Raw genomic sequence first — 252,943 nt, forward strand, 5'->3', positions numbered from 1 at the left:
GCCAAGGTCCAATTGGAGGGGGCCACCCGAAGGGAGCGCCACCATGGATCGGTGGCAGATGTTCTCCGAGATGCCACGTGGGTTATCCCGAAGAAGGCTTCTAGGGACACTTCGACCCAAACAGAGGACCAGGAAGAAGTCAAGCGTCCCAAGTCCACCATGGACCAGGGAGTGCAGAACCTTAAGTTTGGCGTACCCCAGATGTCAGATAGTGCGAGCCAGTGCCCTGGACCCATGGAGACCTGTGGGGCTTAGCACTGGGTCTGCAACTACCCCTTAATACCAGAGCAGCAGACTCTCCTCCTCGACTTCAGATATATACGTCTAGGGCTCAATGAGTACCTGGCGGTTCGCCGAAAATCTCCAGTCACAGGTGTATGATCACCTGAGACGTTTTATGAACCGCCAGGGTGCAGAAGAGCTGCTCGGGACGTGGGCAGAGGTGGCTCAACGCCAGAGGGCCTAAGGAGAGTCCTTGCTGCGGGTGGATAATGGATAGGAGTATATATATTATCACTCTCTGTTATTGAATTATTTGATTTTTGGACCATCCAGTAGTGACTGAATGCTGGACTGTGAACTAGTAATGATAAAATTAAGATAGATTTTATTTTTCAGACTAGCTGATGGTAATAAAAAGTTACGATGGAAGTTTCTTTTAATCTAATTTAAGATGATGAATACGAATTTTGATATTAATTTGTAAGAAAGTTAACAGATAGCTAGTTAATCATAAATTAATTATTTAAAAAACATTCATTTTATTTTGTCGACTTTCCACATATAGTCACACATTCCTTTATTTATAAAAAAATTATTTGGAATTTACAGATCTAAGCAATAAAGTATAACTTTAAAAATTCACCACTCCACAAGCCCACTTCAAAACGTATTTTTATTGCTTATTAAAATGCGTTATAGCTAAATTTAATCAATTTTTTTAGATTTTAAAGAACCAAACAAAATTTTTGTTTATAAAATAAGAAATGTGTTACTAATTTAAAAATTTTGTATAAACAATATATGGTTGATTAAACAATTAATTTATTAATAATTAATTCACTGTTACATTTTCTAGAAACTGTCATCAATATATGAAAATATATTTGAACGATAATTTTTTATCATCAACGGGCTGCCTGTAAAATGAAACTTATAATGACATGACTTCAATATTATTCTTAAGTTGTAAATAATTTTTTAATAAATTTCCGTTTTAAAAACATCTAAAGTATATTTTTCTTTTAGCTTTAATGTTTTCAATGCTTTTAAAGTCCAGGAACATTTTTGTTTGATTAATCTGTACTATTTCCTACGTTGATATTAAAGTTGTCAAACTCAACTTTCATTTCAGGCCACCAGGACAGCGCATCAGTATCACTAAATCCTATTCGCGTACCAGATTCTAAAATAAATCCATTTAACACATATCTTGCTTATCTCTAATTATACTTTGGTTAGTGTTGGGAAATCAGGAAATAGGAATTTCTCGTCCTTTTTGCTCCAATTTCCGTGTAGAGCACGTTGTTGCGGAGGTATGTTCTTAATTATTTTTAATTTATACCTATTAAATCTTCGCAAATAAACAAAAGAACAATGTATTAACATTCCATTTTTCTTTATTTAATCGTTAATAATAGGTGAATAATAAAACAAGTGACAGTAAATAATTTTATGAATTTTGCTTTATGAGTACACGTACCAACCTAAAAATTTGGTTTATTAACGCTTACTGTTCCGTCATTTAATGTAAAAAAAAAGATAAGAAAAATTTCTTTCAACCTAGTAAAGTGCAGCAAATAAATTTAAAGATTGTATAATAACTTTTAATAATTATAATTACAACACTAAGTTTTTACAAAATGTTTTAGATTATTCAACATGCAAATTTTTGTAAAAACTCTTACCGGTAAAACTATTACCCTTGAAGTAGAGGCATCGGATACAATTGAAAATGTTAAAGCTAAAATTCAAGATAAAGAAGGTATCCCACCAGATCAGCAGAGATTAATATTTGCTGGGAAACAGTTGGAGGATGGACGTACACTATCAGATTATAATATTCAGAAAGGTAAATAGCTATAAATGAGCTATGAATTTATATTGTATTCAATTTCATTCCAACCTTTAATAAATCATTTTATTTTTCATAAAAAGAATCTACTCTGCATCTAGTTCTTCGTCTAAGAGGTGGAGTTATTGAACCTACTTTGATGATTTTAGCACGTAAATATAATTGTGATAAAATGATTTGTCGCAAATGTTATGCTCGTCTTCATCCAAGAGCAACAAATTGTAGGAAAAAGAAATGTGGTCATACTAATAACATTCGTCCCAAAAAGAAATTGAAGTAAACTAAAATATTGTATTCTTTTTATATTTATTGGACAAAATAAATTTATAAATTACATTTTATTTTGAAAAATAAATTGCTTTAATAATTTACTGAATTGTAAATAACATAATTTAATCCTTCATCTGACTTTAATAAAATACTATAAAATATTTGAATTTCAAAACATATAAAAGTTATTTTCATAGTATATACAATTTTTATTACTAATACACTTTGTTTTATCATAAGATTTGAAATTTCAAATTCTACGATTAAGGTGATACTGATATACATGTCGTTCATACGAATCCATGTTGTTATGATTTGGTACTAATTTTGTTACCTGAAATTTATTCAACATAACATTATGTTAATGAGAAATGTTTAATTAACAGGAAGTATATAATACCTGTGCTCTTTCTAAGTATTGTTTATAAATAGAGAAGCTGCTGATATCTTTAATTTTGAACTCGGAAATATCAAAATAATATACTTGATTGAACAGTTTAGTAAAAAATTTGAAATGATCCATATTATATAAAGAATTTTTTCCTATCAATATAAATCTAAAACAAAATCTAAATAAAATGAAATGTATTTAAAATATTAATTGTAGTAAAGCAGATCTCTTACTTTTTATATAAAAGGACATCATTTCGTTTTGGGTGTTCAAGTTGACAACCATACATCTCTTTCATATTTGGAAAAAGTCCTTCAAATGTGAATTCTTGACTATTTTGAGATAATATTTGGTGATCAATAGATGAATGATTTTCTTCTTCTTCATCCGAACTACTAATGCTTGAACTACGATGATAATGTGCATATTCTTAAAAGTCTAACTTTTCAAATATAAAATTTTATTAGAATTACCTGGCACTAGAAGGTGTACTACTTGTACTACATTGACCTGTCATTGAAGGATTTTTGAAATTTATATTTCTACTTTGTGAGTCTTCTCTTCTTTTCCCTGGTCTAATTCTCACTACAAATGGACTAAAGTTTGTAGTAAAATGAGGCATAAAATCTCTAACTGAATGACTTATTTGATATGCATAAGTTTCTGATAATAGAGTTAATTCATATGGTCTGGAAGTTATTTTATTTATTAAATTAATTTATGAAATATATATATGTGGGGACTCAATGTTACCTGTAATAATCATAATAAATATCAATTTGTTCCTCTTTAGAGTTCTTCATCTGAATGGTTTCCAAAGATACTTTTTTTACATCAAAAAAAGGATACGGAAGATATTCTAAAATTTTATCACTCCACCATTGAGTTAGCATATCAGATTTTCGTGAATAATTACTAGCTAGAGAATGGTGTAAATAGTAATCTGTGACTGATTCCCAAATTGGAGGTTTGCTTTCTTCTGGAATGAATAAGCCTGTAATACATAATAAATATGTTTTAGTAGTAGTTATTTTTTTTATTAAAAACATTACCTACCCAAAAATAAATTCATAGCATGCTGTTTTTCTTGATCACTAAATGTATTACTATAATATCTACTTAACGTTTGCATAATATCATTTCCCTGACTAGTCCATGGAGCAGTTTTTCTACAATGAATAAAAATAATTCGTTTTATTAAGTTATTAAAAAATTTATATAATGAATTGGAAACAATAGAAACTGTTTATTAATAGCTCTCAAAGTCATACAAACTTTAGTTCCTTTAATTTTAGTTAAAGTTCAATTCAATTCTTTACTTCAATTTCATTAAAATCTTGAGAAAAATAAATTATATTTGAGTTCCTTATCTATTTAGAATATAGTACTGACCTGTAAGTTTTGATTCTGTGAACTAGTTGTGAACCTCCATATTGAAGAGCTAGTGTATCTCCATGATCTTCATAAAGTTCTTCAAGTAAACGAACACAATCTGTATCAAATTCTAATAATGGTGAATTTAATACGCCCAAACTATATAATTGATATTCTAATGCACATTTACCAATAGCAAATTGGGCTGTATTTGTACGATCCAAACAGTCAACACAATTAGTTCTTATAATACCATTCTGAAATGTTTTTTGCTTTGAAAATAATTGCTGGATTTCATTATTTACTTTCTTAACGTTATCCATGTTAAAATAGTTAATCGACAGATTTATATTTTGGACTTCTTTTACTAATGAAGTGGAGTTTATTTGCAATCCAAAACCTTGTTTTTGGTAAGGAATTTGAGATTTTTTATAGGAATAATTTGATGAATGGAAAATACCTGTTTTTAAAACAGCATTATTTGCAATATTAGCTAATCGCTCCATAACATTAGCCTCTTTCCTAAAAATGTCATCTTGTAAAATTAAGTATACAATTAATTATAAAAATTATTCAATTGAATTCTTACCCTTTATTCTTTCTAGCCATATCAAAACTTATATATTGAATATGATGTTCTAGAGGTAAAAATTGATTTAAATATTTAATAGCCATGCTGATTTCTTCACTTAATGTGCTTTCATGTTTTCTTTTCTCTCTCTTTTTAACTAGATTTAGTATGAAAACTGGTGATCCATATCTTTCTAGAAGATTATTGAAGTGAGCCCCTGGTAATTAATTAATTATGTAATAATGAAGATATAGAAATATTAAAAAAAAAATTATTTAAATGCAATATAAGAAATATTTTATAACAATTATCACTGGAACTATGTATTCAAATTTAGTACAAAATATGAAATTTGTACAAGACAAGAATATATATAAAATCTGTATGAATCGTGTGCCATACTCGTACAAAATTCATACAAATTTTTTCTGATAAGTGTGTTCAAAATTTGAACAAGTTCGGTATAAGTTTTTTACAAGTTTTGCATAAAATATAAAATTTACAAGAAAGTTATAAATTTTGTACTTATAGTAATCGACTTTTCCTTAAAAATTAAATAAATAAATAATACACGCATATTGTGGATAAAATAACGAAGGCAGCTTCCATATAAGATAAACCACATACAAAAAATGAAAAAAATAAAAGAAAATGTTTACTTAACCAAGATTTGAATCTGCCACCTTCATGTGAACAGACTCAATACTTTATCACTTAGTTACCAATAACTATTACGTGTATGTGATTTTTTGTAACTTAAGTATTACATGTAATCTTGAAACTGTTTATAAATGATTCGACCGTCTTCAATGAACTGTATTTTTACTAATAATATCGATAAATTTAAATTGAATATAAATATAAATGATCAGAACGAAACATATATTTATATATCTTCTTATACTATAAAATATATTTCACACCATTGTCGCCGGCGTGCAGTATCGAAAACCACTATTTCTAGAAGTCTTTAAGATCCTTATTAAGGCTTATAAGCTCTTAAATGAGTGATTGAGGGCCTAAGGATATTCTCTTAATAAGGCCATACTCTTAACAAAGTATATAATAGAGATCGACATATCCTTATTTAATATCAAGAGGCCATTTAATATAAGTGATTTTATATATACAATAAATATATATATCTGAAGCTAATTTATATAATTTTATCTATGACTAGAAGTTTATTAAGTGTGATTACCGCGCGCATGGACCTTTTAGACTTGACCAATTAACGTAATAATTAACCTATAACATAATTTATAAAATATTTAAAACATGTTTTTACCATATTTTTTATCATGTAATATATCATATAATACAATTAATAACAAATTTGAAAGAATTCTGTTACCGTACACGAGATAAAGCAACGTATAAATGTCCGTGACTAAAAACATTATTTCTTAAATCTATTTAAATTTTTTCAAAAGTTTGTCCATATGCTTTATTAATCGTCATTGCAAATGCTAATTTGATAGGATATTGTCGTCTTCTAAAAAGAAACGGATAATCAGTTTCTGACGAATATAAAGTTATACGATTAATAAATATTATGTCGCCTTTTTTATCATTCGTTAATATTTCACATTTTAGTATATTATTATTTCTAAAACTATTAATCGTGTATCATTATATATATAAACTTTCACTAATACTTAGACTTGGAATAAGCCTAACAACGGAATTTATTCTTAGAATATAATTTATAATTTTTGTAAATAAATTAAATCAATTTTACTTATAAGGTATTATTACATTAAAGTCATTATCAATTACGGGAGCACATAAATAAATAATTTGATTAGTTTAATTCCTCAGTCAGAAAAAATTAAAAATTATTAAGTATTCCACAGAAAAAGCATGAGAGAAAATATATACAAAAAAATATAAAAAATATAAATAAATTATTATAAAATGAATTTTATTTGAAAAGTATTGTTACGTTAACGTCATTGATAATTAAGGGAGCATATAAATAATAAATAAATTTCAGTAAGGAATTTCCTAAATGGAAAAAATGTTCATTCATATTAGTAAGCCCACCAGCGCGGAGCTCATTTAAGACGAAACTAGAATACTCGTACTGTTATGCTTAGAATTCATCAAAACGATCCTGGCAGAAAAATGATTGATTTAAAAAAAAATATACCATTAACTTCGTGTTAATTTGTACCACTCGAAAATTGCTTTTTTGGAATTTGTTTGGCTGCATGCGCGTCGTTCGCGCATGCTTGGATGCGTTCGAGGAGTCTCGAGAAAAGGTTGGTCGCAGTGTGAGCTAGCCAGGCTCACACTCAGGCGGTCGGTAAGGAAGTAAGCGTTTCGTCCCGATGTTACCGGCTGGACTCGTCAGTGAGGCTCGACGGCCGGTAACATCTGCCTCATACGCTCAAAGTGCGCGAGTCGCTATGCGGACTTATATGTTCAGCGAGCGTATTTCTTGCCGCTCGTGGCTAGCCGATGCCATCTAGATGTGGATGGCCGAATCGAGAACCGCCACATTTGTACCCCCCCCCTCCACAAATATAAAAAAAAAACAAAAAAATGATATTTCGGAAAACTCATACTCCTGGCAGAAAAATGATAGATATCTTAAAAGAAAAAAATACCACCAGTTTCATTTTAATTTGTACCATTAGAAAAATGCTTTTTTGGAATTTATACCCTCTCTAAAAATTTTCTAAAAATAAATAATTTCTAATTTTTTCTAAATTTTTTTCTAATTTTTTTCTAAATTTTTTTCTCATTTTTTCTAAATAATTTTTTCTAAAAATAAAAAATTTCTCTAAAAATAGAGAAAAAAAAGATTTTCGTAGGGTAGATTAGCAATTCAAATTAACGTATTACTGCGCATGCGCGGCGGAAAATCTATTTTCCAGCAGAAAAATATACGATTTTAAAAAACAAAATATATGAATACCTTCTTCTTAATTTGTACCATCTAAAAAATACATAAAACTAATTTGTATCCTTGTAGAATTTGAATAATACAATGTTTTTTGTGCGATTGTAATACTGATAAATTTTACAGGAAAATCTTTTATTTCTTAAGAAAAAAATATATTTCTAGCTTGACCTTAAATTTTACCAACTGAAAATAGTTTTATTGTAATTTTTACACTCTAAAATTTTATTAGACATGTTAATATACAAAGTCCTAAGTTAACGTGTGTTCGTAAACTCCTACATCCGCAAAAACAGCTGATTACTCGGATGATAAAGTAGGAAACTTTGATAGGAAAAATATTTATTTCCTAAAACAAAATACAGCACCAGCCTTGCCTTAATCAGTACCATTTGAAAAATAGTTATTTTGGAATTTGAACCCCTCGAAAATATTAAGAAAAAAATTAATTCGTAGTCTTATTCGATGATTCTAATTTCTTGTCTTCCGCGCTGCGGAAAATCTCTTTTTTCGGCGGAAAAATCGTGAAATTTTAATGTATAAGATTATGAATGTCTTCTTCTTAATTTGTACCATCTACGATATCCAAAAATATAATTTGTACCCGTGTAGTATTTGAATTATACAGCGTTTTTCATAAAAACACAGTAAAATGCAAAAAATTAATAAAATTTGTGATCCTGGTAGAAAAATGGTGAATTTTCTTAAATAATTTTAAGTAAATAGCTTTATGTCTCTTTGGACTATTCAAAATCATCTAAATTTTATTTTCTGTACCCCCCCCCCCTCAAATTCCAAATTCAAAATTATATTGAAGTTATAAGAGCTGCATTAATAGGAATGGGTTATTTTCTGAAAAATAATAATTCTGAAAAATTTCTAGAACAAATTGAACAGAATATAAAGAGTTGACTTTGTTACTGTTATCGTCAGCAGTATGTTTTGACACTTCAGCATTTGGTTCAGACCTGTAATATCTAAATTAAAAAAGAATTAAAAACAATAAATATCGATCTATAAAATTTTAATAATTAAACATACTTTGACACTATTTCACAATTACTTTTAACATTTTCAGAGTTAGACTCTGTTTGGACCGAAGTCAACTCTTTCCATTCTGTTCAATTTGCTTTGGAAATTTCAATTCGGTATTATGCTCTAGACATAATAATCTTATATTTGACTTATTTATTGTCAGCTGTTCTAGCTATAATAAAGAAAATGTTTCAAACAAGAATTATAATTTACTAAATTTACCATATGACCTATATGAATTTACAGAGCTGAAATAAGAATAAACTAATTAGGATTTGACAATTTATGATATGTTTACATTTTTCTTAATTCTTAAAAAAATAGTATGAGAATATAAATTATATTTGTTACAATACTTCTTTCTTTGGACTTTTACTCTTACTACTAGGTTACATATCGAATGGTACTTGAAAATATATAATCAGTACTTTCCGAGGCTAACATCAATTTAATATGCTAATGACCAAACAATAGCTATACTATATTGTACAATTGAGAATTTTCTTATTTTCCCTCTTTTAAACAAAACTAATTTGAAACGCGGAATTCGGACACGGTATAATGACAGAACAGCCACAAGTGTACAACAGACGTAGATGCGTTATGAATAGGAGAAAAAGAATTTTAGGATGGGTGACCGAATGCTCATCGCTGAGTGAAAAAGAAAAATACCATTTGAAATATCTCTAATTGAACCCTCCAAAAATGCTCATTATTTTAATTGAACCCCTTCAGTTGTCCCAAAAAAATTAGAAACTATGATAATTTTTTCGATTTTTGCAACTGCGATATCTTTAATAATAGTTAATATTTTTGCAAAGAAACAAGACAAAAAAATTGAACCCTTACTCGTTTTAATTGCACCCCTCTTACTTTTTCAAAATTATTAATATGTATGTCAAAAACAACAATCTAATTTTATTGTATGTTGTTTCCAAATAACCCGATAATCTATTTTTTTTTTTACTTTGGCGACGAGATTGACTGCGACACATAGGAGAGGAGAGCTCGGAGAGGAGACAAGAAGGACAAGAAAGGACAGAAGAAGGACAAGAAAGAAAGTGAGAGTGTCTGTGTGTGGGAGAAGTAGTGTTTGTAGCAACTGTGTGCGTGCGACGGCCTTCTGACACCTGCGCCTGCCTCTTTGGAGGCCCTTTTTGTTGTTGAGCGCCTACTGCGAACCATCTTCTTCGGGGTAGCGATTTGTAAGTACAGTCGCGTACCTTTTCTCTCTCTCTCTCTCTCTCTCTCTCTCTCTGCTTTACCGCGTATGTATATATATATATACATATATATTGTGACGGTAAACGTCAAAATTAGCGCTGACTATTTAGCTTAATTGCTGCCTGTGAGGGCAGCACCTGCCGGGGGGACAAAATAGGTAACGAAGGAATTCGGCACGCGAGCAGACGGAACGCGCGCGACAGAATTTGAACCAGTGAAGCTTAGTCCATCATAGTGTCCGCCCGCCTTCATTTTGAGCTACCGATTCACGTGCCGCAAAATATCGAAACTCGACGAGAACGACAAGTGCCAGCTAGCTGTGTCCGCTGATCACGAGGAGCTGCTCGTCTGCAGAGGAAAGGGAGCACGTGCCATCTAAAGAGTGTGTGTGTGTGTGTGAGGTTTCGCCATCGAGGGCGAAACCACTCCGTGCGCGCATTCGCGACCCGCGAGCAAAAACAAAACAATAAAAAGACTGTTCCGTGCTGTGCGAGTTGTCGTTGTTTTTCTCCGATCGTCTGCAAGTATAAGGTAAGCTGGCCAGCTTAATCTCGCGATCGCGCTCATATGAATAATAATCTGATTCTAACATTCGATGCGTGCATGTAACAGCGTTTCTATTAACAAAGAACAGCGAGCGTACCGGCAAAGCGTGTTGTCGACGAGCGAGCGTTCATGTAAACAAACGCGCGGGCCGACCTTTTGTAAATTTTGAGGAATAATAAAGGATACCATTCATATTACCAACAAGTGTTTTTCGATCCGCTTTTACCTCATAGCTTCTACTCACTCCCTATTGAATGTAGGTTATTTACACCTTCCTCGATAAGACGAATTACTGGTTGACTGGCGACTTTCTATACATGCTCTTCGTTTCGTGAACTGAGCATAATTAATTACGCGCATCCCTTTAGTGTGATTGCGCGATTTAATTAATTAAACGGTTTTATCCCGTTACAATATATACATATTTCTTTGCTTGTTCGTTGTAACAATCGTACTTTTGCGAATAAATACGATATTTACTGTTCTCTCGTGACATATTCCTTATTCATTAATACGTCTGTCAATTCCTCGATTTTCGCGTTTAGGTGTGCGATTTAGCGCCTCGACCCGGCATTGAAGTCACGACACCCCGGCAACACCTGGTGGACTGGAGTCCCAGGTAGGAGACAAGCCGAGCCTTCCTGCCTGACCGAGCCCTGCTTCATCTTTTTTTTTATATATTTATGTCAACAGGATGAATTCCCGTTACAAAATATTATAACTATTTCTTTTTACTTTTCATTCAATTTTGCATATCTTTCATGACTTATAATTGAATAGTATTCTTTATTTTCGTATTTCCTACCAATAATAGTTCGCTAAAATTTTGCATTAAATTTCATATTTGTGAAAAGTTATCCGGACCTTCGTTTTCAAATAAGTAATGTATATCCGTAATAGCGTTATAATAACTTTCATTTCTATTATATTTACGAATAAAATCTTGGGATTGTTGATCTTTATAATCATTCCAAAGTGTAATTGGATTAATAAGATTGCAATGTAATATAATTCGTACATGCAACCTTCTAAGTTGCATTTGAGTTATGAAAGCAACAGCTTCTCGTAAAGCGTTCGTCTATTCATGATCGCTTTCTATAAATTCATAAACTAAACATGCTAATATAAAAGTTTCGTGTAATTCACCACTTACAGTTTTCAAATCATCTAAAATTGTAGATCCTTTTATACGGAGAAATAAAATTCTCAAGTGAAATAATTCACATTGACTTGGATTTACGGTATACATTCCTCCAATATAATTAATATTTTTTTTATCTCAATCCATCGATTAACTTTTTTTCCAGCGATTTCAATTTTTTTAAAAGTATAATATTCTAGAATTTTAGAATAATAAAATTGTCGCGCTCGTTATTAATCCCGAATATTCAAATCCATCAACATTGATACTTGTAGACCTATGGTTTTATCTATTATTGAAGATTCAAAGTCAACAGGATCTGTATGAATAGTTATATTTTGATAGTTTGGTATATGCACGGGTAAACGAACAAGTACGTGACTTTTATAATGTACTGGTCGAAATAAAATGCGCCAAACTGTTTCAGTTGGTTCTACGTAACGTGTATTAATGAAATGAGCAATTTCATCATGATCTAAAACCGATCCATCTAGAGAATTTGTAACTATTATTGATGCTGCATTGTGTCCTTTACAGAGATATTTATGTAAATATTCAACAGATTTGATACTTGAACAAATTTCAACATTAATATGGCAATTAAACGTTAATGATAATATTAGAGTATATATCACAATAAAATGGTTCCATTATCATCAATCATTGTTTCTATTTGAAAACATTGTTTTTATTTGAAAAATAAATATTGTTTAAGATTTTTTATGAATGAAACACTCGAATAACCAAATCAGTTTTATCACATGCTTGCTGATCTGGTAAAAGATTTTCTTGAATTACCTGCCATTGGGGATTGGAAGTCATTGGCATAAGTAAGTCGAATTTTCCTTTTTTGTATATTATTACTATAAAATCGTGATAACACTTTAACATGAAACGTGGTGATTCTATAAATATTGGCGGTAAAATAAATCTTTTTCCAATATGCATATTCGCATTATTATTAGTACGTATACTCAAATAATCCATAAGACCTTTATAAGATGAAATTCTTAATTCTGCTTGATGTGATTTGTGATATTCTATTCTATCTTTTTTAATTTTTACATATAAATCAACTAAAAATTGTTGATACAATCGCCTACCTAAAATAAAACTATGGATTAAACTTTTAAACAGCTTTTTAATTTTTTATACATGCTACTCTTAATATTCTTTTTTTACCATCTTTGCGTAACATATTTCTGTGAACGTGTTGGATAAAACAATAAATAAGTCCATAGTTCTATATTAGGATCCATAGATTATACTTTTTGTAACTTTATTCTATTTTCATTCTGTACACAACAACATAGGTATCAGGTGATTCTCCATCAGTAGTAGTGGAAAATATAGCAGCTACTTCATTTATTTTAGGACAATTATAACGATGTAAATTTATAACAGATTTTATTGAAAAAAGTAAGTGTAATTCTGCTAAATTACTATCCAACTCTTTCAATTTTTCGCCTATCATTTGATATAGATTTGGATTTGGCAAAGATATTATAATTACGCGTTTTAATATATAATATTACGTCATAATTAAATTCGTCATAATAAGACATTCCATACCCATCAAGCATAAAATATTGCACTAAAAAATTTACTGAAATATTTCAGAAAAACTTTGGAAAGATATTGTAGAAATGATTGTGAAATAAATTGTGAAGGTTCAATTAAAATGTTTCATATAATTTACCTAACGTATTGCAAACATGTTTCACTTAAATATTCCATGTCAAATTTTGAAACATTTTATGGAAACTTGGCATAAACTTTGTAGAAACATTGCAAGAATTATTCGTGAAAAATTATGTGTGAAACATAGCAGAAATGATTCGTCCCAAATTGCTGTTTAATGTTTCAGATAAATTGCAGTAACTATTTGTATAACTTCTCCCAAAATCTTTTCCAAACGTTACAAAAAACACTCCACTGAAATATGTTACAAGCTTTTCGTGAACTATTCAAGACAATATTTCGTTGATAAATAAAATTTATTATTAAAATTTTCCGGAAAACTTGCTAAAACATTGCTCAACATATTTCATGAAAATGCTTTGGAAATGTTTATAGAGACATTCCATGAAACATTGATGAAAGATTGCATAAATTATTCATGCAATATTGTCATTTAATGTTTCAGACAAATGGCACTAACTATTTGTATAACGTTTCCCAAAATATTTTTCAAATCTTTAAAATGAGGTACATTATAAGGGTTAAGCCCAATTGACCAAATAATTGGGCTTATATTCCATCAGCGCCGCTCTTTCCCATCTCGCATTTGATCGTATAAATTCCACCACCGCATACCCTAACTAAAATACCCACTCTTATTTGTTTCTGAAGTCCCATCCCCGAGAAAATGGCTTTGCAAGGGCAACGATGCTATCAACGGTAGCTGCATGAGCAAGCTGTGAGTAGCCGACACCACGACTCACACACACCAGCCTAACAGGACATATCGACGTCATCATCGGCTGCATCGACAATGTAGTCGATTTTCCAACCATACTGACAGGATGTAGGCGAAAGATACGAAATCAGAGGAGTTTTCGCGCTTGGAATATGCTCGACACTGTTAAGATCGAGGAAAACTTGACCGAACGACGGAAAACCGCGGCGCCAACGCAAGTCCATTAAGCATATACTCGTGCGCATTATAAACACCACTAACCCCCCCATTGATACTGAAAACCAATGGGAAAATCATAAGCTTTCTCATGCATATACACACGCGGTGCTCCAGGAGGTAAAGCGGTGAGCAATACCAGAACACATGTATACACTCGCGAGTGGCGTAGAGAGGTCGAGGTCGAGGTCGAGGTCGAGGTCGAGGTCGAGGTCGAGGTCGAGGTCGAGGTCGAGGTCGAGGTCGAGGTCGAGGTCGAGGTCGAGGTCGAGGTCGAGGTCGAGGTCGAGGTCGAGGTCGAGGTCGAGGTCGAGGTCGAGGTCGAGGTCGAGGTCGAGGTCGAGGTCGAGGTCGAGGTCGAGGTAGAGGTAGAGGTAGAGGTAGAGGTAGAGGTAGAGGTAGAGGTAGAGGTAGAGGTAGAGGTAGAGGTAGAGGTAGAGGTAGAGGTAGAGGTAGAGGTAGAGGTAGAGGTAGAGGTAGAGGTAGAGGTAGAGGTAGAGGTAGAGGTAGAGGTAGAGGTAGAGGTAGAGGTAGAGGTAGAGGTAGAGGTAGAGGTAGAGGTAGAGGTAGAGGTAGAGGTAGAGGTAGAGGTAGAGGTAGAGGTAGAGGTAGAGGTAGAGGTAGAGGTAGAGGTAGAGGTAGAGGTAGAGGTAGAGGTAGAGGTAGAGGTAGAGGTAGAGGTAGAGGTAGAGGTAGAGGTAGAGGTAGAGGTAGAGGTAGAGGTAGAGGTAGAGGTAGAGGTAGAGGTAGAGGTAGAGGTAGAGGTAGAGGTAGAGGTAGAGGTAGAGGTAGAGGTAGAGGTAGAGGTAGAGGTAGAGGTAGAGGTAGAGGTAGAGGTAGAGGTAGAGGTAGAGGTAGAGGTAGAGGTAGAGGTAGAGGTAGAGGTAGAGGTAGAGGTAGAGGTAGAGAGAGAGAGAGAGAGAGAGAGAGAGAGAGAGAGAGAGAGAGAGAGAGTGAGAGAGAGACTAAGAAGATTGACATCAAGGAGGGACAAAAATATGGAGGTACGTTAATTTTTCTAATCTCGACTCAAAATATTCCTACATAAATCTGAAGTATATCCCATATAAAGTTAGTATTTCTATTCTTTAATGAAAATTATTAATAAGAAAATATTCATTTTTAGTCATGTTTTTGAAAGTCCTTATCTTTCTAAGATGTGGCTAAAGGCTTTAAATGAGATAAATTAATTATTTAATATCTTCATTGTAACCATCGATAAACGTGACTCCATTCAATTAAAAAATAACGTTCCATCGCTTATTTTTACTAGGGACTGTAACATTTGCAAAATTGCTCCACACTCATATATGACTTTTGCCAATTGATCTGTTATGTATAAAAAAATATTATTTTATTTTTTATTTTTTGATTGTATTGACTTTAGTAATCATACTTTTTCTGATTTGTAAAATAAATTTCAGGTAATCACAATCAATTAATTCAAAATAATGAATTTCAATTTGAAATCCTACCTTGATTTGCTGATTTGCCATGCATAATAACAATTTTTAGTTTGAAAATTGGAAGTTGAGAAATATTTCATTCAGAGAAGAAAGTCATTCTTGCATCAATTTTATTATCCACATTAAATTCAGACATGACCGCAATAGTTAATTTCTCGAAATGACCATATTTATTGGTGAATTTTAAGTCTATTGACCCATTAATACCCAAGCCGAATCTGGTAGAGATAGCCTTGAAATAACTATTGAGTTCATGTTATAGCTTAAAAATAATTTGAACGTGTTTTTTCTTTTTCCATTTCCAATTGTTTATAAAAAGTTATTTAAACAAATTGAAAAAAGTTTTAGTTTTTTGAAAAACTATTTACGGCAATCGGTTCTACGAGAAAAACCAAGGCGAAAACCTCTGTAGCGTTTTCTTGTCAGACTCGATTTTGTTGGTGTAATTTCGTTATAAACAATTTGAAACTGAGAAGTGATGCTGACCTCGTTGTATCCCAAGCCGAATCTAGTCGAGGTAGCCTTGAAATAACTATTGGGTTCATGTTATAGCTCAAAAATAATTTACACGTGTTTTTTCTTTTTGCATTTCCAATTGTTTATAAAAAGTTATTTAAACAAATTGACAAAAGTTTTAGTTTTTTGAAAAACTATTTACGGCAATCGATTCATCGGGAAAAACCAAGGCGAAAACCTCTGTAAGATTTTCTTGTCAGACTCGATTTTGTTGGTGTATATTCGTTATAAACAATTTGAAACTGAGAAGTGATGCTGACCTCGTTGTATCCCAAGCCGAATCTAGTCGAGGTAGCCTTGAAATAACTATTGGGTTCATGTTATAGCTCAAAAATAATTTACACGTGTTTTTTCTTTTTGCATTTCCAATTGTTTATAAAAAGTTATTTAAACAAATTGACAAAAGTTTTAGTTTTTTGAAAAACTATTTACGGCAATCGATTCATCGGGAAAAACCAAGGCGAAAACCTCTGTAAGATTTTCTTGTCAGACTCGATTTTGTTGGTGTATATTCGTTATAAACAATTTGAAACTGTGAAGTGATGCTGACAAAAACCTCTCTAACATTATCTTTTTCGACCCAACTGTTTTTGTTAATCATTATGGATAAAAGAACTACTTTCTTCAAAACAGATCCTTAAAAACAATTACGAATGATTTTCTCTGTGAGTTTTGCAAAAATAAATATCACATTTTGAACAACAATATTCAGTCAATACTGAACAATTTTCGTTGTCACACTTTCGACGTTTCCCAACCTTTATCTGATGTTCCTCTGTCGGAGTTTCAACTTTTTTCTGTCGTTTGGGTAGATGAGTATTTTCGAGTTTTTGAATATAATATTCACAAACTTATATCTTTTGAACCTTTCTTCTCATCTGGATGGAGTTTATTGTAAATAACAGTAGCATTAGCTAATGAAGCTTGAATAAGTCTCATGAAGAGACACCACGTCCATTTTTTGCTTCGGATTGTAGGCATAAGTGCATTACAATGCTGGTTGTGTAAGTCTACTCCACCCATGTACCTATTATACATTGAGAAAGCTTGAGGAAAGAGAATTTTTTGTTTAATTTTATTATGCCATCTTTTCATTTCAACTTTCGGTTCATCTCCGTATTTAGTTGAGAGAACTGATAGGGGTTTTGAGTCCATCACCGTTATGTAATTCAGTTTTGAATTGGCTTCATGAACTGAGATAGTGGTTCCTCTATCAGCTTTCTTTGACATATCGATTTTTGCTTTGACGCGATTTTGACGAACAGTTCCTGTAACCGATAATCCAATATTTCTTAAGTGAATCATGAGATCTGGAGATGTCAAGAAGTTATCAAAAAACAAATGATATTTTGCCAGATTTTCATCTTTAACGGTCTCCAGGAACCTTTGAAGTAATTTGATAACCACTCTCGATCCCAAACAAACAGAAGCTAAAGGATTTTCAGATTCAGTACCAAACTTGCTCGTATATATATCTAAATCATATATATATGTATCAATCTGAAGAATATAGTGCCCATAGCTTTATCCCAAATTTTATAGGTTTGTTCTTAATGCATTGCTTGATGCTGAATCTTCCAAAATATTTGACCATAATTTCGTCAATTGACAAATTATAATCAAAAAATCCGTATCTCATACAATTTTCCCTAAATAATTCAAATAAATATCTGACTTTCCAGACTTTATCTTTTTCATCTTTGTCTTGAAGTTTATAAAACCTAATGTTTTTTTTTATTTTTACAAATTATTCCCTTGGCATAAGTTCTTTTATTATTGGACACTGCAAAAGTCGTTTATTGGACCAATAGTCAGACTGCTTTTTCCTAGAATTGACTATAGTAATCATAATGATCACGGTGAATCGGTCTAAATCATCATTGGTCAATTCAAAGTGGTTTTCGGAAGTAGCTTCTATAATAAAGTTTTTCATTGATTGAGAAAAAAAGAGTTCAAACAATTCCAAAGAACTTTTTAAGTCAAATGATGAAATAGATGAAAGATCATAGTCATCATCTGGAAGATCGTCATAATTCAAAGCATTATCACGCTAATCATACTTATGATTCGGTTCTAGTAACTTCTGGTCACTAGTATAAGAACTCTTTATATGTTCATACGATCCTGTAGGAAGCGGCCAAAATGAAGTACGTATATTCTTCTTCTTCATTACTTGAACCTTCATCTGAGCTCTCATGCTCTGTTGGAAGAAATGCAATATCAATATGATGGTCACCATCTATATCATCACCGTCAACCATCTCATTCAAATCAGCAATTCTTCGCCTCGTCATGGTATTATAGTTTTATATTGAAGTATATAAAAAGAACAAAATCAGTAATTTATTCAATATAATACAATGCTCTTCTATTTCACTGAGTGACTAGCTATCGTCGAATAGTATATGACACCGAACTATTTAGTCGATTTACATTTGAAATGAAGATAGGAATGAAAATTAGAAAGAATTATGAAATTATGAGGAATTTCTACTGATGGTGTGATTATTTCAGTACAACCGTAGAAAATCTTTTTCAAGTTATTTTAAGTTCACATTCGGTTCGTAAAATTCAAATGATGGAAACTGCTTTATGATTTCTAATTACAATTGTATGATAAAAGGCTAAAGAGGTTTTCGCCTTGGTTTTTCCCGTAGAATCGATTGCGTAAATAGTTTTTCAAAAAATTAAATTTTTGTCAATTTGTTTGAATAACTTTTTATAAACAATTGGAAATGCAAAAAGAAAAAACACGTGTAAATTATTTTTGAGCTATAGCATGAACCCAATAGTTATTTCAAGGCTATCTCGACTAGATTCGGCTTGGAATACAACGAGGTCAGCATCACTTCTCAGTTTTAAATTGTTTATAACGAAATTACACCAACAAAATCGAGTCTGAAAAAAAAACGCTACAGAGGTTTTCGCTTTGGTTTTTTCCGTAGAACCGATTGCCGTTAATAGTTTTTCAAAAAACTAAAAATTTTGTCAATTTGTTTAACTAACTTTTTATAAACAATTGGAAATGCAAATAGAAAAAACACGTGTAAATTATTTTTGAGCTATAACGTGAACCCAATAGTTATTTCAAGGCTATCTCTACCAGATTCGGCTTGGGCATTAATGGGTTAATTTATTCAATTTTTATTCAATTAAATATAATATATCTATTAAATATCTATTAAATCTGTAATTTAGAGAAGGTGAATTGTTATGTAATAAATGTTGTCTACAGACAAGTACAAATATCATTTGAACTGTTAACGACTAGAATTGCAATAATGCATCTGTTAAACGTTACTTACATGAAAATGACAAATACTTCATTTTGAGTTAAAAGCTTCAATGAAATTATTTTGTTAATTCAGTCAAATACATTGAATATGATTATTCTGATAATTACAAATAATGTGTTTGCTAGCAAAATCACAAAGAGCATTACGTAATAATGATAATACAATATTTTTTTAATTTAATATGTAAGTTTTCAAAAAGATTTTTTTAATATAATTATTTGCTTCATGGTACTTATGGACTCATTTGGATATTACAATATTAAATATGTTATTGATTTTGGTCATATCACTCAATCTATTTGCTTTGAACTGTAGTGTATATGTTGCACTAAAATCATCGTAATTCTTATTACATTCTTTTTCCCATGTACAAGGATATCATAATGCTTTTTTTCGTTCGAACTCTTCTAATTTAAAATAAAGTCTCAATATTCCCACGATGCTGATATACTGTGATATTCATTCATTAAATTATATTCTTTCTTATAATTTATATTATAAACGCGCTAAATCAATAGTTAAAAAATACAGCCTTTGAAAGTACAATGTATTCATGAGTTCATTTTTTTGAGTTTTAATTTACAACGATTATCGAAAATCGTTTAGATCCGCGTACTGGATTAAGAGAGAGCGAGAGCGAGAGCACGAGAGAGAGAGCGCGTAGGGGCAATGACCGGGAGGGGAGGCTCCGACCGGCAGTATGACTGTGCCACTCAGTCAGTTCGTGCCGATCTAACCTCCGTTTTTCCCGAGCCATCCGAGTTTTGTGTTTTGCCATTGACGTTGAGGACTTGAGTGCGTGGGTGTGCTAATAGCAGCAGCAGCAGTAGCAGCAACTGCGGTAGCAGCAACAGCAGCAGCATCAACAGCAGCAACATCAGTGGCAACAACAACAACAGCAGCAATAGCAATCGAAGCGGCGCAGCAAGCAGCGGAACAGTCGATCAACAGCGTGTTAGTCGGATACGGTTGGCCACCGTATCCTCATCGATATCGCGGTAGGTGCACCTTCTTCCCATTGTCAATCGCTGTTATAATTTGCGTGCGAATCCGCGCAGCGAGCGCGAAGAATTTATCTATTGCGTGCGAGCAGGTAGTTCGCGGTAATCGCGGTTTTTTTCTCTCTCTCTCAAATAGCGTGTCTTGTCATTCACGCGAGCGTGCGAAAGTCTCTCGGCAAAACTCCCGTGTAGTTAAATTGCATCAATAAAGTGCATGTTGATCATTACTTTCGAGTTAAATAGTCGTTATTTGGTCTTTCCTTTGTCCGGAGGTCGCGCCAGTGTTTATTTTCAGGGGATTCGAATTCGCCGGTTGCGTAGCACGGATCGTGCGATTATCGATAGACGCGAGTCGACGACTTAGGTTCCGGCGGCGACCGCACGAGCGCTACAAGCAAGGGGCGACAGCGCCGCCAAGCGGTGAGTTGGGGGAACCCAACTCGGAACAGTGAAGAGACTCTGCGCAGGCGCACTCCGAGGCAAGGTAGGTTACTGTGCCTTGTGCACCAGAGATAACAAGGCGTCGTTTAGTCGCAATTAAAGGTACGTCTGCAGGGTCATAGACTGAACGGCAGCCTGTTACAAATTATACTAAAATCTTGTTTACTATCTGTATGGATTCCTTACTGTTTCATTGTATAAAGTAAATATAACAATATATTTATTGAGAAGAATTCGTCATTTCTCCAACATAATTATTTTAATTCAGTAAATACTTTCATAAATCAAGAAAATAAAATATTATTAACAAAAAAATTTAGTTCATTTTTCTGTTAAGAAAAATAAAATACAAACAATCTAAACTCATCTGATATAATTTTTTCCTCTAATTTTTGGATTGTGCGTTCTCGTATTTTATAATTTTTTAGTATAATTTAGTTATCATTAGGTCAAATAACTGAATACACTGATAGTAAAAGAAACATTGTGAATATAAAATATTCATAACTTTATAAATTATTCAACGATTTTTAAAAATATTATAAACTCAGGAACTACAAGCAAATTTATAGATTTTGTTATTACAGATAAAAATGTCTTCCGATGATGAGCCTCCATCAAAGAAATCTAGAACAAGGGATGTATCAAAGTGTATCACATGCAATAAATCGTTACGACACTTGACTGGATTCCATCTACAGATTGTTGACCGCAAACATGCAGCAGAAATATACACAAAATATAGGCAATTTGTACAAGTTGATCATACTATTTGTTCTAAATGTTATTCCAAACTTCGATTACAAAAAAGTGCAGAAACAAAGGATGTAGCAACAGAAAATGAACCTTTTTCTGAAATTGAAGAACAAGCCTCGAAGATGTCAGTGCAAGACTCACAAAGGGATATAGATAATACTCCTTCATGGTATAAGAAATCTGAAACCACTAAAAGTAGTCAAAAAACAGATTCTTCTGGTAGCGATCCATCTTATGTACACATTGAAAGTATCAAAGTGGAAAACGTATTTATGTCTTTTCTGAGAATAATTGCGACTCATAAATATTGCTTTACGTGCAAAGGAACTGCAAATCTGCAAAATGTCCCTTTTGATGCCCGTATACAAGTATTTTAAAAAAGAAGAATTTTTATTCCAAGAAGAAATGTATGTTGTAAAATTCATCTGAAGAAAGAGTCAGAGCATTGACGGGTTACCCATGGGAAAATATTCTCACATTGTGAGACATGATGACAACAATGCGAAATTCGGAAAATCGCAACATTACTAAGCCTTAGTCATATTTTTAATCAAATTGAGAACTGGAATTTCCGATCTTTGTATATCTGCTTTACTAGAAATTGAAGAAAAATTAGTACAAAGGTCCATAGGTGCTCTTTTGAAATGTTTTGAAGAAGAAGTTTTACCAAAGAATTATATCAATCCGTTTCTAGAGAATTTTTGCTCAGTCAAGCATCTCCTATAGCTATAGCACTATTTAATTTGCAAAATAGATTAGCTTTGATATGTGATGGCACTTATTTACGTCATGAGAAGAGCAGTAATAATGTTTATCAAAGAAAATGTTATTCCGGCCAGAAAAAAACACCCTTATGCAAACCTTTCACAATCGCTACTACTAACGGTTTTACTGTCAATGTGGATGGACCATTCAATGCAAACCTCAATGATGCAAAAATTTTAGAGGAACTATTAGAGTCTTCTGAAGGTTTTAAGAGTATAATCAAAAAAGGAGATGTTTTCATTTTGGATAGAGGTTTCCGTGACGTTGTTCCGTATTTGGAGAGTAAGGGCTATGAAGTATTAATGCCGGCACTGAAGGAAAAAGAAACCAACTAACTGTAAAAGAATCAAACGTGTATGTTACTTATCAGAAATGTTAGGTGAAGAAGATGTATTATTTTTTAAACATGTTAAAGAAGAAAATGGAATAATTAGATTTCAAGTAAGGTCAAGGCATATTAATAGTAAAACATCTAAGTCATATGTGCATTATGAACCACATACTTACGGTATCCGAGGTATTAAACGGTACTGTTGTAACTGTGCTAACGGCAATAGAACTGTAGGCTGCTGTTCTCATGTTGCAGCCATTATTTATTATTTAGGTTATGCATATTTATCAAAAATTCCGAAACCAGCAGAACAATTAACTAGCTTATTTGATTTTACGAACGTAGTGTTCGTTATAGAGGAGGATAGCGATGATGACTAAAGTTATATTTTCGACTAAAACTACCATGTAATATTAATGAGTATGTTAAGAGTGAACACAACTTTTCAGTATATGAGCTTCTAATGACTTTTTTAAATTTTATACGTGATATTTTCAATAAAATCCAGTTTCTTTGCGTATTTCTGCATTTAATATTTACTTCTTTTTTTATTCTTTTAAGAGCCTACCATGATTGGAAATATATTACTTTAGTTAACTTTTACCAATGAAGAAGATAATTCGCTGAGGTATTAGATTACTGCAAATTATAGTAAATGCCAATTTCTCTTGAATCATTTCATTTGTCCAATATTTTAATGATTGACCCACATCAATATAGATGTTCTCATTCATATTTTTATGAATTTTTTTCTCTGTATAATTCAATCGGACTATCAATTTCACTGTAGGAGTCACCTACAAAGAAACGTCAAAAAATAAAAAAAATGGAAAAAATAGTTGAATTGAATTGATATAAATTGTGTTTGAGCGATGTCTTGCCTCATATTATGTACATATATGTATATTTGGATATCTACCAATAATCATTACATTACTAGCAGAAAAATATTGACCTATTGGATTTTTTTTAGTTTGCCGCCGAAATTCCGTTCATGCAGTGAATCCCAGTGCCGATTTTGCTTCAATTACTTTATTTTTTGATTTTTTTAAGGATGACCCCGCATCAATATGGTAGTTATACATGTTTTCTGTGTATTTTTTTGCGCGGAATTCAATAGATTGATCAGATTTACTGTAGGTATCTTCTGCAAAGAGTTACGACCAAAAAACGTGAAAAACACGGTTTCATTAATTTTTAGCAGGGACTCCGCTCGATATCTGGATTTTCAATCATACCATCTTATTCCTTGTAAAAAAACACGTTATTTAAAAAAAAATTACTGCAGGTCCCAAAGGAAGCGGAGATAAGGCAGGTTGAATAATTTCCAAATTTTTTTAAGGAGGGCATACTCAATATTATGACTTGAAAAAATTCAGGTAAGTTTGTCTTATTATGAAGTATACTTGTGGATTTTTCAGATTCCGAAAGCTCATACACGCGGAAAAAAAATATTTACAAAAAAAAAACCGTTTTTTGGCCATATAGAGACTTAGGGGGGTCTAGAAAGCTCGGGTTTGCGGTAAACGTATTCTTTTTACATGTAGAATATGCCTATAAACTTAGTATCCTGATCTCGGGAGGGGGGCATTTTGACTATACTAATGGGGGGTACCATTTAGAATTGTATAATTATACCATAAATAATGAGAGTCCGAAAATTAAGAACATTAATTTGATAGAAAACAGAGATACAGAAACCATTTTTGATAACGCACAACAGATGAATCATGATACTGAAGCTTGCGGAAATTTGTCAGAAATATTTTTTATGACTCAAGCTTCATCCGAATTCAAAATGAGTTAGGAAAAGATTCTTTAAAAGTAGAGGCTAACAAAAACTGAACACTCGAAATTATTTATACATGATCGTTTACAGTATAATAATTTATTCGACAATGATATGCGAACAACACAAGGCATACTTAATTATGATTTATTTGCATTATGCAACCATTATGACAATAATAATGAAATTTTAACGAATACTCTATTCGTTTACAATGCCATATGTCATTCGTTCGAAGAAATTAGAAATTAGATAAATATAAAAGCGATGGTCTAATCGTTGTTGTGAAAAATTTGGCTATCATTTAATTCGAGTGAAAACTGAATTGCTAAAAATGCTGGATAGATAACAAAAGAAGAAAAATAGACTTATTTAAGTTTTATTCTTGGTTTTGGCTGAAGATCGTCATAAAATCTCAACATAAAACAAGAACTAATTCTCAGGCGACCAAGGAATGCTTTAAATGATATTTTCTAAATAATAAAATTTGTAATTCTAGAAACTATCGTCGAAAACTTCATGATCAATATAATGTGTATCATATAACTTATACCGTATGACACTGTATCGAATACTCAAAGCTTTGTTTACTTAATTTTTGAAAAGAGATAGAATCATTTCAATGAGTATTTATATATGGAAAATATATAGGTATCCAATGCTATGTATACACAAGTTATCTATAGACAGTTAAAACTACAAATCAGTTGGAAAATCTACAGTTTATTATTTAATTTTTTCATTAATATGAACTCTCAGTATTATCCGTATAGTAATCTTAATATTTATATAAATAAATATCAGTTTACAATATTGTACGTCTTATATCCCAAATTCAAAAAGTCATAATATATATACTAAAAAATCTACATTTCTAAATCAAGTATCATTCATTGTCATTGTTTACTTTCAAAAAAGTGAAAAATAGAATTATCTCATTTTGCATGATCACATCGACTAATATAATCTTAAGTGGGGATATGAAAATACTCATTTATGAAGTGGAACAATTAGGGCATTAAAGAGACCAGCATATGTTAAACCTGAAAATTTACAAGTCATTAATCAATGATGAAGAGATAAAAAAATCATGTTATTGAAGACTTTTATATTGATGGTAGGTTAAAATTCAACCTTTCAATAACAATCTTTAAAATCAATTGATTGGCCTGCGCAAGTAATTAAGAGTGTGTTATTACCATAATCTGAGAAAGTTAAACAAAGAAAAACTTAATCTTATAAGTGGAATATACCTAATCATTATTTTTAAATCCCGGACGGAAGATATTTTGATTATCTTGTCGAAAGTAGATAATATCAAGATTTATACGAAATATATTAAGCTATTGAAATCAAATGTACCTGCTGCTTGTACGAAAGGATCATATATATCTGTAGTGATAATTGGTTTGGGTACCATTTTACTAACATCTTGACTCCAATGACCTGGTACGGAACCTCGCATTTGAACAAAAGAACTAAAATGTCCAGAATATAATGAACTAACACTGGAATCGTGGACTATTTGCTCTGTTTCTACTTCGTTAGCCACGTCACCCTAAAATAAAAAGAGATAAAATATATTTTGGTACATATAATATATTGTTGATTCATGTGCAATAGCGTCGGCCGTCCTTTTTTTTTTTTTTTGAAAGTTGCCACCAAGATTTTAAAGATGTAGAACGATGGTTTCAGGGTAAATGGGATGAAAACATAATGGCAGATTTCTATTGGATGTTGCATAGAGAAAGTGCGGAAAAAGGAAAAAAAAAACGCAAGAGAAATCCCTTGCAACCTTTGAGGATAAACGAGTATGATATAAAAAAAGGCATAACGATGAAAAAGTAACACAGTGAGATAAAAAAATGCACGTTTTAGCGACTTAAGATAGAGGTCTATCTCTCATGTTGACCTTCAAATATCCTTGGGATTCACGTTATTGAAAATTTGAATACATTTCTTGACATAAAAAATTCATTTTTGGCAGAATAAACCTCTTTGACCTTCAAATAACCTCGAATTTATCCTTGTAAAATCAAACAAATACCGGATTCGAATTCAGCGACCCGAAAAACAAATAGGTGTAGTATTTTGGATCGATTTGACTACTTTTTCAGGATTTGACTTACAAATGACCTTAAACCTGACCTCATGGAGATGAACCGACACCAAATTTGGATTCAGCGATCCAAAAAACATACAGATATACCAGTCTAGTTCAGGGAACAGAATCTTTTTTTTATGTCCCTGTGATATCTACCGTTTCAAACTTTGGAGTTTATAGTTTGCAAAGTATTACGTACTTGGATTTATTCTAGTTTTCCGAGCTCGCAGATTATTAGGTTTAATTTCTCATGGTCTGGGGCTGTTTATCTAGAGCTTATTGGAAACCTAATATTGCATTCTTGAATTTACTGTCTTGGTTCTTAAGGTACGCAGGTTATTACGTTTTGCGATTTAAGTGATAAGGGTTTCAACCTAGCAGGTTATTTCGTTTACTTTCCTGAAGTTCAAAACACACATATTTGCGTTCTTGATTTTTCTTCCTGGTGTTTGATACTACCAAGTTATTGTATTTTTGAGTTTAGCTTCCTGGCGTTTGAGGCTCATAAGATTTCGCGTTCTTGGTTTGAGTTTCTGACATTAACGGCTGGCATTTTATTACTTCCTGGATCTATTTATTGAATTATATTCCCGGAGTATTATAACCATGTGAATTATAAACCTTTTAGTTACAGAAGCTACTATAGTAGCTATCTCATTTTTTTATTTTTATGTTCATCTTTTTTTTTTTATTTTATTAAAGATACTGAAATCGTTTGCAGCTTTGGAACTGCAACCGTAGTCGATTCAATTAATCGATCCCTTCGCGATTCTATTACTCGCGTGTTAGTTCGAACGATTAAGAGAGAGAGAAGACGCGCGAGAGTTTGAAAATATGCAGTTAAGCCTCAGCTGCTTTCGCAATTATACCGCCTAAATTTTTGCATTGTGTTTCGCCGTTAAAAGATTAAGTTTCCTGGGACTACTTTGATACGTGCGTGCGTGAGTTGCAAGGAAGTAGTAATAGCAGCATTTTGGTAGTAGCAGCATTTTGGTAGCAACAGCAGTATTGCAGTAGCAGAAGATAGCAGCAGATTCGAGAGCGAGGCAGCCAGCTGATTGATTCGAGGAGCAGATTTCTTCGCTTCAAACAATTACGACTGATCACCGTAATTGCACCGCAGGGTAGGTGCACCTTCCTTTATTGTTGCGTGACAAAATACGTTCGAAAGTATTTTGTCAACCGCGATCTTGAATCTTTTTGTATTCGCGCAGAGCGTTAGCTTTCGCGGTAATTTTCGAATTCTCTCTCTCTCTCTCTCTCTCTCTCTCTCTCTCTCTCTCTCTCTCTCTCTCTTTCACCGAATATTAATAATTAATTTGCGTGCGTTAGGCTTTCGACCTATAAAAGACTGTAGTTTTTATTGATTAAACTTAGTTAATTTTATTCGCCGTTTATGTCATTTCATTTTTTATTAGCTTAACCGATTTATAAAGGCTTAGGTTTTAATCCGATTTCATCTAGGGGATTAAGCGGATTAGGCGTAAAGTCAGTCACACCTAAGATAGATCGAGTGTCACAAATCAAGTGACTTAAGGTGAGTTCAACTCAGTTGGAAAGAAGACACTGAAACGAATTCATCTGACGTAAAGGCGAATACACGTATAACTATACGTACTTAACGGAGCGGCGGTTAGCTCTGCATCGTGGAAGTTAGTGCTTAAATAAATTTCCCATTTTTATTAGATAACCTCCCCCGTTATAGAATATAAAAGACTCTTTTTTTGAATCGATAACGCTTAATTGTTGGTTAAGAATATTTTGTAACTGTTATAAAGATATTATAGTTTCACTTGCAAATCAAAAATATTGAATTGTAATCCTCTCAGTCACGCAATTCTAACGCAATACTAAAATTTCATTTTGGAAGTGCAAATGTAAAATCTCATTGTATTTTTTGATGTGAATCTGAAACCTATATTAAAATGATATGAATCCAAAAACAACCCTTATAATAAAGTAAAAACTACACCATTTTCATAATATCGAATTTGTTTATTTATTGATTTACAATCTTTTTACTATTATTACATGTAAAATTTTTAGGTTTAAAATTAGTTTTTATTAAATTCCATAACAAAAAAATTTGAATATTGTGACTGGCAGGGTAGTTTTCCCACCATTTGAAGGGTTATTTTTATTTTCTTTTAATTTTAACGCCAGATTTGGATTCATCGTTGAAAAATACAATGGAAAAGAATATTGGCATTTTTATAACAAAGCAAATTGAATTGCGCGACTAAAAGGGTTAATGGCCCAATCATAGAGGATAAGTCTGAAAAAAATCTCTAGTAAATATTAATTATTATATTCAAAATTTAGAAACCAAATCTGTCAAAGATAACTTATCGAAAAATTAACAGGAATCAGTTGTTAATAAATTTCAAATTCAAATAACGATGCAATTTTTTAACTGCATTAGATATGTCATTTGACCTAGTAAATATTTTAGCATAACTTATTTTGTGATGTACTAACAAGGGAACCACCCCAACCCTCCGCCTCCGATTTTTCTGCAATTGAGATATGTTATAGTCCGTAAAAAAATAAAAGACCAGTATTTTTTTTATCGGCGGAAAAAGCTATCTAAGGTATGAAACCCACCCCCCAAAAAACAGCCCCAAAAGCAGTTCTATAGCAATATCTTTAGTTGTAATGAATATTTTTTTATGAAACAAAAAAAACACAAGATACTTATAAAAAAAGTAACAGACACACATCAATTTCGTCTCCGGGGGTTGCAACCCCTTCGTTGTATAGAGGAAAAACTGTATTTTTAAGTGTATTTCTATCTTACAAAATCAAAAAATTATGTTAAAAAAATTAAAAAATGATATTCTAGTAGAAAATGATAAAACAAAATTGACGTGTTTCGGGGTTTTCCTATTATCTATTATTTCGGGGGTGAACTACCCCTTAATGTTATTAATACAATATAAGCAGTTATTAATTGCAGATTATGCTGGATATTTCATGTTATATGACGCTCAAAAAAGCCAAACACATGTATACTTTTGTTCTGCCGAATAAACCATTTAGAGGGTGAAAGCTACCACCGAAAGTTACCCCTTCACACCATTTTATAGCGAAATTTTCGTATTTTATGCACAGTTTTCGACGAAACAAACTCTAAAAAATTCTTTTAAAAAATTTCAGCTAAATATATAGATTTCGTCTACAGGGGTTGCAACCCAGCCCTCTAAGTCGCCTGAAAGAAAAGCTATGTTTTCAAATATTTTCTTGCAACATTTTTTCAGAAGAAATGAAGTTTACGAAATTCCGTTTAAAATCTAACACAAAAGTATACAGTATCCGTCACCAGGGGCTGCTACCCCTTCGTTGGAGAGTGAACAGAGCATTCATTTGTTACCCTCATCCCCTACCACCCCGAACCCAATTTCTTTAAACCTCGAGCTAGTTACCCTGACACGCTATAACCCGTAACTCCTACACCCTAATTATATCAACCCTCGAGCTGGTTACCCTGCCACGCTGTAACCCCAAACTCTTAACCCCAATTTCCTTAACCTTCGAGCTGGTTACCCTGCCCTTTCTAATTTTCTAGTCCGAAACCCGGTTCTCTGTTATTCATAATCCCATTTGCGACATATTTGTAATATCTCTGAAGAAGAGGACATAGGCGAAATAATTGTAGAAGATAACGTTGAATTTATTTTATTTTTATGTTATATTTACGATAAATTAATTCGTCATTTCATTTGATATTGAGATTACATTTTTTGAATATAAAAAGACGATCCGCGCTCATTATCACTGTACATATTGTGAACAATAATGATAATCTATGAATAAATGCTGTAGACATATTAGTTTCTTGCACCATGCACATTTTATAATTGCTATTTTCACACAAATCTCGCAGATAGGCTGTTCTGAAATTTCGAAGCAATATTTAACAGGATTGTCGAACGAATCAGGTTTTTTATCCAAGTACCCACTTTTGTATTAAGCATATTTAAATACGCTTTTGATTCTAGGTGAAGATAACTGATTATGTGTGATAGACTGTAATTTTATAATATTATTCCTCTCATGTAAACTGATGTCTGATCCGAATAAATTAATGGCATCAGATATTTTTCTTACAAAATTTTTTCAAAATCGAAAACGGAATACATCCAGTGGTTGAATTGTGCCTGTCGTACCCTTAGGAATTGTCATCAATCGAAAATTTGTATCTGCTGGTGTCACTTCTCTTACAGTTCGTTTACAGTGTCCACTCCATGAGTCTAGTAATAAAACTGCTGTTTTCCCACAGTTAGGAAAAAATACATGTTGCAACCATGTTTGAAGTAATTCACTCGACAGCTTTCCTGATGCACTTGCTCGTAAAAATATATATGAGGTGTATTGAGTAGTTTTTTTGAAACAATGGGTCCAAACTCTCCGTCTGTTTCTTTTAATATCATAAAAAGGGGTGATAGCAATGTACCTTCTGCAGATATTGTCGGTTAAATCGTATAACTATACGAAGTCGATGATACTGATTGTACTACTGATTCGACTGTCTTCTTACGTTTTTCGCTCAATGTTCTACCAGTATGCATATCTAAATTGAATCCACTTTAATCGGAATTATATATGTTACTTGCACTTTTGTTTGATAATTCTGTTTTTATGAGGTTGATAAAATTTTGACAATCTAACTTTAATCTAGCCTCATTTTCAACAGATACTTTAGTCCCATATTTAGTTATTTTACGCGATACAGTTTTATGCTTTTTTTTTGAATAGTAATATCCAATTGGGTAAAGCTTTAAACCAAGGCATATGTAACTCATACTTTTTTTGTAAAGCCCATCTTTTAAGATCTAAATCATGCACTGTTAACTTCCGATCTAAAGAATCTTTGAGTTATTGTAAAGTATATTCTGAAACTTTAAACAGATTCTCTCTTTCGGTCCCTCCTGTCAAAATCTGCTGTTTCCATGTTCTCAACTGACGTTCTGACAAAACTTGTTTATATTTACTTTGGACGGAACTTAAAGACAGTTTCTTTTTCTTACCACTTTCCCAGTATTCAACAGCTTTTCTTTTAAATCCATCGTCGAGTACCGTATTTGTTACCTTACAAGTAGGTACCTCGGCATAGTCTACACCATGTATTTCTTCAAATTGATCGTCAATTACTTCTGGATTAATATCAAAATCATCATCCAGGAAACATAAATTCTTACTTGTCTCACATTCAATACCTGAATTCGTTTCAATGCTTTTTCTCGTATATCTTCAACATAATCGTATAGCTGCTTCTCTGCATCGTTTAATATAGGTATGCTTTCTACAACCGCACTTATGTGGAATGTTTTCAGTAATTTTTGAATGACGTTGTGAATTTCAATTGCCATTCTAACACAATTTTGATATTTAAAAACGATAGATGTAAAGCAAAGTTCTATTACTAATTTACTGAAGTATGCTGATAGAATATGCTTATATATACTGTAAGTGAAAAAAACATGTTTTGAAGTTGGCACCACACAAACCGATATCAAATCAAGGTGCCCGAGGTTCCTCCACTGTTAGATCTTGGCTTATCGCATACGTCAACGATTGCGATTTCTATCAAGGAAAAAACCAGTTGCAGTTCCAATCTTGCTATTTGAACCACATTAACCGCATTCGTTGATTGTGGTTTCTATTAACGAAAAAAACAGTTGTAGTTCCAATTTTGCTATTTGAAACACATGAACCGCATTGGTTGATTGTGGTTTCCACGTCATGCTACAGTTTGATTTTGTTTTGCCACGCACATACTCGAGTGTGTTTAAGGTGGAAAATAAGAGTAACATTATCTCATGTTAGTATTTTTATATTGGCTAAAACCGCCTCGCGAAATATGTACATATACCTATTAATATGGTAAAATCAGTTTGTCTAATGAATTTTTTCGTAATAACATAATAATCGAATTTCCTCAGGCATAGTAGTAATATTTGTTGAACATAATGATTTAAAAATGAAATTCCCCGTAGCTATTTCGAACTTCAAAAATTTGCATGATTTCGTAGTTGCATTTGCTACTTCTTACCTATACATAAATATACGTAATTAATTAAACGTTATCTTCTACAAAAAATGTGCATATGTCCTTTTATTTAAAGATACTATAAATATTTCAAAATCGGGATTATGAATGACAGGGAGCTGGGTTCCGGATTTCAGAAAATTGGAATGCAGGAGTTCTGAGTTACAGCGTGGCAGGGTAACCGGCTCGAGGGTTGATGAAACTGGAATGTAGGAGTTACGCGTTACAGCGTGGCAGGGTAACCAGCTCGAGGGTTGATGAAATTGGGGTGCAGGAGTTACGGGTTACATCGTGGCAGGGTAACCAGTTCGAGGGTTGATTTTTATATTCAAAAAATGTAATCTCAATATCAAATGAAATGAACGAATTAATATAACGTAAATATAACATAAAAATAAAATAAATTTAACGTTATCTTCTACAATCATTTTGCCTATGTCCTTTTCTTCAGAGATATTACAAATATGTCGAAACTGGGATCATGAATAACAGAGAACCGGGTTTCGGACTAGAAAATTGGAAAGGGCAGGGTAACCAGCTCGAGGGTTGATGAAATTCGGGTGTAGGAGTTTGGGGTTACAGCGTAACAGGGTAACCAGCTCGAGGGTTAAGGAAATTGTGGTTAAGATTTTGGGGTTACAGCGTGGCAGGGTAACCAGCTCGAGGGTTGATAAAATTAGGGTGTAGGAGTTACGGGTTATAGCGTGTCAGGGTAACTAGCTCGAGGTTTAAAGAAATTGGGTTCTGGGTGGTAGGGGATGAGGGTAACAAATGAATGCTTTGTTCACTCTCGAATGAAGGGGTAGCAGCCCCTGGTGACGGATACTGTATACTTTTGTGTTAGATTTTAAACAGAATTTCATAAACTTCATTTCTTCTGAAAAAATGTTGCAAGAAAATATTTGAAAACATAGCTTTTCTTTCAGGCGACTTAGGGGGCTGGGTTGCAACCCCTGTAGACGAAATCTATATATTTAGCTGAAATTTTTTAAAAGAATTTTTTAGAGTTTGTTTCGTCGAAAAATGTGCATAAAATACAAAAATTTCGCTATAAAATGGTGTTGAGGGGTAACTTTCAGGGATAGCTGTCACCCTCTAAATAGTTTATTCGGCAGAACAAAAGTATTCATGTGTTTGGCTTTTTTGAGCGTCATAGAACATGAAATAACTAGCATAATCTGCGATTATCAACTGCTTATATTGTATTAATAACATTAAGGGATAGTTCACCCTCGAAATAATAGATTAGAGGAAAACCCCGAAACACGTCAATTTTGTTTTATCATTTTCTACTAGAATATCATTTTTAAAATTTTTTTAACATAATTTTTTGATTTTGTAAGGTAAAAATACACTTGAAAATACAGTTTTTCCTCTATACAACGTAGTGGTTGCAACCCCCGGTGACCAAATCGATGTGTGTCTGTTATTTTTTTTTTTTAAGTATCTTGTGTTCTTTTGTTTCATAAAAAAATATTCATTACAACTAAAGATATTGCTATTGAACTGCTTTTGGCGCTAATTTTTGGGGGTGGGTTTCATCCCCTAGATAGCTTTTTCCGCCGATAAAAAAATACTGGTCTTTTACTTTTTTACGAACTATAATATATCTTAATTGCAGAAAAATCGGAGGCGGAGAGTTAGGGTGGTTCCTTTGTGAGAGAAACAAGAATTCTTACTTAGCTACCTCGTTTTTCTAACTTTTCTATACAAAATTACGAATTTAATGAGAATCTGATTAAAATACTCGAACTAATCTGAAGCACTGTACTGGTTGTCATCATGTATGAAGATAACTATTCATTATTGTTTTGGGGATAATACATTATCATCGTAGCAAAGAGATAATTTTACAGGAAATCAAGATACGCTGAACCATCTAAATTCGATGGTGGCCAAATAATCTGATTTTCTATCGTCTCAGCTCATACATTAACGTAGTATCTTTGCTGGGAATGGCCTGAATATATTGACAAAATATATACATTTCCATGGAAATTTGTAATTTTTACATATGAAAATAAATTTCAAAAAAATTATCGGCACATCTATAAAAATAGTATAAACTATATTCTTAAAATGTAAATAATATAACTGAACGCGTAAAAATTAAAGTAACTTATTTTATATGCCCGGTCAAATGCTGGTAGAAAAAAAATAAAAAGTAAGGAGACCAACCAATGTTATTGTTATTGTTATTGTTACTTTAAGAACTACATCAACGTGGTACGCTGCAGAGGTACCTTAGTACACGTATGCATTAATCTTGGTTCTCTATAGTCATGAATATACAAACTCACCTCACCGACCATTATTTCTTTAATGATGTGGGAAGATAAAGTTTTACACGCATCATGACTGAACCTACAGTTGGTGGTATCCGCACTATTAGAATCACGGTAACAGACTTATGAAAATTTAATTTCTGAAAATCCTCACATGTCTGGAGCTCGAACCCACGACCTCTTGCACTGAAGTCTGGACTCTTACCCATTCAGCCACCGTAACCGCTCTTAAATAGGAAAAATTCAGAATCTTCTTTGTTATCGTATAAAAGTCGTTCTAATAAAAATGTCATAAAACTTTTCTTCACCTTAAAATAATCTATGTAATATTTCTGCTTCCTCTCTATAATTTTCGAAATCTCAATTAGAAACTCTAGAAAGTTTCCTTAATCGTAACATATTATTTTTTTGAAAATCTCAGCGCGATGTACATTTCGGAACGTTATAATTAAAGAAAATCAATTTGAGAGGGCTAATTTTTTTCGTTATCATTTCCACTTCACATTGAGTCGAGCACTTTAAAATTAAATTGATTTTCCTATTTTATTCAGGCAATTGAGAAACAACAAATTTCGAAAATAAATTATTTTATTGTAAAGAACGTAGGTAAGTTTATATCACGTATCCGAATACTCGCACTATTTAGAAGCACCATTTAAATACTATGTATAAAATATATGCCGGTAACATTTTACTCAATGTATATGAATATAAGTGATTTTTTCAAATTATATTATTGTCTATCTATCTCTTTGAAATATGCATGAAGTCACCGGCCAACTTGTTAATATACTTATTATTACCTATATTACAGATTACTCTAGATTTAATTAGAATCGGAGTCGATATACAAGTATGCCAACTAAAATAGTGATTTTTTTTTCTCAAATTATTTTTTAGAAAGTGATGTTCGAACGTTCACAACTATTTTTAGGTGATTAGCAAACCCCCTTGTTACGTGACGCTTCATTGTATTATTTTTTTATTTTGTCAAATAATATTTCGGACCCGAGACTTCCGTTCGGACATAGTATAATCAGCAGTATTCGTGTGCGCGACTCGGTGGGAACGTGCTGCAGAGGCTGATTCACGCTGCGCCAGCATGCTGCGACGGCATGCTTCGGTCAGCGTGCTTAGCTAGGTAAGACGAGCCGATACGAGAAGCGTAAACGTTTAAAGTATATGTGCGAGAGAGAGACGAAAAGCGAGGGACAAAAGATATATAACGAACCGGCGTAAACAACGAACTAATCCTTAGTCAGTCAGGAGTCAGCGCTCAACTAAGAACCCTGCAAGAGTTTGAGAATATTACAGTAAAGTTATATCGAAATACCGAGTATCGTTATTTCTAACGATTTTTTTTGCGTGAACAAAAGTCATACCAGGACTCACTTTATTTGCTATTGGAATACTATTGGAATATTATTGGATAAAGAAAATATATTGGACCAGTTTATTGAACGAGTTCGAAACCAGTGATTACCTATATCACAAATCAAACAATATTTTGGACCTAGACGACAGAGTGAGTACTTTTGGGCTCTATTTTCGATAAGCTGAAATCTCTTCCTTATTGTTTTTCTTTATTATCTCTCCCCCTCTACGCTCTAATATTACTAAGCATAATCAAGGTTCCCCTTTCGGTGAATCCACGTGATTGCGTACCGGGACCAAGTGTGTAAACACCGCTGACCGCGCAAATTAAAATATTTATTTTAATAAATCGCGAACCACATAGTAGCGCGATATTATTATTAGAAGTGTTATCCGACGTATTAAAATATATATATAAATTTATCTAACATACCGGCGTAAGTTCATTTAAGTCAATCGGCGAAGCCCCCCTCCCTTTTTCCCGCCTGATTACTGCCGCCTGGCTCTCGCAAGGACGAACTTCGGATATTATCGGTAAAGACGCGATCCATTCGGCGACACGGTCGGGGTACCGTACTGAAGGTCTAGTCCGCTCGAGTCGGGACCACTCGGAGCTAAAAACGGTCTAACACGTGCCCGTTTTGAAGAGACATCAAAACTGGCACGTAACACCCCTGCTCTACTTTTATCTTATAGCTTTTAATGAGTAGAATAACATATTTTAAGCTCATTTCTTTAAATTAATGTGTTAAGAAGATATAAGTAAAGTAAAAATACCGTGAACGATAAAATCGCGTTATCCTTATTTTATGAATTTGTTTTGCAGCTCTACTTATAGGCACGCCTATAAAAACTATATTTTTCTATTATTCTTTTTTCTACGATCATAATTTAGGAAAAAATAATTAGATTAGTATTAGCTTCGGTCAAAAATTATAACCTTGTAAAAAAAATAAACAAGCTGTTTCATCCTAATCATTTTTTGTTTTCATGAGAGGTTTTTGTTCATAACATAGAAAAATGAAGTTTTATAATCTCGATCATTACAGTTACTGTCAAAAAAAAATATTTATCATCAGAAACATCATTGGGATATCCAATATATAATATAAGATATTTAAAACTATTGTCATCCACAAAAACTAAAATTCCGTAGAAAAGCCTGAACCCATGTACCAATCAACAGTTTTCTAGGTTTTAAATATTCTGGAATTTAGATTTAAATAGTTCGTAGTGGAATGGGGGTTCAATTTATTTTATTTTTGTAAGGAGATGCTAGTTTAGTGAAAATTTTCATCGCTCGATATTTTATATTTATGCTAAACGCATTAAACATAAAAAACAAAATTATACAAAATTATAAAAATTACTTTTAATGGAAGTTGAAAGGTAACAATTTTTTTAAATCTATAGCAAGCATTGTTCATAAGTACGCGGAACCAATGTCTATCCCAACATGCACTAATTATATATATTTGATTAAATAAAAACGGGAAAAATTTTTTATACTGCAGTTAGTTAGTGATCTAAAATTCTACTATACCTCATTGGTTAGACTATCGAAATTTTCGTTGAAAGATTTACGCAGCAATTTCGGTATCCGATGCTCCAATTAGAGAAAGAGAATAAAAGCAAAATGATGAGATTTTTAACATGGCTGTATGATCCATAAGCATTTTTATGGTAATAGGCACAAAAAATTTCTTTGTTGATTTCATCAATGAAATGACTCATTCCTTATTTATTTTGGCTCATAGATACGGAATAAGAAATCCATTTTTATCCATCATTTCATAATGGTCTTTAATAGTGAAAAATAACTAAAAATTGACTGAAAATATTATGATTCTATTAATTAAATATAAATTGAAACCAGATAAGTAAAAATGGACAGCCTGCGAATCGAGGAAACAAAATTACAAAAGAAATAAAAAATACGGTGGAATCGAACTATGTTTTTATGCATGTATGTGTATTATTAGCACAGGACGCTCATGTCGAGCATCAATATTGAGCACCATTTTCACACATTTGCGGGATGCGTATATAAGATTTCCTGGTCACTCTCTTGCATAATTCAATATTAAGTATCTAAAAAATTTAATTATTATGAAACTTTCTAATATATGCATTTTACATAACTTTTCAAACTAAATCCAACGATACCAGAGCTTGCATGGTTTTGAATCACTTTACGTACACTGTGATGAGTAATTCGGCCATTCAAAAGTTGAGGACCACTGCCGCTCTCTGAAAAGCACATTTAACTCAGCTTATGACTGCGTCCAGCGTTTGCGAATAAATTCATGAGATATGTAAATTTTGTTTGTTTTCCTGACAACTTTCTGAACCTAGAAATCGTAGCAAGACAACCACGACCACTAATATTATATAATGTTAACACAAACTACGAGCAATCAAGGTCACTATTAAATGATACCCGGTTCGATCCACCTCACACAGATGTTCAGGCACACTCGTTTGCTAGAACTTACTTCTAACAATCGAAAAAGAAGGAAATTAGGGGCGATATAAAATCGTCGAGTGACAAAGGACAATCGAGAAAAAAGTATTACACTTTGCATACCAAGCGTTACGTGAATCAAGTCTTAGTACAGTGATAGCGGGACACATGTGCACCCATAAGTAGACTATATACTTGCATACATATAAATAGCGAATGTCACCGAATAAAGTTATTTTACTCCCTTACCTTGCTTTGGCTCAATTCCTTTTGTTCAGGTATGAGTACAGGTGGAATTATATAACACAAGGTTTAACTCGGAATTCAATGACTCGTATACAGTGAAAAGATTGTTTATTATGTACAAGTTACACTCGAAAAATTGATCAAATAGTTGGTACGAGGCGAACCTCATTACATGTGAGAGAAGCCTATTATTTTACAAACTGTAATCGCAACAATCTAAAATTAAGGCAGAGCGAGTTGTATAAGAGACTTGCGCGGCCGCATTCTCGCTCCGTTACACACCCGAGTTTACCGCCCCTACTTTTGTCTCTCCGACTACGGTTGTAGGGTTGGGCCTCAGAGGCACACGCAGTTTTTCCATTCCTTTGCTCTCCGTCCTCCTCTCTCCCGCGCATTTTTATGGTTTGACAACCGAATAGCCTAGGGTAGCCTATGTGCTCACCCTATCCGTACCTGGATGACCGCAATACCCGGAAGCCTGGGTTCCTCGTAGGTCGAGCAGCCTTCGTGAACCATGTGCTCGCGAAGTTGTACATAAGGTGGTGTTACGGCAACAGTACGTACGATGCGCTCGTTCTCGTCCATATGTCTAGCACGAACGGCGAGAGAGATGAGCAACAGATCACTTGGACTGATGCTGACTAAATCATGTTCGGGCCTGCGTAGACGATTTTATGGCTATACCTCTCGTGTCGCACTCCACGATTGGGCCATAAATTAACATGTGTACGCCATCGCGTCGCTGACAACTAAAACCCGCAGCGTGTTTGACGAGTGTCCCCTTACATCTAGCTTACGCGGTAAGACTATCTTTTTTTTGTTCTACAGATGTGCCAAAAGAAATTTTCATCGCGAACGATCTCCCCGCAGTTTAATAATTAACTTAATTTTAGACTTCTTCGGAATCGTTGAAATTTTTTACTAGCTTGTGCACCGGTCTTGTGAATTTTTTTTAGTCACGCGTACCTTAAATACCCGAATAACATTATCAGACTTGATCGGATAAATTTCAACTATTCGTCCGATTTTCCAACTATTTTGCGGAGCTTGATAATCTACGACAAGAACAATATCTCCTACTCGCAAGGCCGGGACAGAGGCGTGCCATTTTTTACGCGGTAAAAGTGTCGACAAATATTCGCGCAGCCACCTTTTTCAAAAGCCATTTCCTAAATTTCGAGCAATTCCAAATGATTTTCGCGGACTTAAAATTTCGGTCCCAAATTTCTCAAAACGCAGGTGGCCAGATGACGATCCGATTAAGAAGTGGTTCATCATCCTGAGGATCGACCGACACGTGCGTCAGAGGCCGCGAATTCATTATGTGTTCGGCTTCAATTGATAACGTCAATAATACTTCTTCGGTTGCAGCCTGCTCGCTCTATGCAGGATTCAACGCGCATTTAACTGATCGTATCAGTCTCTCCCAAGCTCCCCCCATGTGTGGAGCATCAGAAAGATTGAAATGCCAATTAAAACGATTTTCTTCGGCAAATTTTCGTTGTTGTTCGGAGTTGATGTTTAGAATCGCGTCTTTGAATTCGTTACTGACTCATGAAATTTATTCCGTTGTCGCTGTACATCTCGCGAGGAAAACCTCTTCGACCCGCTAAACGCCGAATTGCCATTATTGTCGAGCCCGCGTCCAACTTGTATGCCATTTCTAAATGCACGGCTCGTTTAGTCATACACGTAAAGAGTACGCCCCATCTTTTTTCTCGACGGCGTCCGATTTTCACGAACATCGGCCCTAAATAATCAATTCCGTAATGCGTAAACGGGCGACGATCGTGCGCTAACCGATATGCAGGCAAATCAGCGATCGGCGGCGCTACGGGTTGCACTCGGCGCAAACGACAAATCACGCAATGTTTTGTGACCCATCGCAGTCTTCTCCGCAGTCCAACTATACACAATTGTTGCCTTAGCTCGTTGACTACAGTTTCATTATTCGCGTCATCGAAACGGCGATGAAACTTGGCTATCAATAATTTAGTCGCGAAGTGACTCGCATCCAAAATTATCGGTCTATTTTGAAACCATATAGTCGTTAATTTTGAAACGCACCCTTTGGCCCATAACAAACCTTCTTTATCAAGAAATGGCGCGATACTCTGAAGTTTACTACCACGCTTAACTTCCTTGTCTTTGTTTAATAGCGCAATATCAAGTAGGAAGCATGTAGATTGTATATCGTGATACCAAAACTTTTCTGCTAAAATTAATTTTTCTTCTGGCGACTTATTTTCGACGCACATTAACGGTTGGTTTTCACAGTGTATTTTATGCACCAATGTTTTTTCGCGTATTTTGCGAGCATTCGACCGCCAAATAAAAAACATTTTTCTCACTCTCTCGACAATCATTCTTATTCACTTCCACCCCAAAACTCTGTGTACAGCCGAGACAATGCATTTACTCGGATCGTCGCTACAAACCGTGCCGATGAATACCCTTCGCACTTCAAGCTCGTTTATTTCTCTTATTTCCGCGTCTTTTAGCGATTTTGGTTTCGGTCACGAATTCTCCGCGCCAATAAAAAATTCAGGGCCGAGAAGCCAACGTTCACCGGACCGCATAGGATCATTCGTTTCTCGTGTCGCATCGTCGGCCGGATTCGCTTTCGTAGGCACCCACCGCCATTCGTTGATTCTAGTCAACTCGTCGATTTCTCCTAGTCCATTCGCTACAAACATTTGCTTATTACGTTCGTCGGCGCGAATCCAATGTAAAATGGTGGTCGAATCTGACCAAAAAACTCGTTTTTCAATTTGAATTTCTAATTCTTTTCCGTTTGTCACTGCCATTCGGGATCGGAGTAAAGCGGCCTGTAACTGTAACCGCGGATAGTCATCAGCTTCGTCGGAGCTACTCACGATTTTGATATAAGTAATGATACCCATGTGCGATCGTTTTTGATTGATTCGACTCTTAAATACGCCACAGCGGCAAAGGCTCTCAAGCTTACATCGGTAAAGACATGTAATTGAGCCGCATTTTTTTATTTCGGACAAATTCCGCAACCACGTGCGCCAAAATACAATTACCTCATCCCTAATACGCGAATCCCATTTTACGCTGCTACACAATACGTTTTGCATAATGATTTTCGCTTGCATAACGAACGGTGCAATAATATCAAGCGGATCATACACCGACATCACAATACTACAAAATTAGCGTTTTGTAGGTTTCGCTTCCCCTTGCATCAACTCTGGGCAGATTTTATTTAAATCGACGTTGAAGCTAAGCGTATCCTCGTGCCTGTCCCAAAACAAATTTAACACACGTTCCTCGTTGTCGCAAAAACTCGCTTTCGCGCCATGACTAAGCTTATTCTCGTCGTGCAGCTTCTCGATGACGCTCGGCTCGTTTGAAGCCCAACCGTGCATAATAAAATTCGCCTGGTTATTAATGAAAATTACTTCTTTGAGACGTTTTCTTATTTCATCGACCGTCTTTTCCGATACGAGATAATCGTCCATATAACTATTTCGAACGATACCCACACAGCATGAAATATTTCAAAAAAATCTTTCAAGAAATATTTCAGAGAAATATTTATAAAAATATTGTAAAAATATTTCGAAATATTTCTATGAAATATTTCAAAATTATGTTTCAACAAGATCGTTGAAATATATTATGAAATACGAGGTCTGTCCGGAAAGTATGGGGCCTACGTTTATATCTTCGCGACATAGTGTTCGAACGACCTCTACCGGACAGAAACGTCAACAGTAAAGCCTCACGAATCTAGTGGCTACTTACTGACACCTGCCGGACGTACGAGGTGTGATCAAAAAGTAAGGTGAATTTTTATTTTTCTCAAAAAATATTTATTTATTCATCAATTTTTATTTTATCTCCTTCAAAGTAATCCCCCTCGGATATAATGCACTTGTGCCAACGCTTTTTCCAATCCTCAAAGCATTTCAAAAAATCATTTTTTGTGATCTTGTTTAGTTCATCCTTCGATGCCGTCTTTATCTCCTCAACCGTGGCAAAACGCCGTCCTTTCGTGGGCCTCTTCAGTTTTGGGAACAAGAAGAAGTCACAGGGGGCCAGATCTGGGGAATACGGTGCCTGTGGCATCGTTACTGTGTTGATTTTAGCCAAAAATTCGCGCACAAGCAACGATGTGTGAGCAGGGGCGTTATCTTGGTGCAAAAGCCAATTTTTATTTTTCCACAAATTCGGACGTTTCTGGCGGATGGCTTCGTACAAATTGCGCATAACTTGCAGGTAATATTCCTTATTTACTGTTCTACCCTGTGGCAAGAACTCATGATGCACCACGCCCCTGCAGTCAAAGAAAACTGTAAGGAAAACCTTTACATTTGATCGAACATTGCGTGCTTTTTTTGGTCTTGGTGATCCAGAATGCCTCCACTGGGACGATTGAGTCTTAGTTTCGACGTCATAACCGTATACCCATGTTTCGTCACCTGTTATAACCTTGTTGAGTAAATCTGGATCATCGTTGACGTCATGCAGTAGCTCTTGGGCGATGCTCATGCGACGTTTCTTTTGGTCGAAATTGAGCAATTTCGGAACAAACTTCGCTGACACACGTCTCATGTCTAAAACACTCGTCAAAATTGATTGGCACGAACCAAATGAGATGCCAATATCAGCAATTTCTCTAATGGTAATTCGACGATTTCCCAACACTATTTTCTTCACTTCTTCAACATTCTCATCAGTTGTTGATGTGCTGGGGCGTCCAGAACGAGGTTCGTCGTCGGTGTCTTCTCGGCCTTCTTGGAAGAGTTTATACCACTTGTAAACATTTTTTTGTGTTAAAGTAGACTCACCGTATGCCACTTTCAGCATTTCAAGTGTTTTGGAACATTTGATTCCATTTTTCACACAAAATTTAATGCAAACTCTTTGATCCATGTTTTTAGACAGCAGCAAATCGTGGAGCACGCAAAACACTTCTAACCTTGATGCCTCTCACAAACAAACCAAACATACTACAAAGCTGAAATTTGGAACGTATGTTCTAGACGAGTGTACCGACATAACCAAATAAAAAAGTCGAAGATCGAACGGACGTAGCCCGCTAAATTTCAAAATTTACCTTACTTTTTGATCACACCTCGTATAGTTCATGCGTAACATTACTTTGTTTACAGTGCCTTTTTCGTGTTCGTCGTATTTTGATATTGTTAAAAATGACTGAAAAACAAGATCAACGAATCTGCATCAAATTTTGCTTTCAACTCGGAAAAACGAGTTAGGAAACTGTTGAAATGATGAAAAAGACCTTCGGAAGCGAGTGTATGAGCAAAACACGAATAAAAAAGTGTTATAAACGGTTCAAGGATGGTCGCACTTCTGTCGATAGTGATTCTCGTTCCGGCCGACCTTCGACGACAAAAACCGCAGATAATATTGAGCGGGTGCGACTTGCAATCGAACAAGATCGTCGTATGACTGTGCGAGAACTAGAAGAAGACCTTGGGATACCAAAAACTATCATTTCAGAAATTTTAACCGAAAATTTAGGAATGAAACGCGTGTGCGCGAAATTCATCCCAAAATTATTCACAGCAGAGCAGAAGAACATTCGCTTAGAAATCGCTCTGGACAATCTGGAAACGATCAATAATGATGATGATGTGCTAGAAAAGTTATTACAGGTGATGAATCATGGGTATATGGTTATGATCCTGAAACAAAACAACAATCTTCACAGTGGAAGCATTCTGAATCGCCAAGACCAAAAAAAGCACGTCAAAGTCGGAGCAGTGTTAAGTCAATGTTGATTGTTTTTTTCGATTGTGAAGGTGTTGTACATCACGAATATGCATCAACAGGTTAGACAATCAATAAAGAATACTACGTTCAAATTTTAAAACGTTTGCGTGATGCAATAAGGAGAAAACAGCCGCACTTTTGGGAAAGTGGTGACTGGCTTCTCCATCACGATAATGCGCCAGCGCATTCATTCAATCTTGTGCAGCACTTTTTGAGCAAACACAATATCGCATTGCTTCGACAACCTCCATACAGTCCCGACATAGCCACTTGTGACTTTTGGCTGTTTCCCAAAACTAAAAAAACCACTCAAAGGACACCGATTCGATGACAAAACAACGGTTGAAAACAATGCGACGAGTGTACTTAAGGCTATCCCTAAAAGTGAGTTCCAGGACTGTTTTGAAAAGTGGAAACATCGATGGAACCGTGTTATTCAATCAAGTGGGGATTACTTAGAAGGATGCCACCCACCAGATGATAAAGAATAACGCTAGCACGAAAATATAAAGGTAGGCCCGATACTTTCCGGACAGACCTCGTATTTTTCCAAAGCTCTCGTGAAATATTTCATGAAATATTTCTGAAAGATTGAGCAATTATTTAAACACATATTTATTAATAATACCACTGAAATATTTCTTCAAATATGGAGGAAATAATTTCCGAAATATTATTGAAAATTGTTAAAAAATGTTTCACCGCAACATTCCGAAAATATTTCAGGAAATGTTTCGGAAAGATTGCTGGATACTGGCATGGAATATTTCCAAAAAACTCGCTGAAATATTACTCGGAACATGTCTAATAAGTGTTTTGTAATATTTCTGCAAGATTGAGTGATACATTTATCTGTAATCTTTCAGAAAGATTTCTGACAGGTTTTAATCCAAGATAGATTTTGCTTGTTTCCAATGTTTTTAAGAAATATTTCGGGAAGATTGTTGAATACCGGCATGGAACAATTCCAAAAAAAAAAATAGCTGAAATATTATTCGAAACATGTCGCAAGCACCATCGCTCGGTTACTTTTGTAGTCCAAACTTTACTTCTCACTGCAAACTGTCATTTCGTCGTTTGTACTGACACTGACGGGGCACATCTGCACGAGGCACAATAATTACTAAAAATATTTATCAATACGTAATTATTGAATAATAAAAAAAGCCACTATAGAAACCAGCTACTATCATTATTCTGAATCATCAGGTAAGTTATATTATTTATGTAAGTTACATATTATTTAATGTGCATCAGCGAAAACTGGATTTTAGAAAGGTTATGACCACGTGTTCACATATAAATTTTATTTTAATCAGACTGAACAATAAAATTATTTACAACTTTGCCACGCAACCCTCAACTGCTAACATTTGTACTTTCCAAATTTTAACAAGTTGAATGGTCTTAGATAATAGGAAATATCATGGTTGTGCATAATAAAAATAGTCACACTGTATGAGATTTTCGTTATTAATCTTACATATGTTAATAGTTTATACATGTAGTATATATAACAAATAGTTAGTATAGACAGTTATACCGGGTGTTCCAGACCACCTGTACAGCCATTTTAAAATCGAAAATTCGTGTTTATGTGAAAAATGTTTCAGATGAAAGTTGTTTACGACAAAGGGGGCTATTTATCTGTATAATTATTTTTGACCTTGAACGTCGTTTTCAAGGTCATTTGAAGGTCGAATTGTTTTTTTTAAACGGGAACCCCTATTTTTGACATCGGATTCGAAAAGAGCGGGAAATTTTACGTCCACAAAGATACTTTAAAATTTTTTTTCATGGCCTTGAGAAGGTCGATTTAAGGTCAAATGCTTGAAAAACTGCCTAAAAGCGTTTTTTTAATTTTTAAGATATCGAAAATGATCTCTACAAAATTTTTTCAGAACAGAGTGGGCCACCCAATGCACCAAAAACCTTTGACTTTTAACCTCATTTTGAAGGTCATTTCAAAGTCGAAGTGTTTTTTGTAATGGAAACCCCTCTTTTTGACCCCGGATTTGCACATAGCGCGAAATCAAACGTTTGGATAAGGTATTATGTTGAGTTTCGATTGATCCACGACGTGCTCCCAGTAGAATTTAATAAATTTAGCCCGAAACATTTTGTAAAGGTTCCGCGAATAATATTGGATCTAAATTTCACATGACCTTAGCGATGAACGTCGTGGATCAATCGAAACTACACGTACGTGTCTGTAGTCGAGGAGGAGAGTAGGCTGCTCCGGGATACGGGGGTGTTTACAGACCCAGTGCGATGCCCCACAGGTTTCCCTGGGTCCTGGGCATTGGCTCGCACTGTCCGACGTCTGGGGTACGCCGGACTTGAGGGTCTGCACCCCCTGGTCCACTGTGGACTTGGGACGCTCGACACTGTCCTGGTCTTTCGTCTGTGTCGAAGCGTCCCGGGAAGCCTTCTTCGGGGCGACCCACGATGAGTCCCGGAGAACATCTGCCACCGAAGCATTGTGGCGCTCCCTTCGGGCAATCCCCTCCAACTAGAGCCTGGCGAAGTTCCGCAGATCTTCAATTAACTGCGTCGCATCAGGGCCCAGTTGCAGATCTAATAGCATCTGCGTGACCACCTCGAAGGTCTCCTCTTTGACGATGATTCTCCGGTCCATCTGAAACATCCAAAACAAAAATTCTCGGATGAAACTCCCTGCGCGAAGAAAAACCCTAATATACGCCGCATCCCACCGAGTTATACGTTCCCTCGCGATTCTTTGCGAGAACATCCTGGCCCTCGTCGGTCACCGTTCGGGTTTATCGGCCCAACCGTCCTTTGCACGACGGGCACGGTATTTCGAGGCCTACCTCTCCCTCTAGTTTCCTTCATGGAAGAGTTGTTGCCTCTTACTGGACCGGTGACCGTCTCTGGGACCTATTAAGGTCGATCTCGACCTCTCTTGGTTGGGGCAGATACCGGTATATCCGACGTCTCGGTGGGATCTTTATCTACGGCCGTGGGGGCTGCTAATTCAATCCGCTCGCTATCCGATAAATCTCTCCTCGGATCTTCGCACGCGTTCGCGAAATCGTTCACCTCCGACGGCTGTTCAATTTGCGGCTCGCGAGGATCGATTACCTCCTCGCTTTCCTCATCCTCACCCGGACCGTCGTAAGGTTTAAGGTCTTTGGAAGAGCTCGGGTAGGATCTCCAGCTGATTGCCTAATCTGTACGTGTTGGAACCACAAACCTCTTCAATCACGTACGGACCGGCATATTTCGGCGACAATTTGGCTGAAATGCCTTGGGCAGCCGAAGAGAGAATCCTGTTCCTCTTCCAAACCCAATCTCCTACCTTAAACTCTGGTTGCCGTCTCTTCCGGTCACAATAAACCGCCTGACGCGCAGCTTCCTCCTTTGACTTGAAGTTGGCCCTCTTCCATAAATTAGGGAGCTTCTCCATATGTTCAGCCCACTCCACCACAGCTTGACCCTCCGAACATTCAAGGGCCTGCTGATCTTGGGTTCTTCTGAACGTCAAAGGAGGTACCGGCTGACGCCCAAACATGAATATCGCAGGACTATATCCCGTGGCGCTATGAGTTGCCGAGTTCAACGCGAAGTTGAACTCTGACAGGTGTTCATCCCAGCTCTTATGATCACGGCTTATGTAAGACATGATCATGGTTTTGAGTGTCCTGTTTACTTGCTCTGTGGGATTCGCTTGGAGATGATACACGGGAGTCAAGGCGAGCTGGATGCCGTTCATCTGGAGGTATAAATCGATCTCCTGATTCTTGAATTCGGTTCCATTATCCGACAAGAATACCTCTGGCGCGCCAAACCTAGTGACAATCCTCTCGTGTAATTCCCTTGCGATTGTCCTCCCATTGGCTTTGCGTATTGCAACGCACTCTTCCCAGCGAGTAAACAAGTCTACAAAGACTAAGATGTACTCAAAACCTCGAGAGCTATTGGGAAATGGACCAGAGATATCACCGGCCACCACCTGCCAGGGTCGTGACACTTGTCTACGACCTATAAGCCCGCAATTTGCTCTTTGTTCCACCTTGCATTGCTGACATACCGGGTAACTCTTTACGTACTCCCTGACCTGATCATACATCTTAAGCCAATAGTACAAGCGCCTAACCCTGGAGAATGTACGCTCTCGTCCTTGATGTCCTGCTGTAGGAGCATCATGGACCTCCTGAGGCACCTGGTGTCTTTTCTCCCTAGGTACTGCAAGCTTCCACGCTTTGTCGTTGTCGATGGACCCTTCATCGTCTTCATCAGGCTGATAATGATACAGCCTCCCTCCCACTTCCTTTCAAGTGGCGTGAGAGTGTGGGTTTTGGCATACTACCTGGTATTGTTGCAAATACCAGGCGTCAGTGGTCTCCGGCCGACTATTTATGGCACTCACTTCAATCCCCTCCTCCTCATAGGCCCTAGACAATGCGTCAGGCACCGCATTGAGATCCTCCTTTCGATATTCAATATCAAAGACATTGCCTTGCAATGCTAGCGCCCATCGCGCTAGTCTTTCCGTGGGATTTCTCATATTCTGGAGCCATTTCAGGCAACTATGATCCGTGATAACCCTGAAGTGATGCCGTTCAATGTACGGCCGGAACTTTCCAATAGCCCACACCACTGCCGAGCACTCTTTTTCGGAGACCGTATAATTTCTCTCAGCGCTGTTGAGTGATTGGCTGGCGTATTCTATCACACGCTCTTCTCCATCGACATCTTGCATGAGGACTGCCCTGATTCGACTGTCACCGGCATCAGTTTGCAGTATAAACTGACCGTTAGGATCGGGAGATTGCAGTATTGAGGCGGAAGTCATCGCCTCCTGCAACCTCGTGAAAGCTCGCTCTTGCTCCTCCTCCCAAGAGAAACGTACATTCTTCTTTGTCAGGTGGTTTATAGGTTCAGCGATCATGGCAAAGTTGGGTATAAAACGTCTATACCACGAGGTCAATCCCATGAATCGCTTCACCTGTTTGACAGTCCGGGGTGTTGGATATTCCAATATCGGTCGTATTTTCTCTGGATCTGGTCTTACTCCGTCCTGGTTCACAAGAACTCCCAAGTACCTGACTTCCGTCTTGCAGAAGTGACTTTTGGCTTTGTTGATGGTTAAGCCCGCACCTAGAATTCTCTTCAATACCGTTTCTAGGTGCCGCTTATGCTCCTCAAAGGACGACGATACCACAATTACGTTGTCAAGGTAAGCAAAAGCGAATGGATCCATATCCGGGCTTATCACCTTGTCCATCAACTTCTGGAATGTCGCTCCTGCGTATGACAGTCCGAAGGGCATTCTCTTGAATTGAAAGTGCCCTAATCTAGGTACCGTAAACGCTGATATCGGACGCGATTCTTCCTTTAGGGGAATTTGATGGTACGCACTGCTCAAGTCCAGAATAGACATGAACTTTGCATTCCTTATCCGTCTTAGGATGTCGTTCATATATGATAAAGGGTAGGCATCAGGTTTGGTAATCGCATTTACCTATTTGGTAATTCACGCAAAACCTATATTTTCCATCAGCCTTCTTTACCATTACTATTGAACTTGACCATCCGCTGGTCGCTGGTTCGATTACATCTTTTTCCAGCATATCTTTGACCAGCGCTTGCATTTCTCGCACTCTATCGAAGACTGGGTAGTATTTCTGTTTAATGAGTCGAGCATTTCCAACATCTATTTCGTGCTCAACCCCCACGGCACAGCCTAAAGCCTAACCTCCGTCAGGAATCAATCCATTAACGAGGTCTTCTATTTCCTCCAGCTATGTCTCCGTGGCCACCCACAGTCCGAAAAATGCCGTACCACCAATTCCAGCTACTTCCATTGGTACTTTCACCTGGGCGTCCTTAAGCCATAATTCATCCTCGTCGGGATCCAAAACTGCGCGGAACTCTCTTATAAAGTTCGCGCCTACGTAGCAGTCATCCGTGAGCAGTGGCATAATGGCGACTCTGATTGCCTTCGTGATTCCTCCTACTTTAAAGGGGAACATCACGTGACCAATTGTAGGGCATGGGTGCCCATCAGCGAGCTTTGCATCGCCCGCTCTGGTCACATTCAATCCGAGTCCCATCTCCGATGCCAATCTCAACCCTAATTAACCCATGACCGTGGATGAGGCGCCGGTATCATAGAGTGCTCTAATTTTAAAGTCACCTATATCTACCCGCAAACACCACCTGGTCTAATCCTCAGGGTCATATCCACGAGTCGCATCTTTACCTCCCTTCGTCGTGCTTTTTAGCGGCTTTTTCCCTTCCGCTGCTGCGACGACGGTGGGCTTGCTTCTACTCGTGGATTTCTTCGGCAGAGGAGCTTTTTGTGTGGTGAGGCTTTCCCTGGAGTCTTCCCCCTCTTCCACAACCGGTATGTGGCCATCTAGTCCTTCCAGAATGACCACCCCTCTATTCTGCCGAGGGCTGACATCAGGTTCGATCGCCTTCTGCTCCAACGTACCGCTAGGTCCTGGGCTCTCTTGATGCCCTTCCAGGACCTGTTTGGATCCCGGGGTCGCTGACAACTTGCTGTTTCCCATCGGCGACCCGCAGCGAGAGGTTGAATCTACTGGAGGCGCGAAGATTACCTCTTCTCTCCGCTCTCCTTGCCGTTTCCCTTGTTGCAATCTGGGCAGAATTTACGACTAAATCCCAGTTTGCCACAAGCGGAACACTGGAGAGGCTTGGTGAAGTCGATCTTCCGCCTCTGTCCTTCTCTCCGCTCGCCAGGAGACCTGGGAGAAGGAGAATTTTTCCTTCCGCCACACCATCGGCTCTTACGCTGTTCTGTAGGGCTGCCTTGCTTCTCATTGGCCAACTTGCGCAACATCAGCTCGATGCCCTCCAGACGCTCTTTCATCTTCTTATCAAAGTGGAAGCTTGCGTAACCGATACCGATGCTTGTTCAGTAGACCTCCTGGCAGGGTTCTCCACGTCCTGTCCACGCTGCGGATCTCCTTCCTTCTTCGCACGCGCCCTCCCTTCGCTGGCCATTGCAGCGGTTTGGGATTTATTACCAGCCGTTCTTTTGCTCGGCTAGTAGGCGTGCTGAGGGAAGATCGTCGAATTTGGATCGGCGAATACACGTGGACGACGACCGTAAGATAAGGTGTTCTGTACCTCGGTCGCCCTCCTGTTGAATTAGCGTATCGATTTCATCTCGCTCCGACGCAGCTGAATTTGGATGTTTGGAAGGAGGTTTGCATGGAGTAGGTCTAATAACCTCTCCAAGGGCATTGGTGGTTCCAGTCTATTGACGAGAGTCACCAGGTTGGACACGTAGTCTCGCACTAATTCGTCCTCACCCTGGAACCGGTTCTGGGCTTCCTGCAACAGCCTTTGTTGCTGTTGCGTACTAGTGCCGAACTAATCCCGGGCGTCAGCGACGAACTCTGCATAACTAAGCCACTGGTACTTGTTGTTATCGTACCAGGTCCTCGCGTTACCTTCGAGGATCTCTGATACGGAACAAAGCACTTCTTCATCAGTTAGCCCTGCGCCTATGCGCAGATCTTCCAACCTTGACAGAAACGTATCTACGCTCTGTGCCCTACTGCCCGCAAACCTCAATTTCCATCCGCGGACAATTTTCCCAACATCTTAGGTTGTGGATAGTCCTGAGGATAGTTGAGAACCAATGCCAGATGATCCGCTTCGACTCCTCTGTCGAACAGGTGCGGATCTCCCATACTTTACCTTCTCTTCTTTAGAGGGCTTCCGGTGGGGTGACGTCCCGTCTCCTGGGTAGTGGTCTTGTAGCTTCCCGGAATCCCAGAATCGTAGTGACAGGTGAATATGTCCTGAAAGTCCACATTACGTCTGGAGCGCGATTGAACCGAGTCGCGCTGAGAAGAACGGTTAGCTTTGGCCATCTCATGCATTGCGTCTTCCAGCTCTCGTATTCGTAAGTGCATGTCCTGTGCCTCGCGCTCCGCACACACCTGTATTCCCTGCAGAGTCTGAAGGGTTTCTAGGATTCGACCAACCAGCTTGCGGTTGCGGTCGAATCCCTCCTTCAGGTACTCTATTTCCCGGAAAGCTTCACTCAAGGATAATTCTTCCTGAGGTTCCTTCCGGGTGCAGGATTCCTGCGACCTGAGATCCGGATTGCTCTGTCTCCTCTCCCCCCCTCCTGCTCCTGGGTGCGTAGAACCTTCTGCATGAGCTCATCCTCTTCTTGGCGGCTGGCTTAACCCTCAGAGTCCTCATCCGGGCAGGCGAATGTGCTTGACATCTGTCAAGGATATCCCCCCCCCCCTATTGATGATCCTCAGGGGATGGTCGCTGTTCTCGTCAGCGCTGTGGGTTTCCAACTCGTCACAGACTTTATCGAGCCACGCTTGTCGGGTGCGCCTCCTGCGCCCCGCCACCTCTTTACTGCGTGTGGTCTCTTCGAAATCTGTGTCGGTGTACTCTCCTAACAACCGTCTCCCAAGCCTAGCCGCCAACTGGATGACACTTCCATCCTTTCGTAGCTCTTGCATTCGTGCTGTGCGGAGGTCAGCTCTAATGCCCAATTTTCGATTTGAGCTGACAACAGAGCCATCTTGCCTCCGCACGGGGTAGGATGCGGTCGAGGTTTGAAATTATCGACCTAATCGACCACTACCGCTTTCTATCACCCAAGGTATGAGCGGTGTATACACTATTTAGTGTAACTACCCTTAATGCCACCTTTTTATAAGGCACAAACTCGCGAGATTATGAGCGCGTGCAGTCTCCGCAAACTATCTATTAATATTATAAAAATATCCTACCTAAGGTCCGAGCCTGCTGTTTGCTTGCTCCGCCTGGCTAATATTTTCTGGACTGCACGCTTGGGTCGCGCTCTCTGCCTTTATCGTCGTTCAGGTGCTTCCAACCCCCCTTTATCCACCAAACTATGGCTGAAATAGGTTAACACCTGATGACTCCGAACGACCTGAAATCACTTCGACCTACTAATAATTCTCGCTTTCGGCCCTTTTTACAATAAACTTAACAATTTTTAAGTAAAAAGTTCGAAGTGATTTCGTTTTTTCCCCAGCAGAGGGCGTACCGCTCACGATCTCACGCTACTATCCGCTCAAACCTTCCCAAGCGCTCGCGCAATCGTCTCTCTCTCTCTCTCTCTCGTGCGTCGATTACCTTCGACGCACAATCCTATTAGCACTAAACGGGTCTTAATACCAGTTGGGCGCCATGTAACGGGGGAGGTTATCTGAAAAATGGAAAATTTATTTAAGAACAAACTCCCACGATGTAGAGCAAGCCGCCGCTCCATTAAACACGTATGATAGTACGTGTATTCGCCTTAACGTCAGATGATTTATCCTAGTTGTCTTCTATCAAACGGAGTTGAACTCACCTTAAGTCACATGTCTTGTGACACTCGATGAGTTTTAAGTGTGAGCGACTTTACTCCTAATCTTCTTAATCCCCTAGATGTAATTAGATTAAAACTTAAGCCTTTTTCAATTACTTAAGCTACTAGGAAAATTAAGTGACGAAAACGGCGAATACATTTAACAGACTTTAATTAATAAAAATCACTACAGTCTTTGTAGGGCCGAAAGACTAACGCACGCGAATAGGATTTTACAATTAACTATGTTCGGTGAGAAAGAGAGAGAGAGAGAGAGAGAAGATTCGAATTCTACCGCGAATTAACGCTCGACGCGAATACAAAAAATAACGCTAACACGATTAGACAAAACACCGAATGTATTTTGTATCGCATATAATGACGGAAGGTGCACCTACCATACGCTGCAATTACGGTGATCAGCCGTAATTGTTGATGCAAAATATCTACTACCGCTGCCCCTCGATTAATCAGCTGCGCTGCCTTGATCTGCTTTTATCTGCTGCAATCTGCTGCTTCTTCACCGCTGCTTGCTGCTGCAATACTGTCGTTGTACACACGCACGTAATTGTCCCAAGGAAACTTTATTTTGGCGAAACTAAGTGCGAAACATAAATCGGCGGTAAACTCGCGTGAGCAGCTGAGGCGTAACTGCTCATTCAAAAGATCGCGTGCCCCCTCTCTCTCTTAATTGTTAGAACTAACGCGCGAGAAGCAGAATCGCGAACGGATCGATTAATTAAATCGACTACCGTTGCAACATATAGCTTTTAGTGTATATTGCTAAATAAATGCGTAAAGTTGATAAAAAGGCTATGTCTAAAGTAGGACAGAGTTTAGTCGAGGTCCAAAATTCTTGCCCAAATCTTAAGATAATCGAACAGTAGCTGCTGTTACTCAAATCCATAAATGCAAAAGACAGCAACTATCCAAAAAAAGAAAAAAGTAAAATCTATTAATTATTTATTTTATTAAAGTTTTAATTTTATGAAATCTGGACCTTCCAAAATTAACGCAAGCTCAAGTCTCTATTCATATAAGAAGGTATACATTTATCTGACTTGCTCTGTTATTTATGAGGCTTGCCCAAATTTTATGTCGATAGACTTACTGTTTTTTTGTTAATCGACACCTTCAGAAATATTGACCAACTGCTACTCCCACTCAAATCCAAGCAATATCTGAAATAAAAAATAAATAAAAACCACAAAGTATTTATTATGTAAAACATTAAATTTTATGTAAACTTAAAATAATGCAAGCTCAAGTCTCACATTATAAAAAGGTATACATATCTGATGAGAAAAGTCGCCACAGCACATGATCTAATACTCTTATGCAATTTCAAAATAAAAGAATAATTTCTGAATTAATAATACGCTTCTGCTTGTTTTGAATGCTGAGTAAACTGAACTGAGTTAAAATACTTATTCCGGAGATAGAGTATCTCACTCTGGATTTCCTCTCTGTATAAGAGATTATTGAAACAAGAGTCTCAACTCCCAAAGAGTACTTTAATTATTGCACTTGGCTCTGTCTGTAGCTCAATTAAAAATTATGTTTGGCATAACACAAACTTATATTCATGATGAGCAAATTGTTAGTTATTTTTTGTAGTCAACTAAACTGTGCTTAAATGATGAAAAAACAACCATGATATTGGGTGATAGAAAATATCATAACATCAAAAATGATTCCATCGATATCCAAAGAATAACTAAGAATTTGCTCATCATAAATATAGTTTTGTGTTATGTGAAAGATAATTTTTAATTGAGTTATAGACGGAATCCCCCAGTGCAATAAGTATTTCAGCTCAGTTTAGTTCAGTCAGCATTCTAAGCAAGCATAAACTTATTATTGGGTTAGAAATAATTTTTTTAGTCTATCAACATAAAATTTGAACACTAGTTTTTCACCTCGAATAAATGTAGTCCTACTCTATAATTAGAAAATATTGCTTAATGTCCATGTAAAATTGAGTTTATTGATTGCTATTGTTCAATTGTATTTCCTTATGATCCCCTGGTTTTGTTTTGTTATTGATCAGATGTTAAAATTGATACAAATGTTCTTAGCTATAGACAAAATTTTTTGTTAATTTCAGTATGAAAAAAAAATCCTGCCTACAATAGTACACATCTTGTTTTTCATCCATGAATTTAAAATCGTTTTTTCCTATCAGGTCCCAATTTTTTAAAAATCCACAAAATTACTAAATTTATAGTATTTTATAAATTGTTTGTGGTTTGCTGAAATTTTACAAAATCTGACAAGTTAAAGCATTGATTTGAAATGATCATGAAGCTGCTTATAATTTGACAAGGAACACCCTCACATTTTGCCAGATTTTCTGGAAAAAATTTCAAAATATCGGAAATTTTTTTGAAAAGTTTTTTAAAAAATCTAGAAAAATTAGACTGTTGTTTTACTAATTCTAAGACTTTTTCGTTCTTTTAAAATTCCCCCAAAGCTTATAGTTTTAAGAACAAAAAAGTCTTATAAATACTTTAAGGAAACTCTATTTTTTCTAGATTTATTTGAAAACTCCTTTGAAAATTTCAATTTTTGGCTTTAGAACAAAAAATTTTCTCCAAAAAATCTGGAAAAATGTGCCCTAGTTACATTTTAGTCCCTGAAATACAGCGTTTTTGCATATTTTCATAAGACATTTTTTTTTATTAGTTCGACAACCGGTAAATTTTTTTCCATGAGTAGTTTCAGTAAGTAATATTACATAATATATTCGTTTTTGGGAAGGATCGCATGTGTAGTTTTAAAATTATTAGAATATCCGTTATTGCGCGAAATGTACCTCTTATCTTACTAATGTAAAACGGCTGGAATTAGATCATTTATTTCTATTCAGTATGGTCGGTAACCTCCATTTCTTGTAATGGCATCTGAAAGCTGATGTAAAATACTTTGCATATAAAAATTACTTTTCCGCACACTGCGCGCACAGTGGCGACTGTAAGCGTCGAGCGGCCGCGAGCAACCGACGTATCCTTTTAGCAGAGAGCACAGAACCTCATGGTCAACCTGGGAATACAGTGCTCCGCGCATGTGCGAGGCGCACTTTGACTTGAATCGAGTACATGTTTCTCAAAATAATTCAGAACTATGTTTGCTTCATTTATAGAATTTTCTTTGTCATTAGATTTTTCATTAACAGCATTGGGAAGAATTTTTTTTCTTTTATTTATAATATTATACTCTACACCATCAGGATTGTACGGATATAATCCACAAGCTTTGAAGCCACTCTTAATATCTTCCGTTAAATCAATACAATCTAAAGTGTTTTGGAACGAAGTTCCTTATCGCGGGTTGCGCAGGGAGGCTAGCCAGCAAAAAATGTAACGTTGCCAATGCCCGTCAACAGAGATGTGCTACCTTCAGCAATCCAGCTACCGTCGGCAGCCTGGTTGCCGTCGGATGGCGCGAACTTATCCGCGCGCGAGCAGGAACGCTGAAACCAGGGTGAAAGCAGCACCAGTGCGCTAAGCCAAATCTGGGGGACCCTTGCGTCAGTACCGCGCTGGATTTATAAACGCGAAGTGAGACAGGGTATCACGGATGGGGCGAATGCAGTTTTTAGGGTAGAGAGTGAGGCGGTGCACGGCGGAGCGACTTAGGCTGAGCAGCAGGCTTCCTTGTCGCCTCAGGCCAAGCCGCTCAGCGATCGCGCGGCGCTAAACGTGCCAGCGGTTGCGACTGAGCCACTGGCTCACGCGAGTGCGCGAAATAATTTAGCAGGTAATGCGTCCATCTACGCCGATTCAGATAGATCGGTGAGTACGAAGTACCACGCGCCTAGGGTAAGTTCTTGGGTAGAAGACTAGGAGCGCGGGGTACAGACAACTACGGCAAATGAAACGCGGGTGCCAGCCTCGTTAGGTAAAGGTAGCATAGCCAGCATGAAGCGGTCTAAGAGTAGACAAGCTAAAAAGATAGAAACTTTCGGGGTTAGCGATACGAGCACGTGCCCGTCGGATACTAATAGTTGTGATACGCGGATAGAAAAATCACGTAGATAAAAGGTAGAGAAGCCAAGCAGAGAGAGCGGCTCTCCGCAAATAAAGTATATCAATGGTATACCTGCGGACAGGGTAAGCGCACTCAATGCATGGTCTCTCCGCTTTTCGGGTAAAGACGGTATGAATGCGTTAGATTTTCTATCGGGCTTAAGCGATTGACAGCGCTATTACGGAATTCCTGACGAAGAGTTGCTTATCGCGATAGGTACTACATTGCGCGATAAAGCGCGCTCGTGTTATGAGGTTAAACGCGGTATGTGGAAGACGCTGAAAGACTTTAAAAGAAGTTTTTCTAGCGAATTCTGCCGGCGATTAAATAGAAAGTAACTTTACGGCGAGTTGCGTCAACGGACACAGGGTGAAAACGAGAAGATATCAGATTACGTCGCGGCTTTCCAGACGATTTTACGTCGTTTTAATTCACCAGTATCGGTAAAACGCCAGCTAGCGATGATCATAGAGGGCCTACACCCAAGATATAAGCGATATCTTGAAACCAAGACCTTCTCTGATATAAATAGTTTCAAAGAGGCAGGTTTGGCGCTCGAAGATCGTATGGCCGGTTGGAAAAGGTGGAAAAAAATCGGTCGAAACTATAGACAGTTTAAATGACACGATTGATGAGGTCCTAACGATTGAACCTTCTAAAAAGAAAGCACAGCAGCAGAGCAAGAAGCTAGGAAAGAAGGACAAGAAGCAAAATGGTGAAATTGCCGTGGCTACAGCCAATAAGCAACAGTCACAGGCAACGAACCAGCTTGCGAACGGAGCCGCGCTTGCTCGTCAGAGCGCGCAGACTTCGTGGGCCCCGGCTGCAGGTGTAGCCCCTAGCTTGGTTCCGCAGCAGCGCAATCAAGGAGGAAGCAATTCAAATAAGCCATTTACGGGGGCCTGTTTCAATTGCAACGCGTTAGAGCATAGGAAAGCTCAATGCCCTGTAGCTTAGGCTAATCCGCGGGTAGTTTGCTACAAATGCCGACAACCAGGGCATTATGCCAACAACTGCCTTATGCGAACTTCGGAGCCGACGCTTTACTATCAGGTTTGTGGGACAATCGGGTGAAGCAGGGAAACCTCAGTGCGGGAGCCGTCGACAGCTCGACGACTCCTGCCTAAGATGGATCGAGCGGGCCATTGAGGTAGAGAAAGTGCTTTGCATAAGGAGCGAAGGCACCGAGGAAGAAAGGTATAGAGTTAAGGCAAAAAAGGAAGGCGAGAACAAGGCAGAAATTGCCAGTTCTGTGCCTCCTCTCTTGGATTTAGTAAAAGAGAAAGGCGAGAACAAGGCAAGAACTGCCAGTTCTGCGCCTCCTCTCTTAGACGAGATAATAGGGGAATATTTGAAAGTCAAGGTCAAGCGTGCAGTATTTGTATAATATGAGGATCCGAAAAAAGGTAGTAAGGAAATTGTAGAGTTTAAAAACGTGTTCAAGGCGAGTTTAGTCGTTCGACATTGAAAAAGTTTCAGGCGCAGAGTGACGAGGACGTGAATTTCCCTAGTAGGATCAGCAATGAATCCGAAGAGGCAAATAAACGCGACTCGTTATAGCAGGACATGGAAAGTCTTCAAAAAGGTCGACACACTAATACGCGGGAAATTTTGCCCGATAAGGATGCGCATGATGCGATCGGGTTTACAAATTTTACGCGATAGTTAGCTCACCCGAGGCAAAATGAGTTGCCATCATAGCGCACAAACACGAGTCAGACAGGTTCAAGTATTTCGCCCACGGTTGGGCAGGCTTCGGAAAAGGCCGTTGCTTTAGGAAATCAGGGCGAACCTGTGGTAGAATTTGTTGGTGAGAAAGCGAGCTCAGGCGCCGCGCTCCCGTCGGAGCCGGCTGCAACAAAGGTCATGGTCACGCGAGATAGAAGTGAGCTCGTTTATAATAGGGTTTTGTTGTTTGGACGTTCGGTCGTCGGTGCCGACGCACCTTCCGTTTTGGTGAGGGAAGGGTCTGAGTGGAACTCAGAAATCCCGAAGAAAACGGCAGATAAATCAGACGCAGCGTTAGTCGCAGTTGTAGAGAACAGGTTTTTTTCAAGGTCGACATAAGCGGGCAAGTCTATACGGCGCTGCTAGATTCAGGTACTCAGGTATCGGTAATAGGACCGAATCTCGGCTTACGGTTTAGAGATCATTTAAAGCCGTCTACGATATTTGTACAGGGCATCTCGGGTTAGAAGCCGCGAACGTGGGGCAACGGTAGTATCTACGCTTAAGCACGACTTGATTTTAGGAGCCGACTATTGCATAGCGTGGAATATAAATATTAGCTACGGTAATCGCGCTTGGCGAGCAGGTATACCAAGTCGATTGGTATCCGTTAGCAGAGCAGTAACGAGATAGTCGTTTTTGCGGAATGCGCAAGTTTAAGTAAGTACGAGAAGGCTCAGCGAGAGACAATCCTGGCGTTAGTTCGTCGGATTGTCCCTGAGCCTGGTGAATCTCCGGCGGTTACAAGAGTTATCGAGCACGTCATCGATGTAAGTGATGGGCGCCCGATAAAGACTCCGATGCGTCGAATATCGCCTCCGATATTAGCGTTCACGTAAGAAAAAACTATGCGGCTTTGGAAAGCAAAAATAATTAGGCCATCGAATAGTCAATGGACTAGCGCGTCGGTAATCGTACGTAAACAGGACGGTGGTTATAGATTTTGCCTCGATTTTAGTCCGGTAAATAAAGTCACAAAAGTAGATGCGTATCTGATGCCTAGCATTGATGTTATCTTGGATAGGTTGCGCGGAGAAGTCTACCTGTCGAAGATCGATCTGCGTGCGGCGTTTTGGCTAATTCCGCTATCGGAAAATAGCAAACAATATACAGCGTTAGCGGTCCCTGCTCTCAGTTTATGGGAGTTCGAGCGAATGCCGTTTGGTTTGATAAACGCGTCGGCTACTTTCACGCGTCTTATGGATGCACTTTTCGGACCAGAATACGAGCCGCATGTTTTTTGGTATCTCGACGATTGGCTGGTAGTTAGCGCGGATTTCAATAGCCACGTGAATTGGTTAGAGAAGGTCCTGAAGCGTTTAGTAAGTGTCGCTCTAGAAATCAACTTAGAAAAGTCTGATTTCTTCTGTACCGAGGTAACTTATTTAGGATACAGGTTAAATAGCGAGGGTTTGCGTTTGGATGAGGACAAAGTAAAGCTAATAGTAGATTATCCTGCACCGAGTAACGTAGCTCAATTACGCTGTTTATTAGGTATGGTAGGATGGTATGCGCGTTTTATCGAACACGAGAATGAGATAAAGGTCCCGTTGACCAAGCTTATTCGAAAGGACCAGCCATGGGAATGGAAGGAAGAACAACAAGCTGCATTTGAAAGGTTAAAGCGCGCATTAACAGAGGTGCCGGTACTCGCACGCCCTGATTTTACGCGCCCCTTTTACTTGCACTGCGATGACTCTTCCTTCGCGGTTGGCGCGTGTTTGGTCCAGGTATTTGACGACGGCGAGCATTCCATATGCTACGCCAGTCGGATGCTAAACGCGCACGAGCGAAATTACACTGTGAGCAAAATCGAGTTTTTGGCAGTATTTTTTTCGGTAAAAAAGTTTAGGCCTTATATAGACGGCTCACACTTTGTCATCGTTACGGATCATAGTGCGCTCACTAGAATCCTAAATAAACGAGAGCTTATAGGTCGATTGGAAAGATGGGTACTAGAATTGCAGCAGTTAGATTGCGAAATAGTACATAGAAAGGAAGCGCTGCACCATGTGCCGGACGCACTTTTGTGAGAATTTGAGGACGAACTCGAGGTTTGCGCATTTGATAAGATACAGGATGCTAGGTATCTACAACGCGTGAAAGACATTCTTCAAAGACCGAAGAAATTCGAGAATTGGAGAGTATAGAATAAAATTCTGTATCGGTTCATGCACGATCACTTGCTCGATCCGATAACTAACCGTGAAGAATGTTGGCGCATGGTGGTGCCGCTGGAGTACCGGGAAAGGGTGTTGAGAGACGCACATTGCGAACCATTCTCCGGACACTTCGGCTGTGAAAAGACTTACGATCGAATTGCTCGCGAGTATTACTGGCCAGGAGTGTGGTATGATGTGAGGACGTTCATAGATGAGTGCTCTCAATGTCAGAAGTACAAGGTAGTCCAGCAGGCGTCTCAAGGCCTAATGGGGGTAAGCGCGTAGTAGAAAGACCATGGGCCATGGTAGCGTCTGACGTGGTATAGCTGCCCCGTAGCAAAAATAGGTTTAAATACCTGGTGGTTTTTCAAGACTTATTTACCAAGTGGGTCGAGTTAAAACCGCTACGTTTGGCGGACGGTCCTGCTCTTGTTGCCGCACTTGAGGAGTTAATCCTGTTTAGGTGGGAAACTCCGGAATATGTCGTTAGTAATAATGTGAAGGCATATAGGAGCAAAGTACTCGTATTTCAAGATAGGTTGCAAGAATACGGTATTAAACATGTATTTTGCCCTGCGTATCATCAGCAAAGTGACCCGGTTGAGCGTGTAAATCGAACCCTAAAAACGATGATAGCGATGTTTGTAGATGCAGATCACATGAGCTGGGATAGGTACTTGCATTAATTTCGTCATGCCATCAATACGGCGACTCAGGCGTCTACAAAGGTTTCGCCGGCGTTTCTAAACTTTGGTAAGGATCCGCGTCCGGTAAAGAGCTTAAGGCGCGAGATCGAGATAAAAGCCCCTATTGTTAAGATAGATACGAAGGCGTAGGAAGACAGACTATCACGTTTAAATGCGTTACGCGACCTGGTAGCTAAGCATATTGATGAAGCTAAGAAAAAGCAAAAGAAACACTACGATAAGGGTAGGCGTCAGGTGCTTTTCCAGGTAGGTGATTTGGTTTTGCGCAAGGTACATACGCTTTCGAGCGCAGCGGATGGTAAAATCGCGAAACTCGATCCGAAATTCAACGGACCGTTTGAAATTATTTCAGTGATTTCGCCCGAGATCTACGAGTTAGCGACAGACAGTAAACATCGTACTACTTGAGTACACGTCTCTAAAATTAAGCGTTATGTGCCTTGGCGAAAGGTAAAGAAATAGGGTCATGGGATGATTCAGGTGTGATAATTTTTGTTTGTTTGTTTGTTTCTTCTTTTTTAAGGTTTAACGAGTGCAGTGACGAAAGTAATGATGGCTGAGTCCGGAGACTCGAGCCGCATCTCTCACATCGCCGAGGGCCAAGTACCTTCAGGCGTCACGACCGTACTGGTTGATTCACCGGAAGTTGTTGAGATGATGAAGGTTGACCAGGCGTCGAGGTCCGCCGCCCCGCTTCTTGCCTCTTGCACCTCGTAGTTGGCCAGGACGTCGGTCGGTGGAGGCGAGGACGGAAAGACGAAGGAAATTCCTTTGCCGCCGACTTTGCCCTCACCTTCGATGCCGTTCGTAAGCGATCGACGAGGGGTACGATTGCTAACGGGTAATCGAAAAGCAGGCTCGATAATCTGGCTCGGAGCGCCAACGCGTACCTGGGATGAAGTGGTACGTCGGAGCACAGCATTTAGGCTTACGACGCTTTGTATCCATGAGGCGTCGGAAAAGTCGAGGGTTAAAAGTAGGCAAAAGGAGGAATTATCTTTCCGCGGGCGGAATCGAGCAGCCAAGGCGAGAGATCGCCGGGCTCTCGAGCCGCCGCGGCTGACCACCTCGCCGGTAGAGCGGTGAACAGGGGCCGAAGCGCGAGGGTTTCGATTGGTAGAGGGAGCAGGAGTCCCTCGTTGCAAGGTGCCACCAATGGTATATTGGAGGTGGTGCTGAGCTCGAGCGACTCCGAGGAAGAGACGATACCAGCTCGCGAGCTACCTCGAGTAGCTCCGACGCCGCACGTCCATGCTCCTCTCCCATACAAGCTAGTCGCGCATCAGAGATCGGACCCCACGGACCAGTTTGTTCGCAGGGGTGGGCCTGCGCAATTCCCTCCAGCCGGTTATTTGGAGGTTGAGTGGAAAAAGGAGGCTGAGACTCGGCAAAATGCGGGAAAGAGGAAGCGCTCCATACGTATCAACCTCTCCGCATGCAATTTCGAGAGGCCGTCCTCCAGTCAGACGTCGACCGCATCCCGGACGGCGGAGGGAGCTATTGTTACAAACACTCTCCAGCCACCTGTTGCTTTGGCGGCTGATGGAGGAAGGACCTCGAGAATTGGTACGAGCACTGCTGCCGGAAAGACGAAAGAGGACCCGGTAGCACCGGTGCGACCAGCCCTTAAGCCGGTACGATCCCTTTCTCTTGATTGCATCACGCAATCTTTTTAAAATTTTAATGTAGTATTCTTTGTTGATTGTCTAACTTGTAGCAGCATATTCGTGGTGCACAACACCTTTATAATCGAAAAAACAATCAACATTGAGTTGATGTTGCTTCGACTTTGACGACATTTTTTCGGCCAAGGTTCGGATGGAAGCTTCCACTGCGAAGATTGTTGTTTTGTTTCAAAATCATAACCAAACTTTTATCGAGATTTAAGCCAAATTTTATGAAAATTCGCTGTTCGGTTCATTCTGCTATTTTAGTAAAAAATGAATGGCAACGAACGCAAAAAAGTCATTGTAAACAAATACATGTTGCGTGAAAACTAACGCGTTTCATCGATATCTCGGGCTACTGACGAGAAGGTTAAAAGTTGCTGATGACGTTCGTACCCTCCAAAGGTCGCGTCAGTCTCTCATCATGACGATATAAACGTAGGTCGGATACTTTTGGAACATAAGTTGTTGGTAATTTTTTAATTAAATTTTTTCTATTGCATTTATATGTTCTTCGATCATGCAATTAATTATCAATGTGTCGCTGTTTTCTACTTGAATATTTTTTTGTTTGAATCGTTTTGTCGTTTACCTAATAATGTGCTACAACATTTCCATCATTGCTATTTATTTTCTTGACTATCAATATAAGTACTATTTTATTTTGTGGTTTGTGTTTTGTGATTTCTTCAGCATAAGAACTTTTGAAAATATATGTATGTTTTTTTGTCTCCTTTTGGTTAATAATTCTTCAAGTAATTTGTTTTTTTCTTCAGATTCTTTGTACAGGGTGTCCCATTTTAAAGGAACCACCCCGAAATTTTCGACGGTTGGCGTTGTACAAAAAAATTGTTCAGACAACAGTTGTTTGGGACAATGGGGGCAACCTTTCTGTGAAATCCGATTTGACCTTGAGATTTATTTTCAAGGTCATTTGAAGGTCAAAGTCATTTTTTTAATAGGAACCCATATTTTTTATCCCGGATTCGAAAAGAGCGGAAAATTCTATGTTCAGATAACGTATTATGTGTGGGGTGCGGTTAACCTCCCTCTCGCCTAAGGTCATGTAGGAGTTAAATTTATGATTTTCTTCATCTATGCACAGGGATGATTGGGCAAAGGTAAGGTTAATTGTAATAACCCAATAACTCCAATACCCAATAACTCGATAACCCCAATAACCCCAATAACCAAGAGATATTTGGAATAAGGACCCCCATTTTATATCCCGGATTCGAAGAGCGGGAAATTCTACGTCTAGATAAAGTATTACGTTGGGGGAGCGGTTAACCCCTCCCCCCCCATCCCACCGGGGCAAAGATGAGGTTAATAAGGTATTGATTACCCAGCCAATGAAGGTAAGGTATCGATTACCCAGCCAATAAAGGCAAGGTATTGCTTACCTAGCCGGGTGCTGCGGGTAATACCTTGCCGCAGCACGATATCGGCCTTGACATGCCCCGAGAGACAACAGAATATCAACAATTTCGTTTTTCGAATAATCCGGTATATTCCCTCCTTTTAAGTCGACTAAGAAAATTACACTTGAACTATCCTAAGAAGGACTGTTCGCGAATCACTATTGTCATAAACAATACTAAAAAATGTGTTATTAAACAATTTAGTTGCAACTTTGTAGGCTTGTCCGGAATCACACCAGAAAAAAGAATGGAAATAACATGTTATCCCACAAAATGGAAAATGACACTTCTCATGAAGGCTTTGAATACATGAAGTCGACTTTGAAAATCAACCTGAAGTTTAAGCTCAAGGTCACTGTTGTTTGACCCTACAATTTTTTTGGGACATTGGGGTTATTGAATTATTGGGGTTATCGGGTTATTGGATTATTGGGTTATTTGTGTTATCGAGTTATTGGGTTATTTGTGTTATCGAGTTATTGGGTTATTACAATTAACCTTACTCTACTCCGATCATCCCTGTGCATAGATGAAGAAAATCATAAATTTGACCCCTACATGACCTTAGGCGGGGGTGGGGGGGGGGGGGGGGTAACCGCACCCCACACATTAATACGTTATCTGAACGTAGAATTTTCCGCTCTTTTCGAATCCGGGATCAAAAATTTGGGTTCCTATTCAAAAAATGACTTTGACCTTTAAATGACCTTGAAAATGAATCTCAAGGTCAATTTGATTTCACAGAAAGGTTGCCCCCATTGTCCCAAACAACTGTTGTCTGAACAATTTTTTTGTACAACGCCAACCGTCGAAAATTTCGGGGTGGTTCCTTTAAAATGGGACACCCTGTATAATTCTTTGAACAAATTATTTTCTATTCTTAATACTTAAAGGTTATCTAAATTTTCAAAAATGTATGTTTCCAAATATTTTTTATTCTCATGTACTTTTCTATTTATTATGTTTTGTTTAATTTGTTCTTGACTCACAATTTTGTATTGTGCTATGAACTGTTCTGCTGCTGTGCTAAGTTCGCCATATGGTAAATTTGAGGTTAGTGCATAGCTTAGGTGCTCTAGCAAATCACAAAAGAATTGTTTATTATTTTTACTGGATTTCCAACATTGCATTTTGCCATTATTTCATTAGTGTGGAAAAAGTCACCACAAACTATATACACCACTACTTTAACTTTAACATTTGGATGACACTTGTAGTGTTTATTTAAAAAGTCGTCAGGCGAGTTTTTATCCCTTGACAATATATTTTGTAATTGAATTTATTAATATTTATTAATTTCTTAAAATAATATTATTTGATGGATTTATTTATCATTGCGTTATTTAATTCATTTATTAGCTTTAAATTGCGGTTAGTTTAGTAAGTTATATGATTTGATTTTTTCCATAATAGTTAAATAAATAAATCATACGCTACATTTAATTAAACATTTACGATAATCCAAAAATATTGAATTGTCTTTTCCTCACCTTCCTCTTTGAACGCTCCTTAACCCTTTGCGGCATACATTTTTCAGAGAAACAAGTTTTCGTATAAATTGGTATACAAGGGTTTTTGGGATCGCAGATCACGATTCTGAACTCAGAATTTCAAAATTTAAAATGGCGGATCCAAGATGGCGGCAAAAATTTGGGTTATTTTCTTTTATTTTATTGAAAATTGGTATACAAAGGTTTTTGAGATCGTTGATCACGTTTCTGAACTCAGATTTTCGAAGTTCAAAAAGCGGATCCAAAATGGCGGCAAAAATTTGCTGTATATATTTTATTTTATTGAAAGTTGGTATAAATGGGTTTTTGGGATCGCTAATCACGATTCTGAACTCAGAATTCCGAAATTCAAAATGGCGGTCAAAATGACGGATCCAAGATGGCGGCGTAAATTCAATGTATATTTGTTATTTTATTGAAAATTTGTATACAAGGGTTTTTGGAATCGCTGATCACGGTTCTGAAATCAGAATTTTGAAATTTAAAATGGCGGATCCAAGATTGCGGCAAAAATTTGGTGTATATTTTTTATTTTATTGAAAGTTGGTATACAAGGGTTTTTGCGGTCGCTAATTATGAATCTAAACTCAAATTTTCGAAATTCGTAATAACAAATCCAAGACGACAGCAAATATTGATATTTCAGAATTTCTTCTGAAAATGTGCATGTAGAGGTTTTCGGGATGGGTGATCATATTTCTTCGAAAATTTCTTTTCTTTCTGCGGAAAGTTCTGAAATTCCATATTTTTAAGAGTCAACTCCTTCCATCAATAGAGGCTGTAACAAACCGTCATCTGTTCAAATGTTGTAATTTCTGTATGCTGGTACTCCATTAGATCCAATGCCAATTCAGTAAATCAGAGGATAAATCATTACCAAACTTACTTGACTTCAATAATCGTGAAATTATATACGTATACATAAGAGTAAAAGAGTATATAGCGAGTGTTAAAAATTCTTTCAGTTATATAGCACATCGAACATTTCAAGTCATGTATTGGAGACCGATGGAAAAACAATTTTAGAGCGATAAAATAGATTCGTACGGATCATTGTAGTATAATACACTAAAATCTGTTGTGAGTTGCAATTTTCGTAAGAGCTTGTACCGGTCCTGTAGCATTAAAAATTTTTTTTATCAAGTAATCGAGTTTTTTTATAATTACAAATATTAACGTATCTCATACAAAATGGAAATCGCTGATATTCCTAGCGACACGGAGTCAGTAGATGGACTTGTTGATTCAGACCAAGAGGAGGATGATATAAATGTAGAAACCGAAGATCAGCTTGAAGAAAATGAAGGTGACAGCGATTCAGATGAAGATCAAGGAGAACGCTCTGGCAATGAAGTATGGAAGAAAAAAGGAAAAAATAGAGATGATGATCAATTCACTGCTGATTTCGGACCAAATATCCCCGAAAACGTAAAATCTCCAATAGATATTTTTTTGTGTCTTTTTCCTGACGACATGCTGGATTTACTAGTTCAGCAAACAAATAAATATACACAGGAGAAAACTCAGGAAAAGCAATTGATCAAAAAAGAAGAGTTACTGATTTTTCTACGAATTAATATTCTGATGGGAATAAAAAAACTGCCTTCTTATCGCGACTATTGGTCGAGTGACCCAAAGTTGAAGAATTCATATATGGGCAATTCTTTGCTATTTCAAACAGTTTAAAACTTCAAATCACCAATTTTGTTCAAAGTTGGTGGACTTGTTATCTATACAGAGGTCAACATCTGTGCAGAGTTTTAGATCAAAATATTGATAAGGGGCCGACTTATCAACTGTTGAAAAAATATTGGACTTTTTTTTATTAATTTGGTTTCTCGGAGACTAATAAAGATTTGGACATGATTCTTTTTTTAAAAGACGCGGAAAGAGTTTCACTTTTAAAATATAAATAATAAAATAACAAATCATTTATTTATGCCATTGTTATAAACAATTTTTTCAAAAAATCGACGATATCTCAAAAAACGATATTTTTTTTTTTTTAATTTTTGTACCATCGTGTTCCTTGTCATTTTTGACATAAGAAACCGTTGAGAAAATCGAGTGCCCGCTATTAGGATTAAGATAGAACTAAAATGAAACGAACCGCGCGCTAGCCGCTCGGCCGTCTGCTACTCGTGCGGTTCCAATGTTGCTTGCTGCAATTGCCTTCTTTAAAGAATAAATAATTTCATATTCTAACAGTCTATATGTATTTATTTAAATAATATATAAATGTATTAATTAAGTAAATGAACTATTTTTTTATACAATCTGATATAATATTGAAATTAAACATTTGCTCTCTGCGTTTGAGCGGGCTTGAGACCGACGCATATTTAGGATGCGGCCGCATTAAAAATGTTTTTTTTTATCGGACCTACACCATAATACTCTTAATAAGTTATTTACAAGGAATTTTACAGAAAAAACCCTTTAAATTATGCGTCTTATTTCAAATTCAGAAGAGTATGAAGTTTTTCTTACTTTATTTTCCGTTGTATTGTCATCACTAACTGGAATGAATGCATGCAGTGATTGTGTTCCTTGTATAGTAAGAGCATCTTTTAATTGACTATACATGCTACTTTCAAAAATTTCATATTCTTCTTGACTACAGTAAATAAACCTTATTTTAGGCATAGCTTGCTTCGCCCATTTGTAAAATTCTGCAGAATTACTTATGATTTTACCGAGCAAGCTTTCTCGTCGAGCTAATCTTTTTATACCTCCACCAATTCCATCACACGGACTTTTACCATGACAACTTGCAAAAAAATGCCACTCTGCTCTAATAGAATAAATTCTGTAATGTCGAACTAAGTTTAGAAAATTCATTCTATTTTTATATTGGCTTCCGGCACCATCACTAACATAAATAATTTTTTTTACAGTATTTTGAAATGTATTTTTGATACAATTTATTTTTGTATACAACGGAAATTAAAGTAAAAAAAAACTTCATACTCTTCTGAATTTGAAATAAGACGCATAATTTAAAGAGTTTTTTTTGTAAAATTACTTGTAAATAACTTATTAAGAGTATTATGGTGTAGGTCCGGTAAAAAAAAACATTTTTAATGCGGCCGCATCCTAAATATGCGTCGGTCTCAAGCCCGCTCAAATGCAGAGAGCAAATGTTTAATTTTAATATTATATCAGATTGTATAAAAAAATAGTTCATTTACTTAATTAATACATTTATATATTATTTAAATACATATAGACTGTTAGAATATGAAATTATTTATTCTTTAAAGAAGGCAATTGCAGCAAGCAACGTTGGAACCGCACGAGTAGCAGACGGCCGAGCGGCCGAGCGGCCGAGCGGCTAGCGCGCGGTTCGTTTCATTTTAGTGCTATCTTAATCCTAATAGCGGGCACTCGATTTTCTCAACGGTTTCTTATGTCAAAAATGACAAGGAACACGATGGTATAAAAATTAAAAAAAAAATATATCGTTTTTTGAGATATCGTCGATTTTTTGAAAAAATTGTTTATAACAATGGCATAAATAAATGATTTGGTATTTTATTATTTACATTTTAAAAGTGAAACTCTTTCCGCGTCTTTTAAAAAAAGAATCATGTCCATATCTTTATTAGTCTCCGAGAAACCGAATTAATAAAAAAAAGTCCAATATTTTTTCAACAGTTGATAAGTCGGCCCCTTATCAATATTTTGATCTAAAACTCTGCACAGATGTTGACCTCAGTATAGATAACAAGTCTACCAACTTTGAACAAAATTGGTGATTTGAAGTTTTAAACTGTTTGAAATAGCCAAGAATTGCCCATATAAGCTCGCTAATGCCGGTTGTTCGTTTCGGATTCATATTAGGTAATTTGCATATATCCGACAACAGCACAGAACCTAAAAAAGGTGAGCCTAATTATGATAAATTGTATGAATTGAGACCATTGCTGGATAGACTTCAAGAAACATTCAAAACTTGCTGGAAACCAAGCAAATATCAATCTATCGATGAATCCATGATAAAATTCGAAGGTCGAAGTAGCCTGAAGCAATACTTGCCAGCAAAACCAATAAAACGAGGATATAAATGTTGGGTTCGTGCGGATGAGTCCAGTTACGTATGTGAATTTCAAGTTTATACTGGCAAAACCGAAAGTTCTGAGAAACAGTTAGAGGCACGAGTTGTCGAAGATTTGACGCGTGAACTTGTTGGTAAAAATCACCATGTGTACTTTGACAATTTCTTCACTGGTGTCGATCTATTAATTTCGCTGAAAGAAGACAAAATATTTGCTTGCGGAACTGTACGTTCCAATCGTACTGGGTTACCTAAATCTGTAATGCTTGACAAACCAATGAAACATGGACAATACGATATTTTCGAACGTCTGATACTGGTATTACATGGATAAAATGGATGGATAAGAAAGGTGCTTGTTTCCTGTCAAATTACCATGATCCATCAGAAGTGACAACAGTAAATCGAACACAGAAAGATGACACACGAGTGCAGGTAGATTGTCCAGTCATGTGCTCTGATTACAACAAATACATGGGATTTGTCGATAACGCTGATCGTTTGTTATCTACATATAAAATAGATCGAAAGTCCAGAAAGTGGTGGCACAGATTATTCTGGCATTTCATTGATCTAACTATTACAAATTCATTCATCATATTTTCAAAAATAAACGCTGATAATCCTATAATATTGAAGAAGTTCAGACTACTTTTAGTGGATCGATTGGTTTCTCACAAAATTCCAACTAAAAAAGGAAGAAAGCGACAACCTACACAAACCAATCTTCACAAACCACAAGTTTCTGTTGAAAAAAGACGCTCTCTATCTGCTCATATGCCAACACCCATTGATAATTATAGGAGATGCGCTCACTGCAGTATAAAAACAAAAGATGTGCGAACTAAATGGTCGTGCAACTATTATGTTTACAAGTAGACAGAAATTGCTTTTTGAAGTATCATTCATGAAAGATTGAAATGAATTAGAAAGCTAAGATAATTAAAAAATTGAAGGTGAGAAGATAAAAATATAAAAGTGAAAAAAAACAAAAAAAAAAAAATACAAAAAAAAATCAATCTGATCTTGGATTCACCATTTTAAATTTCGAAATTCTAGATTCAAAATCGAGATTAGCGATCCCAAAAACCCTTGTATACTAATTTTCGATAAATTAAAAAATATGCACCAAATTTTTACAGCCATCTTGGATCCACCATTTTAAATTTCGAAATTTGAGTTCAAAATCGTGATCAGCAATCCCAAAAACCCTTTTATACCATTATTCAATAAAATAAAAAATATAAACCAAATTTTTGCCGCCATCTTGGATCCGTCATTTTCAATTTCGGAGTTCGGAGTTCAGAATCGTGATTAGCGATCCCAAAAACTCCTTTGTATAAATTTTTGTAAAATTATAACTGAAAGTTTCTTCAATAATGAATTTTGTTTATAAATAGGGCTGTTTTTTCGTCTTTGTTTAACAATATTAACAAATTAATAAAAGTTGTGGCACCAATTGACGTAAATTTCAATTGTATATCATTCTATAATCGTAAAACAACAAAAAACTCAGGGTAAATTCATCAAAAACTATTCTAAATTTGCAAAAAATGCTATGAAAAAAGGTGGGAATACGTATTCCCACTGTGCCGCAAAGGGTTAATATAACACTCTCCTCAGTCTCTAGCTAAAAAATAATAGCGAAGTGTCATTGCTCTGTTTTTCTTATAACTTGAAAATAGTCAATATTTGGCGTTCAAAATCTTGAAGAATCCCGCAGAAAATATATTTTATGTCTGATTGTATTGCAAAATCGTGAAAATAATCGTACTCTCATGGATTCGGGTTCGGGTTCATGTGTTTATTCGTCGATCTCGAAAGTCATGTCCATGTTTTCTTGTTCAATCTCCTTTTTTTGTTCAACTCTTAAGAAACTATGGTAGATATAATATGGGGCTAATTGTAAGTTTAATTGATATGTCAAAAATGTGATGACATATAATCATCTACAGTTAGCCATGGAATGAATAGAATATGAGTTGAAGTTAAGTTAACTCAACGGTTCTTCTTTGTCTCAGATTTTCAGCCTCTACTCTTACTTGAAGTACGAGGTGTGTTCAAAAAGTAAGATGAATTCTTATTTTTATGAAAAAATATTTATTTATTCATCAATATTTATGTTGTCTCCTTCAAAGTAATCCCCTCACTTGTGCCAACGTTTTTTCCAATCCTCGAAGCACTTATGGTAAGCATTTTCTGGTATAGCCTTGAGTTCTTCCAGCGACTTTTTCTTTATCTCCTCAATCGTTCCAAACTTCCGTCCATTCATGTATTTCTTGAGTTTTGGAAACAGGAAAAATAAGCAGGTGCATTATCGAGATGCAAAATCCACGAATTGTTTTTCCAAAGTTCCGGACGTTTTTTGCGTACTGCTTCTCATAAATGGTGCATAACTTCAAGGTAATACTCTTTATTGACCGTACGACCTCGTGGAAAGAACTCTTGATGTACTACGTCTTACTACGCCAGGATAATTAAAGAAAACCGTGAGCAAAACCTTGACATTTGATCGAACTTGATGTGCTTTTTTCGGTCTTGGCTCTTCTGGAATCTTCCATTGGGCCGATTGGGCTTTAGTTTTGACGTTATAACCATAAACCCACGATTCATCATCAGTTATGACTCTTTTGAGCGTATCAGGATCATTATTGACGTCGTTTAACAGCTCTTAAGTGATACTCCTTCGATGGTCCTTTTGTTCGAAATTAAACAGTTTCGGAACAAATTTTACTGTTACACGTTTCATGCCGAAAACTTAGGAAAAAACTGCATGGCACGAGCCAAGAGAGATGCCGACGGCTTCAGCCACTTCTCTAATAGTGATTCGACGATTTTTAACACCATTTGTTTCACTTCTTCAACACTTTCATCAGTTATTGAAGTGCTGGGATGTCTAGAGCGAGGTTCGTCGTCGGTGTCTTCTCGGACATTTTGAAAGAGCTTATGCCACTTGTAAACATTTTTTTGACTTAAAGTAAACTCACCGTATGCCACTGTCAACATTTCAAGTATTTTGGAGTACTTAATTCCATTTTTTACACAAAATTTTATGCAAACTCTTTGATTTATTGTTTTCGACAGCAGAAAATCCCCGAGCACAAAAAACACGTCTAACATTTCTGTCTCGTAAAAAAAAAGTAAACATACTAACTGGCTGAAACTGTGAGAGTAAGTGAGGTACATGTATACAACATAATAAAAATAAAATATTGATGATCAAATCTACGTAGCCCGTTCAATTTAAAAATTCATCTTACTTTTTGAACACACCTCGTATATTCACTTCTCCTGCTTGATCAAGCATAATTCTTGTCTAATCCACATCAGTATTTAACATAGTGGGTCCGTAATATTTAATTATAATGACACTAGAAATGCTAAAAAAATCGAATAAGTTATCAGCATCCAAAGTTGGATTAATATTTGAAAATAGCTTAAAAATGTTTTTAACATAATCATTGCGTGATTCAACTACCCATCTTGCTTTAGTTATCATTCATGCCTTATTTTCTTCTTTAGTTCAAAACTAATTGTGATTACGATCCAACAGTGATGGCATTTTCGAGATCGGACTCATACCTTGTGGGGTTTGAATTTAATCTTGACATACGCGATCTACAATAGTAATATCACCAGTTTGGAACTAATCCCACATTTATATATACGAGGGAGGAAGGTCAATAAGTCTTTAGAAAATCCAAGAGATGGCCTCGTCACGCTTAAATTATGATGTTTTTGGCAAGCAATACTACTAACTAGATATCGTACAAAGTTTCAGCTCGATTCATTAAGTCGTTTCTTAATGAGCGTTGGTTGAACAAAAAGTTATTGGTTTATTTGAAAAATGGAAAAAACAGAGTTTCGAGCGGTGATAAAACATTTTCATTTGAAAGGCCTTACATCAAAAGATATCACAGTTGAGTTGAACGCCATTCATGGCAAGTCTGCCCCTGCGTTTAAGACTGTTTATAACTGGGTAAATTAATTTAAACGCGGCCGTACAACAACAAAAGATGAACCTCATTCAGGACGCTCCGTAGAAGTGAGTACGCCCGAAATGGTCAACAAAATCCACGATATGGTGTTGAGTGATAGAAGATTAAAATTGCGAGAATTAGTTGAGGCCACAGGAGTATCAAAGGGTACACTCATTTCAATTTTGCATGAAAAATTGGGAATGAAAAAAATATTAGCAAAATGGGTGCCGCGTTTTCTCACTGTTGAAAACAAACGAACCCGCGTGGTCACGTTTGAGGCTCTTTTGGCCCGCATACGTCGTAATCCGAAAGACTTTTGACGTCGACTCGTAACTGTAGACGAAACATGAGTACACCACTACACTCCTGAAACCAAAGAACAGTCCAAACAATGGATTACCGCAGAAGATCCAGCCCCAAATAAGGCAAATACAGTAAAGTCAGCTGGCAAGATTATGGCCACGGTTTTCTAGGATGCGTATGGAATCATTTATATCGACTACTTGGAAAAGGGCTAGACGATCACTGGACAATATTATGCGTCATTATTAGGTTAGTTGAAAGAAAAAATCAGAGAAAAACGTCCTCAAAAAATGGCTTACCGGATAACGATTCACGTCGAATGAAGAAGTTATCACCGAAACAAATGCCAATTTTGAGGGTTTTCAGAAATCATATTTTTCTGATGGCTTAAAAAAACTGGAAGGCCGTTTAATAAACTTTATTGACCTTCAAGGAAATTATGTTGAAAAATAAAAAAATTACATACGCAAAATTTTTTTTCCTTCTTTTTGTAAAGACTTATTAACCTCCCCTCGTAATAATCTGATCAAGTTTTAATAATGAATACAAGATTTTAGAAAAAAAGTAATACCAATCAGAAACTTTCTAGTTTACAATCATAAAAGTATTGTGCATGACTTTGCGAATTAACAATATTACTGAAAAATTTTTCATTCCTCGGAAGTTATTATTTTGCAGGGCATAACTCGAAGATATTTACATCTACACTTTTTTGCATTGAAATTAAAAAAATTAAATAAATTTAATTAAATCTTAAGTTCTTTAAGATGAAACCAATAATTTTCAATTTATTCATCATTCAAATCGAACACGGTTAAACAGTTTCATATGACTAATCACATGAAGTGAAAGGGAGGGGGAAAGAGAAGCAAGATAATACGAGAGGTAGGATAGGGAGACGGATAAGTAAGGGAGGGAGTGGAAAGAACAGGATGGGAAAAGGAAAGGGGGAAGAGATAGGTTGATAAATAAACAATATTTTCTTATTTGAGTTACTTTTGAGGTCAACAGTGTCTAACTTAAATTAACATGTTTCAAATAGATACTTTCACAGCGACTAATTCGTTAGAGAACTTAAAAAAATTACTATCCAATTTTTTAAAATTTTGCTCTTGAATTAACCCTCGGAAGGGCAGGAAAATAAACCTTTGAATATTATTCCGGACGAATAATGTCCCGCTATTTCCAAATCCGGTGTGAAAAATAGGGGTTAGCATTAAAAAAGTAAGGTTAACCTTGAAATGATTTTGGGGGTGGGGTAGAGGGTCATTCGGACCCTATAAATATCCCATCATCTGAATATACAATTTCACGTAAAATATAAATCTGTGACGAAAAATGAGGGGTTCCATTCAAAAAGTAAAGTTGACCTTGAAGTAATTGTGGGGGTGGGGTGGGGTCATTCGAACCCTACACATATTACATGATTTGAACGTAGAATTCAACGCAGAATCTTAATCCGAAATAAAAATTATGGGTTTCTATTTAAAAAAACATTGACCTTGGAATGACCTTGACCTATCATGTTCAAGGTCAAATTTAAGGTCACCAAAATATGGTTCCCTTGGTATTGAACAACTTTTGTCTGAATTATTTTTCTGTAATATGCATAGAATTTGAGATATAGGGGTCCATAGATTAAAGTGACTCATACTGTATATGAGATGACCAATACCGGGTAAGCAATGGATTGCAAAAATGATATATATCAAGTGAAATTGATTTATCTACAATTGTTGATGAATAATATGTTCTATTATACATATAACTTATATTTATATCTGAGGTAGAATAATACATGTAAATTGAGTATGCGTGATCAGACATAGCAAATAATGAAACTGATAATACCAACGTCAATCCGGCAAAATCAAATGAAAATATGAAAAATGCGCCGCTAACGTCACCTGAGAGATTGGCCAATAAAAGAGTAGTTTATAAAAACCAATTTCAATCTTCATCACTGATGCACACTGAGGTGAGAGCAACCATGAAACTAGAGGTGAAATATATCAGTAGAATAGGTTTAAAAAGAAATAAAATAACACTAAATTGGAGAATAATCAGACAGCGTATCAGACACGCAAATTATCACATCTGACCAATGACGATTTTTCTTTCCGACCAAGAGAGGGGTAACAGACATTTTTGAGAAGACTAACTGGGTACTCTATCGTTTTGCTAATACGAGCTGCACGACTGAGAAAGATGCTGTACCATCATCGCACTGGAAGTCAAGAATGCACTTAACTCTGCTAGCTATCGACACATCTACTGTTAAAAATATTGAATAGCTACCTTTAGGACAGAAAATCAGTAATAGTTACTAAATGTAAGAAGTGTGTAATCGACCTTCTGCAGGAAAACCACAGGAATCGGTAAAAATTTCTTCTTATAAATCTACATATATGATAGAAAATTGAAACTGAAGCTATCTAACAGAGTATTGCTATTTAGATTTACTAACAACTTAGTACCAATACTAATATCTGAAACAGCAAAGTTAGTAGAAGTAATTGCCATGAATTTCAGGAACTAATAGTTCAATGGCTGAATAGTAGGCATTTGCGGTTAAGAATGGCGAGGAAATTTGATATTTTTAGTTTGTAATAAATAGAGGAATAATACCTTTACAGAACGAGATAAAATATTTGGAAGTATGGTAAGTAGTCATTTAAGCATCACGTCAAGAAAGCAGGAACAAAAAAGTCAATAATCTGTACATCACTGTCAGGATTTGTATAGTTGTAAAGTCAATATAACTGTATTGATATGGCCAACTGTAGTTTTGCCAGCAATAGTCGACAAGCAGACTAATGCAAAATGAACCTACGTATATAGGTGCAGCATAGCATTCACTAGTACGAGCTGCGGCTAATGTGCTTATAGAGGTTAGCTTGTAACGGAGAAACAGCCGATACCGCCTGGTTAGCTCGCGGCCATCCACACGAATTATTTATTTAAGGTGGGAATTCGGGAAGCACGAACGTTTTCACAACTGAATGACCTGCCGAGCCGGACATATCAAAACACGTGTAAATAATAATTTTCCCAGGAGGAGGAGTGACACAGCGAATAAATCAATAAATCTCGTCGTTCTTAAGATCCAGTTTTAATAACAGCAAAAGATAACAAAACAAATAAACAACTTAAGAAGCAACAATAAATTAAACATAAACGCAACAACATAACGCTCGCTTATCGCACGACCGACAAATCTCCTCTGCGCTTGTGAAGAAGTACGAATTGGCGGCAGAACTGACGTTCAATTCGTCTTCACACTACAAATTCCACGCTTTACAAACAACACTAAACGGCATACGTTTCAAGAAATATCGTTGCGATCGCGAACGGCGAAGTAGCTGGCAAGTCTGCCTCACTATCCTCCGGATAGATACACCCGGTACATGCGAAAGAGAGAGAGAAAACTCGGCACCGACCTCGTTCGCTCTCCTTTGTTTTCTTCGGCTGCTTCTCTTGTTGCCAAAAAATCTGCTGTGTGGTTGTGTGTGTGTGTGTGTGTATGTATGTGTGCGTGTGTGTACTCTTGTTTCCAATGCTCGTGTTGATGTTCCTGTTGTTACTGTTGTTGTGGTTGTTGTTGTTATTGCTGTTGTTGCTGGTATCGTTGAACTCCTCCTTCTCCTTCTCACAATACTCCATTAGGCTTAATGACGATCGTTGACGCGCGTACGCTTGTGTCACCTCGCCGGAAAACTCACACACCAGTGTGGGTCCTCGCGACAAAATACGTGGCTGGGTGCGACCCAACCAATCTCCAATCAAAGCCTATCACTCTAACACACTGGGCGTGTATCCTCTGCAATTATCCGTCGGCAAGAGCACGGGAAACTCAACAGAATTATGCCAGAAAAAACATAATTCCTGCACGCACGTGATGACCTGTATAAAACTCTTGTATTGGCTGTCTCTCTTTCCACAATCGGCGCAAAGATGCACGTGAAACGCTCTCTTTCTTCTTTCTCCACTGTCTCTCTCTCTCTCTCTCTTTCTCCTCGCTCTTCTCTCACCGTCGCCCCAGCATCGAACCTCGGAAAACAGAAAAAGGCTTACATGAGTATATGCTTATAACGCACACACTCGCAGTCTGGCGCGGCGCTCAAACCCCGACGAGAGCCCGACGACAGAAACGAAAGCCATGCCGCGATTCTCCATCACAAGCTATTAACTATTGAAAGATAAGGATATATGAACCATGCAATAATAACATTGACGAAAACAGGAACAGCTGATTAAGCAGGACAAGAAGTATATATGAACAAAAATAAGTGAGATGCTTTTCGAGAGATGGCAAGTGAAATTGTACTTTTTAAAAGATGAATGATTGATATATACTTTTATATAGAAGGTCAAGAAGTGGATATTACAGAACTATGACGAGATAAAGTACTGACTGACACAGAGACTTAATAACGATAACTGTTTCGGAACATATCTATTGATAACAAGATACAGGCCCAGAAGCCATTATCGTTTTTACGGTGAATGATACCGCAGGAAACACTTTGCTTGAGTGCTCTACGAATACGATTGAAGACAGCTCACAGCAAAAGTAGGATGGATTTGGTTATCAAAAGATAACTTCGTAACGACCATGTTGATGTTCAAGAAAACATAAGACCTTAAAGCTACTTGCTATCACTATTCACTAGGGAAACAATTAAAACCAAAAAAAAGAAGACAAAAATGATAAAAAGAAACTGAAGAAATCGTAAGAATGATAGACTGAGAAATGTAATATCCAAAGAGAGATTCTTCGGGATTTTAGGACAGATCTTATCAAAATAATATTGAAAAAAAGTACGGGTGAGTGACATGTGTAAGTAAAATTTTGATGCATCACGACATTGGAGTTGAGATAATTTCGACAATCTTATCAACAATGCATGGTACAGACTATAAAAGATTTTATCCTACATCCATAGGGATAGAGAAAAACATAGAGAAAAATCAAGACACCTAAGTAGGCAAGCAAACAGAAAAAGAAAAAGAAAATGAAAGAGAGAGAGAGAGAGAGAGAGAGAAAGAGAGAGAGAGAGAGAGAAAGAGAGAAATAGTCGGGGTAGGGAAAGACACACACACGTACGTTCACACACCCGTAAGCATACACATAATGAGAAGACCTATGATTAGTTATATTTTGGATTCTCAAAATACATTTTAGATCTTGTTATAATAGAAAATAGTCACATGAATTTATGAGATATCTAAGAAAAAAGTTGATTTTTTCTATTTATACGAAGTTATGATGACAAATAATATAATAATTACTTATAATATTGTAAATATTTATTCATTATTAAATGTTATCTATTCAGATAATAACTAATCTTTTTTGTGACTTATGAGACTTACTTCAAAATTAGCACCTCGCTTAAGAAATCTTGTTCCAGCATATTTATTACTTCTTCTTGCTATAATTGTAATGTATAATGATCGCCCATATACACTTACATTCGATTGACCGACAAAACCATGAATTATATGTACTAACCAATCCCTGTGCAGCTCATTTGCGACAGGTGATAATAGATGCGAATTCCAGATAAAACGTCGGTAAGGATTATTCCAAATTCCATACTCCTGTTTAGCACTATAATATCTTTATTAAAATTTTATCAATTTTATAAAAGTATACTGTTTACTAGATTTCATATATTTATTTTTAACATACCTATTTTCGTCTACTTCTGCTTGGAATGCCGACATGTCAAAAGAATTTTGTGCATGGTTATTTTCATTTTCTTTTAATATTGAAGAAATACTATTAGATATTTTTTTATTTTGCAAGTAATTGGTTACAATCATATTATGTTGCAATGTATGTGTTAAATCATAAGAATAACTAAAATAAAAATTGCTGCTTAAATCTATACTCTGAAACATTTTCACGTATCTTTGCTCATCAGGATGGAAGTGTCGTATAGTATCACTTGGAATATATATCATTGTCGAATCTTCTACTTTGTATATTGTATGATGCCCGATTGCAGCCACTCTTCTTCTTTTAGTAATAAGAATTATGTAGTATCCTTCTAAAAATCGTATAAAGCCTAAAAAAAAAAAAAAAATTTGAATTGAAAATTATTCAAACATATTCTACATAATTTTTATTTTTGTTTGTACTAGAAACATAAAGAGTATATAAAGATTTGTTAAATACTAGATATCTTATTTTTAGTTCAAGGTAGCTTTCTATAATAATCTTGGTAATGAATATTATATTACGTTAAATTTACTCTCCACACCAAGTAGCTTAAACGATCAATTCTTTTAGTAAATCACTTGCTGATAGCTCGCGCACGGTCATGTATCTACCAGAGATTCAAGCAGCTTACTTTAACGTACCCTCCTGATCAAATCAAGTCAACTCAAAAATATAGCACGAGACATCATAAATATGTGATAAGAGCAGGCAGTAAACTTATCTCTAGTATAACTCTCTCCCTTTCCTTTTTGCTCACGGTGAGGCACAGTGGCCAGTGTTGAGCGTATTATAAGAATGCGTCTAACTAATAGCTTTCTTTGTTTCAGCAGTCGCTGATCACCAATGATAAGTGGCTGAGGAGGTTCAAAGACGCTATACAGTAGTAGAAGAAAGAGAGAGTGAGAGAAAAAGAGAGAGAGCGCATAACATGCACTATGTACATCTAAGCAAGCGCGCGACGCACAACTGATAAGAGCTGTGTCGCGTGCTGTTTAAGAGTAGATCAAAAGGGAGCAAAAAGAGCGCGAGTCGGTGATCGCGAGTATGCTGCAGCCGGCAGGCAGGATTTTTTAACTCCCTATGAGTTAGCTACATCTAAGCTTGAAAGTTCGTGCAACATCACGTTTCCTCCGATCTTCTTTTAAGCTAGTTTGCATTGAATGACTGCTTGAAAAAGACAAAGAGACAAGCTAGATGGTTTGGTCGGTCCGTCAGCATTCCGGTGAATCACTGAAATCTGCGTAGAAGAAACGGTTAGCGTCAGTGGTAGCGCATCATCCTGTGGCCTTCGTTTTTCAATCTGCAATATTTATATTTTATTTTTTCTTCAATATTTCTAATATTTTGTTTCGACTTCTCGAGCAAATTATTTCAGGTGAAGCGATTTCTATTCGGCAACCAGGTTTGTGCTGATTTCTGCGTTTTTTCGCTGCACTTGTCCTAAATAATTGCATTTCCTTCTCGAGGTCATCACCTAACCTTGGTGTAATTTTGTCATCTACTGGATGACATGGGTTCTGGTTCTGTATCTTATTGTCATCAACACTCACAGGCCTTCGCTTCCCTGCTCACTGGACTATCATCTATAATAATCACTGAACCTTATCTAAATCTCTGCACCTATTTTTATTTTTGAGTGAGAGATTCTTTTCTGTTGTGAATGTATGCTGTTGCGCTATAGCAAACCGTCATTTGCTTGTGTGTTTTATACTGCTTTTACGTTATTATTATTGTTATCTCTGCATGCATTTTTGTTCTGTATCATCATGTTTTTCTCGTCATTTACTTTGTGATGATGCGTCATCACGCGAAAAGCCTGACCTACAGAGTTTGCGCGAAATGCTCTCCCGACAAGAGTCAGTCGCCTAACATCCTTTTTTATCTGACTAACTGAGACTGTGTAAGTTTTTCTACATTTTATTAATGTCACATCGTAACAGTGCCAGGTGTAACCTTGTATTGCAGCGCCTTGATCGTTCACTTTTATGTCTGTTTAATAATTTTCTTTATCATCACAATTTTATCTCCTCGAACTCTCGTCCTGCTTTTTCTGGTTCGACCGATTTTGTATATTGTGCCGATCGTTCGTCGAGTATCGTCACGTCACTTGTCAATACATCATCAGCTCTGATACCAGAATTTGTCTGATACCAGACCTTTAGCCCAGCTCTCCAAGCCATCCAAGGTTATGGAACGCTTACTCCATAGATAATTTTCTTTTTATATGGATGCTAATAATCTCTTAGATGAGAAGCAGACTGGTTTTTGGAGGGGCCACTCGACTAAGACTGTCCTGGTGGGTCTTCATGATAAATTAGTCATGCTATTGAGTCGAGGCAAGTTACTATACTCTTGCTCTTTGACTTTTTTAAGGCTTTTGACAAGATCCCTCATGATTTTTTCATTTATAAAATAAGAACCTGCAATATTGCTGATTCAATACTCCGTTGGTTTTTGAGCTACTTGACTGAACGGCTGCAGACTGTTGTTGATCAGAGGGGCTTGGTCTCGCAGTGATTGCGTGCTCAGATCGTTCTGGGACCATTCCTCTTTGCTATTTTTATAAATCATCTACTTAAAGTACTATTATTTTGCTGATACATGATCTATGCCGATGATACCTAAATTTATTATCACTGTTTCCCCTCTGAAATCCTTCATGGTCTTGTCAGAGTGCAACTTAATGCGCAGGCTGTTGCTGATTGGGCCAGGCTCAATGGTCTCCAACTTAATGTTGCTAAGACAAATGCTATCATTATCGGCAGTGAATCCTATATTTCATCTTTAAACATTAGTTCACTTTTGCAGATCACCGTTAATAACAATCCTATACCCTTGGTATATCCTCTCTCTTGGTCAAGAGTCGCGACTTCATAATCTCATTTACACTCCATTTAAAAACTCATGTAAACAGCATCATTAAAGAGGTCTATCTTAATTTAAACTCCCTCAAATTTTACAGAAAATCCTTAGCTATCACTACTAGAAAATACCTTGTGCAAATATTAATTTTTTCTCACTTTAATTACGCTTCTTTGATTTTTCATAAACTAGATAAAATTAGATCTAAAGCCCTACCAGTCGCTCATAATGTATGTGTTCGTTTTGTAACTGGTTTAATTCCGTCATTCTATCTTCAAATATTAAATCCCTTGTAATTTTTCATAGACTTCGACTTCGTTGGCTCTCCTTTGAGACATACCGACAAATTTTACTTCTTCTTCACACTTATAAAACTGTCTGTTCCCTACACCCAACATATCTCACTACCTATCTGCAAACTCCGAATTAATCCCATATCAAACGTTCTGCTCGCAATTCACTCATGGCTTTCTCATATCCGGCACCTCGCACTAAGGCCTGGTTCAATTCTGCTTCGATTTATGGCATGTTCCTTCTTAATCAGTTATCGATCACTGACTGACGTGGACAGATACGATGAACTCAATTCCTGGCTTTTTTCACTTTTCACAGTAATTAAGTAGCAGCTCTTTCATCATAGTCAGATCCGAATCTCTCTCAAACCTTCCGTCTCCCTTAAAGCTACCAGCTGCCTTACTTCCTTTTAATGTCTCAGCTTTTACGTCCACCTCAAACTATCTACACAATCCTGGATCTTATCTTGCCTATAATTTTCCTCCTTTTAATTCACTTCATTAATTGTTCCCTTTACAATATCATTCTTAATCTTTATTGTTTTCCTCTTTCGTTCTTTCGGGTACATTTCTTCGGGTGTTCCTGAGCTGCTGCTTATATACATTTATTATGCTCTCGTTGCCTATACGATTACTTGCCTCTTTGCGTGTTTTTCTTTCCGCTGACGCATGTACACCTCTATGGTAGTTGCGTTTCGCTTTTATGTATTAATACTCTTTTGTATTTTATTAATTATTTACGTTTCTCACCGATTTTTTAAAATTCTTTTTATTTTTATGTATTTTGTTATTTTGTTTTAAGTTCATTGCTTTTCGATTGTATCTTTCGTAACTTTTATTGCCTTATATTTTAGTGGTTGCTTTTTACTGTAAATTTTATGTATTGGACTCTCACTGTATATAGCCTATGGGGTTCTATCCTAAGGTTTAATAAATGCATAATCAATCAATCTCTCTCGTGAATACTCTTTCCTCTCTTCATGGCAGCTTGAAGGTCGCGTTAATTCTAAGTTAGGTAGATAACAAGCAAAGCGTTCACCCGCCTGCTATTTGACTTTCATTGTTCAAACAGCAGCTTATAGGTAGAGAGCGTTCATTCGACAAGTCAAGGCGTTCATTTGGCAGGAAATTCACGTCCTTTTAGCGGTATTAATAGTTTACATCATTTTTTAATGTCAATAGCTATATTTGTTCTTTCATTTGATAATATAAATAGTGTAACGGGGTATGAATTTCGTGTTAATACCTTTATCTCACACAGTGCGCAGTCGAGCCGGAATGCGCGCGATGAGAACAAAATAAGCAATCTTTAACTAACCGAGGAGTGGAGAAGGACGGGTATCACTCAATAAACTAAGCAATAACAAGGAACGAAAATAAATTATTGTTTCGATCACACACAGACTAGTTTATTTACGATAATTATCTACAACGCATTTAGCCCACGCATAAACGTTTATTCAATGAGCGCGACAACTATACGCACCGCCATTTTAATCGCAATCGCAAATCAAACGAGCGCTGCCGGTTTATTAACGCTTGCGCATGACTTTGCGAAAGAAAGGTTAACAGATCAGGCGCGGCTGTTCAATAACATCGTAACGCGAAGCTGGCCAGCTTACCTTGATACGCTTGTCGCTTTATCAGGGGGAACAAATCGACGTCACTCTTCAACGCGTGGCTCAGGTTGCCGCTTTTCCAAATCAAACACGAGGTCTTCTCTATTCCTCTGTTGCTTCCACCGAGTTAATTCAGTGGCTTCGTGGCTGGCCTACGATGGCGTACTAGCTGCGTTAACGAGATAACGGTAATAATAAACTATTGCCAATTTTGTATTGGCGTTCAATGATTTTTACTGGATACAGCTCTCGCACGCACTCACTGTTGCCGATACTAGAGATACTCCTCTATTCCTTCACGCTATTACCATTGCCAGAGGTACTCCTCTACTGGTCCTTCTTTCTTCGCACGGATTCCGCCCCATTTCGGACCAAGTTGCCTTTTTACTTCCCCCGGCCGGTAGGTGCTGCTCTCACAGGCAGTCGTGCGATCGAGACGGTAGCGCAAACCGGACGTTTACCGACACAGCCCCCTTCCAGTCTGGATCCTTGGGATCCGTGACGAGAGAATCGTTTGCGCTACTCGCGTCGAGGTAAGGTAAACAAAAGACAACGTAGAATTGTGTTACTTAGTATACTATTTATTAACCGAGTATTATCCGGGATAGGTTGTGACCTCAGGGGCAGGTACCTTTACAAAGGTGATCGAAAATATCAAAGGGCTGCTTCTTTATACCCTTCCTCGTTTAGATTGAGGCATCCATGCGCCTCCCAATCCAATCGCTCGGGTACGATCTCCGGCTGTTGCCGAGCGTGAGGGCACCGATCTGCACGGGTCACGTCGAGGTAGTGACAAATATTGCAGCCTTCCCACTGTACCCGCGATATAGTGCCTCGTGGCAGTGTTCGCTCTCGAGGGGTTAACGGCAGCCCATCCCGACGATTGAGTGCGGACCACAGCGGTAGCTCCACCGAAGGCGCTTCGTCCATGGACCCCACCACAAGATTAATGTGGATAGGTCCCGTGCCTTGGTCCGCTGTTGAGGTTAACCACCTGGTTAACCCCACACGTCGGTTGGTTTTGTTTGACGGTCGACGTGGGGGTAGATACTGCTGCCTTGGTCACCGGAGGTCGATTGGTAGCCGAAGGTCGGTCGATGACCGGGCCCTCGAGGGCCTGACGGTGTCGGCGTTTTACCTCCTTTAACGCTGCGGTAAACTGGCGACGATGAGACACCACCTTGCTCCAGTGATCCAGATTGCTGGGGCGGTGTCCCTTGGCCGTGAATGCGTCAAATTCGGCGTATACGGCTCGTTGAAGTGCGTTGAGGGTGGTCCAGCTTTGCTCAACCTCCCTCAAGCTCTTGACGATCTCCTCCCACAACTCGTGACTACCCGGCGCTGTTGGCTGGTGGAGGAAATCCGGGCATCAGTCAGTATCGACGGGTGCACTATCAGTCTGAGTGCTCGTCGATACCTTCGGCGCTGCCGCCGGAATGGCTCCAGCTGGTAGTCCTGGCAGCAACGGGGTCTCCTCATACACGATGCCTAGTGCGGATAATGGAGTCTGGAGCTCATCTTCGCCAACTAGTCAATCAACACGGATGACGAGTCCTCGCGGGCTCGCGCTCGTACCTGTTCCTTCTCTTTCCTTGATTCTTTAATGAGGTGGAGGGCGGCATACACTACTCCATTGACGGCGGGGCCCAAATCCAATCCTATGAGGACGGCCGCCGCTTGCTCAAATTGCTCCTGCGTAATTTTCATCTTGTAATATTTCTACATGTCAATACAGATAATCTTTTCCTTTCATATCGAGGTGGAAGCCTGTTCGGCTACCCAGGACCTTCGTCACTGGGATTGAAGGTGGGATCCTTTGCGTCGATCTCCCAGATCCTTCGTTCGCAGGGGGTCATTCATAAATCGTCAGTGTTCTCGGGGGTCTCCCTCTCTTCCATTTTACGACGACGGGAGGGGAGATAAGTGGACTTTATTGGCACGACGGGGCCTGAATAGTCAGTACGTTCTTGCGAGGTCGTCCCCGCGGGCGCTTTACCGTGCCATTCGATGGGGCTGATTTCGGGGTCTTATCAGGGTGATCGGAAGGGGTACGATGAGGGTGGCTTGAACTCGTCGCATTATCGCTCTGAGGCGTATTATTCGCGGTAATGGCGCGTTCGCTCTCGTGGGGTGTTGCATTGCTCTCTATAGGCGGATGGTTCGTCGCCTCAGCTCCCTCGGAGGTCGAGGTATCGTCGTCATCTCGCCTTCGGGTTTCGCCATCCGACAGTATGCCCTCCTGTCCGTAATAGGGTTTGAGGTCTTTGGCGTGAACCAATTCTTTGACCTCTTCCTGTTGGTTGGCAAGGTGGTACCAATTGACTCCGAGTACCTTGATGATCACGTAAGGGCCCACGAATTTCGGCGATAGCTTCGCGAATACACCCTGTGTCGCACAAGGTAGTATGCAGCTCCTTTTCCACACCCAGTCCCCTTCCTTGAAGCCCTATGCTTAGCATTATAATATTTCGCCTGTCTAAGGGATTCGTTAGAGGCGATCTCTCGGGCCTCCTGAATGACGAACCGGTTATTTTCCATATGCTCATTCCATTTCTCTATTCGGAGCAAGTCTTCCTCCTGGGCCGCAAGCTCGTCCCTCTGTCTACGGAGGCTGTACGGGGCTTCCGATTATCTCCCATAATTGAGCATTGCAGGTCTGGTTCCCGTGAAACTGTGGATAGCAATATTCAGTGTGAACGCGAGTTCAGGTAAGACTCGGTCCCACTCCTTATGATTCCCATGTACGTATGAGGTAATGATCGTCTTCAGAGTTTTATTAACTCTTTCGGTAAGGTTAGCTTGGGGGATATAATTTGGCGGTTTACCCCCTGTTTCCTCAGGTATCCATCTACAAGCTAGTTGCGTAATTCGGTGTCATTATCGGATAGAAATATCTTAGGCGTGCCGAAGCGCAGGATCACTCGTTCCCGAAACGCAGGATCACTCGTTCCCGAAGTTCCTTTATGATCGTCTTACCATTGGCACTACGTATAGGTATGCATTCGACTCATCGCGTGAATAAGTCGACGAACACTAATACGTATTCGTGCCCTCAAGGGCTCCTCGGAAAGGGCCTGGCAATGTCGCCCGCCACCACTTGCCAGGGTGTGGACAACATCCAATCCCTCATGAGTCCGCGCGGCAGTCGCTGTTCGACCTTACATTGCTGACAAATCTAACATTTTTGGACGTACACTTTAACGTCCGCGTACATACCTGGCCAATAGTAGGACTGTGCGACGCGGGTGAAGGTTTTCTCTCGCCCCAGGTGTCTGGCGGTCTTAATGTCGTGGTTGTCGAACAGGACAGCTTCTCGGTCTTCCGGTGACACGACTAGCTTTCAGGTATCCTCATACCCGTACTCGTCTCGGTAGTCACTCTTGGGCCGTTGGTGGTACATCACCCTGCCCACTACCTTCCAATCTGGGTATTCCTCTGGATTGGCTTCGACGCGTTGGAACTGTTCCGAGTACCAGGCGTCGTCTCTTTCTTTTGACTGATCTATCGCGCCGATCTCCGCCTTTGCGAGCTCGAACGCGCGCGACAACGCACCAGGTAATACGTTGTCAGCCCCCTTTCGATATTATATTTCGAAAGCATGTAGTGCCGAGCTGCAGTGCCCATCGGGCCAGACGTCCTATGGGATTTTTCAAATTATACAGCCATTTTAGACTGTTGTAATCCGTCATTACTTTGAATCGATACGCTTCTATATATGGGCGGAACTTCTGTATAGTTGAAACGACCGCCAAGCATTCGCGTTCCGTGGCAGGGTAGTTTTGCTCCGCCGGGTTAAGGACTCTGCTAACGTATTCGATGATTCGGTCTTCGTCCCGTACTTTCTAAATCAGGACGACGCCAATTCCCGTGGCGCTAGCGTCTGTCTCCAACACATACAGTCCATCGGGTTTTGCCAATGCGAGATACGGTGCGGATATCATGAGTGCCTTAAGTTTGGCGAAGGCTTACCCTTGATCTGGTCCCCACACATATTCACACTTTTTCCCCGTTAATTTAGTTAACGGTTGAGCGTGTGTGTCGAAATCACTCAAGACGAGGCGGTACCAAGAAGCAACCCCTGGAAAAGTATGCAACTGTCGTACGTTCCCTGGTCTGGGGTACTCCATGATAGAGCGCACCTTTTCAGGGTCAGGTCTGATTCCCTCTCGATTGATCAACAGTCCCAAGTATTTCGCCTCCGGCTTGCAGAAGACACTCTTCTCTCGATTAATTGAGTCTGGCTTGGCTTAACCTATCCAACAAGGTTCTAAGATGTCGTAGGTGGTCTTCAAATCTGGACGACACTACGATGATATCGTCCAAATAGGCGAAGGCAAAATCGCCAAATTCTGGACCGATTAGGCTGTCTAATAACCGTTGGAAGGTGGCTCCGGCACACGAGAGACCAAATGGCATTTGCACGAACTGGAAGTGCCTCAATCCGAGCACGGTAAAGGCAGTGATGGGTCGAGATTTGGGTTTGAGTGGTATCTGGTGATACGCGCTACTAAGATCGAGCGTGGAGATATAGCGCACGTTTCGCAAACGTCTCAATATATTCTGCTTGAATGGTAAGGGGTATGCGTTCGGCTCGGTGACCTTGTTGACCTTCCTAAAGTCTATACAGAATCGATACGAGCCATCCTTTTTGCATATCATCACACCGGGTTCGACCAGCCGTTATTCGCCGGCTCAATCACCCCTTGGGCCAGCATTTCCGTTATCAATCTATGCATTTCTTGCTCGACCTTATGTGATACTTGGTTTCGTACCACCGACTCGAATCTTGTGCTGAATTACTGCCGCACATCTCATTCACACGGGGGCCTGCAATAAGGCCTAGTTGTTGGTCTTCTGCAATATTGCCTGTTTGAGGTTGTTACTTCGGCCAGTCCGACAGTAGCTAATCTCGGACCAGTCTCTAAACTAGCTACGTCTAGTTTCATCTTGGTTTGCGATTTCTTGAGCAACAACGTATCATCGTCAGGGTTAAGAACCGCCCTAAATAATCTGATAAAATTTACTCCTAGAATACACTCATCGACAAGGCTTGGGAGTATAGCTACCCTCGTCGGCATCGTCATATCAGCCACGGTTAATGGCAACATCGCATGACCGACGATTGTCAATTTTCGTCCATCTGGCAGTCCTGCCGTACCCGCGTGCATGGTATCCAACCTGATGCCCAGAGCCGACGATATATGAAGAGTATTACTTCCCATTGCCGTGGTGGAAGCTCCCGGATCATAGAGAGCTCTTATTTAGAAATCTCTTATTCTTACCGGTAGCCCCCAACGCGTTTCCTGTTCTGGGGAATATACCGAAACCGACTCAATGGCTCCACAAGCTCGTTCTTGACATACCATAGCGCTAGCTACTGTGCTCGCGCGCGGTAAAGTGACGTCAACATTTGTTCGAACCACCTCGGTTCGGACTATCGGAGGTCCTTCGGGAGTATAACCTGACAGTTTATCTGCCGTTACCAGCGCCTCCGAGGGTGTGGGCAATTCACTCTCCACCACCTCGGCCGGTCTATGGTCTTGGGCTTTACTATCGTCAACACTCCCCTTCTCCGCGTTCACTTTACCGGCGTTCTCTATATTAGCATGATCAGGGCAATCCTCGCTCAACACACTCGTTACTATCAATACCGATTGCGCTGGCGAGGGTGACGAGGTTTCATCTACGGGGTTCATTTCAGGGGACGAAGAAGTTAGGTCAACCCCTTCTAACCACTCTTTTCCTCGTTTCCCTTATTCCATTGGAGACAGTACCTTTTACTGTACCCCAGCAATCCACACTCGATAGATTTGAGTGGTTTGGAGAAATCTCTTTCTTGCTTTCGAGGCGCTTCTTGTCTCTTAGCGTGTTCCTCTGGGGTCGAGTTTTTTCTAGCAAAGTTATGTTTTATCCCTTCGGACATTTCTTTGAGGGACAATAACACTTGGTTCATTAAATCAACTTGCGGAGTTTTCTTATCACTATCAACTGCTTCAATACTCGGACCAAGCGTCGCCTCCGATGGTGTCGATGTATAGACGACCTGGTGCATTATCTTTTCGAGTACCTTCTCCATACGATCCAATCGATCACTAACCTCTGGCTTATCGATGGATATCGCTGCTACTTTACTCTTGCGTCTCTTGCTTCCATCGGTATGAGGGTGGTATGCTAACTCTGGATACAGGGTCGATTGGGGGTCAGGTACCACACGTTCCACCTTTCTTTGGTTCAAGGTATTCTGCGCCGTCGTAGCTAAAGTATTCAGAACACCTATGAAATTTATTTCGGCCCTACATACCTGGCTCTGAATATCGATGAGGAGTTTGGCGTGTAATAGACCCAATTGGCGTTCATATGCCATCGGTGGATTTAGTCGTCTTATTAGGTCCATCATGTTGGTGATGTATACGTTAACCGGTTCATCTGGGCCTTGATATCGACTTTGCACTTCCCTCATCAGTCACTGCTGCTGTTGTACGCTGGTTCCGAACTATTCCCGCGCGTCTGCTTCGAACTCAATGTAGGTTAGCCATTCTTCCTTCATTACCTCGTACCAGGTAAGGGCGGGACCGGTTAGCAGCTCTGATACTGATAACAGCATTTCCTCCTCCGTGAGCCCGGCACCGTTCCTCAAATTGTTTAGCCTCGATAGGAAGCATACTCGCATTATCCTCGCCGGAAAACTTGAGTTTCCATCCCCGGACAATACGACCAATATCCCTTGTAGTCGACCAAGGGTTTGTTGTCTGCTGTGGTAACCACGTGCTCAGTTTTCAATTTCCTTCTGAGTGTTGTCCATTTTTAATTATTTACGATATCGCACTTTGTTTTATTACCACTGCGATTAATTTTATTAGACAACTATTTTAGAGACAATGCAAGTGCGAGAGCTACGATCAATGCTTTACAAAAAAAAAAAAAAAATTTAGCTTCTGGTAGCCAATGAAAGGCTCAATACAAGTTATTTTTACTATTGCGCTAGCCGAAGAACTCTTTTGCTCGCTATCGCGTAATACAATAATCCTGCCTATCAGGCGTAGTAACTGTTTGTTAGCGCGTCTGTGTTGGTTAGTTTCAAAATTAATTCTAGCGAGCTTATCTCCGCGCAAGCACCAATAATTACAGATATGAACAATTAACCGATATAACTACATTGGGATTAAAACGAAGGAAAACATTTGTGTTGTGCTTATTTCGTTTTGAATGTTGTCGGTGTTATTCTTTTCCCCGAGCCAACGGATTGTTGTTATTCTTCGACAACCTTCAAAATCTATTGGTGATTGCGTGGTAACTTGAGAAGAGTCATTCGGTCGCACACGCACACGCTTACACTGATTGTTTACATACTATCGTCGCGGCGGGCCGTCGCGAGTTAGTTGACGATTTATTTTATTTCCTATGTGGCACGCGATTAAAGTGTACACAACACTTTAATTGTCACCTGGGTCGTTGGTTGACTAAGCGCAAGGTCAGTGTGTAATGGAACCGGCGTTTTGAACAATCATAAACGCTATAAGTTCTTTTACGTTGGGCGCCATATAACGGGGTATTATTTCCGTGTTAATACCTTTGTCTCACTTCTTGCACAGTCGTACTGGAATGCGCGCGATGAGAACGAAATAATCAATTTTCTTAACTAACCGAGGAGTGGCTAAGGACGGGTATCAGTCAACCAACTAAGCAATAACAAGGGACGAAAGTAAATTATTGTTTCGATCACACACAGACTAGTTTATTTACGATAATTATCTACAACACATTTGGCCCACGCATAAACGTTTATTCAATATGCGTGACAACTTTACGCTTGCATGCTTGAACGCTTGCACATGGCTTTGCGAAAGAAAGGTTAACGGATCGCGCGCGGCTGTTCAATAATATCGTAATGCGAAGCTGACCAGCTTACATTGATACGCTCGTCGCTTTATCAGGGGGAACAAATCGACGTCACCCTTCAACACGTGGCTCAGGTGCCGCTTTCCCAAATCAAACACGTGGCTCAGGTTGACGCTTTTCCAAATCAAACACGAGGCCTTCTCTATTGCCCTGTTGCTTCCACCGAGTTGATTCAGCGGCTTCGTGGCTGGCCTACGATGGCGTACTAGCTGCGTTAACGAGATAACGGTAACAATAGACTATTGCCCATTTTGTATCTGCGCTCCTTGATTTTTACTGGATACAGCTCTCGCACGCACTCACTGTTGCCGATACTAGAGATACTCTACTCCTTCACGCTATTACCATTGCCAGATGTACTCCTCTACTGGTCCTTCTTTCTTCGCGCGCATTCCGCCCCATTTCGGACCAAGTTCCCTTCTTACTTCCCCCGGCCGGTAGGTACTGCCCTCGCAGGTAGCGGCGCGATCGAGACGGTAGCGCAAACCGGTCATTTACCGTCACAATAGTTATGTTCAGTTCTTTGCTTCCTAAAATAAGTTTAAGTGAAATAAGATCGTGAATTTGAGTATATAATATACGGTTGTGAAATTATAAAACAAAAAAATATAAGAGTGATAGCCAATACTATAGAAAAAAACTATTTCAACTAAAATTATTTTCTTCCTATAACGTTTCGCTGGTTTGTCTTCCAGCTTCCTCAGGTCCTTTATGCAAAAAATAAATCTATCGGTTGTACAAACATAACGACAATTTCACAATAAAAATGGTATCAAATTGAATAAAAAAAAACACGAACGTGCACTGAAGAATTTTTCAAGATTACATTATCGATTGCTATAAGTTAACAAAAAATTTATTGTAAATTTTGTTAAATAAGATGAATAATATAGTCAAGTTATTGAGCATAATATTATACATGATAATCAGAAAACGTATTATAAAATACCAACGAGAAATTACACGACACAAATCATACTAAAAAACAATGAGAAAAACATGAGCAGAATACAAAAATAATCATGTTAATATATGGAATTATTAGCAAAGCTAATTTTGAATAAAACAAGTATACGAAAATATTTCATGGAACAGTAAGTTATGAATAATATGAGATTAGATAAACAAAAACGATTAATCTATTTCAGAAGTTTAAAAATACTGTTGTATTGTTTACTTACATATATAACGGGGATTTGCATGCGCCTTCGCGATTTCCCTGTTAAACAAGGAAGAGGGCGTGCCAATAACCTATCGGGAACGAGCAGCAAGTTGCGGGCTCCTTGAGGGCTGTGCGAAGCCCGGCCCGATAGCGCAGTTTCTGCCGCTTACTCGGCGTCACGGCCGATGGGCCCGCGGCGGCATCGTGGATACGACCGGGCTGAAAGCGCGAAAGTTCCCTACGGCGTACAGAGGGAGTACGTGGGAAAGGCTGAGGGCTAGGTTTTAGCTGGAAAGAAAGTCGTCGCGTTAAACAATACGAGCTTTAATAAACGAATAGCAGTGGGATAAAAAGGCGCAGCGCAGTGCAAGCGAGAGAGAGAGAGAAGCATTCAGCGAGCACAAGAGAGAGAGAGGTACGAGCTAGCACTTACAAGTAGAGGCGTTGCTCAGTGGCCTTGGCTCGATCGGCGGCAGGTGCGGCGGCTCGACAGCCTCAGGAGGCGTTCGCTCTAGGGCGCGCGGCGCCGGCGGGAAGCGGGCAGCAAAAGCTGGCCCGCGGTAACAGTCATGGTCACCGTCCACTCACGCACACGTATGAGCACAGGCCTGGTTTCGGTTGCGGGGAGATCGTAACGGCGTGGTCGCGAGGCGATCGGTTGCGCGTCGGCGAAGTCCTCTATCGACCGCGGCAGGCACGTGCACACACTCCGAAGGTCGCTCTCTATTCTGCCGGCTTTTCGGCCGGTCGGCGCTCTCTCGCGCCCTCGCGCGTGCCGCGGGATGTCGCGATGCGTGATTGGCCAATGACCAGGCCAATGAGGGGCGCATAGCTCTCCCTCTCTCCCTTTCTTCCTCGTGGGCTCCTTAGCTCGCGCTCTCTGTCCCACTTACCTGCTCTTGGCTGCTGAAAGTAGGGTCACATGATAATAGGATAAATTGTGTAATCAAGCGATACATTTATTGTTATGTAGGGGAGAGAGAGACATGACGAGCGATAACGCACTTGTTATACATATTATCTACCTACATATTATTAGATATTAAGTATCCTCTTGTTTATTAATAGTATTACTTGATGTATTAATAAATACCATTTTGAAAATTAATCGTTTATTCTTACTAATTTCTTTGTCTAAAATTCGAACATTATTAAAATTAAATCGGTCTGGCGGATTATAATTATATGATGATAATTATCAGTAAGATGTTTTGGTTTAGGTAGTAATCCGTCCATCGGAGTATTTTTGCGTTCCTTTATTCTTTGTTTAAGTTTTCTTTTTTGTCTGCCTTATATAAGCAGCCCGACATTCGTTACATTGAAACTCATAAATAATGCAAGTCTCTTACCATTTTTCACTTTTATGCTTCCTAAACAATACTATTTAATTTACAACTTATGTATGGAACAATACGTATAATGTACTTCTTTGAAGCAATTTTACAGGAGTAAACAAATTGTTTTTGATATGGTAATGAAATTATAAATTTAGGGATAAAACTATTATTTCAGGCATAGCATGAACTGAAGTTACCAAATTTCAGCTTGCGAAACCGCTTTGAAATCACTAAATAAATAAAGTCACAAAGATAATTAATATGAATTAAAATGTTCATTACTGTCTTGATATTTTCTGTAGGGAAATTTGTATGAGACAAAAGGATTGCTCTGTCTACCAAGTTATGAACAATGCTACGTTTCTGTTGTAGAGTATGATTTGAATTAAAATTTAGCACTCTGCTGGAAATAGTTGTCTTTTGATAATATCTAGTTAAAATTCTATTATTAACTATTGATAATGACAAATCAAAAAACGCAATTTAATTATTATTAGCTATTTCATGTGTAAATTTCAAATGACTGGTATATTCATTAAAAACATCCAAAACAATCTGTAAATGTTCTTCTTTAATACACATATTGTATCATTCACATATCTGAAGTAAAAAACTGGAATGTAATTATGTAGTATTTCCAATCTGTTAAGGCAATAAGTTTCTAAGTTATCTATCACTATATCCGCAAACAGTGGAGAAATTGGAGAACCCATCGGTGTTCCAAAAATTTGCTGGTGAATAACATTGTTAAATAAAAAATATGTATTGTAAAACAAACTTAATATGATCATTAATATTATTAAACGGTATCTTAGAATTAAAATGAATTTGTTCGAAACGTTTATTTAAACTTTTAATAGTTAAACTTTCTGGAACGTTAGTAAACAATGAAAATACACATCCTGTGAAACTAGAATATATCCATTTGGAATAATTAGTGAATTTAATTTTTTTATTAACTGTAAACTATTATTAATATGAAACTGAAGTTCTGAAATACATTTTTAAGTTTTATTAATATATAATTCCATATTTGATAAGATTTCTTAACGTAACTAACGGACACATTTCGAATTTATTGTAAGCACATGCGAATTGATACGAATAAAATGTAAACTGACAGATAATAACGAGTAAACTAGAAATTAAATACGGCTAATAATTCGAACGTAAATTTGATTGTGAAGGCGCTACGAAAGAGAAATTGACCAGTGATGATTATAAAAATTAGTGAAATGAATGATGTATATTGCAGAAATACGCCGCGACAGTAATTATGCGAATTATTGTATATGACTTAGACAGGAAAAGATGGAAATACATGTGCGCAACCCCTAATTTTTTTATGAGTACTCAAAAGCGACAAGTAACGAATTCAATAAAATCGACATAGGTAGCTAACGAAAGTTGAATGTTTGACAAAATGCGCTAGTAACGTCACGACCAATAGACAAATTAAAGTGACTTTCGATCTCCGTCCGCATCGAAAATTAGAAAAGAGTACAGGTAAATCTCTCTCATTAATCAATGCTGAGCGACTTAGTGTAGAAGAGAGAGGGAAAATATCGATGCGGTAGGAGATAATCGGAGGGCGCTATTAATTTTCAAATTCACATATCAACCAATAAATCGACTTCTTCTCGGAAGGAGGGATGGACGACGATTTTCTTTCGTAGAAAGACACCACTCGTCCATTTTACCCGGGACGCCTTGTTGCACAGTCGCGAATTAGCATATTCGAGCTTTCTTTTGTTATGGGGAACGAAGTACCAGTAAATCATAAATAAGTAGGTAAAGTGCCGATCGTCATCGTGAAATCAATTGTGTGTGTGTGAAAAATTTATCACGTTATTCGATTCGTCGGAACGCGTGGATTCGTCGTTGTCGTGTAAAATAGCATAGACCGAATCACGCTGACCATCCGCCATTCCAAGACGTGAGTGTATTTGACCTTGGAAAATAAAAGAGGTGAAGTGAAGTGAATTAAGTTTCGTTGGTTATTTTTGCATCGCTGACCAATTTTCCCTCTACATGCTGACTGCTTTATTTTCAGCAGCGAACGTGATATTGAGCAAAGAATTAATCAGACTCGGACTCTCAATCCGAGAAAAAGAGTTACTAACTGAGCTGCCTGACATTTCAGTGACAAGGAAAGGCATTCGAATGGAAAGGTGACCAGTGGAAGTTGGAGCCGGCTTAGGATGAAAAGGCGCCAATTTCATACTTTGCCCATTTTCAGCAGTCGCACAGCGGATTAAACTGATTTCGCGTTGATTCCGACTCGAAACGCCGATGACGGTTGTGCCTAGGAATAGTGGTCTAGCGCCCCTTAAAACCTAGTCGGGGAAATAAGTTATTCTAAACCCTATGGCGCTGAGATTTTTTCGTGCATGGTCTAAACTCCCCAAATCCCCCGTCATACGCTTTAGTGATCGAGACCAATAAAGTAAATCATTAAGTGAAGCGATATTTTACATCATTTAACCCTACGGTCACTTCACTCCAATGATAATAGATCTGTAATAAAATTTTTCAAGCTTAAATTCATGACGAAGGAAACCATCCAGAAAAGCTATATGTTTAAACAGTTTTTTTCTCAGCAAACGAGACAATGAGCAAAAGAGCTTACAAAAAGAGGCAGTTACTATGTGGGTACAAGGTAAAGAGTTACGTAAGAGAGGTTTCAGGATTGTTCCAGGCTACATGCAAAGAGAGAAATAATTCGAGATCGAGAAAGAACGAACGGTACAATAGCAACTGTGTTAACGTTAAGGCTACTGACGTGTAATGGATTTCTCGCCTAAATGTTAATCCAAGGAAAAAGATGTGCAGACAGTGCTATCACCATCATTGATTAATACTGAAGGCGTGTCTGATCATCGTGATGCCACTACGTATTGATGTGCTCGATATTGCAACTGATCAGTCCATGACATGCTCTCTATTTCTCTCTTTGTGATAACTTATAATATAGAGAATTACAAAGACTTTCAGTCACAATACTTACTTATTTGAAAGTGTATATTTTAATAATATATAAAAGATAATGAAATATATTTTTTGAATGCTTATTTTTCAAGCAAGCAAGCTCATCTTTCCTATGCTCCGTTGCTGTGTAAGTTTGCGTATTTTATAGCTTTCAATGATGCAGATGTTGATATGCGGATTAAAAATCTACGAGGATGCGGGTAGCTTCGCATCGGATAACGGAATTAATGAAAAAGCAAACACCGAAAAGAAGCATAAATGTTCGAGTAAAATAATCGAATGAAAACCTAAATTTCTATGTCCTGCTAACATTTGCGATCTGAAAACCATTTTACCTTCACAGCCCTTATTTTAGTAGTTGAGAAAAAATATCAACTCAAAAATCCTATTAGTTGTTACTAATTTCACGAGGTAAATGTGGTTATCGCAATATTCTCAAACAATAATCAAAACAATAATACAAGGTCTGTTCGGAAAGTATCGGGCCTACCTTTATATTTTCGTGTTAGCGTTATTCTTTATCATCTGGTGGGTGGCATCCTTCAAAGTAATCCCCACTTGATTGAATAACACGGTTCCATCGATGATTCCACTTTTCAAAACCGTCCTGGAACTCACTTTTATGGATAGCCTTAAGTACACTCGTCGCATTGTTTTCAACCGTTGTTTTGTCATCGAATCGGTGTCTTTTGAGTGGTTTTTTTAGTTTTGGAAACAGCCAAAAGTCACAAGGGGCTATGTTGGGACTGTATGGGGGTTGTCGAAGCAATGCGATCTTGTGTTTGCTCAAAATCTGCTGCACAAGATTGGATGAATGCGCTGGCGCATTATCGTGATGGAGAAGCCAGTCGCCACTTTTCCAAAAGTGCGGCCGTTTTCTCCTTACTACATCACGCAAACGTTTCAAAATTTGAACGTAGTATTCTTTATTGATTGTCTGACTTGTTGGTGCATATTCGTGATGTACGAGTACAACACCTTCACAATCGAAAAAAACAATCAACATTGACTTAACATTGCTCCGACTTTGACGTGCCTTTTTTGGTCTTGGCGATTCAGAATGCTTCCACTGTAAAGATTGTTGTTTTGTTTCAGGATCATAACCATAAACCCATGATTCATCACCTGTAATAACTTTTCTAAGCACATTATCATCATTATTGACCATTTCCAGATTGTCCAGAGCGATTTCTAAGCGAATGTTCTTCTGCTCTGCTGTGAGCAATTTTGGGATGAATTTCGCGCACACACGTTTCATTCCTAAATTTTCGGTTAAAATTTCTGAAATGATAGTTTTTGGTATCCCAAGGTCTTCTTCTAGTTCTCGCACAGTGATACGACGATCTTGTTCGATTGCAAGTCGCACCCGCTCAATATTATCTGCGGTTTTTGTCGTCGAAGGTCGGCCAGAACGAGAATCACTATCGACAGAAGTGCGATCATCCTTGAACCGTTTATACCACTCTTTTATTCGTGTTTTGCTCATACACTCGCTTCCAAAGGCCTTTTGCATAATTTCACTAGTTTCCGAACTCGTTTTTCCGAGTTGAAAGCAAAATTTGATGCCAATTTGTTGATCTTGTTTTTCAGTCATTTTTGACAATATCAAAATCCGACGAACGCGAAAAAGGCACTGTAAACAAAGACACGCTGCGCATGAACTATACGTCCGGCAGGTGACAGTAAGTAACCAATAGATTCGTGAGGCTTTACTGTTGACGTTTCTGTGCGGTAGAGGTCGCTCGAACACTATGGCGCGAAGATATAAACGTAGGCCCGATACTTTCCGGACAGACCTCGTAATTCTCGTCGGCGAGGGCACATAAAACTCTTTCAAACAAAAGAAACCAGTAAAATAAGACACGCGTAGCGGCCTGTGTTGATCGGCGCAAGAGTGTGCGCGCAACTTTTTTCTTTCTCTGTCTCTTTCGTCTCTTTTCTGTCTGTCTGTCTCTTTCTCTTTTCAATTTCCCTCTTGCTGCCGCCTGCGCCCTTCTTCGTCGCTCATCCTAGTGCCACACCTCATCAGAGAAAAACATATATCAGTGTGTGCTCTCAACGCACACACTCGCAACTAGGTACGGAGTGCAGACCTCGGCAAGAGTCCGATGGCAGAACGACGGCCATGCTGCGATTCTTCGTCACAAATATAAAAGTTCTTTTTCAATTACTGACTTAATTTCAATTACAGCTCTTTGAAAAATTTTAAGGTTTGTTTAAAAACTCTTAAACAGATAAATTATTATGCAACATAACTGCGCATGCACGATGCAAGAATCATGCAGGCTATAGAGTCCGTATTTTGTTAAATTATTTTTTAATAATATATTAAACATTTATAATTATAGTCGACTGAACCAATGGAATCGATTCAAGGGCAATTTAAAAAAATTTTATGAAGTTAATAATATAGTATAATGAAAAAGATATTAAAGTTTGAAATCGCAAATGGTAAACCGAATATTATTAATTTATTACTGACAAACTAATCAATTAATCTATTACTAACTTACTAAAGGTGGGCAACAAAATCTAAAGATGTAATCGCATTGGGCAATTAAAAAACTATCAGTTTGTATATTCTTATTTTATTTTACATTAATTATGCAGATCGAACAGGGGTTGGGTTTAAATTCACTCTCTTAAAAATATGTGTGTGTGTATGGCAGGGGGGTATGCGTAGGTGGATAAGAGTGTGTGAATACTACTATAATTCAGTAGTGTAATTAGTACCTAGTGTTGCCGCCTCTACTCCGAATCATTGCAGCAACTTTTCAGGCATATTCGAAATGCAATTTTGGATCATCGACTACGGAATTTTTCCCTAAATTTTAATTGAGGCAGGCTTAAATGCAGTGTACTTGCGGAGGTTTGGGTAATTTGGTTGTAATTTACGGCTCATAATATCTTAGAGGTACTAATGACTTCGAGATCTCATTTACCCCCATCCAACGTAATATCATGACTTTGGAAAAACTGTCAGGTAATGTTGTTTTATAAAGGCTATCATTATTCTGCATGAAAATTAAACCTCTTTTATTACTTTATTAAGGAAACGCAAAGGTTCTTAAAATCTGATCGATATAACGATTAGTATTTAGATTTTGACGAAAAATAACCAAAAGAGTTTGTGAAACGCACAAAATTCCATCCCAAACCATTACCGATCCTCCATTATAAGCTACAACCGGACGAGTAAAGTTTTGTAAAAAATGTTCTCGATAAAGCGAAATCTCTTCCTTGTTTTCCCTCTCTCTCTCTTTATTTCGATAATTACTTATTATATTCAGTGTTCCCCTTTCAATGAATCCATGTGTTTGCATACCGGGACCGGGTGCGTAACGACGACCGAGCGCGTATTTTAGAATAGTTATTTAATAAAATTGTAAATTAGATAGTAGCGCGATAGAAATATCAATACTAGATATGTTACCTTATGTATCTATATATATATAAATCTATCTTATATTACCCGTGTATTTTCATTTTAATATCCAGCGAGCCGCACCCCCCTCCCTCATTACTCTCACTTATCCCTCGCGTGCACGAACTTCGAACATTGTCGGCAAAAACGCGATCCATTCGCTGAGACGGTCGGAGTACCGTATCGAAGGTTCAATTCGCCCGAGTCAGGACCACTCGGAGCTAAAACGGTCTAACACGTGGTCGTTTTGAAAAAACATCAAAACTGCCACTTAACATTCTCAAATTGAGATCAGTAATTAAATTTGAAAAAAGTTATAAACAAGACGAGTTATGGATTAAAATCCAAAATAATATCTTGGCTCCTAATTATCGTAGAAAATTTTTTTAAATGAAAGGTCTTTCAATTGCCAATCAAATGAATTTTATTAGATTCCAATATGGTTATTGCTTCATTGTTAAATTCTATTTTACAACTAAGCAATTTCAGTCTTTCGTCTTTTTCTCGGAAACTAATTATCGAAAAATTCTCAAATATTTTCTACCGATAGATTTCATCATCCTTCTTAAGTTATATTTGGTCTTTTTTTCGAAATCTGGTCAGTACGGCCGCGGTACACCGTCAAAGTTGAAACTTTGTCGCGCTCTAGCTCGTAAACAATTAACTTTCGAAAAATCGGACCGGCTTCCTATTATACATTTTGTTAAGATATATCGGCTCTGAAAGTTTAGACAAAATTTATTGAAAATTAAAGAAGATATAAGCATTTGTTTTTTTTTTTGCAATCTTGTAAACAACCCAAGATATTGTTATTAATAAAAAAAATTTAATTTTTGAACATGCTTATTATTATGTAAAATTATCTCAGGAATCGAGTTCCGTTGAGCTTATATCGATAGGATAATTAGGAAAAAAGATATAAACGAATAACTAAAAAAAGTGCCTGCTTTTTGCAATAAATCGTAAATAAAATAATGTTCCGAAAACTTTTGAAAATCAAAACTATTTTTCCCATTATCTACGTGTTATTCCGCGTCGAATTAAAAAAAAATCTCGCTGTTCGCAAAAAATATAGATCAATATACTATAATGACCGGACTAATAATAAATTTAATCAAGTTAACATTTTGTTATGAACTTCCACTGGTGATATTGTATAGAGCATAGTGATTATTGACAGATGTAACATGTTATTATTTTTGTGCTAAATAAAATTAAAATTAAAATTAAAAATTAAAATTAAAAACTAAAATTTTACGGCAGTGGAAAAAAGTTTCGCGAGATATTTCTATCTTTGACATCGATTTATAATCTAGTTTTAACGATTATATACGTTTTTAGGGTATAAATAGCTTTGCTTAAGTGTTAGTTAAACATAAAAATTGGTTATATTATGATTTATTGGATGCTCCAACCGCTATAAGCGAAAATGGACAATTATCAAATTCACTAAAAAACTAGTAACAAAACTTGTAGCGACTCCCATTTATTTTTTAATATGGGCATCTCAAAAAATGAAGATATTTTTTCAAGAACATTGTACATATAACAACTTCTGAAAGTTTCATAAGAATTTAAACTAATCTCCACATTTTACAACAATTCAAAACTTCTCTTTTTGCAAAGTAACATGCAAAATTCATCAATATTTCTCCTTTTTGCCTTTTTGACTTACAGAATCGCATGCAAAGAATAATATTGAACTAATAATAATTTTTTTCATGATATATATTCGTTGCAGATCTTTAAATTTAAGCCATAATAGCTTGACCCAACTCGTGTCTACACAGTGTAGAAGCGAATAACACAAAAATAAAAAGTTTCTAAGATTTGCATATATATATTGTGACGGTAAACGTCAAATTAGCGCTGATAACCTAATTTAATTGCTGTCTGAGAGGGCAGCACCTGCCGGGGGGACGAAATACGTAACGAAGGAATTCGGCACGCGAGCAGACGGAACGCGCGCAATTGAAACCGAACTAGTAAAGCGTCAACCATCAACACGCCCGTTCGCCTTTTCTATTTCGCCGCTGTCAATTCGAGTGCCGCTTGAGTTAGATTGGGAGAAGAGTATCCGGACCAGTATCAGCCATCTATGATCGTTGCCGCCAAGGTGCCATACGACTACCAGTTCGGAGCCAGGTCGAAAAAGTGTGGGTGAGGTTTCGCCATCAAGGGCGAAACCATAACCGTGTGCGCGCGTTCGCGACCGGCGACAAACAATCAAAAACTGTTCCGCTCTGTGCGATTTGTCTGTGTTTCCTTCGATCGCCTGCAATAATAAGGTAAGCTGGCCAGCTTAATTTCGCGATCGCGGTTGCATGATTAATAATTAATCTCCGATATTCGAAGCGTGCATGTAGCGGCTCTAATAACAAAGAGCAGCGAGCGTCCCGGAAATACGTGTTGCCGATGAGCGAGCGTCGATGTAAACAAACGCGCGGGCCGACTTTATGTAGTATTTGAGGAATAATAAAAGGTTCAGTCCGTATTACTAACAAGTGTTTTTCCGATTCGCTCACACCTTACAGCTTCCACTCACTTTTCTTAGATTAGAGGACTTACTGGTTGACTGACGCACGTTTCCACATGCTCTCCGATTTATGTATTGAGCATAAATAATTACGCGCGTCCTTTTAGTATAATTGCGCGAATAAAATAATTAAACGGTTTTACCCCATTACAATATATATATATATATATATATATATATATATATATATATATATAGATCTAATATTCCCGTACTTAACACCTATTAAACAGAGTCCGCTACTAGCAGTGGAAATTATCCCATTGTACGACCCACTCATATATATACGCACATACTGCACAATAATTTTTTTTCATTCTTTTTTATCGATACTGTAAAATAATGATTTTAAACGAATTTTTCAGAATTTTTCTAGATTTCCCGGATTTTCTGATGTTCTTATTCCTCGATTTTGAACGATTGGATTCAATGTTTGAAAAATAGAGTTTTTTCAACAGTCTAAGACTGCAATAAAACTGAAGTTCACGCTTACCTACATCCCCAGCTTAGTCTATTTGCAGACGCAGGACCATAGAAAATCTGGGAGTTATCGATCCCACAACTCCGGAATTACTCACGGTAGCTTCTTGTGCCCATAAAGACTTTTGTTCAGAATGCTGAGAACATAATTTTCTCAAAGTTTCAGTTAATTCGACAGAGAACCAAATTCCCATAATGTTTGTGCGAGGTTCTGTTCGAGTTTCAGATTTTTCTAATTTTGAACTTTAGTTTTTATTCAAAACTAATTTTAAAAAGAAACCTTCAAAATCTTCTAGATTCTTAATACCTTTATTCTCTAATTTTCTTATAATAGAATTTATTTCTAATTTGTTCCTGTAGTTATCTCTAAATTTTAATTTTTATCTTTCAATATACTCTTCTTTTATTTTCGTTAATTTATTTCTCTATCTTTTTGAATTCAATTTTCTTATTATTTCAAAAATTAATTGTCAAAATTTATTTAATTTTTTCGAAATAGTTTTTCGTTAATTTTTGACTTTCAAGATTCATCAAAGATTCAGGAAATTTTTCACGAAAGATGATGAAAAGTAATTGGTATATTGTTCGGGTATGAAAGATTTGCTAAATGAAATTCAACCAAATGTTTATAGAGACGAGAAATGGAGGCTGTTTATCGACTCCTCGAAGAGAAACCTCAAAGCTGTTCTTCACAATGGAAATACCTTCGCACCTCTTTCTATAGCACATTCCACCAAGCGCAAAGAAACGTATAAGAATTTGGAAATAGTTCTAGAGAAGATCAAAAATGCATGGCACAAATGAAAAATATGCGGTGATCTGAAGATCGCAACACTTATTCTTGGTCAACAGTCAGGATTGACTAAGAAGCCCTGCTTTATCTGTTTGTGGGATAGTAGAGATCGAATCAACCACTATCAGAAAAAGGAATGGACTAGGAGAGGAAAAATAGAACCAGGTTCTAAAAATCCTATTCGAAAATCTCTGCTTGAGCCCACAAATATCCTCTTGCCTCCACTTCACATAAAACTTGGTCTTGTGAAACAGTTTGTCAAAGCTAAACAAAGATGGTGATTTTTTCGTATACTTGGGAACGAAATTTTTTCGGGAATGAGCGATGCGAAGTTAAAAGAAGGAATCTTCGACGGATCACAAATTCGAATCTTATTTACAGATCAGTACGTTGTTACGAGAATGAACGATACCAAGAAGAAAGCATGGATCAGTTTCAAAGTAGCACAAAACTTCCTGGGAAATCAAAAAAGTGATCAGTATCAGATTTTGGTTAATGTACTCCTGGAGAATTACCAGAAATTAGGTTGTTTGATGAATTTGAAATTACATTTCCTGCATTCTCATCTGGACTATTTTCTCGTAAATTTCGGGGACTACAGTGAAGAACGAGGTGAACGATTTCATTAGAATATACAGGAAATGGAACGTAGATACCAAGGAAGATGGGACATAAACATGATGGCAGATTTCTGATGGATGTTAAAGAGGGATACTGAAACCAATCCACTGAAGTTTGAAGAGACGGGGGTTCAGTACAAACGAAGAAAATGACGAATTTATGAAATAAGTTTACATCTATTTTGATACAGAATCAGTTCATGTAGACGCAGAGTAATTTTTTGACTCTCAAAATTTTCCTTACCGTTACTTTACAAAGGAAATTCTTTTTCTTTCGAACTGAAATTCCTATATTGTGTTCCTGATGAAGGAATAGCTTTTTCAGACTTAGGAAGCTGCGAGTTTCGAAAATTTCTAAATTCTGTTCTACCTCTGAGAGTACGTACAATTTTATTCTTTTAATTTAGCATTTGATACTCTGATACCATTACCGCAGTTTTTCGTTTAGACAGAGATTTTCCCAGATTAAGGGTGGTTTTCTGTAGACTTAAGGGGTTGCGAATTTCGAAAACCTATAAAAGATGCTCTGCACCTGAAAGTAAGTGTAACTTTATTCTCTAAGCTTGGCATCGAATACTCTGATTCCGTCAATTCCCGCAATTTTTTACCATAACAAGAATTTTTCTGTATTAGGGGTCATTTTATGCAGACTTTGAGGACTGCATGTTTCTGACACCCCAAAATTCAATTTCAGCCCATTAAAATACAGAACATTAGTTGTAAATATTATACCGCGGTCTAACTTATGAATGAAAATGTACTATAAACGGAAGAATCCAAGTTTAGAAGGGATTTTCCGAATTTGAGGGGTAGTTTACCCCGATTACGCGCAATTGAAGGGTGTAGGGCCAATTCTGACGGTGGACTCGGATTTAGCGCACCAGAAAACATAAAGGTACATAGGTGCCATCTTTGGAACAGCCCACTTTTTTTTGTGTGCCTGTGTTATTGTTTTACCATTATTCGTAAGAAAAAGGAAAAATCGGCGGCAATGTGGTAAACAGTATACAGATTGCGTTTGACGATTTCCAAAACGCGAAGTCAGCAAGAGCGCAAAGAAGGAAAAACACGATCCAGCAAGGCTCTATGCTTCTCTTTTTAGGAGTTTTTTATATAGAGTTTGCGATTAGTCTATTTTTGGTTCTGGCCGGCAGTTTTCAAGATGAAAATTACAAAATTGAATCGAAAGGAAAAGGCACTCAACCATACTTCTCTACGAAAAAGCAAAAGTTCTCATTTAGTGTTATTAAAAAAATTTAAAAAAAACGGTACGTCGGCACATTGTCAACCTGTTTATCTCAAATTATAAATTGTTTTATCTTAAGAAAATTATGATAAAATTATCTTAAAAATCGAAAAACATGAAAAAATAATTTTTTTTTGTTCGGCTCAATTTATTGCATAGTACAAATCCTAATAAAGACAATGAGTCCTCCCAAAAAGATTTCCATTCACTTTAATGTTCACAAAGACGTGGTAAAGTCAATATTTTTTCAAAAAATAAGATATTTTGATTGAAGGAACTTTCTAGGGCTACTAAATAAAATTTTAAGGCTCACAAACAAGAAAATAAAAGCTCATTTCAAGTCCTACGAGATAAAGAAAATTTCAAACAATATCTTTATTAGGATGGCTTTCATACGCTAAGATTGTTAAGATTGTTTGAAAAGAGAAATTTGATTCTACCTGCAGTATTTATTGAAGAAAATAAAAGTGACTTGTTTCCTTTTTTTTGAGAAATTATCTCTATTAATGATGGGAAAGTGAATGTTTTCTAAAAAATTTTAAACTTCAATATACCCCTAATAATTTTGTAAATTTTCAGACTGATCCAATGAATGGTTTTACCGTACCAATTGATCAAAGTTTCCGAAAAAATAAACGAGCAAGATTTTTGTTATTGTTAAATTAGAATGCTGAACATTGTGTAACCTTTCCCAAAATAGAAAATTTGATTTTTCTTTCACTTTTTTTTATAATTGTGCTATTGTAATTGGAAAATAATGAATCTGTTCTAAAACTTCCTTTTCTTTATTTTAAATTAATTTAATGAATTAAAAGTTCATACACCTAAAAGTATTAAAAAAAACAGATTCTTTCAAAACTAATCATTTTTTTCAATATAATAAACAAATTAACCAAAATTTTTATAAAGTATAATTTTTTTAATTTTTCATTGTGCCTTGTCAGCATTTATATGTGCCAGAAGTCCCAAGAGGGGTACCAATATTCGGTAATCAGTTACAGGCTGAGTATTTGTTTCTCGGTCATATTTTATGCTTTATCATTTGGTCCTTTTTGGTTTGTATAAATTTGGTTTGTGGTGTTAGTTTTATAATTGGAATTCGAAACACAATAAATAATGGCAAACTCTTTTTTTTTTTATGCACGGAGACTTAACTCAAGTCGAATATAGATAATGGGTTTGATTTAAGTAATAACTCTGGCGAAAGTAGAGTCAAGAACCGGCTAATCGCCACTAGTCGCGCGTCTGCCTCGCTGCAGCAGCCTACTCTCTCTCTCCTTCCTATTTTTCGTCTCCTTCTAATTGCTTTGTCTCTGCTGCAAAGGCTCGACAAGCGCGCACACGTGCGCTGCTGACTTCAGCAGCTTATCGCTGAAGTCTTGGCCTTGACGCTTTTACTATGTGTCGAGACCTTGCCATTATAACGCCTCTTAATTTTTGAAGGTTTCGAAGGCGTTATAATGGCAAAGTCTCTTAGACACTGATTTTAATCACTGGTCAAGTTCTGTCACATAATGGAGAAGAATTTACCTATACGTTGAATTTTTTTAAGCTATGCAGGATTTTCATTTCTATAAGCAAATTTAATTGTAACAATTGGAGCGGCGCGCACACCCGCCGCGGCGGTGGTGGGGGTCAGGGGAATGATCCTCTCCTCACGGCTTCGAGGCTTTCGAGCTACCTTAGTTGTATAATTAATTTACAACACTTCTAAATATGGTAGAATTTTTTTTTTAAGTATTTTTTCTCTACATTCTGATTCTTTCATCAGAATTTCATTGAATATCGTCTATCCTATCCAATTTGCACAATAAAATATGAAAATCAATATTTATTGAAATTTCGTATTTTTTAATGTGTTACCCATACAATTTTACACCCATTTTATGTAATTTATAAAAAAAATTAGTTTATAAGAGGATAAAAATCACAATTTCCACTTAAATTTATAGTAAAAAAAATCTTTTCTATCTCAAAGATATTTTCGTAAGCTACTGGAATCTATAATAATATTTTTATAGTATATCCTATTTAATGGGGAAGTTTCACTTTCAAAAGTATAAATAATGTTTTTCACGATTATTTTGCATATAATCTACTTTATAATGAATTTGTTTTGTTATATAATTTTTTGTGCAATTAAAAAAATATATTAATCTGTACAACGGTAGTCGATTCAATTAATCGATCGGTTCGCGATTCTTTTACTCGCGTGTTAGTTCGAACGATTAAGAGAGAGAGGGCACGCGAGAGTTTGAAAATAGGCAGTTAAGCCTCAGCTGCTTTCGCGAAGGTGCCACTGAAGTTCGCACTATGTTTCGCCGTTAAATTAAAAGTTTCCTGGGACTATTTAATTCGTGCTTGAGTTACGAGGAAGCAGCAGCATTTTAGCAGCGGCAGCAGCATTGCAGTAGCAGCAGATAGCAGCAGATTTGAGAGCGAGGCAGCACAGCTGATTGATCCGAGGAGCATATTTTTTCGCTTCAACAATTACGGCTGGTCACCTACCTTGCGGTGCAATTACGGTGACCAGCCGTAATTGTTGAAGCGAATTGTTGAAACCTCCCTTTATCGTTGCGCGACAAAATACTTTCGAAAGTATTTTGTCAATCGCGATCTTACATTTTTTGTATTCGCACCGAGCGTTAGTTTTCACGGCAATTTTCGAATTCTCTCCCTCTCTCTCTCTCTCTCTCTCTCTCTCTATCTCACCGAATTATAATTTATAATTGTAAATCCTATCACGTGCGTTAGTCTGTCGGCCTATAAAAGACTGTAGTTTTTTATTGATTAAACTTTGATAATTTTATTCGCCGTTTACATCATTTCGTTTCCTATTAGCTTATTCGATCTGTAAAGGCTTAAGTCTTAATCCGATTTCATCTAGGGGATTAGGCGGATTAGGTATTAAGTCAGTCACACCTAAGATAGATCGAGTGTTACAAGTCAAGTGACTTAAGGTGAGGTCAACTCGGTTAGAAAGAAGTTACTGAAACGATATCATCAGACGTAAAGACGAATACACGTATAATTATACGTGTTTAACGGAGCGGCGGTTAGCTCTGCATCGAGTTTGTGCTTAAATAAATTTCTCATTTTTACTAGATAACCACCCCGTTACATTAGATAAATAATGTAGATCACTTAGATTACGTATCATTAATTATAATTATTGTATCGAATATATATTAAGACATATGATTTATAAAAAAAACATTTTATTCTAATTATTACCCTTGTATAATAAAAAAATGCATTATATACAAAATAATTGTGAAAAACATTATTTGTACTTTTGAAAGTGAAACTTCCTCATTAAATAGAATATACTACACTCCTCGCAAAAATTAAGGGAACAAAAAAATTTGTCAAATTTTTGACTGATTTTCAACAGGCGGTATTTTGGTGAGAAATAGTCGTACAGGAAATAAAAAAATTAAGCTGTTGAAGCTTGAAGACTCTAGTTTTTAGTTTTTTCGGTTAAAAATTTTTTGGAGCTTTGTATTTCATGCAATCCTTATACAAAGCGCAAAAAAAATTTTATCCAAATTTTTTACATTTTGTTTCTTACTCTACGGGCATGGAAAAATTTGTTCGAGCTACGCCAATACATAGGTCTTTTAGCCTGTCTTTCAGCTTCACGCTACTTTTTGCGGAGCTCAATTACGATCATTTGTCTCTGAGATATCGAACTTTGAATGCAAAAGGATCCTTTTGCATTCAAAATTCGATATCTCTGGAACTACTGGTCGCACAGCGAGCGGACACCGAATTTCATCTGCATAAAATTTCCGATGAAATACAGTCAAACGTTAGTAAAGAGAAAAATTCTTTTCCATCTCTAACATTGAATTGAAAAAAGTGAAAAAAAGTGACATTTTCCCCTTTTTAGATTACTTGTAAGGTACAGTTAAAAAAGGTTCAGTTAAAGAGAAATGGTAACAGTAATTCAGTTAAAGAAAAATGGTAATAAAAAAAATTTAATTTTCGAACATGCTTATCCTTATGTAGAATTATCTCAGGAATTGAATTCCGTTGAGCTTATATCGATAGGATAATTAGGAAAAACGATATAAGCGAATAAGTACAAAAAGTGCCTTTTTTTGCAATAAATCGTTAATAAAATAATGTTCTGGAAACGTTCGAAAATCAAAACTATTTTTCCCATTATCTACGTGTTATTCCGCGTCGAAATAAAAAAAATCTCGCTGCTCGCAAAATATATAGATCTATTTTTTTTTTCGTACCCGAATGACCGGACTCTATTAAAAGGATAGGGCTATAATAAATTTTTTTAAACTATTTGTTTTGTTTAAACAGGGAATATTTATTATAGTTTGTTATCGTTCTATGTTCATCGCCACTTCTTGATGTATGAAAAGTGATAAATATAAAAATCATTTCCAACATTATTGTAAATGATAAGTGTTTTGTGTGTATTATACAGTCGATGAAAAAAGGGTTGTAGCTGGTGCAGCATTGTATAAAAAATTAAGCACAGCTATTCTATCAATTCTTACACAAATTACTATTGTTCGAACAAATTTCAAAAATGTGTTCTAAAAATTGAACTATTCTATTTTTTTAACGAAAAATCAAAAGTTTTTCGGATTTGCCCATATGGATGTGCGCGCACACCCAATAAATACGTATTGCGCCTACAGCGCAATCCGAAATACTGTTGCTGGCAAGTCATTTAAAAAAGCAAACGTCCATTGTCCCTCGGAATAATGATAACAAGAAACAATTAATGCTCAAGGCTAAACAGCACCCGCGATTTATAATAATAGAAGAAATCATACAGAAGCCCATGAAAAAGAAAAAGATATGATTCATTATTGATTAGGAGACAATCACGTGAAAGGAAAATTTCGCAGTTCGAATAAATGTGCATGAAACGGAAAGAGCGAAGATTCTGGTTCCAACGACCAGAGGTAACAATTTGTCCACAAAAGGTAGGTGAAAAAGGAAATAAGCACCTAGAATTTTATAACAAAGACCCGATTACGGGCCGCGTCATTTAAAGGAAACGAGCCTACAGAGCTGTCAACAGGCATTTAATAATCAAGTAACTATACACGACATAGGGTTACTTACTTTTCCCTCGGAATGTTTCGCACAAACTGACACGATTTGCCTAATAGCATCGCGAAAATTTACAGATAGCTCATCAATTAATGTTCTCAACGCAACAGCTCTAGATATTGTGAAATTTTTTAACGACAACCATAACATACACGAATAGGCGATACACAAATCGATAAACAAAGCGATATCGGAAAAGAGGTTAGCGCACGGAGGCAGCATAATGTCTCATTCGCTTTATAACGGTCAAAATTTCGGGGAAATAGAAAGCAAGATCTGCAATATCGGTGGATATAAATCGATATTGTATAAGCTTGAAAATATACAATCAATACTGACATATTCAGGAATAATAACAGAACAAATTTCTCAAGAATATCAGAAGGGAAGCAATGAGTGTGAATTTGGCTATCGTCGACATAGATGATGTGCTTTGAGAAACGAAGTATGCGGGGAAGGTCGTTAATAAAGATGGCAAAAAGTAGGACTGATATCTTGGTGCCTTTTCGGAAACTTGTCTGCCGAGGATCAAGCAAGCTGTTTACCTTGAGGTGGTGAGGGCATTTGCAGAGAAGAATCGGAGGAGAGACGCTAACAGATTTCTGACAATTCCAATCTTGCGGAGCTCTTTCCATTTCTCCTTCGGACACTGGAGTCGCTCCGCGATGTGTTAGTTTTTGGCCATGTCCATCTCATTCAAAACCTGCCAACGTAGGGCCTTAAGGGGAAGCCTGCTGTTGAAGGTTCAAAAAATCGATTTTTTTATTGCTTAAATCTATTTCTAATGCATCTAAGAATGTGTCTCTAAATTTATAAAGGCCAATTTGATATAGCCCTAAATGCAGTAAAATAATCAGCATGCAAATAAGGTAGGGTAACAAGAAGCAAAATTTATAAAGAAAAATTGATCACTCTTTATTAAATTTATTTCACCCTACATACACACGTGGTTTAATTAACTAAAGGTCAGTATAATTCAGCACAATTCGACGTAACGGCAAGGACACGAATTAATAGAGAAACCAAAGTTCTTTCAGTCGGTCTTTGATTAAACGAAAATGGCGTAATGGTCAGCGCAACGTAATCGAAGAATTACTACCTGATTTAATCGGGCTTAATCTTCAACTTCGTCATAATAATCAAATAATTAGTTAGCACGACCTAACTCAACTACTAATTATCCTCCGATTAATTTAACACTTACTCTAAATTCAAATAAAGGCGAAGGGTCAGCACGAATTAGCTAAACACTAATCTTCTTCGCGCCTAAATCTCGTGGTAAATTAGGATACTGGCGAAAGGTCAGCGCGAATGATCTAAGCACAGATTTCCTTTGCCTAATTTTAACACTTACGTTAAATTCCAAGAAATGGCGGGAAGGTCAGCGCGAATCACTTGAAATAATAAGTATCGGCGTCAACGGATCCACGCGTCATGGCGACCTGTTATACCGAGATTCACACCCGCATTCCGCGATTTCTAATAGTGAGTGGACCTTTGCTTACTCACAATTTTCTGCTGAAGGTTCGACAAGCGAAATTACTGCAGGAAGAACTAGCAGAATCACTCCTTCTGGCTAGAAGAGTAGCGGCAAAATGGACGAGAATCGGCTTTTCGCGGTCAAAGATTGCTCTTCTTCTCCTCCTTCCGAGAAGAAATACTATTATTGGTCAATATGCTAATTCGGATATCGGTAGCACCTTCCGAATATTTCATCATTGGTCCGTATGTAAATTAGAAAGATACAGCGCCCTCATTTATTCTCCTACTTTCGTCGCTATTTACCGTCTCTCACCCCCTACTAAGTTAGCTAGCATTGATTGATGGGAAAGATCTACCCCTACTCTTAGCTATTTTTCTATGCGGACGGAAATCAAATTTTATTCTAATTCGCTTATTGGTCGTGACATCACCAGCGAATTTCGTCGGTTAATTTATCAATTTAATTTGTCCGAATGTTTGTCGCTCGTTATTACAATAAAGGGTGTGTCGGTCGCATACAAATTTTCATAATTCGGTATTTTTCCATTTTCGTTTTTAATATCAACTTTAAGTAATTGCGAGTAATAATATAATTTGTCATTTCATTCGTAGCGCCCTCATCTTCGCATTTACATTTACTTCTATTTATCATTTCGCTCGTTTCATATAGTCTATCTCGCTCGCTCTTATTTAGTCTATCTCGCTCGCTCTTGTTTAGTCTGTCTCGCTCGCTCTTGTTTAGTCTGTCTCGATCGCTCATGTTCAGTCTGTCTCGCTCGCTCACTCTCAGTCTGTCTAGCTGGCTCATACTCAGTTTGTCTCGGCGCTTCAAAATGGCCGCTCGCTCTCTCACGCGTGCACCTCGTGTTCCTATACCGGTCTTTGGAGCGCCTCCTGGAGCGCTCCTGTTTCAGTCAGGTGATGTGTTTCCGAGTGTTTGTTTTTCTGAGTGTTATTAGTGGTCATGATTGTGAATGTGTGGCGTTCAGGATGTCGCCGATAGTGTACGGCAGCCCGACGCAGCTGATTGCCGGCTACCACTTTATCGGCGATTTTCTGCTTGCCCCAGTGTGCCAGTGTTCCACGAGTGTTAGTGTTAGTGTCTGGAAGTGTAACGGATCTGCATGTGTCATCAACATGCATTTCCGTTGCATTTCACAGTTATGTTTCCCGTGCTTTTCTCCGATCGGTAACACGTGGTCGTGAGTGAGTGTGTGTGTGCGCTCTCTTATTTTGAAGTGCGCTCCATTTTTGAGTGTCCGTCGGATCGCGTTCATCTGGCTTGCTTCGCCAATTTCTCCGGTGTTGTTGTTCGGACATAAAACAAAATGAGTGTTTGTTTTAGGGCGCGTCTGGGTTCACGTTATACGACTGGTTACGGGGCGACGAGGGACGGGGATGGCTTTCCCCTGAGGTGTTGCAAATAATGCAACACTCTCAGGCAAAGCCTTGTAATGTACCGCATTACATATGGTAAAATACTGTATGTAATTTTGTAGTAATACTGATGTCTAAATCTAAATAACTGTTACGGAAATGGTTAATGACTATATTATACTCATATAATTTATATACCTATATAATGTATACACCCAAATAGGTAAACCAGAGAGGCCACAGATGAGGGGGGCCTCAGATCAGTGATCTGAAGTGTATGAGCTACAACAAGCATAAAAAGGATTCGGACACTGATGCATTATCAGAAAAAGTCGATGTTTTTTAGAAACGAACTTATCTTTTTGCAAACAAAAAATAAATATACATTCCCTGTACTGTTAAGTGACAACTTTTAAAATTCACTTAATCCTGATATACGTATTAATGTAATGTAAAACTTATATGTATTAGTATTAAGTATAATTGCGCCGCGCGTATTAATTGTACACGTTAAGCACGCGTGGGCGGTTCGGCGGCCGCGTAGTAATGCAGCGACGGCGTAGTAACACTCTCGCGCGGTATGACTGTATCGTCCACGCCTGACAAAGGCAGTCTCGTGCCAGAGCTAATCACGAGCAGTCGTAATTCCCTTCAGATTTACATACAGTTTTATTCAGTTCCTTTCATATAGTTTTGATCTCAGTTTTTCTGTCAATCAGTTTTTATTTATCGTTAAATTTCTAAAATCAGAATATTTATATCCTTCCTACTAGCGATTAACTTATACGCGCGACGAAGCGTACGTTCAGACTAATTTCAACACAATTACTTGTTACAAGTATAACAGTTATTATAAGGACCAGCGAAAATAGAAGGATTATATTTCTTGGACGAATATTTTGACGATATACGCATTTATATAACTATATAATTTCAAGGACACGTCTACTAATAATAATAACAAATAAACTTTTAACAAGTAAGTAACTCTAGATTCATTAGTGTAAACTTATTTTCTTCTTACCTATTTTTTTTGTTTTCTCTATAAAAATAATAATATTTGGATTAATTACCATTTGGCCAATTCCACATATTCATTATATGTATAACTACATAGATATATATATACGTATATATATATGTAGACGTGTATGCGTTCGTTAAATTTTTAATTATTTTGGCTTTGGTATTTTGCTCTCGCGACTCTTTCCATTTATTGTCATAAATACCGGTCGTGCCAGCGTAACGCGATCTTCTCAATTACATAGCATTATAGCCTACGCAGACGAAGTATTTAAAAATTAAGCACGTCCCCGGATAACATGATATGCATGTGTACGGGATAAATACTACGTCTACAATGTTTCGACAAGCTCGGTTCCATGCTGCTAAAATTCCTGAGTAAGCTTTAATTCGAACTATATAGAGAACCTCTATATATATATATATTCCAGTTATTTGATTTTTCCCATAAATATACTTATACGTAAAATATATTTAATAATTGACTAGCGAGCGTTAAGTGAGCGGGGCCTCATGTATGCAGCAATACACCACATCGAGTTATAGTGTCGCTCGTTTGCTAAAAAGACACTAACAACATGTGTGTCTATTAGAACACACATATATGTACCAAAATGTATAAAATCATACGTTAAAAAAATCTGAAAAAATCTTTTATGGAAATAAAAATTCAAATTTCCTTTAATACAGGAAAACGAAAAACAAAAAGTATTTGGACACCGTAAATAAAACGTTTACAAACGTATCATAAAATCGAAACAAACAAACGAGTCGAATGTCAATGGCTACCGGACATCAATTGGACAATATTTCGGTTTGATTCTGCCAAAGACACTGTTGTGTTCACATGTTGTAGTGATAAGATGGGACGCAAAAGCATAGAAACTATGAAAAGTGAGAGATTGTTGATTACCAAATTACACAATCAATCTACACTGCCCGTCAATCACTTTTGCCATGCTTACCTCAAAATTAGGCAATTTTCGTATTCTTGGACACAAAATGAAACTTTTTTCTCTTTGGCATTTTTTTCCAAAACGTACGTAAGTCGAAGTAATTGAGGATTGGAAAGAAAGGTTGCTTTTTACAAAAAACGCCTTAACTCGGTTAAAAAACATCGGATAGAACGCCGCGGGAGCTCATTTTAAAGGGAAAGACATTACCCTCCGAACCCCTCAGGTCGATTTGCCTTTCACCGCCTGGTTCTGAATTGGCATTGATTTAAGTCGAGGTTAAAAAAATTGAAATTTTTTTAATCAGTTTTTTTACTGTAAAAAACACATATTGTCATTTTTAAGTTTCTGCACGTCTTAAATGGAAGCTTTTGCAATTACCTTTAAAATGCCCTGCGGTTTTTTGTGATACGATGATTTCCGACCGAGATACAAAACTTTCAAGTTTGCCTAATTTTGAGGTAAGCATGGCAAAAGTGATTGACGGGCAGTGTAAATCGTTATCTACAATTCAAAAAGTAGTTGATAGACCACGTTTCACAATATACTCTGTAATTAAACGATTGGGCACAACTAAATCTCTTGAAAAAAAACTCAGAAGTGTTCGTCCACGAAAAGTAACTGATCGTGTGCGAAGAAAAATTGTGAATTTAGTTCAAAAAATCTAAAAATAAGTTCTTCTGAAATATTGAAATACATGAGTAACATTGCAGGAGTTAATTTATCGCGTTGTACAGTTCGTAATGTTTTGCATTCGTCGGGTTATCATAGTAGATCTGCTAGAAAGAAATGCTAGGTCAGTGAGAAAAATAAAAATGTGCAACTAATTTTTGCAGAGCTTACAAAGATAAGTGAAGTGAGTTTTGGGACCGAGTAATATTCTTTGATGAGTCTAAATATACTTTATTTAGGTATGGTAGTCATTGCAGAGTGTGCAGAAAACCTAATACTGAATTTACAAAAAAAAAATTAATTCTTACAGTAAAACGTGGTGGTGCGTCTATTTCCGTATGGGTATGAGTGCTCAAGATGTTGGGAACTTAGTTTTTAATGATAGAATCATGGTTTACAAGGTGTACATTAACATTTTGAAAGAAAATCTCTCATCTAGTGCCGGAAAACTAGGCTTAAATAATAACTGGATATTCGTGCAAGATAATGATTCTAAGCATAGCGCGAGGAATACTCAAATGTGGTTACTCTACAATACACCAAAATATCTCTAAATCCCTTCCATAATCTTCAGATACCAATTCCAATGAGCACGTGTGGAATTATCTCGAAAAAAAAATCGGAATAGGAAAATTTCTAACAAAGAAAAACTCAAAAATGCTCTTACAAAGGAATGGTCGAAAATTTCAGCATCATAAACTGCCAACTTAGTTAATTCAATACAACGTAGGCTCTAAGCTATTATTAAAGCTAAGGGTGCTCCAACTAAGTATTAAACAATATAATGCTCATACAATTTTATTGTGTTAATTAAAAAAATACAGTAAATAAATCTTTCACATTAATAGTCTATGTGTATTAATTTTTTTTCAAATCGCTTCACAGCAGTACCGTAAAATTTCAACTTTTTCAACAAAACGTCCGGTGTTCGAATACTTTTTGTGCTGGCTGAATCAGATCAGCACTCTTAGATCACGCGTGATAGTCCCCGTCCCTCCCCTCCATCTACCTCATCTAAAATGCGTTGTAAATATTAAAATTTATTCATGTATAATTAAATTTAATTCATTTATATAATTTATTTATGTGTATATATATAATGTAATGCAGATTTAGCTCAGCGTAAAAAATGAGCAGACACTACGGGGAATCAAACCTATGGATCGATAGACCGTAGCTCTAACAACTGAACCATAACTGCTTTTAGCTCTTGATAGTTCTTACTGTCTATATTGATCCGTGTGTGTGTGTGCGTTTTAAGATCACACATATTGTCATTTATATATGCTTGAATTCATATATATTCGTACATATTGTTTTTATATATATATATATATATTGCAACGGTAGTCGATTCAATTAATCGAACCGTTCGCGATTCTGATTTTCGCGCGTTAGTTCTAAGTATTGAGAGAGAGAGGGGGCGCGCGATCTTTTAAATTAGCAGTTACGTCTCAGCTGTTACGTGTGTAGTACCGCCAAAATAGTTTTGCACATTGTTTCACCGATTTGCCAATAAATAGTTTATTTGGATTTTGGATACGTGTGCAAGGGTGAGCGAGGAAGCAGCAACAGTAGCAGCATCACAAAAGCAGCAGCATAAGTGACAGCTATTAAACAGCGGATTTGCGATCGAGGCAGCACAGCTGATTTGGATCGGAGGAGCACCTTTAATTTGCTTCAACAATTACGGCTGATCACCGTAATTGCACCGCAGGGTAGGTGTACCTCCCTTAATTATCGCGCGACATAATATATTTGATATTTTGTCCAACTGCGTTAGTGTTGATAATTTTGTATTCGCGCCGAGCGTTAGATCGCGCCAATTTTCGTATCTTCTCTCTCTCTCTTTCTCACCGAAAGTTATTTAATTGTAAATCCTATTCGCGTGCGTCAGTCTTTCGGCCCGACAAAGACTGTAGTAATTTTTATTACTAAAATCTATTAAACTTATTCGCCGATTTCGTCATATAATTTTTCCTAATAGCTTAAACAATTGAAAAAGGCTTAGGTTTTAATCCGATTATAGCTAGGGGATTAAGTGGATTAGGAGCAAAGTCGATTACACTTAAAACTCATCGAGTATCATAAGGCACGTGACTTAAGGTGAGTTCAACTCTGCTTGATCGAAGACAACTAAGTTAAGTCAGTTGACGTTAAGGCGAATACACGTATTAACATACGTGTTAACGGAGCGGCGGTTTGCTCTGCATCGTGGGAGTTTGCTCTTAAATAAATTTCTCATTTTACAGATTTATCCCCCCCGTTACATGGCGCCCAACTGGTATTAAGACCCGTGTCGTGCGAATAGGATTGTGCGTCGAAGGTAATCGACGCACGAGAGAGAGAGACGATTGCGCGAGCGCTTAGGAAGGTTTGAGCGGGTGGTAGAGCGAGATCGTGAGCGGTACGCCCTCTGCTGGGGAAAAAACGAAACCACTTCGAACCTTTGGTTAAAAATTGTTAAGATTATTGTAAAAAGGGCCGAAAGCGATAATTATTGGTAGGTCGAAGTGATTTCAGATCGTACGGGATAATCAGGTGTTAACCCATTTCAGCCAAAGTTTGGTGGATAAAGGGGGGTTGGTAGCACCTGATCAACGATAAAGCAGAGAGCGCGACCCAAGCGTGCAGTCCAAATATTAGCCAGGCGGAGCAAGCAAACAGCAGGCTCCGATCTTAGGTAGGATATTTTGATAATATTTATAGAAAGTTTGCGGAGACTGCACGCGCTCATAATCTCCTTTTAAAAGGCATTATAAAAGGAGGTATTAAAAGTAGTGACACTAAATAGTGTACACCCCGCTCATACCTTGGGTGATAGAAAGCGGTAGTGGTCGATTAGGCCGAAATTTTAAACCTCAACCACATCCTACACCCGTGCGGAGGCTCTGTTGTCAGCTCAAATCGACAATTGGGCATTAGAGCTGACCTCCGCACAGCGCGAAAGCTATTTAGCGGATTTGGAACTGCGCAAGGATGGAAGTGTCATCCAACAGGCGGCTAGGCTTGGGAGATGGTTGCTGGGTGAGTACACCGCCACAGATTTTCAAGAGACCACGCACAGCAAAGAGGTAGCGGGGCGCAGGAGGCGATCCCGACAAGCGTGGCTCGACACAGTCTGTGACGAGTTGGAAAACTCCAACGCGGATGATAACAGCGACCATCCCCTCAGGATCATCAATAGGGGGGGAATATCATTGACTGATATGTCAAGGACATTCACCTGCCCGGACGAGGACTCTGAGGGTGAAGCCAGCCGCCAAGAAGAGAATGAACTCATCCAGAAGGCCCTCAGTACGCAAGAGCAGGAGAAGGAGGAGAGGAGACGGAGCAATCCGGACCCCAGGTCGCAGGAATCCTGCACTCGGAAGGAACCTCAGGAAGAATTATCCTTGAGTGAAGCCTTCCGAGAGATAGAGTATCTGAAGGAGGGAATAGACCATAACCAAAAGTTGGTAGGTCGAATCCTAGAAACCCTTCAGACTCTGCAGGGATTACAGGTGTGTGCGGAGCGCGAGGCGCAGGACATGCGCATACGAATTCGAGAGCTGGAAGACGCAATGCATGACATGGCCAGTGCTAACCGTTCTTCTCAGCGTGACTCGGTTCAACCGCGCTCCGGACGTAATGTGGACTTTCAGGACACATACACCTGTCACTACGACTCGGGGATTCCGGGGAGTACACCGGCTCCTCCAAGACCAATACCTAGGAGAAGGGACGTCACTACACCGGAAGTCCTCCAACGAAGAGGAGGTGAAGAGGTTTCGGAAGTCTATGGGAGATCCGCACCCGTTCGACAGAGGAGTCGAAGCGGATCATCTGGCACCGGACATCAGATATTCTCAGGGCTCTCCACAATCCGAGATGTTGGGAAAATTGTCCGCGGATGGAAATTGAGGTTTGCGGGCAGTAGGGCACAGAGCGTAGATACGTTTCTGTCGAGGTTGGAGGATCTGCGCGTAGGTGCAGGACTAACTGACGACGAAGTGCTTTGTTCCGTATCAGAGATCCTCGAAGGTAACGCGAGGACCTGGTACGATAACAAGTACCAGTGGCTCAGTTATGACGAGTTCGTCGCGGACGCCCGGGATTGGTTTGGCACAAGTACGCAACAGCAACAAAGGCTGTTGCAGGAAGCCCAGAACCGGTTCCAGGGAGAGGACGAACTAGTGCGAGACTACGTGTCCAACCTGGTGGCTCTTGTCAATCGACTAGAACCACCCATGCCCTTGGAGAGGTTATTAGACCTACTCCATGCAAACCTCCTTCCAACCATCCAAATCCAGCTGCGTCGGAGCGAGATGACGTCGATACGCGAATTCAACAGGAGGGCGACCGAGGTATAGAACACCTTATCTTATGGTCGCCGTCCACGTGTATTCGCTGACCCCAACTCGACGATCTTCCCTCAGCACGCCTACCAGCCGAGCAAAAGAACGGCTGGTAGTAAATCCCAAACCGCTGCAATGGCCAGCGAAGGGAAGACGCGTGCGAAGAAGGAGGGAGATCCGCAGCGCGGACTGGGCGTGGAGAACCCCATCAGGAGGCCTACCGAACAAGCATCGGTATCGGCTACGCAAGCTTCCACTTATGATAAGAAGATGGAAGAACGTCTGGAGGGCATCGAGCGGATATTGCGCAAGTTGGCCGCTGACAAGCAAGGCAGCCCTCCAGAACTGCGTAAGAGCCGATGGCGTGGAGGAAGGAAAAATTCTCCTTCTTCCAGGTCTCCTGGCGAGCGGCGAGTAGGGCAGAGGCGGAAGATAGACTTTACTAAGCCTCTCCAGTGTTCCGCTTGTGGAAAGCTGGGTTTTAGTCGCAAGTTCTGCCCAGATTGCAACAAGGGAAACGACAAGGAGAGCGAAGAGAAGAGGTCATCTTCGCGCCTCCAGTAAATTCGACCTCTCGCTGCGGGTCGCCGATGGGAAACAGCAAGTTGTCGGCGACCCAGGGATCCAAACAAGTCCTGGGAGGGCATCAAGAGAGCCCAGGACATAGCAGTAAATTAGAGCGGAAGGCAATTGAACCCGATGTCAGCCCTCGGCAGAATAGGGGAGTGGTTATTCTGAAAGAACCAGATGGCCATATACAGGTTGTGGAGGAGGGGGAAGACTCCAGGGAGAGCCCCTCCACGCAGAAAGCTCCTCCGCCGAAGGGATCCACGAGTAGAAGCCAACCCACCGTCGTCGCGGCAGCGGAAGGAAAAAAGCCGCTGAAAAGCATGATGAAAGGAGGCGAAGATGGGACTCGTGGATATGACCCAGAGGATGAGATCAGGTGGTGGTTGCGGGTAGACATAGGTGACTTTAAAATTAGAGCACTCTATGATACCGGCGCCTCATCCACGGTCATGGGTCAATTAGGGCTAAGATTGGCATCGGAGATGGGACTCGGGTTGAATGTGACCAGGGCGTGCGATGCAAGGCTTGCTGATGGACGCCCGTGCCCTATAATTGGTCACGTGATGTTCCCTTTTAAAGTAGGGGGAATCACGAAGACAATCAGAGTCGCCATTACGCCGCTGCTCACAGATGACTGCTATGTAGGCGCGAACTTTATAAGAGAGTTCCGCGCAATTTTGGATCCCGATGAGGATGAATTATGGCTTAAGAACGCCCAAGTGAAAGTACCAATGGAAGTGGCTGGAATTGATGGTACGGCATTTCTCGCACCGGTAGGACTATGGGAAGCCACGGAGTCACAGCTTGAAGAAATTGAAGACCTCGTCAGAAGATTGATTCCTGACGGGAGTCAGGCTTTAGGTTGTGCCGTGGGGGTTGAGCATGAAATAGATGTTGGAAATGCTCGACCCATCAAACAGAAGTACTACCCAGTCTCAGATAGAGTGCGAGAGGAAATGCACACGCTGGTCAAAGATATGCTGGAAAAGGATGTTATCGAACCAGCGACCAGCGGATGGTCAAGTCCAGTAGTAATGATAAAGAAGGCAGACGGAAAATATAGGTTTTGTGTGAATTATCAAAATGTAAATGCAATTACCAAACCTGATGCCTATCCTTTACCATATATGAACGACATCCTAAGACGAATAAGGGATGCAAAGTTCATATCTACTTTGGACTTGAGCAGTGCGTACCATCAAATTCCCTTAAAGGAAGAATCGCGTCCAATATCAGCGTTTATAGTTCCTGGATTAGGGCACTTTCAATTTAAGAGAATGCCCTTCGGACTGTCATACGCAGGAGCGACCTTCCAGAGGTTGATGGACAAGGTGATAGGCCCGGATATGGATCCATTCGCTTTTGCTTACCTTGACGACGTAATTGTGGTTTCGCCGTCCTTTGAGGAGCATAAGCGGCACCTAGAAAGGGTATTAAAAAGAATTCTAGGTGCGGGCCTAACCATCAACAAAGATAAAAGTCACTTCTGTAAGACGGAAGTCAGGTACTTGGGAGTTCTTGTGAACCAGGACGGAGTAAGACCAGATCCCGAGAAAATACGCCCGATATTAGAATATCCAACACCCCGGACTGTCAAACAGGTGAAGCGGTTCATGGGAATGACCTCGTGGTATAGACGTTTTATACCCGACTTTGCCATGATCGCTGAACCTATAAACTGCCTGACAAAGAAGAATGTACGCTTCTCTTGGGAGGAGGAGCAAGAGCGAGCTTTCACGAGATTGCAGGAGGCGATGACTTCCGCCCCAATACTGCAATCACCCGATCCGAACGGTAAGTTTGTACTGCAAACTGATGCTAGTGACAGTGGGATCGGGGCAGTTCTCGCACAGGATGTCGATGGAGAGGAGCGTGTAATAGAATACGCCAGCCGATCACTCAACAGTGCTGAGAGAAATTATACGGTCTCCGAGAAAGAGTGCTTGGCAGTGGTATGGGCCATTGGAAATTTCCGGCCGTATATTGAAGGGCATCACTTCAAGGTCATCACCGATCATAGTTGCCTGAAATGGCTCCACAATATGAGAAATCCCACGGGAACATTAGCGCGATGGGCGCTAGCGTTGCAAGGCAATGTCTTCGATATCGAATATCGAAGAGGGAACCTCAATGTGGTGCCAGACGCTTTATCTAGGGCCTATGAGGAGGAGGGGATTGAAGTGAGTGCTATAAATAGTCGGCCGGAGACCACTGACGCCTGGTATTTGCAACAATACCAGGAAGTATGCCAGGACCCACACTCTCACCCCACTTGGAAGGTGGTAGGAGGGAGACTGTATCATTATCAGCCTGATGAGGATGGTGAAGGGTCCATCGACAACGATGAAGCGTGGAAGCTTGCGGTGCCTAGGGAGAAAAGGTACCAGGTGCTCCAGGAAGTCCATGATGCTCCTACTGCAGGACATCAAGGACGAGAGCGTTCGTTCTCCAGGGCTAGGCGCTTGTACTACTGGCCTAAAATGTATGATCAGGTCAGGGAGTACGTAAAGAGTTGCCCGGTATGTCAGCAATGCAAGGTGGAACAAAGAGCACCTTGCGGGCTGATGGGTCGTAGACAAGTATCACGACCCTGGCAGGTGGTGGCCGGTGATATCACTGGTCCATTTCCCAAAAGCTCTCGAGGTTTTGAGTATATCTTAGTGTTTGTAGACTTGTTTACTCGCTGGGTAGAGTGTGTTGCGATACGCAAGGCCAATGGGAAGACAATCGCAAGGGAATTACACGAGAGGATCGTCACTAGGTTTGGTGCGCCAGAGGTATTCTTGTCGGATAATGGAACCGAATTTAAGAATCAGGAGGTCGATTCATACCTGCAGGTGAACGGCATCCAGCGCGCTTTGACTCCCGTGTATCATCCCCAAGCAAATCCCATAGAGCGAGTAAACAGGACACTAAAGACCATGATCACGTCTTACGTAAGTCGTGATCATAAGAGCTGGGATGAACACCTGTCAGAGTTCAACTTCGCGTTGAACTCGGCAACTCATTGCGCCACCGGATATAGTTCTGCGATGCTCATGTTTGGGCGTCAGCCGGTACCTTCTTTGACGTTCAGAAGAACCCAAGATCAGCAGGCCCTTGAATGTTCGGAGGGTCAGGCTGTAGAAGATTGGGCCGAACATATGGAGAAGCTTCCTAATTTGTGGGAGAGAGCTAACTCCAAGTCAAAGGAGGAAGCTGCGCGTCAGGCGGTTTATTATGACCGGAAGAGACGGCAACCCTAGTTTAAGGTCGGAGATTGGGTTTGGAAGAGGAACAGGATTCTATCTTCAGCTGCTCAAGGTATTTCAGCTAAATTAGCGCCGAAATATGCCGGTCCGTACGTGATTGAAGAGGTTTGTGGTTCCAACACGTACAGGCTAGGCAATCAGCTGGAGATCCTGTCTGAACTCTTCCATGCCAAAAACCTTAAACCATATTACGGTCCGGGTGAGGATGAGGAAAGCGAGGAGGTCATCGAACCTCGCGAGCCGCCAGAAGAACTGCCGTCGGAGGATGCGAACGATTCCGCGAATGCGCGCGAAAATCCGGGAGGGGATTTATCAGATAGCGAGCGGGTCCAGTTAGCAGCCCCCACGGCCGTAGATAAAGTTCCCACCGAGACGTCGGATTTACCGGTATCTGCCCCAACTAAGAGAGCTCGAGGTCGACCTCGAAAGGCTCCAGAGACGGTCACCGGTCCAGCGAGGGGCAACAACTCTCCCGTGAAGGCGAATAGAGGGAGAGGTAGGCCTCGAAAGACCGTGCCCGTCGTACAAAGGACGGTTGGGCCGATAAAACCGAGCGGTAACCGACGAGGGCCAGGACGTTCCCACAAAGAATCGCGAGGGAGCGTATAACTCGGTGGGATGCGGCTATTGTTAGGATTTTTTCTTCGCGCAGGGAGATTCATCCGAAATTTGTTGTTTTTTGGATGTTTCAGATGGACCGGAGAATCGTCGTCGAAGAGGAGACCTTCGAGGTGGTCACGCAGATGTTGTTAGATCTGCAACTGGGCCCTGATGCGACGCAGCTAATTGAAGATCTGCGGAGCTTCGCCAGGGTTCAGTTGGAAGGGACCACCCGAAGGGATCGGCGCAATGCCTCGGTAGCAGAGGTTCTCCGGGATTCGTCGTGGGTCGCCCCGAAGAAGGCTTCTCGGGACGCTTCGACACAGACCGAGGACCAGGACAGTGTCGAACGTCCCAAGTCTACAGTGGACCAGGGGGTGCAGACCCTCAAGTCCGGCGTAACCCTTATGTCGGACAGTGCGAGCCAATGCCAGGACCCAGGGAAACCTGTGGGGCCTCGCACTGGGTCTGCAATCATCCCCGGATCCCTGAGCAGCCTACTCTCCTCCTCGACTTCAGACACGTGCGTCTGGGGATCAACGAGGTGGAGAGTGCCTGGCGGTTCGCTCAAGAACTCCAGTCTCAGGTGCAGGAGCACCTGAGACGCTTTTTGAGCCGCCAGGGCGCAGAAGAGTTGCTCGGGGAGTGGGCAGGGATGGCTCAGCGTCAGAGGGCCTATGGAGAGGCCCTGCTGCGGGTGGATAACGGACAAGAGTCTTCCGCAGCGCTCCCGGCGCCGGCTCAAGAGAAGAGAGCCCCGGGAGCTACTGACGCTGGACCGACGCTCACGGTCCATGTGGACGGGCGCATGGCTCCTGATACCACCATCGTGGTCAGGTCGAAGGATGGACGTGCGACCGCCACGGTGGGAGGCGTGACCATCACCGCCTCACAGGGAGTCAGTGCCCAGCAGTCCCCTCTGGCTGCTGAGCAGCCATCACAAGGTCGGGAGGCTGCTCAATCTCGGTCGCAGCTGAGGGGCTGCTACATCTGTGGGGAGCCTGGGGTGACCAACTCCCAGCGATGCCCGAAGAAGGCTACACACTGGCGCTACCCGAAACATCGCGCGCCAGGTGTAGCCAAACAATGATGTAGGCCCTGGAGGGCAAATAAATTAGCCGAGATAAAGAAGGGAGTGTTTATTTTGTTTCCTTTCCTTCTTTATTACTTTCAGGTTCCTGATGGCAGCGAATCGCGGGTATTCGTCCTGCCCGGGTAGTCAGGACTTGGAGGGGGCTACAACGGTAGTCGATTCAAGTAATCGAACCGTTCGCGATTCTGATTTTCGCGCGTTAGTTCTAAGTATTGAGAGAGAGAGAGAGGGGGCGCGCGATCTTTTAAATTAGCAGTTACGTCTCAGCTGTTACGTGTGTAGTACCGCCAAAATAGTTTTGCACATTGTTTCACCGATTTGCCAATAAATAGTTTATTTGGATTTTGGATACGTGTGCAAGGGTGAGCGAGGAAGCAGCAACAGTAGCAGCATCACAAAAGCAGCAGCATAAGTGACAGCTATTAAACAGCGGATTTGCGATCGAGGCAGCACAGCTGATTTGGATCGGAGGAGCACCTTTAATTTGCTTCAACAATTACGGCTGATCACCGTAATTGCACCGCAGGGTAGGTGCACCTCCCTTAATTATCGCGCGACATAATATATTTGATATTTTGTCCATCTTCTCTCTCTCTCTTTCTCACCGAAAGTTATTTAATTGTAAATCCTATTCGCGTGCGTCAGTCTTTCGGCCCGACAAAGACTGTAGTAATTTTTATTAATAAAATCTATTAAATTTATTCGCCGATTTCGTCATATGATTTTTCCTAGTAATTTAAACAATTGAAAAAGGCTTAGGTTTTAATCCGATCATAGCTAGGGGATTAGGTGGATTAGGAGCAAAGTCGATTACACTTAAAACTCATTGTGTGTCACAAGGCACGTGACTTAAGGTGAGTTCAACTCTACTTGATCGAAGACAACTAAGTTAAGTCGGCTGACGTTAAGGCGAATACACGTATTAACATACGTGTTAACGGAGCGGCGGTTTGCTCTGCATCGTGGGAGTTTGCTCTTAAATAAATTTCTCATTTTACAGATTTATCCCCCCCGTTACAATATATATATATATATATATATATATATATATATATGGGGGTCGTTTGAAAAGTCCGTGCAAAGTTAGAGAGATGGCGCTACTAGTGCGTACAAATGCAGAAAAAATATCCCTATTAAAAATAATACCAGTTCTACTTCATCAAACGATAATACGTCACATTGTTCTTTATACAAAAGTGATGAAGTTAATATAAATAGTAATAATTCTTCTTCCGTTTTAAGAGTAACTGCATCATCCTTTCCTTTCGAACAAGAAGTAAAACTTGAAAGTATATTACAGGGTTTGAAAGGTCATGGTTTGCATTCAGAAGTTATACAAAAAATTATAGATTTCTATGTCTCTAATAGTAGAGTCATGCCCGGAATAAAAGATGTTATATCTGTTAAAACTGCCAATAGTCGCACTCACGAACAAAAACACCTTTTATTAGACCTTAAAGACTTTTATTCAACTTATACAGAAGAACATAAAGATTCACCAGTAAGGTTCAGCAAGTTTGCTCAATTGCGTCCTAAAATTTGCACTCTAACCGGTGCCAGCGGTACTTACACCGTTTGTCTATTCACGATACATGAAAATTGTAAATTAATGATTGATGCCATTGACCTAAAAAATTTAACAACTGGTTTAGAACTTGAATTATCGAATTATAAAGATTGGTTAGAAAAAATGACTTGTTAAAGTCCTGATAGAAAATGTTATTTCAATGATTGCGAAAAATGCAGAAATGTAAAAAAATTAAAAAATTATTTGCAAGTAAGATGAAGTGAGAGAAATATTTTCGAAGTAAAATTTTCATCGTGAACAGCAATCGTTAGATGTATTATTAACTCAAATTCTTCCTTCGGACGATTTGGTGGAATTTCTAATGGAAAACCTGATTACTATTCACAGAAATAAGTACAAAAGAGTAAGTAAACGAATTTAAATAAAAAAATCAAAACTCTTATTCGGTACATTTCTTTCCTTATTCTTTTCTTTCTTACTTTCGCGTACGGTTTTTTTATTTTTTAGACAGTCACACTCGATTACCAAGCGTGTGGTAGAGTGCATATTAGATAGGCTCCCTGTAACGTTATTTTATTGCCAAGAGTATGGTAAAATAACGCGAAGCACAACTATATTGCCAAACGTGTGGTATAGTAAAGCTTCAATCCTCCGTCGCTGAAAAGAGAATTTCCCGCGATAGTGGCTACGCACGTTCCGGTTATTGTCCGAAAGGATAGACCAAAAAGTGCGCCTGAGAAATATGTCTCGTCAACCGACGTCACATATGTATAAAAAAATTACATTAATAAGAAAAAACAATGTATATATTTACTATTGACTAACCTCTCCCTCCACTCCTCTACTTCATTAATTAATATTCAGTACATACATAGTTACATGCATACATGCATACGTTGTAATTAATTGTGCATACAATATATATGCATATATATATGTATATACAGGGTGTTCCAGACCACCCGTACACCCCCTCTAGAATCCAAAATAATAGATTAATCAAAAACTGCTTCAGACAAAAGTTGCTGGGCTTCGAGGGGGACATATCCGTACGACCTTGACTTTGACCTTGAAGGTCATGTTGAACGTCATTTCAAGGTCAACTTTGTTTTTTTAAATAGGAACCCCCATTTTTGACCCCGGATTCGGAAAGAGCGGGAAATCCGACGTTTGGATAAGGTATTGTGTTGAGTTTCGCGCTATGTGCGTATCCGGGATTAAAAAGAGGGATTTCCAATACAAAAAACACTTCGACCGTGAAATGACCTTCAAAATGAGGTTAAAGGTCAAAGGTTTTTGGTGCATTGGGTGGCCCACTCTGTTCTGAACAAATTTTGTAGAGGTCATTTTTCGATATCTTCAAAATTAAAAAAACGCTTTTAGGCAGTTTTTCAAGCATTTGACCTTAAATCGACCTTCTCAAGGCCATGAAAAAAAATTTAAAAATACCGTTTTGGACGTAAAATTTCCCGCTCTTTCCGAATCCGGGGTCAAAAATGGGGGTTCCTATTTAAAAAAACAAAGTTGACCTTGAAATGACCTTGAACATGACCTACAAAGTCAAATCCAAGGTCATAGAAACATGGCCCCCTCAAAGTTGAGTAACTTTTGTCTGAAACTTTTTTCGATAAAACTTACTCCAATCTAGATATCTGAGTGGATCACTTAAAATGGGCCACCCTGTATATATATATATATATATACACTAACACATTTAATTGAGTGTTTGTCGGCTGACGAATCACTCGATTTTAGGTTATTTGGCTTTAGAGGTCCATCCAACGCCGAGAAAAAGGACTTTCCATTAACTACGGGGTCTGGTATTTCCAAATTCCCGTCAGCTACATCATTTACGACATCACTACCCGAAACTACCGGCCAGCAAATGACTTGTTTTCTTTCACTTGCATCCGACCTTCGGTCTAACCTCACACTACCAACGCGATCGAAATACCTTATTTTCGAGCCAATCCAACCCAACCCAACCCAACCCCTCATCCAAGTTATTATTCTTTCTTAGTAACTCATTTACCTGCACTGCCCGTTCGATTTCCCTTAGGGAAGAGTTGTTGAGCGGTTCACGGCCCCTGCACCTGAGGGACAGTTTCGGAAGACAAACCCGACGGTTCCACACACCTGAAATTCCGGCATGGCCTCCGCGGGCCTCAGTGGACAATTGTTTGCATAGTGCCCTGGTTGTCGGCATTTATAACAAACAATCAGCTGTGTGCTCTGCGCAGCCGGGCACTGAACCGTACGATGGCTAAATAAATCGTACGCGAAACATGCGCCCACGAAAGGACGTTCTCCTTCCGCATTGCCTGTTTAAGCGTCCCTCATTTGTCCACGTTGCTGTGGAAATAAACTCGGCGCAGAGAGCACTGGCACCTGGATGCCCAGAGCCTGCGCTGCAACGTTTGTTTGCGCGGCCCGCTGCAAGGGACGATTCGTCGACTGCGGCTTAGTGCCATGGGCCATAACCGCGGCGACTTCGCCCTGCAGCTCTTTGTCCTTAACCTTTACTTTCTTTTTCTTCGTGCGCGCGCCTTATTCTTCACCGACTTTTTCGTTAAAACTTGGTATTGCGCGCCCTCCGTCGGTTCTAGCGTCGTGACTTTTTTATTGGGGGTCGACTTTTTTGCTTCTCTGACACTAGAGTGACGTTCGCGCTTGGTGAACGCTGACACTTTTTCCAACCCACTATACGATCTTTTAGAGCTAACCTTGTCTCTTTGAACTGGCTCAAATCTTTAAAGGTCTCTAGATAGCGCTTGTATTGCGGATGCAACCCTTCTACTATAATAGATAATCGTCTCCTATTAGATACTGAATCGAAACGTCTTAAAATCGATTGAAAAGCTGCCATACAGTCAGTTCTCCCTGCGATTTGTCTTAATTCTCTATACAGCTGTTCATGACTGAGCCAACGGCAAAAATTAGCTTTGAAGCTTTCTTTAAGAGTTTTTTTAAGAAATTCTTCAAGAGTCGCTTATTTTTTATGATTAAGTTCATATCATAAGCGCGTCTTACTACGAAAGGTCGTGCCGATAGCGTTCAGCATTTCCTTATGTAAAATTCTATAATAGTGCTAACAGTCTTTTAATCCTGACCAATAACTAATTACGGTCAGGTAGTCTTCGCGAGAGAAACGAAGCAACCACGCAGTCAATGCGTTTACACCATCAACTGTCGCGCCATTGATATACTTAACACGCGTCGGGCTCTTCTCTTTCTTTCCAATTTTTAGCGGCTTATCACTTCTGCATGATACACTTTTTTTTTATCTGAAGCCTTCGATTCGGAGAAGCTGGTTGGCATGGCCGGACAAAGTTTTCGCATTGGCCGGCCTGGTGACCGACGCTCTCGTCGAAGCTGTAGACTCTGAGCCTGAGTCTTCTGTATCTGGTATATTCACGCGCGTACGTTCTCTACAAGGTGCTCGGACACCCCTTTCCCATTCGCCTATCCACAACTCTATGTTGGATACCTGACGTGGTCTATGCACAGTTTCATTGGGGCTATTGTTAACATACTCGTATACGCGAAATGTACTGGGTTGAATAGGTACGAGAAAATTCAGCGACAGATGACCATGGTGTTATCAAGCACTTTATCGATGTCAGTGATGCGCGTTCGATCAAAACACCAATTCATCGAATGTCGCCGAAGATCCTGGCTTTCTTACAGGAAGAAACGATGAGCCTATGTAAAGCAAGGATAATCAGGTCGTCGAACAGCCAATGGTGTAGTGCGCCGGTAGTTGTGCGAAATCAAGACGGAGTTATCGTTTTTGTCTCGATTTTAGGCCGGTCAATAAAGTAACAAAGATTGATACGTATCCAATGCCAAGCATGGACCTAAGATAAGTTACGCGGTGCGGATTATCTTTCGAAAATACGATAGATTTGCAATCAGCTTCCTGGCAAATTCCACTCTCGGAGTTGAGTAAGCAATAAACGGTTTATGCCGTACTGGGATTAGGTTTATAGTAATTTGAAAGAATGCCATTCAGCTTGGTGAAGGCACCGGCAATATGAGAGTAATGGACGCACTTTTCGGGCCTGAATACAAGCTGCATGTTTTCTGATACCTTGACGATTTGCTGGTAGTAAGCGCTGATTTTGAAAGCTGATTTCGATTTCATTTGGTTAGTAGAAGTAGGCCTAGAAATCAATCTCGAAAAATCGGAGTTTTTCTGTATTGAAGTTTGGGCTATCGCTTGGATAGCGAGGATTTACAGCCGGACGATAGTAAAGTGCAATCGATAGTAGATTATCCAGTTCCGAGCAATGTAGCTTAGTTGTGCTGTTTTCTCGAGATGGTAGATCGGTACGTGAGGTTCATAGAGTACGAGAGTGATATCAAAGTTCCTCTGACAAAATCGATTCGTAAAGATCAACCGTGGAAATGGAAAGAGACACAGCAAGTTGCATTTGGAAACTTGAAGCGTACATTGACTGAGGTGCCTGTTCTTGCGCGCCCGGACTTTGCGCTGCCTTTCTACTTGCACTGCGATGACTTATCTTTCGCGGTTGGCGCGTGTTTAGTACAAATATTCGACGACAGTGAGCATTCCGTATGCTACGCCAGTCAAATGCTTAGCACTCATGAGTGTAACTATACAGTAAGAGAAATCGAATTTCTAGCCTAAATTTTCAATAAAAGAGAATTTACAGCTCGGTTAGAGATATGGGTGCTCGAATTCCAGCAGCATGATTGTAAGATCATACATAGAAAGGGGGCATTACGTCATGTGCCGGACGCTTTATCTAGGAAATTCGAGGACGAGTGCGAGGTATGCGCTTTCGAGGATACTAGCGATAAATGGTATTTACAGCGGATTCAAGACGTATTGTCTAGGCCTAAAAAGTATAGAACGTGGAGGGTAGAAAATAACACGCTTTATAAATTTATGTAAAATCATTTGCTTGATCCGATCACAAACGGAGAAGAGTGTTGGCGCATGATAGTTCCGGTCGAGCATAGGGAACGAGTGTTACGAAATGCTCATTGCAAATCATCCTCTGGACATTTAGACTGGGAAAAGACTTAAGATAGAGTAGCCCATGAGTACTACTGGCCGGGCATTTGGTTCGACGTTAGTACCTTTATCAGCGAGTACAGGAAGGGACAGGAGTATAAGACTATGCAACAGGCATCGCTTTGTTTGATGGGAAAACATGCAGTCGAACGCCCTTGGGCCGTAGTAGACGAGCTACCACGTAGCAAGAATAGGTTTCGGTATATGGTTCTGTTTCAGGATCTATTTACTAAATGGATAGAACTGAAACCACTTGGGTCGACAAACGGGCCTGTTCTGGCCACTGCCTTGGAAGAACTGATTTTATTCAGATGAGAAACAACCGTATATTTGATTAGTGATAATGCGAAATCATATAAGAGTGTTGTTTTTAGGGTATATTGCAGGAGCATTGCATAGAGCATGTGCTCTGCCCCGTCTGTCATCAACAGAGCGATCCAGTTGAACGCGTCAATAAGACACTAGAAACGATGATTGCAATGTATGTAGATAAAGACCACCGGAGCTGGGACCGATACTTGCATGAATTTATCGTCTCAAATATCGCCTGCATTTCTAAATTACGGTAGAAATCTTCGGCCGTTTAAAAGTCTACGACGGGAACTAGAGAAAGAAATGCCTATAACAAAGATAAACACACAAGCTTGGAAGGACTATTTAACGCAACTTAACGCACTTAGAGATATAGTAGGGAAGCATATTGAGGAAACTCAGGAAAAACAGAAGCGACAATATGATCAAGGTAAAAAGCAAATACTTTTTCAAGTAGGTGCCAAGTGCCGCAATCTGCGTGCATCAATCGATGGCGCTGGAAGTAGTGGAGTCGATCCAGGCCGAGAGACACTCCACTCGTCCTTTACAAAGAGAGCAGGCGGCCTCTATGATCGAGACTCACTGACAGCCTCTCAGTGCTTCAGCTGAAGCGTCTAGTTCTGCCGGATTCGAGGTCCGCGAAGTGCCGACTCCACCCCCGTTGCCGCCCAGCCAATGAGTTTGATGCACCTTGTCAGAAATAGTTGGGCTCCACACACGATACTTCGCTTGGCTGCACCGGTACAGACCTGGACGAAGGCCGTGCGCAAGCGCACTTGCTACCGTCTTGCGACTCTCGCCATACGAGGCGCCGTGGAGAGATCGCGCACGGCATCTGCGTAAACTACCGAGGTGACTCGCCCCCGGCACGGCTACGCACAGCGATTGATCGTTCCGCTCGGTCGGTTATCAGGAGAATCGCTAAGACACGCGCAAATTCGTGAGGACGTAGAGTCCGTCGAGGAATCCCATCACTTTACTCCGCGAGCACCAACGGGGTGCTAGAGATGTTCGTCGAAAACGATGATTCGGCCGGGAAAGGGGTACGGGCTGCTCAGGTATCTAAGATGGCGCCTCAGAAGCACGTACACACGCCTTTACCGTGGAAGCCTCTCAAACTTCAGAAACTCGACCCGACCTATTAGTTCGTGAGAACTGGTGGCCCGGGAGGTTTCGTACCGGCAGGTTATTCGACCGACAAACGAAGACGAGAGCATGATGAGCGAGTCAATGCAGGACGGAGGAGACGACGGATGTGATTTAATTTGTCCTCCTACAACATGGAGTAGCCGATGCACTCGCGGGATCCATTGCCACCACCTTCGACTCGTTTGATGGCGGGCGTTGTATCGATTGAACTTGAACAACGCTCTGTGGGCTTTACTAGTCGAGTGGCTAGTCAAACAATGACTGAAAGGCCTAGGCCCCGCGTAGATGACGTCGAGGCTATGAAGGTAGAGGAACCGTCGGTGCCCTTGTCGTTTCCTCCGATCTCATCACCCGTCTTTCCCATGCCGACTGTTGAACGCGCCTCAACATAATCTGCAGGGTGCCTGTCAGTAAGGCGCGAGGAAGAACTTGGTAGCGTCAGTCCCGGCGGATATGTCAGTTAGGTCAAGTACCTGGAATTTAGAGGTGGGACTTGTGAGGGGAACCTTCCTCCGCGGGTTGGCGCCTGTACCGTGAGATGATCAGTTAGATCTCCCACCGTACGGGTGCTACAATTATCAAACGGGTTTCCATCGCAGGCTCGACTTCACAAGACCGCCGCTCAGACGCGACTACTGCCGAAATTGTGGTCGATTGGACACAACCGTAAGCAGTTTTCCGCACTGTCGCCAAGCGTATTCGCTGGAGCAGGTGAAGCTGGAAGCGGCTAGAGAAGGCTGATTCCGATCTCGTTCGAGCCGCTAGCGAGCGTGCCGTCTGTCCCGCAAGACAGACCAGCACCGTAGCAGGCTTTTTGAGAGTCGGAACCTCAAACTTTGGAGCCATCGTTAGCCTGAGTGATCCATAAACCGCGTCATCGGTCGGGTAAGGCGTATCGTAAGAGGTTGGCACGCAAACAGCACCTAGCAGCAGGTGAACAGTGGAGTTTCGATCGTGCATCGGGTCGAGTTCGCTCTCGGTAGAGATTGTCCCATTGGAAACAGCGAAGGCATCTCCACCGATAGTAGCCAACAAGAGCGGTCAACGGCTCAGTGATGCTGACACTCCTACGCCCTCAGTGAAAGAACTAAGAGCTCTCAGGTTCGAATATTGGGAGGGTAATAAATAGTCTCCAAATAATAAGGTATGGTATTCTCTTATAATTCAATTCACTTAAGACTTGGATATGTGCGCGTGACGTCTCGGAGTGTCGTTGATCAGATCAGTTTTGAATTATTTTGATTACGATGATTGGACCACGCGTTGTTCTTGTATGATTTATGGTTGTTTTAAAATAAAGTTAGTTTAACCTGTTAACCGAGCGGGACGTATAAATACGTCAAAAGTAAACAATATCGGGTACGGATAAGACATATGAATACGTCTTTGATATTTATATTGCGCCCTGGAACGGGCGGCATATATATTTTACTACTACAATGGTAATACGTCATTCATACACGTCTTAGTGGAAAAGGACGCGCCCGTTATATGTTGCGTAATTAGAAAGGGATTTCCCCGGTTAACAGGTTAAGGAATAAGATATTTTTAGTTTGTATTGTCTGACCGAGTCGTGAGTCATTTGCCGACAGAGAGAGAGAGATAGATTATGGGAGAAGGATAAGAAGACCTTGTCTTCGAAGGAAAACTTCAGCCTTCGGGTATGTCCTTCTCTCTGTCTAATCTCAGGAAAAGACTCACGGCTGGCATCAGATACATGTGTGTGACCACGTGCCTGATGCCTATCTTTTTCAGCATTAGAGCTAGCTACAACACAAGCAAGAGGGAGAGAGAGCGTAGCAACGAGTACGAGCAGTGGAGAAAAAGAGAGTAACGGTCTCGAGTAAGAGAGAGAGAGAGATAGAGAGAGAGAGAGAGAGAGAGTGCGTCGCAATAAGATCGATAGGCTAGTCACGCGGCAGTAGCCACACTCGGCGGTGCCGTGTGCCGTAGATTAGGGTGGAGAGTAAGGGAGAAAACGTGAAAAACCGACTCTCATACACTTGTGAGAACCTGCTAATAACCAGTCGCACCAGAGAGAGAAGAATATTTTTGTCGCCGTGAGTTTATCAGCAGAAGGTGTGAAAGTTGAGGGTAATCCTATGAGGCAAGCTATCCTGCTTTCTTGCCCATATACGAGTCCTTCGAGCCATCCTACTGAGCCGTCATCTAGCCTACAGATCACTTTCATTCCTCTCATTTCTCTCTCTCTCTCTCTCTCTCTCTCTCTCTCTCTCTCTCTCTCTCTCTCTCTCTCTCTATCTCTCTCTCTCTCTCTCTCATTTTGGCAATTTGCGGCTCATGTGCTGTGCCAGGCTCCTACAAGTCGGCACGATACTGAAGGAGTTGTATCTTCTATAGAAACGATCGCAACCTCCTTGAACACAAATTCGTTCATGGAAGTCTAGAAGTCTTGTACGTCTATAACAAACTCCACCTTGAATTATTAAACATTAACCACTTGAATCAGTGTCTTTTATATACAGTTTGCAATCACTCATTCCCCACCATTTTTTTCGATGAATAAAATTTCTTTTTTCCCGTTAAAATATAATTTCTTGATTCCTCCCTCCCCTAGTTAACCATAATTTTTAACCAACCTAATTCGCTGACTCCAACCATAGTTTTTGTAATAAAGATTCGACTAGTGTTGAATAAAATGTGATCAATTTGCTATAATTGATCAATGGCTCGCTTATATCAGCGTGAACTGTCGTGAAATATTATTTACGGGTCATTACAATTCCATGTCATGGTTCGGTATTTTAAGGACACTGCTTTGATACTTTTGTGTCCATATCGCTTTATGAAGGCTGGTGATACTACAGTTGAAGATATCGAAAGGTGGTTGAAATTGGGTTCGTTGATTTTGCAGAAAGATGAGAAACTTGCACAAACGGCAAACTTAACAGTAGCTAGCAGACAGAAATTGCAGGTAGCTATGTGTACAATTACAAGTGTTTTGCATCTACTCAATGATTATAAAATTATATTTATAGCGTAGTCTATTACTACGTTACTTAATGCTCAATATCGCACGAAGAAGCTGGGGTCTCACAATCATTGTCATCATCATATCATCATCGGTACACGAACCTCTTAGTGTGGTTAGTACTGCTGTGGAACCATTCAATACTTCACGAACAACAATAAATGTAGCCGAAGATGCAATAGTTCGTTGGAGTGACATTAACAGTCTTTTCAAAAATAGAATCAAGACTGGTGTAATTACCAATCTGAAGAATTTAGATTTGACTATGTTTTTGAGACATTCCAAATGACTGTTTCAAGCTCAAATCGATGAGACTTTGAAGCGATATAATTCTATAAAAGTGAATGTTGTATTAGATGCTGAGTATGTAGTTACGAAGTATGACAAGGAAACATTCGATGTAAAGCATTTCAATATTAAGATAATGCCAAAATACAGAACTACGAATATAAACGAATGGTACTCGTATATTGAGAATATACTCGAGCCTATCAGTACTGGTATAGAAAAATTCCAAGAGCAAGATTCAGGGTGGTCTCTTCGCGTTATACTAAATTTAACTGTCAATATCGGTAAATACAATTCTATGAGGGCTGGTTCTTACATTAAGTTGCCAGAACCTATCAGAAAAAGGAGAGTCGGTCTATATGTGTAGAACAATGATGATGATGAGTGTCTCAAATAAACTATCCTCTCAACATTACATCCGATTGCAATGAATTCAAATCGTATCTGCGCATATACTATGAATCAGCATAAGTATAATTTTCGAAATCTGATATTATCCATGGATCCGAGACAAGTCGTTAAATTTAAAAAAGAAAATGATGTTTCAATAAATATGTATTTTCTCAATTTCAGAAATAGCATCTACGAAATCTATCAAATCTATCATTTAACCGCTGAGAAGAAGGAAAAGCACGTGAATCTTCTTCTAGTGGAGAATTATTACGTTTATGTAAATGCTGACGAGAATGAAAATTAAATACAACGTCCTTATATGTCATATAAAGTACACTGTGTATAGATAAAAGACTTGTTTCAACTGATGTATCGACAATTGTCATCTAGAAAATGTAAGTCATATATTTGTAATTGTTGTTTGCTCTATTTCCGAACTGAAGGAAGATTGAAAATAAATGAGATTGATTGTAAATATGTGAGTCTCTTGAAGCCAGTATCTAATGATGAACACGTTTACCAGCATCACAAACCGTATAGTGTTGGTTTTTTTGTGATGTGTAGCTATGACAACTCTAATTCAAATTACCGAAGCTACAGACAGAAAACTATCGATGACATTAGTTCACCCAAGTGGTTCGTACATAATCTCTATAACTAAGCTATGTGCCTACACAATTTATACAAAAATCAACAGCCTATGAGAAATTTAACTTTTCATGAGACATTCAACTTTCTTCATGCTACAGAATGCCACCTCTGTATCAAGCCCTTCGACACCGAAAAGAAGGATACAAAAGTTCACGATCATTGTCACTTTCCGGGAAAGTATCGAGGACCTGCTCATTACACAAGTAACATTACTTATTGAAGTGAAAAGGTGTCTTTCCCTACGATTATGTATCATAATTAGTGAAACTCGAGGAGATATCTCTTCCACAAAAACAAGACTTTTACAGCAGTATTTATGATTTGCATATCAGTGATGAGGAGTACGCTCACATGGAAGAGGTTTGGAGAACGTTCAATATCACCGATCTCGGCAACTATTCGGATTTATATCTCAAGACTGATGTTTTCTTATTGGCTGAAGTATTTGAAAACTTTAGAAGCAAATGTCGAATTGTGTATCGTTTGGATCCTGTTCACTAGTATACAACACTCGGATTAAATTTGAATGCTATGTTAAAATATACAGGCGTAAAATTGGAGCTTATGACGGATATCGATATGCTCATGATTATCGAATGCGGTATTCATGGAGGGATCAGCCAGTGTTGGAACAGGTATACCATTGACAACAATCAACATGGGGACTGATTATAAATCACAAAAAGATGACAAATACCCTATGTATTACGACATAAATAATCTCTATAGGTGGACAATGACTGAACCCCTACCACAAGGCGGTTTTGAATGGTTCGATATTAACTCAAACATTTCTCTCAATGTTCCCGATAATTCACACTTCGGATACATACTCGAAATTGATTTAGAGTATCGGGTAGAAATTCGTGACGAACATAAACATCTACCATTTTGACCGGAGCTACAAATCTTCTCCAGAATCCAAACAGAAAAAACTCTTGTCGACTCTGGATAATAAAGAACGTTACGTAATCTACTATAGGGCATTGAAGCATGTGATAAAGCATGGCTTGCGTCTCAAGAAAATCCTTCCGGCTTTGAAATTTAATCAGATTACGTGGTTGAAGAAATTTATTGATTTGAACAGCGACATGTGTAAACAGGCGAAAAATGAGTTTAAAAAATGCTATTTAAACTATTCAACAATGTCGTATACGGGAAGACTATGGAAAACGAAAAAAAATGCATCGATGTGAATATCGTAAGCAAGTGGGAAGGGTGATATAGTGCTGAAGCTCTCATAGTTCAGCCAAATTTCCAGAGTAAAGATATTTTTAAAGATGAGCTGGCGGCGATTCAACTTTTGCAAACGGAAATAACAATGAGAAATTCCATATACATTGGCCTTTCTCTCCTAGATTTATCGAAAACTCTCGTGTATCGAAACCATTATGACTATATGGCTAGTGCTGTGGGTGAGCATTGAAAATTGTTATACACTGACACGGATTGTCTGGTGTATAGAAGACTATATCAAGTGTCTTCGTGAAAATATAACTTTAAGCCGAGAACAAAGGATCATCAGATCTTGCCATCATCAGTTATACAGCAAGAGGCAGACAAAGGTCGCGCTCAGCGCTCATGATGACAAACGGTTTCTTTTCCCTAGTACCACCGATACACTTCCTTGGGGTCATTACAGTATTCCTTTAGTAGAAAGGGGGAGAGGGTAGAAGCATTGGGAATGGTCTCGGTCGAGCCCCCAACCGCCGCCGTAGCTCCAGCATTGGTCACGGTTAACGAGCCACCAAGGATCTTGGAAAAGGAAGCAGAGAATGAGGTGGGAGAAACGTTACATTAATAGTAACCACGGACTATGGAGCTCATTTTCGTTGAAAAAGTCGTCGACAATAGCAAAAGTAGCAGGAGCAACAATCTTCTGATTATATTCTAAGTCAAATTGCATCAAGGAAAAGAAAGTTACTAGAAACATAATTTATCGCTGAAATTTCAAAATTTAGTGATTGAAAGAAAAAAATGATTTTACCTTCAAGGTAAATACAAATTATTCTACAAGTAATTTTTTCTTTTCTATAAGTTGAGGCGTTATTACTAATTTGTTTTTTTCTTTACAGATGGATCTTACTCAACTAAATATCACTGCACGTGGCTAATTTAAGCCAACAAAAAAAGTTAGTGAATTGTCGAAAGGACACAAATATATGATCACCAAAGTAAAGCTAGTTACAACACGATTAGGTGACAAAATTATTGTCGAGATTGACAAAGAGTTATAAATGTTCCTGTCATCCAAGCTGTCGAATGCAATTATACAAAAACAAAAATTGATGGAAAATTTGACGCAAAACGCCAATAAACTTAATTTATTTATAAATTATCAAAAAGGAAACTGTATAGAATTTAGTAGTACGTAGACGCATTTGTTATTAATAAATAAATACTCCAATTATATTTTTACATCAAAGGTTTATTTAGTTATCGTTAAATCTATATACATAATTGTAAACTAATTTTTTTTTCTACAGTTCAATTTCATCTATCCAACTATTATGCGAGTTATCGAATCCCAACCATTTCTCAAACACTCGATTATCACGACTGTTAATAATTTTTTCAACCAGATATACAGGATGTCCAAAAAGTTCCAGGACACCCCAATAAGTCCTGAGATATAACTATTTCCGAGGAGATTAAGGTCATTCTTGTAGTAACTTTGAACGAGGAATCCAGTGGTGACCTTGGTTTTGACCTTGAGCTTGACCTTCAAGGTCATTTCAAGGTCAACTTTTTTTTTCAAATAGTAACCTCTATTTTCGACAAGGGTAATCGAAAGAGCGGGAAATTTTACGTCCAAAACGGTATTTAAAAATTTTTTTTCATGGCCTTGAGAAGGTCGATTTAAGCTCAAATGCTTGAAAAACTACATAAAAGCGTTTTTTTATTTTTGAAGATATCGAAAAATGACCTAAACAAAATTTGTTCAGAACAGAGTGGGCCACCCAATGCACCAAAAACCTTTGACCTTTAACCTCATTTTGAAGGTCATTTCAAGGTCGAAGTGTTTTTTGTAATGGAAATCCCTCTTTTTAACCCCGGATACGCACATAGCGCGAAATCCGACGTTTGGATAAGGTATTGTGTTGAGTTTCGCGCTATGTGCGAATCCGGGGTCAAAAAGAGGGGTTTCCATTACAAAAAACACTTCGACCTTGAAATGACCTTCAAAATGAGGTTAAAGGTCAAAGGTTTTTGGTGCATTGGGTGGCCCACTCTATTCTGAACAAATTTTGTAGAGGTCATTTTTCGATATCTTAAAAATTAAAAAAATGCTTTTAGGCAGTTTTTCAAGCATTTGACCTTAAATCGACCTTCTCTAGGCCATGAAAAAAAATTTAAAAATACCGTTTTGGACGTAAAATTTCCCGCTCTTTCCGAATCCGGGGTCAAAAATGGGGGTTCCTATTTAAAAAAACAAAGTTGACCTTGAAATGACCTTGAACATGACCTCCAAGGTCAAATCCAAGGTCATAGAAACATGGCCCCCTCAAAGTTGAGTAACTTTTGTCTGAAACTTTTTTCGATAAAACTCACTCCAATCTAGATATCTGAGTGGATCACTTAAAATGGGCCACCCTGTATATACATACATACATATATATATATCCACCTTGCGTAGTTCCTGAATTATCCAATGGATTTCGTTGATATGACTATTGTTACCTGCTGATTGTTTAGCTACAATGGAAGACGATCGACTGCCTCATTTAGATCATCCTAATACTAACCCTTAATATAGATAATCCATATTAACCCTTTAACGTACAAGTGGCCAAACTTTTAACGTCAACTTCAAGCTCGTGTCTTTCAATTATAACCCGTGTGGAAAAAATATTGGGGGTTGGGTGTTGTAACGGCAATTTTTATCATTTGAATAAAGAGACCGTTGAAGAAATTTATCGGAATTATTGGGCAGCCGTGTGCCCTCGGCACAGCGCCGTATTATCCGCCGGTGCCGGGTTCACCGCTGCCCGGATCTGCAACCTGTTGGCTGCTGCGGCTGCTTCTTGTCGGCTGCTACCACGACTTCGAACGCGTTGCCCGAAAACGGGCGCGAAGTCGCGAGAGACAAAGGCAGAGCCGTGGGTTTCTTTCACGGGCGAAGGAGGGGAAAAGGGCCGCTAACAGGAACAATTAATGACAACGTGTGGTGATCTTGAATATCACAAATCGGCCGTTTATTCACGGGAAGCTGACATGACTGCCGAACGCAAATGGCCGAGAGATTTCACGCTTCTCGATGACGCTTGAATCACCGCGAGAGAGAGAGAGAGAAAAACAACGATGCGTCCGCGTTTCTAAATTCGCACACTCGCATACAATTGGGTGACTTACTTCACTCGCGAGGAAGTCGACCTCGGGGACGACGCTGCAGATGGTGGTTTTTCGGGCTCCTGGGCGCTCTCGCTAAACGATCGCCCCGTTCGCCTTTTTACGGTGTCCGGGCGGCGCCGGACGATCCGCCCCCGAAGACTCGCTGTGGTGCGGCGAGCTTTCCTCTCTCCTTTTCTTTGTCACAGCACGTACCCACTGGTGCCCCGGGGAAACTCGCAGAGCCTGTCGTTCTAGTCCGGTCCGGGCGTCTCCTCACGGACACTCCACTATCTCCTCGTGAATCGACGTGTCACTCCGGCTTCTCTAACGACCTTGTCTAAACGGTTCCTCTAATCACGTACTCGCGCAAAAAAAGGACGTCCGTCTCCTAACTCGGCTGAATTAAGAGTCCCTTCACTTTCTTTCTTATCGCGCGCGCTCTCTCCCCCTCTATCTTTCTCGTTCTTGGGCTATTCTCTGGAGCCCGGCGGCGCTGTGTCGACTCGCCATCGGTGGCACAACTTTTTAATTCTTAACGAGCACATTCGCCACAGAATATTTAAACACGCATATTCTGTGACGGCGCTCGTTACAGTGTATAAAAGTCTCATTTTTCGAATGGCATCGTCAGATTTATCAATAAATGAGTACAAATTATTTATTTTTAACAATAAATAAAAAAATGGAGATTTCGATTTTTTTTAAAGAATCCAACCTATTAGAATGTGGGACCCGAAAGTTGTACTTCAAAAATATACTTTGACAAACTTTGATTTTTATTGTTAACCAAAATTTATTGTTAATCCAAAATGGCGCCTGAATGCCTAAAATTATTGTAAAATCACAGTAATATGCATTTTTTAAGTATAATCAAAGTTTTAGCGGGGAAAATGACTTTTCTAAGTCTTGTAACAATAAATTGGATGCATATTAGCAAAATTAGCTCAGAAAATTGATTTTTAAGATAGCGGCCTTGATACGTCAGCTAAAATAACGTACTTACACAATTTTATAGACACTGTATGGTCTTCAATCCTCTTTATTGAATAGTTTTATGAACTCTCAGCACCATTAGATCCAAATTCATCATTATCTTATCAAAATTCAAAATGGTGTATCCAAGATAGCGAACTGCAAACTCAAAAATAGCAATTCAGGAAAAATAAAAAATACAATCGTATTCTACGTGAAATTTGGAATTAAAATCCTTCCATTCACTTTCTCGGTCAAAGCCGCCATTCTCGAGTAAAAAATTATCAAAATACCTGAAATCGAAAATTCGCCTCCAAATTTACCAACCATGCTTTCAAAAGGATGTACAATGGTTTTACAATGGCAGTTCTGCGTTTTTTGCCTCATATTTTTTCGTAATTCAGAGTTGCCCGATTCTCACCACGAGGAGGTAAACGTTTTTGAGAATCATATTTTTTGTATTGCTTTTGTATATTTTTTTTATTTTTTTTTTGTATTTTTCATAAATTTATATGAAAATTTATATGAAAACTATGATCTTTAAGAGCATTTATCTCCTTGCAGTGAGAACCGTAAAACTCCGATCAAAAATGCGTGGTTGCAAAGTTTGGAGGCGAATTTTCTATTTCCGGTATTTTGATAATTTTTTACTCGAGAATGACGGCTGTGACCGAGAAAGTGAATAAAAGAATTTTGATTCCAAAAAATGATTTCTCACAATTGCGTAAACAACTCGAAGAGAGCTGTCCTGCAAAAATAGGCGGGAAAATCTGTGTATAAATACGCTGATTTTTGTACAGGCTAGTATTCACTCCTAGCCTTGCAAAGTGAGCGCATGAGATTGAATAAACTTGGCTAATACCTAAGTTCTTTCTCTCATAGTGATTTCACTCATATAATCATATATATTATTTATTATTTTATCTCATAGTAATAATTAGAATCATTTTGAAAACGAATCGAATTCTTACTCATTAATGCGACAGACCACGAGAGTACGAACTATAATATAAATAATAAGTGATACAAACATCACAAGCCTTTGATGAATTCTTAGATCATTATGAAATTCAGACTCATCAACCGTACACCAATGCATCTTTCAAAAATAGCGATGAAATTCAACATCAAGACTTGTGTCTTTTACCATCTCGTAGCTTATTGCGTATTTGTGGTAGATTGTGCAACGACAAGCATACAGTCTTAATGAATACTCTATTTGTGAACCTGACCATCTATCACTTGTTTGAGGAAATAAGGTATGAGCTAAATGTGATAGAAATCGATAATCACAAAAACATTAATCTCACAACTGTTATGAGAAATCGGTTATCGCCCAATCCAATCAAAATTGAATTGCTAAAAATGCCGGATAAATAACAAAATGAGCAGAAAATAATCAACGATGAAGAATATTTAGTGATTTAAATGCCGTTATCCAAACAATAAAAGTAGAAATAGAAACAAACATCGAAAACTTCAAGATCGATATAACGCGCATCGAATGGTTTAGGCCGTACGTGACTGCATCGAATACTCAAAAAATTCGTCTACTTGATTTTCTGAGAAGAGAAAGAAACATTTCAATGATTTTTCGTAATTAGGAATTATATGAGTATCTAATGCTATCTATGAACACAAATCATATATGGACAGTCAAAACTGCAAATCAACTTGAAAAATCACGTTTTATCATCTTAGCTTGTCAAACTAAACAAAAAACTATTCCATTAGTTAATGCTAGCGCTTTCGATTTTTGCAACATTAGTAACGTGAAACTTTTCCTCAACTCTCAGTGTTATCCGTATAGCAATCTTAATATTTACATAAATAAGCATAAGTTGGCAATGTTGTACGACACGAATGCCAATTTCCAAAAGGTATACTACGGTAAAGGCTCTGAACTGATGCTAAACAAAACTACGTTCATAAAACAAGTACTACTCACTGTCATTGATGATGATGATGGTACTAAACAAAATGAGATATTGAAGAACTCTGCAGTAGATGTACACTTGGGCTTTGAATCAAGGAAAAATATTCCTGAAGGAACAACAGCGTATTATCTCATTTTATATGATCGCATCGTTCAATACAATTTAATAAATGAGAATGTGAAGAAATTTATTTAATGAGTGGAGATTGTTATATTATAAAGATGATTCTTCCTTCAAACATCTCAGTAACAGCCAGAATGGAGTACATAGTGGATATGTAAGATTTTATGATGCCCGATAAAACGTATGCCTTAAAGAAGATAGCGATACTTCCGCTTAACTGCGACGAAGAACCACTTGTACTATTATTCAAACCTCCCTTTCCATGGCGAAGACTAACTGAAAAATGTAAGTGTCATAATATTTGGATGGAATTCTACTACCATGAATTACAATGGGACTCTGGTAATTTTAAATACGAAAAGCATAAATTCATCATCACAGGTACACTCAAAGATGCCACAAAAAATTTTCGTAAAAAAAACATGGTTAAAACGATATGGCCTTAAAGTTTTCGACTTGAATGATTGGAGCTATTCTTCTTTCGAAAATATGAAAACAGTTACTGTGTATCCTAATCATAACGGTAAATATGTAACGACGTGCGCACATCAAAACGTCAAATTTATGAAAAAGTTTTGCATAAATGGTTGCTGCATGGATTGGGAAGAGAGCGATGAAATTACTGAAGGATTTCTGTAAGTATGCTTTTAATAAATGACTTGTAAAATAAGATTTATTTTTTATCAATAAAAAAATTCTATTTTAGAAAAAAACAATGTATATATTTACTATTGACACCTCTCCTCCCCCGTTTCTCTACTTGATTAATAATCAGTACATGCATGGATACATGCATGAATGAATACGTTATGATTAATTGTGCATACAATATATATGCATATATATTAAATAATATATATGATTATATATGCATTCAAGCATATATAAATTATAATATGCGTAATCTTAAAACGCACACACACGACTTAACGGGGGAGCGCACGAGGCGTGGGGACGCTGTTCTAGTCGCTTTGGCTAATAACGAATTTAAGTTTCATTCGTTATGTCTCTCTCTCCCCCTCCCCTTAAGTATTAAAATAAATATTATACTATTATATTATACTATAAAGCTTAATATATGAAGCAGCAGCAGCTATAAAGGTAGGAGAGAGAGAGAGCACTATGCTAATTGCGGGGCTTATAGGCGGAGAGACCCGCATATGCGTGTATGTTCGTATGTGGAGATACCTTTAGGTTTTTGAGACGAGAACAAGGAGACACGATACACGGTCAAGGAGCGAGAGTGGGGGATGCTAGGATTGGCAATTAGCTGGTGGACGTGAGGCGGACAACGCGTGTCTCTGCTCGCGCGGATCACTTTAGTCTTTTATTTTGTACGGCAGTGTCTTATACGGACTTAGCAAAGATACACGTAGATAGATTATTTTGTGGCAGTACCTTTTCTCGCTAGTGCAGTGGTGAATGTTCCTTTGGACAAGACACTGCTGGGGCGTCTGAACAAATTCAAGAGCCCTACACTCCACCACCACTGTAGCCAGTTTTTTAAACCGCGAGGCGATTTAGTTAAAATATTTAGTGTCGATACTAGAGCAGCAATATTTACGACGGCATGGCCGGTGAGCATGTAAGTACCATCTCGTAATTGGGCTCCCTCTCTTTGCTTACCCGCTTTCTCTCTCTTTGCTGCGCTGCTTACGTATGATCCCTTGTAGCTCTAATTATTATCTTTTTTTTAATTTTAAAATTTTTATACAATATAATGTATTAATTATTATTGATCCTCTTTTTAGCTACGACTTTACAGCTTACGCTTATTATTTTCGAAAATGTAAAGCTACTATCAGAGTATATTATAAGGTAACCAACGTCGCTTTCAAGAATTTAAAGTCTAACCGCAATACATGGCATGATTGACTAAAGCTTTTATAATGGCAAATATAAAAAGCTTTTATAGACAAATTCTAAATCAGATATTTGAAACTTCTTTGACCAGCTCCCTCAATCACAATTACAAAAAAAAAAGATGAATCGATAGTTGAAATAGTAAAGAAAAGTTTGTATACATCTGTATTGGTTATCATTAACCTCTCTTGAAAGTCAAAACAAACAAAATTTAATATTTTTGATTGATGAGCATCTAGACGAATCTTCGACGAAGAATTGATGAGCATAATAATAATATATCACAAAATCAAGAACAGCCGATTTTGAATAGGCCATAAGAATCTAAACCACTATTAATTAGCTCAGCACCACAGAGCTTCATTTTCATAAATTTACGGAGCAGAAAAAAATATTATGTGAGATGCAAATGCTACATTCAATTCCCTCATATATCAAACTCAACTCCACTAACAGAAAGCAACCACGTATTGCAACGAAAAATAGTACGCAATACAGAAAAGGAATTTTAAAAGCTCACGTGGACATTCAAGAGCATAAAACATGCTTGAAAGCTTATATGATCTCAAAGCTAAACATTTCACAACTCTTGCAAAAAACGCCTATGCGATCAATTAGTCAAGCCAACTCATTCTTAGTCAATAAAATTGGAAAATTATTAATTCATATTTATGGTAACGCTAAGAGATTGACTTTGTCAACAAATACTTTCCCTGCAAGAGTTGTGATGAGCAACTTGATGAGCAGCAGAAAACTTTGATTTCGAAACCTTTAATCAAGAATATAATGATCTTCAATACCTTATTTTTTCGTAGTTTAGAGAATTTCTAGAAATTATCGTGAAATGTGTTAGATCACGTTTTGAAGAAAAATTAAACTCTGCAATTGCAATTTCACTTCGTTGAAATGGATTAGTGAACAGAAAACAAATTGATAAAATCTATTTTATGATGAAAGTTATTCTCGAAAACTGGATTGCAAGAACTATACTTTTCGGTGCAGCTGAACCTTAAGAAAGAGGTGCTAAAGGGTTGCTAGGCGCAGTCATTAAAGGTTGTAAGACTACAATTGTCTCGATAATTGAAAAGAACAAAATAATCCTGTTGATGAAAAAAATATCATCTATAATTATGAATGGAGCTGTCGTAAATACTGGCAATAAAAACGAATTACAGGTGCTCCTCGAAAAATACTTGAAAAAAGTTCATTGAAGCATAAGAAGAATTTATTTTATCACCATTACTTAACATTTAATGTGCAGTACATAGGTAATTTCAATTTATTCAATTTTGCACACATTAAACATTTTACTTTCTTTTCAAATAAACAGTTATCTCTCTGTTAAAAAAGTAATTACTGAAACATCTGAGATAGCCTTTTTTTCACATGAGTGGTCTGCGTACTAAGAAACTTAGACTTAGCAGCGGTGAAAAAACTTAAATTATTAGATTTACCAGAAGTTTATAACGTTCGTTGGATGGAGAATAAAACAAAGTTGCTAACTTCTACATTGATATCATGAAATGTATTAGTTTTATATTTTCAAAGAAGCAATAAGAATGAACCGCGTGGATAATTAAAGTAACTTACAAGTAAAGATAACTTATACTTGCTATCTTGGGTAGCTGGCGTGCTAGAAAATTTTTTTAGATTCCAAATAATTTACAAATTAATAACACAACCATATTGAATATGAGTTACTACGTGTAACAAGTCATCAAACAATTAAATAGATTAAAAATCAAACCTTTAGTGGCTGAGTCGAAGCATTAAATAAGCTAATTGTATTCACTCAAGCAGAAAAGTACTTATTGAAAGGAATTGAGTTGACGTCAAATGAAAGATATTCGGTTCGGCACAATTTATGTCTCCGGAAAAAGAGACGTTGCAATTAATGAATTATCGCGGTCGCTTATTAACTTTACCGAATAAAGTATTAAAACTATTTACAGATTTTGATAAATCTTTAAGCCTTGGAGAATTGTACAAATGTGTTACTATAAATCTTAATCAAACAGCTTTAGAATTAGAATAAAACGAAGATGTAGATTTGAAATTGCATGAGAAATTAACCAAGTTATCTCTGGTAGAAATAGTTAAGATTTTGATTAAACTTGAAACTTGTTCTAATTTTTTAACAATATAATCGAGAATTCTAGATGTTAAAACTCCCCAGTGTGGACATTGAAAGACATATAAGTTGAGCAAATATTTTAAAATCTGCTCATAGATCATCAATTTCTGTTGAAAGTGAAAACCTATTTCTATATATATTTCAATATGCCACTGTTGGCATCATGGGATCCAAGACCAGCTATTTGTAAGTAGCTCGATAAAAAAGAAAGACAAAACAAAGACTGTTCAACAGCTAAAGAGCAAGAATAGTTTAACGGTATTTTTGATCCTCCTGTGATTTCATCAGAAAAAAAAATAAAAAAGTATAACAGCCTCCAATTACGAAATGCTGTTTTTAAGTTCAGCTATTGAAGAAATCGTATTAATTTTTTTAGCATGTGATAGTACATTAATAGAATAATAATATATTGAATAAAATATAAGAATAAAAGAGATTTAAACTGTTCATATTTGCTCAACGTTTTATATATGTATACAGAATGCAGAAATATAATTTATCGACAGATAATTAAACGAGTTTTTTCTCTCTTATTTATAAAACGAATTTCCGAACTACGCGTTATAGTAAAAATTTCGAACTGTATTTTTTTTTTTTTTTTTAGAACTGCAAATTTATTTAGAACTATACGTTAAAATATAAAAAAACTGGCTAAAACTCTACGGTTTATGCTCATGTATTATCCTCGTTTATCTGCTTGGTTTATCCTCGTTTATTGTGAGACTACGGATTTCCAGTTGACACTTATTTATTTTTATTGTTTTGTTTGTTCAAAAATTTATTTAAATAGTATCGGAAACTATTGTTACGTCTTGGGCGTTAACTACCTGGTGTTAAACCTATTATTTAAGTAGATAATTATTTATTATTATACCTTGGGGCTCGTTTGTTGAATACGTCTATAAATCAGGATAGGTAATGTTGAAATAAATCGATAAAACAAGTCTCACTTTGTAACTGCTAACAAATAAGTTGTAAGTAGTGTTTATTAAAAAATAATAGAAAGGTTTCTAATACGGTTCGTTTGGAATAAAAGTTTTATGAGTTAAGTAGAAGTAAAAGTAACACCGAATTGTCGAACTGGCGTGGTACGGAGCTCTAAGTACAAATTTTTAAAAAAACTTATAAAAACTGCTCGCAAAAGCGTAGGTAAGACCTTTTATAATATCTTTATTACATTACTTGTTTTCAACATTAGCAATTAAAATAGTCGTCGTTTGCTACATCATAATTCGCTGAATACAAAGATTTTGTTTCGCGGTGTGTTCGTTCGTAGTGAGGGTTTGTGTAAGTTCAATGATTTTCTGCAAATGTATACATAATTTTAGTGTCTTCAAGAGTTTGAATTTCGGAATTGTATGTACAATGTTAAAAAATAGAAAGCTCTGCAAAAATACGTTGTGAGACGTAACAGTGCAATAGTCATACGATGGTAAGTAACAAATCACATGAATTCGCGTAGCATTCCCGTCTCTTGGGATTCGACAAGAAATCAGGTGATGTCAGGTAAGAAATCACGTAGAATTCCGTCTCTTAGGACTTGACCAAAAATCATGTTATATTATTTAATAAATTAGATAATATTATGATATTTCTGTCTAATATAGCATTTCTGTCTTTGAACTACCCTAATAGTCATGTGATATTACAAAACAAATTACAACGTAATATTACGTAATATTTGTATCCCAAGTCTTCCTTAATAATCATGTGATATAACGTTAAAAATCACGTGATTTTTTTTTCAATAGAGTAGTCTATCTGTAATTTTTTATATACATTTTTTTTCTGCACCATTAATGCTATAATAATATTCCCACTGTGAAACCTTGCGCACCATCCCTTAGATTTTCTAAGTATTTATTGATCCAATTTCGTACCTCCATTTCACATCGATAGTCTAAATTAATATCTAATCATAATTTTTATTACTTAACCTCTATCCCACTGGAAATAAATATACAAATTTTGTACAGAATCTGTAGGAAATTTTTACAAGAATAGAATCGAAATCTTTACACATCTTGTGCAATATTCGTACGAAATTTGTACATGAATTTTTCAAAAGAAATGTGTACAAAATTAGTACAAGTTTGGTACAATTTTTGTATAAGTTTTGTATAAATTTCAAACGAAATTTCTCTTTCAAAAAAATTGAATAAATACGCATATTATAATGCCCAACATTCAGAAAACCCCAGAAATATTATAGTGTATTTTCGACGGTATTCGATAAGCTGAATTTGAATCTTCCATCACCTAAGGTTCTCGATATATCCTAACCCATAAGTACAAAAATCACGATTACTTGTTATGTTAAGGTTATGTAACACTGTGAATAAATTTTTTTATAAGTCTAATAAAACCATCATACTCTTGCTCTTTAAACCTTACATTTTTGGATTAGAGATTTTTTTATCGATTTTTCATAGGTTATATGGCCTGAGGTTACAGGAGTCGGGACCAAATTTTGTAAAGATTTCGATTCTATTCTTGTACAAATTTCCTACAGATTCTTTGCAAAATTTGTACAATTGAAGTTCATAGGTCCAGGACCTTATATAAGCCCAGACTTATATGGTCATAGATTACAGGGATCAGAGGTTAGGTTAAGGCAATTGGGGTTTAATTCAAGGTTAAAGTACTTAACTTCAATCAATGATATCTTAATGAAAAAACAAGATAACTCTAATCCGAAAAATTGGTTTTAATGGAAATAACTGATACTTTGTAATGATTTTGTTTTTGAAAAAAAACAATGTATTCACGGTGTTACATAATTTCGAACATAGCAAAATATCGTTATTTTCACACTTTTAGGTTAAGATATCTCAAGAACCTTAAGTGATGGATCAATTCTCAAGCCAGATTCCGATGAAACGCTTCGACAACTTACGGAAATATACTATCTCGTTTTTGGATTTTTTCCATTTTGAAATTATGAGAGGTTGTGTTATTAGCAAAATAACGTGGGCATCTTTACAAGATGAATCAGATATAAAAAAATAACAAAATAAAGAAGAATAACCGACCCGATTGAGATATAAACCCAAAACTTTCATACTACCAGAATTGTACTTGTGTGTGTGTGTGTTTCTTTTTAATTATTTTTTTTGTTAAATTATTTATAAATACGATGGAATAATTCATAAACAATGTTCACATTCCATGTAATAAAAAAAAATCGTATGTATCCTTACCGTCGTCGTTAGCAAAACGGTAAATTACAAATCTGCTAACATGAAGGTGTAAAATTCAAATTTTAGTTAGCTCATTCATTTTCTTTGATTTTTTCATTTTGCATATATAGTTCATCTTCTATAGAAGCTGTCACGTTATTTGATTTACAATAAGCGTATATTATTTATTCATTCAATTTTTAAGAACAAGTTGATTATTACGTACAAAATTTGTAAAAATTTCATGCAAAATTTGTATAATATTTATATATATTCTTGTACAAATTTCGTAAATATTCTATACAACATTCGTATACTTATTTTCAGTGGAGCATAAGCATAAGTAAGAAGAACTGTTAACTTATAAATTTTAACAAATAATTGTTCTATTTTTATAGATTTATCTATGTTTTAGTAACTGCCAAGTTTATTTTTTATTTTCGATTTTATTTACTATATACTTATGATTACTCATCCTATTCCATCACATAGAATGGTTATAAAATTTCCAAATCAAATATAATAAGAAATTTCATGTACAAAACTTGCATTTTATTTGACCATTATTTCATATCTTTACTTTATCTGTAAAAAATACTACACAGATGCTATGTTTTTAAATAATTTATTCAGATGTGTCATAATTTGGGAATTAATATTCTCTATTCACTTTTGCAATCATTGTTCAGTTTTTGAGTCTTCAATCAAAGAACTGCAAACTTCAAATACCTATTTTGAAACAACTATTGCTTAAAAATAATCATTAATTGTGAATAAATCACTATTTTTAATCTTATATACTATTTAACAAAAATATATTTTTATGGTACTTTTAATAAAATATATATTGGTACTTTGAATACAAAGATATTTTATTTTTAAAAACTTGTAGCAATAAATGATGATATATGCTATATAATAGCATACTACTGAGTATTATAAATTGATAAAAGTTAACATTATTCATCTTTAAATAATATAATCGATTGACAAGAATAATGGAATTATTATTATATAGTGTTACTGATATATTAACATAACTTATATTTAACCAACATAAAATATTGACATGAAGAGATTCAGAAATTATAAACTTTTTAAACAATCAAAAGTTTAATATCGTTAACATAAAACTTATTCACTAGTCAAAAATTTAAGATTGTTACCAATAATGCCGAATGCAGAAACTAATTTACTAACTCCACTTGTATTGTTTTTTTGATTAGTTTTATTTCGATTACCTAAATCAATCATTTTTACAAGATCTCTTATTTCATCTTGAGTATATTCTATCTTATCATCTATAACATGTAAATTTTTTGGTTCCATTCTATCAATTTTGAGAACTCGAAATCTAGTTAATGTATTATTTGAACCCATTAGATAAAAATGCTAATTAAAAACATATGAAAAATATTTTTATTAACTTATTTATTTAGTGTATTTATTGTAATAATTATAATGCTTACAGATTTTGTTTCATATAAAGCTATTTTTTGTATTGATGTAATGATAGGATGAAACACTTTACTGAGATCCATACTTTCTTTTATAATTCAAAATTTGAGAAAAATAAACAAACTAATAATTTTGTTTGATTCTATTTATATCCATTTATCAGAGCTGGGCGATTCTGTTAAAAAGCTTTCAGCTGTTGATTTCAGACCTCACAATTTTCGTAAAGTGAGAGCGAAAATTGTGAAGTCTGAAGTTAACTGCTGGACAGATCTCTCGACCCTGCCATTTATATCCATTTGGCATTTAGGCCCCGGTCCCATAGCTACGTATGAATGCGGACGGATACGGACGCGAATCGCAACTCTAATAACATCGCTAAAAATATCTAGTTCGATTACTTAGTACCAACACTACCGGTAGTGAGCGGGGTTACCCTAGCCTGCAAAGTGTAATGGACAGTGAAAATAAAAAATACCATTCGAAACATCTCTAATTGAACCCTCCAAAAATGCTCAATATTTTAATTGAACCCCTTCAGTTGTCCCAAAAAAAATTAAAAACTATGATTTTTTCGTTTTTTGCAACAGCGATATCTTTAGTAATACTTAATATTTTTGCAAAAGAAACAAGGCAAAAAATTGAACCTTTGCTCGTTTTAATTGCACCCCTCTCACTTTTTCAAAATTATTAATATATATGTCAAAAACAACAATCTAACTTTATTGTATGTTCTTTCCAAATAACCCAATAATCTATTTAAAAAGAACATACAATAAAGTTAGATTGTTGTTTTTGAAATATATATTAATAATTTTGAAAAAGTAAGAGGGGTGCAATTAAAACGAGCAAAGGTTCAATTTTTTGCCTTGTTTCTTTTACAAAAATATTAAGTATTACTAAAGATATCGCAGTTCCAAAAAACGAAAAAATTATCATAGTTTTTAATTTTTTTTGGGACAACTGAAGGGGTTCAATTAAAATAATGAGCATTTTTGGAGGGTTCAATTAGAGATGTTTCGAATGGTATTTTTTATTTTTATTGTCCATTACACTTTGCAGGCTAGGGTAATCGAGCTCCGGTAGTGAGCAAAAGTGACTGTTGTTTAAAACTGTAGCGCTGAACGTACTACATTTAACGAAAGCCTATCTAACCTTTATATTATTGCGGTCTATAAGACGAGCAAGCGAATTGAACTCGAATCATTTCGATTGAACGTGATCACGCTGAAACGGTTTTTCATTGGATGATCAAAATTCGATTCGATTCAAATTTCAAGTTCGAGTTAAAGAGAAATCTAATCTATCAAAACAATCAAAACAAATGGGAAGTTAATCTCGTGCAAACAAAAATATATTGATACCGTAGTTAAATATATTAATAATTTAAAAATTACACGAGCCGACAAGGAAAAAAACCTAGTAACCAGACAGTACGTTCCCAAAGGTTTTTGGTGCGCTGAAACTGAATCTGACCTCAGAATTGCTCCATCACCCTAGGTTTTCGAGAAATCCTAACCTAAAAGTTAAAAAAACACGATTTTTCACTATATTTCGCGTAGTATTACGTCGTAAACCAATTTTATTTTAAAAAACGAGTAATGCTATCTCAAAGTACTACTCTTATCCTTCAAAACCCTTTTTTCAGATTTAAAAAATCTTTTTTTTCCATCGAGATATCGTAGATTGAATTTGAGTGATTTAGCGATTTCGTTACAGCACGAAATAGTGGCGAATTTCCGAATAAGGAGTTATAGTGTAATTATATGTTTTTTGGGTCACTGAATCCAAATTTAACGTCAGAATGACTCTATAATCTCAATTCCCTTAACCCTAGAGCCCCATAACCTGTGACGCTGTAACCCCTGACCGACATACCCCAATTTCCTTAACCCTCGAGCCCTTTAACCTGCTGCGGTATAACCCCCGACCCTCACACCCCAATTTCCTTAACCCTCGAGCTCTTTAACCTGTTGCGGTATAACCCCCGGCCCTATCGAGGGTTAAAGAAATTCGGGTTTGGTGGACGGGGAATACCGCTGGGTCAATGGAAAAACGATAGACGTCATTTCTGCGGTAAAAGAAGGTAGAAGAATTTGTGTCTGTGATAGGAAAATTCATATCCAACTTACGTATACAAGTACAATTTACGTTTACATATAAGTGTCTATAACTTGCGAAATCGGTCAGCTAGGATTTTTAATCTTGTAACCCCTGACCGACATACCCCAATTTCCTTAACCCTCGAGCCCTTTAACCTGCTGCGGTATAACCCCCCGACACTCACACCCCAATTTCCTCAACCCTCGAGCCTTTAACCTGCGAAGCTATAAACCCCGACCCTCACACCCCAATTTCCTCAACCCTCGAGCCCTATTACCGCGACGCTATAACCCCCAACCCTCATACCGAAATTCGCTACGCAGAATACCTCAAGCCTCCAAATTATATTCAACCCTCGAGCCCTGCAAGTCTGCAACCTCAGACTCCTTTGCCAGAATTTCCTCAATCAGCACTTCAAGCTGCTATCATATAACCGTATGTCTCTGTATTTCAATCCCTTCAATATCCAAGCCTTCGTATTCTACGCAGCTTTCAATTACGCGTTTTAAATCTCATTTATTCAGTTTATGAGTATTCCATCTGAATATCTGCAACCCTACAGTTTTCCACTTCTTTTTTTTATGAAAACGCTGTCATTTATCTTGAAATGAACGTTTAAGAGATTTGCGTCTATGATGATCTGTCAATGTATCGTGTCGGTGTAGAGCCCAGCAATAGTCAGCCATCATGCTCTCATTCCATCTACCTTGATAATGTTTCTCTTTGTTTCTGAAATCTTTCACCCATTTCTTCACTGAACGCCCCAACATTGTCCGGAAAGTATTCCAAATATGAAAACAAAAAGTGTATTTTCAGGCTCATCAAACACCCTAATTTTTGAAAATTCTGTTGCATTGTCGACACAATAGTTTTGTATTTAGGGTCCCGGTAGTTTCCGAGAAAATTCTCGGTGACACTTTTGAAACTTATCCAAGCATTTCTCTAATTAGTCGTCATTGTCAAGAGGAATTCATCATCTTTCATAAGTGCTCGAATGTCTGGCCCTACAAATATGCCTTCCTTAATTTTCGCTTCAGACAATTTAGGAAAGTTGCCCTGAAGATACTTGTAACATTCGCCTTCCTTATCTACTGCCTTGACGAATTGCTTCATCAAGCCCAGTTTTATATGGAGTGGAGGTAACAAGATATGTTTAGTATCAACAAGGTTCTCATGGACGACATTGTGTGATCCAACAACCATTCCGATTCTTTTCGTCCATTCTTTCCGAACCCAATGTTCTTCTCGTGCACGACTGTCCCAGAGACACAAAAAACAGGGGTGCTTCGTATTTCCAGATTGCAAGCCAACTAATATATTGATCATCTTGAAATCGCCACAAACGAGCCATTTGTGTTCATTGTAATTGATTTTCTCAAGAAGGAATCGAAAGTTATCGTAAGACTCTTTCATCACAGTGGAATGAGCAATGGGAATAGCTGCATACTCATTCCCATTGTGCAGAAGTACTGCGTTGAGACTTTGTACAGATACATCCATGAAGAGTCGCCAGTTCTCTGGATTATAACCTCCTTGCACTCCATATAAACTGATGAGATGCTTTATATCGTTGCAGTAAACAAGGTTATCCACGCAAGTAAAATATGGCCGAAATTTAATATCTCTCTTCCTGTAAATAGAAACTTTGGTCTCAGGTAATAAAAGATTTCTTTCTTTTAGTCTTGAAGCTAAGAGTTCCGAAGAATCTTTCGGAAGATTCAAATCACGGATCACATCATCCAAAGAAATTTGGTCGAAAAGTTTGGGCTTTTCTGAGTCAGAAAAATCTTCTTCATCACTACTGCTGCTTTTGTCTGTTACCGGAACTTCTATTGGTTGAAGTTTTTATGGCTCAGAATCAGAATTTTTTTTTCTTTTTATTTTTCCATACTGAGCTGCTGTTACACTAGAAACGTTCGGATAAAGGAGTGAAGCTTTGTTATTATGATTAAAACCTAAAGTATCACATTTACAAAAGTAACAGTTATCATGGTGATTTTTAGGTTCACGCCATATTGTTGGTTGGAGAACAACTTCGATTTTAGTTTTATTCCAGTTTTTCAAACTTCGGCGGCAGTCTTCACAAATATACGAGGTGTGATCAAAAAGTAAGGTGAATTTTGAAATTTAGCGGGCTACGTCCGTTCGATCTTCGACTTTTTTATTTGGTTATGTCGGTACACTCGTCTAGAACATACATTCCAAATTTCAGCTTTGTAGTATGTTTGGTTTGTTTGTGAGAGGCATCAAGGTTAGAAGTGTTTTGCGTGCTCCACGATTTGCTGCTGTCTAAAAACATGGATCAAAGAGTTTGCATTAAATTTTGTGTGAAAAATGGAATCAAATGTTCCAAAACACTTGAAATGCTGAAAGTGGCATACGGTGAGTCTACTTTAAGCCAAAAAATGTTTACAAGTGGTATAAACTCTTCCAAGAAGGCCGAGAAGACACCGACGACGAACCTCGTTCTGGACGCACCAGCACATCAACAACTGATGAGAATGTTGAAGAAGTGAAGAAAATAGTGTTGGGAAATCGTCGAATTACCATTAGAGAAATTGCTAATGATATTGGCATCTCATTTGGTTCGTGCCAATCAATTTTGACGAGTGTTTTAGACATGAGACGTGTGTCAGCGAAGTTTGTTCCGAAATTGCTCAATTTCGAACAAAAGAAACGTCGCATGAGCATCGCCCAAGAGCTACTGAATGACGTCAACGATGATCCAGATTTACTCAACAGGGTTATAACAGGTGACGAAACATGGGTATACGGTTATGACGTCGAGACTAAGACTCAATCGTCCCAGTGGAGGCATTATGGATCACCAAGACCAAAAAAAGCACGCCAAGTTCGATCAAATGTAAAGGTTTTGCTTACAGTTTTTTTTGACTGCAAGGGCGTGGTGCATCATGAGTTCTTGCCACAGGGTAGAACAGTAAATAAGGAATATTACCTGCAAGTTATGCGCAATTTGCGCGAAGTGATCCGCCAGAAACGTCCGAATTTGTGGAAAAATAAAAATTGGCTTTTGCACCATGATAACGCCCCTGCTCACACATCGTTGCTTGTGCGCGAATTTTTGGCTAAAACCAACACAGTAACGATGCCACAGGCACCGTATTCCCCAAATCTGGCCCCCTGTGACTTCTTCTTGTTCCTAAAACTGAAGAGGCCCATGAAAGGACGGCGTTTTGCCACGATTGAGGAGATAAAGACGGCATCGAAGGATGAACTAAACAAGATCACAAAAAATGATTTTTTGAAATGCTTTGAGGATTGGAAAAAGCGTTGGCATAAGTGCATTATATCCGAGGGGGATTACTTTGAAGGAGATAAAATAAAAATTGATGAATAAATAAATATTTTTTGAGAAAAATAAAAATTCACCTTACTTTTTGATCACACCTCGTATTTAGGAACCCATGGTTTGTCTAAATTCTTCATAGGTCTCTCGTAACATTCTTCAAACTGATCTTTAATGATATCAGTGATTAATCGACGAAGTCGAGCTACCTCAAATTTACCGCAGATATTACAAAAGGAATCGATTTTTCCTTTGCATGGAATTCTACATACCGACATCTTCAATAACTTATAAGTTAATTGGAAATAACGAGTAATATTATAAACTTAGTCTAATAACGAAATGGGTAAATATAATTAAATTTCTAGAAGATAAAGTAATAATAAAGATCAGTAAAAGTACTGCACGCAGTGTTATATGAGAAATAATAGAAAGTATTTAATTCCAGTGACTTATCCGTTAGCCTGCCGCTCAAACACGATCCCTAACACGGATGAAGAACGAAGCACAAAAATTTGTAGTTTTTGAGCAATGTCATACACGGTTATCCTCAAGTAAGGAAATGTAGGCCCTAAGTGAATCCGATATCTGCTAATGTAGATACTTTCTTCATCGTTAGTAGACCAGAAAAATGTAAGATTAAAAATCCTAGCTGACCGATTTCGCAAGTTATAGACACTTATATGTAAACGTAAATTGTACTTGTATACGTAAGTTGGATATGAATTTTCCTATCACAGACACAAATTCTTCTACCTTCTTTTACCGCAGAAATGACGTCTATCGTTTTTCCATTGACCCAGCGGTATTCCCCGTCCACCAAACCCGAATTTCTTTAACCCTCGATAGGGCCGGGGGTTATACCGCAACAGGTTAAAGAGCTCGAGGGTTAAGGAAATTGGGGTGTGAGGGTCGGGGGTTATACCGCAGCAGGTTAAAGGGCTCGAGGGTTAAGGAAATTGGGGTATGTCGGTCAGAGGTTACAGCGTCACAGGTTATGGGGCTCTAGGGTTAAGGGAATTGAGATTATAGAGTCATTCTGACGTTAAATTTGGATTCAGTGACCCAAAAAACATATAATTACACTATAACTCCTTATTCGGAAATTCGCCACTATTTCGTGCTGTAACGAAATCGCTAAATCACTCAAACTCAATCTACGTTATCTCGATGGAAAAAAAGATTTTTTAAATCTGAAAAAAGGGTTTTGAAGGGTAAGAGTAGTACTTTGAGATAGCATTACTCGTTTTTTAAAATAAAATTGGCTTACGACGTAATACTACGTGAAATATAGTGAAAAATCGTGTTTTTTGAACTTTTAGGTTAGGATTTCTCGAAAACCTAGGATGATGGAGCAATTCTGAGGTCAGATTCGGTTTCAGCGCACCAAAATGTTTGGGAACGTACTGTCTGGTTTCTGGGTTTTTCCATTTTTTAAATTTTGTCGGCCTGTGTTATCAATGATATAGATACTTATTTATAAATTACATCAAACATTCAAACATATAGTAAATAACACTTGTTACACGCGCTGATAAACTGGCTAGTATATTTAAATAAGATAATAATAAGAATAAACAAGTATAATTCATTTGAATTAAATTGACTTGGCAACTACTTATAAAAAATATTTCACAGAATATATAAACGGTAAACCATTTCAATGCTCTTCCCAAAAATCGCTACGAAAAATTTTTTCTTTTGATGGTTGCCGAATAATTAAGTAAAATAATAGTTGCTGCGGGAACTATTTAATAATTCTTTGTCTTCACGAGGAATTATGTTAGTAAAGTTTTCCATATACCAACCGAATAATCTTAATTTTCTTTTTAAACTGAAATAATAATTTATTAATTATCGTTAAAGTAAACGTCAAAAAAAATGTTCAGTATTTCTATTATAAATGGTGCTATGATTAATCAGATAGGAGAATTACCACTTCGCACGCGTGAACTACAGTAGTTTTAAATTTGACGGCGCTATGCATAATGTATTGGACATCGAAACAGTGCAGTGATGAAGCTCGAAAAATATCCCTCGGGTTGTGAAAGTACCCCTCCCCCCTCCACATTTTCAGGCAGTATAATTAATGCAAAAAATATTTAATACATAAATAAGTAGCTTTTTTATTGCCTAATTCATCTACTTTATTTGATTTAGTTGTTCATTTTGAGTTTTTACGCAAATTTAATAATTTACCTCGTATCACTTACGAATTCGAACGTCAAAATCTCGGTCATTATGCAATATATTTTAAATCCGGAAGTGACGAAAAGTTGCTCTAGATCCTGATTTGATTTGCCCATACGATTATAATGAAAAGTAATCTATGTATTATATGAAAATTATAAAAAAGATATATTGTTTCTATGATTCACGCCCTGTGCATGCGCAATGGAATGAAGGCTGTATCGCATGGGAAACAATGGTGTGATTATTGATGTTCCTGTAAGAACATCTTCATTACTACAAGTAAGCCATAGACAACTATCATTTGTATTATATCAAGTATACATTACTATATGTCAATTTCTTGCAACTCTCGGAAATATAAATTGCAATTATATTCTACGAGCCGTCACCTAAGTATGCTTGTACCTTGAATTTTTCACATGAATCGTATCGTGTTCATCATCCAGATAAAGAAAAAATGGTTTCAAAATCGCCGACCATCCTGTTTTTAAATACGCGCGAAACTACAAATTTTTATACAAAGTTATTTTAAATCAGAATAAAATATATATATATATATATATATTGTAACGGGGTAGCTATCCGTTTATTTAATTTATGCACGCGATCGTATCGAAGAGTGCGCGGGGTTATCTACACGTTCAAATTCGAAAATCGTAGAGCAGGAGGGAACGGGTGTCAGTCAAACAACTATCTACTATTGAAAAATAACAATATCAGAATTACGATCAATATCATAAGCGAGATCGTTTATTGCCTCTTAATGCTACACTGTATTCGGCCCGCGTGTTTATGTTTACAAGACGCGCGCGCGACAACAACATGCAGTGTCGGATCGCTCGCCGCTCTTTGTCCGCCGAGTTATTACATGCACGCTTCTTACGGAGCACGAGAGATTAGTTATTAGCAATTATTTAGTAACCGCGAAATCAAGCTGGCCAGCTTACCTTATTAACGCTCGCACGGGTAACAAGTGAGGTGATGGAGACTCGTACGGCACACGCTAGTCTTTCGGCAATATTTATCTGCGGGCGATGGTATCTCTCGTTTACGGTTTCGCCCTCCATGGCGAAACTCTCCGCTCACGCACACTTGCACGCACACTTGCACGCACACTTTCCAAACGGGAGAAGGCACTGCTGTTGTACTTCCAGGTCGGCTCGTATCGGCACTGACGATAACTCGGAAAACACCAATTACAATTTTTGCGCTGCTCTGAGATCGAGTACTAATCCTCCACTAGTTCATTTTCATACGCTCGCGTTCCGTCCCGTCGCGTGCCGAATACCTTCGTCACATTTTCCCCAACCGGTAGGTGCTGCCCTCGCAGGCATCCACATGATTGGGCCGTTAGCGCTAATAAGACGTTTACCGTCACAGTACTAAACAAAAGGTAATTTTACACATATATATGTTTGAAAGAGAAACACTTCGAAGCACTACTCAACATAAAGTCTCTAATTTTCAAAAGGCACACTACATATAATCTCCTTAAAAATATTTCTTCTCCTATGGTGCTAGGTTTACATATACGGCACTTTTCTCCACGTTGAAGGGCATTCTGATGGGCAGTTGACCAGCACTCCCAACAGATGAGAAAAATATTTTTTGGTCCGTGGCTTAAGTATTTCAAAATGCACAGCTTACAATAACGCCACACAGGTAGAGGCCGGGAGCACTGCACACAGTTATCAAAGGTTAATAGGTCCGCAAAACCTGTACCTCCATAAGGCAAATGTATAAATTCGGCGTATGTTCTTCCGCATTCTATTCTTTCTCCATGAAAATATGCTACAAGATAGTCTATCTATACTTCTCATATCTTGCATATCTTCTCTTGTACATTCATCCAGTGGTCGAGGAACATACTCGACATATTGTAACTGATCATTTTCGTATCTTAACTGCCACCCTTTCATGATGATTCGAAGCTGCTTATTCGTTATATCTGGTCCGGGTACTATCGGTAGGATTAGATCGTATCCCATCATACGAGCGCAATCCTCCGATGCCTTTCGGTAGTCTTCGCAGCTCTCATAGCAAATATGCCCTAAGACTTGGGTCTGATTTGTAGGGTTACCCGCTCTGGATGGTCGCCCCATTTTCACTGCCTCACTGTTTAACCACAAGAATATTCCTCGTCGATACATTTCCGGTAAAACCACGTTGTCGTATGGTTCCAGACTGTTGAGCAAGTTTAAGGAATCACTTATCACTCCTTCTGTGATCACAAATCCGTAGTTTTCTCCATAAACTTCTTCTAACTTTTGCAAGACCTTACTTACGAACGTGTTATACAATTTCTTATAGAGACACAGACACAAAACAAGTTGACACGATGATGCTGTCTTACTGGCAACTAAATCCCCTTTATTTTATTCTACCTTTCAAACCGGGAGCTTAATCACTAGTCTAGCTATAAAACTCTAATTTTTATTTCTTTCGTACTGCTAGATACTACTTAATTTATTCGAACACCAGGTGTCGAATTTAGTATATTCTATGACAACTGCTTTTGGAGGAGCCTTGCCAGGAAATTGCAGTATAAATTCACTCTAATAATAATTTATCTATTTATTTCTATTTTTATATAAAAATAGCTCTCAAAAAAAAAATTTATTCACTAAGATTTAGCCAATAGTTACTGTTTTCTGAAAATAACTGGTCAACTTGCTTGCTTACTCCACGCCTGAATTAATTCACTACCTCCTTGTTGGAACCGGCACCTTTCGTCATCATTTTCTAATGACTTCCGGTGTTCTGCAAAGGGGCACTCCAAAATTTGCTTCAACACGTCCTTACACTGTTTGCTTAAATGTAACGCCGTGCAGTAACTACAATTACGTACTGCTAATAATGGTACTTGACACACTGCACAATATCCAAACGTAAGGTGGTTATCTGTATTAAGACTACCATAATCTATCTTAAATAGATGCTGAATGAAGATATCAGTACTTTCACTCACGGTTTGAAATAGCAAATTTTGGCTCCTGAATAAATTATCTTTTGGTACTGTAAGATATTCAGGATATTGAAATATCTCACTATTGTTTCTTAATGTAAAACGTTTGCCTCTGACTTGTTGTTGTGCCACTGTGAGTTCTGGTATTACTGGACCTAGCAGAATATCCATCTTCGTTACACTTTCCTTGCATATTTCTTGAAATTCTGACGAGTTATTATATATTATTTCCCTGATTAATTCATATGTATCGGTTGGCTGGAAAGTCCGTACTTTGTATCCGTATTCAGTTGCTGTTTTGTTCAACCAGCGGCAAGCTCCACAGCGATAAATATGGAATGATTCGGCGGTCCAACAGTAGTTTTCACTTATTTCAAACAGTCCTAGAGGGTTTCGTTGCATAACACCTTCCTCGTTAAAGAGAAAACCGTGACAAAATCCTTTTTCACTTATGAGTTTGATGGAAACACACTGAGCGTACATTTTTCACTGGATTATATTAATTGCTTGCTCTGTTGTTTTCTATAGACTAACTAATTTCCTCTTACTCCATTCATTTTAATAGTGATTTTTTCTAATTCCCTACTTCTTTCTTTCTACTTTTATGTTCCTGGATGATTACCATTTTTAAATCCATGACCTACTCTAGTCACACTAGGAAAGCTTTATTACCCACACCTGGCCTAATACTACGGATAACGTTCCCCCGCCAAGCTAAATATTTCATATGAATGCTAAAAGCGACTGCAACTAGCTGGCTGATTCCCTCAATAACAGGTGTACTTATTTATTCTTTGATATTTATTGATTCTGAGCTTTCGATTCCTATTTGTTCTGACGAGTCTTCCTTTAGTTCTTTATCCTGGGTTGATTCTAATAGAGTTGGTAACATATTTTCATAGTCATGAACCTTTTTAGGAGGTATGAGGGGTATCTCGTAAAATGGTGGCCCCGTAAAATCGTATCTAAATCCGGTATCTAATTTCGACATTGGTATATATGTTTCGCTTACTGTAATGCCTCTTCTACTTTGTTTTTTGTTGATATAGCGATATACGATTAACATAATTAGAGAGATTATAATTAAACATAAAATTGCAATGCTGATACAAATAAGGTTCCAATTTGACAAGTTCATTGTTTTTGATTCTACTTTTGTTGATAGGGTATTGATCGATTTTATCTCAATTTTAGTTGTACTATCTAACCCCTGGTCTATATTTAAAAGGGTTAGTTGAAAAAGCGGAATAATTAGATTTTTTATTACTTTATTGCTGGTCGCACCTCTATATACTTTTCCGTCGGCTCATATGTCATAAGAGCTTGGGAGTTCAATTATGCCAGAAGAAAGTTTCGGAATAGATATCAATTTATTAGTGCATTTAATTTTTAATGAATCATATTCTCTCATTGAGAATAACCAGAGATGACTGCTAGCAGTTTTGATTAGGAAATAATCTTTATCTTGATTTAATTTAACATTACATTCATATAAAGTTTTGATTTTTGGCTTTATTAGCACGTTGAACTTACAAGATGCTTTGGTATTTTCTATTAATTCGACACTACATATTCTATAATATTTTACGATGTTACATAATTCAAAGGCCGTTTCACTCATAAAGAAATATGAATTATTAGTTTCTGATACAACAATGTAATCATTCCGCGGTTCAATGTATGCAGCGATTGACTTGTTTGTCTCAGATTGTTGAAAAACTGGAAAAGACATAATTTTGTACACGACAAACTGTTCGTCATCTATGAACGGTAGTACTATTACTACAATTAGTATTTTTTTATACATCATAAAATGTAACTGCGCTATGTCAGCAATATTTGCTGTATTAATACTAGTAGGTTTAACAATGAATTTTAAAAGTAATGTCTTTTAAATTCATGTATTACTGTTTGTAAAGTGTGCATAGCTAATAAATATTTGTTATATTTAAACACTTCAACCATTAATAACATCATTTCTTTACTTTCATGTTGTAGTTCTTTAATGAGTGAAATTGTTTTGTGGAAATTAGCGGCCTGATTTTTGTCTGTTATGTTCGGGTTCTGTTTTAACAGTTGTACGCATCTTTTAATATAGTCAGTTTTCGAGTTTACTGATTTAATTTGTTCATGCAGACCATTGTCAAAGTAATAAGTGTTCGGTTCATCGTCCACAATATAAGATAGATCGTTTATACGCATGTATCTTTCTATAACTTTTTTCGTGTTACTCAATGCGTAACTGTTTTGAAAAGATAAAGCTTTTCCTTCCCTCTTAATTTTGCCAACATGCAAAGTGTTGACAAGACGATTCAGGGAATCGTCGACACGAGTAATATCCCTCAAATGATCCATAACATGCTGTATAATCGAACTTGCTTCTATGTTAGATACATTATCTTGTATGAAGATATGAAGATAGTATGAAGTAGTTACTTGATTAGTAAGTACCTCGTTCCAAGTGAAAATGTGTTGCATATCAATGGTTGTTAGTAAACTCCAATTTTCACGCGTAAAGGCTATACATTCAATTTTATGAAACGCAATCCCTGGATTGTCTTCAATCAGATGTACGATGGGGTTTTCTTCTCGTCCCCTAACTACCATAAATCCGAGAAGAAAATACAGGTAGATTACTGCTTTTTCCATCTTGTTTGTTTTTTTTTGTGTGTTCTGCAAACTGCAATTCGATATAGATTACAATTATTATTCGATAAATTATATTTTTTTTATACAAGCTTATAGGACTATTAACGTCAAATACACTATTGTTAATCCATGCTTGGGTTAGGTCGTGTATTATCGTTATTACAATTTTTCTTAAATAATACTCTTTTACAAATTTTATCTAATGAATCAAATACATTATGTAATTAAAAAATAGATATTTGAATGTTTTGATATTGATTAGCTGCTAAATCTGTTGCATTTGCAATATTTTCTAATTCATTTAGATTGTTGCTAATTTGTTTAGCATGTGCAACTGCCTGCTGTAATGAACTATAAAATTTGTATTGTCACGTACATCTTTTTTATGCCTTTGTTTGGGTATTCAACAAAACACATCGTTGCTAATTGTTCTCTTTCTTCCATAGTATCTCTTACTTAATCTAACTATAATTGAGCTAAATGGCCTGCAATCTTGTATGATTTTAATAAGTTTATGGCTCTTTTTCTAAATTTATGAGTTGATTCGTTATTTCTTTGAGCCATACATATTAATTTTGTCTTTATACAAATTAGATTTTCTAGTACTTCGATTTTTTTCTGAATCATTCATGATGACAAATCTAATTTTAATACCAATTTTTTTTTTATTTATTCGTCCCTATCTGAATGAGCTCGTTTATTCCTTGGAGGAATTGATTGAATGCAAGGCTCTTGTAATATGGGATAGGGTCTAGTATCTATTAATCGGTTTTCTACCTGTTGTGTGTTGGGTTTAAAGATACACTCGATTACTTTCTCTTTTAATACTGGTGCGTCCGAGGAACTTGGAACAGATGGGGAATTTGGATGGGCGTTTATATAACTCTTGTTGACACCGATCCCCGCCCGATTTTATTTTGATTCTTATCTTGTTCCCGTTCTTTAGTAGGAGTCCTAGCTAAATGGACAAGTAAATTTGTAAGTGAATTCCACACTGCCCCTGTTATTTTGATAGGCCATCCGAAAAGCGAATAGAGTGCGTATCCATGAATGATTGTATCGAGTATAACTTTAATCACGCGGAAAAGCATAATTACGGAAATAACGCCTGTGCTTACCGAACCAAAACGCATAAATTCTCCCCATAATTTCGACCATGTGGATTCGGCTAATTTCTCTAGCGCTTTTTCATCGAGCATATGATAAAATGATAATTCTGCTCCGGGACGTCCGTTCAAAGATACACTTTTTGCTACTTTATTTTAAATTGCGGCTTTTCCGTTTGGAAACATGATATAGCTTTTTAATTTTTCAATATCTGACAAACTATAAATTCCGCTATTAGTTATGTCAATGGGTGCTAGATATTTCCATGTTTGTTTTGTCTGAGGCTTTAAAACTCCTGGACCGTCGCTAAAATAGGTCGGTCGTGGTAACATCTTAAACCATCCACTTCCCACCTTAAACATTACTGATACTGTCTCATCACAGGCTGTTTCTGTACCGAAAAATTTTAATATGTGCGTGCGAGGTGTCATAAACATAGGTTTACTGTCGTGCTATACAGGTAGTTCTTGATAGCACTCTGAAGAGTTTCTTGTCCGTACGTCTACTGGTATGCACTTAATCATGTGAATGATTAGGAATCGCCTACGAGTAGGCTCATGTAGCCTGGTCCGTTCATCAAATAATAGGCCAATAAATCCGGACTAACTGTTGCGATATTTAGTAGATTCATTATGACTTTCTTTTCTAACTGGCACTGTTGAAATAATACGTCATAATATAACTTTTGTAAGCTTTTTCTTGCGTGTTTTTCAAAGAAAAGTATCTTTGCATTAAAATATGCATATAAATCAATGTTTTTAATGTTTTTATCTTTTATTGCTGGGAAGGTATGTTTATTTTCATCGTTTAGGATAAAAATTCTCGGATGTTCTGTTCTGGTTAAGACAAACCCGCATTTAGGTAATGCTCCTAGATCTTTAAATGCAAAGGACACTCCTTGTGTATCTAACACGTGTAGTAGTAGCCTTTCGCTACCCTGTTCCATGACTTTATCTACGTATCCGGTGTAAAGTTCTGTCAACTTATTTTCTTGGCACTCGTGCATGGGAATTGGGTCCCAGAAAGCGTAACCGAGAACGTTATCTATGCATTTATCGTCACTGAATTCACAAACCGTACCCGTTGATAATGTGATTTTATTATTATCTAGTGATACTGTTTCCCAGTGTTCTTGCAACGAAATTTTAACATATCCTGTTACAAAATCGTCTTGAAATTCGCCACATGGGTCATTATAGTAGCCTGCATTACTGCATCCACCCGTTCTACCAGTTGATCCTGCGAAAGTTGTAGCGTGTACTACTGAATTATTCACTAGTAGGGATTGAAAGAGGCGATCTCCTATAGATATTAATCTGTATACGTGCATTCTTTCGCATTCGTCTCTTGATGTTTCGCGTAGGTATTTTATTCTTCCTAATCCAACTTCCATGTTATGATTACTATAGCCGCATCTCTTAGCGTCCCTATCTATTTCTATTTAGCAATAGCGCAATCGGACCGATGAATATTCATTGAGTTGCAATAGTGATACTTCGATCCGCGTAGAATTTACGATTGGTGGTGGCAATTCACAGTCTGCAATATCTACTAAAGAAAAAGATGTAATATTTGCAAACTTCTGCGTACAATCATAAGCAATGAAGGCCGTCGCCTTGGTGACAAATTCCAAGAGCAGTAGGAAAATTAGAAGATTCACCATCTGCAAACAATAAATGTAAGTTATTCCTTAATAGATCTTAATCAGAACATGCAATCTGTGCGATTGTCTATTAAATTTTGCGAAACGATTATTCGGTTGACCTTATAAGCCATATGCGTAAGCGGTTCGTATGTACAATTTCGCTGCGGTTTTTGCCGATCTCAATTCGTACATTTCCGTTGGGCCATACTTCCGATACCAGATATGGACCAGATTATTGGTCATCGAATTTTTTTGGTTCGGGGCCACTTAACCCATTAACGTCCAAAATGTCAAAATTTCTTGCACGTTTTCAAAGTGATTTTTTCCTATGTAATTGGCGTTGAAAAAATTCTTAAACCACAAATTCTGATGTAAAATTACATGCTCTTTCAGAATCCGTTGCCAGAATCATGATAAAACTCACAGGAAAAGAGATATGCTCGATTGAAACATAAAAAACACCTAAATTTTCGAAAAAAAAAATTTTTAGGATTTTTTTTCGAAGTGTTACGGTGAAGATATCACCTTGCGACCGTGATCAAAGGTGATCATGGGATTTGAAGTTTAACAGGGAATTTTTTTGTTTACCTTGAACCATCGCTTCTTTACAAAATGGCGGAAAAAACGAATTTTTTTTTTTTCAATCTTCATCAACTTTTTTCTCAAAATCTATGGTCTTTAGAAAAAAATTCATAAAAACAAAAATGCCTTAGAATCGCTCGAGGAACATTCTCAAATTTTTTGAGACAATTTTTGATTTTCCGGGAAACTTGGGAAATGGAATTTTCAAAAATGTCTCCAAAAATTCTGAAAAAATTTTAGGATGTTTCTCGAGTGATTCTAAGACATTTTTGTTCTTATGAATTTTTTTCTAAAGTCCATAGATTTCGAGAAAAAAATTGATAAAGTTGAAAAAATAAAAATTCGTTTCAGCCGCTATGTTCACTTTATCAATTTTTTTCTCGAAATCTATGGACTTTAGAAAAATTCATAAGAACAAAAATGTCTTAGAATCACTCAAGAAACATCCTAAAATTTTTTCCGAATTTTTGGAGACATTTTTGAAAATTCCATTTCCCAAGTTTCCCGGAAAATCAAAAATTGTCTCAAAAAATTCTGAAAAAATTTGAGAATGTTCCTCGAGAAATTCTAAGGCATTTTTGTTTTTATGAATTTTTTTCTAAAGACCATAGATTTTGAGAAAAAAATTGATGAAGATTGAAAAAAAAAAATTCGTTTTTTCCGCCATTTTGTAAAGAAGCGATGGTTCAAGGTAAACAAAAAAATTCCCTGTTAATTCCTTCAAATCCCATGATCACCTTTATAACGGGGTTTCTGCTCAGCTTCGCCTGGGCAGGAACAGTTATATAATATCAAGTCGCGGGAAATAAATTAGGTTGCTCTCCAGAGCAGATCGGCACTCCTGCACCGAACGTCCTGGGTCCAGCAGCTCAGTTGCCTCCTTCTCGAGTCGAAAACTTGGCCCGCGGAGAGTGTCGTAAGCTTTCGTGTGACAAGGCGCGACAGCCAAAGAGAAGCTAAAGCGCGTAATCGCATGTACGACTAGGGATCGAAGAAAATGATAGACAGCAAAGGGATGAGTTCAATTCATTTATTTAACAAACAAACGGTAGCGTAATTCGCACGCAGTATAAGCGGCAGCGTGGACGGTCTCGCGTCGAATTTCGGTGCAGCCGACGAGCTGCGCACACGCTACGCAGCGAGGACTTGCGCGCGCACGCCATGTTAAGAGCGGTTAGGCACCATGGCGACGGCTAACCGGCGCACACCGTTCGAACGAGAAAGTAACGTCGCTTGCTCGTGCTTTCGTCGGCTCTTTAGCCGATCGAAATGTCTCGGTAACTTGACTGAGATGAAAACGGCAACCGCACTTGCTCGTTGTAAACCGGGCGAAGCGACAGTACGCGTGTAACGGAATCCTATTCGTAGGCCGAACGAAAACAGGCAAGAAATAATCAACTATGCGGAAAAGTATCGATGAGGATACACAGTTTAAGCAACGCAGGAGGAGAGAGCCATAGAGAGAGAGAAGCCAAGTTAACAAACTGGTACTTACAGTGCTGAAACGGACGAGTCGCTCTATGGTTAATTCGCGAGTAGCTCACGGCGCGCTCGCTTATAAAGGATTGGGTATTCGCGTTATCGCTTCTTGCGTTCACGCTTTTTCAGACTGGTGCTACCACCGGGCGCTCACAAGACTCTTCAGGAACAGCGTTGGCGGTTGTCACGTGTATGGCCACTTAACTTAATTGCTCTCTCCAGTAATTCGCGAGCTCGCGTTGCCGGTTGCTTCCACGTTGCCGGTCGGAAGCAGACTTACTTTTTCTTTGTTACCGCTCTCTCTCTCTCCTCGAAGGGGGCCGCCTTTCAGCGGGGTCCGCGCCGCGAGTCGATATCGATGATCGATCGATAGTCGCGTCACTTAGCCGTTCGCTGACGTCCACGCTGTAATTACTTAAACACGTTTACATGATAATTAATTATTATTATTTGTTGGCTTCCTGGGAATAGAGAGGCATAACGAACTTACATGCCGTTCGTTATATCCCCCTTCCCCAGACGCTGGTTGCCAGTGGGGTACCAGCTCGAAACCTGGTCTCTCTCTCTTCTTATGTAAACCTATATTCATTTGAGGGAAATTAATTAACGTGCGGGTCATCGCATCAAAGCGGAACAAATGCGGTCACAAGGATGGGAAGGGTGAGGTAGTTGCAGTGATTCTCTCCTTTACAAACTAGGCGTTTATTCGCTATAATTTTCCTTAAGTTAGAATTATAAAAATAAATAGTACATTGGGTTTATTGATTAGGGACGCAGCCCTCGCATAGCGTTACGCGCATCGCGTAACAATCAGGTACGGTAACGAGAGAAACAAAAAGAAGAAAACATGAACGCAAATCGCTATAAGCGTATACGCTGAGCGTAATCGCTTATCGGCTGCTCCTGTGGTCGCGCAGTTCGCTAGCAGTGTAGGCGTAATGCGCCCGCTGCTCGGACAGCCACAACGGGTGGAGCGAGAAGTTTGGGCAGTCCGTGGAGCGTGCAACGCCGGTTAAGCCGCACATGCGGCAGAACCTCACGCCTATGAGGTCGTCTCGCGGCCCTTCCCACTTTCCGCAGGGCTCAGTGCGGAAAGCATTTTGGAGCGCCATGTGACCAGGTGGCCGTCTAACGCTGCTCCTTGCGAAGCTCTGGGTCGCGTCTTCGGACCATGCCGGAGCTTGGGCAACCACCATCTCCGAGGCCGGTCCTGTTCGGTCCGCCCGACGGGTCTGGCGATGAGCTGCTTGGGACTCCGAGTCCCAAGACCCCACAGCTTGGCGGATCCGGAGCGCTTGACGACGTGGGTCCGCTACCGAGCGATCTAACTGCCTCATCTGCGCGCGGAGGTCGTCCACCTCCCGCAATCTTGCCTCGACGGCCTCGGCGAGCGCACGCTTCTCCTCCTCTACCAGACGGAGGGCCATCCATTCCGACCGGGTTTCAGCGAGGTGCGCTTTCCAGTCGAGCTCTCGCTCAATCTTAGCGGCGCTTTCTCCTGCCGCGCGTCTCGCTTCTGGGCCCACTACTCGGAGGAAGTCTGCCGCCTCCGTGAGGACGGCTGTCTCCTCCAGATTGGCGGCAATTCGGGCAGCGCGGACGCGTCTTACACGCTGGAAGAGGTCCCTCCAGGTCTCTTCCAGGTTTTTCGGACCGAAGGCAGAGCCCTGAGCGTCGTCGCTGGAGTCGACGTCGTCCTGGGCTGGTATCGACAGGGCGTCCGGGGCGGCCTCCGAGCCTCCCTCGATGTCAGTATCTTCTCCGGGCGTTTCGGCTTCTTCGCTGGAAGCTACGGCGGCAGGGACCAGGTGGAGAAGCTCGAGCGGCGGCGCAAGTTCAGCTCCCGCGCAGGGCGTCTCTTCGTCGGTCGCTTCAAGCGTTTCTACGGAGGGGGCAGCCTCAGCACTTAGCGGTTGATCGCTTCCGTCCATGCTGGGCTCTGCGCTTACAGCGGCTTCAGCGACGCCGCTCTCGGTTGGAGTGTCGACTCGCTGGGTCTCTCCCTCTGCGTTCTGCTGAGCAGATTCCATCTGAAAAATTTCAAGATTGATGTAGCATCTTTTCTAAGCGACAAGAGCGGTCCAGCAAGCGAAGGAAGGTCTAGCAACAGGAAGCGATAGAGCAAGGCAGCAAAACATAGATCAAGCAAGCAATAGATTAAGCAGAAGCACAAGCGAACAAAGCAAAACAATCCAAATAAAACGCGATTAAGTCGCTTAATTACGGCGGGAACGGAGTCGTCTCGGCGACGGCGGGTTTGCGTGCAACGCAGGTCTCTTCTTGCCTTTCGGTCGGCCACGCTTTTTCCGCGGTTCGGCGTTCGCCTCGCTACTTCCCGGTCTATTTAACTCGGATGTACCTTCCGCAGGCGCGGGAGAGAACAAATCGTTGAGTTCCAACTCTTCTTCGGACTTAGGTTCTCCTTTCTCCTCTTCGTCCACGTCCGGACATTGGTCCTCGCTGTGACAAGGCCGCAAGTCGCATACAGCAACCTTGCCTATATCTTGGCCCTCTTCATTGCTCAGTTGGTATGAGTTCATACCCAGGCGAGCAGTTACAATGAAAGGTCCCGCAAACTTTGGACTCAGCTTAGCAGCTATTTTCATTGCAGCTGAAGAAAGTAAGCGGTTTTTGGCCCAGACTTTATCTCCCACGCAATACTCTACACTTCTTCGCTTTACGTTGTAATACTTCTCTTGGCGATCTTGCGCGATTTGAGTGTTCTCTCTAGCGACAGCGCGAAAATCATCTAGCTTCTCCATCCTTGTGTGCCAGTGTTCCACGGCGGCGGCTTCAAGGTTACGGACTCGGTCCCTATCCTCCTTCCTTTTCTTGGTATCGGGGAGTTCGGGGTGCCGCCCGTAATTAAGGAAAACGGGACTAGCGCGCGTCGCTTCATGTATCGCCGTGTTGTAAGCGAAAGCGAATTCCGCTATGTGAGCGTCCCAGGTGGAGTGATTTTCTTGAATGAAGGCACTAATCATGGTCTTGATAGTGCGATTCACTCTCTCCGTCGGATTGCTCTTAGGAGAGTACGGCGCGCACGTGCTATGCGTTACGCCGAATGAGTCCAAGAACTCATCCACCAACTTATTTTTGAACGGCGTACCGTTATCCGATAAAAATTTATCGGGCACTCCGAATCGCAAAAAGATTCGCTCCTTTAACTCGCGGCGGATCGCTTTCCCACTAGCTTTGCGTAATGGAATGCATTCTATCCAGCGAGTAAAGAGGTCAACAAAAATGAGAAGATGTTCGTGACCCTGCGCTGACCTTGGAAAAGGGCCCATAGTGTCGCCTGCCACTATTTCCCATGGCCGAGAGACTATGTGCCTTCCCATTAAACCTGCAGGAGCGACTTGCTCCACTTTGGTTTGTTGGCAGACAAGGCAATTACGGACGTAATGTGCTACGTCTCTATTCATGCCAGGCCAATAATATTTCAGCGCTGCTCGCTTTAGCGTCTTATATCGCCCTAGATGTCCTGCTGTCAGGCTATCGTGGCTTTCTACAAGTACTTGAGCTCTGCGTTCTCGCGGGAGCACTAGTTTCCATGCGTCCTCGTCCGCGCCCATCAGATCGTCAACAAGAGGATCCGGCTTGTAGATATATAGCTTATCCCCGCTATACTTCCAATATGGGTGTTCGGTTGGATTTTCTCGAACCTTTTGAACCCATTTCAAATACCAAGGGTCTTTGATTGGAGTTAGCGCTGAAAGCGATGCTAAGTCGGCGGCAGTAGTCGTGCCATCTTCTTCGTACATCCGTGATAAGGCATCTGGAACGACGTTGAACTTTCCTTTGCGATGCACTATATCGACACTGTACGACTGTAAGATCAGCGACCAACGTCCGAGCTTACCGTTCGGATGCTTCAAATCTCGTAGCCATTTCAGACTATAGTGATCGGTTATCACTGTAAAATGATAACCTTCTATATAAGGCCTAAATTTCTCAATCGCCCAAATTACTGCGAGACACTCTTTTTCTGTTACTGAGAGCCTCCTCTCCGTAGCGCTGAGTACTCGACTGGCAAAACAGAGTACTCTGTCTTCTTCTCCAATGTGTTGTAGGAGAACGCTGCCCAGTCCTGAATCGCTTGCGTCACATTCGACTATAAACGGGGCCGCGAAATCGGGCCGTGCCAAGACTGGGGCAGTGGCGATCTGTCCTTTGATGCGCTCAAAAGCGTCTTGCTGCGCTTCAGTCCACTCGTACTTAGTGTCTTTTCGGGTTAATAAGGTAAGCGGATCCGCTATGCTCGCAAAATCGGGCAAGAACTTCCGATACCATGACGCCATGCCAAGGAATCTGCGTAATTGCTTCAGATTCTGTGGCGGCGGATAGTCCAAAATAGGACGAACCCTCTCAGGATCAGGACGAGTCCCATCCTTGTTGACTAAAACGCCTAAGTAGCGAACTTCTGTCATACAAATGCGCGACTTCTTGTAGTTGATGGTTAAGCCCGCCTTTTTGATCCGATTAAGGATGCACGAGAGCCATTTCAGATGATCATCATAGGTCTCGGTGGCTATGATGAGATCATCTATGTAGGCGAAGGCGTAGGGCTCCATCTCAGGCGGTATCAGCATGTCCGCCAGCATTTGGAAGGTAGCGGGTCCTCCCGCCACTCCATAGGGCATTCGCACGAACTCGAATAACCCGAGGCCAGGAACAGTAAATGCTGTAATCGGCGTGGATCGCTCCGTAAGAGGGATCTGGTGAAAGGCCCCTGAGCAGTCAAGAGCGCTAATATACTTAGCGTGCTGCAGTTTTCGCAGAATCACGTCCATGAAGGGAAGCGGATATGCGCTAACTTTGGACACTGCGTTGACCTTTCTAAAATCTACGCAAAAGCGATACGAACCGTCTGGTTTTTTAACCATAACGACAGGGCTCGACCATTCGCTTTTCGAACGCCGAATTATCTTCGCCTCAAGCATCTTATATACCTGCGCATGCATCTCCATTTCGATAACATGCGAAACAGGGTAGTATTTCTGCTTGATCGGCCGGGCATCTCCAACGTCAATGTCATGGGAAATCCATGAAGTACATCCAATGTGGCCATTCTTTGATTCCGGCAGTATCTCCTCAATTACTCGGTCGATCCCTTTTCGTTGCTCTGGAGTAATCTCTGCAATACCAAGTGCGGACAGAGCGAGCGGACTATCAACGCTCAAAGACGAGAGGGTAAGTGACACGTGTTGATCACACCCTTTTACCCGTAAGGTATTCGTCTCGGGATCAAGACAAGCGGAAAACGCACGAATGAAGTCTCCTCCTAGAGTACATTCAGACTCGGCTTCGCTTAAAATAAGGGCATCTATCATATAAGACGCTCCTGCGACCGAAAACGGTAATTGAACACTGCCAATGATGGGCACGTAATGTCCATCGATAGCGCGCGCTCCTGGGCCGTCGTACAATGTGACCGGACGATCCAGGGCCGCAGCTATTTGAAGGCCAATGGGGCTTAAGACAGTCCGAGATGCACCGGTGTCATAAAGTGCTCTAAACGTGAAATGGCCTACTTGTACTGGTAGCCACCACCGAGGGTACGTTTCCACTAAAGCAGTACTTTGGTCTGGCAGAAGCGTAATCGCTTGATCGTTCCGTGCCGGCGAACGGACGACTTTCGCTGATTGCTGTGCCTGACGGTCTCCTGAGTCGGCGTTAGTTGATGAGGCCCTCGGAATCAGGGGAGCGATAGAGACCCCGTCTACTCGCTCCTGTCTGCGTTTTTTGCAGGCTCATTTTTCGAGCATTCAGGGCAAGTAGCCTTAGTATAACCGGGCCAACTACACTCCCAGCAGAGTAACTTATCTGCGTCTGGTCCAGGAGTTTTATCTTTATTCTTGTCTGAGCGTGGTGTGATAACCCTTGCTCGACCTCCAGGCAGTCGATCACCTCCTCGACCACCTCTAGCGTTCCATCGCCCTCCATTCCTGCCCCCTCTGCCACGAGAATCGAATCCTCTTCGTGGAGAAGTAGGTGACTGTCGTGCTGCAGCTTTCGTCGAAGTTGGAGTGGTATCCACACTAGCGATAGGCAGGTTTTTGGGAGAAGACACTGTAAGCTCCTGGTATTTCTTCAGTAGGTAATTGTGGAGAGATTTCTCTAACTCAGCGTCTGATAAACTCGAAGCTTCCGCCATTGAAGCGATATTCGCCTTTGTCTTCGTCGTTGTCTTGGTCTTCGGCTTATATGCGGCCTCTGGGAGCAAGCTCTGCTCTGGAGACGGCGGCGGCTTCCAAAGTTCATCGGATTCCGCGATTTCCACCTCTTGTGCTCGATGGAGGAGCTGAGCTAGCGATGCGATGGTGTGTTGCTGCTTCTTTAGCTCCTTCTTGAGTCTTGGAACCATGTTATCTATTGCCAAGTCCACTTGGTCAAGGATACTCCATGGTCGCTCAAAGCGGCTGAAAATCGTATGTAAGGCTGATAAGTAATCTCTCACGGGTTCATCAGGTCCTTGCGTCCTTAGATGAGCTTCCACCGACAGGTTTCGGCTGTACCGACGTGACTTGCTATAAGCGGTTAGCGCTGCATCTCGAAACTCTTGGTAGGTATTCCATGTTGGTCTCAAGAGGCGGTACCAGTGGAGCGCTTGACCTCTGAAAAGAGTAGATAATGAGTCTAGGATTTCATCCTCAGTGATGCGGTCCAAACAGCAGTTCTCTTCTACACGCTCTAAGAATTCCTCAATGCTGGTATTTGAGTCATTGGAGAACTGGATTTTCCAGTCTCTGACCGTTTTTCCCAGGTTTCTTGTTTGAATTCGTGTATTATCTGAGCTGTTGGCGCTTGTTCTCCAATTTGGAAGTCCATAACTAGTCGCTTGCCGTGTCGCATTTGTTGGTTGCGATCCCGTCGCATGCGAGAGCGAAAACGCTTCGTCTCTTAGGACCCCCCTTCCCCAGCTCGAAGCTGCGGGGGTAGAAGTCGTTCCGCAAGGCCGAAAGTCTTGCGTACTTTTCGCATTAGCTGTGTCGATTGGCATTCCATTCCTTAGTATGCTTGTTCTATCGGTAGCTATTTGCGATCTTCTTGTTGATGAGAACACTGCTGCATCTGGGTTTAGTTTTGGCTTTTCAATTACTGTTAAGTCAAACTCTGGATCTATAAGACTATAGGTTTCTCGAAAATTTACGTTTTTGTCCTGTCTTGTTGTTTTCCAGTTACCCATGGTTTCAGACAACGACTTTATCTGTTGTTGCTGTGACTCGATTTTGTTTACGAGTCTAGCGTTCTCGCTTTGCACTCTTGATAAATCGTTTTGTAAATTATCTACCTTTTCTTGAAGCGTAGCCGCATTAATCATAAATCTTTTTAGCTCTCTAGCCGTAGATTCTGGTATGTATTGTGTTTTTCCTGTTGGCAATAAACACCATACCATTCTATCTGGCGTTTGTGACATTTCGCTTATCGATCGGTTTTCCGATGTTGATGCTCTTGGCCGTGTGGTGACAAAGCTTGTTGTTGTCATTGTCTGCGCCGTGTGTGTGCTCCCTGCGTTCATATTATTTGTTGAAGTCTCTCTTGTTAAAATATGTGTTGTATTAGATGTCGGCGTTAGCGACATGTCCTCGTGTACGCTATTATCTTCAGTGTTGGTGTTATTTGTATTCTCAAAATCCTCTTCATTATCAAATTCTGCAATAAGGTTAAGGTCATCGCGTAATGACTTCGGTATGACTTCCGATTGCATCAGTGTCACACATAATCTATCGCGTCTTTCTTTCGCTTTTAGCGTTAAATTGTCGATCGTTTCTACGAAGTCATCCGTCGAATAGTCTCCTTGTAGTCGTCTGTAAAGTTTATTCGCGCGCTCGTATATTGAACCGTTATTATCTATTTCAAGGTCATTTAAAATGTTATTTAACGTGTCACTGGGTAAAGATTTTATCCAGTCTTTAATTTTGTTATCAATTTCATCTTTAAATATCGTTAAATCGCTAATATTTTCCATTTTTATTTAATTGGTTGATTATTTATAATTATTTGTTATTTATTATTGTTTTCTTGTTATAATCCTTGATTTGGTTCTTACTATTCTTCTTTGATAAATTCTTATTTTAATTTTGAATTATTTATTAAGAATTTTTGCGAAATACATGCGCGTTATAAATATATGATGATATATATACATATAAATTGTTGGGTATTTATGGATAATGTTATTATCGTTAATTGTTGACGATATATAAATTGGGATTGTCATATGTACACGGTACTTTAAAAATATTCGCTTATACATGCGGTGACTATATACGTAATATATAGCACAAACACTTAAATTGAAAATATTCGGACTGTCGTATTAACATATATATACCTTTGCGTGGCGATTCTCGCTTCGAACGCCTTTATTACAGAGTATATCTGTACGATATAAACACTTTGAACTCCTCGATGTTGTTTATACTGTGAGAAGCCTTTGTGACTGTCCTCTACAGTTTGTCGTGTTTACGTTTTTACACGTACGCTTCACTTAAATTTTCCGCGAAGGGTATCGCAGCAAAGTCACACGTAAATCGATGAACACGTTGGGCGCCAAAATATAACGGGGTTTCTGCTCAGCTTCGCCTGGGCAGGAACAGTTATATAATATCAAGTCGCGGGAAATAAATTAGGTTGCTCTCCAGAGCAGATCGGCACTCCTGCACCGAACGTCCTGGGTCCAGCAGCTCAGTTGCCTCCTTCTCGAGTCGAAAACTTGGCCCGCGGAGAGTGTCGTAAGCTTTCGTGTGACAAGGCGCGACAGCCAAAGAGAAGCTAAAGCGCGTAATCGCATGTACGACTAGGGATCGAAGAAAATGATAGACAGCAAAGGGATGAGTTCAATTCATTTATTTAACAAACAAACGGTAGCGTAATTCGCACGCAGTATAAGCGGCAGCGTGGACGGTCTCGCGTCGAATTTCGGTGCAGCCGACGAGCTGCGCACACGCTACGCAGCGAGGACTTGCGCGCGCACGCCATGTTAAGAGCGGTTAGGCACCATGGCGACGGCTAACCGGCGCACACCGTTCGAACGAGAAAGTAACGTCGCTTGCTCGTGCTTTCGTCGGCTCTTTAGCCGGTCGAAATGTCTCGGTAACTTGACTGAGATGAAAACGGCAACCGCACTTGCTCGTTGTAAACCGGGCGAAGCGACAGTACGCGTGTAACGGAATCCTATTCGTAGGCCGAACGAAAACAGGCAAGAAATAATCAACTATGCGGAAAAGTATCGATGAGGATACACAGTTTAAGCAACGCAGGAGGAGAGAGCCATAGAGAGAGAGAAGCCAAGTTAACAAACTGGTACTTACAGTGCTGAAACGGACGAGTCGCTCTATGGTTAATTCGCGAGTAGCTCACGGCGCGCTCGCTTATAAAGGATTGGGTATTCGCGTTATCGCTTCTTGCGTTCACGCTTTTTCAGACTGGTGCTACCACCGGGCGCTCACAAGACTCTTCAGGAACAACGTTGGCGGTTGTCACGTGTATGGCCACTTAACTTAATTGCTCTCTCCAGTAATTCGCGAGCTCGCGTTGCCGGTTGCTTCCACGTTGCCGGTCGGAAGCAGACTTACTTTTTCTTTGTTACCGCTCTCTCTCTCTCCTCGAAGGGGGCCGCCTTTCAGCGGGGTCCGCGCCGCGAGTCGATATCGATGATCGATCGATAGTCGCGTCACTTAGCCGTTCGCTGACGTCCACGCTGTAATTACTTAAACACGTTTACATGATAATTAATTATTATTATTTGTTGGCTTCCTGGGAATAGAGAGGCATAACGAACTTACATGCCGTTCGTTATACCTTTGATCACGGTCGCAAGGTGATATCTTCACCGTAACACTTCGAAAAAAAATCCTAAAAATTTTTTTTTTCGAAAATTTAGGTGTTTTTTATGTTTCAATCGAGCATATCTCTTTTCCTGTGAGTTATATCATGATTCTGGCAACGGATTCTGAAAGAGCATGCAATTTTACATCAGAATTTGTGGTTCAAGAATTTTTCCAACGCCAATTACATAGAAAAAAATCACTTTAAAAACGTGCAAAAAATTTTGACATTTTGGACGTTAATGGGTTAACCCATTTCTTCCCAAGGCGCCATTTTATAGTCGATGTGTTTTTGACCGAGGAAAACCTCAAAATAATCGAAAATGTATACTAGAAGTCACTTTTCTATTGTAAAATTTCCCGCTCTTTACGAATCTGCAGTCAGAATTAGGATATTTTTCACGGAAAATTACAAAATGGCGTCTTGAATGTTGATGAAAATTTAGTATTACATTAGAATTTTTCTTTCAGAAATTAGTTGCTGAAATTTATAGAATCAGGATGAAAATGTAGATTTACATTGAAAATGTTAGTTCTTTGATAAACCTAGGCATTACGAATTTTCCTGGAACATTTTTCCAAGATGGCGGCCAGTAACATGTTGACAAGCGGGGAAATCTAAAATTTTCTAAATAAAAGCCGATTTAGAGAATGAATATATACTACCTATACTTTCGATGTCTCTGAATACAATGCTAGTGCCAATTTCAATTTTACAAAACGGCGGATCCAATATGGCGTCGTTAATACCAAAATGATGAGCACCAGTGAGTGGGTACTCAATTCCTGTTTTCGATATCGCTGAATACAATGCTAATGTCCGTTTTCAATTTTACAAAATAGCGGATCTAATATGGCGTCGGTAGTACCAAAATCAGATAATGTTGATAAAATTGCGAATCTAAATACTATACTTTTTTTTGGATTCTTTGTTCCTACAGTTGGATAAATCCTTTGTCTTCTCGAGTATTGTAAAGTGTGTATTTCTCTAACGGTCTTTTTCAAGATAGTTGAAGCATATTCACTCTTTTTCTTCGGCTGTCTCTCCAATAGTCCTTTTCAGGATAATTGGCGAGATTTTCCATCTTGTGGAAGATTGAAAAGTGCGTATTTCTCTAACGGTCTTTTTCAAGATAGTTGGAGCATATTCACTCTTTTCTTCGGCTGTCTCTCCAATAGTCCTTTTCAGGATAATTGGCGAGATTTTCTATCTTGTGGAGGATTGAAAAGTGCGTATTTCTCTAACGGTCTTTTTCAAGATAGTTGGAGCATATTCACTCTTTTCTTCGACTGTCTCTCCAATAGTCCTTTTCAGGATAATTGGCGAGCTTTACTATTCACAGAGTATTTTTTCAAGATAAATATTTATCAGATTCGGACTCTAAAAGAAGTTTCATAAAACTGGCAAAATCATGCCGAAACGTAAGTCGATGAGGAATGCCAGTGTTGATAGCAGTGTTGTAGAAAACAATGATCATAGTGATGAAGATGAAAATGATCATGAAGTTATGTGGGTACCCGATGATGATAATAGTAACGTAGAAGGTCTCGATAATGACGGAGAAGCTGATGGAACTTCTAGATTCACTGATGCAGTAGCCTTATCTTATGAAGAAGTGTATCAAAATTTTTCCGCGAACGAGAAAAAGTTAGAAGCCTCACATAAATACGAATGGATAGATCAAGAAAGACCATACGATGTTCAACTTGAATCAGAAATATATAATTTTGAAGCAATAAAACAAAATGTACTAGGAAAGGAACCTTGAGAATTATTTGAAATGTTTTTTTGTGATAGAATGAGAGATTACATTATTGAAGCGACAACTGAAAATGGATTTGAATTAGATCCAGATCATTTCAACAAATTTTTAGGTATTATCATTTTTTCCACTTCCAATATTCGTAAAAGCTATAGAGATTACTGGTCGACTGATGAAATGTGGCATTCCGATGTTGTTTCAGAAACGATGAATAGAAATTTGTTTGAAAAAATTAAGTCTAATTTGAAAACTTTGAAAAATTCGGATAAGACTGATAATGACAAGGTTTGGAAAGTTCGTGTAATTTTAAACATTTTCAGAGAAAATATAAAACAGTTTGGATTTTTTGCTCTTCTTTATCAATAGATGAAATGATGATTAAATTTTTCGGTCGCACGCTTCTAAAACAATTCATCAAAGACAAACCAATACGTTTTGGAATAAAATTATGGGCCCTTTGTACTTCTAATGGATTTGTTTTAGAAATAGATATCTATTGTGGAAAAAATGATTGTCAAAGTGACACGAAGTTCTCTAAATGCAGTTTAGGATCTCGGGCAGTGATGAATATGCTTCATGTTTTTCTAACATCGGTCGATAAGAATGATGTAGCTAAATATCATCTATATTTTGATAGATTTTTTACATCCCCTGATTTACTGGTACACTTGAAAAAACAAAACCTGCGTGCAACAGGTACGGTTAGAGATGATCGTGTTTTTACAAAGGAGATGTTTCCAAAAGTGTTGGATAAATCTAGTAAAAACTCGAAAACATTGATCAAAAATCCCGGACAGAAGACATTGATAGATAAACATAAACTAGATAAAAAGAAAGCTGTTAGAGGATCTTATGTTGTAAGTCATGATAAAACCAGTGGTATAAATTACATTACGGTAATGGACTCGAAACCAGTGTCCATATTATCTACAGCCGTTGGCGTTACACCTACTATTCCAATGGAACGATTCGATAAAACAGCTAAACGTAAAGTACCAATTGAATTTCCTGGAGCATTCAAGACATACAACAAATTTATGGGAGGAGTTGATCTTCATGATCAATACTGCAGTGATCTAAAAACGAATATTGGTTCAAAGAAATGGACATGGGTTATTTTATGTAGATTGATCTAGTCTTCACTGACAAATGCTTTGATTTTGTACAATATGGTGAACAAAAAGAGAATGTCTAGTAAAGATTTTGCAAAAAGTGTTGCAAAGTCTTATTTAGAGCAACCGATTGAAAAGTTATCAAAGCATTTGAAACTCACAATACCTGATCGTAGACGAATGTGTATAAAGTGTACCATAAGAACAATATTTTATTGCTATGAGTGCAAAACTCATTTCTATGATACTTGTTTCAGAGAGTATCATCATATCCACAATAAATCCACAAAATCTTCACAAAGAATATGCAAAGCTAGCAATGACTGCAAGAAACGTACGAACATTTATTGCGAACAATGTCAAGAGTATCTATGTGCAAATTGTTTTGACTCTTACCATCTTGAAAAAACAGGTACGCTTGATGAATAATTTCTTCCACTATTGCATCAATTATTTTGGAAAATACTAGAAAAAGTGCTAAAAATTCAAGACAAAATGTAGCACTTAGATTTGCGATTTTATCAACACAAACTGATTTTGGTATTAACGACGCCATATTGGATCCGCCATTTTGTAAAATTGAAATTGGCACTAGCATTGTATTCAGCGACATCGAAAGTATAGGTAGTATATATTCATTCTCTAAATCGGCTTTTATTTAGAAAATTTTAGATTTCCCCGCTTGTCAACATGTTGCTGGCCGCCATCTTGGAAAAATGTTCCAGGAAAATTCGTAATGCCTAGGTTTATCAAAGAACTAACATTTTCAATGTAAATCTACATTTTCATCCTGATTCTATAAATTTCAGCAACTAATTTCTGAAAGAAAAATTCTAATGTAATACTAAATTTTTCATCAACATTCAAGACGCCATTTTGTAATTTTCCGTGAAAAATATCCTAATTCTGACTGCAGATTCGTAAAGAGCGAGAAATTTTACAATAGAAAAGTGACTTCTAGTATATATTTTCGATTATTTTGAGGTTTTCCTCGGTCAAAAACAAATCGACTATAAAATGGCGCCTTGGGAAGAAATGGGTTAAAAGCCAAACATAATCGTTTACCTTAATATCTCTCGGGTTGATTTTTTTATCGTAATAATATTTTGACTTAATTTTTGCAAGTGTAATTTTTTCACGAGCAATTTGGTGCAAAGCATTCAAACGGTTAATTACTTATGACATATAATCGGCATAAGTAGGCACAAGATCTTCCGGTTCTGGCGGAGTTGCTTATGGTACTCTTACAACTCTAGCAAACATGAGTTCATATGGAGTATAATGCGTAGCCTCATGTCTGCTAGTTTTATAATTGAACATTGCCATTTCTACAAATTCATCCCAATTTTCAAACTTATTTGTAAAGATTTTTAAGTATTCGTTTAATGAGGAGTGTTGTCTTTCTTTTACTCCATTTGATTCTCGATGAAAAGCGCTTGTGCGAAATTGTTTGATACGAAATCTTTTTGCAACTCTTTTCGTTAATTTTGATAAAAAATTTTGCCTGCAATCGGTAAGCAAGCCATTTGATGTTCCGAATACACAGACTACACGTTTAATAAAAGCATCGGCTATAGTAATAGCCGTTTGATCAGGTATTGGAATACCTATAGCGAAACGTGTAAACATGCACTGAAATGTTAAACAATAACGATTATTTAGTTTGGTCGTTGGCATCGGTCCATTGCAGTTTTGAAAAATGGTACTGGCGGAGAATCTGTGACGACTATCTTCTGTTTAGTTTTTTCATGTACTAATTTGTTTGTTTGGCAATGAACACATTGTTGTATGAAACTAAGTACGTCTTCTTTTAGATGTTCCCAGTTTTATTTGTGTCGAATACGATTAAATATTTTATTAACTCCCGCGTATCCCCCGACTGCTGAACAATGTGATTCTTGTATAATCTCCGTTCTATCGTTAGGTAGAGGATGTTTTACCTGTCCGGTGTATATTATAACCTTGACATCTAGTTTTCCAAGTTTGTCTCGTATACAGTTAATAATTTTATTGAATAACACGTTCTCTATGCTTTCACTTTTGGCTAGGCTAAAAGTGACTACTTTATTTTCATCAATGATGTTTCTTAGATTCATGAGTAATGCTTTTAGCATAATAATTATATCCTCGGTGCTTTCTCGTTGTTCGCACCTTAGCGGCATCACTAAATGATATCTTTTTCCGACTCTAATTAGTTTAGGGTATCCTACCTTTAAATTTTCTAATCTTGGTAATTTATTTACTTCTTTTAATAGACATGCTCCTTCATCAAGAGGTTCTCCTTTATCATTGACAAAATATAGATAATTATCTTTTCTCATGAACAATTTTTCGCGACAATAAATGATGTTGCTTTGATTTGTATTTGCAATTTCGAGTTTTCGCAATTTTACTCCAATTTTATTTGAACGATTGTCTTTGTAACCGCTCTGTCTAATTTTCTTGACATCGTTTTTATCATTTGCTTTTGGCCTTCGTTACTATTGAATCTTTCATTTCTAAATTTTGTACTGCCATTGTTACGGTAAAAACACGTATCCGCTAAATGATTTGACAACTTACAAATTTGACGTACTTGCGAGTTATCTGTTTTTACTACTTTTACACTTTTAATGTTTGCTAATTCTTTTTTTGCTTCTGCAAGTACTTTTACTGTCTGGTTGAGATCGTTGGGTTTCTGTGTTGCGAAATCGCGTTCAATCTCTACCGCTTTTGCTGTTGCTTCTTAAAGATTTTTGGCCTGTCCCATTCGCGCTTTAATCACCCAGTGTAAGCCGCGAATGAAAAATTTGACTTTATCCTTTTCTAGTTGATTTAAGAATCCTACATTATTTCTTTTTTCATGCACAGCTGCGCTTACTCCCGCTACTGTTTTAACTATGTTTGAAAATTTTACTACATTTTCTGAGGCTTTTTGCTTGAGCATAGCCAGCTCAACTGATAATTGGTTGAAAGTTTTGTGTGATCCGAAAAGATGATCTAAATACATTTCAATCTCACTAATTATTTCAAAATGCTATCCACACATACTTTTTAATACATCCCCGTATAATCTCATTTTAACTAATCTTGCTAGATCCGCTTCATTTCCTGGTGGAATAACATTATAAGCTTCCCAACAACCGTCTTAAAAATCATGTGGCGGAATGCAGTATCCACCGTATTTAGGAATGAAATCTACGATATCTTTTAAACCTACATTTCTCAAAGGGCTATTTGTGGAATTTTGTACTGTACGGATTACTTCTTGTGGAGTTGAATGATAAATCGGTCTTGTGCTGGCAAATGATCTGCATGTTGACTTTGGCGTAAAGTATTCTGAATTGCTACTTTTCTCGTTTTGCCTTTTTTCAGTGATTTTTGGAATTAAAAATTTAACATTTTTATGATTTATAAGAGGAATTTCGTTTCTTATTTTATCTATTTCGTCTTTGTTGTCTTGGTGCTGCTAGTGATAAGTATAAAAACCTACAGTCTAGCAATGAAGATACTGATGCTACTGTTACATACAACAATATGCAAATTTATCACAGTTTATTTAAACTAATCGAGGATGAGAACCTGCCTATCGATAAGTACATAAATGCTTTAGATAAAAGTGGCTCCAGTTTTTTGGATTTGATTTATGGTGTGCGCAAAGAAAAAAGTGGAGCTTATGCGCTTGGTAACTCTACAGTGACTTTTGATGAGAATACCGTAAACGTTGATGATTTCAAGTATCCAAGAACAAATGGTTTAATGGAGTTACTTGTGTCAAAGCAGCCTGATAGAAGTATAATAACGCAAGATGATCTCAAGAGATATCGAGAAATTTTGGAAAAGTTCATTGAAAAAGCATGAATCCAAATGAGCTTATACAAGCACATAATAGTCACAAATTTAATAACACCATTGATCCATTATTTAATAAGATTAAAAAATCTAAGATAGAAGAGAAGGAATTCGTAATTGGTGCATCTTTACCTAGTTATAAGGTTGTACGAAACAACAACAACAATAACAACATTAATATAGATTATGTGTATTGCGATGATCCAAATGAGCTCGTTGATCGTCTTCGATTACTTGTAGTTGCACAATCAGTAGGTAACAATAGTCATCACAACGAAATTCATTCAATAATTCAGGAACTACGCGAGAGTAGATATATATATATATATATTGAGAATATTACTACCACCCATTCATTATCAAAATGAGCGTTGACGTATTCGGACGTAAACTTAAACATCGAGCTAACGACCGTTGTGGTCCACCAAGTCTTGGATTCAAACTCATGTCAGAAGGTCATTTCGATCTGTAAAATAAAAGGATAGAGAATGTTGCTCCACTGCTAAATTTTAACGATACTATTAATTTGCAAACTGTTCAAGGCATCGTTCAGTCGGAAGTCAAAATTGCTACAGACGCCATCGCAGCATACTTGAAAAGTAATTTCAATGACATAATAGAAATAAATAAATCAGTGATAAAAATAGATACTCAAAATAAAGAAGTGGACGTGTCGTCCGCCCATGGAGCATCAAAAAGTGGTGGTGGTGGAAGAGCTTCACAAACTAGCCAGACGTAATTATTCACGACGCAAGTACGATATTCGAGGAATAGACGAGACCAGGCAGGCCGATCTCGTCGATATGCAGGCTTATTCTAGAGAAAATCGCAGCTACAATTGGCTTGCTACGATAATCGATAATTTTTCGAAGCATGCGTGGACCGTGCCAGTGAAAAAGAAAACCGGTAGTGATGTGGCAACAGCACTGGAATCTGTTTTAGTGAAAGGTTGAGTATCAAATAATTTTCACACGGACGGAGGCAAAGAATTTTACAATGCAACTTTTGAAGCTCTCATGAAAAAAAAACATTAATCTCTACTGGACTTTATAACGAGCGGCCAGACCCTCGTTGTTGTCTCTCTCTCCCCATACATAATTATAATTATTCTTATATATATAATTGTCTTATAACTATCCCACATGTATGGCAGTCAAAGGTAAGTCAGAGAGAGCGCTAATAGAGGGCGAGCTAGAGAGAGAGAATTCGGGAGGCCGGCGCGACGCGCGCGAGTAGGAGAGTGGGGCAGAGGCGCGCGATAAGGACTCGCTCTTGTACCGGCGACTTCGAAGCACGTGGACGTGTGACGAGCGGCTATACTCGTGCTTGCGATCTTTTGTTATCCGACTTTCCGTGACTAACCTTTTGTGACTGACATTTCGGTTGTCTGCGAATACGCGAGTGTCTACTCGGTGTAAGATATCGGTGCCGAGGTTGCACATAGTGCCTTTGGCGGGCTAGTTCCTGCGGCCACGCGTGCGAGCCTTTAAGGCCGCCCGCCTTTTGACTGCACCCGAGCTGCACACTGCGCGTCATCGCGAGCCACGTGCGAGGCTGAGGATATCGCCTGCAGGGCTAACGCCGAGACATTATTGTAAGTACCATCTCGAATACGTGCCTCTCTCGCTAGCTTTTCGCCACTCTCTCTCCCGCTTACGCTGCGTATTAATTTTGTATTATTCTCCGTAGTAAGCTCGATGTTATTCATATATCGGTTTTCTTCTTTTGCGCTTTCTTTTACCTATCGTAAACAATCCCGTTCCGTTCGGCTTTCGCACCTGAATTTCGTTATTGTTCCAAAGCGCCCATAGGACTACACGACGCTCTCCGCGGGCCAAGGTAATAGACGCTGCACCACAACGTTCCTGTTGCTGCTGGGCTAGGCTTTGCGCAGCCTATTACGAGGCCCACACCGAGCTGTTTTAATCCCCTCGTAATTTATATAACGAGTGACCCGCGCTGGGTCAAAACCACATTATAACTTATAGTTCACTTAAAGCTTCAATATGGGAACAATTCAATCGTACGTTGAAAAAAGCTATTTGGATAAAATTTAGTCAACGCGGCAATCACAAATGGGTAGATATACTACCAAATCTCACTGCTGCTTACAACAATCGTAAACACAGAATGATTGGTATGAAACCTATTAAAGTGACAATGGTGAATCAAGCTCAAGTATTACGCAATTTTGCTCAAGAATGTAAAAGAAGGAGACCAAAGTTCAAAGTTGTCGATAAAGTGAGAGTGACTAATGCGAAGCAAATGTTTGAAAAAGGATATACACTGAATTTGTCTACAGAAATATTTACTATTGTACGTGTAGTTTCATCAAATCCAACTATTTATCACTTGAAAGATTATGAAGATCAGCCCATTATTGGTAGTTTCTACAAGCAGAAACAAAAAAAATAAAACTTCCCGATATATATCTGGTTGAAAACATTATTAACAGGCGTGATAATCGAGTGTTTGTGAAATGGTTAGGATTCGATAATTCGCATAATAGTTGGATAGATAAAAGTGAACTGTAGAAAAAAAAGAGAGTTAGTCTAAACTTATGTATGTAGATTTAAGGATAAATAAATAAACATTTGATGTAAAAATATGATTGGAGTATTTATTTATTAATAATAATAATATATCTAGGCGCTACTAAATTCTGTACAGTTTCCTCCTTGATCATTTATAAATAAATTAAGTTTATTGGCGTTTTTCATCAAATTGTACATCAGTTTTTGATTTTGTATAACTGTATTCGACAGCTTGGATGACAGAAACAGTTGAAATTCCTCGTCAATTTCAACAATTATTTTGTCACCAAATCGTGTTGCAACTGGCTTTACTTTGGTGATCATATATTTGCATCGTTGCGTCAATTCACTAACTTTTTTTGGTGGGCTTAAATTCACCACGTACAATAACATTTAGTTGAGTAAGATCCATCTGTAAAAGAAACAAATTAGTAATAACGACTCAATTTTTAGAAAGTAAAAAATGACTTGTAGAATATTTTGTATTTACGTCAAAGGTGAAATAATTTTTTTTCTTTCAATCGCTAAACTTTAAAATTTCAGCGATAAATCATGTTTCTAGTAACTTTCTTTTCCTTGATGCAATTTGACTTAGAATATAATCAGAAGACTGTTGCTGCTCATTGGTTGCTCCTGCTACTGTTGCTATTGTCGACGACTTTTTCAACGAGAATGAGCTCCACATTCCGTGGTTACTATTAATGTAACATTTCTCCCACCTCATTCTCTGCTTCCTTTTCCAAGATCCTTGGTGGCTCGACCGAGACCATTCCTAATGCTTCTACCCTACCTCCTTTTTACTAAAGGAATACTGTAGTGATCCCAAGGAAGCGTATCGGTGGTACTAGGGAAAAGAAACCGTTTGTCATCATGAGCGCTGAGCGCGACCTTTGTCTGCCTCTTGCTGTATAACTGATGATGGCAAGATCTGATGATCTTTAGCTCTCAGTTTAAACTTATATTTTCACGAAGACACTTGATATAGTCTTCAAATACGATTGTAGTTTTCAATACGGAACTTTTTAGACCTTTCGCCTTTTTTATTGGATTTCTATTCTAGACTCTAACGTATACATTTTACTCCTGAGGTCAACAAACTCCAACATAATTTCACCGTTGTTCTCATCTTTCATCAGCACAATAATTTTCTTATTGGCTCTTGGAATATTGAACTGATTTTGTACGTCAAAATCTGAGATATCGAATTCATTAATATTTCGACACATGACGTCATATATGTCGGTATTAACAATTTTAACAATTTTAAGTTAATTATTAACAATTAACAGTATATAACAATTTTCAATGCTGACCCACAGCACTAGCCATATAGTCATAATGGAATCGATACACGAGAGTTTTCGATAAGTCTAGGAGAGAAAGGCCAATGTATATGGAATTTTTCACTGTTACTATATTTCCGTTCGTAAAAGTTGAATCGCCGCCAGCTCATCGTAAAAAATATCTTTACTCTGGAAATTTGGCTGACCTATGAGAGCTTCAGCACTATATCACCCTTCCCACTTGTTTACGAATTTCACATCGATGCATTTTTTTTTTCATTTTCCATAGTCTTCCCGTACACGACTTTGTTGAATAGCTTAAATAGCATTTTTTTAAACTCATTTTTCGCTTGTTTACACATGTCGCTGTTCAAATCAATAAATTTCCTCAACCACGTAATCTGAATAAATTTCAAAGCCCGAAGGATTTTCTTGAAACGCAAGCCATGCTTTATTACTTCCTTCAATGCTCTATAGTAGATTACGTAACGCTCTTTATTATCCAGAGTCGTCATGAGTTTTTTTTGCTTGGATTCTGGAGAAGACTTGTATCTCCGGACAGAATGGTAGATGTTTATGTTCATCGCGAATTTCCACCCGATACTCTAAATCAACTTCGAGTATGTATCCAAAGGGTGAATCATCGGGAATATCGAAAGAAAAGTTTGAGTTAATATCGAACCATTCAAAACCGCCTTGTGGAAAAGGTTCAGTCATTGTCCACCTGTAGAGATTATTTATGTCGTAATACATAAGGTATTTGTCATCTTTTTGTGATTTATGTTAATTTTTGTTTTTGTGAATTAGAGTTATCATAGCAACACATCACGAAAAAACCAACACTATACGGTTTGTGATGCTGATAAACGCGTTAATCATTGAACACGGCTTCAAGAGACTCTCGAAATCAGCATACACAACGTACGACATAGGACACACATTTTTCAAATTGCCAAATTTTAAAAATTTGTCTTTCTTATCAGGAAGCACAATTTTACACACATTCACATTATAACAATCAATATCGTGTATTTTCAATTTTTCTTCAGTTCGAAAATAGTGCAAACAACGTTCACAAATATATGATTTACATCTCCTAGATGATAATTGTTGATACATCAGTCGAGACAAGTCATTTATCCATATATAGTGTACTTTATAAGGCATATAAGGACGTTGTATTTGATTTTCATTCTCTTTAGCATTTATATCAACGTAATAATTCTCCACTAGAAGAAGGTTCACGTAATTTTCCTTCTTCTCAGCGGTCAAATGCCGAGGTAACATTTCAAAGATGACATTTTTCAAATTTAGAAAATACACATTTACTGAAACACCATTTTCTTTTTCAAATTTAACGACTTGCCTCGGATCCACGGGAAATGCAAGATTCCTAAAGTTATACTCATGCTGATGCATAGCTTATGCGCTGACACGATTTAGATTCATTGTAACCGGATGTAATGCTGAGAGGATAGCCCATTTGAAACACTCATCATCATCATAGTTTTGCACATTTAGACAGACCCTCATTTTTCTGATAGATTCTGGCAATTTAATGTAAGAACCAGCCCTCATAGGATTGTATTTACTGATATTGACAGTTATATTTAATATAACGCAAAGAGACCACCCAGAATTTTGCTCTTGGAATTCTTTCATACTAGTGCTGATAGGCTCGAGTACATTCTCAATATACCATTCGTTTATATTCATAGTTATGTATATCGGCATCATCTTAGCATTGAAATGCTTGAAATTGAATGTTTCCTTGTCATTCTTCGTAACTAAATACTCAGCATATAATACAACATTCACTTTTATAAAATTATATCACTTCAAAGCTTCATCGATTTGAGCTTGAAACAACCGTTTGGCATGTCTCAAAAACGTAGCCAAATCTAATTACTTCGGATCGGTAGTTACATTAGTCTTGATTCTATCTTCGAAAGCACTGTTAATGTCACTCCAACGAACTGTTGCATCTTCGGCTACATTCATCGTTGTACGTGGAGCATTGGATGCTTCCACACCAGTACAAACCATACTCGAAGATTTGTGTACCGATGATGATGATGATGATGATGATGATGATGATGATGATGATGATGATGATGATGATGATGATGATGATGATGATGATGATGATGATGATGAAGATAATGAAGATAATGAAGATGATGATAATGATTGCGAGGCCCCAGCTTCTTCATACGATATTACAGCATTAAGTTGCGTAGTAATGGGCTGCGCTACAAGTTTAATTTTATAAACATTGAATAGATGCAAAACACTTCTAATAGTACACATAGCTGCCTGCAATTTTTGTCTGTTAGCTACTGTTAAGTTTGACGTTTGAGCAAGTTTCTCAGCTTTCTGCAGAGCCAACAAATCCAATGTCAACCACCTTTCGATATCTTCAACGATGGATTTACCGGCCTTCGTAAAGCGATATGCGCGCAAAAGTATTGAAGCAGGGTCCTTAAAATACTGAGCCATGATGTGGAATTGTAACGATATGTGAATGATATTTCACTACAGTTCACGCTGATACAAGCGAGCAACTGATCAAATCTAGCAAATTGAATGATATTTTATTCAAGACTAGTGAAATCTGATTGGTTACAAAAACACTATGGTAGGAGTCAGCGAATGAGATTAGTTAAAAATTATGGGTGAGGGTGGATTTGGGGGGGGGGGGGGCGTGAACAAGAAATATTATTTTAACGGAAAAAGAAACTTTATTCATAAAAAAAAATGGTAGGGGAATGAGTAATTGCATGCCGAATATAAAAGGCGCTGATTCAAGTGTTTAATGTTTCATCAGTCAAGATGGAGTTCGTCGTAGACGTACAAGACTTCAAGACTTCCCTGAATGAATTTGTGTTCAAGAAGGTGGCCGTTGTTTCTATAGAAGAAGATGCAACTTCTTCAATATTCCTATTCAAACCACCTTATCCGTGGAGCTGGTTATTGAAAAAAATCAATCCGAAAATCTTTGGCTGCTGAAGAACTTTCATGGCATTCTCTGGCGATTTACCTTACGACGAGCTTTCGAAAATAATGAGAAAAACTCTCTTTGGAGCTACTATTTTTGTTAAAGACTATGAAAAAGCAAATTGGTTAAGGTCTTTGCTGACCAATGCAAAGTAAGTTTATTCTTTCACATACATATAATTATAAAGGATCATATATATACATATATGATATTATTATATTATTTTTTAAAGAAAAACTGTGATCAATGTTGAAGATTTGGGTTGTCCTTCACTCAAGAAACTATCAAATCAAACTTTTTCTTTATGCAGTAACCACACCAATTCGCTCAAATCCATCGTCTGCCTACAAAAACGCACTTGCTATCACCAAATAGATGCTTGCTCGTCAAATAGACAATTAGTTATCATTTATAATTACACTATTATTTTATGTATTATAGTTTATATAACTTAAAATAAAATCAAAATGAATACTGATTTATTAAAAAAAGTTTTTTTCGACATGATTGATTTTAATCATAAGATGAATATGTTAGTATTGTAATAGCGTCGGCCTGCAATGCCGATATCTTCACTACTATTACCAATTATTTGAAAGGGGGAAGGCAAGGGAGGCGGTATATCGCTCCAAGCAAAGCAGGAAGGAGAACAGCGGGCAAAATGACTTCACACACAATTCGTTAACACACGTTTATTATAAACGCACTACCACGAGTGCCGACGAGAACACAAATCACTTATTACTAATAACACGCGAAACTTAGCCTAAACGAGATGACCGGCACGTTAGCGCCATGTCACCTCGTTAACCGGCTCAAACAATCACTTAAATTGCGCACTGCCGAAAACTACGCCGGCTCGGAAAAGCCTGGCGTAGCAACGCGAACCGTGAGAATCGCCGAGGAAAATTAGAGAGAGAAACGAGAGGAGAGGAAAACTAAACCTGACCAAATTCTGTTTGCTGCTTGGCAGGTGGGCTGTAGGTGAGGCGACTAGCGCAAAACGTGGCCCAGTCTTCTTTGTCGTCACGGCTCTCGCACTTCCTCTCTGATCTGAGGCAGGGAAACAATGGTCGTCCTTCCAGTGCGGCCGATCTCCTCCTTCTCTGGCAATCTAGTGACGAGTGCGTGCGAGTCGGCTTCTCACGCCTTCTCCCACCACTTGCCTAATCGGCGGCACGCGGCACTGCCCGCCGCGACAAGTGCCGCGCGCCAAGCCTAATACTCAAACTATTGCTTCTCTCTCTCTCTCTCTCTCTCTCTCGCACTCTCAATACTCGAGCGCGTAGTCGCGTCCACGGCTTCTCCTTCCACTCTCGTGCGTAGCTTAAAAATAAAGGGCAGGCATCAGGCACGTGGTAAAAACGTGCGCTTGATGCCGACCGTGCGCCTTTGCCCAGGAAGGAGAAGGAGATAAGCGCACGGTGCAGGCCATGACGGGCCTACACCGTCACAGCCCCTCCGAAGGCCGAAGCTCTCCCTTGGAGACAAGGCCTTACCTCTCTTCAAGCTCTCTTTAAACTCTCTCTCTCTTTCCGGCAAATGGCTCACGGCTCGGTCAAACGCTACAAACTAAAAATAGCTTACACCTAAACTTACAACACTTAAACTAGCTTAATCTAAGTTTCATTATTTAAACGAAGATTCGAATTAATGACCGATCTATACGCGCTAAGTCTTACAACATCAAACACAAGAGCAAAACGATTATTCCAAAAGAAAATGAATCCAATCCAAAAAAAAAGAACTTTTAATTAACACACATCCCGATCGAATCAACGGCGCACTAGGACACCACCCGCACGTATCGGCCTCATAAAGAATACCATACCTTTCTTTCGGAAACTAATCTCTCCTCTCCAAATACTTAAGACGGAGGGCTCTTAATTCCTCCGCCACTGGGGTAAGGGAGCCAGCACCATTGAGCCGTTGACCGCTCGCGACAGCTGCTACCGGCGGGCTCGCCTCCGATGTTTCCATCGGGGCAACTTCCGCCGGGAGCGAGCTCGACCCGTTGGGAGACCGAGACTCAACGTCGCTCGTCTGCTGCCGAGCGCTTTTTCGGGCCAACCTTTCGCGGTACGCCTTTCCCGAACGATGGCGTTTCTTCCTAACCATTCCCGTGGTGGCCGTCGCGACTGTTGATGGAACCGAAACCTGGGGCTCCGGTTCTCGAGGAGCCTGCTGTGGCGTGGGCCTGTCTGGTGGAACAGACACCACACTCGCCAGCGGCTCACTCGAGACCGAGGCCGGGGCGTCCCGAATCGCTCGCAACTGGGCTTGCTCCCGTGAATACGCCTGGCTACAACGCGGACAGTTGTCGACAATTGTGTCCAAACGGCCACAATTCCGACAAAAGTCGCGTCTGAGTGGCGGCCTCGTGCAGTCAGTCCTGCGGTGGGAGCCCGTCCGGCAGTTGAAATACCGGTACGGTGGGAGATCTAGTTGATCATCCCACGGCACCGAAGTCAACCCGCAGAGGAAGACTCCCCTCGCAAGCCTGACCTCAGGGTTCGAGGCGCCTACTCTAGCCGGCGTATTCATCGGCAACGACCTTTCCGCGCGTACACCCTCGCGCCTTACTGGTGGGCACGCCTCTGATGATGTCGAGGCGCGCTCAACAGTCGGCACGGGGAGGATCGGCAGCGGTGACAGAGGAGACGGCGAGGGCACCGACGGCCCATCCACCTCCATAGCGCCGACACCACTCCCGCAGGGCCCAAGCCTTCGGGTCACAATGCGACTCGCCGCTCGACTCGCCGAAGCCCCGGTACGTTGGTCGGGGTCAATTGACGCAACGTCCGCGACCAGGCGAGCCGAAGACGGCGGCATTGGGTCCCGCGAGTGCAGCGGCGACTCTATGTTGCACGAGGATAGGTTGAGCCGACCTCGATTTCGCCTCCGTCCCGCGTTCACGCGCTCCTCGTGTTCGCGCCTTCTCTCGTCGGCCGAATAACCCGCCGGTGCGAAGCCACCCGGGCCACCAGTTCTCACGAACTGGTAGGCCGGGTCGAGCCTCTGAAGCTCGAGAGGCTTCCACGGCAGAGGTTCGTGCACGTGCCTCTGAGGCGCCACCTTAGGCACATCAGCGGCCCGCGCACTCTTCTCAGTCGAAGTACCGTCGTCGTCGAGCAGCTCGAGTACCCCGTTCGTGCCCGTGGAACGTGCCGACGGAGATGGCAACGGCGTACGGCCAACTCGTCTTCGCGAGTTCGCGCGCGTCTTCGCGGCTCTCCCTAGTACTGGTCTAACGGTGCAACTGGCCGCGGGGAGTCGGTCCGGCGACGAATCACTCCGGGAGTCCTCTCCAGCCGGTGACTGGAATAAACCTGCCGAAGCGGACATCACGCGAGATTTCTCCGCGGCTTCGCGTATCGCGAGAGTTGTGAGTCGGAAGGAAGCGCACTTCCTCACTGCCTCCGACCAGGTCTGCACCGGCTTAGCCAAACGGAGCACCGTTTGCGGAGCCTTGCCTCTCCTAGCAACGCGCACCTGGCGGCCCACTTCGGCCGGGACCGGTCCCGCCGGCAATGGGGGAGGAATCGGCACGTCGCGGCCCGAACCGGCACTGCCAAGCTGGACAGTCGAGGCACTTGGAGGCAGTGGTTGAGCCTCGGCTTGAAAGGCCGCCTGCTCTTCCTGGGAAAGAAGAGCGGCAGGTTTCTCAACCTGGCACGAATCCACCTGCTCCAGCGCCATCGACTGTTCGGCGCGAAGCGCGGCGCTTAACTCGATCGCGGCAACGGATTGCGCAGAGCGATCAGGCTCGACGGGTGCGGCTGCCCCTGACTCCATCGGCGTACCTTCCATAGTACTAATAATATAAAACCTACAAACAAAATAAAACAGCACAAATGTTAAATAATTAAAATAAACAGATATACAGTCTACTCACAACCTTTAACGCTACGAGGTGGTATGTATCGCTTCAGTTCCGACACATGTACTCTCGTGCTACGGTGTTTGCTATCTGTTTGCAACTCATAAATTTCGGGTGAGACTACGCTAATAATTTTAAACGGACCGTCATACTTCGGATCTAATTTCGCGTTCTTACCCGCGGCAGCGTTAGAAAGCGTATGGACTTTTCGCCAGACTAGATCGCCTACTTGGAAAAGTACTTGCTTTCTGCCTTTATCATATTGACGCTTCTGCCTTTCTTGAGCTTCTTCAATATGTTTCGCCACTAGGTCTCGAAGCGCATTCAATCGCGTTAACCGATCCGTCCACGCTTGCGTATCAATTTTCGTGATAGGCAACTTCTTTTCTAACTCTCTCCTAAGACTTTTAACCGGCCGAGGATCTCTACCAAAGTTTAAGAACGCCGGCGATACCTTAGTTGACGACTGCGTCGCGGTATTTAAAGCGTGTCTAAACTCGTGCAAATAACGGTCCCAACTTCTGTGGTCTTTATCAACGAACATAGCAATCATGGTTTTCAGCGTCTTATTGACGCGTTCAACCGGATCGCTCTGCTGATGATAGGCAGGGCACAAAACATGCTCGATGCCATGCTCTCGCAACATACCTTGGAAGATCACGCTCTTGTATGCTTTCGCATTATCGCTTATCAAATACTCTGGCGTTTCCCATCTAAATAGAATTAATTCCTCCAAGGCAGCGGCGAGGGCAGGCCCGTCTGCCGACCTAAGCGGTTTCAGTTCTATCCACTTGGTGAACAGATCTTGAAACACGACCATGTACCGAAACCTGTTTTTGCTACGCGGTAGCTCGACTACGTCCGTGGCTACTACGGCCCAGGGGCGTTCAACTGCACGCTTTCCCATTAAGCCGAGCGGCGCCTGTTGTACTGTTTTGTACTCCTGGCACTTTTTACATTCGGCAATAAAGGTACTAACGTCGTACCAAACGCCCGGCCAGTAGTACTCACGTGCTAACCTATCGTAAGTCTTTTCCCGGCCTAAATGTCCAGAGGAGGGCTCACAATGAGCATCGCGCAACACGCGTTCTCTATGCTCGACCGGCACCACCATGCGCCAACACTCTTCTCTGTTAGTGATCGGATCGAGCAGGTGATTCTGCATGAATTTATAGAGCGTGCTACCCTCCACCCTCCAAGTTCTATACTTTTTCGGCCTAGATAACACGTCCTGTATTCGTTGCAAATACCACTTATCGCTCGTGTCCTCAAACGCGCATACCTCATACTCATCTTCGAATTCCCTAGATAGCGCGTCTGGCACGTGGTGTAATGCCCCTTTCCTATGTACTATCTCGCAATCATGCTGCTGAAACTCGAGTACCCACCTCTCTAACCGACCTGTAAGTTCTCTCTTATTCAAAATTTTCGTAAGCGCGCTATGATCAGTAACTACTATAAAGTGTGACCCCTCTATGTACGGTCTAAATTTCTTTACCGCGAATAGAACGGCTAAAAACTCTATCTCACTAACCGTGTAGTTACGCTCATGTGTGTTAAGCATTCGGCTGGCATAGCATATCGGATGCTCGCCATCGTCGAATATTTGAACTAGACACGCGCCTACCGCAAAAGATGAACCGTCGCAGTGCAAGTAGAAAGGGCGCGCGAAGTCCGGGCGCGCAAGGACAGGCGCCTCAGTCAACGCGCGCTTCAACCTTTCAAATGCAGCTTGCTGAGCTTCACCCCAATCCCACGGTTGATCCTTACGAATCAATTTTGTTAGAGGAACTTTAATATCACTTTCATGTTCAATAAACCTAGCGTACCAGCCTACCATCCCGAGAAAGCGACGCAACTGAGCTACATTGCTCGGAGCCGGATAGTCTACGATCGGTTGCACCTTATTGTCATCCGGACGCAAACCCTCGCTGTCCAAGCGATAGCCCAAATACGTCACTTCTGTGCAGAAGAAATCCGATTTCTCGAGATTAACTTCCAAACCTACGCTTACTAATCTTTTTAACACCTTTTCTAACCAAAACACATGACTTTCAAAGTCCGCGCTAACCACTAGTAAATCATCAAGGTACCAGAAAACGTGCGGTTCGTATTCAGGCCCGAAAAGTGCGTCCATGACTCTCGTGAACGTTGCCGGCGCGTTTACCAAACCGAACGGCATCCTTTCAAACTCCCAGAGACCTAACCCCGGAACTGCAAAAGCTGTATACTGCTTGCTTGGTTCCGAGAGAGGAATCTGCCAGAATGCTGACTTTAAGTCGATTTTCGAAAGATGGACCGCGCCGCGCAACCTGTCTAAGATTGAGTCCATGCTTGGCATTGGATACGCGTCAATCTTTGTCACTTTATTAACCGGCCTAAAATCTAGACAAAATCTATAACCGCCGTCTTGCTTACGTACGACTACCGGCGCGCTACACCACTGACTGTTCGACGGCCTGATAATCTTTGCCTTCCACAGGCGCATCGTTTCTTCCTGCAGGAAGGCCAAGATTTTCGGCGACATTCGACGCATTGGCGTTTTAATCGGGCGCGCGTCACCGACATCGATAATATGTTCGATAACGTTGGTGACTGCCGGTGAATCGCCAGACTCGGGGACGATCCGGCGAACGAGCGCCATGATCGTCTCGCGCTGAGTCTCTTCGTACCGATTCAAACCTGCGCATTCCACAAACACGTCAACTGCTTCACTACCTTCGTCAGCAAATTGACACCAGTCACTCTGATCACCTGACCGCCAAGCACGATTCCCGAAATCAATGTTGATTTGCCAGTTCTTACAGAAATCCGCGCCTAATATCAAGTCGTGTTTTAAAGTTGACACGGCCGTCACGGTCAGCCAGGCGATTCTACCACCTATCTCAACACACAGTCTAAGATCGCCTAATGTTCGCGCTTTTTCACCTGAAATACCTTGCACGAATATAGTTGGCGGCCTTAAACGTTCCTCGTATCTTTGTGCAAGTCTCGGTCCTACAACTGACACCTGAGCACCTGAGTCCAGCAGCGCGTTATAGACTTCATTGCCTATCTTCACCTTCAAGAAAAACCTATTTTCTGTCACGGCTACTAACGCTTGATCCGACTCTTCCGTTCTTAGTAAAGGTACTGAGCTATCCTCAGTCTCCCCCCTCACCGAAACGGACGGTGCGTCTGTACAGACAACCGGACGCTTGCCCAAAACCACGGAGTTGGCGGGTTCGTCAAATATGTGCGCATTATCTATGCGCGAATTTGTTGAACCGGCCGTGTCGTCAGATGTGGAAGAGTCCACGTTCAGCTGAGTTTTGTTCTTTCCGACCGCATCCCACGCATCGTACTTAAACAAAGTCCCGCTTGTCGCCTCGTCCCGTTGTTCATGACCGGCCCTAGCACTAACGCGTTGAATCGAGGCTTTTCCGCCGCGCGAAATGCTCGATTTTTGGTTTTCTGGCTTTAGGGGCCCGTCCAACGCCGAGGAAATAGACTCTCCATTAACTACGAGATCTGGTTTCTCCAGCTTCTCATCAGCTACATCGTAAACGACCTCACTACCCGGCCTACAAACGACTTGCTTACTTTCGCTTGCATCCGATTCTAACTTCTCACCTACATCTAAAACTACCGGCCTACAGACGACTTGCTTTCTTTCGCCTGTATCCGATTCTATTTCTAACCTTACATTAATGATGCGATCGGAATTCCTTATTTCCGACGCAACAACCGAGTTGCTCTTCCTTTTTAGCAGCTCGTCTATCCAAACCGCCCGTTCGATTTGCTTTAAGCAGGAGTCGCTGAGCGGTCGGCGGCTCCTGCACCCGAGTTTCCCTGTCTTACTTGACTACAAGTCGGACAATTTCGGAAGACAAATCCAACGGTCCCGCAAACCTGACACTCTGGCTTGGCCTCCGTCGGTCTCAGTGGGCAATTATTTGCATAATGCCCTGGTTGTCTGCACTTGTAGCAGACAATCGGCTGCGCATTTTGCGCGGCCGGACACTGAGACCTCTGATGGCCGACCAGACCACACGCGAAACATGCGCCTGCAAAAGGACGTGGTCCTCTCGCGGCACCTGTTTGAGCGCCATTAGCTTGTCCACGCTGTTGTGGAATCAAACTCGGCGCGGAGAACATCGGCACCTGGGCGGCCGGCGGCTGCGCCGCAACGTTCTGCTGAGCTGCAACATTCGGTTGCGCTGCAACGTCCGGTTGCGCAGCCTGCTGCGAAGAGCGGTTCGTCGCCTGCGGCTTCGCACCTTGGGCATTAGCCGCGGCGACTTCGCTCTTCGGCCCTTTGCCCTTGGCCTTTGCCTTCTTTCTGCTAGCGCGCGTTTCTTTAGCCGGTTCTACTGTTAAAACCTCATCTAATTCGCTCGCGACCTGCTCTACCGCGACGACTGCTTTCTTTCCGGCCAACTTCTTAGGCTCGGTGTAAGCAGACTCTGGTACGAGCGTAACGTCCGCGCTCGGTGGACGTTGCCACCTTCTCCAACCTATCATACGATCTTCTAACGCTAGGCCGGCTTCCTTGAATTGACTTAGATCTTTAAACGTTTTCGTCTCAAGATACCGCCTATACTGCGGATGTAACCCTTCCACAATGATAGCTACTTGCTTTTTGTCGGAAACCGGCGGATCAAAACGTCTCAAGATCGACTGGAAGGCCGCTACATATTCGGAGATGCGTTCGCGTTCTCCTTGCGACCTCTGCATCAATTCCCTATACAACTGCTGTCTACTAAGCCGACGACAAAAATTAGCTGAAAAGCTCTTCCTGAATTCCGATAAAGTCGCCCATTGCTTTCGATTAAGCTCGTACCAAGTACGCGCCTTACCACGCAAACTAGTGCCTACTGCGTTTAGCAACTCTTTATCCGGAATTCTATAAAAGCGCTGACAGTCCTCTAGTCCTGATAAGTAGCTAATCGCGCTCGTATTACCGTCGTCCGAAAAACGAAGCGACCATGCATTTAGCGCACTAATACCATCGGCTGGCACGCCATTGATATATTTGACGTGCTTTGGACTTTTCTTTTTCCTTTCAGCTTTCGTCGTCTTGTCGCTTCTACGCGACGCGCTTTTCCTTTGCTCTCCGATCTCTGACTCGGAGGAGCTCGAGAGGTCTACTGTGCTGCCATGGTCCGGCAAAATTTTCGCCTTGACCGGCTTGCACTCCGACGCTCTCGTTGAAGCTCTGGACTCCGAGTCCGAGTCTCCTTTTTCTCGCCTAAACACTCGCGCGCCTACGCTAACGGGCGCTCGCACAGCTCTTTCCCATTCAGAGATCCATGACTCTCTGTCCGATGGTGGGCACTCAGGAAAGAGGACCTGACTCACTGGCTGGGCGCTTGAGTGAACCTGGTAAACAGGGCTGGCGGCCGCTGGCACGTTGAGCGCCGCGCGGCCGGTCGTCGGATCGGCTTGCAACGGCTCTCGAGCCTGTTGCGCAGCCTGATCCGCACCGCCCTGCATTGCCTCTCTCTCTACCCTATACACGGTGTTTGTGCCGTCAGTGATGCCTTGTTGCACTTTCCGCCGGTATATCCATCGCGGAACAGCTGTTATCGCATTCCACACCTGGCTCAAGGTGCCGGCACTACGTCTCTCTGACTCGGGCGCATTCGTCGCGCGCGCGCCTCGCTCTGGGGGGGTAGTTCTTACCGGACTGGCTTCCGGCGAGATAACCTCCTCGCGAATGGGCGTCATCGCTCTAGCACTCTGAAGCTGAGCCGTACTGACAGCGCCAGTTGCTGGCAAAATTACCTCCCCGCGTTCAGGAGTCGTAAGCCTAGCGCCCTGTAGCTGAGCTGGCCGATGCAGAGCGGCAACACTTTGTGGTGTCAAAGTCGCCTGCCCTGGCAAGCCTGGCTCTGCTGCCCTAGGTGACGCAACCCTAACGTATTCGACCGGACCAGCCTGGCTTTCGTCGCTGCTAACCACCGCGTGTGCGGGTTCGCGGTGCGAAAGATCAGGCACGCGACCTTCTTTAAAATCGCTCGGTTGAAGCGGCGCTCCTAACTCTGGCCTTTCTATCGCAAGCGTAAAGCGCAAGTAGCGTTCCCTCAACTCCTCGATCTCGCCGTGTAAAGAAAGTCTCCTATGTCGCATTAACTGTAACAATGCGACCGGCTCCGTTGAGTCAATACGGCGCTTGACTTCCTTGACGCGGGCATCGCGGAGAATTCTACGCATGGTTACGCGATCCTTACATGCAAGCGGCATGGTGCGATCGAATCGTTAACTTAAAAAAAAATAAATAAATAAAATTCAAATGAAATAAATACAGAGAAAAAACTATTTTCAAATCCAACGACGCGCGCGAGTTGCCAACAGACAGCTAACACATTAAAGGAAAATATAAACGGAAAGACTGCACTACATGTAACCAGCCAAAAAGAACGAAATAAATAATAAACGAATAAAATAATACAAAAAACTATGTTCCTTCAGTGTGCTAGGCCGGCAAGTTATCGCCTTGCCTAGAACGAGAAAGGAATGCAGCGTTCGAACGTAAACACACTCGGACGCTCAAATTTTTAGAAGCGAACACGTGCTGGCGCGAGCGACCTTTGCGCGTCGCGACCTGATACTGACGCTTCAAATTTCCACGTTTTCTCTCAAACAAAGGCGCGTTGTTTTTAACACGCTTTGCCCTTGCTAACAAAACGCGACAAAATCACTTTCACAAACCACACGCGAATTAACCGTAAAAAAAAGAAAATGTAATTACTAATGCTACTTACTAACTATTCGCGCACACACATACAAGCATTGTTCTCAATTCTGCTTTGCCCATCCCCACAAGGGATGCCATGTAATAGCGTCGGCCTGCAATGCCGATATCTTCACTACTATTACCAATTATTTGAAAGGGGGAAGGCAAGGGAGACGGTATATCGCTCCAAGCAAAGCAGGAAGGAGAACAGCGGGCAAAATGACTTCACACACAATTCGTTAACACACGTTTATTATAAACGCACTACCACGAGTGCCGACGAGAACACAAATCACTTATTACTAATAACACGCGAAACTTAGCCTAAACGAGATGACCGGCACGTTAGCGCCATGTCACCTCGTTAACCGGCTCAAACAATCACTTAAATTGCGCACTGCCGAAAACTACGCCGGCTCGGAAAAGCCTGGCGTAGCAACGCGAACCGTGAGAATCGCCGAGGAAAATTAGAGAGAGAAACGAGAGGAGAGGAAAACTAAACCTGACCAAATTCTGTTTGCTGCTTGGCAGGTGGGCTGTAGGTGAGGCGACTAGCGCAAAACGTGGCCCAGTCTTCTTTGTCGTCACGGCTCTCGCACTTCCTCTCTGGTCTGAGGCAGGGAAACAATGGTCGTCCTTCCAGTGCGGCCGATCTCCTCCTTCTCTGGCAATCTAGTGACGAGTGCGTGCGAGTCGGCTTCTCACGCCTTCTCCCACCACTTGCCTAATCGGCGGCACGCGGCACTGCCCGCCGCGACAAGTGCCGCGCGCCAAGCCTAATACTCAAACTATTGCTTCTCTCTCTCTCTCTCTCTCTCTCTCGCACTCTCAATACTCGAGCGCGTAGTCGCGTCCACGGCTTCTCCTTCCACTCTCGTGCGTAGCTGAAAAATAAAGGGCAGGCATCAGGCACGTGGTAAAAACGTGCGCTTGATGCCGGCCGTGCGCCTTTGCCCAGGAAGGAGAAGGAGATAAGCGCACGGTGCAGGCCATGACGGGCCTACACCGTCACAGTATAAACATTTGAAATATTTAATCCTTTTGAGAAAATTAATTGAGTGATTGATAGTAAAAAAAAACACATACCCACAATTAAAATAAAAAATGTTTTATTAAGGAAAATTTATACAAAATGAGCATGAATACGTCTCGTAATTACTTGGCGAAATATCGGACAGTAATTAAGTTTTACTGCACATTGACCGTATGAAACAACATGCGTGCATGGTAAAGACTACACCAATTCTCGAGTATTCAAGTTCTCTGTAGCTATGCTGCTCGTTGCCAGCGCTAGTTGTCCTAACGCCCCAAACCTATACTCGAGCTCATACATTCCACAATCATTCCTACCTCTTTATGGCAGTATGGATACATTGCCCGATCCGATTGATACATTACCTTATGACGAATAAAACGACATGGAACACCCCATTGTCGATGTTCTGTCATAGGATCGTCATCTTCTTCCCAATTATATATTTCTATGCTACATTCAAAGTAGCGTACGGGATCAATCTGTCCTGAATAATAAAAGCCAGCTGCGGCTAGATCTGCCGGTTGTACTCGTAAGACCATCTACCGGTGAAGCTATCCAGCCTCGTTGCTCAAATCTAAAAAAACTGCATGTGATGAAAAGAAATTATATAAATTAATTTCGAATAAAAATAATTACCTGTAGTCCATCATCTTCTCGCTCATAATCGTTGCGGAAAATCACTTTTTCACACGAAAACGTTGCGTTACAGAAAGCTCTTACCACTTCTTTTTTAATATTAACACGCTGGATGCGAATAGTCGAATGCGACTGTCACTGAGTTTCAGTCCATTTTTATACCATGAGAAGCAGATGAAATAGATGAAAATTATCCCCACTCGCCCCCTCTCATCCTTCCACTTCCCTAATTTTCTATCCATTCAAAATAATAGACTATATTACGCAACACATTTTTAGTAAACGCTTTAGTCCACTATACGATATTGATGAAACTACAAGTATTTAAAAAATTATCAGTGGTTGATCTTTAAACATTAAACTATCAATATAACGTGCTTTGCTTATTGTCATCATTCTTTATCAGAATGAGGCAGAAAAATAGTGTACCTTACACTCATCCTCACGATATTAGTAAAATTTCCCATGCAAATGATCAGAAAATAAAACCATCTTTGCAATGGAAATCATACATGAAAATTATTCAACCAACACCAAATCTATACCAAAGTCAGAAGGATATAAAAAACTTTAAACCATCTACATACAACATGTTGTACTATTTATATGAACAAATAAATTGAAATTTGTTTATAATATATCAACTTATTCTTTCATGACAGTTATATCCTTATACCCTTCCATTTGAAGAACGATCGATTAAATGTCTAACAGAAAAAAGATATTTGGATATTTAATTATATTTGAATATTTAATTATGCTTGAATATTTTATTTTACATAAAACATTTAATTGTATTTAAATATTTAATTATATTGTAACGGTAGTCGATTCGATTAATCGATCCGTTCGCGATTAGGTACACTAGCGATGCTAGAACGAACGACTAACTAGGGATCCACCCCAAACCTCCGACTCAGATCTTTCTGCAATTGAGATATGTTATAGTTCGTAAAAAAATAAAAGACCCGTATTTTTATTTATCGGCGAAAAAAGCTATCTAAGGGATGAAACCCACCCCCAAAAAACAGCCTAAAAAGCATTTCTATAACAATATCTTTCGTTGTGATGAATATTTTGTTATTAACAAAAAAACACAAGATACCTATAAAAAAAGTAACAGATACACATCTATTTGGTCCCCAGGGGATGCAATCCATACGTCGTATAGAGAAAAAACTGTATTTTGAAGTGCATTTTTACCTTACAAAAGCAAAAAATAATGTTAAAAAAATTTTAAAAATGATATTCTAGTAGAAAATAATAAAACAAAATTAACGTGAATCAGGGTTTTCCTATTATCTATTATTTCGAGGGTCAACTACCCTTTAATGTTATTAATACAATATAAGCAGTTGTTAATCGCAGATTATGCTGGTTATTTCATGTTCTATGACGCTCAAAAAAGCCAAACACAAGTATACTTTTGTTCTGCGGAATAAATTATTTAGAGGATGAAAGCTACCCCCGAAAGTTACCCCTCAACACCATTATAGCGAAACTTCCGTATTTTATGCACAATTTTCGACGAAGCAAATTCTAGCAAATTCTTTTAAAAAATTTCAGCTAAATATATGGATTTCGGCTACAGGGGTTGCAACCCAACCCCATAAGTCGCCTAAAAAAAAGCTATGGTTTCAAATATTTTCTTGCAAAATTATTTTAGAAGAAATGAAGTATAAGAAATTCCGTTTAAAATCTAACATAAAAGTATACAGTATACGTCACCAGGGAATACATTGGAGAATGAACACAGTATTCATTTGTTACCCTGATCCCCTACCACTCTGAACGCAATTTCCCTAAACCACGAGCAAGTTACCCTGCCACACTATAATAACCCATAACTCCTACACGACAATTTCCGTAACCCTCGAGCTGGTTACACTGCCACGCTGCAACTCGTAACTCCTGAACCTGAAATTCATCTATCCTCGAGCTCGTTACCCTGCCACGCTCTAACCCAGAACTCCTAAAAACGAATTTTATCAATCCTCGAGCTGGTTGCCCTGCCACACTGAAACCCTAAACTAATAACCCCAATTTCCTAACCCCTCGAGCTGGTTACCCAGCCACGCTTTAACCCCGAACTCCTACACCAGAATTTAACCAATCCTCGAGCTGTTTACACTGCCACGCTACAACCCGTAACTCATTCACCCGAAATTCATCGATCCTCGAGCTGGTTACCCAGCCACGCTTTAACCCCGAACTCCTACACCCGAATTTCATCAAACCTCGAGCTGGTCACCCTCTCACACTCTAAACTCGAACTCATACACCCGAATTCCATCAACCCTCGAGCTGTTTACCCTGCCACGCTCAAACCCCGAACTCCTACAACCGATTTTCATCAGTCCTCGAGCTGGTTACCCTGCCACGCTCTAACCCCGAACTTTTAACCCCAATTTCCTTAACCCTCGAGTTGGTTACACTGCCACGATTTAACCCCGAACTCATGCACCCGAATTCCATCATACCCTCGAGCTGGTTACCCTGGCACGCTGAAACCCCAAACTCGTAACCCCAATTTCCTAACCCCTCGAGCTGGTTACCCTGGCACGTTCATACCCCAAGCTCCAACAACCGAATTTCATCAAACTTCGAGCTGGTTACCCTGGCACGCCCAAACCACGAACTCCTACAACCGAATTTCATCAATCCTCGAGTTGGTGACCCTGCCACGCTCTAACCCCGAACTCCTACACGCGAATTACATCAACCCTCGAGCTGGTTACCCTGCCTCGCTGAAACCCCAAACTCGTAACCCCAATTTCCTTAATCCTCGAGCTGGTTACCCTGCCACGCTCAAACCCCGAACTCCTACAACCGAATTTCATCAATCCTCGAGCTGGTCACCCTGCCACGCTCTAACCGCGAACTCCTACACACGAATTTCATCAATCCTCGAACTGGTAACCCTGCCACGCCCTAACCAGAAACTCTTAACCCCAATTTCCTTAATCCTCGAGCTGGTTACCCTGCCACACTCAAACCCCGAACTTCTACAACCGAATTTCATCAAACTTCGAGCTGGTCACCCTGCCACGCTCTAACCGCGAACTCCTACACACGAATTTCATCAATCCTCGAACTGGTTACCCTGCCACGCCCTAACCCCGAACTCCTACACGCGAATTACATCAACCCTCGAGCTGGTTACCCTGCCTCGCTGAAACCCCAAACTCGTAACCCCAATTTCCTTAATCCTCGAGCTGGTTACCCTGCCACGCTCAAACCCCGAACTCCTACAACCGAATTTCATCAATCCTCGAGCTGGTCACCCTGCCACGCTCTAACCGCGAACTCCTACACACGAATTTCATCAATCCTCGAACTGGTTGCCCTGCCACACTGAAACCCTAAACTAATAACCCCAATTTCCTAACCCCTCGAGCTGGTTACCCAGCCACGCTTTAACCCCGAACTCCTACACCAGAATTTAACCAATCCTCGAGCTGTTTACACTGCCACGCTACAACCCGTAACTCATTCACCCGAAATTCATCGATCCTCGAGCTGGTTACCCAGCCACGCTTTAACCCCGAACTCCTACACCCGAATTTCATCAAACCTCGAGCTGGTCACCCTCTCACACTCTAAACCCGAACTCATACACCCGAATTCCATCAACCCTCGAGCTGTTTACCCTGCCACGCTCAAACCCCGAACTCCTACAACCGATTTTCATCAGTCCTCGAGCTGGTTACCCTGCCACGCTCTAACCCCGAACTTTTAACCCCAATTTCCTTAACCCTCGAGTTGGTTACACTGCCACGATTTAACCCCGAACTCATGCACCCGAATTCCATCATACCCTCGAGCTGGTTACCATGGCACGCTGAAACCCCAAACTCGTAACCCCAATTTCCTAACCCCTCGAGCTGGTTACCCTGGCACGTTCATACCCCAAGCTCCAACAACCGAATTTCATCAAACTTCGAGCTGGTTACCCTGGCACGCCCAAACCACGAACTCCTACAACCGAATTTCATCAATCCTCGAGTTGGTGACCCTTCCACGCTCTAACCCCGAACTCCTACACGCGAATTACATCAACCCTCGAGCTGGTTACCCTGCCTAGCTGAAACCCCAAACTCGTAACCCCAATTTCCTTAATCCTCGAGCTGGTTACCCTGCCATGCTCAAACCCCGAACTCCTACAACCGAATTTCATCAATCCTCGAGCTGGTCACCCTGCCACGCTCTAACCGCGAACTCCTACACACGAATTTCATCAATCCTCGAACTGGTAACCCTGCCACGCCCTAACCAGAAACTCTTAACCCCAATTTCTTTAATCCTCGAGCTGGTTACCCTGCCACACTCAAACCCCGAACTTCTACAACCGAATTTCATCAAACTTCGAGCTGGTCACCCTGCCACGCTCTAACCGCGAACTCCTACACACGAATTTCATCAATCCTCGAACTGGTTACCCTGCCACGCCCTAACCCCGAACTCCTACACGCGAATTACATCAACCCTCGAGCTGGTTACCCTGCCTCGCTGAATCCCCAAACTCGTAACCCCAATTTCCTTAATCCTCGAGCTGGTTACCCTGCCACGCTCAAACCCCGAACTCCTACAACCGAATTTCATCAATCCTCGAGCTGGTCACCCTGCCACGCTCTAACCGCGAACTCCTACACACGAATTTCATCAATCCTCGAACTGGTTACCCTGCCACGCCCTAACCAGAAACTCTTAACCCCAATTTCATCAAACCTCGAGCTGGTCACCCTGCCACGCTCAAACCCCGAACTTCTACAACCGAATTTCATCAAACTTCGAGCTGGTTACCCTGGCACGCCCAAACCACGAACTCCTACAACCGAATTTCATCAATCCTCGAGCTGGTTACCTTGCGACGCTTTAACCCCGAACTCCTAAAAACGAATTTCATCAATCCTCGAGCTGGTTGCCCTGCCACACTGAAACCCTAAACTAATAACCCCAATTTCCTAACCCCTCGAGCTGGTTACCCAGCCACGCTATAACCCCGAACTCCTACACCCGAATTTAACCAATCCTCGAGCTGTTTACACTGCCACGCTACAACCCGTAACTCATTCACCCGAAATTCATCGATCCTCGAGCTGGTCACCCTGCCAAGCTCTAACCGCGAACTCCTACACACGAATTTCATCAATCCTCGAACTAGTTACCCTACCACGCCCTAACCAGAAACTCTTAACCGCAATTTCCTTAATCCTCGAGATAGTGACCCTGCCAAGCTCTAACCCCAAACTCCAACACCCGAATTTCATCAAACTTCTAGCTGGTTACCCTTGCACGCTCAAACCCCAAACTCCAACACCCGAATTTCATCAAACTTCGAGCTGGTCACCCTGTCACGCTCTAAACCCGAACTCATACACCCGAATTCCATCAACCCTCGAGCTGGTTACCCTGCCACGCTCAAACCCCGAACTCCTACAACCGAATTTCATCAATACTCGAGCTGGTTACCTTGCGACGCTTTAACCCTGAACTCCTACACCCGAATTTCATCAACCCTCGAGCTGGTTACCCTGCCACGCTGTAACCCGGAACTCGTAACCCCAATTTCCTAACCCCTCGAGCTGGTTACCCTGCCACGCTGAAATCCCAAACTCGTAACCCCAATTTCCTAACCCCTCGAGCTGGTTACCCTGGCACGCTCATACCCCAAACTCCAACACCCGAATTACATCTACCCTCGAGCTGGTTACCCTGCCACGCTCAAACCCTGAACTCCTACACCCGAATTTCATCAACCCTCGAGCTGGTCACCCTGCCACGCTGTAACCCGGAACTCGTAACCCCAATTTCCTAACCCCTCGAGCTGGTTACCCTGCCACACTCAAACCCCGAACTCCTACAACCGAATTTCATCAAACTTCGAGCTGGTCACCCTGCCACGCTCTAACCGCGAACTCCTACACACGAATTTCATCAATCCTCGAACTGGTTACCCTGCCACGCCCTAACCCCGAACTCCTACACGTGAATTACATCAACCCTCGAGCTGGTTACCCTGCCTCGCTGAAACCCCAAACTCGTAACCCCAATTTCCTTAATCCTCGAGCTGGTTACCCTGCCACGCTCAAACCCCGAACTCCTACAACCGAATTTCATCAATCCTCGAGCTGGTCACCCTGCCACGCTCTAACCGCGAACTCCTACACACGAATTTCATCAATCCTCGAACTGGTAACCCTGCCACGCCCTAACCAGAAACTCTTAACCCCAATTTCCTTAATCTTCGAGCTGGTTACCCTGCCACACTCAAACCCCGAACTACTACACCCGAATTTAACCAATCCTCGAGCTGGTCACCCTGCCACGCTCTAACCGCGAACTCCTACACACGAATTTCATCAATCCTCGAACTGGTTACCCTGCCACGCCCTAACCAGAAACTCTTAACCCCAATTTCATCAAACCTCGAGCTGGTCACCCTGCCACGCTCAAACCCCGAACTTCTACAACCGAATTTCATCAAACTTCGAGCTGGTTACCCTGGCACGCTTTAACCCCGAACTCCTACACACGAATTTCATCAAACCTCGAGCTGGTCACCCTGCCACGCTCTAACCGCGAACTCCTACACACGAATTTCATCAATCCTCGAACTGGTTACCCTGCCACGCCCTAACCAGAAACTCTTAACCCCAATTTCCTTAATCCTCGAGCTGGTTACCTTGCGGCGCTTTAACCCCGAACTCCTAAAAACGAATTTCATCAATCCTCGAGCTGGTTGCCCTGCCACACTGAAACCCTAAACTAATAACCCCAATTTCCTAACCCCTCGAGCTGGTTACCCAGCCACGCTTTAACCCCGAACTCCTACACCCGAATTTAACCAATCCTCGAGCTGTTTACACTGCCACGCTACAACCCGTAACTCATTCACCCGAAATTCATCGATCCTCGAGCTGGTTACCCAGCCACGCTTTAACCCCGAACTCCTACACACGAATTTCATCAAACCTCGAGCTGGTCACCCTGCCACGCTCTAACCGCGAACTCCTACACACGAATTTCATCAACCCTCGAGCTGGTCACCCTGCCACGCTGTAACCCGGAACTCGTAACCCCAATTTCCTAACCCCTCGAGCTGGTTACCCTGCCACACTCAAACCCCGAACTCCTACACCCGAATTTAACCAATCCTCGAGCTGTTTACACTGCCACACTGAAACCCTAAACTAATAACCCCAATTTCCTAACCCCTCGAGCTGGTTACCCAGCCACGCTTTAACCCCGAACTCCTACACCCGAATTTAACCAATCCTCGAGCTGTTTACACTGCCACGCTACAACCCGTAACTCATTCACCGGAAATTCATCGATCCTCGAGCTGGTTACCCAGCCACGCTTTAACCCCGAACTCCTACACCCGAATTTCATCAAACATCGAGCTGGTCACCCTGTCACACTCTAAACCCGAACTCATACACCCGAATTCCATCGACCCTCTAGCGGGTTACCCTGCCACGCTCAAACCCCGAACTCCTACAACCGAATTTCATCAATCCCCGAGCTGGTTACACTGTCACGCTGCAACTCGTAACTCCTGAACCTGAAATTCATCTATCCTCGAGCTCGTTACCCTGCCACGCTCTAACCCAGAACTCCTAAAAACGAATTTCATCAATCCTCGAGCTGGTTGCCCTGCCACACTGAAACCCTAAACTAATAACCCCAATTTCCTAACCACTCGAGCTGGTTACCCAGCCATGCTTTAACCCCAAACTCCTACACCCGAATTTAACCAATCCTCGAGCTGTTTATACTGCCACGCTACAACCCGTAACACATTCACCTGAAATTCATCGATCCTCAAGCTGTTCACCCTGCCAAGCTCTAACCGCGAACTCCTACACACGAATTTCATCAATCCTCGAACTGATTACCCTGCCACGCCCTAACCAGAAACTCTTAACCCCAATTTCCTTAATTCTCGAGCTGGTTACCCTGCCACGCTCTAACCCCGAACTCCTACAACCGAATTTCATCAATCTTCGGGCTGGTCACCCTGCCACGCTCTAACCGCGAACTCCTACACACGAATTTCATCAATCCTCGAACTAGTTACCCTACCACGCCCTAACCAGAAACTCTTAACCGCAATTTCCTTAATCCTCGAGATAGTGACCCTGCCAAGCTCTAACCCCAAACTCCAACACCCGAATTTCATCAAACTTCTAGCTGGTTACCCTTGCACGCTCAAACCCCAAACTCCAACACCCGAATTTCATCAAACTTCGAGCTGGTCACCCTGTCACGCTCTAAACCCGAACTCATACACCTGAATTCCATCAACCCTCGAGCTGGTTACCCTGCCACGCTCAAACCCCGAACTCCTACAACCGAATTTCATCAATACTCGAGCTGGTTACCTTGCGACGCTTTAACCCTGAACTCCTACACCCGAATTTCATCAACCCTCGAGCTGGTTACCCTGCCACGCTGTAACCCGGAACTCGTAACCCCAATTTCCTAACCCCTCGAGCTGGTTACCCTGCCACGCTGAAATCCCAAACTCGTAACCCCAATTTCCTAACCCCTCGAGCTGGTTACCCTGGCACGCTCATACCCCAAACTCCAACACCCGAATTACATCTACCCTCGAGCTGGTTACCCTGCCACGCTCAAACCCTGAACTCCTACACCCGAATTTCATCAACCCTCGAGCTGGTTACCCTGCCACGCTGTAACCCGGAACTCGTAACCCCAATTTCCTAACCCCTCGAGCTGGTTACCCTGCCACACTCAAACCCCGAACTTCTACAACCGAATTTCATCAAACTTCGAGCTGGTCACCCTGCCACGCTCTAACCGCGAACTCCTACACACGAATTTCATCAATCCTCGAACTGGTTACCCTGCCACGCCCTAACCCCGAACTCCTACACGCGAATTACATCAACCCTCGAGCTGGTTACCCTGCCTCGCTGAAACCCCAAACTCGTAACCCCAATTTCCTTAATCCTCGAGCTGGTTACCCTGCCACGCTCAAACCCCGAACTCCTACAACCGAATTTCATCAATCCTCGAGCTGGTCACCCTGCCACGCTCTAACCGCGAACTCCTACACACGAATTTCATCAATCCTCGAACTGGTAACCCTGCCACGCCCTAACCAGAAACTCTTAACCCCAATTTCCTTAATCCTCGAGCTGGTTACCCTGCCACACTCAAACCCCGAACTTCTACACCCGAATTTAACCAATCCTCGAGCTGGTCACCCTGCCACGCTCTAACCGCGAACTCCTACACACGAATTTCATCAATCCTCGAACTGGTTACCCTGCCACGCCCTAACCAGAAACTCTTAACCCCAATTTCATCAAACCTCGAGCTGGTCACCCTGCCACGCTCAAACCCCGAACTTCTACAACCGAATTTCATCAAACTTCGAGCTGGTTACCCTGGCACGCCCACACCACGAACTCCTACAACCGAATTTCATCAATCCTCGAGCTGGTTACCTTGCGACGCTTTAACCCCGAACTCCTAAAAACGAATTTCATCAATCCTCGAGCTGGTTGCCCTGCCACACTGAAACCCTAAACTAATAACCCCAATTACCTAACCCCTCGAGCTAGTTACCCAGCCACGCTTTAACCCCGAACTCCTACACCCGAATTTAACCAATCCTCGAGCTGTTTACACTGCCACGCTACAACCCGTAACTCATTCACCCGAAATTCATCGATCCTCGAGCTGGTTACCCAGCCACGCTTTAACCCCGAACTCCTACACACGAATTTCATCAAACCTCGAGCTGGTCACCCTGCCACGCTCTAACCGCGAACTCCTACACACGAATTTCATCAATCCTCGAACTGGTTACCCTGCCACGCCCTAACCAGAAACTCTTAACCCCAATTTCCTTAATCCTCGAGCTGGTTACCTTGCGGCGCTTTAACCCCGAACTCCTAAAAACGAATTTCATCAATCCTCGAGCTGGTTGCCCTGCCACACTGAAACCCTAAACTAATAACCCCAATTTCCTAACCCCTCGAGCTGGTTACCCAGCCACGCTTTAACCCCGAACTCCTACACCCGAATTTAACCAATCCTCGAGCTGTTTACACTGCCACGCTACAACCCGTAACTCATTCACCCGAAATTCATCGATCCTCGAGCTGGTTACCCAGCCACGCTTTAACCCCGAACTCCTACACACGAATTTCATCAAACCTCGAGCTGGTCACCCTGCCACGCTCTAACCGCGAACTCCTACACACGAATTTCATCAATCCTCGAACTGGTTACCCTGCCACGCCCTAACCAGAAACTCTTAACCCCAATTTCCTTAATCCTCGAGCTGGTTACCTTGCGACGCTTTAACCCCGAACTCCTAAAAACGAATTTCATCAATCCTCGAGCTGGTTGCCCTGCCACACTGAAACCCTAAACTAATAACCCCAATTTCCTAACCCCTCGAGCTGATTACCCAGCCACGCTTTAACCCCGAACTCCTACACCCGAATTTAACCAATCCTCGAGCTGTTTACACTGCCACGCTACAACCCGTAACTCATTCACCGGAAATTCATCGATCCTCGAGCTGGTTACCCAGCCACGCTTTAACCCCGAACTCCTACACCCGAATTTCATCAAACATCGAGCTGGTCACCCTGTCACACTCTAAACCCGAACTCATACACCCGAATTCCATCGACCCTCCAGCTGGTTACCCTGCCACGCTCAAACCCCGAACTTCTACAACAGAATTTCATCAAACTTCGAGCTGGTTACCCTGGCACGCCCAAACCACGAACTCCTACAACCGAATTTCATCAATCCTCGAGCTGGTTACCTAGCGACGCTTTAACCCCGAACTCCTAAAAACGAATTTCATCAATCCTCGAGCTGGTTGCCCTGCCACACTGAAACCCTAAACTAATAACCCCAATTTCCTAACCCCTCGAGCTGGTTACCCAGCCACGCTTTAACCCCGAACTCCTACACCCGAATTTAACCAATCCTCGAGCTGTTTACACTGCCACGCTACAACCCGTAACTCATTCACCCGAAATTCATCGATCCTCGAGCTGGTTACCCAGCCACGCTTTAACCCCGAACTCCTACACACGAATTTCATCAAACCTCGAGCTGGTCACCCTGCCACGCTCTAACCGCGAACTCCTACACACGAATTTCATCAATCCTCGAACTGGTTACCCTGCCACGCCCTAACCAGAAACTCTTAACCCCAATTTCCTTAATCCTCGAGCTGGTTACCTTGCGACGCTTTAACCCCGAACTCCTAAAAACGAATTTCATCAATCCTCGAGCTGGTTGCCCTGCCACACTGAAACCCTAAACTAATAACCCCAATTTCCTAACCCCTCGAGCTGGTTACCCAGCCACGCTTTAACCCCGAACTCCTACACCCGAATTTAACCAATCCTCGAGCTGTTTACACTGCCACGCTACAACCCGTAACTCATTCACCGGAAATTCATCGATCCTCGAGCTGGTTACCCAGCCACGCTTTAACCCCGAACTCCTACACCCGAATTTCATCAAACATCGAGCTGGTCACCCTGTCACACTCTAAACCCGAACTCATACACCCGAATTCCATCGACCCTCTAGCGGGTTACCCTGCCACGCTCAAACCCCGAACTCCTACAACCGAATTTCATCAATCCCCGAGCTGGTTACACTGTCACGCTGCAACTCGTAACTCCTGAACCTGAAATTCATCTATCCTCGAGCTCGTTACCCTGCCACGCTCTAACCCAGAACTCCTAAAAACGAATTTCATCAATCCTCGAGCTGGTTGCCCTGCCACACTGAAACCCTAAACTAATAACCCCAATTTCCTAACCACTCGAGCTGGTTACCCAGCCATGCTTTAACCCCAAACTCCTACACCCGAATTTAACCAATCCTCGAGCTGTTTATACTGCCACGCTACAACCCGTAACACATTCACCTGAAATTCATCGATCCTCAAGCTGGTCACCCTGCCAAGCTCTAACCGCGAACTCCTACACACGAATTTCATCAATCCTCGAACTGATTACCCTGCCACGCCCTAACCAGAAACTCTTAACCCCAATTTCCTTAATTCTCGAGCTGGTTACCCTGCCACGCTCTAACCCCGAACTCCTACAACCGAATTTCATCAATCTTCGGGCTGGTCACCCTGCCACGCTCTAACCGCGAACTCCTACACACGAATTTCATCAATCCTCGAACTAGTTACCCTACCACGCCCTAACCAGAAACTCTTAACCGAAATTTCCTTAATCCTCGAGATAGTGACCCTGCCAAGCTCTAACCCCAAACTCCAACACCCGAATTTCATCAAACTTCTAGCTGGTTACCCTTGCACGCTCAAACCCCAAACTCCAACACCCGAATTTCATCAAACTTCGAGCTGGTCACCCTGTCACGCTCTAAACCCGAACTCATACACCCGAATTCCATCAACCCTCGAGCTGGTTACCCTGCCACGCTCAAACCCCGAACTCCTACAACCGAATTTCATCAATACTCGAGCTGGTTACCTTGCGACGCTTTAACCCTGAACTCCTACACCCGAATTTCATCAACCCTCGAGCTGGTTACCCTGCCACGCTGTAACCCGGAACTCGTAACCCCAATTTCCTAACCCCTCGAGCTGGTTACCCTGCCACGCTGAAATCCCAAACTCGTAACCCCAATTTCCTAACCCCTAAAGCTGGTTACCCTGGCACGCTCATACCCCAAACTCCAACACCCGAATTACATCTACCCTCGAGCTGGTTACCCTGCTACGCTCAAACCCTGAACTCTTACACCCGAATTTCATCAATCCTCGAACTGGTTACCCTGCCACCCTCAAATCCCGAACTCCTACAACCGAATTTCATCAATCCTCGAGCTGGTTACACTGCCACGCTCAAACCCCTAACTGATACACACAATTTTCATCAATCCTCAAGTTCGTTACCATGCCACGCTGTAATCTAAAACTTTTAACACCAATTTTCTTATCCCTCGAGCTGGTCTACCTACCACACTCTAACCCCGAACTCCTACAACCGAATTTCATCAGTCCTCGAGCTGGATACCCTGCCACGCTCTAACCCCGAACTTTGAACCCCAATTTCCTTAACCCTCGAGTTGGTTACAATACCACGGTCTAACCCCGAACTCATGCACCCGAATTCCATCAACCCTCGAGCTGGTTACCCTGCCACGCTCAAATCCCGAACTCCTACAACCGAATTTCATCAATCCTCGAGCTGGTTACACTGCCACGCTCTAACCCCGAACTCCTACACGCGAATTACTTCAACCCTCGAGCTGGTTACCCTGCCACGCTGAAACCCGGAACTCGTAACCCCAATTTCCTAACCCCTCGAGCTGGTTACCCTGCCACGCTGAAATCCCAAACTCGTAACCTCAATTTCCTAACCCCTCGAGCTGGTTACCGTGGCACGCTCATACCCCAAACTCCAACACCCGAATTTCATTAACCTTCGAGCTGGTTACACTGCCACGCTCTAACCCCGAACTCCTACACACGAATTACATCAACCCTCGAACTGGTTACCCTGCCACGCCCTAACCAGAAACTCTTAACCCCAATTTCCTTAATCCTCGAGATAGTGACCCTGCCAAGCTCTAACCCCGAACATTTAACCCCAATTTCCTTAACCCTCGAGTTGGTTACACCGCCACGGTCTAACCCCGAACTCATGCACCCGAATTCCATCAACCCTCGAGCTGGTTACACTGCCACGCTCAAATCCCGAACTCCTACAACCGAATTTCATCAATCCTCGAGCTGGTTACACTGCCACGCTCTAACCCCGAACTCCTACACACGAATTACATCAACCCTCGAACTGGTTACCCTGCCACGCCCTAACCAGAAACTCTTAACCCCAATTTCCTTAATCCTCGAGATAGTGACCCTGCCAAGCTCTAACCCCGAACATTTAACCCCAATTTCCTTAACCCTCGAGTTGGTTACACCGCCACGGTCTAACCCCGAACTCATGCACCCGAATTCCATCATCCCTCGAGCTGGTTACCCTGCCACGCCCTAACCAGAAACTCTTAACCCCAATTTCCTAACCCCTCGAGCTGGTTACCCAGCCACGCTTTAACCCCGAACTCCTACACCCGAATTTAACCAATCCTCGAGCTGTTTACACTGCCACGCTACAACCCGTAACTCATTCACCCGAAATTCATCGATCCTCGAGCTGGTTACCCAGCCACGCTTTAACCCCGAACTCCTACACACGAATTTCATCAAACCTCGAGCTGGTCACCCTGCCACGCTCTAACCGCGAACTCCTACACACGAATTTCATCAATCCTCGAACTGGTTACCCTGCCACGCCCTAACCAGAAACTCTTAACCCCAATTTCCTTAATCCTCGAGCTGGTTACCTTGCGACGCTTTAACCCCGAACTCCTAAAAACGAATTTCATCAATCCTCGAGCTGGTTGCCCTGCCACACTGAAACCCTAAACTAATAACCCCAATTTCCTAACCCCTCGAGCTGGTTACCCAGCCACGCTTTAACCCCGAACTCCTACACCCGAATTTAACCAATCCTCGAGCTGTTTACACTGCCACGCTACAACCCGTAACTCATTCACCGGAAATTCATCGATCCTCGAGCTGGTTACCCAGCCACGCTTTAACCCCGAACTCCTACACCCGAATTTCATCAAACATCGAGCTGGTCACCCTGTCACACTCTAAACCCGAACTCATACACCCGAATTCCATCGACCCTCCAGCTGGTTACCCTGCCACGCTCAAACCCCGAACTTCTACAACAGAATTTCATCAAACTTCGAGCTGGTTACCCTGGCACGCCCAAACCACGAACTCCTACAACCGAATTTCATCAATCCTCGAGCTGGTTACCTTGCGACGCTTTAACCCCGAACTCCTAAAAACGAATTTCATCAATCCTCGAGCTGGTTGCCCTGCCACACTGAAACCCTAAACTAATAACCCCAATTTCCTAACCCCTCGAGCTGGTTACCCAGCCACGCTTTAACCCCGAACTCCTACACCCGAATTTAACCAATCCTCGAGCTGTTTACACTGCCACGCTACAACCCGTAACTCATTCACCCGAAATTCATCGATCCTCGAGCTGGTTACCCAGCCACGCTTTAACCCCGAACTCCTACACACGAATTTCATCAAACCTCGAGCTGGTCACCCTGCCACGCTCTAACCGCGAACTCCTACACACGAATTTCATCAATCCTCGAACTGGTTACCCTGCCACGCCATAACCAGAAACTCTTAACCCCAATTTCCTTAATCCTCGAGCTGGTTACCTTGCGACGCTTTAACCCCGAACTCCTAAAAACGAATTTCATCAATCCTCGAGCTGGTTGCCCTGCCACACTGAAACCCTAAACTAATAACCCCAATTTCCTAACCCCTCGAGCTGGTTACCCAGCCACGCTTTAACCCCGAACTCCTACATCCGAATTTAACCAATCCTCGAGCTGTTTACACTGCCACGCTACAACCCGTAACTCATTCACCGGAAATTCATCGATCCTCGAGCTGGTTACCCAGCCACGCTTTAACCCCGAACTCCTACACCCGAATTTCATCAAACATCGAGCTGGTCACCCTGTCACACTCTAAACCCGAACTCATACACCCGAATTCCATCGACCCTCTAGCGGGTTACCCTGCCACGCTCAAACCCCGAACTCCTACAACCGAATTTCATCAATCCCCGAGCTGGTTACACTGTCACGCTGCAACTTGTAACTCCTGAACCTGAAATTCATCTATCCTCGAGCTCGTTACCCTGCCACGCTCTAACCCAGAACTCCTAAAAACGAATTTCATCAATCCTCGAGCTGGTTGCCCTGCCACACTGAAACCCTAAACTAATAGCCCCAATTTTCTAACCACTCGAGCTGGTTACCCAGCCACGCTTTCACCCCAAACTCCTACACCCGAATTTAACCAATCCTCGAGCTGTTTATACTGCCACGCTACAACCCGTAACACATTCACCTGAAATTCATCGATCCTCCAGCTGGTCACCCTGCCAAGCTCTAACCGCGAACTCCTACACACGAATTTCATCAATCCTCGAACTGATTACCCTGCCACGCCCTAACCAGAAACTCTTAACCCCAATTTCCTTAATTCTCGAGCTGGTTACCCTGCCACGCTCAAACCCCGAACTCCTACAACCGAATTTCATCAATCTTCGGGCTGGTCACCCTGCCACGCTCTAACCGCGAACTCCTACACACGAATTTAATCAATCCTCGAACTATTTACCCTACCACGCCCTAACCAGAAACTCTTAACCGCAATTTCCTTAATCCTCGAGATAGTGACCCTGCCAAGCTCTAACCCCAAACTCCAACACCCGAATTTCATCAAACTTCTAGCTGGTTACCCTTGCACGCTCAAACCCCAAACTCCAACACCCGAATTTCATCAAACTTCGAGCTGGTCACCCTGTCACGCTCTAAACCCGAACTCATACACCCGAATTCCATCAACCCTCGAGCTGGTTACCCTGCCACGCTCAAACCCCGAACTCCTACAACCGAATTTCATCAATACTCGAGCTGGTTACCTTGCGACGCTTTAACCCCGAACTCCTACACCCGAATTACATCTACCCTCGAGCTGGTTACCCTGCCACGCTCAAACCCTGAACTCCTACACCCGAATTTCATTAACCCTCGAGCTGGTTACCCTGCCACGCTGTAATCCGGAACTCGTAACCCCAATTTCCTAACCCCTCGAGCTGGTTACCCTGCCACGCTGAAATCCCAAACTCGTAACCCCAATTTCCTAACCCCTCGAGCTGGTTACCCTGGCACGCTCATACCCCAAACTCCAACACCCGAATTTCATTAAACTTCGAGCCGGTTACCCTGCCACGCTCTAACCCCGAACTCTTACACGTGAATTACATCAACCCTCGAGCTGGTTACCCTGCCATTCTGAAACCCCAAACTCGTAACCCCAATTTCCTAACCCCTCGAGTTGGTTACCCTGTCACGCTGATACCCCAAACTCGAAACCCGAATTTCCTAACCCCTCGAGCTGGTTACCCTGGCACGCTCATACCCCAAACTCCAACACCCGAATTTCATCAAACTTCGAGCTGGTCACTCTGACACGCTCTAACCGCGAACTCCTACACACGAATTTCATCAATCCTCGAACTGGTTACCCTGCCACCCTCAAATCCCGAACTCCTACAACCGAATTTCATCAATCCTCGAGCTGGTTACACTGCCACGCTCTAACCCCGTACACCTACACGCGAATTACATCAACCCTCGAACTGGTTACCCTGCCACGCCCTAACCAGAAACTCTTAACCCCAATTTCCTTAATCCTCGAGATAGTGACCCTGCCAAGCTCTAACCCCGAACATTTAACCCCAATTTCCTTAACCCTCGAGTTGGTTACACTGCCACGCTCAAACCCCGAACTCCTACAACCGAATTTCATCAACCATCGAGCTGGTAACCCTGGCACGCTGAAACACCAAACTCGTAACGCCAATTTCCTAACCCCTCGAGCTAGTTACCCTGGCACGCTCATACCCCAAACTCCAACACCCGAATTTCATTAATCTTCGAGCTGGTCACCCTGCCACGCTCTAACCGCGAACTCCTACAATCGAATTTCATCAATCCTCGAGCTGGTTACCCTGTCACGCTCTAACCCCGAACGCCTACACTCGAATTTCATCAACCCTCGAGCTGGTAACCCTGGCACGCTGAAACCCCAAAATCGTAACACCAATTTCCTAACCCCTCGAGCTAGTTACCCTGCCACGCTCAAACCCCAAACTCCAACACCCGAATTTTATCAATCTCCGAGCTAGTTACCTTGCGACGCTTTAACCCCGAAATCCTACTCCCGAATTACATCAACCCTCGAGCTGTGTACCCTGCTACACTCTAACCCCGAACTCCTACACGCGAATTTCATCAATCCTTGAGCTGGTTACCATGCCACGCCTAAAATCCAACCCCTAAACCCAATTTCCTTAACCCTCGAGCTGTTTACCCCGCCACGCTCTAACCCCGAACTCATGCACCCCAATTTCCTAACCCCTCGAGCTGGTTACCCTGCCACGCTGAAATCCCGAACTCCTACAACCGAATTTCATCAATCTTCGGGCTGGTCACCCTGCCACGCTCTAACCGCGAACTCCTACACACGAATTTAATCAATCCTCGAACTAGTTACCCTACCACGCCCTAACCAGAAACTCTTAACCGCAATTTCCTTAATCCTCGAGATAGTGACCCTGCCAAGCTCTAACCCCAAACTCCATCACCCGAATTTCATCAAACTTCTAGCTGGTTACCCTTGCACGCTCAAACCCCAAACTCCTACTCCCGAATTACATCAACTCCGAGCTGTGTACCCTGCTACACTCTAACCCCGAACTCCTACACGCGAATTTCATCAATCCTTGAGCTGGTTACCATGCCACGCCTAAAATCCAACCCCTAAACCCAATTTCCTTAACCCTCAAGCTGGTTACCCCGCCGCGCTCTAACCCCGAACTCATGCACCCGAATTCCATCAACCCTCGAGCTGGTTACCCTGCCACACTCAAACCCCGAACTCCAACACCCGAATTTCATCAAACTTCGAGCTAGACACCGTGACACGCTCTAATCGCGAACTCCTACACACGAATTTCATCAATCCTCGAACTGTTTACCCTGCGACGCCCTAACCAGAATCTCTTAACCCCAATTTCATTAATCCTCGAGCTGGTCGCCCAGCCAAGCTCTAATCCCGAATGCCTACACCCGAATTTCATCAACCCTTGAGCTGGTAACCCTGTCACGCTGGTAACCCTGTCACGCTGATACCCCAAACTCGAAACCCCAATTTCCTAACTCCTCGAACTGGTTACCCTGGCACGCTCATACCCCAAACTCCAACACCCGAATTTCATCAAACTTCAAGCTAGATACCGTGACACGCTCTAATCGCGAACTCCTACACACGAATTTCATCAATCCTCGAACTGTTTACCCTGCGACGCCCCAACCAGAATCTCTTAACCCCAATTTCATTAATCCTCGAGCTGGTCACCCAGCCAAGCTCTAGTCCCGAACGCATACAACCGAATTTCATCAACCCTCGAGCTGGTAACCCTGGCACGCTGGAACCCCAAACTCGTAACGCCAATTTCCTAACCCCTCGAGCTAGTTACCTTGCCACGCTCAAACCCCAAACTCCAACACCCGAATTTCATCAAACTTCGAGCTGGTCACCCTGCCACGCTCTAACCGCGAACTCCTACACACGAATTTCATCAATCCCCGAACTGGTTACCCTGCCACGCCCTAACCTGAAACACTTAAACCCAATTTCCTTAATCCTCGAGCTAGTTACCATGCCACTCTCAAACCCGTAACTCCTACACACAATTTTCATCAATCCTCAAGTTCGTTACCATGCCACGCTGTAATCTAAAACTTTTAACCCCAATTTTCTTATCCCTCGAGCTGGTTACCCTGCCACACTCTAACCCCGAACTCCTACACCCGATTTTCATCAACCCTCGAGCTGGTTACATTGCCAAGCTCTAACCCCAAACTTTTAACCTCAATTTCCTTAACCCTCGAGTTGGTTACACTGCCACGGTCTAACCTCGAACTCATACACCCGAATTCCGTCAAATCTCGAGCTGGTTAAACTGCCACGCTCTAACCCCGAACTCCTACAACCGAATTTCATCAGTCCTCGAACTGGTTACCCTGCCACGCTCTAACCCCGAACTTTGAACCGCAATTTCCTTAACCCTCGAGTTGGTTACAATGCCACGGTTTAATCCCGGACTCATGCACCCGAATTCCATCAACCCTCGAGCTGGTTACCCTGCCACGCTCAAATCCCGAACTCCTACAACCGAATTCCTTCAAACCTCGAGCTGGTTTCCCTGCCACGCTCAAACCCCGAACTCCTACAACCGAACTTCATCAATCCTCGAGCAGGTTACCCTGCCACGCTCTAACCCCGAACTCCTACACGCGAATTACATCATCCCTCGAGCTGATTACCCTGCCACGCTGAAACCCCAAACTGGTAACCCCAATTTCCTAACCCCTCGAGCTGGTTACCCTGGCACGCTCATTCCCCAAACTCCAACACCCGAATTTCATGAAACTTCGAGCTGGTCACCCTGCCACGCTCTAACCGCGAACTCCTACAAACGAATTTCATCAATCCTCGAACTGGTTACCCTGCCACGCCCTAACCAGAAACTCTTAACCCCAATTTCTTTAATCCTCGAGATAGTGACCCTGCCAAGCTCTAACCCCGAACTTTTAACCCCAATTTCCTTAACCCTCGTGTTGGTTACACTGCCAAGGCCTAACCCCGAACTTATGCACCCGAATTCCTTCAATCCTCGAGCTGGTTTCCCTGCCACGCTCAAACCCCGAACTCCTACAACCGAACTTCATCAATCCTCGAGCAGGTTACCCTGCCACGCTGATACCCCAAACTCGAAACCCCAATTTCCTAACCCCTCGAGCTGGTTACCCTGGCACTCTCATTCCCCAAACTCCAACACCCGAATTTTATCAATCTTCGAGCTGGATACCCTGCTACACTTTAACCGCAGGCTCCTACTCACGAATTCCATCAACCCTCGAGCTGGTTAACCTGCCACGCTGAAACCCCATACTCGTAACCCCAATTTCCTTAACCCTCGAGTTGGTTACACTGCCACGGTCTAACCCTGAACTCATGCACCCGAATTCCATCAACCCTCGAGCTGGTTACCCTGCCACGCTCTAACCTCGAACTTCTACACACGAATTTCATCAATCCTCGAACTGGTTACCCTGCCACGCTCTAACCCCGAACTCCTACACGCGAATTACATCAGCCCTCGAGCTGATTACCCTGTCACGCTGAAACCCCATACTCGTAACCTTAATTTCCTAACCCCTCGAGCTGGTTACCCTGGGACGCTGAAACCCCAAATTCCAACCCCCGAATTACATCAACCCTCGAGCTGGTTACCCTGCCACGCTGAAACCCCAAACTGGTAACCCCAATTTCCTAACCCCTCGAGCTGGTCACCCTGCCACGCTCTAACCGCGAACTTCTACACACGAATTTCATCAATCCTCGAACTGGTTACCCCGCCACGCCCTAACCAGAAACTCTTAACCCCAATTTCCTTAACCCTCGAGCTGGTTACCCGGCCACGCTCTAACCCCGAACTCATACACCCGAATTTCATCAATCCTTGAGCTGGTTACCATGCCATGCCTTAACTCCAAACTTTTAAACCCAATACCTTACTCCTCGAGCTAGTTACCATGCCACGCTCAAACCCCTAACTCCTACACACAATTTTCATCAATCCTCAAGTTCGTTACCATGCCAAGCTGTAATCTAAAACTTTTAACCTCAATTTCCTTAACCCTCGAGTTGGTTACACTGCTACGTTCTAACCTCGATCTCATACACCCGAATTCCATCAACTCTCGAGCTGGTTACCATGCGACGCTTTAACCCCGAATTCCTACACCCGAATTACATCTACCCTTGAGCTGGTTACCCTGCTACACTCTAACCGCAAACTCCTACTCACGAATTCCATCAACCCTCGAGCTGGTTACCCTGCCACGCTCTAACCCCGATCTCCTACTATCGAATTTTATCAATCCTCGAGCTGGTTACCCTGCCACGCTCTAACCCCGAAATTTTAATCCCAATTTCCTTAACCCTCGAGTTGGTTACACAGCCACGTTCTATCCCCGAACTCATGCACCCGAATTCCATCAACCCTCGAGCTGGTTACCCTGCCACGCTCTAACCCCGAACTCATGCACCCGAATTCCATCAACCCTCGAGCTGGTTACCATGCCACGCCTTAACTCCAAACCCTTAAACCCAATTTCCTTAAGCCTCGAGCTGGTCACCCTGCCACGGTCTAACCCCGAACTCATGCACCCGAATTCCATCAACCCTCGAGCTGGTTACCATGCCACGCCTTAACTCCAAACCCTTAAACCCAATTTTCTTAAGCCTCGAGCTGGTCACCCTGCCACGCTCAAACCCCGAACTCCTACAACCGAATTTCATCAATCCTCGACCGAGTTACCCTGCCACGCCCTAACCAGAAACACTTAAACCCAATACCTTAATCCTCAAGCTAGTTACCATGCCACGCTCAAACCCCTAACTCCTACACACAATTTTCATCAATCCTCAAGTTCGTTACCATGCCACGCTGTAATCTAAAACTTTTAACCTCAATTTCCTTAACCCTCGAGTTGGTTACACTGCCACGTTCTAACCTCGAACTCATACACCCGAATTCCATCAACTCTCGAGCTGGTTACCATGCGACGCTTTAACCCCGAATTCCTACACCCGAATTACATCTACCCTTGAGCTGGTTACCCTGCTACACTCTAACCGCAAACTCCTACTCACGAATTCCATCAACCCTCGAGCTGGTTACCCTGCCACGCTCTAACCCCGAACTCCTACACGCGAAGTACATCAACCCTCGAGCTGGTTCCCCTGACACGCCTTAACTCCAAACCCTTAAACCCAATTTCCTTAACCCTCGAGCTGGTTACCCTGCCACGCTCTAACCCCGAACTTTTATCCCCAATTTCCTTAACCCTCGAGTAGGTTACACTGCCACGGTCTAACCCCGAACTCATGCACCCGAATTCTATCAACCCTCGAGCTGGTTACCCTGCCACACTCAAACTCCGAACTCCTACAACCGAATTTTATCAACCCTCGAGCTCGTTACCCTGCCACGCTGTAACCCCAAACTCGTAACCCCAATTTCCTAACCCCTCGAGCTGGTTACCCTGGCACACTCATACCCCAAACACCAACACCCGAATTTGATCAACCCTCGAGCTGGTTACTCTGCCACGCTCATACCCCAAATTTCAACACCAGAATTTCATCAATCCCCAAACTGGTTACCCTGCCACGCCCTAACCAGAAACACTTAAACCCAATTACCTTAATCCTCGAGCTAGTTACCATGCCACGCTCAAACCCCTAATTCCTACACACAATTTTCATCAATCCCCAAGTTCGTTACCATGCCACGCTGTAATCTAAAAGTTTTAACCACAATTTTCTTATCCCTCGAGCTGGTTACCCTGCCACACTCTAACCCCGAACTCCTACACCCGATTTTCATCAACCCTCGAGATGGTTACCCTGCCACGCTCATACCCCAAATTTCAACTCCAGAATTTCATCAATCCCCGAACTGGTTACCCTGCCACGCCCTAACCAGAAACACTTAAACCCAATTACCCCTATCCTCGAGCTAGTTACCATGCCACGCTCAAACCCCTAACTCCTACACACAATTTTCATCAATCCTCAAGTTCGTTACCATGCCACGCTGTAATCTAAAACTTTTAACCACAATTTTCTTATCCCTCGAGCTGGTTACCCTGTCACACTCTAACCCCGAACTCCTACACCCTATTTTCATCAACCCGTGAGCTGGTTACCCTGCTACACTTTAACCGCAAACTCCTACTCACGAATTCCATCAACCCTCGAGCTGGTTACCCTGCCACGCTCTAACCCCGAACTCCTACACGCGAAGTACATCAACCCTCGAGCTGGTTCCCCTGCCACGCCTTAAATCCAAACCCTTAAACCCAATTTCCTTAACCCTCGAGTTGGTTACACTGCCACGGTCTAACCTCGAACTCATACACCCGAATTCCATCAACCCTCGAGCTGGTTACCCTGCCACGCTCTAACCCCGAACTTTTATCCCCAATTTCCTTAACCCTCGAGTTGGTTACACTGCCACGGTCTAACCCCGAACTCATGCACCCGAATTCTATCAACCCTCGAGCTGGTTACCCTGCCACGCTCTAACCCCGAACTTTTATCCCCAATTTCCTTAACTCTCGAGCTGGTTACCCTGCCACACTCAAACCCCGAACTCCTACTATCGAATTTTATCAATCCTCGAGCTGGTTACCCTGCCACGCTCTAACCCCGAAATTTTAATCCCAATTTCCTTAACACTCGAGCTGGTTACATTGCGACGCTTTAACCCCGAATTCCTACACCCGAATTACATCAACCCGTGAGCTGGTTACCCTGCTACACTTTAACCGCAAACTCCTACTCACGAATTCCATCAACCCTCGAGCTGGTTACCCTGCCGCGCTCTAACCCCGAACTCCTACACGCGAAGTACATCAACCCTCGAGCTGGTTCCCCTGCCACGCCTTAAATCCAAACCCTTAAACCCAATTTCCTTAACCCTCGAGTTGGTTACACTGCCACGGTCTAACCTCGAACTCATACACCCGAATTCCATCAACCCTCGAGTTGGTTACCCTGCCACGCTCTAACCCCGAACTTTTATCCCCAATTTCCTTAACTCTCGAGCTGGTTACCCTGCCACACTCAAACCCCGAACTCCTACTATCGAATTTTATCAATCCTCGAGCTGGTTACCCTGCCACGCTCTAACCCCGAAATTTTAATCCCAATTTCCTTAACACTCGAGTTGGTTACACTGACACGGTCTAACCCCGAACTCATGCACCCGAATTCCATCAACCCTCGAGCTGGTTACCATGCGACGCTTTAACCCCGAATTCCTACACCCGAATTACATCTACCCTTGAGCTGGTTACCCTGCCACGCTCTAACCCCGAACTCCTATCCGCGAATTTCATCAATCCTTGAGCTGGTTACCATGCCACGCCTTAACTCCAAAACCTTAAACTCAATTTCCTTAAGCCTCGAGCTGGTCACCCTGTCACGCTCTAACCCCGAACGCCTACACCCGAATTTCATCAACTCTTGATCTAGTTACACTGCCACCCTCTAACCGCACGCTCTTAAACCCAATTTCCTCATCTCTCGAGCTGGTTACCCTGCCACGCTGTAACCCGTAACTCCTACTCCACTATTTAATCAACCCTCGAACTAGTAACCCTGCCACACTATAACCCCGTACTCTTACACCAAAATTTCATCAACCTTGGAGCTGGATATCCTGCCACGCTCTAACCTCATATTCATAACCCCTATTCCTTAGTCCTAGCGCTGGTTTCCTTGCCACGCTGTAACCACAAACTCTTAACCCCAATTTCCTTAACTCTCGAGCTGGTTACTCTGTCCTTTCAAGTTTTTTAGTCCGAGACCCGGTTCCGTGTTATTCATAATCCCGATTTCGACATATTTGTAATATCTCTACTTATTACATTAACATCTCTTTTTATTTTTATGTTATAGTGACGTTATATGAATTCGTCATTTCATCTGATATTGAGATTACATTTTTTGAATATAAAAAGACGATCCGGGCTTATTATCACTGTACATATTGTGAACAATAATCATACTCTATATATAAATGCTGGAGACATATTAGTTGCTTGCACCATGCACATTTTATAATTGCTATTTTCTCACAAATCTCGCAGATAGGCTGTTCTGAAATTTCGAAGCAATATTCAACTGGATGTCGAACGAATCAGGTTATTTATCCAAGTACCCACTTTCTTGTATCAAGCATATTTAAATACGCTTATAATTCTATGTGAAGATAAGTGATTATGTGTGATAGACTGTAATTTTATAATATTGTTCCTATTATTATTATTATTATTATTATTATTATTATTATTATTATTATTATTATTATTATCATGTAAAATGATGTCTGATCCGAATAAAATAATGGCATCAGATATTTTTCCTACAAAGTTTTTCCAAAATCGAAAACCGAATACATCCAGCGGTGGAATTGTGCCTGTCATACCCTTAGAAATTGTCATCAATCGAAAATTTATATCTGCTGGTGCCACTTCTCTTACAGTTCGTTTACAGTGTCCACTCCATGAGTCTAGTAATAAAACTGCTGTTTTCCCACAGTTAGGAAAAAATACATGTTGCAACCATGTTTGAAGTAATTTATTCGACAGCTTTCCTGATGCACATGCTGGCAAAAATATATATGAGGTGCATTGAGTAGTTTTTTTTAAACAATGGGTCCAAACTCTCCGTTTATTTCTTTTAATACCATAAAAAGGGATGATAACGATGTACCTTCTGCAGATATTGTCGGTTAAATCGTATAACTATACGTAGTTGATGATACTGATTGCACTACTAATTCGACTGTCGTCTTACCTTTTTCACTCAATGTTCTGCCAGTATGCATTGCTAAATTGAATCCACTTTGATCGGAATTATATATGTTATTTGCATTTTTGGTTGATAATTCTGTTTTTATGAGGTTGATAAAATAATGACAATCTAACTTTAAACTAGCCTCATTTTCAACAGATACTTTAGTCATATATTTGGTTATTTTACGCTATTTTATGCTTTTTTTTAAATAGTAATATTCAATTGGGTGAAGCTTTAAACCAAGACATATCTAACTCATACATTTTTTGTAAGTCCATCTTTTAAGATCTAAATCATGTACTGTTATCTTCCGATCTAAAGCATCTTTGAGTTGTTGTAAAGTATATTCTGAAATTTTGAACCGATTCTCTCTTTTGGTCCCGCCTGTCAAAATTTGATGTTTCCATGTTCTCAACTAACGTTCTGACGAAACTTGTTTATATTTACTCTGGACGGAACTTAAAGACAGTTTCTTTTCCTTACCACTTTCCCAGTATTCAACAGCTTTTCTTTTATATCCATCGTCGAGTACCGTATTTGTTACCGTACAAGTAGGTACCTCGGCATAGTCTACATCATGTATTTCTTCAAATTGATCGTCAATTACTACTGGATTAATATCAAAATAATCATCCAGGAAACATAAGTTCTTACTTGTCTCACATTAAATACCTGAATTCGTTTCAATGCTTTTTCTTAATATATCTTCAACATACGAGGGTGTTCCAATAAGTACTTAGCCTCACCGCTCGACGGCGTCACTCTCGCAAAAGAAATATTCTATCACGTAGTACAAACTTCTCGATGGTTACTGTCAAGATTTCAGCCGGATCAGAGATGTAGTTTATTTTTGAGAGCGTGTGAAAGCAAGTATGTCCGTTGATTTTTGAAAAATAAAAAAAGAGCAGTATCGGTCAGTGATTCGATTCTTGTTTGTGGAAGGGAAATCGCGAAGCGAAATCAGAAAGCGCTTGGATGCTGTGTACGGTGATTCTTCTCCTTCGATGACGATCGTCAAAAATTGGTTTAACGAGTTTCAACGTGGTCGCACGTCGATTTTTGAAGAGCCACGTCCAGGTGCTCCGAAAACGGCAATCACGGAGGATAACGTGACAAAAATTCACGATCTCATATTGGCAGATCGACGATTGAAGGTGCGCGAGATAGCTAAGATCGTCGCCATCTCAAAAGACCGCGTGGGTCATGTCCTGCATGTAATTTTGGGCATGAGAAAGCTGTCGGCACGATGGGTGCCGCGTTTGCTCACACCGAAGGAGTTTCTACGTCGTTTCGTGACAGTCGACGAAACATGGATCCACTGGTATACACCAGAGACCAAGCAAGAGTCGAAACAGTGGACTTTACCCCGCGAAAATGCTCCAAAGAAGACGAAGACTGCCCTATCGGCCGGAAAGGTGATGGCTACCGTTTTCAGGGATTCACAAGGTGTGATCTATATCCACTACCTGTAGAGGGGCAAAACGGTCACAGGGCTGTACTGTACCGAATTATTGGGCCGATTCGACGTCGAATTGCAGAAAAAACGGCCCCATTTGGCGAAGAAAAAAGTGCTCTTCCACCATGACAACGCACCAGCTCACACCTCCACCGTCACCATGGCCAAATTGGTCGATTTAGGCTACGAACTGCTGCCCCATCCACCGTATTCTCCAGAGTTAGCCCTGTGCGACTTCTTTTTGTTTCCAAACTTGAAAAAGTTACTCGCCGGGCAGAAATTTGAGTCGAATGAGGAGGTAATCGCTGCCACGGAAGCCTACTTTTCAGACCTCGAGGAAACGTATTTTTCAGATGGGTTAAAGAAGTTGGAGCATCGCTGGGCCAAGTGTATCGAACCAAAAGGAGACTATGTTGAAAAATAAAATGTCACTTTTCCAAAATTTTCGTTTTTTTTGTAGGCTAAGTACTTATCGGACCACCCTCGTAATCGTGTAGCTGCTTCTCTGCATCATTTAATATAGGTATGCTTTCTACAACCGCACTTATGTGGAATGTTTTCAGTAATTTTTGAATGACGTTGTGAATTTCAATTGCCATTCTAACACAATTTTGATATTGAAAAACGTAGATGTAAAGCAAAGTTTTATTACTAATTTACTGAAGTATGCTGATCGAATATGCTTATATATACTGTAAGTGAACAAAACATGTTTTGAAGTTGGCACGACACAAACCGATATCAAATCAAGATGCCCGAGGTTCCTCCACTGTTAGATCTTGGCTTATCACATACGTCAACGATTGCAATTTATATCAAGGAAAAAAACAGTTGCAGTTCCAATCTTGCTATTTGAACCACATGAACCGCATTCGTTGATTGTGGTTTCCACGTCATGCCACAGTTTGATTTTATTTTGCCACGCACATACTCGAGTGTGTATAAGATGGAAAATAAGAGTAACATTATCTCATGTCAGTACTTTTATATTGGCTAAAACCGCCTCACGAAATACGTACATATACCTATTAGTATGGGAAAATCAGTTTGTCTAATGAATTTTTTCGTAATAACATAATAATTGAATTTTCGTAAAGGGATTGTAGTGACATTTGTAGAACATAATGATTTAAAAATGAAATTCCTCGTAGCTATTTCGAACTTCAAAAATTTGCATGATTTCGTAGTTGCATTTGCTATTTCCTACTTATACATAAATATACGTAATTAATTAAACGTTATCTTCTACAAATAATGTGCATATGTTCGTTTATTTGAAGATACTATCAATATTTCGACATCGGGATTATGAATGACAGGGAGCTGGTTTACGTATTTCAGAAAATTGGAATGCAGGAGTTCGGGGTTTCAGCGTGGCAGGGTAACCAGCTCGAGGGTTAAGGAAATAGGGGATAAGAGTTTAAGGTTACAGCGTGGCAGGGTAACCAGCTCGAGGGTTGATGAAATTGGGGTGTAGGAGTTACAGGTTCCAGCGTGGAAGGGATTGATGAAATTCGGGTGTAGGGGTTCGGGGTTAGAGCGTGGCAGGGTAACCAGCTCGAGGGTTAAGGAAATAGGGGATAAGAGTTTGAGGTTACAGCGTGGCAGGGTAACCAGCTCGAGGGTTGATGAAATTGGAGTGTAAGAGTTACGGGTTATAGCGTGACAGGGTAACCAGCTCGAGGATTAAGGAAATTGGTTTCGGGGTGGTAGGGGATCAGGGTAACAAATGAATGCTCTGTTCAGTCTCCAATGAAGGGGTAGCAGCCCCTGGTGACGGATACTGTATACTTTTGTGTTTGATTTTAAACGGAATTTCATAAACTTCATTTCTTCTGAAAAAATTTTGCAAGAAAATATTTGGAAACATAGCTTTACTTTCAGGCGACTTAGGGGGTTGCAACCCCTGTAGACGAAATCTATATATTTAACTGAAATTTTTTAAATAATTTTTTAGAGTTTGCTCCGTCGAAAACTGTGCATAAAATACGAAAATTTCGCTATAAAATGGTGTTGAGGGGTAACTTTCGGGGGTAGCTTTCACCCTCTAAATAGTTTATTCGGCAGAACAAAAGTATACATGTGTTTGTCTTTTTTGAGCTTCATAGAACATGAAATAACCAACATTATCTGAGATTAACAACTGCTTATATTGTATTAATAACATTAAGGGGTAGTTCACCCTCGAAATAATAGATAATCAGAAAAGCCCGAAACACGTCAATTTTGTTTTATCATTTTCTACTAGAATATCATTTTAAAAATTTTTTTAACATAAATTTTTGATTTTATAAATTAAAAATACAGTTTGTCGTCTATACAACGTAGGGGTTTCAACCCCCCCGGGGACCAAATTGATGTGTGTCTGTTACTTTTTTTATAAGTATCTTGTGTTTTTTTGTTTCACAAAAAAAATATTCATTACAACTAAAGATATTGCTATAGAAATGCTGTTTAGGTTGTTTTTTGGGGGTGGGTTTCATCCCTTAGATAGCTTTTTCCGCCGATAAATAAAAATACGGGTCTTTTATTTTTTTATGAACTATAACATATCTCAATTGCAGAAAAATCGTAGATGTTACTTGTGAAAGTACCGGCAATTAGTTTTCACTGTGTTTCGCCGATTTTGCTACAAAAGTTGTTTCCTGGGATATTAAATACGTGCGCGAGTGATAGCAAGGAAACTTATTGGAAGCAGCAGCATTACAGCAGCAGTAATTAAAGCAGCATTATAGCAGCAGTAATTAAAGTAGCAGTAGAGCAACAGCAGATATTTCGAGTGAGTCAGCGCAGCTAGTTCCCGTAGGAGCACCTCTGATTTTGCTAGATAAACAATTACGGCTGATCACCATAATTGCACCGCAGGGTAGGTGCACCTCATTTTTATTGCGCGACAAAATACTAGCGAGAGTATTTTGTCTATCGCGTCTGTTATTTTGTGTTATGTCTAGGCGAGGAGATGTTATGGCTTGACGAAATAATGTTTAAAATACTGTCGCGTTGGTAAAAGTTGGATCTTAGTCAGGAGTTAAGCGGAGGTTGGTTAAAGAGATAGCGCCTTTATTATGTGTAGTATATTTAGGTAGATAACTTAGTTTCTTACCTTGTTAGAACTGGGTTTTAGAAGAGATTTTACCAAACAGTCTCAGGTGTTTGCACTTTATTAAGATTTATTGTTGAAAGATAAGTTTATAATGCTTAGCTAAGAATAATTCCGGTTCTGAGTAGCCGGGTAGCAAAACTTAGAAATAACTAAATCAGTATAAGTACGAATATGAATATTAGCTTGAGTATGAGCTACCGCGGATCCCGATCCAGCCTTTTTATATCATAGGCTGATGTGCCCCTTCCCTTGTTTTTGCTAAATTAATATACGATGAGTAATATTCGCGGAAATATTATGGAGAAAGTGTTTAGCCTAATCTATCTCGCTAGATAGATTTACTAATGTTCCCGGGTGGGTTGATACGATAGGAAATTAAATTACCGATACCCGATTAGTTACCATAACCCGTCGTGTGTGTTTTGGTGACACTTAACTACTTATTATGGTTCGTCACTTAGGTTTTCTTAGTATCGACGTGACATGCCCACCCCTCGGAGTCCTTTGCTGATAAAGCAAGGGACAAGCGCTCTCGGAACGCTGTTTTAATTATTCTATATATATTTTGTTTATGTGTTTTTTGTCATGTTATATATATATATTTTTTGTGTATTTTGTTATCTTTTTTTGTCTATTTATTTTTTGTTGTGTTTAGTTATCTTTCTTTTGTCTTATTATTCTATATGTATATTTTGAATTGTGTTTTGTTATCTTTTTGTCTTATTATTCTATATATATTTTATTGTGTTGTGTTTTATTATCTTTTTTTTTGTCACACACACACACACATACGCACACAGACACACATACATACACCACACACATATTTGTTTGTTTGTGTTTGTTGTTGTGTTTTTTTTTAAATTTATTTATTGATTCAGAAATAGGAAGGATTTGGGAGAGGATTATACCAGCTCTAAACGGTGAACCTGCAAGCTTCTCTGATACGTAAACAAAACCTCCTTGCCGATACACCTGGCGCAAGGAGCATTGCGACGTTTTATTAAACGGCCTTCCAGTTTTTTTAAGCCTTCAAAAAAATATGATTTCTGAAAACTCTCAAAATAGGCATTTGTTTCGGTGATCATTTCTTCATCCGACGTGAATCGTTGTCCGGGAAGCCATTTTTTGAGGTTAAGAAAGAAGAAAAAATCACTGGGAGCCAAATCAGGCGAATATGGAGGATGGTTAATTAATTCGAACTTTAAATCGTGAATTTTTGCCATCGAAACTGCACACATGTGAACTCGAGAATTGTCTTGAAGAAAGAGGCTTTTTTTTTCAAGTGAGGACGTTTTCCTCTGATTTTTTCTTTCAGCTAACCTAATAATGACGCATATATTTGTCCAATGATCGTCTGGCCCTTTTCCAAGTAGTCGATGTAGATGATTCCATACGCATCCCAGAAAACCGTGGCCATAATCTTGCCAGCTGACTTTACTGTCTTTGCCTTCTTTGAGGCTGGTTCTCCTGCGGTATTCCATTGTTTGGACTGTTTTTTGGTTTCAGGAGTGTAGTGCTGTACCTATGTTTCGTCTACAGTTACGAGTCAACGCCAAAAGTCTTTCGGATTACGACGTATGCGTGCCAAAAGAGCCTCAGAGGTGACCACCCGGGTTCGTTTGTTTTCAACAGTGAGCAAAGGCGGCACCCATCTTGCTGCTATTTTTTTCATCCCCAATTTTTCATGCCAAATTGAAATGATTGTATCCTTTGATACCCCTGTGGCCTCAACTAATTCTCGCAATTTTAATCTTCTATCACTCAACACTATATCGTGGATTTTGTTGACCATTTCGGGAATACTCACTTCTACGGGGCGTCCTGAACGAGGTTCATCTTTTGTTGTTGTACGGCTGCGTTGAAATTCATTTACTCAGTTATAAACAGTTATAAGCACAGGGGCAGACTTGACATGAACGGCGTTTAACTCAACTATGATTTCTTTTGGTGTAAGGCCTTTCAAATGAAAATGTTTTATCACCGCTCGAAACTCCGTTTTTTCCATTTTTCAAATAGACCAATAACTTTTTGTTCACCCAACGCTTACAAAAAAACGACTTAATGAAAAAAACGACCAAAAACATCATAATTTAAACGTGACGAGCACCATCTCTTGGATTTTGTAAAGATTTATTGTCCCCCCCTTGTAGTTAACACAGAAATTTTTGGAATCACAAAATTTTCTGCCCTTAGTTTTTTCTTAGCCCCAAAATAAATATGGTGGTCCGTTCTACGTTCGCACAACTGGGGAATCTGTATTAATCCAGTGCTATTTAAGAGAATGGGCTGTACTATGCCGTTACAATTTACGTCGGAAGAAGTATTAAGAGCAACAGAATATAACAAAACATTATTTTGTAACGTCGGTATAAGGTAGTAGTCAGTTTCGGAGCTAGCTTCAAGTCGGCAAAATACAAGATTTGACTCTTCCCGTGATGTTAATAGACTAAACTCGAAGGAATTATTGTTTGATTTGCGTATAGTTGGGCGCAGGCACAGATAGAAGGAAGAAATACGTTTACACTCGTTATCAATGAAATGTTTTCTTACAAAGGCACGGGTAGTTTCCCTCTGTCACAGTCAGGTAATCACTTTGTGGTGCAATGAATTTAGCGACTCGGTTAGTTTCGTTAAGATACTGAAATACTCGTGGTGTAATGTGTCTGTGTAGAGGCGTTTTTGTTAGTGCATTTCTCAAAGATGTCCCTTATCTCTATTATATACTTCATGGCTATGTGTAAGCAGTTAGAGTAGTGTTCATGAAATTGTTTTAAAGAACGAATGCTTTTTGTTCGGAAAGGTAAAAGGCTGCTAATGCCGGATGGTTTAGGAAATGAGTCTATAGGCAATTCGAAGTTGGGATACTGTCGGACGACATGATGTATGCAGTCTGTGCTTTTAATGCATCGTATGGCGTATGGTGGTTTGTGAAGGCTGATGATTTTGACGTAGACAAGGTTATATGATAATTGTTGTTGTATGGGTAGGGCCCTATGACAGTTTGTGCAAGTAGGTGAAAAGTTATTATTTACGTAATAAGTAACTTCTGCTTCAATTAAGTTTGGTTTATCAGTACGAGGTTTGTGTTATCAGTACGAGGTACTTTGCTGGAAGGTGATTATTCATTAGTATTATTTTTGAGCATTTTTGTGAAATTTCACGGAAGGAAATTGATAACAGGTAAGGTCTTTCGGTGTTTACCAGCTGGTGGCTACTGCAATGTCTTGTAGTTAATTGTCGGTATCCTAAAAAAGAAAAATAATGCAAAACAGTTGTTTTTTGTGTAATATTCAGTGTTGTTATTTTCTAAAAGACTCTGATATGGGGAGAATTGAATTTCTTTTGATGCGATTGATGTCTATTAGATTTATTTCTATTTGTACGGCATGTAAACGCGCGTCTTGTAATTTGTCGTAAAAGGTAAAAGGGCAAACGTAACGTCTGATTTCATGTTTGAGGCCCTTAATAAAAATGTAAATAGCTAATTTTTCTCTGTAAGTTTCGTTTTCTGTAACTTCAAATAAGAACATTTGCGCGGCCTTTCCCAAGAAAATGTATTTTTGTAAATATGCGTTTATTCTGTGTCCGAACTCCATTGCGGTTTCTTCCTGCATTTGTGTTGATACACTTAGTCTCTTTTTTCTATTATTAAGTCTTCAAGTAATTTTCTTTTGGCTCTGTGAGCCACGCTTTCAGACATGTAGCTATTGTTGACTCTTATGTTTTATTGATTACCGCTGGAATTTCTGGTTTCGAAAATACTGGATAGATCTGTCTCTGTGTGCAGATTGGTTTCTGGGTCAGTTGATCGTCACGTTCAATTTTAAAGTACGATTCAGAGTATCCTCGGCAAGTAGTTTAGATACGGATATTCCCGGAGCTAGATTGTATTTTCCAGCGAAACCGAGCGCGATTTGATTAAGGACCGCATTCCGTTCTGTAGGGAACACGATAAACGTACGAAGGTGTTCGATGTCGTTATATGTGTAGATTTCGCTTGTTGTCGTGTTTATGGGGCTATTATATTCCCAATTTTGCTTGGCCTGAAGTTTGATTAAGTGGGGAGCTTCTTGACTAGTGACGTCTGGAATGACCTTAACCCATGTGTCACCGAATTTATACGTTACTGACATTTTAGTATCGCAAGCTGTTTTGGTTTCGTATTGTTTTATTATATGCGTTCGAGGTGTGATAAATATCAGAGTCTCGCCGCACGTCACCGGTAGTTCTTGGTAGCACGTTTCAGCTTTTCTAGCTTTCATTCTGCTGGTACGCATTTGATAATGTGTACTACCTCACACGCCATTATGGCCATATATCCGGATTCTCTCATTAAATAATATGCTAAAAGATCTGGTGATAAAGTGGTAATATTTAATGCGTTTGTAATAACTTTTCTTTCTAATTCGCATTGCTGTAACAGTACATTATGGTATAATTTTTGCAGGTGATTTTTAATGTTTTTCAACGAATAATATTTTCGAATTTACATAAGTGAAAAGATCCAGATCGTGCATATTTTTAACTTTGTTAGAAATGAAGTGTTCACTGAGCCTATTTTCTAATATGAATAATCTCGGGTGTTCTGTTTTAATAATTTCAAAACCGCACTGTATCATTCTATCGAGGTCTTTGAAAGCAAAAGATATATCTTCAGAATCCCATACATAAAGTGGCCTTCGTTCATTACCGATTTCTATTACTTTAGTGATGGGTCCTGAATATAGATTAGTATACTTGCTGACTTGGCATGCTTGACACTCGGTTCTGTCAGAATCCGTATCCGAATATGCTATCAATTCAACGTTCTTCGGTAAATTGACAAGAAGATCCGGACTCGAGTTTAATTTAATTTGTTTCCAGCGCTATGGAATTAAATCTTTCCTCGAGTGATAATTTAACATAGCCAGTAACGTGTACATTGCTGAATATGCCGTAAGGGTCGGAGAAACTTCCCGCGTTAGTGCATGTGCCGTCTGGGGAAATGTATCCTGCTAATTTTATCGGGTGTACGGTAGTTTGATTTATCATTAAGTTTTGTATTAGATTATCTCCGATTGTCGTTATTCGATAAGAGTGCCTTTTAATGCATTCCTCTCGTGTTACTTCCTTAATGTATTCTATTTCGGAAAAAGGTGGGGACCATTCATGAGCGAGTGTGCCGCATGTTTTGGCTGATCGTTTGACCTCTGCTTTGCAATAACGAACTTTGACAGTTGCAAAATTATTAAGTTGGAGGAGGGATAATTCAGTTATATTCAGGAATGTCGCATTCAGCAATATCTACAAGAGAGAAGGTAGTAAAGTTAGTACAACGTTGGAAACAATCGTAGACTATCAAAGGTGTGACTATTTTGAAGTATTTTTGGAAAAAAAATGCTGAGAATTACTGCTTTCATCTGAAACATAATTTTTCAATTACTACTTGTTTGGATGTATGATTTTTTTAAACGATTGGCGTGAACTGTTTGAGATTCTTTTTCCTTTATTTTTATTTTAATATTTTCTTTTTCTCCCACTTCTGGGACCAAGTAGGGATCGGCAAAGTGACTGCCTGTGAGTTTATGTCGCTTCGGGTCACTTTTTAGAAAAACCCATTGACCGACTTTGAATTTGTTAGGATTTGTTTTTTTATCGTATTGTATTTTGGTTTTTTCTTTAGATGTTATTAATTTTTCTCTAGTTATTTCATATATATTATGTAATTGTTTGACCAAGTTTTCCACATAGCCTTCGTAGGTCGGTAGTAAATCTTGCTCTAGCAGGGGCCCTGCGCTAGGTAGGCGCGGCTTACAAGCGAACAGCAGTTCCCATGGCGAGAACTGGTGGCAGCTGTGCCAGTTTGTATTATAATTAAATATAGCAAGTACGACATACTCGTCCCAATTTTTGGTCTTGGAAGTGAACATTTTTAGATATTGAATTAATGATAAATGAATTCGTTCAACATTGTTAGCCTGCGGATGATAAGCCGTTGTAGTAATATGCTTAATTTTGAAGCGAGCTGCAATACGTTTCATTAGTTTTGAAGTGAAGTTAGTGCCTCTGTCACTTACTATGACGTTAGGTACTCTAAAGGTACATATTAGTTTTTTAATAAGGTTATCAGCTACAGTAGTAGCTGTTTCGTCTGGCGTGGGTGTCGCTATGGCGTATTTGGTAAACGTGGATATGCAGGTAAGTAAGTAAGGGTTTGCCGTTTCAGTAGGTTCGAGTGGGTCTATTACGTCTATGCTGACCTTAAAAAAGGGAACCGGCGGAGTATCGGTTAAGACCATTTTTTGTTTGACATTATGTCTATTTAATTTTCTCAACTGGCATGGTAAGCATTTTTGAATGAATTTTTGCACATCTTCCTTTAAATGTACCCAGTAGTATTTATTCCTGATACGTTTGTATGTTCTATTGCAACCGTTATGACCGTCTATCGCTGAACAGTGGGATACTTCGATTATTTGTTGACGATGCTCGATGGGAGCGAAAATAATATGTCCCTGACATACTATAATCTTGACTTCAGAAGGACCCAGTGTACTTTTTATCATTCGTAAAATTTCAAAGAATTTGACGAGTTCAATTTTTTACTTTGAGCTATACTGACGGTTTTAATTTTATTTTCAGTTAAATTCACTACTAATTGCTTCAATGCCAGGTATATATGATTTCTAATGTTTTCCGTAGTCTCTCTATTTTCATGACGGATTGGGATAATAAAATGCATCTTGTTCCCTATTTTGATTACAGTGAAAACGGCTAATTGTAATTTTTCCATTTGTGGTAGTTTATCATGCTTAAATAAGCTGAGTACACCTTCATCCAGGGTGGGTACCAAAAGTGTTAGTGAATTATAAGTAATTGCCTCGCCTCATAAAAAGTGCATCTCGACAATAGATAATGTTTTCATTAGGTAACGTCATGAGTTCGGTAGGGGAGTTGACTGAGTCTTCAAGCATCACGTTTTTTAAAAAGGTCATATACTGCTTTGGTTGTGTATCCTGTTTATTTTTAGTCTTCAGCATGCGTATTATATTGTGTGCCAATTTTATTGCCTTTGGAGCAGTACGTGTTTTCGGTAACCGTAGGATAATTAGTATGCGTGTCTGGTTCTGTTACTGGCGTGTCAACTTCCTGAAGAGGCGGATTCTTTTTTTGACGTGGTAGGAGGAACTAGACGGCTTCCAGATATTTTGTACTTGGTTGTCGGATTCTCGCGCGTCGCGTGGTCATGGCGTGCGTATTTCCTGGCCTTTTGGTGTCATCATTTAGTTGAGCTGTCAAGACCAGTGTTTGAACCGGATCTTGCCTAGTTGCTTGCAAATACTTATGGAGCTGCTCGATTTCCTGTATAAGATTTCGAGAGAGTGCGTCTACATTGACATTCGACGCGCCTTTTTTATATCTGACGTCGAAATTAAAATTTTGTAACATTAGTCGCTGATGAGTTGCTTGTGAATTTGGATCGCTTATCGAGTATAAATGTACCAATGGTCTATGGTCAGTAATGATGATGACTTTTCGGCCGTACAGATATGGTCTGAATTATAAAATACTATATACTATTGCTAATAGTTCGAGTCGAATAGCAGGGTAATTACTTTCAGCAGGTGTGAGGGTACGTGAAATGTATGCTACAGCGTATTCTCGCTCTTCGTCATCAAATTGAGAAAGCCACCCTGCAATTCCGATTTTGGACGCGTCAGTGGTAAGAAAAAATGTCCGGAGGTTCACATAACTTATCACAGAGTATCTCGAAAGCTCTTTGCTGCTCTTCCGCCCAAACGAACGGCTGGCGTTTCTTTAATAGAATAGTAAGTGGTTTAGCGATTTTAGCAAAATTTTCTATGAATCGTCTATAGCATCCTGCCAGACCGAGCCATTGTTTAACATTCTTTGGCATGCGCGGGACCGGGAATTCTTTTACTGCGCACAATTTATCGTTGCACGGGCGTAGTCCGTCTTTCGAGATTATATATCTGAGATATTTAATTTCCGGGCTTAGAATTTTGCATTTCTTCGGATGAAGGACCAGATTAGTTTCGCGAAGGCGTTACATTAATTTGATGATGCTCTCGCAGTGTTCGTCGAATGTTTTAGAATATACGCAAATATCATCGAAAAATGCTACTACATTTTTTAAGTCCAATACTAGTATATTTATTAGTGAAAGAAAAACTGGTGAGCTATTTTTCAGTCCAAAGGGCGAGCGACAAAACTGATATTGGCCTCACTCGCATTGGAATGCCGTTTTATACCTGTTTTCCTTTTCAATGCTTATCTGATGATATGATGAATACATATCGAATGATGAGAATAGCTGCGCACCGGCCATCCTTTCAAATAAGTTGACAGGTAGAGGGACTGGAAAATTATAATCCGGAATAATTTTATTTAACGCGCGATAGTCAAATACGATGCTCGGCGGTTGCTGTTCGCCATCTTCCGTATTCTTTTTGGGCACGCAAAAGACTGGTGCGCAGTATGTACTGGTTGATTTTTCGATAATCCCTTTTTCTAAGAATTCCTGCATTTGTTCATTTATAAATTTACTGATCTGTGGGGGGTGCCTAAACTATCGGAGTCTGATTGGTACTTCGGAGGTGGTATAGATCTCGTGCTCGATAATACTCGTGACTCCGAGCTTGCCGCCCTTAACAAAAAATCTGTCGCTGTAATTTTCGACGAATTCTTCAACCTTTGTCCGTTGATCTGGTTTGATATGGTCCAATTTAATCAATTGAAGTAACTGTTTGCCTCTTTTGTCACGATTATTAATTTCTGGGTTAACAAGTAGTGCTGCGCGACGCGCTCTAGGTACTTTTTGCCTAATAATCGAGCGGTCTGTTAATAATGCATTTAATGCATTACTAATTACATTTGGTTTTTGTAAATTATTTTGTGATTTAATAATTAGATCGAGGTATCTATTTAGTATTTCGAGTAAGTATACGCGATCGCTATTAATTTCAGATTCTTTATTATTTAAACAACTAATAATACTGTTAGTTCAGTCTTGTATTAGCGGATAATCTGATTCTGATTTATCTGATTTTTTAATCATTTCTGATGCTTTGTTTAAAGCATAGAGTAAATTGGATTCGTTTTCCAGAGTTTGCATACACATGCCAGAAGTTACAGATACAGAGTTAATTTTTTTTTGAGTTCCCGGAAAGGTCGTTAACAGACAGGTTGTATAGATTTTCGGACTCTGATTTTTTTGTGTTTCTTGGATTTTGTTTTCAGACAGCTTATACGTCGTATATAGACGCGTTCGTCCTCCGAGTTTCGACCGCTAGGTCCGGCAATTTCCCACTAGGGCCGTCGACTGAATACGACGAGTTATCGCCAGGTTGTGCCTGCCCTTTGATTGCGAAAGGTACTCGTATCTTGCTGGATGCCTGGTTAATTTTTTTTGTTACGGGAATAGCTCCAGTGTAACAGGATTTATTTTCGGTGAGAATTGGGAAAAAAGTCGTTAATTTTTAAAAGATTCCTAGCGTAATCAATATGCGCTCTGTACTTTCTTAATGACTCGCTTCCTATTACACCGTCTTCTAATATAGGAAAATCTTCCGGTACTAGGTGAAATTCTAGTACAAAGTTATGAAAGGTTAATGAAATTTTTCCTAATATCGTATCTGTCTAAAATATTTATGTGGACACCGTCTGGTTTGCTTGAAATTTTTAGTAGTGAGACTGCTGTCCCGGTGTCTACGACGAAGCTAAATTTTTGTTTAGTTGTATTTATTTCAAGCTGTATTGTGGGTGACTGACTGTTAAGATGCAAAAGGATGTTAAGATGCAAAAGAGGATTTTTTGTGCGTGCGAAGTTTGAGACGCTGTATTTACAGGGGTTCCTGGTCAGTGCTAAGTGTCTGGGAACTCTTGTCTTTTTCCGCTTGTTGCAATTTTTGATTTCTGAGTTTTCGTTTTTCGCAATCACTCTTCCAGTGTCCCGCTTCTTTACAGTAATTTCAAATCAAGAAATTTGTTTGTTGCAATTTTTCTTGCGAATTTAAATGGGCCGGGGCGCTTGTTTTTACTTGATTTTGGGCGGAATGTGGCTACTGGTTGGAGCGGGGATTAGTACTATTCTTAGCTGCCGCGCGAGGCTCCGCTCACGGTTGTTGTTTGGGTTGCTGCCGTTGCTGTTGCATAGTTGGCTGAGTTTGATTCTGATTCTGCGGTATCCGATACCAACAGTCTTTAGTTGTGTGTTTTGGCTTATTGAAAATTTGGCAGATGTTACTATCCTCCGCTTTCATTAATCAAACAGGCTCTACTTTAGGTTGGGTTAGCGCTTTTACTGTTTCGGTTATTTCCTCAGGTTCCTGTACGTTGAATTCTCGTTCAATTTCTATTGCTTTAGTTGTGGCTAATTCTAAATTTTCGGCTTCCCCCATACGCGTCTTGATGACCCAATATAAACCGCGGATGAAGAATTTTACTTTATCTTTTTCAGGTTGGCTTTTAAATCCTGTATAGTTTCGATTTTCCCTTACTGCTGCTTCAAAGAGTTCATCAGCTACTGTTTTTACTTTATTAGAAAATGTGACTACATTCTCACCACGTTTTTATTTTAAGGTTGCTAATTCACCTGTTAATTGATTACAAGTTTTTGCTGATCCGTACAGTAGGTCTAAAAATTTAATCATTTGTTCTTCATTATCAAACGTTTTTCCTTGCATGCTTTTAAGTGCCTCATCGCTTAGTTTGATTTTTATTAACTTTGCGAGATCATTTTCATCAACTGTTGAAAAGGCTGCTTGGAAAATTAGTTTTGTTTGTTGTTGCAAAATGTCGAGTTGGAGTGAAATCAACTTTTTCCGATTTATTATGAGTCATTTCTGGTGATTTGGAAGCGGATGGTGTATTAGTCATAGACACGTTTATAGTGGGCGCGTTGTACGTGTCTGAATTTTCAGTTGCTGTTTTGTAAGCTGTTTGACTTTCAATGAGTTCAAATACTGGAATTTCAGTTTCATCTAATTTTAATTTTTCGAAGTTTATATCCGTAATAGCGTTGAGGAGGAATGCTGGATTTCAATTTTTACTAGT

At 40.0% G+C, this 252,943-nt stretch overlaps 2 protein-coding genes across 7 annotated transcripts; one reads left to right on the plus strand and one right to left on the minus strand.

Annotated features, from left to right (window-relative positions):
- The first annotated feature begins 1,466 nt into the window (after positions 1–1,466).
- LOC131666581 (ubiquitin-ribosomal protein eL40 fusion protein) lies at positions 1,467–2,463 on the plus strand. 2 transcript variants are annotated; one of them, XM_058939386.1, is made up of 3 exons: positions 1,467–1,535; positions 1,872–2,071; positions 2,158–2,460. In XM_058939386.1, exons 2-3 carry the CDS (start codon positions 1,882–1,884, stop codon positions 2,352–2,354), a joined length of 387 nt encoding a protein of 128 aa, XP_058795369.1. In that variant the 5' UTR covers positions 1,467–1,535; positions 1,872–1,881; the 3' UTR covers positions 2,355–2,460. The 2 variants fall into 2 exon arrangements, with proteins under 2 accessions (XP_058795369.1, XP_058795376.1); XM_058939393.1 differs by lacking the exon at positions 1,467–1,535 and adding an exon at positions 1,656–1,785 and having other exon boundaries at positions 2,158–2,463.
- Positions 2,464–2,542: 79 nt separating this feature from the next.
- Positions 2,543–157,765, minus strand: LOC131666554 (polyphosphoinositide phosphatase). Of its 5 annotated transcripts, none has more exons than XM_058939363.1 (14): positions 157,520–157,765; positions 157,217–157,442; positions 81,422–81,800; positions 81,103–81,349; positions 25,893–26,088; positions 4,699–4,897; positions 4,300–4,631; positions 4,128–4,227; positions 3,792–3,904; positions 3,489–3,729; positions 3,209–3,424; positions 2,969–3,142; positions 2,745–2,901; positions 2,543–2,678 (listed from the first exon to the last, which is right to left on the minus strand). In XM_058939363.1, exons 1-14 carry the CDS (start codon positions 157,589–157,591, stop codon positions 2,595–2,597), a joined length of 2,736 nt encoding a protein of 911 aa, XP_058795346.1. In that variant the 5' UTR covers positions 157,592–157,765; the 3' UTR covers positions 2,543–2,594. The 5 variants fall into 5 exon arrangements, with proteins under 5 accessions (XP_058795346.1, XP_058795337.1, XP_058795329.1 ...); XM_058939354.1 differs by having other exon boundaries at positions 4,128–4,239; XM_058939346.1 differs by having other exon boundaries at positions 4,128–4,631; positions 81,103–81,340.
- Between the last annotated feature and the right edge of the window lie 95,178 nt (positions 157,766–252,943).

The sequence above is a fragment of the Phymastichus coffea genome, unplaced genomic scaffold, assembly GCF_024137745.1.
Source record: "Phymastichus coffea isolate CEN01 unplaced genomic scaffold, Cenicafe_Pcof_1.1 PCOF00004, whole genome shotgun sequence".
In the NCBI taxonomy this organism is placed as follows: Eukaryota; Metazoa; Arthropoda; class Insecta; order Hymenoptera; family Eulophidae; genus Phymastichus; species Phymastichus coffea.

Bases quoted from the DNA above. Each gene is read 5' to 3' on its own strand.
- LOC131666554 (XM_058939337.1), bottom strand. From the start codon at position 157,591: ATGGATCTCAGTAAAGTGTTTCATCCTATCATTACATCAATACAAAAA. The intron at 3,905-4,127 runs GTCAGTACTATA...TATTCATTGTAG, and splicing joins CACAGAATCAAAACTTACAG to AAAAACTGCTCCATGGACTA. The intron at 2,679-2,744 runs GTATTATATACT...AATAAATTTCAG, and splicing joins AATACTTAGAAAGAGCACAG to GTAACAAAATTAGTACCAAA.
- LOC131666581 (XM_058939386.1), top strand. From the start codon at position 1,882: ATGCAAATTTTTGTAAAAACTCTTACCGGTAAAACTATTACCCTTGAA. The intron at 2,072-2,157 runs GTAAATAGCTAT...TTTCATAAAAAG, and splicing joins AGATTATAATATTCAGAAAG to AATCTACTCTGCATCTAGTT.